The sequence below is a fragment of the Staurois parvus genome, unplaced genomic scaffold (assembly GCF_062004578.1).
Source record: "Staurois parvus isolate SC_StPar_1 unplaced genomic scaffold, SC_StPar_1.0 ptg001255l, whole genome shotgun sequence".
Lineage (NCBI taxonomy): Eukaryota > Metazoa > Chordata > Amphibia > Anura > Ranidae > Staurois > Staurois parvus.
Window position 1 is genome coordinate 528,516 of NW_028319051.1, and position 288,358 is coordinate 816,873.

General features: G+C 43.5%; 3 protein-coding genes across 6 annotated transcripts; 1 reads left to right on the plus strand and 2 right to left on the minus strand.

The window, feature by feature from the left end:
* Positions 1-14,736: 14,736 nt before the first annotated feature.
* On the minus strand, positions 14,737-196,631 carry OBSL1 (obscurin like cytoskeletal adaptor 1). 4 transcript variants are annotated; one of them, XM_089660629.1, is made up of 28 exons: positions 196,404-196,631; positions 186,745-187,853; positions 176,987-177,253; positions 166,665-166,925; positions 159,510-159,785; positions 150,982-151,254; positions 138,978-139,250; positions 136,043-136,315; positions 129,085-129,357; positions 127,430-127,702; positions 124,770-125,042; positions 118,341-118,613; positions 113,235-113,507; positions 111,934-112,206; positions 108,289-108,561; positions 94,907-95,182; positions 93,622-93,897; positions 56,774-57,049; positions 50,545-50,820; positions 44,526-44,795; positions 42,598-42,864; positions 40,957-41,336; positions 37,582-37,735; positions 33,613-33,774; positions 30,811-30,915; positions 28,442-28,708; positions 22,790-23,059; positions 14,737-19,358 (listed from the first exon to the last, which is right to left on the minus strand). In XM_089660629.1, the coding sequence occupies exons 2-28, from the start codon at positions 187,847-187,849 to the stop codon at positions 19,351-19,353; spliced, it is 7,626 nt and encodes a 2,541-aa protein (XP_089516755.1). In that variant the 5' UTR covers positions 187,850-187,853; positions 196,404-196,631; the 3' UTR covers positions 14,737-19,350. The 4 variants fall into 4 exon arrangements, with proteins under 4 accessions (XP_089516755.1, XP_089516756.1, XP_089516757.1 ...); XM_089660630.1 differs by having other exon boundaries at positions 196,336-196,631; XM_089660631.1 differs by lacking the exon at positions 196,404-196,631 and adding an exon at positions 195,989-196,090.
* Positions 196,632-223,127: 26,496 nt separating this feature from the next.
* Positions 223,128-236,289, plus strand: INHA (inhibin subunit alpha). The gene is made up of 2 exons (XM_089660640.1): positions 223,128-223,413; positions 235,311-236,289. The coding sequence occupies exons 1-2, from the start codon at positions 223,128-223,130 to the stop codon at positions 236,201-236,203; spliced, it is 1,179 nt and encodes a 392-aa protein (XP_089516766.1). The 3' UTR covers positions 236,204-236,289.
* Positions 236,290-258,914: 22,625 nt separating this feature from the next.
* On the minus strand, positions 258,915-267,855 carry LOC149437776 (gap junction gamma-1 protein-like). The gene is made up of 2 exons (XM_089660638.1): positions 266,709-267,855; positions 258,915-259,111 (listed from the first exon to the last, which is right to left on the minus strand). Exons 1-2 carry the CDS (start codon positions 267,853-267,855, stop codon positions 258,915-258,917), a joined length of 1,344 nt encoding a protein of 447 aa, XP_089516764.1.
* Between the last annotated feature and the right edge of the window lie 20,503 nt (positions 267,856-288,358).

The window sequence follows — 288,358 nt, forward strand, 5'->3', positions numbered from 1 at the left end:
CTTTCAGGTCTCCTCACACTGCTGGTGTGTTCCATTTTTTGTCATAGGGTGCTGGCAGATTACGGGCCTCCCATTGCTGCTGCCAGGCCCGTAATCTGCCATGGGCCCCAGTACCGCCTCCTCATGCTGCTGCCAGGTCCACAGTCTCTCATGGGTCCCTGTACGGCCTCCCATTGCTGCTGTCTCCATCGCCACACTCTGCCATGTGCCACTTTCAGGTCTCCTCACACTGCTGGTGTGTTACATTTTTTGTCATAGGGTGCTGGCAGATTACGGGCCTCCCATTGCTGCTGCCAGGCCCGTAATCTGCCATGGGCCCCAGTACCGCCTCCTCATGCTGCTGCCAGGTCCAGAGTGTCTCATGGGTCCCTGTACGGCCTCCCATTGCTGCTGTCTCCATCGCCACACTCTGCCATGTGCCACTTTCAGGTCTCCTCACACTGCTGGTGTGTTCCATTTTTTGTCATAGGGTGCTGGCAGATTACGGGCCTCCCATTGCTGCTGCCAGGCCCGTAATCTGCCATGGGCCCCTGTACCGCCTCCTCATGCTGCTGCCAGGTCCAGAGTCTCTCATGGGTCCCTGTACGGCCTCCCATTGCTGCTGTCTCCATCGCCACACTCTGCCATGTGCTACTTTCAGGTCTCCTCACACTGCTGGTGTGTTACATTTTTTGTCATAGGGTGCTGGCAGATTACGGGCCTCCCATTGCTGCTGCCAGACCCGTAATCTGCCATGGGCCCCTGTACCGCCTCCTAATGCTGCTGCCAGGTCCAGAGTGTGTCATGGGTCCCTGTACGGCCTCCCATTGCTGCTGTCTCCATCGCCACACTCTGCCATGTGCCACTTTCAGGTCTCCTCACACTGCTGGTGTGTTCCATTTTTTGTCATAGGGTGCTGGCAGATTACGGGCCTCCCATTGCTGCTGCCAGGCCCGTAATCTGCCATGGGCCCCTGTACCGCCTCCTCATGCTGCTGCCAGGTCCACAGTGTCTCATGGGTCCCTGTACGGCCTCCCATTGCTGCTGTCTCCATCGCCACACTCTGCCCTGTGCCACTTTCAGGTCTCCTCACACTGCTGGTGTGTTCCATTTTTTGTCATAGGGTGCTGGCAGATTACGGGCCTCCCATTGCTGCTGCCAGGCCCGTAATCTGCCATGGGCCCCAGTACCGCCTCCTCATGCTGCTGCCAGGTCCAGAGTCTCTCATGGGTCCCTGTACGGCCTCCCATTGCTGCTGTCTCCATCGCCACACTCTGCCATGTGCCACTTTCAGGTCTCCTCACACTGCTGGTGTGTTCCATTTTTTGTCATAGGGTGCTGGCAGATTACGGGCCTCCCATTGTTGCTGCCAGGCCCGTAATCTGCCATGGGCCCCTGTACCGCCTCCTCATGCTGCTGCCAGGTCCACAGTGTCTCATGGGTCCCTGTACGGCCTCCCATTGCTGCTGTCTCCATCGCCACACTCTGCCATGTGCCACTTTCAGGTCTCCTCACACTGCTGGTGGGTTCCATTTTTTGTCATAGGGTGCTGGCAGATTACGGGCCTCCCATTGCTGCTGCCAGGCCCGTAATCTGCCATGGGCCCCCGTACCGACTCCTCATGCTGTGACGTTGCAACAAGGTGGAATTCAACCCTACATATGTTAGACCGCCTTTACGAACAGCGAAAGGCCATCACAGATTTCCTGATGTTACAAGCGGATAAAGGTACTCCCTGTGTAACTTAGATGTCAGCCATTGGCAGCTCATGCGTGACACCTGCCGCTTGCTCAGGCCCTTTGAGGAGGCCACGCTATTCGTGAGTCGGCAGGACTATGGGATGAACGACGTCATTCCTCTGTTGCACGTCCTGGAACAAATGCTGTTAACAATGGCTGGTCAGGGTGCGGTAGACGTGGCGCACAGATCTCAACGCCACATGACCCCTGTGGGGGCAGGACAGGAAGAAGAGGAGGAGGTAGAGGAGGACATTGGTGCTCAGGAATTATTGAGTGAAATGGGTGGTTTTTCCACTCAGCGGACAGGAGTGGAGGAGCAGGAGCATCTGGTAGAGGAGGAGGAGACAGAGGACCCAGACGCACCGTGGCAGTATCGCTGTGGAGATGGAGGCAGGGAGTCCCTCGCATTCCTTGGCACAAATGGCCCATAGCATGCTCGGTTGCTTGCGTAGCGACAGCCGAATAATAACCATCAGACAGAGGGATGACTTTTGGCTGTCCACCTTGTTGGACCCTCGCTACCGTTCAAAAATGGTGGCCTTTTTCACACCTGCTGAGAGGGAGGCCAAAATAAAGTACTATAAAAACCACCTATATAGTCAGCTGGTCTCTGCCTTTCTGCGCCAACGTCCATCCTCAGACACTGTGGGCCCTGTGCGCTCGCGTTCCGCTGCCATGGCAGCAGGGGAGAGGTGGGGTGGTAGGAGCAGTGGCAGCTCCACCAGCAGCGGCTGCCTCAGTCTGCAGTCGATGATGAGTAGCTTTCTTCACCAGCGCAGTGAGGAAACTACTAACCAGCCGCAGCAGCAGCAGCATCAGGTGGACCTGGAGCAGGACCTCAAAAACAGGCTTGGGCCTACTTGGACAGCACCCTGCCAACCGAGGTAGACAATCCCCTTGACTACTGGGCAACGAAACTTGACCTTTGGCCCCAACTAGCTGAATTTGCCCTTGAAAGGCTGTCATGCCCGGCCAGTAGCGTGGCATCGGAGCGCGTGTTTAGTGCGGCAGGAGGTATTGTAACTCCGCGGAGGACACGACTGTCCACCCAAAGTGTGGAGAGACTCACGTTTGTGAAAATGAATCAGGCGTGGATTAGTCTGGATTTCAAACCACCAGTTCCTGACACAACTGACTAAATCCGCCATGAATCATGCCCCAAACATGTGCCACTTTCAGGTCTCCTCACACTGCTTTTGGGTTCTATTTTGTCATAGGGTGCTGGCAGATTACGGGCCTCCCATTGCTGCTGCCAGCCCCGTAATCTGCCATGGGCCCCTGTACCGCCTCCTCATGCTGCTGCCAGGTCCAGAGTCTCTCATGGGTCCCTGTACGGCCTCCCATTGCTGCTGTCTCCATCGCCACACTCTGCCATGTGCCACTTTCAGGTCTCCTCACACTGCTGGTGTGTTCCATTTTGTCATAGGGTGCTGGCAGATTACGGGCCTCCCATTGCTGCTGCCAGGCCCGTAATCTGCCATGGGCCCCTGTACCGCCTCCTAATGCTACTGCCAGGTCCAGAGTGTGTCATGGGTCCCTGTACGGCCTCCCATTGCTGCTGTCTCCATCGCCACACTCTGCCATGTGCCACTTTCAGGTCTCCTCACACTGCTGGTGGGTTCCATTTTTGTCATAGGGTGCTGTATGGCCTCCCATTGCTGCTGCCTCCACCGCCGCACTGTGGCTCCACACTCTGGTTTTGGCCCCGTGACTGCCCAAATGAGTGAAGTGTGCGGTGATTCTAAGATCGACGGCACTCATCTGCATGTCATACTGACTGACAGTATTATTTCTCTTCCCCAGCAGACTCCAAGGGCATTTAAATTAAAGGTACAGTGTTCTGCACTAATATAAAGGCTCTCTGAAGCCTAGAAACACCCATCGAATCGAATTTATTCCTCGAATTTGCCGAATCAGCCGAATCTAATTTTTGAATACTTCGCTCATCTCTAATGTCCACAATGGAAAAGAAGTTTCAGTCTCATTTGTTTAGTTAATCATTTAATTTCGTCCTAACTGGTATGTTAGAATGATTCTTTTTACAAATGATTTGTTATTTTGGGAGAGTATAAATCCGTTTTTCATAACCAAAAGGGTCCAGTATCTGGCTGCTCTTCCCTATATGAATGCTTGTACCCAAAGAACCCCCAGTGGAACTTTAATTCAGCAATAGGATCATACATATTTTGAAAAAGACATTTGGTTAAAAAAGATTTTTATCAACTTTATTACATACATATTTCCATTGTAATGTTAAATACATGATTTCTAAATAAATAAACAGATAACCCAAAAAAATGTTTTCACATAACCAAAGAATTTTTTACTTACAAAAGCTTATGTCAGAGCAAAAGAAAGAATGACTTCCAAGATGAGAGGCTGGACACCATGCTCCGGTGGGGTACATCATCCAAGAGGGCAAGAGTGGTCAGATGTAAGTCACCAGACAACAAGGACTGACAGAGGGGCACCAGAACATCCCCCCAATAGGACTAAAGATGGTATGAAAAAGAATATATTAAATTCCAAATCAGACCAAAGGGATATACCTAATAAAAGAATATGCATTTAAGAATAGTCCATAATCCATTTTTTGGGTTATCTGTTTATTTATTTTTGGTATATTCATTTATGATTGTTTATATATTTACTAGAAAGTCCTTTGTCTCTCATCCCCCCTGAGGAAGATCTAGAATATGGAATGATCGAAACACGTCTGCATTTTTTTCTTTCTTTTCTGTGTGGTTTCATATTTTTGTATTAAGAGTTTTCTTGTAAGAATACTGTCAGAGCAATATTCTTTTTAGAAATCATGTATTTAACATTACAATAGAAATGTGTATGTAATAAAGTTGATAAAAATCTTATTTAACCAAATGTCTTTTTCAGTATATGTATGATCCTATTACTGCATTAAAATCCCACTGGGGGTTCTTTGGGTATATACACAAATCCGTTTTTCCGAATTGATTTGTATTTTTGGAAGTTCTGTTATTCTTTTGTTATTTCAGAAGATTGGCTATGTCTCCGCTAGTTCAACCCACAAAGAGAAATGGAATGAGCTGACTGGATGATATCGACTGGAGTAGCATGCATCAAAAAGTAATGAATGGAACAAAATTAATTTTGGATTCATTCGTTATGTTATGATGTGGAGATTCTGATGGATCCACCTCCATCCAACCCAAACACAATAAGTAGGTATGATCTTATTTCACTTTTATACCTTACTGTGTTTATCGCAATATGCTTCCATTTCATATGTCGTGCATTTTTTAGAATAATGAAAAATGTTAATACAAAACGAATCGGCTGATTATCCAAGAGTCAAAGACTCATCTGAATAAAATGAATGAATCTGAATTAATACATATTCATTCGTTATAAGTTAAATTAATTTCCCCATTTCCAACTGACTTTGTTTGTTGGGCCGTGCACATACAAATGAAACAAATGGTCTCTCAAGTTAAACCTTTATACAAAGAGAATCTGATTAGAATATTCACGCTACACTCACTAGAATAAAAGCGAATATATCTGAATCAGTTTGGTTGATTTGCTATGTTGTTACGTTATTATGGATTTTTCAAACATCAACAAAAAGCCCAAAATATTGCATCATCTCATCCGAATGAAAGGAATGAATATGAATTAATTTGATGTTTTCATTATAATTTATTTCAGATTCGTTGAAATGTGTTACTATTGTGATTTGGATACATCCGGATCTTTGAATCACGCAAATTTTGTCCAAATTTCGATCCGTAATTAAACAAATTGCACATGTCTAGAAGAAGTTGTAGAGTAGAAAAATTATCACTTGTCAGTAATGAACAGGTACAGTGCAGCCCAAAGTCCATGGATAGAGTCCTGCTTTCATGGATGGTGAGGAACGCCTTCACAGCAGTTTTTGCATCACACAAATTTTGTTCAAATTTCGATCCGTAATGAAACAAATTGCACATGTCTAGAGCCCAAGTTGTCCATCACAAATTTCCACAGCATGTACATCTTTGTACTTCCCGTGACAGTGATGTATTACTGTTGTCTGTACATGTGAGTGGGTAGGGGGACCGATTTCGGGGTGTTGTTAACTTAACATACACGCCCGCAGCGGTTCGTTTAACGGGGTGCGATTGTGATGCGCTGCGGAATTCACACAGAAAACGCTGCAAAATACGCACCGCATCAGTGTGAACCCAGGCTAAGTGTATGGTTTATTCAGCAAAGAGAGTAGAAAAACGATCACTTGTCATCAGTAATGGACAGGTACAGTGCAGCTCAAAGTCCATGGATGAAGTCCTGCTTCCATGGATGGTGAGGAATGCCTTCAGAGCAGTCTCGCAATGGGACCGGCGACCAGAAGTGAAGGAACCAGCGTGGAACGCATCTGCGGGTGGAAGTGACTTCACCAGACGAGGACCAGTGTTGTTTAGGCAGGCTATGTGCTCTGAGCTCTCCGGGTCCTACAGGCTGTGATTGCGTTCCTCACCATCCATGGAAGTGGGACTCCATCCCTGGACTTTGTGCATTACTGATGACAAGCAATCATTTTTCTACTCTCTTGTAAGTGTTACTTACTTTTGTTGAATAAACCATACACTGATACTACACTCAGGGGCGCCTCCTTTTTTCTAGTTGTCTATCCACACAGAGCCTGCATACTCTGAGAAACGGCTGTTGCAGTGGATGAGGGTACCCCCCTCCACACATATGGACTTATGAGCTGCACCCTTAGGTCATCCATCTTAGGCTGGCCATACATTATACAATTTTCTTGAGATTTTTAGTTTAGATTTACCAAAAACCATATCATATGAGGTCAAACCTAACAACACTTTCAGTTGTATCCAATTAGGCAGGCTCTTGCACTACATAGTTGAAGGTAAATCTAAAGGAAATTGGACAGAAAATTGTATAGTGTATGGCCAGCCTTAGTGTCCTTTCCTTTATGTTCCATCCCTTGTAGCCCCACTTGTTGCCCCTCTGCCCACCCTGTTTATGGATCACATAGTAGTAACTCGGAGGGGGACATCATCAGAGAAGCTGCAGTAAAGCTGTTGGGCTAATCATTTTTGTAACTGATGAACAAAGAAGGAGTTGGGCCTTGAATTCTCGCTTTTGTTCTCCCAGAGCAGTATGAAGAGTTAAAGGGACCTTCCCCTGGTTGCTTTTGACAAATTAATTTCTTCTCCTAAGTGCTTTGATAAAGGAGTGCAGCCAAAAAGGTACATTGCCATTCCTAAGTTCACCCTTTCTGAATACTTGTTTTCTGGCTATATTGTTGATTTAATAGCTTTAGTGAGTTTTGAGTCACTGACTTAGAAAAAGTATGCAGAGCGGGACTTCTGCTTTTCTTCTCTTTTCACTAGCTGCATGCTTGTTCGATGACTCAAAACGTATTGAGGCCAGAGATGGCAGCTTCTGCATTTCTCTCGGCACAATCTACTTCTTAGTTGGCCACAGAAGAGCCAATTGTAGATCCAAAATGTTTTAAACCAGGGGTGCTCAACCAGAGCCCTCTGATGTGGCCCGCGACCTCCTGCTCTGGGATGGCAGGTCGGCAAGCCCAGATTGCGGGTTGCCGAACTGCCATTCCAGAGCATCAGTGTGGATGGAACTGGTGCCAGAGGAAACAAGTGGCTGTGGAGGGAGCAGGAACCGCATAAGCCGATGCTTTATCTGTAGCACCAGCTCCTGTCCCAGGTGAAGTACATTTGGTATCGCTCCACATGGAACAGGAACATTTCCAACAGCCAGCAGAAAGTGAAAGATAAAAGGTCAGTTTATTAAATATCACAGTTTAAGAATGAGTATATTATCATAGATTCTTAATGTGCCAATATGGACAATGGGCATAGTTTTGGAATGGTTATGAGACTGCTTCTACAATCTGCACCTGTGGCTTTCCTGCGATTAGCTGCACTGAGCCATTGACTTCTATTATATCCTGCAAGTTTGGTATGTTTGCAGAAAGTGCATCACACCTGCAAGATATAATAGCAGTCTATGGCAAAGAGCAGCGGGTAAACCGCAGCACATCACTGTGAAAGCAGCCTTAGGCTCCTTTCACACTATCAGCCTGATTGGGTCTGCCTATCCATTTATCAGGTGGACCCAATTGGACCCTCCATTCACCTCTATGGAGCGTTGGATGTAAACGGAATTCTGTCCATTTACACCCACCTACCTCCAGTCCGATCTGCTAAAAACAAAATGGAAGGGGACAGTGGTGTATTTAGGTTTTGTGCTACCCTAGTCAACACAAAAATCGAACACCCCCTCCCCCCCGGAGAGAGCCTGATACTAAATAACACTAAACAACCCCCCCCCCGGCCAAGAGGACCTGGCACCGCCCCCCCCCCATACACCTGCCTCCACACCACCCCCCACCCAGCAAGAGAGAGAGAAATTCATCTTCACAGCTCCGGACATCCCCTGAAACGAGAATCGAGCTCTGCATACACTGTCAAGCAGCTCACAGCCTGTCACATATCCCACCTTGTCCTCATGCCTCGTGTCTCTTCTTCTGTCCCTTCTCTTGCCACCCCCCTGCTCTAGGCAAACGCCTTGTTTGCCTTGTGGTGAATACGCCCATGGAAGGGCATCCGTTTCCCTTGGTCTGGGTGAATCAGAGAGCCCATAAAGCAGAGCAGGCTATATCCATGTCCACTCTGCATACGGGGAGCGGACATGGACCTGCCATCCTCCTGCACTACTCTGCTCAGCGGACAAGTCCCCTACTGAGCAAGGGGATTCCGCCCTGTGTGAAAGGGGTCTTATAGGGGACTCAGAACAGTAAGGGCTCATTTACATGACATTGTGTCCCACAACCAGTTACCAAATGACTTAAGTGGTCCTCGCTCTTCAGAAGGTTGAGCACCCCTGTTTTAAACCCCCTTCTCATACCATTGCTTTCACTGTTTGCCAATAAGGGTTCTCAGTCTTGGTGTTGTCTATACCTGTCCAATGAGACCATCACTTTAGCCAAGAAGGGTGAGGCAACCCAATCTTCTAGGGAAACCATGAGGATAGGAGCAAGGAGCTGCCATTACTAATTTAGTTTTTAAAGATGCCGGGCAGAAGTTCAGGCTTTGTAGACCTTATAGAAGACTTGTTTCAGGTCAGTACCTCACTAGGTAGTGAAGTCAGGATTAGAATGAAAACTGCACCTTGAAAAATACATTGGGAATGGTAGCACGTTCTCTTGCAATAGATGGGAAGACGTTGGACTGAGAATGGGTGGGGAGGTGTTTGCCCATTTCTGTTAGCTGTTGAACCTCCTGCTGTTCTCCATGTGACACAGTCCATGTATTGCTAAAGTGCACCTGCATTCAGGGTATGGACATTAAAGTATTTACACACAAGCAGTAAGGGCTTGTTCTGACATGCAGAAGCCCTTGCTGCCCTTCTGAAAAGCAATCTGCAGTTGATCACTTTTGCAGAGGGTGTTTGACAGGTGGTGAAGATGCAATATGGCTCCCTTTCGATGCCTATTTTTAAACCTAAAAAGGTTGAACCACTGAACTGCAGCTATGTGCACTGCATACGGCTGCGGCATGGACGCGTTTGGCGGCAGTAAGCCCACCAAATGTGACATACATTTTATTTTTTACTGCATCTGCAATACTTTGCAATGTCCTGGTGACCCCGGTGACAACAGGAGATTCCCTAACTTTGGAGACACAGGAAGTGAAATGAGTTTCCCCGATGGGACACAGAGGGCAAAGAAACTCTCCTTTATCCAAAATAAAAAAAAAGTTTGGCCTTTAGTTCTACTTTATCACAGCAGACTATAAAGTCAGTGGTAAGGCCCTATTCACTCCTGAGCCTTTGAAGTGTGATTTGAAGCTTCACCAGAAATTCTTTATTGGTGGACATAGCATTCCTTTACATGCAAGGGTGCCCATTTACATGTATTGTCACTTGATGCTGATCATTCGAAAGAATACACAAGCTTCTTTTGGGCTAGAGTTGCATGTTCTGGCCCCAATAGACTTCAGCAAGAGCATCTGAAAAACACCCATAATGTGCATTTTCTTGCCTAGCAACTAGCTTTCCATTGGTTAAAAATAATTTTAAAAAGCTCTCAAGTCTAAAAGGTGTGCAAAAATGATTGCTCACAAATGCTTAAAAAACATCCAAACACTTAGCTGAGGTGAGAATGGGGCCTTAGGGGAAAGGAGCTGTGAGTTTAGTGGCTCAGTTGGGAACTTTGAAGATGAATTTCTACACAATGCCTGCAGCTACAGAGGTCAGTGCAGAATGTTAGCTTGTTTTAGGCCTTGTTCACACTAGGGTGATTTTAGATGCATCTTGAGTCGCACAGAATAGCATGACAAGAAAAATCATATTATTTTTAATGCTGCCCATTCATATCCTTGTGACTCCGTACAATGCAATTTTGGAAAAGGTTCTTGTGCTACTTTGGTGCAATTAACAGTGTGATTTGGCCCCATAGAATATGCAAACCACATTCAAAATGTGCCTAAAGTCGCACAACATAATTGCACAGCAAATCGCATCACAGTAGTGTGAACCTAGCCTTAAAGGATAAGTTCACATTCTGGAAAAAAATAATAAATGCAAATTTTTTTGCAGGTAAAAAAATGTGCATTTAATGTTTTTGTCCAAAGGAACCTTTACAGCATTGAACTAGCCATCAGTAGATCGCTGATGCCAGGCAAGTCTCCTGCAGATCTGTCAGAATATCTGCTTGCCGTACGGGATGTACGGTCAAGCAGATATTCTGACAGGAAGCTTCAATGAACTACCATGGTGCTCCACAGTGCCATGGTAGTTCTTTGAAAACTACAAGCCGACAGCCACTAAGGCTGCTGGGACTCTGTGAATGAGTGACATAACCATGTGGGCGGAGCCCCGCATGGCAATACTGTTTTCCAATCTGACAGATAGTACAGGGAGACTTCTCCCCATATTATCTGTCAGAGGAATCGAAGGGGGGCAGCGGGAAGCAGCTGCAGCTATGGAAACATGTTACATTTTCCACCCCAAAGGCTCCGTTCACACCAATGCATTTTTTAATGCTTTTTGCAGAAACGCACTACAGTCCATTTAACATGGTTTCCTATGGAACATGTTCACATCTACAGTGGGGATCGAAAGTTTGGGCACCCCAGCTAAAAATTTGTATTAATGTGCATAAAGAAGCCAAGGAAAGATGGAAAAATCTCCAAAAGGCATCAAATTACAGATTAGACATTCTTATAATATGTCAACAAAAGTTAGATTTTATTTCCATCATTTACACTTTCAAAATAACAGAAAACCAAAAAATGGCGTCTGCAAAAGTTTGGGCACCCTGCAGAGTTAATATCTTGTACTGCCCCCTTTGGCAAGTATCACAGCTTGTAAACGCTTTTTGTAGCCAGCCAAGAGTCTTTCAATTCTTGTTTGAGGTATCTTTGCCCATTCTTCCTTACAAAAGTCTTCCAGTTCTTTGAGATTTCTGGACTGTCTGTCACGCACTGCTCTTTAAAGGTCTATCCATAGATTTTCAATTATGTTGAGGTCAGGAGATTGTGAAGGCCATGGCAAAACCTTCAGTTTATGCCTCTTGATGTAATCCCCCATGGATTTCGAGGTGTGTTTAGGATCATTATCCATTTGTAGAAGCCATCCTCTCTTTAACTTCAGCTTTTTCACAGATGGCATCAAGTTACCATCCAAAATTTGCTGAAATTTTATTGAATCCATTTTTCCTTCTACTCGTGAGATGTTCCCTGTGCCACTGGCTGCAACACAACCCCAAAGCATGATTGATCCAACCCCATGCTTAACAGTTGGACAGAGGTTCTTTTCATTAAATTCTGTGCCCCTTCTTCTCCAAACGTACCTTTGCTCATTCCGACCAAAAAGTTCAATTTTAACCTCATCGGTCCACAGAACTTGTTTCCAAAATGCATCAGACTTGTCTATATGTTCATTTGCAAAGTTCAAACGATGATTTTTGTGGTGAGGACGTAGAAGAGGTTTTCTTCTGATGACTCCTCCATGAAGACCATATTTGTACAAGTATCTCTTTATAGTGGAATAGTGTAGCACAACTCCAGTGTCTGCCAGATCTTTCTGAAGGGATCGTGCAGTCAAACGTGGGTTTTGAATTGTTTTTCTCACAATCCTGCGAGCTGTTCTGTCTGATATTTTTCTTGGTCTTCCAGATCTTGCTTTAACTTCCACTGTTCCTGATGACTGCCATTTCTTAATTACATTCCGAACAGAGGATATTGACATCTGAAAACGCTTTGCTATCTTCTTATAGCCTTCTCCAGCTTTGTGAGCGTCAACTATTTTCAGTTTCAGTTTTCTAGACAACTGCTTAGAAGAACCCATGGTGCTGATTGTTGGGGCAAGGTCAGATGAGTCTGGGCATTTAAAACCTTTGAGATTGACATCACCTGGTCTTCCCAGACGATGAATGAGAACAATCCATGACACTGGCAGGCCTCAGCTTTGCAAAGGGGGCAGTGCATGCTATACATTCTGCAGGGAGCCCAAACTTTTTGCAGACGCCATTTTTTTGTTTTCTGTTATTTTGAAAGTGTAAATGATGGAAATAAAATCTAACTTTTGTTGACATATTATAAGAATGTCTAATCTGTAATTTGATGCCTTTTGGAGATTTTTCCATCTTTCCTTGGCTTCTTCATGCACATTAATACAAATTTTTAGCTGGGGTGCCCAAACTTTCGATCCCCACTGTAGATGTGAACATGTTCCATAGGAAACCATGTTAAATGGACTGTAGTGCGTTTCTGCAAAAAGCATTAAAAAATGCATTGGTGTGAACGGAGCCTTTGGGGTGGAAAATGTAACATGTTTCCATAGCTGCAGCTGCTTCCCGCTGCCCCCCTTCGATTCCTCTGACAGATAATATGGGGAGAAGTCTCCCTGTACTATCTGTCAGATTGGAAAACAGTATCGCCATGCGGGGCTCCGCCCACATGGTCATGTCACTCATTCACAGAGTTCTGTGAATGAGTGCATACAAGTCCCAGCAGCCTTAGTGGCTGTCGGCTTGTAGTTTTCAAAGAACTACCATGGCACTGTGGAGCACCATGGTAGTTCATTGAAGCTTCCTTTCAGAATATCTGCTTGACCGTACATCCCGTACATCCCGTACGGCAAGCAGATATTCTGACAGATCTGCAGGAGACCTGCCTGGCATCAGCGATCTACTGATGGCTAGTTCAATGCTGTAAAGGTTCCTTTGGACAAAAACATTAAATGCACATTTTGTTACCTGCAAAAAAATTTGCATTTATTATTTTTTTCCAGAATGTGAACTTATCCTTTAAGGCTAGGTTCACACTACTGTGATGCGATTTGCTGTGCAATTATGTTGTGCGACTTTAGGCACATTTTGAATGTGGTTTGCATATTCTATGGGGCCAAATCACACTGTTAATTGCACCAAAGTAGCACAAGAACCTTTTCCAAAATTGCATTGTACGGAGTCACAAGGATATGAATGGGCAGCATTAAAAATAATATGATTTTTCTGCTGCTGCAGTTCTGAAAAGGGTCAGGGACTTTTTTAAAAGCAAAAAGCAGCGTTTTTGTTACAATAGGGTTCAATGGTGAAGCTGCTGAAATGCATGGTAGTGTGTGTTTGCCACATTTTGCAGCTGAACAAAATGCAAAGTGCGGTACGGTAAAAACACATAAAAAACGCATGAAGAAAAAATCGCAATCGAACTGTGAAAAGCAATGCAAAACAGACAAAAAGCAAACTGCATAGGTGTGAACGGAACCTGAAAATGGGTGGAAAATTTAACATGTTCCAAAGGTGAGTTTATCCTTCAACCACTTCCCGACTGCTCTATAGCAGAAATACTGCTACAGGGCTGGACGTGTGCGTAAAATCACACACACGCACACACACATATATATATATATATATATATATATATATATACACATGTGATTTTGCATTCCCAGGTAGGGGCCCTACCCGAGCCACCTGCTATCTCTCTGATGGATTTGTTTTGTTTTTGAAGCCTTACAATGGCCTGTTTCACTTGCATGGAAAGCTCCTTTGAACGCTTGATCTAGGTTCACAGCAATAGATTCCAAATGCAAATACCACGCTCAGAAGCAACTCCAGACCTTTTACCTGCTTAATTGATGAAGAAATAATGGAGTAGCCCACACCTGGCCATGAAACAGGTTTTGATTCAACTGTCCAATTACTTTTGGTCCCTTGAAAAAGGGGGGATGGCTACTCTTAAGAGCTGTAATTCCTAAACCCTTCCTCCAATTTGGATGTACATACCCTCAAATTAAACCTGAGAGTGTGCACTTTCAGCCCATATCCATTATATAACTATAGCTTGAAAATGTTTTGGTAAATATCTGAAATAAAACTAAAATTGTGCGCCTGTGTCCAAATATATATGGACCAATGTATGTCCAAAGTCTGGGCACAGGCGTATTTTAACTCCTTCAAGTTGTAAAAATTGAGGGGTAGATAGCACTTTTAAGGCCCCTTTCACATAAATATGCTGATCAGGTCGGCCTGTCCATTTTTCCTGCAGACCCTTCTTTCTGGAGCGGCAGATGTGAACGCACTTTTGTCCGTTTCCACCCACCAACCTCCAATCCGATCTGGCAAAAACAAACGGAAGGGGGATCTGTTACTTTCATTGGGCTGAATCGGAGGGCAGTTGGGTATAAACGGACAGCTTGTCTTCTATAGAGTAGAGCAGAAACAGACCTGTCATCCACATGCTCAGAGGGGATCAGAGGACATCTGAGCAAGCGGATCGCAAGTGGAGTCTGCTCCATGGGAAAGGAGCCTAAGAGTCCAAAATACTCATTACTGACCCTAGGAGAGCCCTAAGCAGCCCAATTCTCTTGGGAGTGTTGTATCAGACCGGGCGTATGATCAGATACTTATCAATTTTGGGAGATTAATTCTAATTAACATACTGCACTCAATGATTGAAGACATTTTAATTGTTGTGAAAGTAAAAAGAAAAACCAAAAAACATGGAGGTCAGAGTGAGAGGTTTATTAGCATAGGCAGAAGAGACATGAATATAGGCAGACAATGTGAGATGAGTAATGGGGTACGGTCACTTGGAGGATGCACACCTCATCCGTGTAGCAGTACACTGAATCACATCAAACATTCCTCGTATTCCCAAACATACACACGTCCCTGAAACCAACTCTTTTTCCTTGTCTAAAAACCATGCAGCCCTTTTCAGTACGTAACCTGACTAAATTCACACTCACATTCCATCTCATTCAAACACTTGCAATTTCCAATACGTTGTTTATCCCTGAACATTAAACAGTGATGACCACTCTGGATAGAAGTATGACATAAATAGGAGTGTGGTTGGATGGATCAGACTGTGTCTGTAAAATATTGCGAAGTTCTATATCTAATTTTTCCTTTTTTTGGATATCTTGGGGAACGTGAACATGTTGAAAAAGTGAAAAGTTATGGAGGTTCCCAAACTTTGCTGAAATGGAGTATAAACCAGGCCCCACCCACTTTAAGATACGTCTAAACTACATTCCAATGTGGAATGTATTTTCTGAATGCCTTAGTGCCTGATCCATGGGTAGAATCCTAAAACAGGGGATGTCAAATAGTGTATTTGAATAGATAGAAACGATGTTCCTTCAATGGGTTTCCGTTGAGAAACTAATTTCCTGGGGTCAAAAAACAATGAAAATTTCCCAGTTAGAATCTCAAAAATAGAACACCGAAACTGGAGGCTCCAAGCTAAAGGCTTTGCCCTACCTGATTAACAGAACCATTTAATAGCACTGGAATTGGGTAACCCAATGTCCTCCATATACTGAAGAGTGTCAGCTTCCCAAACCATCTGCTGTATGACTTTGACACATCAGGGCCTATCATCCCCATCCATTCCTTGACTTCAAACAACATGGTCACATGCACTATAATGCAACTGATATATTATCTGCTGCTGCAAACATGATTGCTCTGATATCTTGACCAGCTATCCAAAATCAGCCATAGACGAAGTCTAAAACCAAACAAAAATTCTAGTTGATCATCGAATCCTTTGTTTTTCGCATCATTAGTATGCCAGCTGCAAGTCACGATTTTGTGCTGCAATCAAAAGTGCCCGATCCAACATGCTGGATTTTTTTTTTAGAAAAACAAAACAATTGATGGTATAATCTTTTGAGCTATTTTCATTTTTTGTTGGAACAAAACTTTTGGTTTTCAACTCCTCTATGGCCTGCCCAAGTTCACACCACTTATTTACATATTCCCATTTTACAGTAACAAGACACTCTGACTTGAGCCTAAGGCAACCTTAAAGTGTTACTAAACCCAGGACCCTGCATTCACTATATCTGGTCTCCCCGGACCCTGCATTCACTATATCTGGTCTCCCCGGACCCTGCATTCACTATATCTGGTCTCCCCGGACCCTGCATTCACTATATCTGGTCTCCCCGGACCCTGCATTCACTATATCCGGTCTCCCTGGACCCTGCATTCACTATATCTGATCTCCCCGGACCCTGCATTCACTAAATCCGGTCTCCCCGGACCCTGCATTCACTATATCCGGTCTCCCAGGACCCTGCATTCACTATATCCAGTCTCCCTAGACCCTGCATTCACTATATCCGGTCTCCCCGGACCCCGCATTCACTATATCTGGTCTCCCCGGACCCTGCATTTACTATATCCGGTCTCCCCGGACCCTGCATTCACTATATCCGGTCTCCCCGAACCTTGCATTCACTATATCCGGTCTTCCTGGACCCTGCATTCACTATATCCGGTCTCCCCGGACCCTGCATTTACTATATCCGGTCTCCCCGGACCCTGCATTCACTATATCCGGTCTCCCCGGACCCTGCATTCACTATATCCGGTCTCCCCGAACCTTGCATTCACTATATACGGTCTTCCTGGACCCTGCATTCACTATATCTGGTCTCCCCGGACCCTGCATTCACTATATGTGGTCTCCCAGGACCCTGCATTCACTATATCCGGTCTCCCCAGACCCTGCATTCACTATATCCGGTCTCCCCGGACCCTGCATTCACTATATCCGGTCTCCCCGGACCCTGCATTCACTATATCCGGTCTCCCCGGACCCTGCGTTCACTATATCTGGCCTCCCCGGACCCTGCCTTCAGTATATCTGGTCTCCCAGGACCCTGCATTCACTATATCTGGTCTTCCACAGTACACACAACATGGAAATACAATTACTTTAGTAACTATAAACAGCTAAATACCTTTTCTCATCAGCAGTATATAGCAGTTTTATGACTTCTATCAGTGCACTGAATAATCTTGTAGGAGGAGTTTTCATTCTCCTTTGACTGTCCTATGAGGCTGCATAACCCCTAACCCTCTGTCCGGACAGCGCTGATTCGCCTTGTGCTGATCACATGCACCGCCCCCGCAAAAAAAAAACCTCTTTAGCAATACACACCAAACAGAGCATGTGCAGTGTCTCCTAGGGCTCTGTACTATCAGCAAGTGGATTGGGGTCTGTGGAAGAAGGGGAGGATCAGAAAAGACAGGATCAAACAGTCTTTTTACACAATGCAGAGGATTAACCCCTCAGATTCCACAGTGAGTATAACAAGCATGCTTTACTGCATATACAGACTGATTGTACTGTTGTGGGTTTAGTAACACTTTAAATAATAATAATAAGCAATCGTGGCACCTATAGCTGTGAGGGGGATCCAGACTTTTTGGTCCACTTAAAGCCTTCACAAACAGGAGCATAAAGTTGGCATGAGGTACTTTGAGTATTCTCAATTAATTCTATGAATTCCGAGAAAGATGTGATTGCCTTTCATTAGCAGGAGATTACAGAAGCAATTACCCCGAAAGCATTCATCCCAGGACCACCAATTTTTAAGAAGAACTCGAAATGAGCTGTCGGAGATGGAGCTTGGATTGTGTGGCTGTAAAGGAAGTCATATCTCGGGCCCCTGGTGCTCTAGGAATTTAGGAGACCGCTGATTTGGAGAGGTGGACATCAACTTTCATGCGATCAATGTGATCCTAAATATGCTTGGTCAGATCAAAAACTATATACAACAATATGTCTAACCCTAATCCATCCAGCCCTACTCATGAACCTAAACCCATGCTGCCTTTTTTCCCACACAGCCAAAACATTCCAGCACATTCTTACAATAATGAACTCTCAGGAACAACTAAACAAATGAACTATTAACACACCCAAGCTTTCGTTCCAGGCAGATGGTGCAATGTTGCATTTGAAACCTTCTAGCTGTTCTTAAGAGACCTGCACTTGGATTGTAGGCAGGTGCAGTCACTTTTCTCCACTGCAGGTGGCGCTCAACCACAGCGGTATTGCACAGGGAGGTAAAGTTAGGAGGAACATACTCCTCTATGGTTTCCTAGGTCACTGGGGAAGCGTTCTGGTTGGATGCTGTTACCCCATGTGATTCTGGTGGCCATCTTGGTTCAGGCAGAGTCTTTTTAAGATCCTGGCTCCCGGGCTTGACGCGCATTTTGCGAGTGGACAGTGTAGGGACAGGTCATCCATCTGTCAGGGAAAGCGAATAGCGGTAGGGAAAGGTTCCGGATGAGTAGGGACAGGATAGGGACACCCTATCCTTTCCAGGAATCCTCCCCGTTGGGCGCAGCAACTACTCTGCTCTACATTCTTATTAAGAAATGTGAGTGTTCCTGGTTGGGCGCCTTCCCGCTGGGTTGTTTGTATTGTTGAGCCTTGACTTCAATACATGTTTTGCTGTTTGCAACCGGACTCTGTGTATCCACTGCCGCCGCAACATGCTGCACCCACCCACAGGACCACTATGGGTTCTTTCCAGATACAACTGACTTTAGGCTTGGGGCCTTTGGATATGCACATTGGCCTAGCCTACAAGTGGTCAGAAGGTATGATAATAGAGCATGAACATCTACAAGGCTCCTAGGGTATTAACCTGGAAAACATTGCAACCTCCATCTTCCTCCTTCCTTTAACACATTTCCCCTTCTATGTTTCCACACCCCTGACAAACTACATGTGCTGTATAGAAATGATGGATTTAAGGCTGCTGGTGCTCAATTACTCATCAAAGGAACACATGGGGTGAACCTACGCTCTAGAGATCTGATTGTTTCAGAGGGTATAAATTTAATGTATGTATGTATGGTGTTGAGGCTTATGGTTGAGTCCCAAAATTTTAATCTGGCACTGCCCATCCTAATGCTTCTGCTCTTCTAGTACTTGTCAGTCTCACTCGATTCATTCTCAATCGCATTCCAACAATTCCTCTTTGTCACTTGCCACTCCACTGGGATGGGCGCTTTTCTGGCTGTACATCTCCATGCCTGTGCTTTGTTCAGGGTCTGGTAGGGAGGAGGGCAGAATGATAATAAATAAATAATAGGAGCTGAGGGTGGAAGGGTTTAGAACCCGTGTCTAATGGCTTATAAAAAGCTTTGCTTAAACCAAACCCTCATCCTAGTCTCTGGGATGAGCACAGCTCAACCCTACATGAGACTGGGGGACAAATGAAGACAAATGAAGGGTCAGGGGTGTCATCTACACAGGAAGAAAAGACATTGCTGGCTTCTGCAGGCTGTGGCTGATGCAAGCAGGTCTTCCTATTGTTCTGTGGAAAAAACAAATATATTGTTAGGTTGGAATTGTATTATGCTTTTGCTAGAATTCTTAAAGACCAGCTTAGGCACAGTTGAGCTTATAAAAGAACCAAGGGAAACTATGGTGGTTGCATCCAAGCCTTATATCACCAAGTGCAATGCAAAGCATTGGACTCTAGAGCAGTGGAGACAGGTTCTCTGGAGTGACCAATCACTCTTCTCTGTCTGGAAATCCAATAGATTGTCTTGGTTTGGTGGTTGCCAGGAGAACTGTACTTCTCTGATTGCATTGTGCCAAGTGTAATGTTTGGTGAAGGGGGGATTATGGTGTGGGGTTGTTTTTCAGGGGTTGGGTTTGGTCCCTTAGTTCCAGTGAAGGGAACTCTTAAGGTGTCACCATACCAAGACATTTTGGACAATTTCATGCTCCCAAATTTGTGGGAAGAGTTTGGGGATGGCCCTTTCCTGTTCCAACATGACTGCGCACCAGTGCACAAAGCAAGGTCCATAAAGACATGGATGAGTGAGTTTGGGGTGGAGGAATTTGACTGGCCTGCACAGAGTCCTGACCACAACCCCATAGAAGACCTTTGGGATGAATCAGAGTGGAGACTGTGAGCCAGGCCTTCTCATCCGACATCAGTGCCTGACCTCACAAATGCTCTTCTGGAAGAATGGTCAAACATTCCCATAGACACACTCTTAAACCTTGTGGACAGCCTTCCCAGAAGAGTTGAAGCTGTTATAGCTGCAAAGGGCGGGGCCAAACTCATTATTCAACCCTATGGACTAAGACTGGGATGCCTTAAAAGTTCATGTGCATGTAAAGGCAGGCCGACCAATACTTTTGGCAATATAGTGTATGAAGGAGCACAGTGCATAAAGCCAACGTTGCTGAGGGTGTACTTGGCCATGCACATCCAGCACTGTGATTACACTGTCAATTATCAATGGTTGGGAGCCAACGAGAGAGCAGGGACCAGCCAAGGTTCAATTCAACTATGGGCAGGTAGGTTTTATACTGACGTCAGTCCATCGATTGATTTCAATACAAACAGCCTGTCATATTGTTTTGCATGTGATTACTGCTATAGCCACCAGCAATGATCATTGTGCTCTGTTGGCATGGACGCGTACTGCCAGCAGAAACACAATAATACTGCGGTAGGGATTCCCCCATCAACACAATCATCAAGTGATTGCACACAGGTTGCAGGAAACAGGTTGCAAGGAAAGAAAATTGCAATCATCTAAGGCTTACCTTAGGAGTTAGGGCTAACCTGTCATCTGCCTGACCTCATGATGATAAGAACACATGCTATCTTCCAGCTTCTGACTGTACATAACAGTATCAAACTAACAAATTACCACAGATATTTACACTCTTGGGTGTTACTGTTATGCAGGAACCAGGACACAGCTTGCATTATCAGTCAGGTACTGTACTTGATGGGTCAACAAATGGCAGACCTCAGATGGCCTTCCAGCTCCAACTCTCAGTTCCAGAGTTGTCCACATACAAGTGAGCAAATATAAATTTTTCATTGTTAAACCTGTTATATTAATTATATACTGATTTATTTTTTATGGTGCCTCATGTCTCTAAGGGCATGATCACATGGGTGGCAGGGGGATGATTAAAGGAAGCCACAGTTTTACTGCCCACCTAAATACAGCATTGCAGCTGCTCAGGGCTCCAACCATGTGGCAGCCATGTCAACAATTAAACAGCATGTTGCATTTGGCAGGTGATACTGATGTTGAACGCGAGCCATTCAAGTGAATAGGGTTGTGCTACAAACATGTATTGCTTTTTACAGGGGTGGCAGTATAACCGTTTATATGTGTAGCACTACCCTCATAGGGATTGCTGATAAATTTGGGTCCCCCTATGGTCCTGTACAGGTAGTCAGCTAGCATTTTTTCATACAAGCTTTCATCCACAGACAGAAATCAGGTCTTGAGCGTTGGTTTTGTTATTTTATTGAGGGGATTAAACTTGGAAAGGATAAAGGGTGTATAGGATGCCCAAGGGAAACGAAATCTGAGGACAACTTCCTGAACTGTGCACAGCTTCTCTTCTCTGATGTAGTCTCTGTTGGAGTGCTAGCCAGCAGCTCCAGTTGTACCACCACAGACCCTTGATGAACTCCTATTCACCCAGCAATCTGGAGACTTTATTTATGAGCAGGGGATCTGACTCCTGTTCCTTTAAGTGGATAACAGCCACTTGTAGGGGGCTAATCTGGTTTCCCGCCAGAGTGCTCCTTCCCATATCCACCCAGAGGGTGTAGATGTACTCACTCAGATCCTCTTCTGTACCGCTTGAGGGATGTGTTTCTGCTGGCAGGCCTATCAGCTGGGCTGCTCCTTCCTTGCCACATAGGTGGTCCTCACTCAGGGGGCCAATGAGTCCTGAGTTTTGATCCTTTCCAGCTCCAGGCTCACAGGCAGACTCCATCCCACTAGGTCTCCTGGCAGCCTTCCACCTCAACCTCACATCTTCCTCTCTCCTTCTTCCGAGTCTCCTCATACTGAGCAGGCACCAACACTTTTTAAGGGAGTCCAGACCCTTGCCAAGCCTCCTGTTGGGGATTGGTTGAGGCACCTCAAAAGTGCATCCAACCATTCCTCAGATCCAGACACTGCCTCCAAGGCCCCCCTCCGAAAGCCTCAGAGTAGGGGGAAATCCAGATGGGCTGGCCTGCAGAGTCTCTCAGTTCTGAGCAGAATTTGACCCCTGTGACTATTTCACCTGAGCTGCTAATCAGCTCCTCACTAGCCATTAGGGTCTAGCTCTCCCCAACTAAACTAGGAAGGTGCTACATATGAATGAGCCCTAACTGAATTTTTGGTCTTGTATGTGGCTACTCTATCACCTCAATGTCTTCTGAGCAGGTCTGAATTGGGGAAATAATCAGCACTCTTGAGTCAGTGTAAGCTACTAATGCACAATAGGAGAAGCTCACCATGTGCAGTGAAATCAGAGTAAGCAATTTCAGTCCAGGAGAGGAGCTGGTACAACTGTGCAAGACTGAAGGGAAGGTTGGAGGTCAGCTTTAAAATTTTCCTTTACATTCACTTTAACCCACCGGGGGGGCCACAAAGAAGGGGGTGTGAGGGCTGCATGGGCCCAAAGAACATCAGTATGGCAAGCTTGTTCTAGTCAGTTATAAAACTGGATAATAACTGCATTCTCATTTCAAGGAGGAATGAGACAATTGGCAGTTGGTTCTATTGATTTTAAAGACTGCTCAGCCTAAAGGCAATATCTATAGTCAGAACTGAGTTGTTCTTCAGATTAGCTCAACAGATCCTTTCTTTTATTCTCCCAAAACAGAAATTCAAAATAGGCCATCTGCTATGAGCAACAAAGATTGTGTGAGACAATCATTCCCTTGGACATATTGACAACTGAGGCTCACCAAGTTCTCTCCATTACCTAGCACAGTGAGCTTGGCTTCTGAGCGCGTCTTGCCGGCGGTAAATTTGACAATTCCCGACAATCCAGGATACGTGTCCCTCAGGGAGAGCCTGTGCCGGTTTCCTCTGCTTTCGATGAGGACATCTCCACCATTGTGCAGTAGCACCCCATTCAGACTCCACTGAGGGGGACGGGGAAGAGAAATAGAGACCTCACACTCAAAGCAAGCGTCATCAGGGGCCGTCACCTTGACATCTTTCAGATTACGAATCAGCTGAATGGCCAAACCTGAAATATTTTAGATTTATTACAAATATTTCAGACTTATTACATAGTAATGTTTTATTATAGCAAATTTTGGGGCTTAAAATGTATTTCCACTTTTGCAACCAATTTGGGATAATACCTAATTTATATTTGTTACATGATCCCATTATCATAGCATAACTTAAATATTTTAAAATTGCTAATTAAGGGTTGGTTCACACCATGAATCTCACAGGAATGTGCTGTGCGTTCCTGTGCAATTCACATATGATCTGGGTGCAATTTCAACCCATTTGTTGGATTCAGCCCGCTGTCAGCTGAAAACGGGGCACAGGAGTACAGAACGAGCTGCACTCCTATGACCCACAGGAGAAGTACAGTCAAAAGAGCTTCACCCTCTCTATTAGCCCTAGTGACCATTGTCATGGCACAACAACTGTCTATATCATTCTCAACCTGGGTTCCATGGAATTCTAGGGTTCCTCCAGAGGTTGCTAGGGGTTCCTTACGCAATGAGCAATTTCTGCCTCTCAGATCATTTCCCACTGACATCATTGATCTTTTTAGTGAACTGTAAGGGGTAATTCTTCCCAATGACCACAAGTGTGAAGACCATTCTTCCCACCAACCATCACACTAATATATCATGAGTTGTAGATATAGTAATTTTTAGCAGGGGTTCCCTGAGACCAGAAAGTTGTTTTAAGGATTCCTCTGCACTGAAAAGGTTGCAAAAAGCTGGTCTATATAGTTACAAATCAAATATACAACAACACTTTAATCTCTTTGCGCCAACCGCCTCTTGGCCCTTTAAGAGTTCTAAAAGCTGGGAGGTGGAGGTGGGCATTCGGGTCATGTGACACCTGTGGCTGGTCACATGATTGGAAAACTCTCAATTGCAATTATACATTGCGAGTTTACCAATCCCTGATGGCTACCATGCTGGGAGCATGCAGGGAGCGTGTTCTCAGCTCGGTAAGTTGTTTTAACAGGGCCGCACATATGCGGCAACTCAGCGTTACGGCCCACCCACTGAGCAGCCGTATAGATGCATTTGGCTGACGTCAAGAGGTTAAAATTCTATTAGGGAAATAAATACTAAAATTAAATTGACCCCAAACCATTGTAAGTTCTGCTGCGGACTGTAGTGGAAGTCATGCCAGCGTCCAAGGTACAAGGCCCTGTCTTTTAAACCAGGAGATAGGGCCCTATGTCCTGACAGCTTGCAATGATTCCCACTGCAGTTTTGTAACAAAAAGTATTATTTTGGATTTTTTCCACAAGAAAACACAGGTTACCAGATTTTAGAACCGTTTGTACTTGAACTACAGAAAGGGACATGCTGCAGATACTCCACAGAAGGAAGCAGAAGTAATTTGGCACAGTTTTCCAACCTGGCTGCTGATCCCCAAGATGGGCCTCACCCAGTGGTGTCTGCCAGTGCACTAAAGACATTAGATGTCCCCCAATCCGGTTGAAAACAGCTAGATTGTAATCGGATCTATTGTCCATAGGGTCTTAAGAAATTATCACAATTCAAATTGCTGAAGATGAAAAAATTGTATAAATGGCTAAAGGCCTATTCCGATTCTGTGATAATCTGATTGGCTAGAGGCTTCCTGGGAATGGTGTAGTACTCTGATTGACTGCAGGTTGGTCAAGTCATAGGAATGATGTAATATTTTAGATTGGCTGCAGGTTGATCAAGTCTTAGGAATGGTGTAATACTCTGATTGACTGCAGGTTGGTCAAGTCCTAGGAATGGTGTAATACTTTAGATTGGCTGCAGGTTGGTCAAGTCCTAGGAATGATGTAATAATCTGATTGGCTGAAGGTTGGTCAAGTCTTAGGAATGGTGTAATACTCTAGATTGGTTGCAGGTTGGTCAAGTCCTAGGAATGATGTAGTACACTGATTGGCTGCAGGTTGGTCAAGTCCTAGGAATGGTGTAATGCTCTGAGTGGCTGTAGGTTGGTCAAGCCTAGGAATGGTGTAATAGTCTGATTGGCTGTAGGTTGGTCAAGTTCTAGGAATGGTGTAATGCTCTGATTTGCTGCAAGTTGGTCAAGTCCTAGGAATGGTGTGAGTGGTGTCTGCCAGTGCACTAAAGACATTAGATGTCCCCCAATCCGGCTGAAAACAGCTAGATTGTAATCGGATCTATTGTCCATGGGGGCCTTAAGAAATTAACACAATTGAAATTGCTGAAGATGAAAAAATTGTATAAATGGCTAAAGGCCTATTCCGATTCTGTGATAATCTGATTGGCTAGAGGCTTCCTGTAGCCATGTTAGAATGTTTTGCCTGGATGTAGAAGTGTTGAATTTAAAAATATTAACACCCGTGAAAAAGGTTGGTCAATGCCTACGAGTAATGCAGTGGTTTGATAGATTGTAATGGTCAGTCATGTGAATGCTGCAATGTTTTGATTGGCTGCTGGTTGATCAATCATACAAATCTTGCAATGCTTTCATTGGCTGCTGGTTGGTCAATCATACAAATCTTGCAATGCTCTAATTGGCTGCAGGTTGGTCCAGGCCTAAGAATGGTGTAATGCTCTGATTGGCTGAAGATTGGTCAAGTCCTAGGAATGGTGTAATGCTCCGATTGGCTGCAGGTTGGTCAGGTCCTAGAAATGATGTAATATTCTGATTAGCTGCAGGTTGGTCAAGTCCTAGGAATGGTGTAATACTCCGATTGACTGCAGGTTGGTCAAGTCATAGGAATGATGTAATATTTTAGATTGGCTGCAGGTTGATCAAGTCCTAGGAATGGTGTAATACTTTAGATTGGCTGCAGGTTGGTCAAGTCCTAGGAATGATGTAATAATCTGATTGGCTGCAGGTTGGTCAAGTCTTAGGAATGGTGTAAGACTCTAGATTAACTGCAGGTTGGTCAAGTCCTAGGAATGGTGTAATGCCCCGATTGGCTGCAGGTTGGTCAAGTCCTAGGAATGGTGTAATACTCTGATTGACTGCAGGTTGGTCAAGTCATAGGAATGATGTAATATTTTAGATTGGCTGCAGGTTGATCAAGTCCTAGGAATGGTGTAATACTCTGATTGACTGCAGGTTGGTCAAGTCCTAGGAATGATGTAATAATCTGATTGGCTGAAGGTTGGTCAAGTCTTAGGAATGGTGTAATACTCTAGATTGGCTGCAGGTTGATAAAGTCCTAGGAATGATATAGTACACTGATTGGCTTCAGGTTGGTCAAGTCCTAGGAATGGTGTAATAATCTGATTGGCTGCAGGTTGGTCAAGTCTTAGGAATGGTGTAATACTCTAGATTGGTTGCAGGTTGGTCAAGTCCTAGGAATGATGTAGTACACTGATTGGCTGCAGGTTGGTCAAGTCCTAAGAATGGTGTAATAATCTGGTTGGCTGCAGGTTGGTCAAGTCTTAGGAATGGTGTAATACTCTAGATTGGTTGCAGGTTGGTCAAGTCCTAGGAATGATGTAGTACACTGATTGGCTGCAGGTTGGTAAAGTCCTAGGAATGGTGTAATGCTCTGAGTGGCTGTAGGTTGGTCAAGCCTAGGAATGGTGTAATAGTCTGATTGGCTGTAGGTTGGTCAAGTCCTAGGAATGGTGTAATAATCTGATTGGCTGCAGGTTGATCAAGTCCTAGGAATGGTGTAATAAGCTGATTTGCTGTAAGTTGGTCAAGTCCTAGGAATGGTGTAATAGTCTGATTGGCTGTAGGTTGGTCAAGTCCTAGGAATGGTGTAATGCTCTGATTTGCTGCAAGTTGGTCAAGTTCTAGGAATGGTGTAATAGTCTGATTGGCTGTAGGTTGGTCAAGTCCTTGGAATGGTGTAATACTCTGATTTGCTGTAAGTTGGTCAAGTCCTAGGAATGGTGTAATGCTCTGAGTGGCTGCAGGTCGGTCAAGTCCTTGGAATGATGTAATACTCTGATTGGCTGCAGGTTGGTCAACTCCTAGAATTGATTTAATACTCTGATTGGCTTCTGCTTATTTAATCTTATGAATGTTCTTGTTCTCTAATTGGCGACAGCTTGTTCCAATACCGGGAATATTCTGATGTTCTCAATCGTTACAAACTAATGTCATTTCAGCAGTTCCAGTTATGAATATTTTGAAACGGCTTGCACATACTCCATGGAGAAGTTAAAATCAAAAACTGCAATTATCCAGCTGAGAACAGCAAATGTTTCTATTACTGAAAAAGAACATTCAGACATACTCAGTAAAGCAGCACAAGCAGCAGTGAGAACAAACTGTATAATGTATAGTAACCCATATCACCCATTCAGAAGTCAACGCTTCACTGAATTGACTGCCGTACCTGTAAAGTGGAACTAAACTATATCTGAGCACCACAAACTGAAAAACATTTAATTCATATTTAATCTTCAAAGCAAACTCCCCCATCCATCCATGTCTCTATGATTTATTTTGTTGAGAAATCACTTTGAAAAACACCCCCTAGCATTTCTAGCCATGACCATCTTGAGTAAGGGCAGATGATTTATGTAGCATTCACTTCCTGTAATCCATTTGCCCTTAGCTCAGGCACACAGGCAGGAAGGTGTGCTTAGCTGGGAAAGCCCCTCCTTCCCTCCTCCAGATGAAAGAAAAAAAAAAAAGGAAGACTCCTGGGATGTATGATATCATTTTGATCTAGGCCACAAACCAGGAAGCAACTGAAGAAATGTAAAAAAAAAAAAAAGGTTAAAACAAGTAAATATAATATACCTTCCTATCGGTTTACTAATGCTAGCAGCATAAGGATTGAAAATAGTTAATGTTGATTCTGAGAGATTAGTTCCGTGTTAAATCTAATTGGCCACTATGAGGTTCTGCACTTTGCACAGCCATTGCTCTTTGAGCTTTCCAACTGTAAAAACTTTCAGACCTGAAATATGAACAAAGCATACCCCTTTATAGTGTGTATTTGGCTCAATTAAGAGCACTAAGTGTCATTTGTGTCTGCTGCCTCCTTCCTCTGCTATTAGCATGAATCAATTCTGACAAGTTTTCCTGACACCAAGAGAAAAATGGTGACAGGGGAGGGACCTCCAGCAGATTGAGAGCCTCAGCTCTGTTCATGTGAACTGTGTGGAGGGGGGGGTGTCTTTTCTCTCCAATCAGCTCTCAGAGCTTTCCTCACTGAGCTCTGCAATGTGTAATCCAAGCTCTCCACCCCATTTTTTCTGAACTCTCAAACTTTATAAATTTGAACGGTTGTAGAGAAGACTGCAGATAAACAGGTACAACTTATGTAGAAGGATTAGTTTCATCTCTTTGTATCACCTGAGGCCAGACACCTCACTGGGTACATGTAAGGGTTTACAACCACTGTAATGGAAAACACATGGCATACATTAGTTTGTACTTCTAATAATGAATTATTGATGTGTATTAGAAGTTCTCTCTTCACCTTCCACCATCACACGAGCTGAGCTCTGCCCCCCACTAGTCTTCACTGCATAGACATCCTCGTCTTCTGGGCCCACATCATTGATGAACAGCGTCCGATATGCATCTTCACTGGTTATCTGGTATTTGTCGGATGGTAAGATCACCTGTCCTCCTCGCAGCCAGGTGACCCGAGCTCGGGCCGGGCTGACCTTACACTCCAGGATGACCCGATGACCCTGCAGGGCTGTCTTGTCTCTTAACGCCTTCACTATGCGCACAGGGAGCTCTGGAGAGTCAGCGGGGACAAAGACAACACAGTTACCATCTTTCTTAGTGGATCTTGCCAAGTTCCCTATCATCCCAAATTGAAAGGATTAATAATACAACAAAAATAGAATCCTCCAGGGCAGTGGGGGCAACCTGCTAGATTTTGGAGTCCTCATGGGTAACTGCACCCTTTTCCATAAGGACTACCCCATTTTTTACTTTGCTTCAAAAATATGGGCCTAAATCCAAGTCTAGCAGCCATAATCAAGAAGAATCTACAATCTTTTCAAAATTGTCCAGATAAGCAAGTAAAGGAGATCAGCATTAGATCAATAAATAAATGTATCAAAATTTCCTGACAGACTCCACGGCATCATACATTTGGGGGTAGTTTCACCCCGGCTCCTACCCCATACGACCCCACTCCTATAAATTTTGAGGCTGAGCCAGAGGCCACGTTCCTTTTTTGTCCTCCTCACTCATAGGACCCTTGGTGTTTGAAGTTTTCCTTACCTTTTTTTTGACATCCCCACCCTTGTTCTTTTGGCTAGTTAATTCCCAAATGTATGCTGCCATGGAGTCTATCAGGAAAACTGAAAATTTCCTATCAAATACTTATAATTTTTCTTTCCTGATGGACCCCATAGCAGCATGTGCACCTTCCCAGTGTCATGGGTAAGCTAGTTACGGAACGCAGCCTGTGGCTCAGCCTCAAGGTTTATGGGAGTGGGGTCCTATGGGGTAGGAGCCAAATGTATGCTGGCATGAAGTCCATCAGGAAAGGAATATTACAGTAAGTATTTGATAGGAAATTTTCTGTTATCTTAACAACAAGTATATTTTGCAATTAAAATCTTACTAAACCCTGGACTCTGCATTCACTACACTGTGTGCACAATTATTAGGCAAGTGAGTTTTTTTTTACAAAATGATCATTTGTATGCATATTGTCCAACTCCAAGCTGTGGAAACTTGAATGCTTATTGGATGTCAGCATACCAGGTGATGTTTAGTTGTGTTATAAGGGAGGGTGTGGCCTAAGGAGATCAACACCCTATATCAAGTTGTGCATAATTATTAGGCAGCTTCTTTTCCACAGGTAAAATGGGCCAAAAAGAGATTTAACTGACTCTGAAAGTCAAAAATTGTAAAAAGTCTTTCAGAGGGATGCAGCACTCTTGAAATTGCTAAGATATTGGGGCGTGATCAGAGAACCATCAAACATTTTGTTGCAAATAGTCAACAGGGTCCCATAAAACGTGTTGAGAAAACAAATACGCAAATTAACTGCCAAAGATTTGAGAAGAATCAAACTTGAATCTACCAGGAGCCCATTATTCTCCAGTGCTGTCATATTCCAGAACTGCAACCTACCTGGAGTGCTCCGAAGTACAAGGTGTTCAATGCTCAGAGACATGGCCAAGGTAAGGAAGGCTGAAACCCAACCACCGTTTCCATAAGTTGAAACATCAAGACTGGGCCAAGAAATATTTGAAAACAGATTTTTCAAAGGTTTTATGGACTGATGAGATGAGAGTGACTCTTGACGGACCAGATGGATGGGCTTGTGACTGGACCAGTATCAGGCACAGACCTCCACTTTGACTCAGGCACCAGCAAGATGAAGGTGGGGTACTGGTATGGGCTTTTATTATTAAAATGATGGGTAGGCTTAGGGGATCCTACACCCAGCAGTCACTCGCATGTCAAAAATCACTTCCGCTGTCACTACTCCTGTCAGTCTTGTAACAGAAGGAAGGCGCCCCATCCCTACAGCAAACCATTGTGCCCAGAGCAGCCGCCCTCCTGCCCACCCCTTGTCCCTGCTCTGCTAGTAGTAGTTAGTCACATTCAGCTGGTCTTCTCCATTTTAGTAGCCTCTCTGATCCACTTCTTCAGAACAGAAGAAGCAGATTGGAGGAGCTACAAAACATCTTCAGCATTACGGAAGATATCCAGTCTACAGCGCAAGTCCAGTTGAATGTGAGCGACTGCTTCCAACTTCCCTGAAGAGTTTTTTTCTCCAGACATTTTAATAAATGAATCCATCTTTCCAAGGCACTAAGGTTTCCTCCCTGGGACAGTCCTCAAACAGGGCAGGAATCAGGAACATCCTCTCACCTGTTACTACAAGCTTGGCTCTTGACTCGGCTCTTCTTGCTCGAAAGAGTATTTCTCCAGAGTCTCCACATTGGGCCCCACAGATCAACAGGAAATGCCTTCGTCCTGCAGAGACAGAAGAAATGACCACTGAATTAACATGGATCTCAAAGCTGGGATGGTTACGTGGCAAGTTTCATCATTTATTGACCAGAACTATGAATCAAACAGAAACCATACCTAAAGTGGAACTCAACTGTATCTGATCATAACTAACTGAAAACGCTATTTAATTAAGTTTAGTATTCAAAGCAAATTCCCCCATCAATGTCTCCATGCTTTATTTTGTTTAAAAATCACTTTACAACCCCCCCCCCTAGCATTTTTAGCTGTGGCCATCTTGAGTGAGGGTAGATGATTCATGTAGCAATCACTTTCTTGAATCCATCTGCCCTTAGCTCAGGCATGCAGGCAAAAAAAGGGGGGGGGGTAGGATTTTGCTTAACTGAGAAAGCCCTTCCTACCCTCCTCCAAATGAAAGAAAAAAAAAGTCCATGAAAACTCCTAGGATGTATGACATCATTTTGGCCTAGGCCATAAAACAGGAAGAAGACAAAAAAAATTGTTTAAAACAAGAAAATAAAATATTTATTGATTTATTAATGCTAGTAGCATAAGAATTATAAATAGATCATGCTGATTGAGAGAGTTTAATTCCACTTTAAAGTCCTTCTCTGACCATTAGTTCAGTTATAGTGGGAAGGAGCTAGAAAATTAAAGCGGATGTTTAATCTGATTCGGCTCTTACTCCTAATCAATGAGCTGAAGAAATGTTTTAATGAAACCATTTAGCTTTCATTACATACCCTATTTTAGAGCCAGTTATGTCATCACTGGATCTATGTTACATAGTTACATAGTTAGTCTGACTGAAAAAAGACAAAAGTCCATCCAGTTCAACCATAGAAAAAAAAAAGTTATAATCCTCCACCCACAGTTGATCCAGAGGAAGGCAAAAAAAAAAACCACAGCAAAGCATGAACCAATTTGCTCCTGCTGAGAAAAAAAATTCCTTCCTGATCCCCCGAGAGGCAATCGGATATTCCCTGGCTCAACTTTACCTATAAATGTTAGTATCCAGTTATATTCTGTGTATCTAGGAAAGAATCCAGGCCTTTTTGAAGCAATCCACTGAGCTGGCCAGAACCAACTCTTGAGGGAGTCTATTCCACATTTTCACAGCTCTCACTGTGAAGAAACCTTTCCATGTTTGGAGATTAAATTTCTTTTCCTTCAGTAAAGAGTGCCCCCTTGTCCTCTGTGATGACCTCAGGGTGAATAACTCTACACCGAGTTCACTATATGAACCACTCATGTATTTATACATGTTTATCATATCCCCCCCTTATGTATTATACATGGAGATCATATCCCCCTTATGTATTATACATGGAGATCATATCCCCCCCTTATGTATTATACATGGAGATCATATCCCCCCTTATGTATTATACATGGAGATCATATCCCCCTTATGTATTATACATGGAGATCATATCCCCCCTTATGTATTATACATGGAGATCATATCCCCCTTATGTATTATACATGGTGATCATATCCCCCCCTTATGTATTATACATGGAGATCATATCCCCCCTTATGTATTATACATGGAGATCATATCCCCCCTTATGTATTATACATGGAGATCATATCCCCCTTATGTATTATACATGGTGATCATACCCCCCCTTATGTATTATACATGGAGATCATATCCCCCCTTATGTATTATACATGGAGATCATATCCCCCTTATGTATTATACATGGTGATCATATCCCCCTTATGTATTATGCATGGAGATCCTATCCCCCCTTATGTATTATACATGGAGATCCTATCCCCCCTTATGTATTATACATGGAGATCATATCCCCCTTATGTATTATACATGGTGATCATATCCCCCCCCTTGTGTATTATACATGGAGATCATATCCCCCCTTATGTATTATACATGGTGATCATATCCCCCTTATGTATTATACATGGAGATCCTATCCCCCCTTATGTATTATACATGGAGATCATATCCCCCTTATGTATTATACATGGTGATCATATCCCCCCCCTTGTGTATTATACATGGAGATCATATCCCCCCTTATGTATTATACATGGTGATCATATCCCCCTTATGTATTATACATGGAGATCCTATCCCCCCTTATGTATTATACATGGAGATCATATCCCCCTTATGTATTATACATGGTGATCATATCCCCCCTTATGTATTATACATGGAGATCATATCCCCCCTTATGTATTATAGATGGAGATCATATCCCCCCTTATGTATTATACATGGAGATCATACCCCCCTTATGTATTATACATGGAGAACATATCCCCCCTTAATCTCCTCTTCTCAAGTGCTTCTCTATGCAATGCAGACAGATCATGGCTGGTGGCAGGAGCCAGCAGGGTGCTGTACCTAGCTTCCTGAATACATCATTGCACCCTGCCACAGTACTCTCGTCTAGTGCCTCAGCCCTGATGAAAGCAAAGCAAAAAAGTGGTTACTGTATACTACAAAAAAAGCTTGGTCTGTCTAAAAAAAGGATATAAAATTCAAAAGTGCAGTGCTGCATGTAGGAGTAATTGTCAGTCAAACTATCACATCAATGGGTAATAGAAAAGACAGCCTGTTAATAAAGGGGCAGTACAGGATTGAAATAAGGTAGAAACGGTAGAAAATAAATTAAATTTATGGAAAGCAGACTAGATCCAGAGAGGGTGGCGTAGGAGATGTACCTTCCTGACGGATCTTTGTGGTTGACGTCACTTTGATTTTCTCGCCGTTTTTGAACCACTCCCCCTTGGCCTGAGCACAGGACAGTTCACAGATGAAGGCAGCGTTGTCATTCTCTACTATCTCCACGTCCTGCAGGTCTTTCATCACTTGTGGTTCTTGTTCTATGGGAAGCAGAAATACATTATTTTACATGGAATTCCAGAGACACAGCGACATTCACGGTGTAATGTAGTTCTAGATCCTAACGGAATGGCATCTAATGTGCGAAAACGCTGTCGGGGAGATTTACTAAAGCTGGTGCATTCAGAATCTGGTGCAGCTGTGCATGGGAGCCAATCAGCTTCTAACTTCAGCTTGTTCAATTATTTCTTTATTACAGATACTTATATAACATCATCAATTTACACAGCGCTACATATATATTGTACATTCACATCAGTCCCTAACCCTCAAGGGGGTACAATCTAAGGTCCCTAACTTACAATCATACGTACACATACTAGGGACAATTTAGACAGGAGCCAATTAACCGGTCAGCATGTCTTTGGAGTGTGGGAGGAAACTGGAGTACCCGGAGGAAACCCACACAGGCACAGGGAGAACATGCAAACTCCAGGCAGGTGGTGTCGTGGTTGGGATTCAAACCAACGACCCTAGTACTGCCAGGCGGGAGTGCTAACCACTTAGCCACTGTCCTGTCCAATTAAACGTTGACTGAAAAACCTGGAAGCTGATTGGTCTCTATGCACGATTCCACCAGACAGTTTTAGTAAATACCCCCTGTGTATCATAACCTATTGCCATGTTTTTCATAAATAATGTTTTCACATTTTCTTTCAAAACGTTTTTTGAATATTATTGATTTGATTTCCTCCAGTATCATTTCTATATGTGTCAGCTGCACATCATTGCTTTGGATTGGCTCCCTGACAACAGTGTAACATGCCTGCACCATGCACAGCTATTTGTAGTCTCCACCAGGGGGAGTATGTGACAGGGTGGCAAGGCAGGCGCACAAGTGGGAGACAGGAAGTGCCTGAACAAGGACCTTTCATGGCAGGATCTCCACTTATTATTTTAACTAAAACTAGAGACTTAAAAAGAATAAAAACAACTGTTGGAATAAAAAAGCACTTACAGTTCCAAAGCACTGCTCCAAGTCCCGGCCACTCTTTCCATCCATTGTTGCTGGCAATGCTCTGGGTTTCTACAGATCCCTTCCTCTTTGTTTAAATATATTCCTCAATAGTCCCAAAGGATGTAAGTCCACTGTGTGTGCACCAAACGTGGCAAGAATGTCCACAGAACTGTACACAGAATCAGGGTTGTGCTCATTTACACGTGCACATGCATGTGAGGGTAAGCGTTAGCGTGCTCATGAACATCCATGTTTGAATTGATTTTGGCACCCATTGGTCTATTTAAAGGACTGCAAGACTCAAGATCATTGCTGAGTGGTCATCAGCTCCTGTGACCCATGACCAGACCCTGTTTGTTTCTGGGAAACATCTGGTTTGCCTTTTGACGGCGCACAATCTCGATCCCTCCAGTACCTGATCTCTAGGGCTTGCCTCTTGATTCTGTACCTTGCTTTTTCCTTCTTCTCAGCTTCTGCTCGTGTGATACTGACCTCGGCCTGGCTCCTGTATACATTCTCCTCTTCTGCATCTGTACCAGGGGTGGACTGACAATTCATGGGGCCCTCGGGCAATAGGGGATCATGGGGCCCCTGTGTCCTTGCGCAAACTCAAAAAAGCCTATGAAAAAGGTACCAGGTGTATCTCATAGGGGCCCCCTACTGACCCCGGGCCTTCGGGCAGTGCCGAGTTTCCAAATGGTCAGTCCGCCCCTGATCTGTACCTATGCTGCCCACCCAAGTTCTACCCCTCTGACCATGTTCCTGCACTAGGAAGACGTCCCACACAAGTTCCTGTTCTTCAGCTTCTACGACATCACAAGATCCTGTTCTTCTGCATACTACAAGCGCCTGTGCCATTGCATGTCCTGTCCTACCCTGTCCAATCTTGGGGGACAAACAGGACAGGAAGTGTAAGGGAGAGCCCTCTCATGAGTTTGGCCTCTACCAGGTAAGTGACAATTGTATTTAGACAATATTTGCCATTTCTCATAGAAATCAACCAACATTATTCAACAGGCAGTGATACTCCTCTTCTCTGAAGCATTTCACCCTCTACTGAGGCTTAGTTGTAGAGCGTACTCTATGAGTAACCCCCAGTTGGGGCAAAACGCTTCAAAGGGTTGAGTGTCTCTGTCACACTGTCTGCACCAGGGGCGGACTGACCATTGGGGAACTCGGGCACCGCCCGAGGGCCCGGGTCAGTAGGGGGCCCCATGAGATGTCCCTGGTACCTTTCATAGGCTTTTTTGTGTGTGGTTTGAGTGTGGGAGAGGACACAGGGGCCCCACGATCCCCTATTTCCCGGGGGCCCCATGAGTTGTCAGTCCGCCCCTGGTCTGCACATTAAAGGTTTGCTGAATTCTATGGAAATTGGTGTGTGGACTGAACACGGCCTGCCCCTGTGTACGCTCTCATCTTCTGTTCTGTACCTCTGCTGCCCGCGCATTGCCAACTTCTGCCCGTCTGACCACATTCCTGCCCTAAGAAGACATCCTGCACAAGTTCCTGTTCTTCAGCTTCTACGACATCACAAGATCCTGTTCTTCTGCATGCTACAGGTGCCTGTGCCATTGCATGTCCTGTCCTACCCTGTCCAATCTTGGGGGACAAACAGGACAGGAAGTGTAAGGGCGAGCCCTCTCATTAGTTTGACCTCTACCAGGTAAGTGACAAATGTAGTATCTCACAGAAGTGAATCCACCCCTCACATTTTTGTAAATATGTTATTCTATCTTTTCATGTGACAACCAGGGGCGGACTGAAAACTCATGGGGCCCCCGGGCAAAAGGGGATCATGGGGCCTCTGTGTCCTTGGCCAAACTCAAAAAAGCCTATGAAAAGGTACCAGGGGCATCTCATGGGGCCCCCTACTGACCCCGGGCCCTCGGGCAGTTCCAAATGATCAGTCCGCCCCTGGTGACAACACTGAAGAAATGACACTTTGGTACAATGTGACGTAGTCAGTGTACAGCTTGTATAACATGTAAATTTGGTGTCCCCTCAAAATAACTCAACACACCGCCATTCATGTCTAAACCGCTGGCAACAAAAGTGAGTACACCCCTAAGTGAAAATGTCCAAATTGGGCCCAATTAGCCATTTTCCCTCCCTGGTGTCATGTGACTCGCAAACAGTTTGCTGAAGACAAGCAGACTAAGGACATGGATTACTGGAACCATGCCCTGTGGTCTGATGACACCAAGATAAACTGATTTGGTTCAGATGGTGTCAAGCGTGTGTGGTGGCAACCAGGTGAGGACTACAAAGACTAGTGTGTATTGCCTACAGTCAAGCATGGTGGTGGGAGTGTCATGGTCTGGGGCTGCATGAGTGCTGCCGGCACTGGGGGGCTACAGTTCATTGAGAGAACCATGAATGCCAACATGTACTGTGATATACTGAAGCAGAGCATGATCCCCTCCCTTCGGAGACTGGGCTGCAGGGCAGCATTCCAACATGATAACGACCCTAAACACACCTCCAAGATGACCAGTGCCTTGCTAAAGAAGCTGAGGGTAAAGGTAATGGACTGGCCAAGCATGTCTCCAGACCTAAACCCTATTGAGCATCTGTGGGGCGTCCTCAAACGGAAGGTGGAGGAGCGCAAGGTCTCTAACATCCACCAGCTCCGTGATGTCGTCATGGAGGAGTATGGAGAAGTTTGATATCTTTGAGAAATGGCATGCGGATTTAAAGCTGAAGTCCAGTAAAAGCAAATATTGTCTAAATACAGTAAATGCTTATTGTTACTGCACAACGGATTTGTATTGTAGACTCCATATTTTCTGCACTCTGTATGTGAACAGATGACAAGACATGGTCCACTCACCCAGGACACGTAAAGTGGCAGATGCAGCCAATTCATCCACGTGACACGTGTAAATCCCGGCATCCTGCGGCTCACAATGACTGAGATGAAGGATTCTTCGTCGCCCAACAGAGAACATACGACATGATGAACTGGGAACCAGTTGCTCATCATTCTGGAAAAGGAACACGGGAAAGCGTCAAGAGTGTCCTGTATGGTGTGTATCTTTTCCTAAAGCCACTGCATCCACTGTACCCACAGCCACCCGGTACCCCTACTACTGGATACATTATAAAATATAGTATAAGCACTGGATGCTGGATAAGCTGACGGGTGTCTTTGCTCCACGTCCGTCCACTGGTCCCCACAAGCTTCGAGAGTGTCTGCCTCTGATCATCTTCCTGAGGAACAGGCTGAAGTACGCTCTGACCGGGGACAAGCCCCCACGTGTAGCACTGCCCCTTGGGACAAGCTGGAATATATTATGGGTTCTGCGCTCAATAGATCCAACCCTAAGCAAACCCAATCCCTCTGGCACAACTGGTAATGAATAGCAAATACCCCGCCAAGAAATTTGCTGACACAGGGTTAAATGAAACAAGAACAATTTTATGGAGAATGAAATGCAGTGTAGAGGGGTGGGGTTCCCCTTTCAACTTCAAAACTTACTTTTCTTTTTTTATGCAATGCAGTAAATTTGGTCTGCCACTAGAGGGCTTCACAGCCAAGAGTCTCCGGATGGCAGAGCTGCACTTTAAGCAGAATACAACTGATATCAAACAAATAAACTTACTTATGCTCTATCAATGAAATGTATTACCCACACCGGGGTATGATTCTGCTTCTGAGGGGCGTTAGCCAAAAATCACCTCAGAGTCAGAACAGAATGCAATAAAGAGGTACCTCTAATAAGGCTACTAAGCCAGATTCCCCCACTTCAGTCCTGGTAACGGTGGAGCTCTAGTTGGTGCACGTTTAGTCCTTACAATGAAGTAAATAGCAGCTGAAGGCTTCTTGGAGTTTCAGCTGGTGTGGGTTACATCCAATTTCACTAGGTTTCTGGGCTGAGAGGGTCCAACCTCAGTGTCTAAACGCAACACAAAGCACCCCAAGACCAGGGCAGTCGCAGGATGCAATCTCCCAGTATGTGTCAGTCCCCGGGGCAGACAGTCTCAATTACACTGGTGGTGAGGGGCAAAGCAGGCAGGGGGATGTGTGGCTTGCACAGGGCCCCGGATGGGTGAGATCCCAGCAGTGGGGTGCGGATGTCCCAGTCTATATGCAAAGTGTAAATGGTGTGTCTTACTCTCTCCAGGGGGACAGCTCACCAGACTCTGAACACACAGCAGGGTCCCTCTATCCGCGCTGAGTGCTGTAGTGCCTCCTCCTCTACTTGGACGGGCTCCACATGTCCCTGTCTTTTCTCCAGCCTGGTGTCTCTCTGTTCTCCCCTTCACTTCCTGCTTCCTCCCCCTTCCAGCGTTCTTTGCTGTGTAGTGGATGAGTCATGAACTTGGCAGAATGCCCAGGTTTTACAAATAGGAGAGAGAGAGAAAGGACTGACTGCTGAACATGTGATTCCTTCTGAATCCTCTTGTACAAGGAGCCTGCTACATAATATAAATATAATATATATATATATTATATAAAAAAATATATAAATATAATATATTATTATTATAATACAGGGTTTATATCGCGCCAACAGTTTACTCAGCGCTTTACAATATAACGGGAGACAATACAGCAACACTACAGTTCAATACAAGAGGGTTAGGAGGGCCTGATCCTGGGAGCTTACAATCTAGGAGATATATATAATATATATAAATATATAAGTGTGCGGAATCTTCATGCAGCAGCTGTGCACCAACCTCTAAGTATTTATAATACTGTTATAAATATATATATACTGTATATTTTATATATATAAATCTAGTAGATTTATATATATATAATATATATATAATATATATAAATATTATATGTATAATATATATATATTATAATAAATATAATATAAAATATGGCTTTCACAATTTCACAGTGTAAATGAACCCCTTATAGTAGTGATTTTCTGCTGTTTGTGTACCATAAAGAACAATATTTTTTTTTTAACCCCATCATGACAGGTGATAAAAAAGCATGTGCTGCTACTAAATATTCCATACTAGACATACATGTATTGATTTTCAGACAAGATCTCCGAGAATTTCTGATGGGGGAGAGACCTGTATGTAAACAATACAGATCTCTTCCCTGTCAGCTCCTGCACATTGCTTTGTAAGGCAAAGCATAGCAGAGCCATACAAAGCAGTGTGCTTACAGTGTTACACACACAGCCACCATAGTAAAACAGCACACAGTTAACCCTTTGATCACCCCAGATGTTAACCCCTTCCTGCCCAGTGCTATTAGTACAGTGTCAGTGCTTTTTATTAGTACTGATCACTGTATTGGTGTCACTGGGGATGTCAGTGACACCAAGTCAGTTACCCCCAGTGTCAGAATGCCTGCTGCAGTCCCGCTATAATTCACTGATCGCCACCATTACTAGTAAAAAAAAAAGAAAATTCCAGTATTTTTACCACCATTTGTAAACACTATAATTTTCACGTAAACCAGTTAATTTACACGTATTGGGATTTTTTTCTAGCAAAGACATGGAGCAGAACACATTTAGGCCTAACTTTATGACGAAATTTGATTTTTAAATTTTTTTTTACTGGATATGTTTAACCACCTCCCGCCCGCCATATAGTCCAATGATGGGCGCAAGGTGGTTCTCTTGTTCTGGGAGGACATCATATGACGTCTTCCCATTCTCAGCTCAGGGAGCGCGCAGCGCGGTGATCGTCGGTGCACTGTGTCCCTCGGACACAGCGGATCACCGATCACGGAAAGAGCCAAAGATGTCAGCTCGGTCATGTGATCAGCTGTGTCCAATCACAGCTGATCACATGTAAATACAGAAATGCCGGTTATCAGCATTTCTCTCCTCTCGAGCTGTCACGCTGACAGAGGACCTATACCTACAGGTCTCCACCCCCTTGTTTTCAGAGCTGAAAGATCCTGTGTAAATGTTGCACTTAGAATGGATGTAGGGTACAGATGGCTGTAGATATGTAGGAGGATTTGTTTCATCTCTGTGTATTACCTGGGGCCAGTCACTTCGCTGGGTATATGTAAGGGTTTACAAGCACTTTTAGTTGCATGTCAAGTCCTTTTTGTTCCCCCTTCCTGCTGAAGCACCTCCCAAGCGTCCACTTCTTCTGCCTACCCCTTGGTCCTGCCCTGCCTGTACCACTGACCATTACAGATGATGTCATAGCGCTTATGGCAAATGAGATCAAACTTTGAATGTAACGTACTTCATGACCCACTTTTGGATCTCACCTTACTCCAGGTCACAACAGCCTCTTGTTTGGAGACCTCACACTGGAATGTAGCTAGTCCGCCCTCATTGACCACAAAGTCCTGTGGAGGCTGTGTGATGGTCAGAGGAGGCTCAGTGACCGTCAACTGTGCTGTACTGCGCAGAGTGTCAGTGGTGAAAGCTATGACCGATGAATCTGGGATGCTGAGATCCGAGAGAAGCAGAAAATGTTGACGACCACTTGTCCTAATGTTACAGCGGTCATCAGAGGTCAGACGGACTCCACCCTTCCACCATTCTCCAACCAAATCATCATGGGATAACTCCACCACAAATTCCACATTACTCCCTTCTTCACACTTCACATCTTGAAGGCCTTTCTTTATTGCTATACTGCGTGCTGTGAAAAAAAAAAAAACATCATATAGATCATATAGATCTGTTGGCATTTTCTTTTCTTGCTAACTTCTGGAAATTCTAGTTGTCTGATAGCCATGCTGATCCTTAGACATTCTTTTTCACTGGTAAGCAACAAGCATGAAGCAAGCAAAGTCCAGGTGAAGTCTGAACTACTAATTTGGAAGCTTGTTGCAGATCACTGACCCAGGGGGCATGAAATAGAGAAATTGAGGGGTGCTAGATCTCTTGTTGTTGTTGGGGTTTTGGTTTGATGACTTATTGTCATGTGAACAGCTTTCTATCTTACAGGAGCCTAAGGTTGGCCATACATTATACAATTTTCTTGAGAATTGTGCTGTAGGCTTACCCAAAACCATATAATATGAGGTCAAACCTAAACAACACTTTCAATTGTATCCAATTAGGCAGGCCCTTGCATTACATAGTTGAAGGTAAATCTAAAGGAAATTGGGCAGAAATTGGACAGAAAATTGTATAAGCAGTCAATAAATGATGAGATTTTTTTTTTCCTTCCACAACAGGTGGAAGGAAAGAAAATCACTTTATTCCCCCCATCAACACAGCCAGCCTGCAGAAAGCAATGATTACTGCTAGCTGCTATAGCCATCGGCAGTATTCACGTGTAACAAATCCGATAGGCTGGTTGTATCCATGTCAATCGATGGAAGAAATGGAGTCGATCGAAAGGAGAAAAGGAAGAGAGAGCCAACCAAAGATGTTTGTCCAGATTTGTTTAATTTGCTATTGTATTCTTTGAGAGGAGCCAATACATTTAGATGGTACCAAAGGCCACCTTCATGAGGGCTTTCGAAAAGTGAAAGAAAGCTTTGATTGTAGACATTTGGAAGTATAATAGTCGGTAATACTGTATATTGAGAATAACAGAAATCTACTTTTAGTGCTCAGTTTGGCTTCCAAAATGAGCAATGAAGGAAGACTTCTGTTATTCTCCATAATTTCTTCCTGAATATGTTACTGTCAATTGTCAAGAAACCTATATTCTCATTTTCCAAAACCCCCGATGGAGAAGGAGGTCTGCAACCCCAAAATATGTTGGCGATTTTGACTAAATACAACAAAAAATATCTTTGAAGTGGTGCTCTTTTCTTCAGAGTTCATTGACGTCAGAGGATCAGCATGATTACTGTGTAACTGGTAGATTCGGAAGACAATGCCATAATTCTCTTAGCATAGGTTTCATTTAAATATCTTTAAAACTATGACAGAAATATGACACATACGTAGGATATTAAGGCGGCAATCAGTCCTGTCATGAAGGCTCTCACAGCTGTAGCGGCCCCGGTCGGAAGCCTGGACACAGCGGATAGTCAGCTTGTGGGTGCAGCCCATATCCTCAAATGAAAATTTATCGCTGGGCTGGATAACTATTCCTTGCTTCACCCAGCGCACCTCTCCTCTCTCCGTGGTCACCTGGACCTGAAAGGTGATGTCTTCTTCCTCTTCCATCTCCTTGTCCTCCAAACCCTGAACAAACATCACGTGTGCCTCTGAGAAGAGATAGGGGGCAGTCAGTCTTCCACTCTTATTAAAATGTAAAATCATATGGAGTATTTCCTCCCACTTTTACACAAAGCACAATAGATATCAGAATTAGGATTAAAGGACCAGTCCTCCCAAAAGCACCATTTCAATTATGGGTGAGGTCTGATGGACCAAATTGTACAATGGCTTCCTATATGACAAGATCTTCCTGCTGTCATTACTAGATCTCTTCCTGCCCACCAATGCAGTTGAATGTGTCCCATCCACTTTGAGGTGTCTCTACTCTTCCTGCTGGATTCTCCATAGTAATCAATGCATCAGATATATAACCAGGAGATTCTTACCTGATTAGGATGATCTTCTGGGAGCAAACATTCAATGACAATGACCTCTCTGGTGAACAAATACACTAAATTGTAAACTTGTAAAGGGGTCCTTAACCGATATCTTAACAATTCACTTCCTAGTGCCATTTATAGATTCCTGTTCTGTATCTCTGGTAGAGTACCTCCCTATTAGACCAATGATGTTGCAGAGGATGAAGTATCTTGTTGCTGACCATAGATGGTGAGGGATGGGGAAACAATGTTCCACAAAAATGGCTCTACAAGGACACTTGTACGAGCCAAGTTCTAGATGTCGACTGTTCCAGACTTCACTGGATCACACCTCATGGTTAAACTAACCATCCTATGAACTTCCTTTGAAGTCAGCCCACTATTTCCAGAGTTGCTGGAATGGGTACAAATAACTGACCCATCCTGATGCACAACTGATGGGGATTTTATATTTCCTTACTAAAGTTGTCTCATAATATCTAAGCAAGCAAGCCTCCAACATCTAGTTACCTTAGATAACTTCATGCTATAGGAATGCCATTGTAACCTGACTATATGGACAAGAGAGCTCACTAATTTCCTTGTGCTATCTTCCTTAGAAGGTGATATTGTTTATTAATGGGTAAATCCTACCACCATGTACGTTATATATACTACAGCTAGAACTTGGAATATCATCATGGCAAAAAGGCATCTTTAGTTAATTAATCTTTTTAGATTTCCTAATATTATTACATTTGACATCTGTAGCTGTCATTACTCAATTAAATGTTGTACCTACATGTGTTTGTGTGATCTCTCTTTGCACATCTTGAATACAATCCAAAAAAGTAAACTATCAGGTATCGGAAATAAAATAACAGCTTGAGAAAGAGCATGTGCTCAAAGATCATACTGGCAACCAATGCCATATAGTTGCATAGACATGCATAAACGTTTCTTGGTTTGAGCCTGTACCAGACTTTGTTTGCTGTCAGGCCCCTATGGTAGTCATATTGGCTGGCATGGTCATAATGATACCTTATAGACTGGTGGAGATGATAAAATGTGGCATGCTTTTGGGTGCATTTGGCTTGCTTTGAGATCAGTTTGAGTTCCATCCTTCACAGGTACCTTTGACCTGCAGCAGACCTCCTGACCACTTTCTAGACTTATTCAAGCTGCACTGGCATTCCTACTGATTTAAATAAAGAGAAAAGCAGTTTCGACACAAACAAAAGCCATGTACATAGGCCCGTAAAAGAGTAACTAACATTCAGCTCAACACAACCACATCTCATCGCTAAAGAAAACAAACCAACTTTTGTAGTGTATAATGAGCACCATACCTTGCACTCTGAGCCTTGCCCGAGAGATGAGCCCCTCAGCATTAGCGGTGATGGTACCCGAATCTGAAAGACGGCACCCATGTAAGGTCAGAGAGTGGCACAGTCCATTGCTCGCCATGCTGGCCCTCCGGTCTGAATTCACCGGGGATCCATTCAGCTCCCAGTGAAGAATGACATCATCTGGAGAGACAACACACTTAAAAGTAGCGGTGTCTCCTTCCAGAACAGTGACGTTTTGTAGCGTGGTGAGGAACTCCACCTGACGGGGCGCTGAGGGAAGAGGAACAATGGTGAGAATTTTGGTCCAATTCTTTATACCTAGACACTGAACTAGTTGTTCAAATAAAACATACAAACCAACCCCACCAGCAGTCTACATATTTAGACAGTATGTTTTTATCAGCCATTCTTCAAAAATTAGGAAGTTGATAGACCATAATGTATATAGCAGCTTTCAACCTCATATCAAAGGTGATTTATTTTGTTTTAGGCTTGAATGTTTGTATAAGAGTGAAGTTCACTAAGAAAGACATTTTATAGTCTTTTTGATGCTCTTTTTTTAGCAATAATTCAGCAGCTCTAAAGCTAAACTCCACCAACATCCATTCTCTTTAAAGGTCAGTCCACCTAAAAATTATATATTTTAAATACAGAAGGCTCAGTCACACTTAAAGGCTGGCTCCATGCCAACCCTCCTGCTTGGGGATTGACCAAAGTCCTCTGAGTGTGCAGACCAACCCCTCCTCACCCCTGCCCACTGCTTCTAGAATCTTCTCCAAAATTCTAGAGCAGGGGGAGGCATCAAGGAACTGAGCCTCTCAGCCCTGAGACCATTCTTCAAGATGGGCTGAGTCAGTTCCTGGCTTTCTATAACCTTGGATAACCTTGAGATCTGCCTGCCATTATTTCAGACTCTTTACCTGTCCACCTTGGGATTTTGGGTGTTCCCACCCACCTTTGTGTGTTTTAGCTCCTCCTGTTACAGTCTCTATGATATACAATAAAAAAAAGTATCCAAAAGAATGTTGGAAACCCATTTCTAATATTTCTGTATATTTTGGTAGATGCCGGAGCATTAAATATATCTCTCAGTGAGAATTTGGTAAAATTTCCCAGATCTTCACAACTACTGTGGTTATCCACAGTAGTTGTAAAGACCTGGGAAATTGTAACAAATTGTCACTGAGAGATATATGTAATGCTCCGGCATCTACCAAAATGAACTGAAATATTAGCTTTGGGTAGACTAAGACTTTAATAATTAATAAAATCAAATATATGTAAACAGAGCTGATCTCCAGGGGACCTTCCATCCTGCTCCTGGAACAAAACAGAGTCGGCTGAGCGCCGCTCAGCCATTCATGGGAAGCTTTGTATACTGTGAACAAACACAAAGCTTCTCCTGATTGGCTGAGGCTGAGAGGCGGACAGATGATGTCACGATTCTGTCTCATAGAATACAGAGCTTCCTTTAAATGGTTGACTGTTGCTCAGCCCAACTGTTTTGTTTCAGGAGTGAGATGGGAAGACCCCATCCCACTGCCAGAACACACGCAGTATACTGTAGGTAGCTGAGGCAGCATACAGGTAAAGCGGTTGTAAAGCCTAAAGGTTTTTTCTACCTTCATGCATTCTATATATGAAGGTAGAAAACTTTCAGCATTCTGCTACCCCCACAGACCCCTCAATACTTGCCTGAGCCCGGTTTAGCGATGTGCATGAGAGTGGGTGCTGTCCCAGCTCTCTGCCTCCTCATTGGCTCAGAGACAGCAGCAGGAGCCATTGACTCCCGATGCTGTCAATCACAGCCAGTGAGGAGGGAGCAGGGGCAGAGCAGAGCCCCCTTCTGTATGTTTTATGCACACGCAGATCAGGGCTGAGTCAGCACGCATAATACCCCTCTAGCAAGCGGCTTGCTATGGGGGCACTCGGCAGGGGGGAGGAGCGCAGAGTGCCAGCGAGAAACCCAAAAAAAGGAGAATCGGGGCTGCTCTGTGCAAAACCGTTGCACAGAGCAGGTAAGTATAATATGTTTGTTATTAAAAAAAAAACAACAAAACCTTTAGTATCCCTTTAAGGCAGCGTGCCCAGCAAGCGCACGTTTGTGCAGTAAATTGATCATTTGGGCCTGCTTGGCCGAAATGAACTATTTAAAAGGGACATTAAATGTGGAGATCAGCTTTAATCAAATTCGCCTGCAAATGACTCCAATACATTTCTCTGAAAATGTCCTACACTAAATTTCTCATCCCTAAAGAAATGAGAAATAATTAGATTTTTTTTTTCTTGGATGAATTTTCAAAGAAATACAGTGGAATTGGTTGGAGGTCAAACTCCACTGATAAGGTATAGCACAGATTGGGCACAGATTGGGTAATAAACTGTAAATGTCAATTATAACGTCTTGTTTATCCTGTTTCAGTTATAGTTTCTGTGATGGCTCCCATTTTGGTGGGAAAAAAAAATAATCAAGGACAAGCTGTCATTCACTTTCCAATAATGAATTGTAGAGAAAATCACATAAACACACCAGATTAATAAAATAAACTGCCCATTACTGAAAAAATATTAATCTGATATGTTTTTATGTAATTTTGTGTACTATTCAATATTGTTTCTTATAATTGTGTGTTGTTCCATGTTATAATGTGATTTGTTGTTCTTTTTATAAATGGACTAAGACCACTCTGTGAAGTTATAACATATCCATGGTCCTGATGTGACATACCCACAAAATACGTAAACTGACTACTGGTCTAGTTTAGATGTGTCTGCTACATCATACTTTAGTTATAAATGAAGATTTTAATAGGAGCTACAGTGGCTTTAAAAAGTATTCATGCCCCTTGAAATTTTCCACATTTTGTCATGTTACAACCAAAAACAAAAATGTATTTTATTGGGATTTTATGTGGTAGACCAACACAAAGTTGCACATAATTGTGAAGTGGAAGGAAAATGATAAATGGTTTTCAACATTTTTTACAAATAAATATCTGAAAAGTGTGGCGTGCATTTGTATTCAGCCCCCTTTACTCTGATACCCCAAACTAAAATCTAGTAGAACAAATTGCCTTCAGAAGTCAATTAATTAGTCCACCTGTGTGGCATTTAATCTCAGTATAAATACAGCTGTTCTGTGAAGCCCTCAGAGGCTTGTTAGAGAACATTACTGAACAAATGGCATCATGAAGGCCAAGGAACACACCACACCAGTCAGGGATAAAGTTGTGGAGAAGTTTAAAGCAGGGTTAGGTTATTAAAAAATATGCCAAGCTTTGAACATCTCACGGAGCACTGTTCAATCCATCATCCGAAAATGGAAAGAGTATGGCACAACTGCAAACCTACCAAGACATGGCCGTCCACCTAATCTAGGCAAGGAGAGCGTTCATCAGAAGCAGTCAAGATGCCCATGTTAACTCTGGAGGAGCTGCAGAGAGCCACAGCTCAGGTGGGAGAATCTGTCCGCAGGACAAGTATTAGTCGTGCACTCCACAAATCTGGCCCTTATGGAAGAAAACCATTGTTGCAAGAAAGCCATAAGAAGTCCCGTTTGTAGTTTACAAGAAGCCATGTGGGGGACACAGCAAACATGTGGAAGAAGGTGCTCTGGTCAGATGAGACCAAAATGGAACTTTTTGGCCTAAAAGCAAAATGCTATGTGTGGCAGAAAACTAACTCTGCACATCACCCTGAACACACCATCCCCACCGTGAAACATGGTGGTGGCAGCATCATGTTGTGGGGATGCTTTTCTTCAGCAGGTACAGGGAAGCTGGTCAGAGATGATGGGCAATCTTAGAAGAAAACCTGTTAGAGTCTGCAAAAGACTTGAGACTGGGGTGGAGGTTCACCTTCCAGCAGGACAATGACCCGAAACATCCAGCCAGAGCTACAATGGAATGGTTTAGATCAAAGCATAATCATGTGTTAGAATGGCCCAGTCACAGTCCAGACCTAAATCCAATTGAGAATCTGTGGCAAGACTTGAAAATTGCTGTTCCCAGACGCTCTCCATCCAATCTGACAGAGCTTGAGCGATTCTGCAAAGAAGAATGGGCAGAAATGTCCCTCTCTAAATGTGCAAAGCTGGGAGAGACATCTCCAAAAAGACTTGCAGCTGGAATTGCAGAGAAAGGGGGTCCTACAAAGTATTGACTCCGGGGGGCTGAATACAAATGCCGCCACACTTTTCAGGTATTCATTTGTAAAAAAATTTGAAAACCATTTATCATTTTCCTTCCACTTCACAATTATGTGCCACTTTGTGTTGGTCTATCACATCAAATCCCAATAAAATACATTTACGTTTTTGGCTGTAACATGACAAAATGTAGAAAATTTCAAGGGGTATGAATACTAGTTCAAGGCACTGTAGCATTTTCTTTTCTACTCCTAGAAGCTTAATAGTGTCATCCTATGTTTCCATGCACACTACTTTAGGTTATTAGTATTTTTGAGCTTCAGCATCTAGGAGCAGAAAAATAAATGTTTTTGTAGTTTTTTGGAACGTTTTTCCAGCAGAAAAAAAATGCTAAATGCTCCTAAGAGCTCCTAAAAACGCTCCTGACAGCTTTTTTTCTAGCTTTTAAATTTTTTTTCCTCTACATGTACTGTAAAAATGCTAATAAAATGCTAATACTCCTGAACACTACTAAAAAATGTTATTACCAGCATTTTTTATCTAGCATTTTTTCCAGCTGAACTTAAAAAAAAAATATCTAGTGTGCATGGAGCCTTAACATGCAAAAAAAGTTGTTTTTTTTTCTGCTCCTAGGAGACGAAGCTTCAAAAACACTTCTAGACTACAATAGTGTGCATGGACACATAGGGGTTGATTTACTAAAACTGGAGCACTTGGAATCTGGTGCAGCTGTGCATGGGAGCCAATCAGCTTCTAAAGACGACCATACATGGGTCAAATTCCGAAAGAATTTTCTTTCGATAATCTTTTCTAAGAATTTTTGTTAGAATTTCGCACCATTAGTGGGTCACAGAAACGGCTGATGTTCGTGCGACCATTGAATTTGAGTGATCACATTTTTTGAAAAGTGAACGAATTTCGAATCAATGATAGGAGAATCACGCGAGAAAGAAGAAATGACCATGAGCTGTAACCTGGAAAGAAAAGAAAATTCTTGGCCACGAAAATTCTTTTCTGTAGCAACATGAGGTGAAATGAAAGGCTTGGTTGGTCAAATTTCGAAATCAATGGTGGCACCACTGGATTACAAAACACAAAAAATTTCAGATTTGCAAAAGAAAATTAGTTCAGAATCCAACCCATGTATGGCCTGCGTTAGTGTAATTCTCTGGCCTACCAAAACACAAAGTATCCATTTCAGGTGGGTGGATTACAAAATGCATGAAATATCCTATTTTCTAGGGTAAATTCATTCAGAATTCGACCCATGTATGGCCTGCATAACTTCAGCTTGTTCAATTAAACTTCGGCAATTAAAGCTGGAAGCTGATTGGTTTCTATGCAAAGCTGCACCAGATGTCGCACTCTCCAGTTTTAGTAAATGACCCCCAGTGCATACACTATTTCCTTCTAGGGGTAGAAAAAAAACCCTCATAAGTAGCTGCTAGGAACCTATTTTTCAGCTAGTATGCATGGAGCCTGACAGATGGAATATTTTGCATTAAGATATGAAAATTAAAATGATAAAAGAAACATTTTCAACCCTTTGATTATTCTCATCACTTTGGTTAAAAACAATATTCGATTTGTCCCAACCAGGGGCGGACTGACCATTTGGGAACTCGGGCACTGCCCGAAGGCCAGGGGTCAGTAGGGGGCCCCATGAGATGCCCCTGGTACCTTTCATAGACTTTTTTGGGTGTGGTTGGAGTGTGGGCGAGGACACAGGGGCCCCATAATCTACTATTGCCCGGGGGCCCCATGAGTTGTCAGTCCGCCGCTGGTCCCAACCATTCAAAAATTGAACAACCGTTTTTGAGAACATTTTTAGAACACAAATTCTAACCATGTACAGCCAGTTTTGTTCCTTACCTTCTACACGAACTTCTGCTCGTAGCTGGTCGGAGCCGGCGTCACAAGTGTAAGTGCCGGAGTCAGACGGCCGGACGCTTTGCACAGTGAGCTGACGATGAGCGCCCCGGGCCAAGATTTTTACACGCCCTCCCGACACCAGCTCCTCCCCATCTCTGAGCCAGCGCACCTTGAAGTTTGGCCTTGACAGTTCACAGGCCAAAACCAGGTCATCTCCAGTCACCAACACATGGTGCTCAGGCGTTCCGCTGTTACCCACGATGGTGACAGGTGGCGCTAACGGGGCAGAGAAGACAACGCACAGGTCAAACGTTCTACAATGCAACCGATAAGTCACCACAAAGCAAAACAAAGTGCAGCTTTCATCAGCCCAAAACAGCAAACGTCACTACGGGCAATGTCATCTGAAGATAGGCACCGACAGGGAGGCATTGCAAGCATCAAGGGAATGGGGTTCAGGACACCGGAGCAGCCATAGAAACTGAGGCATCACAGGAGGAGGAAGGAGGCAAAGCAAGACACACGGGTGCATGGAAGGGGGGGGGGGGGTAAGATGAATTGTCCGAAAATCTGATTAGAAAATTCGGCAATGATGTTAGCATGACTAAAAGCAGGCGTCACGTCATCATGGCACTACGAATCATCAGTGAAAACAGGTTAATATATAGGAGCACGCCAATTTTCAGAAAAAGGGACAGAGTTATTGTGTTATGATGATAGAAAAAAATTTGCAGGATCGAACAAGCAAACAGGGAAACTGCACCCAGCAATGTCTGTGGATGGGTCGCCTGAAATACATCCCGATGCTATAGTATGCTACAGGGAACATGATCAGTGCCGGTGTTAGGAGGACAGGAATTTTCCATTCCACGACACAGGGGTCTGGTTATAATAAACAGAAGGGAAAACAGACTGACTACAGGAAATCTGTAGGGGGGCTGTCATTATCCCACTGTGGGTCACCGTATTCTAATTACATTTTAGGCATTTTGGGGATTACCTGACCAGCTATAAATCATAATTAAAAAAAGATTCAATATACTAATCCATTTTGAGCACTTACGAGACTTCCAGACACAGAGCCCTGATAAACACATTTTTGTTGGTTATTCAACTGAAAAATTTTGTAAGAGAGTTGGGTCTTATCCAAATTACATTTTTAAAGGGATTATTTAATGTGTATGAATAGCCAACATTTGAGTATTTATAAAAAATAAAAATCTGCATAGCAATTTGCCCAATGAAAGTGCATGTACATTCGTTCTGAGCAAATAGGTGTAAGCATCGAATGTCATTTGGCTATTACCTGTGTTGGTTGTTTTTCATTGATTTAACATGGAAAGTACCATATTTGGCCATATGATGGTGCTAAGCATCATACAGATTTCCTATGCACATTTCAGATTGCTAGACCCTTGTTTGTTTGAGTCACAATGAGGTACAACCTCTCTCAGGTATTTATTGCTCAACTATATAAAAAGATGTATGGTCACCATGCTAATGCTCCAAGAATCCGTGCTGGTTGCATGATCTAACTTTATACATACAACTTTTACTGCAATCCAATTCATTTCTAACGTAACACATAAGCCCTGATGAAACGCGTTGGAAATCTTTTTTCTATGGAATAGCTAGAAAAATATTGTTTTGAACTCCTTGACCATTGATGTGGCACCCTGAACGGTTTTTGTTTAGTTGGACTTTTCCAAAACCACCAGAGCAGTGGTGGCGAACCAATGACACGCTTGTCGCAATGGGCGCGCAGAGCCCTTTCTGTCGGCACACAAGCCAAGTTTCCAGAAGCCAAGCATCGGATAACAGCGCACATAGGGGCCAATGTGCATGCTCGGAAACAAGTAGCCAGGAGCACTCATTAGTGCTGGTTGTCAGTGGAACTTTGCCCCTTGTGCTGGTGGTCAGTGGGACTTTGCCCCCTTGTGCTGTTGATCAGTGGAACTTTGCCCCTTGTGCTGGTGATCAATGGAACTTTGCCGCCTTGTACTGGTGGTCAGTTGAACTTTGCCCCCTTGTGCTGGTGGTCAGTGGAACCTTTCCCCCCCCGTGTTGGTGCTCAGTGGAACTTTGCCCCCTTGTGCCGGTGGTCAGTGGAACTTTGCCCCCCTGTGCTACTGGTTAGTGGAACTTTGCTCTCCTGTGCTGCTGGTCAGTGGAACTTTGCCCCCTTGTACTGATGGTCGGTGGAACTTTGCCCCCCTGTGCTGGTGGCCAGTGGAACTTTGCCCCCTTGTGCTGGTGGTCAGTGGAACTTTACCCCCTTGTGCTGATGGTCAGTGGAACTTTTCCCCCTTGTGCTGGTGGTCAATGAAACTTTGCCCCCTTGTGCTGATGGTCAGTGGAACCTTTCCCCCTTGTGCTGGTGGTCAATGAAACTTTGCCCCCTTGTGCTGGTGTTCAGTGGAACTTTGCCTCCTTGTGCTGGTGGTCAGTGGAACTTTGCCTCCTTGTGCTGGTGGTCAGTGGAACTTTGCCCCCCTGAGCTGGTGGTCAGTGGACCTTTTCCCCCTTGTGCTGGTGGTCAGTGGAACTTTGCCCCCCTGAGCTGGTGGTCAGTGGAACTTTTCCCCCTTGTGCTGGTGGTCAGTGGAACTTTGCCCCCCTGTGCTGGTGGTCAGTGGAACTTTGCCTCCTTGTGCTGGTGTTCAGTGGAACTTTGCTTCCTTGTGCTGGTGGTTATTGGAACTTTGCCCCCTTGTGCTGGTGGTCAGTGGACCTTTTCCCCCTTGTGCTGGTGGTCAGTGGAACTTTGCCCCCCTGTGCTGGTGGTCAGTGGAACTTTGCCCCCTTGTGCTGTTGGTCAGTGGAACTTTGCCCCCTTGTGCTGGTGGTCAGTGGAACTTTGCCTCCTTGTGCTGGTGGTCAGTGGAACTTTACCCCCTTGTTCTGGTGGTCAGTGGAACTTTGCCCCCCTGTGCTGGTGGTCAGTGGAACTTTGCCCCCCTGTGCTGGTGGTCAGTGGAACTTTGCCCCCTTGTGCTGGTGGTTATTGGAACTTTGCCCCCTTGTGCTGGTGGTCAGTGGACCTTTTCCCCCTTGTGCTGGTGGTCAGTGGAACTTTGCCCCCCTGTGCTGGTGGTCAGTGGAACTTTGCCCCCTTGTGCTGTTGGTCAGTGGAACTTTGCCCCCTTGTGCTGGTGGTCAGTGGAACTTTGCCTCCTTGTGCTGGTGGTCAGTGGAACTTTACCCCCTTGTTCTGGTGGTCAGTGGAACTTTGCCCCCCTGTGCTGGTGGTCAGTGGAACTTTGCCCCCCTGTGCTGGTGGTCAGTGGAACTTTGCCCCCTTGTGCTGGTGGTCAGTGGAGCTCTATTATTGTGTTTTTATTTAAGACAGAAGATGTTAACGTATGGGTTGTTTTTTTCTAAACTAAAACCTCAGTATTCAGGTTTAATTGCCGTGTTGGCACTTCGGGATAAATAAGTGGGTTTTGGGTTGCAGTTTGGGCACTTGGTCTCAAAAAGATTCGCCATCACTGATCTAGAGGCTGCAAAATTTGTTCTTGTAAACATGAGCAGCCTTACCAAAGAAAATCAGCTTGATTAATGCAATTATCTATTATAACACAGGATATTATTATTAGAAGATTTTTTTTATATATATCGAGGCTTTTACAGTTGTCTATGTCCCATTGGAGACATATATATATCTATATATATATATTCTCGATGGAGGGAATTCCAAAAGCATGGTCTTGCATTAGATTTAAAAAAAAACCTGCCTCCAAGTCCAGAACAGTTTCCAAAACGTGCAACAGATTCGGGTCTTAATAGCACAACTTTTACAAAGTAGCGCTATGGCTTCATATAAACTAAAAACAAACATTTCCTTCAGTTCATGGATTAAAAAACTTGAGGTAATATAGCCCAACTCTGTGCTTTAATACAAAGACAGGCAGAGAGCCCATCTCTGTACACTGTAAAGCAGGGCGGTATGTTTGTCATCACTGAAGAAGTTGAGGGACTAGTTCTCCATCAGGTCCTCTCTCTACTTATGATTGAAGGCAGGCAGTGGCCAGTTTCTCTAGTCAATAGAAGGCTGTCTATTGGCAATGGATCCACTCACTGCCTGGTGTCAATCAGAGTGGACCTGATGGGGAACTAGTGACTCTGAATCATCATTAGGCTCCACCCACCCAGCTGCAGCAGTGGAGAGGGACCTTAGCTGCACTGAAGATGGAGTGTCTATATGGACCCGCCTCTCATGACAAATGTTGATGCTTGCCTCAAATTCATGTACTGGTTTCCATCAGGTTCATGAATTTGGGGCACAGACATTTGTCGTGCGGAGGCACAACAGCATTCTAGAGAGTGTCATAGACATTCTTTATGAACTCCCCTGTATTTGTTCTGGTGACCGCTGTCAATGGAACCAGGGGCAGACTGACCATTTGGAAACTCGGGCACTGCCCGAGGGTCCAGGGTCAGTAGGGGTCCCATGAGATGCCCCTGGTACCTTTTTCATAGGTTTTTTTTAGTTTGGGCAAGGACACAGGGGCCCCATGATCCTCTATTGCTTGGGGGGCCCCATGAGTTGTCAGTCCGCCCTTGTGATGCCCCTGGTACCTTTTTCATAGGTTTTTTTGAGTTTGGGCAAGGACACAGGGGCCCCATGATCCCCTATTGCCCGGGGGCCCCATGAGTTGTCAGTCCGCCCCTCAATGGAACAGAGAGTGAGTGGAAATGTAAACATTTTTTATAATTAAAAAATTTTACAGTTGCCGCCAGAAAAGGAGGAGATGAGAAATCTTTCAATGGGGACACTTGCTCTGATGAGAGCTGTCTAAGAAAGCTTCCCTCTCACTTTGCAGAGATTTATTATGACTTCCTGCTACATCTTCAGGAAAAATCTCCCAAAAGACACAACAGGATGTGTAAGAAATGTGGGGAAATTCACTCTATTGACCATAAACTGAGTTTGTGTAATTCCTGTACATGCAGCTATATGCGTAGGGGGTTCTTCCTGGAGCCTGTTTTTTTTTTCTTGGTTTTTATGTGAGTTAGGCAGAAAAGAGAATTTTGCGGCAGCACCAGCAGATGTGATCCGGCATCGCCAGCAGATGCTTTCCTGGATCACAGCAGATGTGTTCTAGCATCATAAGGAGATGAGTTCCAGCATTATGTTTTCCTGGATCACAGTAGATGTGTTCCAGCATCACCAGCAGATGTGTTCCAGCATCGCCAACAGGTGATTTCCTGGATCTCAGCAAATGTGATCCCAGATTACAGCAAACGTGTTCCAGTATCACCAGCAGATGTTCCCCTTGATCACAGCAGATGTGTTACTGGACCACAGCAAATGTGTTCCAGCATCACCAGTAGATGTGTTCCAGCATTATGTTTTCCTGAATCATAGCAGATGTTTTCCTGGTTTACAGCAGATGTGTTCCAGCATCACCAGGCGATATGTTCCAGCATCACAAGCAGATGTTTTTCTGGATCACAGCAGATGTTTTCCTGGATCTCAGCAGATGTGACCCCAAATCACGGCAGATGTGTTCCAGCATCACCAGATGTGTTTCAGCAACTGTTAGATATGTTCCAGCATCTCCAGCAGATGTGTTCCTGAATCACAACAGATATGTTCCAGCATCTCCAGCAGATGTGTTCTAGCATCCCCAGCAGATGTATTCCAGCATCCCTGGAAGATGTGTTCCTGGATCACAGCAGATGTGCTCCAGCATCTCTGGCAGATGTGTTCCAGCATCATTGGCAGATGTGTTCCTGGATCACAGCAGATGTGTTCCAGCATCACCAGCAGATGTGTTCCAGCATCCCTGGTAGATGTGTTCCTGGATCACAGTAGATGTGTTCCAGCATCACCAATAGATGTGTTCCAGCATATCTGGCAGATGTGTTCCAGCATCATTGGCAAATGTGTTCCAGGATCACCAGTTTGCTACTTTAATTCTGACTAGACTATACTTTTAATAAAAGCCTGTTTGAGCAACGGTTGACCCAATTAGTTTCATTTTCATTTCATTAGCATATCAGCCTGTCATCTCCTAATTTAAAAAAAGGTGGAAGACTGTTTTAAAAATGATAACATCCAGCAGATTTTGATGGGTGGAGCTGACCTTTAACATATAGGAGAAGCTCAGTAGAGGGGTGGCAGGAGAGGAGAGGTGAAGGAATAGGAAATATTATGGGGGGGGATGCAGGGTGGGGAGGGGGTGTCAGGGTGTTGGTTGCAGTGCCTCTTCGTCTCTCCTGTTACCTCCCACAGTGACATAAAAGCTGAAGCTCTCGTTGCGGGCATCACATAGATATTCGCCAGCGTCATCACCCGACGCTCCCAGGATGGTCAGTGAGCACTCTGCTCCCCTCTCCTCCACTAGTATGTGCGGATTGTCTTTCAGCCGCTCGCCGTCCTTGTACCACCTCACTTCAGAGTCAGATCGAGACAGGGAGAGTGCCAGCCTGAGGTCCTCAGACACAGTGCACCCCCTGCGCGGCATGATCTGGTCACGCTCTAAGATCACCACTACAGCCTCTTATAAGAACCAAACACCAAGAGGAGTTAGTCCCAGGCAGTAAAGGAGAGGGGACAGAATCTAATTGCAATTTAAAGAGGTTTTCCAGTTTTCAGTATAATATTTCCCAAGCTCAAAAATTGAAAACTAATAGCCATTGCTAAATAAGACAGCTGTTCCTGGAACACTTATCGTGTATCCATGACTGTTCATTTTGTATGTATAAATGTCTTGTTGGTGACATCTAGTAGTAATTCATTGTAGTACAACTTATTTTTATATCTGTAAATGGCTCAATCCAGTTTACCTCTATCTTGGGGCTTGTTGGTTTAGTCCTTAGACATCCCCCCTCCCTTCTTCTTCATCATCCCTTAGTAAGTTACCATCCTTCATAGCAGGTATAGGGCTAAAAGGATAAGTGTCTCTTTCACATCAAATGACCAGTGAACATTCCATGTACTGCATCTTAACAAGTAAAATTGTGTTGGATTAAACTGCTGTGTCTTATTGGAGAGTTAAGCTGTCTGTGGAGGGTGCTTATTCAGCAGGTAACCATACTGGCTGAACGGACCGAGGTCTAAAGGATGTATTGCACTGCATAAAGTGGAGAGTGAAAAGGAACAACATCATTTTGTTGTTGATCATTTTTCCTAAACTAAATGCTGTAAGGAGCGACAGATCTCTATATGAAAAAGTTGCTACAATACATTTCCACTTTGCCATGGCATGTGTACGGTCCTGAGTTTCCGCATGTCCTAGATTACGGTTATGGTTGTGGTTGGGGGCAGTATAACTGTGGCTCACCTGCTATTACCACTGCTTGTGTGAACAATTTAAAGATTGTTACATTACAGATCCTCTAATGAATATAAGAATACAATGCAAGCCCCTCAGTGAATGGATCACTGAGTTATTTCAACTGGAGAAGGTGATTTCTTTGACCCGCCACTGCTCAAGAACTATCAAATTGAGGGACTCTCTGGCATTTCATCTACCTGCTATGTACTCCTGTAGATATGCGACCTCATGAAATCACCCCATTCCCATGTCCCTGACTACTGGTCCCCCCTCCTTTCCCCTTTCTTTATGTCTCTTTCTTGCTTTTTCTTTCTACTTTTCCCTTCTTTCTTTTATTACACAACCTGTCTGAGTTCCCAGGGGAGTAGGACCTGCATAACCTTCTTTAGATCTCGCAGGTCGAACATTAAGCTGGCCATACACTAGTAGAATTTAATTTGTAATGTTTTTGTTTTAGGAACGTTTGTTTGATTTTCTATTCGCTCATGGGGTGAAATCAACATTCTTTTTTCAACGACAGCTAAGAGAAAATTCTAAGGACCTGGATGGAAAATTTTTCTCAGATGAATGAAATTCTAAAAGTGAAGGTGGTTTTTATTCAGGAAAGTCCATTCAACCCAAAATTGAATGTTAAAAACAAATGAAATTTTGAAGTACTTTCGACTGACCTTCAAATCCACCAGTGCATGGACAACTTTAGGCTGGCCATAGATGGATCCGTTTTTTCAAAAAACCAGCGGGCTGATCGATAAAAAACTGACCAGGTTCCCCCATTCACACAAGAGAGGTGGATGGAAGAATCCTCCACGCTGTGTTATAGCATCCTGACAGTGGGGATTCCTCCACTGATCAGAGCTGAACACAAATTTTCCAACAAGCCCATTCCTGAAAAGTTGATCGTTAAATCGACTTCTCAGGAACAGAAATGGCCACTGTTGTATTGAAATTCGGCTGCTCCCTGCTAAACCAGCCAAATTTTGATACAGCTACCCATATGGAAAAACTATATTTTAAAAATATTCTTCCCAAATATATTGCCATATATTTGAAATGCTACATTTCAATATGCAATATATTTTTAAAAAAAATAAAGTAAATAAATATATATATATATGCATATACTGCATGTTGAAATGCGTTTGTATTACAAAATATATGAAAAATATTTTTTAAAATACATTTCAAATATACTGTATGTCTTTAAAAATACAGATCTGCATTTTTGGAATGCATTTACAAATATATGTAAAAATATATGTTAAAATGACTTTTTTATATGTTAAAAAAAATCTGAAGAAAATATATAAAAAAAAATATATTTTTAAAAATATATATTTTTAAATATATTCTTCAGATTTTTTTTTAAATATAGTCTTCAGATTTTTTTTAACGTATAAAAAAGTCATTTTTACATATATTTTTCCTAGATTGTAAGCTCGAAAGAGCAGGGCCCTCGATCCCCTCATGTTTTGCATTGTATTGGTATTGTTCTGTCACATGTTCTGTCCCCCTTTGTAATGTACAGCACTGAGCGAACCATTGGCGCTTTATAAATACTGTATAATAATAATATATTTGTAAATGCATTCCTAAAACGTAGATTTGTATTTATAAAGACATACAATATATATGAAATGTATTTTTAAAAATATTTTTCATATATTTTGTAATAAACTTTTGTAATGGGTATGGCCAGCTTTAGGATGGAGGTTAGGATATAGACTCTGCTTAGACCAGCCTTTCTCAACCTTTTTAACCCAGAGGAACCTTTGAAATAAGGTTCAGATCTCAGGGAACCCCTAGTAAGATTAGTCCTTCGGGGGTCAATGGGAAAATACTCCTTATGTTGGTGGTGGTAAGTATGAAGAATGCTACCCTTAGAGGGGTGGCCAGAATGATAACCTTGCAGTCATGCAACTGGCTCTAACAAGTGGCATTGGACCTGGAACTATGCAGGCACCATCAGACGGGAGGACAGTTAGCCACAACAAGGAACCCCTAGCCAAGACTGGAGGAACTCTAGGGTTCTACGGAACCGTGATTGAGAATGGCTGACCTAGACAAAAGCCTTGAGAGACAATGACCTCTGCAGGACTGATTGGGGACAATGTCTGTTCAACTTTTCTCTCTTGACCACCTAATACTGATGTCCAACTGTTTATGACTTTTTGGTTCTGTTCTTGGATTCTTTGGGAATCTGTGCATGTGCCTTCACCAGTGTTAATTTTGACGTCAAATTTCGTTTTAGTTTTAGTCAGTCTTTTGACTAAAATGCCATTTTAGTTTTAGTCGTATTTTAGTCATCTGAATTGTTTTAGTTTTAGTCGTCTTTTAGTCATCTGAATTGTTTTAGTTTTAGTCGTCTTTCAGTCATCTGAATTGTTTTAGTTTTAGTTGTCTTTTAGTCATCTGAATTGTTTTAGTTTTATTCATATTTTAGTAATCTGAATTATTTTAGTTTTAGTCGTATTTTAGTCATCTGAATTGTTTTAGTTTTAGTCGTCTTTTAGTCATCTGAATTGTTTTAGTTTTAGTCGTATTTTAGTCATCTGAATTGTTTTAGTTTTAGTCGTATTTTAGTCATCTGAATTGTTTTAGTCGTCTTTTAGTCATCTGAATTGTTTTAGTTTTAGCCGTCTTTTAGTCATCTGAATTGTTTTAGTTTTAGTCCTATTTTAGTCATCTCAATTGTTTTAGTCGTCTTTTAGTCATCTGAATTGTTTTAGTTTTAGCCGTCTTTTAGTCATCTGAATTGTTTTAGTTTTAGTACTATTTTAGTCATCTCAGTTGTTTTAGTTTTAGTTGTCTTTTAGTGATCTCAATTGTTTTAGTTTTAGTCGTCTTTTAGTCATCTCAATTATTTTAGTTTTAGTCGTATTTTAGTCATCTCAATTGTTTCAGTTTTAGTCGTATTTTAGTCATCTGAATTGTTTTAGTTTTAGTCGTCTTTTAGTCATCTGAATTGTTTTAGTTTTAGTCGTCTTTTAGTCATCTGAATTGTTTTAGTTTTAGTCGTATTTTAGTCATCTGAATTGTTTTAGTTTTAGTCGTATTTTAGTCATCTGAATTGTTTTAGTCGTCTTTTAGTCATCTGAATTGTTTTAGTTTTAGTCGTATTTTAGTCATCTGAATTGTTTTAGTTTTAGTCCTATTTTAGTCATCTCAGTTGTTTTAGTTTTAGTTGTCTTTTAGTCATCTCAATTGTTTTAGTTTTAGTCGTCTTTTAGTCATCTCAATTATTTTAGTTTTAGTCGTATTTTAGTCATCTCAATTGTTTCAGTTTTAGTCGTATTTTAGTCATCTGAATTGTTTTAGCTTTAGTCGTATTTTAGTCATCTGAATTGTTTTAGTTTTAGTCGTCTTTTAGTCATCTGAATTGTTTTAGTTTTAGTCGTCTTTTAGTCATCTGAATTGTTTTAGTTTTAGTCGTATTTTAGTCATCTGAATTGTTTTAGTTTTAGTCCTATTTTAGTCATCTCAGTTGTTTTAGTTGTCTTTTAGTCATCTGAATTGTTTTAGTTTTAGTCGTCTTTTAGTCATCTCAATTGTTTTAGTTTTAGTCGTCTTTTAGTCATCTGAATTCTTTTAGTTTTAGTCGTAATTTAGTCATCTGAATTGTTTTAGTTTTAGTCGTCTTTTAGTCATCTGAATTCTTTTAGTTTTAGTCATCTTTTAGTCATCGGAATTGTTTTAGTTTTAGTCATCTTTTAGTCATCTCAATTCTTTTAGTTTTAGTCGTATTTTAGTCAACTAAAAATAGTGTTAATTTCCCCAAAAATATTTTAGTCGACGACATTAACACTGGCCTTTACCTACAAATGCTTGTATGATGTCACGTTGTATACTCATCTTCATGGTGGTTTTATTCAAAAATTTTGAGAAAAACTTTATGAAAATGTAAAAATTATTTGTAACTTTTATTTTGCAGAGAAACCTGGAAAACCTCTTTAATTCCCCTTTCAATCAGTTGCCAAACACATTCTGCTTTACAGATAGCACACTAAATTCCATTTGATCATGTAAAAGACTTTGGTTTTGTCATTTGAATGGAAAACCGTCATAAAATTGTAAAAATATACATAAAATATATATTTTTATATTTTTTGTGATACTTCTCTTTTTCTATCAGTACTACAGACATACTGTACAGTATATAAAACAACCCTGTTCAATCTAGTTATGGCAGTGTATGACCAGCTTTACAACTGGATGACAACTTCCAGTGTTATTAAAGCTGAATTCCATGTATGTTTTTTTGGCCTTGGGGCCCTTCCCTGGGGAAGCAGAGAATAATTGTAGTAGTCACTGCTACTACATTGAATGTTCTATCCCACTTACATGTTTTTTATGTGTTGTATTGAACTGCATCAGGTTGTTATTATTAAATAGTATGCTGGAGGATTTTGAGCCACTACAACTTGTTTACTATGTGATTTTAGTTTCTCCCTCTGTCCTATCCTCCTGTTTAGTGCTAGTTATAGTTATAAATAAAATAAAATAGTTCATTCCCAGTTCTTCCATGTTCCCTTAGTCAATGTTAGTACTTGTATTGAAATAATGTGTGGGCTGTTTATACATGGCACAACATCTTCATAGCATAATAGATACGGAAATGGAAAAGAATTTTAAAGGTCCCCAGAAAATTTACAACATACATTAAAAAATTGTAAAATGTATTGATGCAATATATAAAATATATTCACATACACAACAATAAATATTTAAACCCATAACCTGCACAAAAATTGTATTGTGTATCAATACATTTTTACAATTTTTAACTATGTTGTACATTTTTTGGACACCTTTACAATCCATTTCCAATTTCTTATCTAAGGTAGTACTTCACACAGACAGGTCTTAAGCGAGCCATAGACGGATTGAAATTCGGCCAGTTCACCACGAACCACCCAAATGTCAATCCATCTATGGGCAGGCTGGTTGATTGAATTCAGTACAACCAGCCTGTTGGGCTTCTTTGTGCGTCCACTGCTTGTCGCTATAGCCACTAGCAGTAATCATTGTATTCTGCCAGTGAGGAAGGCTCCCTGCCATCAGAACACAATAGCACTGTGGGAGGGATTCCACCATTACCACTGACTGTGTTGATGGGGGAATCAAACACTTGTCTTTCATTTAAAGAAAATGTCTATGTCATATTGAAGAGTTAAGCTGTCTGAGGATGATGCCAAGTCAGCAGGAGACTATATTGTCCAGACAGACTGGATCTAAGAAGGTATGTCAATGCAAAAAGCAGCTTATTATGTGATTTTGGTTTCTCCCTCTGTCTTCCCCGCCTGTTTATTGAAAGTTAGTTTAGTCCTAGGTATACTCCCTGTTTCTTCCATGTTCCCTCTGTCACTGTTAGTACTTCACAGAGACAGGGCTTGGGAAAGTCAATGTCTTCTTACAATTCAAAGGACTTGAAAATTATTCTCTGTACGGAAAGTGGCTGAAGTAAAATTGTGTTGGATTCAACTTTTCTGTTAAGTTAAGCTGCCTGTGGATGGTGCCTAGTCAGCAAGTGACCATACTGTTTGGTTAGATTGGGTCTAAAGAGGTGTTTCAATGCATAAAATGGCATTTGAAACAGAACAGTGATTCCTGCTGCCCTCCATTTCCTGTGCCGAGTGGCTACCCTGCTGTATAGTGAATACAGGGGGTTACTAACTTGGCACAAGCACCATTCAGAGAGCACCTTGTGCGTTTCTCAATTAATATAAAGCATTCTCTAATTGGTTGAGGTGGAGAGGCAAGGAGGCAATGTCACAATCTCCACCTCATCCTAGGAAGACCTTGCATTCTTTGAGAAAAATACAAGGCATTCTCTGAATGGTGCTCATGCTGAGTGAGTGACCCCCTATATTCACTATACAGCAGGGCAACCGCTTGGCATATGTCATGGAAGACGGTGAGGATCACTGTTCTGTTTCAATTGCTGCCTTATGCATTGATGTACCTCCTTAGGCTCAGTTTTTCCAGACACCTGCTGACTTGGCTCCATCCACAGGCAGTTTAACTCTTCAATAAGGCACATAAAGTTAAATACAATACAATTTTACTTCACATAACTGCAGTACAGATGAGGTCTGGCTCCACTTCCACCGGGACTGGCTGCTATGGAATATTTATAATTACACAGATCCAAGTTGGACCAATGTAACTGCAAAAAAACATACCTGGAATTAAGCTTTAAGCCACTCTCCTCAGCATCTTCAGCTTGGGAGTCAGCAGTCAGGAAAAGTCTGACAGTTGCTGCTTTGTCAACTGCCTGACATCTGATTCACTTTTTCAATGACAGTTTCCCATCCAAAAGATGAATAAACACATCAATGTATTACAGCTATGTACCATAAAACTAATCAAATAAAGAAACAAAAGTCTAAAGCTCTAACATGGAAAAGTGAATCAAAATGACAACACGTCACTTATGGTGGCCATACATGCTTCGATTTTATTATCCAATTGTAAAATTGTGCAGAAGTGTTCTCTGTATCTAGTTACCGCACTTTCGTACTACTCTGAATGTTGTCATCCAGCAAGTCAAGCCCCTACGCGTTTCGTCACAGGCACATGTGACTTCTTTAGAATTCGATCAAAATGGCAAACAATCAAATAGCCATAATTTCTCTTCAATTTATATCAGATTTGATCAAATGAGTCAATTGACCAGGGCAGAAAATGATTGATCGACAGCACTAAGATACTTTGTTCATGCATACGATCGTATTTTGATCAACGAGACAACGAGGTTACATGGTAGAAACAGAGATGTGATCAATAATGTACGATCGTAAGTTATGACCGTATCTTCACCATCAATCAAAATCCGCTTCCCTGTGTGTGGTATGCCAAATGAGTGGGTTATCAACTCTAGATTGATTATTCCTATTAAAAGACATTGATCGGAACACAAATCGATCATTTATCAAAGCATAAATGGCCACCATTATAGCGACCAAATCACACCACATGCATCACTTATTACACAAGGAAAGGATACGAGTTCTTGGTGTCCTAGGCACAAAAAAGATCACACACTATTCAGCATGCTTCACTATACAATGTTTGGGGGAGAGTTCAGTGGGTCAGATTTGTGAAAGGATTTGGATCTACCATGTTGAGAAAAGCTGTATATATGTAACATTGGGAACGCTGAATATACCGTACAGTACTAATGTATGTCAGCTTATCAGATGTGGTTTTAAGGGTTCGTTCACACTAGAATGTGGGGCAGGAAACCTGCATTCCCATGTCGCACTGCCCCTGCGATCTGCAGTAGGTGTCAATACAACATTAATGACACCCCAAACGCAAGTCGCAAATGCAGTGCGTTTGCATGCATCAGATTCCATGGTACAAAAGTACCATGTGATCCGGTTGCAGTGCGTTTCAAAAAGTAGCGCATGCACTACGTATGGTGCAATGCAGTGTGATTTAAGCCTAAGAGCTGAAATTGCACTGCACAAATCGCACTTTCACGCATTCCTGTGTGATTCCAGTGCAGTTCCTAGTGTTAAGATCATCCATGATGAGTAATGTGTCAATGTAACACTTCCAGGTATTTCTCTCATAGAGATCACCTGTGCAGAAGAAATGTTAACCACTTTCCAACTGCCCTCTGGCAGTTATACTGCTACAGGGCGGCCGCTCTTCGCAAAATCACATATATATACATTTTATTTATTTTTATTTATTTCAGGTACTTATATAGTGCCGTCAATTTACGCAGCACTTTACATATATATTGTACATTCACATCAGTCCCTAACCCTCAAGGGGCGTACAATCTAAGGTCCCTAACTCACATTCATACATACACATACTAGGGACAATTTAGACAGGAGCCAATTCACCTACCAGCATGTCTTTGGAGTATACATGATTTTGCATTTTTGGGTAGGAGAGAGTGTTTGCGCGCGCCATCATACCCGCCCTGTCATTGGCTCTTGTAGGTGTGATTCACCGAGTCCCGGCCACACAAGCAGGAAATGACATTTTTGGGGGACGTTCCATACACCATCTGTGTACAGAACACCCCCAGGTTGCTAATTTGCATTACATTTTACAGAAAATTACAGCACTGCACATTGAAAAGGAAAGGTTGTTTTTAATAACATACAATTACAATATAGATTGTGTAGTAGTGGGGCAGCACGGTGGCTAAATGGTCAGCACTTCCACCTGGCAGTACTAGGGTCATTGTTTCAAATCCCAACCACAGCACCACCTGCCTGGAGTTTGCATGCTCTCCCTGTGCCTGTGTGGGTTTCCTCCGGATACTCCAGTTTCCTCCCATACTGCAAAGACATGCTGGTAGGTGAATTGTTTCCTGTCTACATTGTCCCTAGTATGTGTATGTATGAATGTAAGTTAGGGACCTTAGATTGTACGCCCCTTGAGGGTTAGGGACTGATGTGAATGTACAATAAATATGTAAAGTGCTGCGTAAATTGATGGCGCTATATAAGTACCTGAAATATAAAAGTAAAATATGCTATATTATTTTTTGTTTTCTATTTTTTTTCCCCCTCAAAAGTGAAGTCGCCCTTTAGGATGATCTGGGAACTGATACTCAGCTGGTAAGGTAAGCTCCTTCTTTGCTTACATTTGAGTTGTCAAACTTCCTTGATCTAGGTTCGGGACAAAGGGAACCTATTTTACCCCCCTTAACCAAACTGTATTTAATTGGTAGTTATATATTATGTTGATAGTGTCTACTGTCCTTTGGAATGTCATAGGTAAGAAAACGAAGAATAGCACTGTTAACAGGTTGTATGAAGCACATATTTGCTGCTATTTCCCTTTATCTGCTTTTCTCTCCAGAAGGACAGGGCCATCTTTGTTCAGGCATCACATGTGCTCACCATCTACCTCCTGGACTGAGATATCAGCTCACACACAATCATCTCAGTCCTGGTGCTTGTGCAGTTCTTGGCTGTGTTGACAAATGTTTGACACAAATCAGCCCCTCCAGCAGCCTCCTACTTTATGACTTTCTGCAAAGGTACAATATTGAAGTCTGATCACTGGGGGAGAGGAGAACGAGGGAAGTGCTTCTTCTTGCCTGCAGCAGACTGACGGCATCATCTCGGCCTCAGCAAAGTCACTCGCTGAAGCTCAAGGACTAGTTCTTATTGATAAACAGTGGAGCTTTTCTGAAGAGTGATAAGAAGGTCGTGGGAGAAGAGTTAAAGGAACTGTCACTTGGCTCCTTCAGGGCGCTCTCTTTATAACAAAACTTTCAGTTACTTTACAAGTCTGCATTAAAGTGACACAAAAAAATTCTATTCCAGTGTGTATTGTTAATTCATCAAAGCCCCCTCGATTCCTCTCAGCCTCCTCCAAATCCCCTAATTCCTTTTTTTTTGCTGCTGTGATCTGACATCCTGTTAAAAAATTACTACATTCGTTCCCCATGGTCCTGCTGTATGAGGTGTGACAACTGAATTCCCATAATAGACTGAAAAAAAATGTACCTATGTGGCTGTTGTCAGTCCCCTTGTGAAGCCACGTGCTTTTCTAGATGACTGCGACACCGCCAGAAACATTTCTGGAATTTGTTTTCCAGAATGCTGCGCAGTATCTTTGTTGCAGCGTGTTGAATTTCCGAATTGTCCTCAAATCTGTGTCTTTTTAAGGCATTTTCAATTTAGGAAACAGCCAAAAGTCACAGGGTGCTAAGTCAGGGGAATAAAGTGGTTGGTCAAGTTTCAGAATGGATTTCTGGGCCAGGAACTCATTAGCACTTAACACATCATGTGCAGGAGCATTGTCGTGATGGAGAATCCACTTGTCAGGTCAAAGTTCCAGTCTTTTCCTCCAAACAGATTCTCTGTCTACATTTGCATTCATCCTTTGTGTTTTTAGCTGCCCACATCTTGAGTCATTGTGGACATCTTCCCGCCTCTCCTTAAACCACCTATGCCATTCAGAAACACTTGATTTCATGCAATGTTCACCAGATGCCTGCCGTCACAGACCTAAAGTCTCACTCGTACGTTTGGGGATTCTCACGCAAAACTTGATGGTAATCCGTCGCTCCAGATTCCTGTCATTTTCCTCCAACAGTGCCAAGTACACACATATTATTTGTTCTTCTACTCTGTAAAGACTGAGCCAACTGGTCTGCGACCCGGGCGAGTGCAAGTTAGAACATGTCAGTGTGAATGGCTGTGTGATTCTGCGGGCATTCCAGGAATTAAATTGCCACACCTTGTATGCAGGAATGTAGCCACCCTCTCTTGCTCACTCTTGAGATGGACTATAGACTATGGACTATGCAATCTGTAGTGTGCATAGAGCAGTGTAGGTGACTGCAACTAAGGCCCCTTTCAGACGGAGCGGACCTGTCAGCGGATTTGCTTGCTCAGCGGGGGGATCTCTCCACTGATCCCCAGTGAACACGTGGATGACAGGTCTGTTTCCGCTTCTGGACACAGACACAGCTCATTGTTTTCCATGTAATGGTTGGATGGAAATGGACCACCTCTCCATTTCACTCGAATGTCATCTGATCCAATCAACCAGACGGATGGGGAAGGGATCCCCATCTGTCCATTTTTAGCGTACACGATTTCCGGCAGGTGTCAGTGGACACATGTCCACTGACACCCGCTGCGCCATAGAGAGCTATGGATGGTCCGATCTGATACGCCTGAATAACTGACAGGCGGACCTGACCAGATCATCAGTGTGAAAAGAACCGAATATGCACTGCTTGTTCCAAACAAAGGAAGTGATGGGGGAAAAGAGGGTCCAGGAGCTCGTGGAGGACATTACAAGGGGGCAGAAAAACACAGTAAGAAATGATTTCAAGAAAAAATAGATTACAGGACCATTAAGTATTGGATGTGTATAGAGCATTTTTGGGAGAAAAGGATGTACTGTAGTGTCATTTTAAGGCCTCATAGAGGAACTGAATTTATTCTCTCTTGAGAAGAGGAGATTAAGGGGGGATATGAACAACATGTATAATACATAAGGGGGATATGATCTCCATGTATAATACATAAGGGGGATATGATCTCCATGTATAATACATAAGGGGGGTTATGATCTCCATGTATAATACATAAGGGGGGATATGATCTCCATGTATAATACATAAGGGGGGATATGATCTCCATGTATAATACATAAGGGGGGATATGATCACCATGTATATTACATAAGAGGGGATATGATCTCCATGTATAATACATAAGGGGGGAAATGATCACCATGTATAATACATAAGGGGGAATATGATCTCCATGTATAATACATAAGGGGGATATGATCTCCATGTATAATACATAAGGGGGGATATGATCTCCATGTATAATACATAAGGGGGGATATGATCTCCATGTATAATACATAAGGGGGATATGATCTCCACGTATAATACATAAGGGGGGATATGATCTCCACGTATAATACATAAGGGGGGATATGATCTCCACGTATAATACATAAGGGGGGATATGACCTCCATGTATAATACATAAGGGTGATATGACCTCCATGTATAATACATAAGGGGGGATATGATCTCCATGTATAATACATAAGGGGAGATATGATCACCATGTATAATACATAAGGGGGGATATGATCTCCATGTATAATACATAAGAGGGGATATGATCTCCATGTATAATACATAAGGGGGGAAATGATATACATGTATAATACATAAGGGGGGATATGATCACCATGTATAATACATAAGGGGGGATATGATCTCCATGTATAATACATAAGGGGGGATATGATCTCCATGTATAATACATAAGGGGGATATGATCTCCATGTATAATACATAAGGGGGGAAATGATATACATGTATAATACATAAGGGGGGATATGATCTCCATGTATAATACATAAGGGGGATATGATCTCCATGTATAATACATAAGGGGGGATATGATCTCCATGTATAATATATAAGGGGGGATATGATCTCCATGTATAATACATAAGGGGGGATATGATCAACATGTATAATACATAAGGGGGGACATGATCTCCATGTATAATACATAAGGGGGGACATGATCTCCATGTATAATACATAAGGGGGATATGATCAACATGTATAATACATAAGGGGGGATATGATCAACATGTATAATACATAAGGGGGGATATGATCTCCATGTATAAGACATAAGGGGGGATATGATCTCCATGTGTAATACATAAGGGAGGATATGATCTCCATGTGTAATACATAAGGGGGTATATGATCACCATGTATAATACATAAGGGGGATATGATCTCCATGTATAATACATCAGGGGGATATGATCTTCATGTATAATACATCAGGGGGATATGATCTCCATGTATAATACATAAGGAGGGATATGATCTCCATGTATAATACATAAGGGGGGATATGATCTCCATGTGTAATACATAAGGGGGGATATGATCTCCATGTATAATACATAAGGGGGGATATGATCTCCATGTATAATACATAAGGGGGGATATGATCTCCATGTATAATACATAAGGGAGGATATGATCTCCATGTATAATACATAAGGGGGATATGATCTCCATGTATAATACATAAGGGGGATATGATCTCCATGTATAATACATAAGGGGGGTTATGATCTCCATGTATAATACATAAGGGGGGATATGATCTCCATGTATAATACATAAGGGGGATATGATCTCCATGTATAATACATAAGGGGGGATATGATCTTCATGTATAATACATAAGGGGGGATATGATCACCATGTATATTACATAAGAGGGGATATGATCTCCATGTATAATACATAAGGGGGGAAATGATCACCATGTATAATACATAAGGGGGAATATGATCTCCATGTATAATACATAAGGGGGATATGATCTCCATGTATAATACATAAGGGGGGATATGATCTCCATGTATAATACATAAGGGGGGATATGATCTCCATGTATAATACATAAGGGGGATATGATCTCCACGTATAATACATAAGGGGGGATATGATCTCCACGTATAATACATAAGGGGGGATATGATCTCCACGTATAATACATAAGGGGGGATATGACCTCCATGTATAATACATAAGGGTGATATGACCTCCATGTATAATACATAAGGGGGGATATGATCTCCATGTATAATACATAAGGGGAGATATGATCACCATGTATAATACATAAGGGGGGATATGATCTCCATGTATAATACATAAGGGGGGAAATGATCTCCATGTATAATACATAAGGGGGGAAATGATATACATGTATAATACATAAGGGGGGATATGATCTCCATGTATAATACATAAGAGGGGATATGATCTCCATGTATAATACATAAGGGGGGAAATGATATACATGTATAATACATAAGGGGGGATATGATCACCATGTATAATACATAAGGCGGGATATGATCTCCATGTATAATACATAAGGGGGGATATGATCTCCATGTATAATACATAAGGGGGGATATGATCTCCATGTATAATACATAAGGGGGATATGATCTCCATGTATAATACATAGGGGGGGAAATGATATACATGTATAATACATAAGGGGGGATATGATCTCCATGTATAATACATAAGGGGGATATGATCTCCATGTATAATACATAAGGGGGGATATGATCTCCATGTATAATATATAAGGGGGGATATGATCTCCATGTATAATACATAAGGGGGGATATGATCAACATGTATAATACATAAGGGGGGACATGATCTCCATGTATAATACATAAGGGGGGACATGATCTCCATGTATAATACATAAGGGGGATATGATCAACATGTATAATACATAAGGGGGGATATGATCAACATGTATAATACATAAGGGGGGATATGATCTCCATGTATAAGACATAAAGGGGGATATGATCTCCATGTGTAATACATAAGGGAGGATATGATCTCCATGTGTAATACATAAGGGGGTATATGATCACCATGTATAATACATAAGGGGGATATGATCTCCATGTATAATACATCAGGGGGATATGATCTTCATGTATAATACATCAGGGGGATATGATCTCCATGTATAATACATAAGGAGGGATATGATCTCCATGTATAATACATAAGGGGGGATATGATCTCCATGTGTAATACATAAGGGGGGATATGATCTCCATGTATAATACATAAGGGGGGATATGATCTCCATGTATAATACATAAGGGGGGATATGATCTCCATGTATAATACATAAGGGAGGATATGATCTCCATGTATAATACATAAGGGGGATATGATCTCCATGTATAATACATAAGGGGGGATATGATCTCCATGTATAATACATAAGGGGGGATATGATCTCCATGTATAATACATAAGGGGGGATATGATCAACATGTATAATACATAAGGGAGGATATGATCTCCATGTATAATACATAAGGGGGATATGATCTCCATGTGTAATACATAAGGGGGGATATGATCTCCATGTATAATACATAAGGGGGGATATGATCTCCATGTATAATACATAAGGGGGGATATGATCAACATGTATAATACATCAGGGGGATATGATCTCCATGTATAATACATAAGGAGGGATATGATCTCCATGTATAATACATAAGGGGGGATATGATCTCCATGTGTAATACATAAGGGGGGATATGATCTCCATGTATAATACATAAGGGGGGATATGATCTCCATGTATAATACATAAGGGGGGATATGATCAACATGTATAATACATAAGGGAGGATATGATCTCCATGTATAATACATAAGGGGGATATGATCTCCATGTATAATACATAAGGGGGGATATGATCTCCATGTATAATACATAAGGGGGGATATGATCTCCATGTATAATACATAAGGGGGATATGATCTCCATGTATAATACATAAGGGGGGATATGATCTCCATGTATAATACATAAGGAGGGATATGATCTCCATGGATAATACATAAGGGGGGATATGATCTCCATGTATAATACATAAGGGGGGATATGATCACCATGTATAATACATAAGGGGGGGGGGGTATGATCTCCATGTATAATACATAAGGGGGGAATATGATCTCCATGGATAATACATAAGGGGGGATATGATCACCATGTATAATACATAAGGGGGGATATGATCACCATGTATAATACATAAGGGGGAATAAGATCTCCATGTATAATACATAAGGGGGATATGATCTCCATGTATAATACATAAGGGGGGGATATGATCACCATGTATAATACATAAGGGGGGATATGATCTCCATGTATAATACATAAGAGGGGATATGATCTCCATGTATAATACATAAGGGGGGATATGATCTCCATGTATAATACATAAGGGGGGATATGACCTCCATGTATAATACATAATGGGGGATATGATCTCCATGTAGAGTACATAAGGGGGGATATGATCTCCATGTATAATACATAAGGGGGGATAGGATCTCCATTTATAATACATAAGGGATATATGATCTCCATGTATAATACATAAGGGGGGATATGATCACCATGTATAATACATAAGGGGGGATATGATCTCCATGTATAATACATAAGGGGGGATGTGATCTCCATGTATAATACATCAGGGGGATATGATCTCCATGTATAATACATAAGGAGGGATATGATCTCCATGTATAATACATAAGGGGGGATATGATCTCCATGTGTAATACATAAGGGGGGATATGATCTCCATGTATAATACATAAGGGGGGATATGATCTCCATGTATAATACATAAGGGGGGATATGATCAACATGTATAATACATAAGGGGGATATGATCACCATGTATAATACATAAGGGGGATATGATCACCATGTATAAAACATAAGGGGGTATATGATCTCAATGTATAATACATAAGGAGGGATATGATCTCCATGGATAATACATAAGGGGGGATATGATCTCCATGTATAATACATAAGGGGGGATATGATCACCATGTATAATACATAAGGGGGGGTATGATCTCCATGTATAATACATAAGGGGGGAATATGATCTCCATGGATAATACATAAGGGGGGATATGATCACCATGTATAATACATAAGGGGGATATGATCACCATGTATAATACATAAGGGGGAATAAGATCTCCATGTATAATACATAAGGGGGATATGATCTCCATGTATAATACATATGATCACCATGTATAATACATAAGGGGGGATATGATCTCCATGTATAATACATAAGGGGGGATATGATCTCCATGTATAATACATAAGGGGGGATATGACCTCCATGTATAATACATAATGGGGGATATGATCTCCATGTATAGAACATAAGGGGGGATATGATCTCCATGTATAATACATAAGGGGGGATAGGATCACCATGTATAATACATAAGGGGGGATGTGATCACCATGTATACTACATAAGGGGGATAGGATCACCATGTATAATACATAAGGGGGGATACGATCTCCATGTATAATACATAAGGGGGATATGACCTCCATGTATAATACATAATGGGGGATATGATCTCCATGTAGAGTACATAAGGGGGGATATGATCTCCATGTATAATACATAAGGGGGGATAGGATCTCCATTTATAATACATAAGGGATATATGATCTCCATGTATAATACATAAGGGGGGATATGATCACCATGTATAATACATAAGGGGGGATATGATCTCCATGTATAATACATAAGGGGGGATGTGATCTCCATGTATAATACATCAGGGGGATATGATCTCCATGTATAATACATAAGGAGGGATATGATCTCCATGTATAATACATAAGGGGGGATATGATCTCCATGTGTAATACATAAGGGGGGATATGATCTCCATGTATAATACATAAGGGGGGATATGATCTCCATGTATAATACATAAGGGGGGATATGATCAACATGTATAATACATAAGGGGGATATGATCACCATGTATAATACATAAGGGGGATATGATCACCATGTATAAAACATAAGGGGGTATATGATCTCAATGTATAATACATAAGGAGGGATATGATCTCCATGGATAATACATAAGGGGGGATATGATCTCCATGTATAATACATAAGGGGGGATATGATCACCATGTATAATACATAAGGGGGGGTATGATCTCCATGTATAATACATAAGGGGGGAATATGATCTCCATGGATAATACATAAGGGGGGATATGATCACCATGTATAATACATAAGGGGGATATGATCACCATGTATAATACATAAGGGGGAATAAGATCTCCATGTATAATACATAAGGGGGATATGATCTCCATGTATAATACATATGATCACCATGTATAATACATAAGGGGGGATATGATCTCCATGTATAATACATAAGGGGGGATATGATCTCCATGTATAATACATAAGGGGGGATATGACCTCCATGTATAATACATAATGGGGGATATGATCTCCATGTATAGAACATAAGGGGGGATATGATCTCCATGTATAATACATAAGGGGGGATAGGATCACCATGTATAATACATAAGGGGGGATGTGATCACCATGTATACTACATAAGGGGGATAGGATCACCATGTATAATACATAAGGGGGGATACGATCTCCATGTATAATACATAAGGGGGGCTACGATCACCATGTATAATACATAAGGGGGGATACGATCACCATGTATAATACATAAGGGGGGCAACGATCACCATGTATATTACATAAGGGGGGATATGATCACCATGTATAATACATAAGGGGGGATATGATCACCATATATAATACATAAGGGGGGATATGATCGCCATGTATAATACATAAGGGGGATATGATTGCCACGTATAATACATAAGGGGGGGATATGATCACCATGTATAATACATAAGGGGGGGATATGATCACCATGTATAATACATAAGGGGGGGATATGATCTCCATGTATAATACATAAGGGGGGATATGATCTCCATGTATAATACATAAGGAAGATATGATCTCCATGTAAAATACATAAGGGGGGATATGATCTCCATGTATAATACATAAGGGGGATATGATCTCCATGTATAATACATAAGGGGGGATATGATCAACATGTATAATACATAAGGAGGGATATGATCTCCATGTATAATACATAAGGGGGGATATGATCTCCATGTGTAATATATAAGGGAGGATATGATCTCCATGTGTAATACATAAGGGGGGATATGATCTCCATGTATAATACATAAGGGGGGATATGATCAACATGTATAATACATAAGGGAGGATATGATCTCCATGTATAATACATAAGGGGGATATGATCACCATGTATAATACATAAGGGGGATATGATCTCCATGTATAATACATAAGGGGGAATAAGATCTCCATGTATAATACATAAGGGGGATATGATCTCCATGTATAATACATATGATCACCATGTATAATACATAAGGGGGGATATGATCACCATGTATAATACATAAGGGGGGATATGATCACCATGTATAATACATAAGGGGGAATAAGATTTCCATGTATAATACATAAGGGGGATATGATCTCCATGTATAATACATATGATCACCATGTATAATACATAAGGGGGGATATGATCTCCATGTATAATACATAAGAGGGGATATGATCTCCATGTATAATACATAAGGGGGGATATGATCTCCATGTATAATACATAAGGGGGATATGATCTCCATGTATAATACATAATGGGGGATATGATCTCCATGTATAGTACATAAGGGGGGATATGATCTCCATGTATAATACATAAGGGGGGATAGGATCACCATGTATAATACATAAGGGGGGATGTGATCACCATGTATACTACATAAGGGGGATAGGATCACCATGTATAATACATAAGGGGGGATATGATCTCCATGTATAATACATAAGGGGGGCTACGATCACCATGTATATTACATAAGGGGGGATATGATCACCATGTATAATACATAAGGGGGGATATGATCGCCATGTATAATACATAAGGGGGGATATGATCGCCATGTATAATACATAAGAGGGGATATGATCTCCATGTATAATACATAAGGGGGTTTATGATCTCCATGTATAATACATAAGGGGGGATATGATCTCCATGTATAATACATAAGGGGGATATGATCTCCATGTATAATACATAAGAGGGGATATGATCTCCATGTATAATACATAAGGGGGGATATGATCTCCATGTATAATACATAAGGGGGGATATGATCTCCATGTATAATACATAAGGGGGGATATGATCTACATGTATAATACATAAGGGGGGATATGATCTCCATGTATAATACATAAGGGGGGATATGATCGCCACGTATAATACATAAGGGGGATATGATCGCCACGTATAATACATAAGGGGGATATGATCGCCACGTATAATACATAAGGGGGGATATGATCTCCATGTATAATACATAAGGGGGATATGATCTCCATGTATAATACATAAGGGGGGATATGATCTCCATGTATGATACATAAGGGGGGGTATGATCTCCATGTATAATACATAAGGGGGGATATGATCTCCATGTATAATACATAAGGGGGGACATGATCTCCATGTATAATACATAAGGGGGGACATGATCTCCATGTATAATACATAAGGGGGATATGATCAACATGTATAATACATAAGGGGGGATATGATCTCCATGTATAACACATAAGGGGGGATATGATCTCCATGTGTAATACATAAGGGAGGATATGATCTCCATGTGTAATACATAAGGGGGGATATGATCTCCATGTATGATACATAAGGGGGGATATGATCAACATGTATAATACATAAGGGAGGATATGATCTCCATGTATAATACATAAGGGGGGATATGATCTCCATGTATAATACATAAGGGGGATATGATCTCCATGTATAATACATATGATCACCATGTATAATACATAAGGGGGGATATGATCTCCATGGATAATACATAAGGGGGGATATGATCTCCATGTATAATACATAAGAGGGGATATGATCACCATGTATAATACATAAGGGGGGGTATGATCTCCATGTATAATACATAAGGGGGGATATGATCTCCATGGATAATACATAAGGGGGGATATGATCACCATGTATAATACATAAGGGGGGATATGATCACCATGTATAATACATAAGGGGGAAAAAGATCTCCATGTATAATACATAAGGGGGATATGATCTCCATGTATAATACATATGATCACCATGTATAATACATAAGGGGGGATATGATCTCCATGTATAATACATAAGAGGGGATATGATCTCCATGTATAATACATAAAGGGGGATATGATCTCCATGTATAATACATAAGGGGGGATATGATCTCCATGTATAATACATAATGGGGGATATGATCTCCATGTATAGTACATAAGGGGGGATATGATCTCCATGTATAATACATAAGGGGGGATAGGATCACCATGTATAATACATAAGGGGGGATGTGATCACCATGTATACTACATAAGGGGGATAGGATCACCATGTATAATACATAAGGGGGGATATGATCTCCATGTATAATACATAAGGGGCAACGATCACCATGTATATTACATAAGGGGGGATATGATCACCATGTATAATACATAAGGGGGGATATGATCACCATGTATAATACATAAGGGGGGGATATGATCACCATGTATAATACATAAGGGGGGGATATGATCTCCATGTATAATACATAAGGGGGGATATGATCTCCATGTATAATACATAAGGGGGATATGATCTCCATGTATAATACATAAGGGGGATATGATCTCCATGTATAATACATAAGGAAGATATGATCTCCATGTAAAATACATAAGGGGGGGATATGATCTCCATGTATAATACATAAGGGGGATATGATCTCCATGTATAATACATAAGGGGGGATATGATCTCCATGTGTAATATATAAGGGAGGATATGATCTCCATGTGTAATACATAAGGGGGGATATGATCTCCATGTATAATACATAAGGGGGGATATTATCAACATGTATAATACATAAGGGAGGATATGATCTCCATGTATAATACATAAGGGGGGATATGATCTCCATGTATAATACATAAGGGGGGATATGATCTCCATGTATAATACATAAGGGGGATATGATCACCATGTATAATACATAAGGGGGATATGATCTCCATGTATAATACATAAGGGGGATATGATCACCATGTATAATACATAAGGGGGAATAAGATCTCCATGTATAATACATAAGGGGGATATGATCTCCATGTATAATACATATGATCACCATGTATAATACATAAGGGGGGATATGATCACCATGTATAATACATAAGGGGGGATATGATCACCATGTATAATACATAAGGGGGAATAAGATTTCCATGTATAATACATAAGGGGGATATGATCTCCATGTATAATACATATGATCACCATGTATAATACATAAGGGGGGATATGATCTCCATGTATAATACATAAGAGGGGATATGATCTCCATGTATAATACATAAGGGGGGATATGATCTCCATGTATAATACATAAGGGGGATATGATCTCCATGTATAATACATAAGGGGGGATATGATCTCCATGGATAATACATAAGGGGGGATATGATCGCCATGTATAATACATAAGGGGGGATATGATCACCATGTATAATACATAAGGGGGAATAAGATCTCCATGTATAATACATAAGGGGGATATGATCTCCATGTATAATACATATGATCACCATGTATAATACATAAGGGGGGATATGATCTCCATGTATAATACATAAGAGGGGATATGATCTCCATGTATAATACATAAAGGGGGATATGATCTCCATGTATAATACATAAGGGGGGATATGATCTCCATGTATAATACATAATGGGGGATATGATCTCCATGTATAGTACATAAGGGGGGATATGATCTCCATGTATAATACATAAGGGGGGATAGGATCACCATGTATAATACATAAGGGGGGATGTGATCACCATGTATACTACATAAGGGGGATAGGATCACCATGTATAATACATAAGGGGGGATATGATCTCCATGTATAATACATAAGGGGCAACGATCACCATGTATATTACATAAGGGGGGATATGATCACCATGTATAATACATAAGGGGGGATATGATCACCATGTATAATACATAAGGGGGGATATGATCGCCATGTATAATACATAAGGGGGATATGATTGCCACGTATAATACATAAGGGGGGGATATGATCACCATGTATAATACATAAGGGGGGGATATGATCTCCATGTATAATACATAAGGGGGGATATGATCTCCATGTATAATACATAAGGGGGATATGATCTCCATGTATAATACATAAGGAAGATATGATCTCCATGTAAAATACATAAGGGGGGGATATGATCTCCATGTATAATACATAAGGGGGATATGATCTCCATGTATAATACATAAGGGGGGATATGATCAACATGTATAATACATAAGGAGGGATATGATCTCCATGTATAATACATAAGGGGGGATATGATCTCCATGTGTAATATATAAGGGAGGATATGATCTCCATGTGTAATACATAAGGGGGGATATGATCTCCATGTATAATACATAAGGGGGGATATGATCAACATGTATAATACATAAGGGAGGATATGATCTCCATGTATAATACATAAGGGGGGATATGATCTCCATGTATAATACATAAGGGGGATATGATCACCATGTATAATACATAAGGGGGATATGATCTCCATGTATAATACATAAGGGGGAATAAGATCTCCATGTATAATACATAAGGGGGGATATGATCTCCATGTATAATACATATGATCACCATGTATAATACATAAGGGGGGATATGATCACCATGTATAATACATAAGGGGGGATATGATCACCATGTATAATACATAAGGGGGAATAAGATTTCCATGTATAATACATAAGGGGGATATGATCTCCATGTATAATACATATGATCACCATGTATAATACATAAGGGGGGATATGATCTCCATGTATAATACATAAGAGGGGATATGATCTCCATGTATAATACATAAGGGGGGATATGATCTCCATGTATAATACATAAGGGGGATATGATCTCCATGTATAATACATAATGGGGGATATGATCTCCATGTATAGTACATAAGGGGGGATATGATCTCCATGTATAATACATAAGGGGGGATAGGATCACCATGTATAATACATAAGGGGGGATGTGATCACCATGTATACTACATAAGGGGGATAGGATCACCATGTATAATACATAAGGGGGGATATGATCTCCATTTATAATACATAAGGGGGGCTACGATCACCATGTATATTACATAAGGGGGGATATGATCGCCATGTATAATACATAAGGGGGGATATGATCGCCATGTATAATACATAAGAGGGGATATGATCTCCATGTATAATACATAAGGGGGGATATGATCTCCATGTATAATACATAAGGGGGGATATGATCTCCATGTATAATACATAAGGGGGATATGATCTCCATGTATAATACATAAGAGGGGATATGATCTCCATGTATAATACATAAGGGGGGATATGATCTCCATGTATAATACATAAGGGGGGATATGATCTCCATGTATAATACATAAGGGGGGATATGATCGCCACGTATAATACATAAGGGGGATATGATCGCCACGTATAATACATAAGGGGGATATGATCGCCACGTATAATACATAAGGGGGGGATATGATCACCATGTATAATACATAAGGGGGGGATATGATCACCATGTATAATACATAAGGGGGGGATATGATCTCCATGTATAATACATAAGGGGGGATATGATCTCCATGTATAATACATAAGGGGGATATGATCTCCATGTATAATACATAAGGGGGATATGATCTCCATGTAAAATACATAAGGGGGGGATATGATCTCCATGTATAATACATAAGGGGGATATGATCTCCATGTATAATACATAAGGGGGGATATGATCTCCATGTATAATACATAAGGGGGGATATGAACTCCATGTATAATACATAAGGGGGGGGATATGATCTCCATGTATAATACATAAGGGGGGGGGATATGATCTCCATGTATAATACATAAGGGGGGATATGATCTCCATGTATAATACATAAGGGGGGATATGATCTCCATGTATAATACATAAGGGGGATATGATCACCATGTATAATACATAAGGGGGATATGATCTCCATGTATAATACATAAGGGGGATATGATCACCATGTATAATACATAAGGGGGAATAAGATCTCCATGTATAATACATAAGGGGGATATGATCTCCATGTATAATACATATGATCACCATGTATAATACATAAGGGGGGATATGATCACCATGTATAATACATAAGGGGGGATATGATCACCATGTATAATACATAAGGGGGAATAAGATTTCCATGTATAATACATAAGGGGGATATGATCTCCATGTATAATACATATGATCACCATGTATAATACATAAGGGGGGATATGATCTCCATGTATAATACATAAGAGGGGATATGATCTCCATGTATAATACATAAGGGGGGATATGATCTCCATGTATAATACATAAGGGGGATATGATCTCCATGTATAATACATAAGGGGGGATATGATCTCCATGGATAATACATAAGGGGGGATATGATCGCCATGTATAATACATAAGGGGGGATATGATCACCATGTATAATACATAAGGGGGAATAAGATCTCCATGTATAATACATAAGGGGGATATGATCTCCATGTATAATACATATGATCACCATGTATAATACATAAGGGGGGATATGATCTCCATGTATAATACATAAGAGGGGATATGATCTCCATGTATAATACATAAAGGGGGATATGATCTCCATGTATAATACATAAGGGGGGATATGATCTCCATGTATAATACATAATGGGGGATATGATCTCCATGTATAGTACATAAGGGGGGATATGATCTCCATGTATAATACATAAGGGGGGATAGGATCACCATGTATAATACATAAGGGGGGATGTGATCACCATGTATACTACATAAGGGGGATAGGATCACCATGTATAATACATAAGGGGGGATATGATCTCCATGTATAATACATAAGGGGCAACGATCACCATGTATATTACATAAGGGGGGATATGATCACCATGTATAATACATAAGGGGGGATATGATCACCATGTATAATACATAAGGGGGGATATGATCGCCATGTATAATACATAAGGGGGATATGATTGCCACGTATAATACATAAGGGGGGGATATGATCACCATGTATAATACATAAGGGGGGGATATGATCTCCATGTATAATACATAAGGGGGGATATGATCTCCATGTATAATACATAAGGGGGATATGATCTCCATGTATAATACATAAGGAAGATATGATCTCCATGTAAAATACATAAGGGGGGGATATGATCTCCATGTATAATACATAAGGGGGATATGATCTCCATGTATAATACATAAGGGGGGATATGATCAACATGTATAATACATAAGGAGGGATATGATCTCCATGTATAATACATAAGGGGGGATATGATCTCCATGTGTAATATATAAGGGAGGATATGATCTCCATGTGTAATACATAAGGGGGGATATGATCTCCATGTATAATACATAAGGGGGGATATGATCAACATGTATAATACATAAGGGAGGATATGATCTCCATGTATAATACATAAGGGGGATATGATCTCCATGTATAATACATAAGGGGGATATGATCACCATGTATAATACATAAGGGGGATATGATCTCCATGTATAATACATAAGGGGGAATAAGATCTCCATGTATAATACATAAGGGGGGATATGATCTCCATGTATAATACATATGATCACCATGTATAATACATAAGGGGGGATATGATCACCATGTATAATACATAAGGGGGGATATGATCACCATGTATAATACATAAGGGGGAATAAGATTTCCATGTATAATACATAAGGGGGATATGATCTCCATGTATAATACATATGATCACCATGTATAATACATAAGGGGGGATATGATCTCCATGTATAATACATAAGAGGGGATATGATCTCCATGTATAATACATAAGGGGGGATATGATCTCCATGTATAATACATAAGGGGGATATGATCTCCATGTATAATACATAATGGGGGATATGATCTCCATGTATAGTACATAAGGGGGGATATGATCTCCATGTATAATACATAAGGGGGGATAGGATCACCATGTATAATACATAAGGGGGGATGTGATCACCATGTATACTACATAAGGGGGATAGGATCACCATGTATAATACATAAGGGGGGATATGATCTCCATTTATAATACATAAGGGGGGCTACGATCACCATGTATATTACATAAGGGGGGATATGATCGCCATGTATAATACATAAGGGGGGATATGATCGCCATGTATAATACATAAGAGGGGATATGATCTCCATGTATAATACATAAGGGGGGATATGATCTCCATGTATAATACATAAGGGGGGATATGATCTCCATGTATAATACATAAGGGGGATATGATCTCCATGTATAATACATAAGAGGGGATATGATCTCCATGTATAATACATAAGGGGGGATATGATCTCCATGTATAATACATAAGGGGGGATATGATCTCCATGTATAATACATAAGGGGGGATATGATCGCCACGTATAATACATAAGGGGGATATGATCGCCACGTATAATACATAAGGGGGATATGATCGCCACGTATAATACATAAGGGGGGGATATGATCACCATGTATAATACATAAGGGGGGGATATGATCACCATGTATAATACATAAGGGGGGGATATGATCTCCATGTATAATACATAAGGGGGGATATGATCTCCATGTATAATACATAAGGGGGATATGATCTCCATGTATAATACATAAGGGGGATATGATCTCCATGTAAAATACATAAGGGGGGGATATGATCTCCATGTATAATACATAAGGGGGATATGATCTCCATGTATAATACATAAGGGGGGATATGATCTCCATGTATAATACATAAGGGGGGATATGAACTCCATGTATAATACATAAGGGGGGGGATATGATCTCCATGTATAATACATAAGGGGGGGGGGATATGATCTCCATGTATAATACATAAGGGGGGGGGGATATGATCTCCATGTATAATACATAAGGGAGGATATGATCTCCATGTATAATACATAAGGGGGGGATATGATCTCCATGTATAATGCATAAGGGGGATATGATCTCCATATATAATACATAAGGGAGGATATGATCTCCATGTATAATACATAAGGGGGGATATGATCTCCATTTATAATACATAAGGGATATATGATCTCCATGTATAATACATAAGGGGGGATATGATCACCATGTATAATACATAAGGGGGGGATATGATCTCCATGTATAATACATAAGGGGGGATATGATCTCCATGTATAATACATAAGGGGGGATATGATCTCCATGTATAATACATAAGGGGGGATATGATCACCATGTATAATACATAAGGGGGATATGATCACCATGTATAATACATAAGGGGGATATGATCTCCATGTATAATACATAAGGGGGGATATGATCTCCATGTATAATACATAAGGGGGGATATGATCTCCATGTATAATACATAAGGGGGGATATGATCTCCATGTATAATACATAAGGGGGGATAGGATCTCCATGTATAAATACATAAGGGGGGATATGATCACCATGTATAATACATAAGGGGGGATATGATCTCCATGTATAATACATAAGGGGGGATATGATCACCATGTATAATACATAAGGGGGGATATGATCTCCATGTATAATATATAAGGGGGATATGATCTCCATGTATAATACATAAGGGGGGATATGATCTCCATGTATAATACATAAGGGGGGATATGATCACCATGCATAATACATAAGGGGGGATATGATCTCCATGTATAATATATAAGGGGGATATGATCTCCATGTATAATACATAAGGGGGGATATGATCATCATGTATAAATACATCAGTGGTTCATATAGTGAACTCGGGGTAGAGTTATTCACCCTGAGGGCATCACAGAGGCCAAGGTGGCACTCTTTACGTCTGGAGGAAAAGAAATGTAATCTCCAAATACGGAAAGGTTTCTTTATAGTAAGAGCTGTGAAAATGTGGAATAGACTCCCTCAATAGTTGGTTCTGGCCAGCTCAGTGGATTGCTTTAAAAAAAGTCCTGGATTTTTTCCTAGATACACAGAATATAACTGGATACTAACATTTATAGGTAAAGTTGATCCAGGGAATATCTGATTGCCTCTCTGGGGATCAGGAAGGAGTTTGTTTCCCCTGCAGGAGCTTTGCTGGTTTTTTTTGCCTTCCTCTGGATCAACAGTGGGTATAGGATTATAACTTTTTTTTTTATGGTTGTACTAGATGGACTTTTGTCTTTTTTCAGCCAGACTAACTATGTACCTGTGTAACTATGTAAAGTTCCTAAAAGTTTCACTGTAAAGAGAGTGCCTAGAAGGGGCAAAGTGACAGTTCCTTTAAATCTCCTCCCCTCCGACATTCTTAGTTCCCGAGAAGTTGCCCTGGAGTCTGGAAAGCACCGTCTTATGTTTGCGGCAGGGGCGGACTGACCATTTGGAAACTCGGTCACTGCCCGAGGGCCCGGGGTCAGTAGGGGACCCATGAGATGCTCCTGGTACCTTTTTCATAGGCTTTTTTGAGTTTGGGCAAGGACACAGGGGCCTCATGATCCCCTTTTGCCCGGGGACCCCATGAGTTGTCAGTCTGAATGTGAATGGGACTACAACGGCTCTGCACTTCGTGATCTCCATTTTAAATATATTTTGTTCTGATAAGTTCCCGGAACTTTGAAATATCTATTCATAAGTGTTATTAAAAATCCTTTATGTAATCCAATTTGTAATTTATGCCGAATGGCCTTCTAATTACTTTTTAAGACACTTTTAAACCAGCCTCCTCTGAATCTAGTTAAGAGAAATGGAAGTTTTATGGAGCTGGAGAACCCGGCGCTCATTGAGCAGCGTTGGGCTGGAAGGAGATTAGTTCATAAATTAAAGAAAGATTTAAGCCTCTGGATCTCCGAAGCGGAGTTGCTGTGCCAGGACAGTAATTCTCCCCTCGGGGGCTGGAGCTGTATATCTGTCTCCTGCAGACTTTTCCGGGACTCCCGAGACAACAAGTGAGGAAGGCCTTGCAGTGTCTGTGCTGTACTGAAACATGAAGTTTAATCTGCTTATTTTTTTGCCTTCCCTGATTCCTCCCTATCCCCTCCTTAATACGCTAATTAAATGTTCCCCAAAAAACTTTTCATTTTCCTTATATACCTTATTTTAGTTACAGTGATATCATGACTGGGTCTCTGTGCTTCTAAATGCAATGTAGGCAGATCATCGCTAGTGGGGGGGGGGGGCCAGCAAGCTACTATAGAAAGCTTTCTGAAAACATCACAGCACCTTGCCTCAGTACTTCTCTCAAGACCCCTTAGTCCTGATACAAGCACTGGGTTTGCTCTTGGGAAGGATTTTGCAAATGCCAAAATGTCTTGATGGGTGGATATCAGTCTGGAGGAGTGGGTGTTCCTAGGAAGGAAATGTTTGCTTGCTAGGTAGAGTCTCCATGCAATGCTGAGCCACCATGATTGAAAGACCTGAAATTCAATGAAGGAAAGGGAACTACGAGTACTTCTGCTGTGGTGGAAGATGGGATTTGTAGTTTTTTCCCTTACAATGCCTTGTAAATGAATGAAGTGGCTGTGTGGGCAGATTGTACCTGTGGCTAAAGTGCCTCCACACTCCATGCAATAGTTAAACAGTCTTGAATCAAGCCAGCAACTTGGTGTAACCCAGGAATGAATCTTTGTTGGCTACATGGTAAGAATACAGTAAGGAACACACAAGGAACTAACGCGTTTCGGCTTTAGAGGCTGGAACGCGTTAGATATCTCCTTGCTGTATTCATACCATGTAGCCTACAAAAAAAATTATTCACGGATTACACTGAGTTGCCGGTTTGATTCAAGACTGTTTTGGTATCGCAAGAAGAACCTTAACCTGAGCTCTGTGTAATCTGCTGCAGCAAGAAGTGAAAGAGCACCTCACAGGATCACTGAGCGTGTCACATCCTCTCTCTTCAATACCTGTGTCCCCCAGTCACGTTAAGAATTCCAAAGCAAGTTTGAATCTGACTGCCAGCCTGTAAGAAGCATCTTTGTACTGGACCCTGCCATGGGTGTGTCTGTGAATCTCTCTCCTGTATCCTCAGTAGGTGTTCTCAGATAACTGACAAAAGGAAGTGGAGTGGGCTGGAAGTGGAACTGAAGAAGTTGTGAATTGTCCATTGCAACTGGTAAATCTCTATTGTTTGTCTTTATCCAAAAATGTGATGGAATTTGGTTGCTAAAGCTTTTTTTTATTTATTTGTGTTGTATGTCTCTATCCATTGATGGAAACGTGTCTATTTACAGTACATGAAAGGTTTATCTGAAATGAAATATAACAGACACGTAGGGTGTAATGTGACTAGAACTGGCCATTATGGCATTTGATTAATTTACTTAATCTGTAGACTCAACCCTGATCTGCTTGGCAGGTCCGATAATCTGCCGCAAGACGCTGGGATAAAGTGGGCTATTAGGTCAGGGAAAGACTGGGAACAGTCCTGGCTCGTGGGGCAAACACTGCTAACTAGCCCTTTCATGGTGGAGATTAGAGATGAGCTTGGGTCAGGGGCGGACTGACCATTTGGAAACTCGGGCACTGCCCGAGGGCCTGAGGTCAGTAGGGGGCCCCATGAGATGCCCCTGGTACCTTTTTCATAGGCTTTTTTGAGTTTGGGCAAGGACACAGGGGCCCCATGATCTCCTATTGCCCGGGGGCCCCATGAGTTGTCAGTCCGCCCCTGGCTTGGGTGAATCTAGTCCGAACCCACCCGAGTGAACCTGTGTCAGGGTCTGGATCTGAGCCTGTGACCTATGCAGTGTCTAGCTGTAGTTCTTCTCACTGTGCCACTTGATATGCTGTACAGCTCCCTCTCTGATCCCTTAGGACAATCTTGTCTTGTCTCTTTCCTCCATGAAGTTCCTGATTTAAGCCAGGTCTTTGCACTTCCTGTTTTCTATATTATTTTGCTCTCTCCAGCCGATATCTTGCTCCTTTGCGTACCTACAGATGTCCTTATCTTCACTACCACTTATTACCAAGCTTTGGCTTGTTTCTTGACTACACTTCCATCTAATCTCCACCTATAAGCATTCATTATTGACCTTAGGCTTGTTCCCTGACTAAGCTTCTGCTTGATCCCAACCTGCAAACACTTGTTACAGATCTTTGACTGCTTGATCCCTACCTGCTATATCTGCTACTGGACCCCAGCTTGCTCATTTTCTGGTGGGCAGATCGTGAGGATTGAGGACTGCAACCTGGTACTAACATGCAACAAAACCTATTTCCACCATCAGGAGCTCTGGTGAAGATCCAGGGCCGAGTTAGTGGGAGCCTCTCTAATGCTATAGCCTGACCCATGACCATGACAGCCTGTCAGGAAGCAGTCACTGTACTGGGCCAATTATCTGTGACCAGGGCCTTCCACTAGGGATGGGGAACACCTCATTGGCCTATGACTGGCCCTGTACCGGTGGCAGTTTCCTGGTTGGTACACTCAGGTGAGTTCAGTCTAGGTTCACTTGAGATCATCCCTAGTTGAGACTCCAGTATGCTAAAGACTTTCTTCACCCCATGTGCCATGGTGCCTCATAGATTGGTGGGCATGGTGAAAGGTGTGTGTGTGAAAAGGACATGGTGTTCATGGTGACAACACCTTGTATCAGCTACTGTGCAAAGAATTTGGTGTTGGAAGATTTTCCTCTGGCAGGTGTCATGACTGCATGTCTGTAGTGTATGTATGTAGTTATGTGATGTCCAATATGTGCCAATGACTATGGACCTGCTCTGATTAAAATTTTAATGGTGACGTGTTCCCAGTCTTGGCCTAGTCCTCCTGTGCTGTAGGTGCCCTTACAGATCCACTTTCTTATCCTTAGTATTCTTTGCCAGTATACTTTCTGTGTGCATTGTGCAGCAGGTCCCCCCCAGACATACTTTTGGCAAGTGTAGGTTCCCTGAAGTGCATAGCCTTCTGGGTGTGCAACACCAAAATGAGATGGATGACCTAATCTGGACTTAAAGCAGAACTGATGAAGCTTTGCTATGCTATAAGAAACCTTTAGAAATGTTTTTTGTGCCTAGGCAGTGCCCTGAATTACTTTTTATTTTAGGGTACCATCTGAAACCGTACAGTACACTTCCTCTAATGTATGTGTGCCTAGGTACTCCTTTACCAAGAACCTCATAGCTTTATATCAGAAGTGTAAGATCTCAGGCACTGCTGCCTCTGACTGCTAGTCTCGGGAGATGAGTTAGATTGGGTGATGACACTATGGTGCTGCTCACTGTTCTCCTTGCTGGACATGGGGAAGCAAAGCCCTGTCTCTACCAAGATGGCCACCACCACATAGAGACGCAATGCAGAACAAGGCATGGTAAGTCAGTAATGGGGAAAGATCAACTGGATGGAGGTCACATACTGGTGAATAGTCCTTTGCCTTCCGCCTGCCTTTTTTTGAGTAAGGCTTCTAGACTTCGTCATTTAAGACTTGTTCACACTAGGACAGGGGTCTCCAAACTTTCTAAACAAAGGGCCAGTCTACTGTCCTTCAGACTTGGCTAGAGTGGCCAGTGGAAGTAGAAAATGCCCTGGCATCAGTGGAAGTAAAAAAAATTACACAGTGCCTATAATCATTAAAAGGAGGAATAGTGCTTCATCGTTACTATCAGTGGGGGGAATAGTGCCCCATTATTGGTGTCAGTGGGAGGAATAGTGCCCTATCACTAGTGCCAGTAGGAGAAATCGTGCCCCACTGCTGGTGTCAGACAAAGAAATAGTGCCCTGTCATTGATGTTACTCAGGAGAATAGTAGCCCATTACTGGTGTCAGGGGGAGGAATAGTGCCCTGTCATTGGTGTCAGTTGGGGGGATAGCGGCCCGTTGCTGGTGTCAGGGGGATGAATAGTGCTCCATCATTGGTGTCAGTGAGGGAAATAGTTGTCTATTGCTGGTGTCAGTGGGAGGAATAGTGCCCCATCATTGGTGTCAGTGAGGGAAATAGTTGTCTATTGCTGGTGTCAGTGGGAGGAATAGTGCCCCATCATTGGTGTCAGTGAGGGAAATAGTGCCCCATCATTGGTGTCAGTGGAAAAAACTGACATCATTATTGGTGTCAGTGAGAGGAATGGTTCTCCACTGTTGCTGTCAGCAAACGGAATGGTGCCTCCTTGCTGGTGTCAGTAGGAGAAGTAGGATAAAGGCAAGTAAAGGGCCACATTTGGTGCATGAGCTGCAGTTTTGAGACCATTGTGCTATCGGTTGGGGGGTTGTAAAATGCTGCAGTTGAGCTGCACTTTTACTGCCCCCCCCCCCAATGGTTTAGATACAGAAGAATGTACACATGCAGCAGGCACAATGTTTTGCTATGTGGTCACGGCAGAATTTATACCTCCTGTTGCTGTCGTCAAGCTCAACTGTAGATCACTCCTCAGAGAACAACACTAGTGTGAATGAACCCTTACTAAAGCTGGCAATAGATGGAAAGAATTTCAAATTAAAATTCTTAGATAAAGTCTTAGGAAAGTTCTTAGAAAAATTCTCAGAACATTCATTTGTCATTTAAAATATTTCCATTGCTTTTATCATGATTTTTGAAATTAATGGATTTTACTGAACAAAAACCTCATACACTGCTGAAAATGTGTTAATTTGAGAAAACATTTCCATACACTCCTTCAAATTTTCTTGTCACTGCGATCAAAAAGGTGGATCTGACCCACTAATGATTCAAAAAATGAATGAAATTTCGTAGAATTCATTTTCCCAGAATTTTCATTCAAAACTCTACCCATCTATGGCCAGCTTAAGGCCTTTTTTGAACATGGCAGAGTCCGGTTTAAGAATCTATATCATGATGGGCACAAAAAAAAGTTAGTCATCTTTTGGCCAATTAATTTGGTGGGGTTGGGGACCTACACTACCTCCTGAGATGGGAAAGGGGCCAGCTGCTTATTCTGCACATAGGAAAGGAATTGGTCCTAGGTACAAAGGACCCCATGACAGCTCATAAGTCATCCAGAGATCAACGGCAAATGTGTGCCAATTGGTCTGCAGATCCAGGTTCACTCATCCCTAGTAAAACAATAGACAATCACTTGCGGACCAGCAAGGGGTACATCACTGGCTTTTCGGTGGTTATACCGGGATCATTCTGGTATTGTTTTTTTAGACCCGAAGGTCGGCTTTCTTATAAAAGCAATCCAAGTGGCAAATTAGCCTTCCACGGCTTTCTTGGGCTCTCTTGGCTGATCATAGAGGTAACCAGAGGCCGGATTGGCTCTGATCACCACTATGATATAGGAAACTGTAAGCAGATGTAAACAGCGCCATTTTTAAAATGGGAAAGGATCTGATCGCACCAATATTGATGTGATCAGATGCTTTAAAGCAAAGCTCCACCCAAAAGTGGAAGTTCTGCTTTAAGCCTTTGTCCCCCGCTTCCCCATTTAGAATTGGCACTTTTGGGGAGCAGGGGAGGAACGGGTACCCAAATTTGACAGGTACCCTCTCTCACTTCCACTGTGATTGCCTAGGCGATCGGAAGTTGTCCTCCTACCCTCCCTCCCCGTAGTCTTCTGGGACACATGACAGGTCCCAGAAGACTACGGGACCATTCACAAAGCGTAGCGCTTCTTGTAAAGGCGCAGTGGGCACCCGGCTGTGCAGCCACAAATTATCATAGCCAGGTGCCCACACTAAAGATGTCGGCCCAGGGAGAGAAGATGTCTGGTGAAACCAGCGGTGGTGAGGACACCGCTGGACCGAGGGACAGGTAAGTGTCTGTATTTTAAAAGTCAGCAGCTACAGTTTTTGTAGCTGTTGACTTTTAATTTTTTTTCCAGGTGGAACTCCGCTTTAAGGAGCAGAGGAAAGATCTGGGGTCTGATACACCCCAAAACTCTCCGTAAAGAGTACATGTCACTGCCTATTGCTATTACAGGGAATATTTATATTCCCTGTGATAACAATAAACGTGATAAAAAAAATGTAATAATAACTGAAAAAAAAATTAATCAGATAAAAAACTACATTTTTAAAACACCCCCGTGCGAACACACATGCCGGTCTGGCATGCACGCATACAGAGATCGTCCCACACATGTGAGGTATCACCACGAATGTCAGATCATGGGCAGTAATTCTAGCATTAAATCTCCTTTGTAAAGGCTTTTAAAGCATCACCTATGGCTAATAAAATTTACTTCCAAAACATTGTGTTTGAAAAACTGCTGCGTAAGTAGCGTGTGACATAAAAAATTGCAACACCAACCATTTTATTCTCTAGGGCCTCTGCTTTACAAATAAATGTATAATGTTTGGGGGTTCAAAGTAAATTTTCATGCAAAAAAAAACCTCTGCTGTTTACATGTAAACAAAAAGTGTCTGAAGAGGCTTGGTGAAGAGGTTAAACGGTATGCTCGTTTCCCATGCAGGATAGTTGGAAGACAAGACAATAAGGACACACCAAAACACAAGGCACCTCTTAGAGAGCAAATCTGATGGAACTCACCATCCACATACACCTGGAAAGAGCAAGAGTCAGTCCCCACATTGCACTCATACTGTCCGGCATGGTCAGCCTGTGCACTCAACAGGCTCAGCATACACTTTTCACCTTCATCGTCCATGGTCATGTTACCATCTGGTGTCACCCTCTGACCATCCTTTATCCAGCGAATGACATCTGGAGTGCGTGTCAGCTCACAGACTATAGTTAAGGGGTCACCCTCTGTCACATGGAGCACAGACAGGGAGCATCCACTGGGTACAAACTTTGCAGGAGGCTCTGTGTGATACAAGAAGAAGAAATGGATCTCTGTGTTATACTGCAGGATTATCTAAATAATGAGGGTAAGGGTAGAGTGAAGGGAGAGGATTAAACTGGACCTAGCAATTATTCAGGAATTGTAAAGTCAGTGAAAGGTCCCTTTTTTGGGGGTCTATTTATTAAAAATTCACTGTGAATACCCCAACTATTGTGAATAATCCTTGTGTCTAATATGTGTATTTCCTGTGATAGTCAGCTCCACCTAGCGGCCATATTGTGGTATTTTCCTGATTGCGGCATTTCAGGAAAATACCTCATTATGGCCACTAGATGGAGCTGACGATCAAAGGGAATATAAATATTGGGCACATAACTGGGATTTGTTTAAGAGGCATTCACACCCCAAAATTTTTAAAGAATTACTAAACCCTGCATTCACTATAGCTGCTCTCCCACAGTACACACAACATGGAAATGTAATTATTTTAGTAAATATAAACTACTAAATACCTTTTCTCATCAGCAGTATATAGCAGTCGTGTGACTTCTATCAGTGTCCAGCTGAGCATTGGTTAAAGCTTGTAGGAGGAGTTTTCATTCTGCTCTGACAGAGGCTGCATAACCCCTGACCTCTGTCTGGACAGTGCTGATTGGCCCTGTGCTGATAACATGCACCTTCCCAAAGAAAAAAAAACCTCTCTAGCAATACACACTAAACTGAGCATGTGCAGAGTGGCTCCTAGAGCTCTGTACTATCAGCAGATGGATTGGGGACAGTAGAAGAAGGGGAGGATCAGACAAGATAGGATCAAACAGCCTTTTTACATAATATGAAGGATTAACCCCTTATGTTCCACAGTGAGTATAACAAGCATGCTTTACTGCATATAAAGACTGATTTTACTGATATGGGTTTGGTAACATGTTAACTGTTAAGGGTACACTTCAGTGTTAGATTTGAGGATAAAGGCTTAGAGCTTTTCCCATGCAGTCATAACTTTTTCTATTTTCCTTTCTATTGCCTTACCTGATACCTTGACATCAAAAGTGACCGAGTCGCTGTCAGTGTCACAGATATATTCCCCGGAATCATCCCCCGTGGCCTGTTCCAAAACCAAGCGCCGGCGAGGCCCGTCTGTGATCAGCTTCAGATTGTCATCTTCATCTACTTCTAATCCATCTTTAAACCAACGCACAGCGCCATTGGCACGCGACACCTCGACCATCAGCTCCACCCTCTCTCCTGTCAGATATCCCAGCTCCTGTGTGCGGGCCTCTGGAAAGACAATCCTCGTAGGAGGCTCTGAAGGCAAAATGTATATACTGTTACATATCTAACCAATAATGTGTGTTCAGAAAGAATATCTAAAACATTTAACCAAAATTTCTCCCAGAAATGTTGTTTTGGGTAGTGGAGAGAGGTAAGAAGCTCTTTCAGGTTTTTATTCATGTTTGTTTCCATTGGGGAGATTTCCCCTTGCTTCCTGTCCCAGTGACACCGTGGTACGTCCTGGCATGTGAAAAATGAGGGAGAATCTCCCCACTGAGGGTGCATGCAGCAATACATACCTGACAGTTGATATAACTCACCTCCATTACACTAAAAAGATGACTTACTACTGATGACTTTGTATTAGAGAGATTTTCCCCACTTCCTGTAGAATGGCAAATAGGAAGTGAGGCAGTGGAAGCCTGCAAACATAGAAGAAATATAGAGGAGTGATGGCAGAAAGAAGACCAAGTGGTCCATCGAGTCTGCCCCATTTTATTTATACAGTCAGGTCCATAAATATTGGGACTTCGACACATTTCTAACATTTTTGGCTCTATACACCACCACAATGGATTTGAAATGAAACAAACAAGATGTGCTTTAACTGCAGACTGTCAGCTTTAATTTGAGGGTATTTACATCCAAATCAGGTGAACGGTGTAGGAATTACAACAGTTTGCAAATGTGCCTCCACTTGTTAAGGGACCAAAAGTAATGGGACAATTGGCTTCTCAGCTGTTCCATGGCCAGGTGTGTGTTATTCCCTCATTATCCCAATTACAATGAGCAGATAAAAGGTCCAGAGTTCATTTCAAGTGTGCTATTTGCATTTGGAATCTGTTACTGTCAACTCTCAAGATGAGATCCAAAGAGCTGTCACTATCAGTGAAGCAAGCCATCATTAGGCTGAAAAAACAAAACAAACCCATCACAGAGGTAGCAAAAAAATTAGGCGTGGCCAAAACAACTGTTTGGAACATTCTTAAAAAGAAGGAACGCACCGGTGAGCTCAGCAACACCAAAAGACCCGGAAGACCACGGAAAACAACTGTGGTGGATGACCGAAGACTTCTTTCCCTGGTGAAGAAAACACCCTTCACAACAGTTGGCCAGATCAAGAACACTCTCCAGGAGGTAGGTGTATGTGTGTCAAAGTCAGCAATCAAGAGAAGACTTCACCAGAGTGAATACAGAGGGTTCACCACAAGATGGAAACCATTGGTGAGCCTCAAAAACAGGAAGGCCAGATTAGAGTTTGCCAAACGACATCTAAAAAAGCCTTCACAGTTCTGGAACAACATCCTATGGACAGATGAGACCGACATCAACTTGTACCAGAGTGATGGGAAGAGAGAGTATGGAGAAGGAAAGGAACTGCTCATGATCCTAAGCATACCACCTCATCAGTGAAGCATGGTGGTGGTAGTGTCATGGTGTGGGCATGTATGGCTGCCAATGGAACTGGTTCTCTTGTATTTATTGATGATGTGACTGCTGACAAAAGCAGCAGGATGAATTCTGAAGTGTTTCGGGCAATATTATCTGCTCATATTCAGCCAAATGCTTCACAACTCATTGGACGCTTCACAGTGCAGATGGACAATGACCCAAAGCATACTGCAAAAGCAACCAAAGAGTTTTTTAAGGGAAAGAAGTGGAATGTTATGCAATGGCCAAGTCAATCACCTGACATGAATCCGATTGAGCATGCATTTCACTTGCTGAAGACAAAAGTGAAGGGAAAATGCCCCAAGAACAAGCAGGAACTGAAGACAGTTGCAGTAGAGGCCTGGCAGAGCATCACCAGGGATGAAACCCAGCGTCTGGTGATGTCTGTGTTCCAGACTTCAGGCTGTAATTGACTGCAAAGGATTTGCAACCAAGTATTAAAAAGTGAAAGTTTGATTTATGATTATTATTCCATCCCATTACTTTTGGTCCCTTAACAAATGGGAGGCACATATGCAAACTGTTGTAATTCCTACACCGTTCACCTGATTTGGATGTAAATACCCTCAAACTAAAGCTGACAGTCTGCAGTTAAAGCACATCTTGTTCGTTTCATTTCAAATCCATTGTGGTGGTGTATAGAGCCAAAAATGTTAGAATTGTGTCGATGTCCCAATATTTATGGACCTGACTGTATATACATATATATATATTTAAAAAAGAAATACGATACTTGAACAACAATTAACTGCATGGTTGACTTGCCAGAAAGAAGCCTTTAGTGTGCCAATGCCACAAAAAAGCCCGGTTACAATATGCCTAACAACACCCTGACGTTTCGCTGGGCTTTTTTGTGGCATTGGCGCAGTAAAGGCTTTTTTCTAGCAACTCGACCATGCAGCTCATTTTTGTTCAAGTATTGTCATATTGTTCTCCTTGAAACAACCACACTGTCTTTTTCCAGAGCAGCCTTTATTTCTCCTGAGGTTACCTGTGGGTTTTTCTTTGTATCCCATACAATTCTTCTGGCAGTTGTAGCTGCAATCTTTAAAGGTCTACCTGACCTCGGTTTGGTATCAAGAGATCCCCGAATTTTCCACTTCTTAACCACTTCAAGTCCGGAGTCCCGGACACATTTACCCCCTTCCTGTCCAGGCCAATTTTCAGCTTTCAGCGCTGTCACACTTTGAATGAGAATTGCGCGGTTATGCAACACTGTACCCATATACATTTTTTAGCATTTTTTTGAGACAGATAAAACTTTTATTTTGGTGGTATTTATTCACCACTCTGATTTTTTTTTTTTTTGCTATATAAAGGAAAAAGTCCACAAATTTTGAAAAAAAGTGTTTTTCTTATAAAATTTTGCAAATAAATAATCTTTCTTCATAAATCTTGGCCAAAAGGTATTCAGTTATCTTTTTAGTAAAAACAAATAACCCAAATTAGTTTATAACCAAAAATTATAATTTGTTTTAAATTTTTGTTTTACATTTTTATTTTATTTTTTTTTTATTACTATTTATGTTTTTTTTTTTTTCAACATACTGTCACCCAAGCAGTACAGTGTCACTATAGTGACACTGTACTACTTGTGGGGGGTGATGAAGATATTTTTTACACTGATTGCTTTTACACCCATAAAGGCTGTAAAAGCAATCATTTTTCAATCTGTCTGGCTGCATTCTTGCAGCCAATGAGAAATACTGTGTGAGCTGTGATTGGTCACAGCTTGGCACATGGTACAAGGCTGTTGTGAATAGCCTTGTACCATGTGATCCCTGTGATCATTCACAGATATCACATGTAGTAAGCAATGATGTCAGAAGTGACATCTTGCTTACACCTATTCATGGGATCACTGATTTGCTAAGGTCCCGTACAGCGATCGGTGTTTCGCTGTGTCCTCCGCAGCATGCACAATCCAAAATGGCGGGCGCCGTTTATGAACGGCAACCCGCCCCTACACTGCTACCATCCGGACGTTTATATACAGTTGCCAGACGGAAAGTGGTTAATAAATTATTGAACAGTACTGATTGGCATAATCAGAACTTTTGATATCTTTTTGTATCCTTTTCCATCTTTATAAAGTTCCATTACCTTGTTACGCAGGACTTTTGACAGTTCTTTTCTGCTCCCTGTGGCTCAGTATCTAGCCTGCTCAGTGCATCCACATGAGAGAACTCATTGACTATTTATACACAGACAGTTCAATGTAAACTTCAATTTTAAAAAAGCCACAGATGTGGGAAATTAAACCTTGAATTGGCATTTTAACCCGTGTGTGTCACCTTGTGTGTCTGTAGCAAGGCCAGACATTCCAGGGGATATAAACTTTTGATCCGGGCCATTTGGGTGATTTCTGTCATCATTATGATTTAAAAAGGAGTCAAACAACTATGTGATAATAAATGGCTTCATATGATCATCATTCTTCAATAAAAGAGCATTTTTTGGCATGATCAGTCATATTTTCAATATCAATGCCACAATTTCACAATTTTTGCCAGGGTATGCAAACTTTTGAGCACAACTGTCCAAGCTGGACCAATGTAACTATGTATATGTTGCCATACCTAAACTTCAGCTTTAAGACTTACTGTGTTCATCAAATGACATAAAAGTCCATCAGCCCCAACGTTTCTCATTAGGACTGACACAGGAGAAAAAGCCCCCCCTTGCCCTTGTTCCAGTGCTCCCTTGCATTGGGGGGAAATCTCTCTAGTGGGAACACAAACTACAATTAAACCTGACTCCATCCAATACTAAAACAAACATTTTAGGTAAAGTTGGGTTAATAACATTCATAGTCAAACATTATTTTTTATTAAAGCATTAAACCACCTTGAAAGTCCTGAAATACTGAAGTTTCATCAGGACTTGGAGGAGTTTCTTAGGCACGAGAGGCTAATAAAAACTCTTTCAGGTATATATGGTTGTCCCCTAAAATGCAAATCACCCTGTTTAGCTCTCTCCGTATGTACTTGGCAATGAGATATTCCAAGCCTGGCAGAAGAGTTATAGGACGAGGTGCTGAACCCAACTGAGGATGTAAAGTTTCACCTTCGAGTTTTGTGACTTTCCTTATTACACTCGCCCTGTAGCCTCGTCGTTCCAGTCCTCTGTGAATCCTAAAATTCGTATAATTCACAGCTGGGGAGGCATTATTCCATATATAAAATGTGAATGTTTCCCATATGTACGTCAACCCAGTAACACAGATTGGTTGTGTTCAGGATGGTTCTTTAGCAATAAACTAGATGTCTATGTGTGCTGGAAAATGACAGAGAATGAGAGTTTGAACTTCCAGGTATCCCCTGAGGAAGCAAGTCCTGATTTCCAAAACTGCAGCGGAAGCAAGGCTGTCATTGTTAGAATAACACTTGTAGGGCGGTGTCTATAGAGGCATGGTTAGCGGGGGGGGGGGGGGGGGGGAGATCAAACCTCAACATGTACATAGTCATTACTTTTTTCTTATTTTGTTTTCCTCCACTGGCCCCCTCCGGACATTATGGCTGAAATCAGCAAGAGAGATAACAAAGAAAAGGGCAAATCAGGAGATATTGAGAGGAGTCAGAAGACTTTTTTATAGATGTCTGTGAAGCTTCTCACTAAACAAGGGTGGGGGCCTCCAATACCATCTGTCTTCCACATATAAGGCCATTTTAACATTTCTCCTTCTGTTCTGACAACAATTCACACTTGTGGACTTCTTGACACCAAAGATGGGATTATGTACCCCAAGCTCCTATCCTATTTATGGACAGTAACTTCCCCCTTTTTGTGGTGACTGGATTAAAAAAAAAAAAAAAATTATATATATATATATATATATATATATATATATATATATATGTGTGTATGTGTATGTGAAACTCGAAAAATTAGAATATCGTGCAAAAGTTAATTTATTTCAGTAATGCAACTTAAAAGGTGAAATAGACTATGAGATAGACTCATTACATGCAAAGCAAGATAGTTCAAGCCATGATTTGTCATAATTGTGATGATTATGGCTTACAGCTCATGAAAACCCCAAATCCACAATCTCAGAAAATGAGAATATTACATGCAATCAATAAAACAAGGATTGTACATAGAACAATATCGGACCTCTGAAAAGTATAAGCATGCATACAGTCATGGCCGAAATTGTTGGCACCCTTGATATTTCTCCAGGAAATCATGTATTTCTCACGAAACGTATTGCATTAACACATGTTTTGCTATACACATGTTTATTCCCTTTGTGTGTATTGGGACAAAACAAAAAAAGGGAGGAAAGAAAGCAAATTCGACATAATGTCACACAAACCTCCAAAAATGGGCTGGACAAAAGTATTGGCACCCTTTCACAACTGCGGATAAATAAGAATGTTACAAGCATGTGATGCTCCTGTAAACTCACCTGGGGCAAGTAACAGGTGTGGGCAATATAGAAATCACACCTGAAAGCAGATAAAAAGGAGAGACGTTCACTTAACCTTTGCATTGTGTGTCTGTCTGTGCCACACTAAGCATGGACAACAGAAAGAGGAGACGAGAACTGTCTGAGGACCTGAGAACCAAAATTGTGGCAAAATATCAACAATCTCAAGGTTACAAGTCCATCTCCAGAGAACTAGATTTGCCTTTGTCCACAGTGCGCAACATTATCAAGAAGTTTGCAACCCATGGCACTGTAGCTAATCTCCCTGGTCGTGGACGGATGAGGAAAATTGATGAAAGATTGCAACGCAGAATAGTCCGGATGGTGGATAAGCAGCCCCAAACATGTTCCAAAGACATTCAAGCTGTCCTGCAGGCTCAGGGAGCATCAGTGTCAGCGCGAACTATCCGTCGACATTTAAATGAAATGAAACGCTATGGCAGGAGACCCAGGAGGACCCCACTGCTGACACAGAGACATAAAAAAGCAAGACTACAGTTTGCCAAAATGTACTTGAGTAAGCCAAAAGCCTTCTGGGAAAACATCTTGTGGACAGATGAGACCAAGATAGAGCTTTTCGGTAAAGCACATCATTCTACTGTTTACCGAAAACGGAATGAGGCCTACAAAGAACAAAACACAGTACCTACGGTAAAATATGGTGGAGGTTCAATGATGTTTTGGGGTTGTTTTGCTGCCTCTGGCACTGGGTGCCTTGACTGTGTGCAAGGCATCATGAAATCTGAGGATTACCAAAGGATTTTGGGTCGCACTGTAGGGCCCAGTGTCAGAAAGCTGGGTTTGCGTCCAAGATCCTGGGTCTTCCAGCAGGACAATGACCCCAAACATACGTCAAAAAGCACTCAGAAATGGATGGCAAAGAAGCGCTGGAGAGTTCTGAAGTGGCCAGCAATGAGCCCAGATCTAAATCCCATTGAACACCTGTGGAGAGATCTTAAAATTGCTGTTGGGAAAAGGTGTCCTTCCAATAAGAGAGACCTGGAGCTGTTTGCAAAGGAAGAGTGGTCCAAAATTCCGGGTGAGAGGTGTCAGAAGCTTATTGATGGTTATAGGAAGCGACTGATTTCAGTTATGTTTTCCAAAGGGTGTGCAACCAAATATTAAGTTAAGGGTGCCAATACTTTTGTCCAGCCCATTTTTGGGGTTTTGTGTGACATTATGTCATATTTGCTTTTCTGCCTCTGTTTTATATTTGTTCCAATACATACAAAGGGAATAAACATGTGTATAGCAAAACATGTGTTAATGCAATACCTTTTTTGTGTGAAATACTTGATTTTCAGGAAAAATATCAAGGGTGCCAACAATTTCGGCCATGACTGTATGTACTCAGTACTTGGTTTGGGCCCCTTTTGCAGCAATTACTGCCTCAATGCGGCGTGGCATGGAAGCTATCAGCCTGTGGCACTGCTGAGGTGTTATAGAAGACCAGGATACTTCAATACCGGCCTTCAGCTCTTCTGCATTGTTCGGTCTCATGTCTCTCATCTTTCTCTTGGTAATGCGCCATAGATTCTCTATGGGGTTCAGGTCAGGCGAGTTTGCTGGCCAATCAAGCACAGTAATCCCACGGTCATTGAACCAGATTTTGGTGCTTTTGGCAGTGTGGGCAGGTGCCAAGTCCTGCTGGAAAATGAAGTCAGCATCCCCATAAAGCTCGTCTGCGGAAGGAAGCATGAAGTGCTCCAAAATCTCCTGGTAGACGGCTGCGTTGACCCTGGACTTAATGAAGCACAGTGGACCAACACCAGCAGATGACATGGCTCCCCAAATCAACACGGGCTGTGGAAACTTCACATTGGACTTCAAGCATCTTGCAGTGTGTGCCTCTCCATTCTTCCTCCATACTCTGGGTCCTTGATTTCCAAATGAGATGCAAAAGTTGCTCTCATCAGAAAAGAGGACTTTGGACCACTGAGCAACAGACCTGGTCTGTTTTTCTTTAGCCCAGGTAAGACGCTTCTGACGTTGTTTGTTGTTCAGGAGCGGCTTGACAAGAGGAGTACGACATTTGAAGCCCATGTCCAGCATCCATCTGTGTGTGGTGGCTCTTGATGCACTGACTTCAGCCTCAGTCCACTCCTTGTGAAAGTCCCCAACACTTTTGAATGGTCTTTTCCTGACAATCCTCTCCAGGCTGCGGTCATCCCTGCTGCTTGTGCACCTTTTTCTTCCACACTTTTCCCTTCCACATAACTTTCTATTAATGTGCTTTGATGCAGCACTTTGGGAACATCCAACTTCTTTTGCAATTACCTTTTGAGGCTTTCCCTCCTTATGGAGGGTGTCAATGATGGTTTTCTGCACAACTGTCAGGTCAGCAGTCTTTCCCATGATTGTGATTCCTACTGAACCAGACTGAGAGACCATTTAAAGGCTCAGGAACCCTTTGCAGGTGTTATGGCTTAATTAGCTGATTAGAGTGGGACACTTTGAGCCGAGAATATTGCACCTTTTCACAATATTCTCATTTTCTGAGATTGTGAATTTGGGGTTTTCATGAGCTGTAAGCCATAATCATCACAATTATGACAAATCACGGCTTGAACTATCTTGCTTTGCATGTAATGAGACTATCTCATGTATTAGTTTCACCTTTTAAGTTGCATTACTGAAATAAATGAACTTTTGCGTGATATTCAAATTTTTTGAGTTTCACCTGTGTGTGTGTATATATATATATATATATATATATATATACACATACACACACACACATATATATATATACATATATATATAGTTGTGCTCAAAAGTTTGCACACCCTGGCAGAAATTGTGAAATGTTGGCATTGATATTGCAAATATGGCTGATCATGCCACAAAATGCTCTTTTATTGAAGGATGATGATCATATGAAGCCATTTATTATCACATAGTTGTTTGGCTCCTTTTTAAATCATAATGATAACAGAAATCACCCAAATGGCCCGGATCAAAAGTTTCCCTCCCCTGGAATGTTTGGCCTTGGTACAGGCACACAAGGTGACACACACGGGTTAAAATGCCAATTAGAGGTTAATCTCCCACATCTGTGGCTTTTTAAATTGCAATTAGTGTCAGTGTATAAATAGTCAATGAGTTTGTTAGCTCTTATGTGGAAGTACTGACTAGGCTAGATACTGATCCATGGGGATCAGAAAAGAACTGTCAAAAGTCCTGCGTAACAAGGTAATGGAACTTTATAAAGATGGAAAAGGACATAAAAAGATGTCCATAGCCTTGAATATGCCAATCAGTACTGTTAAACACCTATTAAGAAGTGGAAAATTCGGGGATCTCTTGATACCAAGCCAAGGTCAGGTAGACCAAGAAAGATTGCAGCCAGGGTATGCAAACTTTTAAGCACAACTGTATATAAACTTTTTAATGTTCTGACCCCTCATAGAATAAACTACATGTAATACTTTGTTCCATGTTTCTAAATGCTTTCTAAAGCCGACCATAAACGGAATGAAATTTGGCCTGTTCAGCATGAATATTCATCCATTTATGGGCAAGCTTGTTGTACTGAAGTCGATCTGTCAATTGACTTCAGTACAACCAGCCTGTCGCTTTTTTTTTTTTGTGATCACTGCTGGCGGATTTAGCTGTATTCTGATGGCGGGGACCTCCTGCTGTCACAATACAATGGCACAGCGTGAGGGAGACTTAAACTAAGACTGATGAGCCAGCCAACATTTGCTCAATGGGTGGTCCTGTCTTTCCTGATTTTTCAGCCAGTGGCTGAAAAAAGGAAAATTGCATAATCTATGTCCAGCTTAACCCTAGTTATGAAGTCTAATTTACCCCCTTCCCCTTCTGTCACGGCCAATTCGACAACAGCTATGAAAGAGTCAGCTCCGGAGACAAGCAAGGACAAGAAGCATGCTACAAGGCTAGGTTCACACCTAAGTGATCTGCAGGCAGCATATGCATGGACATGGTAACTAATTCATATGAATAGGCTGCTGTGCCTGGGTTTCATCCAGGAAAAAGGTTCCATAGGAATATTGCATGATACTTTTCCACCATTTCCCGATACCAAAAACACTCTCTGCTTTCAGATGCATGGGGATACCTTTAAGGATGAATGGCAGCCCCGTGCATCTGCAAAGGAGCAGAGTAGTTTGGTTGAAGTCGGTTTTGGGTGTGATTTATACACTGTCCTGCATTGGCAACCACTTGCACAAGTGTGATCCTAGCCGAAGGGGGGGACGTGTCAGCCTCTGCATTCCTCTTGCCATTGCTTGTCTCGGAAATTGCTCACAGCCAAGACAAGCTGCCTGAATGTTCTTAAAATGAAAAATTTGAACAAAACTCTACTTTCGTATAGCCAGCTTTAGAATTTTGTTAGTTCAAATGACAGGACAAGTTTGCTTTCCTTCTTCGATTTTTCTTTTCTTTGTGATCCAAACCATCATTGAATTGTCCCTGTTAACCATTTGAAAATCAAATTCTCACCGTGAATGGTTAGCTTTACAATAAAGAGATTTCAGGATTGCAAGAATTTTGGAGAGCAGACATAAAAGTGGAGTTTGTTCTTTTTGATGGCCTTGTATGTCAGCAGGAACAGTTTAGAAATGAAGTCAGTACAAACAGATGAGTTTCCAGCCCATTAAATCATAAAAGAGATCGCTCCGTCTTGTGTGCGCAATAAATGAAAACCGCTTCTCCATTATCGTTCAGAGTCAAGGCAAAGATTGGGAGCAGTTGGTACAGACTCCATGCCTTGTTACCCGCACTTACCGAGGAGGACAATACCAACAATACAATCATTATAACATTTGGAACTCTTTTCTCATATACCTCCACTTACATAAATACCATTTAAATGTAATGGTACAAAAAAACACATTTTTCAGGATGTACTGATGCAGCAAGTTCAAGGGCTATACTCTGAAAAATTTCTGCTCCATTCTTCTCTAATTATAAATCTATTTACTGAACATTGCTTTCAAATAATTTATTTTATTCTAGAAATTATATTGAAAAAAAATTGGTTCAGAGGAAAGAGCAACAATGTGCAAAAAATGAATCTTTCCCTTTCCTGAGCTCAGCGGAAGATGAATACTGATTGGTCGTTATATATTGTGATATGTTCCTTGCAGGGGCGGACTGACCATTCGAGGACTCGGGCACTGCCCAAGGGCCCGGGGTCAGTAGAGGGCCCCATGAAATGACCCTTGTACCTTTTATAGGCTTTTTTTGGATGTGCTTTGAGTGTGGGCAAGGACACAGGGGCCCCATGATCCCTTATTGCCCGGGGGCCCCATGAGTTGTCAGTCCACCCCTGGTTCCTTGTATTACGCTGTGCTTTGTCTATTACAAAATAAGGCAAAAAACAAACCCCTGGGGTGCAGTATGCCCAAAAATGAAAAGGACATTGAAGAGAATGCATGGTCCTTTTCTTTATATGTTCTTCATTTCTTTATTATGCTTATATATATATATATATATATATATATATATGGTTAAAGACTAAATATATATATTATGGTTTAAGACTAATATATACTAATATGTATATTTTTAATACTTTTATCTAAGCCAGCCATAGGTGGATCAAAATCTGGTTGGTCCAGCAAGAACCACCTATGGGCAGACTGGTTGTACTGAAATTGATCTATCGATTGACTTCAGTACATCCAGTCTGTTGGTTTTTTTCCATAAGATCCCTGCCAGAGGCTATAGCCACGAGCGATGATCATTGTATTCTGATGGTGGGGAAACCTCCCCCTGTCAAAATACAATAGTGCAATAGAAGGGATTCCTCCATCAGCACTGTCAGTAGTGATCATTATATTCTGATGGCTGGGAAACCTCCTACTGTCAGAATACAATATCGGCACAGAAAAGATTCCTCCATCAACACTGTGTTGATGTGGGAATCGAGTGATTTTCTTTACTTCAACCCATGGTTGAAGAAAAGAAAATTGCATAATGTATGGCCAGCCTGTAACCTTGCTTACATTTATTTTGTATTCTCATTTTCAGCCAGTAGTTGGAGCTCTAGGCTCCTTTTCATATCAGTTTTTCCTGATCTTATTTGCTAAGTAAATAAAAAAAAAGCTGGTTATTTACAGACCTCCAAAGCTCAAGTTGCAATTTGTACACATGTGAGTAAGTCTGATCAGTGACCCCTTCCCCTCCTTTACCTTTCCCCTGGTTGTGTACAGACTTCCTCATCTGAAGTTTCCATTAGAGAAAGACATTCAAATAGCCTATGCTGTCACAATCTGTAGTTGTAACAATCAGGAATGAAACATGAACAAAGCATATCCTTATATAGTGTGTACTAGCCTTGATCCAAAGCACCGAGTGATATTTCTGTCTCCTCTTTGTCTCCTCCCTCAGCTATCTGTATGAATTACTTCTGACAGTATATCATCCCTCCAAACTGCCCCAGATTCACCGGGACCATGCCGGGGTTTGATGTAAGTTCCGTGTCCCGGCAAATCAAGGCCCGGGTCTCTTCCTTCCTCCAGTGTCCCTCATTCTGAGGTTCAAAAGTTGGGAGGTATGGTCTATACTGACACCAAACAATCCTGGAGGATGCCCCCCCCCCACCCCCAGCACACAGAAGCTGATTGACAGCTTCAGCTATGCATGTTTCCCTCTGAGACTGTGTAGAGAGAGGAGGGTGTCCCTCCACTCAGATGGAGGCTGCCTTTTGGAGCTAAGGGATGCTGTGTAAAATGTGTGCTTTAGAAGGCTGTAGAGGAGACAGGGCTACAGATAAATAGATACAACTTATGTATAAGGACTTGTTTCTTCCCTGAGGCTAGTTACTTCTCTTATTGCAATAAATTAATATTTGAATGTCTGTCTATGCCACCCAGTAACAACGTTCCATTGTACTTTCCACTTATTATTATAATATACAGGATTTAGCGCCAACAGTTTGCTCAACGCTTTACAATATAACTTATGTAAATTTTGCTATGAAATGTTCTATCTGATCTTTTTTGTACACCTTTGCAAAAAACAAAAACTTTTGTATCTGAAAAGTATCCAAATACTTTATCTCTCTGTAGTTGGGGAGTAGGACCCAAAGTACTGAAGCCAAAGGATCACCAAGATAGCCAAGAATGAACCTTCTTACAAAGAGAGGTGAGCGATGGCAGCCCACATCATTTATTAGGACAGACACACCAACAATCCATTTGGTATTCAGGCAGACATTAGGTGACGGTGTCCCACATAGTAGAGAACAATAGTGTTAGTGACGACATGCACACCCAGTTGCACTCACCAGTCACTAATAAGCTATAGAACACGGCGTCATCCCCCGCATCGCAGACAAACTCCCCGGAATCCTGTGTCTGGGCTGATTTTATGACCAGCCTGCGGATCTGGCCGTTGGATTCCAGCCTGATGTTGTTGCTCTCCTCAAGTTCCACGCCATCCCGGTACCAGCGCACCTTGGCGTTCTCCCTGGACACCTCGCAGGTCAGCACCACCGCTTCTCCGCTCACACCTGCGAGATCCGTGTCTTCACTTGTGTTCACAAACTTCACAGGAGGCTCTGGAGGAAAAACAGCCAACAACCGAACACATTATTTATAGTATAGAGCAGGGGAGGACTGACAACTCATAGGGCCCCCGGGCAATAGGGGATCATGGGGCCCCTGTGTCCTTGCCCACACTCAAAAAAAGCCTATAAAAAGGTACCAGGGGCATTTCATGGGGCCCCCTACTGACCCCGGGCCTTTGGGCAGTGCCCGAGTTATCTAATGGTCAGTCCGCCCCTGGTATAGAGCAGGGGCGGACTGACCATTTGGAAACTCGGGCACTACCCGAAGGCCCGGGGTCAGTAAGGGGCCCCATGAGATGCCCCTGGTACTTTTTTCATAGGCTTTTTTGAGTTTGGGCAAAGACACAGGGACCCCATGATCCCCTATTGCCCGGGGGCCCCATGAGTTGTCAGTCCGCCCCTGGTATAGAGCATCTATATCGTGTACTCCAGGCAGACGGATAAATATCCAGATGAAATAGATGTTAGGGAGCTGCTTTACCCAATGAAGGATTTGTATTTCCGCTCATCCAGTCCTGAGTTTTACACAGCTCTGCCACACAGCACAGCAAAGAACATGACACCACAATTATAGTTACAAATGAGGTATACGGCGGTGTCATCTTCCACCTGTGGGCCTGGTTCACACCTACAGTATATGTTTTTTAGTACATTTTCAGTTTTGCAGAAATGCACTATATGAGAAATGAAAATGGGCATTTTGTGGTGTCTGGGAGGCACAGGTGGTGCACAAAATCAGTGATAGGCTACAATATGCCTTGGCTGCACACAGCTGTAAGAAGGTCCAAGCATTACAGGGCTGTATGCATACAGGGAAATACACCCCGAATGAACACATTCTGCATTTGGAGCATATGTCCTTGTACACATACAGCCCCGTTCACGAATACCAATCAGATGGCCTTACAGCCACATACTGCCAAAGCGTATTTCAGCCTGTCATTGATTTTGACAAGCTGCTGGTGGTGATCTGTATGCACTACCTGTGACTACCTCTCACATGATGATCTGGGGCCGTGGTAAAGCTGCTGAACCATCATGGCTGCCCACCAGTATTCACACGATGATCTAGCACCATAGTTAAGATGCTGAACCATCATGGCTGCACCAGTAGTCCCATTATGATCAGGTGCCATAGTAAAGCTGCTGGACCGTCATAATTTTTTCCAAACAACCTGGCACCATGGAAAAGCTGCTGACCCATCGTGGTTCCCACCAGTAGTCATGTGATGATCTGGTTCCATAGTAAGGCTGCTGAACCATTATGGCTACCCACCAGTAGTCACATGATGATCTGGTGCCACTTTAGAGATGCTGAACCATCGACTGCCCCAGTAGTCACATGATGATCCGGTGCCATGTGTAAATGGCTGAACAATCATAATTTCTCCCAGAAGACTGGGTACCACGGTAAAGCTGCTAAACCATCATAGTGCCCTCGAGTAGTCACCATAGTTAAGCTGTTAAACCATTATGGCTGCCCACCACTAGTCACATGATGATCTGATGCCATAGTTAGGCAGCTGAACCACCATGGCTGCCCCCAGAAGTCACATGATTATCTGATGCCCCAGTAGTTACACAATGATTCAGTGTTATGTCTAAGCTGCCGAACTATCATAATTTCTCCCAGAAGACCTGGTACCATGGTAGGGCTGCAGAGCCATCATGGTACCCTCAAGTAGTCACACAAAGATCTAGCACCATAGTTAAGCTGCTAAACCATCATAGCTGCCCACCAGTAGTCACATGATGATCTGGTGCCACAGTTAAGCTGCTGAACCATCATGGCTGCCCCCCAGAAGTCACATGATTATCTGATGCCATAGCTAAGATGTTAAACCATCAAGGCTGCCAACCAGAAGTCACACATTGATTTGGCGCCATATTTAAGCTGCTGAACCAGCAAGGCTGCCCACAAGAAGTCACATGATGATCTGACACCATAGTTAAGCTGCTGAACCATCATGGTTGCCCACCAGTAGTCATGTGATGATCTGACACCATAGTTAAGCTGCTGAACCATTGAGGCTGCTCACCAGAAGTCACACAAAGATCTAGTGTCATAGTTAGGCTGCCAAACCATCAAGGCTGCCCACCAGTAGTCACATGATGATCTGGTGCCACAGTTAAGCTGCTGAACCATCATGGCTGCCCACCAGTAGTCACATGATTATCTGATGCCTTAGCTAAGATGTTAAACCATCAAGGCTGCCCACCAGAAGTCACACAATTATCTGGCGCCATATTTAAGCTACTAAACCATCACAGCTGCCCACCAGAAGTCACACAATGATCTGACATCATAGTTAAGCTGCTGAACCATCATGGTTGACCACCAGTAGTCATGCGATGATCTGGTGCCATAGTTAAGCTGCTGAACCATCATGGCTGCCCACCAGAAGTCACACAAAGATCTTACACCATAGTTAAGCTACTGAACCATTGAGGCTGCCCACTAGAAGTCACACAATGATCTAGTGCCATAGTTAAGCATCTGAACCATCAAGGCTGCCCACCAGTAGTCACATGATGATCTGGTGCCATAGTTAAGCTGCTGAACCATCATGGTTGACCACCAGTAGTCATGCGATGATCTGGTGCCATAGTTAAGCTGCTGAACCATCATGGCTGCCCACCAGAAGTCCAACAAAGATTTTAAACCATAGTTAAGCTACTGAACCATTAAGGCTGCCCACTAGAAGTCACACAATGATCTAGTGCCATAGTTAAGCTGCTGAACCATCAAGGCTGCCCACCAGTAGTCACATGAAGATCTGGTGCCATAGCTAAGCTGCTGAACCATCATGGCTACCCACCAGTAGTCACGCGATGATCTGGTGCCATGATAAAACTGTTGAACCATCAAGCTGCCTCCAGTAATCACATTATGATCAGGTGAGATATTTAAGCTGCTGAATCATCATATTTTTTTCCAGATGAGCTGTTACCATGGTAAAGCTGCTGATTCATCATGGTTCCCCCCAGTAGTCACATTATGATCTGATGCCATAGTTAAGCTTCTAAACCACCATGGCTGCCCACCAGAAGTCACACGATGATCTGACACCATGGTTAAGCTGCTGGAACATCACAGTAGTCAAGCAATTATCAGGTGCCATAGTTAATCTGCTGAACCAGCATGGCTGGCCCCTCGTAATCACAGGATGATCTGGTGCCATGTTTAGGCTGCTGAACCATCATGGTTCCTCCTCAGTAGTCACACAATGAAATGGTGCCATGGTCAAACTGCAGCTAAAAGGAAGCTGGATGGAATAATACATACTGTGTAAACTGAATGGAGTGAGCCTTTAATAGCAAATTACCAAACAAGAAAGGAGACACTCGGCTTTTGTGGCTCACCTGTGACTCTGACATAGTAGAACACAGAATCGTCAACAGCGTCGCAGACAAATTCTCCCGAATCCTCAATCTGAGCAGAAGGAATGAGAAGCCTGCGATATTTCCCATCTGATTCCACCCGGATGTTCTCCATCTCCTCCACCTCAACTCCATCCTTATACCAGCGCACCACGGCGTTTTCCCGCGACACCTCGCAGCTCAGCTCCACCTCTTCTCCGGTCAGGTAGGCCAGTTCTGTGTCATCACTGGTGTTTATTATCTTCACTGGGGGCTCTGCGGGACACACATTACCACAATACAGAAGACAATGTGGACAGGAGCTTGCAATACGTTTTAAAGCAGAACTCCAGGCAGAAATAAATGACGCCAATTACCACAGCTGTGTAATCATTACTACTGTACATCATCATTTTTAAACCCTAGCGGTGTAAATACCTGAATATGACCTGGTACCAGCCTCTTACAGTCTATGTGCAGCAGAAATCAGACTGGGGGAGGGAGAAGCAGCACAAGGAGCCAATCAATTGTGCTGCAGTACAAGGAACATGCAGACTGGAAGAGAGAGCAGAGTGACAGAAAATGAAGAGGTTATCAGTCTGCTGCTTCTCCTTTCCCTGTTCAATCACAAGAAGGGGTGGGGAGGAGACCAGTGAATGTTACTTCAAGTAGTTGTAAACCTCAGACATGAAATATGAACATAGCATATCTCACTATAGTGTGTAATTGTCTCAGTCCAGAGCACTGAGTGTCATTTCTGTCTGCTGACTCATTCCTCTGCTATCTGCACTTCTGACAAGTTTTCCTGACACCAAGAAAAAACCGTGACAGGGAAATATCTCCAGCACACAGCCTGTGATTGACAGCCTCAGCTCTGTTCCTGTATGCTGTGTGAAGAGGGGGGGAGGGGTGTCCCTTCCCTCCAATCACCTCTCACTGAGGTCTGCAGAGTGTAACTTCAGCTCCGAGTCCCCTGCTTTCTGAAAGCTCAGACAAGCTGTATAAATTCCATACTTTGAACAGCTATAGAGAAGAGAGAGCTACAGGTAAACAGGTACAACTTATGTAGGAGGATTTGTTTCATCTCTGTGTATCACCTGAGACCAGTCATTTCACTGGGTATATGTAAGGCTTTAAAACCACTGTAACTGTAGAAGATCAAAATAAGGTTTTCTGCTGTAAGGCAGAGCTGTATTAACCTGAGAACTGGATGGACATAATTTCAAATACTTTGGCTGTAGATTTAGTGGTTTGCATGGAGTTCAGCTTCAAAGTGAGGCTCTTTTATTCCCTCCCCCACATACCTTTCACTGCTACATTATAGAAGACACAGTCATCTTTGGCATCACAGACGTACTCTCCCGAATCCTCCACTTGTGCATTTGGGATGACCAGCCTGCGGTGCTTTCCATCGGACTCCAGAATGACGTCCTCATCTTCTTCCACCTCCACCCCGTCCTTGTACCAGAACACCTTGGCGTTTTCCCTGGACACCTCACAGCTCAGCACCACCCGTCCTCCACTGACACATCTGTGCTCCACATCATCGCTCGTGTTCACAATCTTCACAGGAGGATCTGGAAGGATGGAGACGTTTGTCACTCATGCAGGTCTATGTCATAAGAGCAATCCTGAGGTGCAACGTGCAGGCAGAAATCATAGGGGATGGAGTCAGGGCTGCTGTTAGAAACCATGGGGCCCCATACAGCCAACCTGGCAGGGCCCCCCCCTTCCAAAAAAAACATAGTTTACTATGCTTCAGTTATGAATGTACCCAGTTAGGGATTGGTACCGATCAGTCATTGTGTTCATTTGGAAAAGGAAGGGCTAGTAAATGTGATGGATTTACCAGACCATTCCCCTACTTTCCATCCTGAAAGATCTTATTGTGTGCTTGCAGCTGCTGAAAAGAGACGAGAATATTTGCCTTTAGTAAATTACCCTCATAGTGCATCTCAGGCATCATTAAATGGCGGACCACGGTCCGGACCTGGACCGAGTCACTGTCCCATCCGGACTGTTTAGGAGCCGGCTCTTCCTCTCAGCCACCGCTAGCACTGTCATCTTTGCAGAGCTGAAATCTGGAGGAAACACAGCACTGGACAGGGGGCGGGAGGTGCCCAGTTTACCGACTGGTTGCTAGGATGCAGAGCAGACCTAGCAACCAATCACAAGCTGGTTAACAGGAAAAGTCGTGCAACTCCGACCTTCCATCCAGAACTCTCCTGCCTCCCAATGTCAGCTCTAGAGCTGCTGTACCTCCCACCCTCTGCCCTGTGTAAGGTAGGACAGGGAAGAGGGCTATGTCACTGCTATGAAGGATGGGGGAGGGGGATGACGGAGATAATATTATAGGGGGCTAGAGATTGCAATGGGAAGGGGGGGTGATATAAAATGGGAGGGAGGACAGAAATATAATGTGAAAGGGGGGAAGGTGATATGAAGGAGGGTTGAGGACTGTAATGGGGGGGCAGAGGACAAGAATGTGAGGGGGAGCTGGGGACTGCAGTGTGAACGGGGGTGCTATAAAGGGGGTGAGGGCAGGAATGTGAAGGGGGGGTGATATGAAGGGGGGCCGAGGACTGTAGTGTGAAGGGAGGGTGATATGAAGGGGGCTGAGGACTCTAATGTGAAGGAGGAGCCAAGGACAAGAATGCGAGGGGGGACTGGGGACTGCAGTGTGAAGGGGGGTGCTATAAAGGGGGTGAGGGCAGGAATGTGAAGGGGGGTGATAAGAAGGAGAGCTGAGGACTGTAATGTAAAGGGGTTTAGGACAAGACTGTGAGGGGGGGCTGGGGACTGCAGTGTGAAGGGGGGTGCTATAACAGGGTTCAGGACAGGAATGTTAAGGGGTGGGGTGATATTTCTCCAACGGGCACACAGATCAAACGCTGACAGAGGTTCTCCCCATCTCCACTGTACCCAAAGCTAAAAAAGGAAAGAATAACAGGAGTTACGAAGGGTCCTTAAAATGTTTTTTGCATATATGTATATATATATATATACACTCTATTGCCAAAAGTATTGGTCCAGCCCTCCAAATCATTGGGTTCAGGTGTTCCAATCACCTCCATGGTCACAGGTGTATAAAATCATCACCTAGGCATGCAGACTGCTTCTACAAACATTTGTGAAAGAATGGGTCGCTCTCAGGAGCTCAGTGACTCCAAGCGTGGTCCCGTGATAGGTTGTCACCTGTGTAATAAGTCCATCCGTGACATTTCCTGGCTACTAAATATTCCACGCTCAACTGTTAGTGGGATTATAACAAAGTGGAAGCAACTGGGAACAACAGCAACTCAGCCACCAAGTGGTAGGCCACGTCACATGATAGAGCGGGGTCAGCGCATGCTGAAGCGCACAGTGCGGAGAAGTCGCCAACTGTCTGCAGAGTCAATAGCTAAAGACCTCCATACTTGGTGTGGCATTCAGATTAGCACAGCAACAGTGTGTAGAGAGCTTCATGGAATGGGTTTCCATGGCCGAGCAGCTGCATACAAGCCTTACATCAGCAAGTGCAATGCAAAGCGTCGGATGCAGTGGTGTAAAGCATGCTGCCACTGAACTGTAGAGCAGTGGAGACATGTTCTCTGGAGTGACCAATCACTCTTCTCTGTCTGGCAATCTGATGGATGTGTATGGGTTTGGTGGTTGCCAGGAGAATGGTACTTGCCTGACTGCATTGTGCCAAGTGTAAAGTTTGGTGAAGTGGAGATTATGGTGTGGGGTAGTTTTTGAAAACCCCCCGTACATGCAAACTCTTTCAGTTTTTCCTTTGTTCTGTGGCTTGGTTGCCAACCCCACACGACCCCTCTGACAATCATGCTTGGTATGTGGCACGGTTCTTCAGTCTGACGCATCAGAATTTCGTATTGTGCCCCCTATTGCCCGATTCTTTTCTTCCATGTTTTACAATACTCTTCTAACCTCTTCTCTGTCTTTACCCCTTGGTGATATTTAAGGACGCCCATTAAAAATGGCCATTAATGTATTATAAGGGTCAGTGAAAGAAATGAATGCAGCTAATACCAGATGAGTCAGGACAGTTTGGGAACAGGCGGCGATAATGGTGGGGTAACCTTCCAGCACTGTCAAGTAAAGAATGGTCACAGCCAAATACAACCATTTAAATTCTATTTCCTCATACATTAAACCTCCTGGAATTCCTATAAATAAAGGGCGTATGGAGATTTAACACTGAGATGGTGATGAGCTACTCAATCCTTGTAAAGGTGTTCTATAAACATTTGTATCTGTGATAGTTTTGCGCAATCTGCTTTGGCAAGCATCAAAATGTGGTATGAATACAATAAATTAGGATTTAAAAAGGGTTCTGAACTGAAAAATGTACATCATAAAAAGGTCTACTGAGTATGGAAGTATAAGAGAGCTGGGGCCTAATAGAGGAAACAAAAATCGGTGACCAGTGACTGTATGTTACATTAACATGTGGTAATATGCGTGGTTTACAACGCAAGTTATCACATGATCAATGGTGTGTCGTGGTGCAATTTATTTTGGATTGCGCTCCAGTGCATTAATACAGTAGCGGGCAATACACCCACACAGTGGGACGCCACAATGTACATACCGGGGTGGATTTACTAAAGGTAAATAGACTGTGCACTTTACAAGTACTGTTGCACTCATTTTCCTTAGTAAATGTAGTGTGGTTCCACTTTGTAAAGAATACCTAATCAAGTGCAGGGAAAATAAGAAGAAAGCATTTTTTTTCTACATGATTGAAACATGATAATCAGCAGAGCTTTACCACATTCACTAAGATCTGCGGAAAATGAGTGCACAGTCTATTTGTGTGTCATGCCTGTTTTTTTGTTTTGTTTTTAAGGTGCATGGAAGGAAGGAAGAACAAAGGAGAGGAGAAGAAGGGAAGGCGGGAGGAGGGAAAGAAAGAAACGAAAGAAAGAAAGAAAGAAAGAAAGAAAGAAAGAAAGAAAGAAAGAAAGAAAGAAAAAAAGAAAGAAAGAAAGAAAGGCAAGGGATAGAGAGGTGCAGAAGGAAGGAAAGGCAAGAGATAGAAAGGTTGAGAAGGAAGGGATGGAAAGGTGGAAAAGGAAGGAAAGGCAAGGGATGGAAACGTGGAGACGGAAGGGATGGAAAGGTGGAGAAGGAAGGGATGGAAAGGTGGAGAAGGAAGGGTTGGAAAGGTGGAAAAGGAAGGAAAGGAAAGGGATGGAAAGGTGGAGATGGAAGGAATGGAAAGGTGGAAAAGGAAGGAAAGGCAAGGGATGGAAAGGTGGAGACGGAAGGAAAGGCAAGAGATAGAAAGGTGGAGAAGGAAGGGATGGAAAAGTGGAAAAGGAAGGAAAGGCAAGGGATGGAAAGGTAGAGACGGAAGGGATGGAAAGGTGGAGAAGGAAGGGATGGAAAAGTGGAGAAGGAAGGGATGGAAAAGTGGAGAAGGAAGGGATGGAAAGGTGGAAAAGGAAGGAAAGTCAAGGGATGGAAAAGTGGAGACGGAAGGGATGGAAAGGTGGAGAAGGAAGGGATGGAAAGGTGGAGAAGGAAGGGATGGAAAGGTGGAGAAGGAAGGGTTGGAAAGGTGGAAAAGGAAGGAAAGGAAAGGGATGGAAAGGTGGAGATGGAAGGAATGGAAAGGTGGAAAAGGAAGGAAAGGCAAGGGATGGAAAGGTGGAGACGGAAGGGATGGAAAGGTGGAGAAGGAAGGGATGGAAAGGTGGAAAGGGAAGTAAAGGCAAGGGATGGAAAAGTGGAGACGGAAGGGATGGAAAGGTGGAGAAGGAAGGGATGGAAAGGTGGAGAAGGAAGGGTTGGAAAGGTGGAAAAGGAAGGAAAGGCAAGGGATGGAAAAGGAAAGGGAGAAGGGAAGGGAGATGGAAGGAATGGGGGAGGGAATGAAGGAAATAAAGGAAGGGAAGGTGAGAATGTGAGGAAGCAAAGGAGGGGAAAAAAGAACAGCAGGAAGAAGAGAGGAGAGGAAGGGAAGGAAGCAAGGTGAAGAAAGAAGGGAGGGGAAGAAGGAAGGGAGGTGAGATAGATAGAAAGGGAGGGAACGGAGGAAGGGGGAGGTAGAAAGGAGAGGAAGGTAGAAATGTGTTGTCACTGTTGGCCTCTAGCTTGTTATATCTCCTGGGCCATGGAGAACAGGGGTAGTAGAGGCAGCAATTGCAATCAGGTCCTTGTTTCTGAGGGCTAATGCCTTACCTAGACATAACAAAATGCCTTCTTTACTACCATCTCCTTGGGCAAGCATCCCCTGTCCACATCACCTGTCCAAGACGGAACATTCTGTACAGGGGAAGGGAGATAAAGGAGTTGCTGGGAGAGTTATCATAAAATATAATGTTCGCCTGATTTTCTAGTAGTAGATTACATGGACTGGCGGGGGGCAATCACTGATCTAGAATGTAATAGTGGAACCCTTTTACCTGTCACTGTCACATTGTAGAATATAGAATCATCTCCGGCATCACAGACAAACTCCCCGGAGTCGTATGGCTGTGCTGACAGGAGGACCAGCTTGCGGTGTCTTCCATCACATTCCAGCCGGACCCTTTCACTCTCTTCCACCCTCTCGCCATCCTTGTACCAGCGCACCGCGGCATTCTCCTGAGACAGCTCACAACTCAGGACCAGCTCCTCGCCGCTCAGGCATCTCTCGTCTGTGTCATCGTCTGCATTTAAGATCTTCACTGGAGGCTCTGCAAACAAGCAATTTTTTCTTGATTCCACAACTAGACACCTCTTAAAGTTGTTGTAAATCCTTACATACACCCAGTGAAGTGACTGACCTCAGGTGATACAAAGAGATTAAACAAATCCTCCTACATAGGTTGTACCTATTTATCTGCACCCTCTCTCCCCTACAGCCCTTCAAAGTCCAGAATTTATACAGCTTGTCTGAGATTTCAGAAAGCAGGGGGTGGGGAGCTGAAGTTACACTCTGCAGGGATCAGTGACAGCTGATTGGAGGGAGAGGACACGCCACCTTCACACAGTATAGAGCAGGGACCTCCAAACTGCAGTCCAAGGGCTGGATGTGGCTCTTTGTTAGCCTTTATCCGGCCCTTGTGGCACTGACCCCAACAATGGGGCACTATTTCTTCCACTGATAACACTTATGGGGTACTATTCCTCCCATTAATACCAATGATTGGGCACTACTCTTCCTCCTACTGACCACCATCCCTGAGGCCATGTTTATTCTCACTGATGCTGGGCCCGAAACATTTTCTACCCCCACTGGCCACACTCTGACCCTCTTAAAGTCTGAAGGACCATAAACCGGCCCTTTGTTTGAAAAGTTTGGAGACCTCTGGTATAGAGGAACAGTGCTAAGCCTGTCCATCACTGGCTGTGTGCTGGAGCTCCCTCTTATGTCACCTTTTTACCTCTTGATGTCAGGAACACTTTTCAGAAGTGATTCATGCAGATAGCAGAGGAACGAAGCAGCAGAAAGAAGTGACATACTGTATAATGCTCTGGCTGAGACAAGTGCACACTATAGAAGGATATGCTTTGTTCATGTCTGAGGTTTACAGCCACTTTAAGGAGGCCATACATACTTAGATACAATTGTTCCATGGAAACAATCCTCTCCTGCACTCCAACACCCCATTGCCCAGTGTTCAACTCTAAGACACTACCCAGAGAGAGTTATTCACCTGACTGTACAACACTGTTTAAGAACATGGCTTCAATTGGGACTGAAAGGAAATCAATATGTCAATGGCAGCCTTTTCCTTTGCAATCAATAGTACAAATGAGACACAATAGCATGCAAAGGAAATCCATGGCACTACACAATAATCACATCTGAAACAATTGCTGCTTATCTGAAATTATTAATTTATGTTATAAAAAGATAAGACAAAATTCTAATATATTAATATGTAAAAAAATAAATTTCTCATTCTAAAATTGGAATACTGGTAAAATTATACTTTGATCATTTCAAACAAATTGCTGAGATTTGTCTAGCTATAATTTTAAATAATTGTTAAATACAATACATTTATTATCATTATTTTTATTCAATTAATATTATTATTGTAATTGTTCTAATATTATTATTATTTTTATTCAATTATTATTATTATTATTATTATTATTATTTTTATTCAATTATTATTATTATTTTTATTTATCCTATTCAGTATCCAATTTTACGAAATTAATTGCAAATACCATGCAAATGCATAATAAATTCATTTGCATTCGGTTGCATATGAAACATGTTAAAACACTGAAACTACATTGTTTATTACTGTGTAATAAATTATTGAGATCTATTTTTTTATTACATTGGTGAATGTTGTCCTTGTGACATATTCCATCTTTATTCTTCCTTTAAGCCCAACTCTAGCCGAAACCTATTTAGGTTTTGGATAAAGTGTAGAAGGGCTAGAACAGGGGTCCTAAACCTTTTAAATAAGGGGGTCAGTTCACTGTCCATCAGACTGCTGGAAGGTCAGACAGTATCCAAGAGTAATAAAATGCCCCTGCATCAGTGATCAGTAAGAGCAAAAAACGTATTTGTGTCAGTGATAAGAGGGAGTAATATATATATATCCCAACAGCCATTGGAAGAATTATTGCCTCATGGTTGGTGTAATTGGGGAGAATAGTGCCCTATCACTGGTGCCTTTGGGTGGAATGGTGTCCAGTTGTTGGTGTCACTGGAAAGAATAGTGCTATGTCACTGGTGTCATTGTGTAGAACAGTGTCCAATCATTGTGTCATTGGGAAAAAGGTGCCTTATTGTTGGTGTCATTGGGTGGAATGGTGTCTAATTTTTGTCACTGGGAAGAATGGTGCCATATCATTGGGGTCATTGTGTGGAGCAGAGTCCAATCACTGGTGTCATTGGGAAGAAAGGTGCCCTATTGTTGGTGTCATTGGGTGGAATGGTGGCTAATTGTTGTTCTCACTGGGAAGAATGGGGCCCTATCATTGTGTTATTGGGTGAAATGATGTCCAATCATTGTCATTGGGAAGAATGGTGCTCTATCGTTAGTGTCATTGGATGGAATGGTGTCAAATTGTTGGTGTCATTGGAAAAAATTTTACCTTTTTGTTGGTGTCATTGGGTGGAATGATGTCCAACTGTTGATGTCATTGAAAAGAATGGTGCCCTACCTATGGTGTCATTGCGAGGAATGGTATAGATTCATTGGTGTGACTGGGAAGAATGGCATCCTATCGTTTGTGTCATTGGGTTGAACAGTGTCTAGTCATTGGTGGCATTGGGAAGAATGCTGCCCTATCGCTGGCATTGGGTGAAATCATGTCTAATCGTTTTTGTCATTGGGAAGAATGGTGCCCTATCATTGGTGTCACTGGGTGGAATGGTATCCAATCATTGGTATCACCTGGGAAGAATGGTGTCCTATCGTTGGTGCCACTGGAAGAAACAGTGTCCAATTGTCGGTGTCATTGGGAGGAATAGTGCCCAGTCCTTGCCAGTGGGAGGCATTTACTATCAATAATGTCTGTGGGATCAGGAAAGCCTTTCCAGCATTTGTGTTTAGAAGTTTCTTACCCATGAATATGTACATTCCATGTTATGTGTTGCTCCTCTTCTGGCCAGGTGATGGCACATGTACAACTATGCAGTCACTGTCGGGTGGCATTGGGAAGAACGATGCCCAGTGATCAGTAAGACAAAACAATGATTTCGTCAGAGGGAGTAATATATATATCAACAGCCATTGAAAGAAATATTGCCTCATTGTTTGAGTAACTGGGAAGAATGGTGCCCTATCACTGGTGTCATTGGGTGGAATGGTGTCCAATCATTGGTTTCACTGGAAAGAATGGTACCATATCACTGGTGTCATTTGGTGGAACTGTGTCAAATCATTGTTGTCATTGGGAAGAAATGTGCCCTAATGTTGGTGTCAGTGGTTGGAAAGGGGTCCAATAGTTATTGTCACTGGGAATAAGGGTGCCCTATTGTTGGTGTCATTGGGTGGAATCATGTCCAATCGTTGTCATTGGGAAGAATGGTGCCCTATCATTGGTGTCACTGGGTGGAATGGTATCCAAATCATTGGTGCCACTGGGAGGAATAGTGTCCAATTGTTGCTATCATTGGGAGGAATAGTGCCCACTACTTGTTGTCAATGTGAGGAGTTTACTATCAGTAATGTCAGTGGGATCAGGAATGCCCCTTCCAGCGTTGGTGTTCAGACGTTACTTGCCCATGAATACACTCCATGTTACGTGTTGCTCTTCTTCTGACCAGGTGATGTCACATGTACAACTATGCAGTCACTTGTCAGGCAGCAAAACACTCACACCAACAAGTGCCCAGGATACATTGCCACCAGGGGCGGACTGACCATTAGAGCACTCAGGCACTGCCCGAGGCCCAGGGTCAGTAGGGGGCCCCATGAGATGCCCCTGGTACCTTTCAGAGGTTTTTTTGGGTGTGGTTTGAGTGTGGGTGAGGACACAGGGGCCCCATGATCCCCTATTGTTCGGGGGCCCCATGAGTTGTCAGTCCGCCCCTGATTGCCATGTCTGTGTTCTAGCACCTGCCACCAAATACCACTCAGTAACAAATCAGTTCCCCTTTTCAGCGTGCATTCAGTAGATGCTGCATTTATCTTACATTTATCTTCAATTTTTATCACTGTGATGTAAAGACAAGAAATCAGGGCAATGAGGAGTCACAAGGACAGGAAGGCAAAGACAGCAATAAAAACCTAAGTGGAACTTAGAAAATCATGAGCACTTCACTGTATTAGAAGGGCAGTGGCAATATCTAACATAAACTCAAAGCACTGATCTCTAATAAATGACTGAATGCATTTGCTGAAGAGCACTGACATTGTCCCTTCTAATGGAGTGGAGAGCCCGTGATCTCATTTTTTAATATTCATATATACAAGGTGAAGTTCTACTTTACGAATAAAAGCACAGATCATACCCCAGCTCAACTGCTTAGTCCATCATTCAAGGCTGAAGACCGGTGCTCAGGCGGGGATGTTCCGTCCCCAACAGGGGCGGACTGACCATTTGGAAAGGGCCCGGGATCAGTAGGGGGCCCCATGAGATGCCCCTGGTACCTTTTTCATAGGCTTTTTTGAATTTGGGCAAGGACACAGGGGCCCCATGATCCCCTATTGCCCAGGGGCCCCATGAGTTGTCAGTCCGCCCCTGATATATTGAAATAAACACGTTCACCTACTAATGTATTGGAAGGTGGCCACTACACACATACTGTACTATAGAACAAACCTAGCTATCTTGCAGTGTGCATGTGAGATAATAACAATAGACAGAGATACATTTGTCATAATGATTCAGATACACTCTCTGAAGAAGCTATGGGCAGCTGCAGATAAATGCAGATAAAATCAGAACATAGGAATACTTGCTTAATAGTCTCTGCTTCTGGTCTGGGTGAAATACAGAGAGATGTGGAGTTACAATGGCCATGCACAGTTTTTCCAGCTTTGGATAAAGTGGGGAAGGGTTAGAGTACCTGGCAGGTTTTTATTGCTGTCTGTGTTCCCTCTATAAGATTTTATCTTCACTTTCTGCACTAGTGACTCCCTGTGTCACAGTACAACAACTGCAGCCCGGGACAGCAAAAAAAATGGGAGGGGGTGGGATGAGGATGTAGCCCCATGAGATGTCCCTGGTACCTTTTTCATAGGCTTTTTTGAATTTGGGCAAGGACAAAGGGGCCCCACGATCCCCCATTGCCCGGGGGCCCCATGAGTTGACAGTCCGCCCCTGGTCCCCAATACAGTCAGTCCACAGCAAATAACACCGGCAACTCAGTGTACCCTTCTTATTGAACTTTATTGGCTACATATGAAATGGCACATTGTACAGAAACTAACGCATTTCAACATACTATGAGGAAGGCTGTAAAAGCCAAAATGCATCTGTACAATGTGCCATTTCATATGTAGCCAATAAAGTTCAATAAGAAGGGTACACTGAGTTGCCGGTGTTATTTGCTGTGGACTGACTATATTGGGGACCAGGGGCGGACTGACAACTCATATTTGCAATGGGCTGAACTTCTACTTTAAGTGAAAACTACACAGCAAAAAGTTCAGTGAATTCCAAGATACAGGCGGCTGAATAGAAATGCAAATCTTGACCTTTTCCTGGAAAAGTCAGGCTTGGTCCAGCCCTCCCACCTTTTACCTCTTCCTATTGGTCTTTTAGCCTGCGTTCACACTTGTGCGATGCGGCATATTGCATGTGATTCACACAGGAACAGCACCGCATTCCTGGGCAAATCACATGCGAATTCTGTGCGGTGCAATTTGAGCCATACATTTTGTATGACTCAAGTCGCACCACATTCGCACCAAAAAGGTGCAGGACCCTTTTTGTGGTCTGCACTAGAATCGGATCGCATGGGTGTTCACACCTATGCGATCTGATTCTGCTCATCGCACTGCGTTTTGTGAACTGATTTCGGGGTGTCATTAACTTAAAATACACACCCGCAATGGTTCGTGTGAACGGGGTGCGATTATGATGCGGTGCTGATATCGCGCAGAAACCGGTGCACATTTTGCACTGCATCAGTGTGAACCCAGGTTAAATGGAGTTGGTGGCTTCACTGACCAAGGGAGAGTCTTTGAAAGCAGCAAGAGGTGACCAAACCTGAACTTCAAAGGAAAAGCTAAGAGTAGTAAATAATATCAACAACCTATATCTCTGGATCTATGGATCACTTGTACCATGACGGTTTCTCAGAAGATAACCTTTCTGTATGCATTGTTTCATCATATGCTCAGTGTGTATTGCCCGGGTTTTATTGTTCCGAAGTTGGGCAACGACAGCCTCCAGCATTAGAAGGGACGCTCAGATTTACTGACACTGACCTGTCACCGTCACGTTGTAGAAGACGGAGTCATCTCCGGTGTCACAGACAAATTCCCCAGAATCCTCCGGTGTGGCACATACGATAATCAGCCTACGATGTCTCCCGTCTGACTCCAACCTGATGTTGGCACCTTCCTCTATCTCCACCCCATCCCGGTACCAGAGCACCCGAGCGTTGTCCCGGGACAGCTCACAGCTCAAGACTATGGGCTCTCCACTCAGGTGCCTGTGCTCCGTGTCATCACCCGTGTTTATGATCTTCGCCGGGGGATCTGGGGAGAGAATGACAAAAGATCCAGTAGATTTTAGGGGGTCTTAAAAGTTCATGCTTCCACATATGGTGCCCACCAGACATTCAGCAAATTAGAAGGCTGGAAGTAACAAAATCCAACTTTGTAAATGTATGCTGTCACCGTAGGATACCTAAAGGCATATTCAGGTAGAAAAGACTCTCTGCATCTTATGTGATATGTAAACCTTTCAACGTAATCTAGGTATTGCTGAAAAGAATAAAAAAGACACAATAGGTGATACTGAACACAGGTTTATCTATGGTAAGCCTGAATGAGAAATGACATACAGTAACATATAATAATAGCCATCCACAACTCTGCCCCCAGTTACATCTCCAACCTGGTCTCACGATAATAACCAAACCGCCCTCTTCGATCCTCCCAAGACCTTCTGCTCTCTAGTTCCCATGTCACCTCCTCCTATGCTCGCCTCCAGGACTTCTCCTGAGCTTCTCCCATCCTATGGAACTCCCTACCCCAATCTGTCTGGCTGTCTCCTAATCTATCCACCTTTAGACGATCCCTGAAAACCTTTATCTTTAAAGAAGTCTATCCTGCTTCTACCTTGTAAACCACCATTTATTTCCTCCATCAGCTCATCCCCCCCATAGCTATTACCTTTTGTATAACACTTCCTCCTAGATTGTAAGATCTAATGATCAGGGCCCTGTTTCCTCTTGTACCAAATTGTATTGTAACTGTAATGTCTGCCTTCATTTTGTAAAGCGCTGAGCAGGGGCGGACTGACAACTCATGGGGCCCCCGGGCAATAGGGGATCATGGGGCCCGTATCCTTGTCCACACTCAAAAAGCCTATAAAAAAGGTACCAGCGGCATTTCATGGGGCCCCCTACTGGAGAAGGGGGTGTACCAAGGCAAGCTGTAGTTGCATGCGGTCCACCCTTGGTAATGCCTACATGCTGAAAGCTCTGAAATCCAATGAACAAAAGGGACAGGCCAGGGATAGTCAGATTGGAGAGGAAAGTGCTAGATGATGCTAGACGTCCTCCAGCCAACGATGAAATGAGGTGAGATCTATATGACTTACCGCAGCTTCTAAAGCACATTGTCAAAAGTAGAAGAGAGCATCCTGTACAACTGTGTAAAACAGAAGGGAAGGCTGGAGGTCAGCTGTAAACATTTAAAGCAGAACTACGGAAAAAAAAATCCCATGCAGTGGAGCTGTGCATGCTCCTTTTGTCCAGGGGCGCACAGAAAGACTATACTTACCTGATCCTTCGATCCTCCGGAAAACAATGCTCCCCTACGTCCAGAGTTGGACTGTTCCTTCCATCCTGATGTCCACAGCTGGTCTATGGGCATTGAAACATCAGGAACAGTCAATGCACAAGACCGCTAGTGTGTGGGGGGTGACAGGAGCAGCTTGGAGGATTGGCGGATTAGATACATATATCTCCGCTTTTATCACCCCAAGACAAAAACAAGCAGTTAACCCATGCAGTGCAGGCACAGCTCCACTGCATGGGGAAAAAAATTCCAAAAGTACTTTTTTAACTCAGGAATATAAAGGGAAGGCTGGAGGTCAGCTGTAAACATTATAGCAGAACTCCAGGAAAAAAAATTCCCATGCAGTGGAGCTGTGCATGTTCCTTTTGTCCAGGGGTGCACAGAAAGACTATACTTACCTGATCCTTCGATTCTCGGAAAACAATGCTCCCCTACGTCCAGAGTCGGAATGTTCCTGCCATCCTGATGTCCCCAGCTGGTCTATGGGCATTAAGACATCAGGAACAGCCAATGCACAAGATCGCTCGCGTGGGGGGGGGGAACAGGAGCAGCTTGGAGGATTGGCGGATTAGATACATATATCTCCGCTCTTATCACCCCTAGACAAAAACAAGCAGTTAACCCATGCAGTGCAGGCACAGCTCCACTGCATGGAGAAATACATTTCCTGGAGTACTTTTTTAACTCAGGAATATAAAGGTTCAGTCCACCCAAGGCTAAACTTTCAATTTTTGATAGGTGTCAAAGAGTCAAAAAGGTACGGGCGGGGGGGGACACAAAAATACATGATGTGTGGGCAGAGTGAGGAACTCCAGAAGGGAACACGGATGGCTAATGATGTTTCCAAGAGGAGGGATGGTCAATGGGCCCATAATGGAAATACCAGTGTTGGGTAGTGCAAGTGTTCAGAATGCTCTCACACAGGGGTGGACTGACAACTCATGGGCCACCCGGGCAATAGGGGATCATGGGGCCCCTGTGTCCTCGCCCAAACTCAAACCACACCCAAAAAAGCCTATGAAAGGTACCAGGGGCATCTCATGGGGCCCCCTACTGACCCCGGGCCCTCGGGCAGTTCTCAAATGGTCAGTCCGCCTCTGCTCTCACATATCACTGACCCGTCACTGTCACGATGTAGAAGATGGAGTCATCTATTGCGTCACAGACGAATTCCCCGGAGTCCGATGTCTCTGCCGATAAGATGATCAGCCTGCGGTAACGGCCGTCTGCCTCCAACACGAGGCCTCTGCTGTCATGTAGCTCCTCGCCATCCTTATACCAGCGCACCATGGCGTTCTCTCTGGACACCTCACAACTCAGCTCCACGCGCTCCCCGCTCAGGAACGTATACTCCAAATCATCATTTGTGTTTATTATCTTCACTGGGGGGTCTGGAGTACAAAAAGAAACAGAGACTAAAAATTGGCATTGGTACAAAGGCCGTCAACTAGTAAACACATCCAAATATGCATGCTGGTAGGAGGAGAGAGCAGAGTGACCGGGAGAGGAGCTCGTCATGTTCATACACTGCTTTTTGTACAGCTTAACTGCTACTCTGGCCAAAAATAACTAGATAAAAATGAATAATCCATTAAAGTAGCATTCCAGTCAAATCCTAAGGATACCTAAACCTGCTCCCACCTGACATTCTAAGCCTGTTCTAACTACCCTGTAAGGCTCCATGCACACTGGCGTTTTTTTAAGCCCCTAGAAGCTGTTGTTAGCTTTTTTATTCTGCTCCAAGAAGCTATAAAGTGTTCTCCTATGTGGCCATGCACTCTACTTTGGGCTGTTGGTGGTTCTTTAACTTCAGCGTCTAGGAGCAAAAAAAAATGGTTTTTGTAGTTTTTTTTAGTGTTTTTCCAGCAGAAAAAAAATCCTAAACGCTCCTAAACACTTCTATATGCTGCTAAATGCTACTAAAAAGCTCCTATCAGCTTTTTTCTACATGTGCTATAAAAAAACGCTAAGAAAACGCTAATACTCCTAAATGCTACTAAAAAGCTCCTATCAGCTTTCTTCAACATGTGCTGTAAAAAATGCTAATAAAATGCTAATACTCCTAAACACTACTAAAATGCTCCTATCAGCTTTCTAGCTTTTTTTTTCTACATGTACTATAAAAAACGCTAATAAAACGCTTACGCTCCTAAACGCATCTAAATGCTACTAAAATGCTCATATCAGTTTTCTTCCAGCTTTATTTCTGCATGTACTATTAAAAAACACTAATAAAACACGAATGCTCCTAAAAAAACGATATTATCAGTGTTCAATCACTTTCCGTCAGACCCATGTACATAAACGGCCAGACAGGAGTGCTGCCGGGGCAGGTGTAAGTTTCTAAACGTCCCCCCACATCCATTGCCTGTGCGCGCTCTCTGAGAGTGCGTGGCACTGCGATCGATGTACGGGTGTCCAGAGGACATAGCAGTACACCGATCGCTGTACGGGACCTCTGTGTGAAGTCCCGGTCATGTGATCACTGAGTGGCCAATCAGTAGTCACAGAAACAGTAGTAAACAAGATGTCACTTTCTGACATCATTGCTTACTACTAGTGAAATCTGTGAATGATCCCAGAGATCACATGGTAGTAGTATTTTTACTGCTGTGTCCCCATTGGGGAGATTTCCTCTCACTTCCTGCTGTGTTGCCAGGACAGGAAGTGATAAAAGTCTTTCGAACAGAGGCACAGGGAGCAATAAATCCCGCCCCACCTCTCAGGAGTTGCACTCGATCCTTTATGATCTCTGCACACAGGAGTTGCTGACCTTTCACCGATACGTTGTAAAAAATGGAATCATCGCCAGCATCACAGACAAACTCTCCGGAATCCTCCGGCTGCACGGATAGGATGACCAGCCTCCGGTGACAACCATCCATCTCCATCACGATGTTGTCGCCTTCCTCCAGTTCGATGCCGTCCTTGTACCAGCGCACGGCGGCGTTTTCTCTGGACACCTCACAGCTCAGGACCACGCTCTCTCCGCTCACGTGTTTGTGCTCTGTGTCGTCATTGGTGTTCACGATTTTCACGGGAGGCTCTAAAGTGGTAAAAAAAAAGTGTGTTAGCTGACAAAAAAATGCAATTATTGACCCGAAAGTCAGACATTTGTTTGTAACTTTAAAGTGGAGTTCCACCTGGAAAAAAAAAAAGCCAGCAGCTACAAAAACCATAGCTTCTGACTTGTAACCCCTCGCCTACCGGGCACTTCTACCCCCTTCCTGCCCAGGGCAATGTTCAGCTTTCAGCGCTGTCACACTTTGAATGACAATTGCGCGGTCATGCAACACTGTACTCATTATCATTTTTTTGAGACAGATAGAGCTTTTTTTTGGCAGTATTTAATCACCTCTGGGTTTTTAATTTTTTTGCTAAAAAAATCAAAAACAACTGAAAATTTTGAAAAAAAAAAAGTTTTTACTTAGTTTTTGTTATAAAATAAATAAGTGATTTTTCTCCTTCACTGATGTGCGCTAATGAGGCTGCAGTGATGGGCACTTATAGGCTGCACTGATGGGCACTGATGAGGAGGCACTGGTAGGTGGCACTGATGGGTATTGACAGGCATCACTGATGGGCACTGAAAGGCAGCAAAGAGAAATGGCGCAACATTTTGTGGACTGATGAAAGTAAGATTGTTCTTTTTGGGTCTAGTGGCCGGAGACAGTTTGTCAGACGACCCCCAAACACTGAATTCAAGCCACAGGACACTGTGAAGACTGTGAAGCATGGTGGTGCAAGCATCATGATATGGGGATGTTTCTCATACTACGGTGTTGGGCCTATTTATCGCATACCAGGGATCATGGATCAGTTTGAATACATCAGAATACTTGAAGAGGTCATGCTGCCTTATGCTGAAGAGGAAATGCCCTTGAAATGGGTGTTCCAACAAGACAACGACCCCAAACACACCAGTAAACGTGCAACATCTTGGTTCCAAACCAACAAGATGGACGTTATGGAGTGGCCAGCCCAATCCCCGGATCTTAATCCAATAGAAAACTTGTGGGGTGACATCAAAAATGCCGTTTCTGAGGCAAAACCAAGAAATAGAGAAGAACTGTGGAATGTAGTCCAATCATCCTGGGCTGGAATACCTGATCACAGGGGCCAGAAGTTGGGTGACTCCATACAACACAGATGTACAGCAGTTCTCAGAAACAGTGCGACTACAACCAAATATTCATGAAGTCATTCAAAGGAAAGCAAAATCTTCAAACATTTTTCAGTTTATATAGTGAATGTTTGAGTTTGTAAAGAAGAATACAAACACTGCGATTTTTTTGAACCGTCTAATATTCACTTTTCTTCAATTTCTTTCAACATGAAAAATGGCATTGTTTCTCCTGAAAAATGGAAACTGAAGGCTGTTAATATACTTTAAAGAGTCTCTAAACTCAAAAATAAAAAAAATGTAATATATTGCAGCTTACCAGTCCCTAGATGAGGTGGCTGCATTCACTTTAATTTATTCACACTGTTTTTCCCTTTATTTTCACCTGGTGATCCTGTGAATAACACACTTCCTGTCCTAGGGTGGCTACGCTCTCTTCTCGACTTTATCAATGGAGGGAGCCAGGGTTGTCACGCTAGGCTGCTCTCCTGATTTGGACAACAAACAGGTCTTTCTATTCATTGCTTATGCTTTTAATTCACCTCACAAAAACAAATTAACTACTTAAAGCAGAGCTCCAGTCAAAAAAAAAACAAAGTCAGAAGCTACAAAAACTGTAGCTGCTGACTTTTTAAAAAACAGTCACTCACTTGTCCCTCAGTGTACTCACCACAGCTGGTGAAACCTTGCTCCTTTGCGCCGACATCTTTAGTGTGGGCACCCGGTGGTGGCAGCTTGAGGCTTCACAGCTGGGTGCCCACTGCGCATGCGTGAATAGTGCACTTTGTGAATGGTCCTGTAGTCTTCTGGGACCTCTCACATGTCCTAGAAGACTCCGGGGAAGGAGGGAAGGGAGGACAACGTCTGCTTCCGATCGACTAGGTGATCGCAGCAGAAGTGGGAGTGATAACCTGTCAAAATCGGGTACCCGCTCCCCAAAGGTGCCAATTCCTCACAGGAAGCAGGGGACCTGTACTTAAAGTGGAACTTCTCCTTTTGGGTGGAGCTCTACTTTAAGGACCACCTACAATGTACTGTGGATGGGCGGCCCGTGCAGGCACAGCGGCGTACTGGTATGTCTCTGCCAGCTGCCGGGTTTAGGGCGTGCAAATGAGTGCTCCCCCCACTGACACCTGCTGTGATTCATGGCTGGGACCTACTGATTGGCTGTCCAATCACAGCCCAGAGCTCTGTGTTGACAATCAAAGCAGGAGTTAGGCTGGCCATACACTATACAATTTTCTGTCCAATTTCCTTTAGATTTACCTTCAACTATGTAGTGCAAGAGCCTGCCTAATTGGATACAATTGAAAGTGTTGTTAGGTTTGACCGCCTATTATATGGTTTTTGGTAAATCTAAACCAAAAATCGCAAGAAAATTGTATAATGTATGGCCAGCCTAAGAAACAAAGATTTCTCAGTAAAATCAGCACATATTACACATCGTTAGGCACATATTTAACCCCTTGATTACTCTAAATGTTAACTGTGACGGGAGTCACTTTGGGTGGGGGTCCCATGGAACCAAGCTCACTTTGGAGAGGTGGGGAGACCCCTGTCTCAGCTCCCCATATCCCTCTTATGTGTAAGTCACCCTGTGCCTGTTAGGGGTACAGGGTGATCTGTCCTAATATTGGGTAGACATGTCTAGGAGATAGGTGGGGTGGGGGGTTGTGAATTGTTTGGTGTTATGTGGTTGCATCCCATTGTTCTATTGTTTGTCTTCTTGGGAGAAAACTATTATGGGATGTATGTGTTTATGTGTAATAGCTTAGTGGGGGGTGTCTCCAGCAGCCCTCCCTCCTGATGGGACTGTCTGCTGGTGTGAAGTTTGAATACCTGTGTGTCTCTTGTTACTAAATGTAGATTGTCCCCGCCCTGTGTCATTATGCAGGGAGGGGGATTGTCCCCTGAGTGTATATATCTTGTATCTGTGTTCAAATAAACTAGTCTTGTATGGTCAGCTGTGGTGTCTGTTGTCGGTGTTTGGACAGGGAAGCGGTATTCTAACGGAAGTACCCAAGCGCAGACTGGGTCGGTTCTGTTACCATAACCCCTTCCCAGACAGTGTCATTAGTACAGTGACAGTGTATAGTATAGCACTGATCACTGTAATAAATGTTACTGGTGATGTCAGTGACAGTTAGTCAGTTCCACCCCCCCCCAAGCATTATTTAGTGTCAGATTGTCCACCGCACTATCGCAGTCCCATTATAAGTCGCTGATTAGTGGCATTTAAAAAAATCCAAAAATATACATACCATAGTTTGTAGATGCTAACTTTTAAGCAAACCAATCGATATATACTATATTGCAAAAAGTATTGGGAAATTATTGAAGAAATTAGATTTTTTTTTTTTTAATTTTTTATTGGATATGTTTTATAGCAGAAAGTAAAATTAGTTCTTTTTTAGAATTTTCGGTTGTCATGTTTCACATGACTGTCATATTGACTGTCATATGCCTTTAAATGTTTCTATATTTTGTTTCTGCTCCTCCCTTTCCCTTGGTTTTGTTAATGCTGTATAGATAGCCCTCCCCCCTTCCCAGAAATGCATTGCAGCTCTAGCCTCTTGGCATGGAGCAGGAAACATTATGATCTTTTGACCTATCGAATGTTCATTGTTGTAAGATTCTTTCAGTTTATGGAATAAACTTCACAAGATCTACAAGATGTCTTATCGATTGAGTCACTGACTGCGGTATCCAACTGAGGTTGAAGTTATCGCTATCTCATCACAACCGTAAGTTACAGAGATCACACTATCAATGCTTAGATTGGAGAGACAGAACATCAGTCTTTTTTTCTTTATATTGCAAAACATAAAAACACAGTGGCGACCAAATACCACCAAAAGAAATCCATTTGTGTGGAAAAAAATTATACAAATTTTGATTTGGTACAGTGTTGCATGACTGCACAACTACCAGTTAAAGCAGCATAGTGCTAAATAGCAAAAAATGTCCTGGTCATGAAGGAGGTAAAACCTTTCAGAGCTGAAGTGGTTAATGAGCGCATTTCTGGCAGGATCAACGGGTATTTTCTGCACTTCCTAAAGCCAGGAAAATGAAAACGAATGCAGCCGCCACAACTAAGGGCTGGTAAGTTGCAATATATTACTTGCGTTTAAATACATGTTAAATATTTTGCAAATAAAATATCCCCTGACATTTCCAACCATGATGTTTTATTCATTTCTCCTTATCTCCTGTCTAATAGGAGTGTGATTTCCCCACCTTACAGGCAGCCCGTCCGACCTCCAGCGTTGGCATAAGAGATAATAATCTGGATGTGTCAGCCGGGAGCGGAGTAGGTGTCAGGTGTGTTGGAGGAGAAGCGAGCTCCGTATAAATCATCGCCCGCCTTCACAAAGACATTTCAAAGTCAGATCACTTATTCCACCTTCCAGCTGAAGATTACATCTGCGCCAATGTATTCTTCAATGTAAGCGTCGGAACGTGACGGCTGAACGGGATACAATGCCGATCCGCGGCACCCTGCAAATAAACAGCCTTCTAATGAGGGAGCCCGGAGATATCTCTGTTGTAAAGGAGCCGCGATACTCTGTTACATGGGGCACTGGGATCTAGAAAAGTGCGGAGGGAAGACGTTGATGGGTAATGGTCTGAAGCACCAGAGGAACAGGGAGGAATCTCTAAAAAGAGAAAGCTGGAAGACTTGTATTGTGCAAATGGGAGTTTTCATATACTCCAGCCTTCCTTATAGTCTCACACAGTTGTACCGGCTCCTCTCCTGGACTGAGATTGTTTCTTCTGATTTCACTGCACACTGTGAGCTGCTCACAATGTGCATTAGAAGCTGCAGCAAGTCAGATAGAGGCCTCCTCGTTTCCTGGCTTCTGAATGTTGAGCATCATCTATTTCCTTCCCAGCCTGACTGTCCCTGACCCCCTCCCTTAATTCAGGGGCAGACTGACAACTCATGGGTCCCCCGGGCAATAGGGGATCATGGGGCCCCTGTTTCCTTGCCTAAACTCAAAAAAGCCTATGAAAAAGGTACCAGGGGCATCTCATGGGGCCCCCTACTGACTCCGGGCCCTCGGGCAGTGCCCGAGTTTCCAAATGGTCAGTCCGCCCCTGTTCAGGGGTCTCCAAACTTTCTAAATAGAGAACTAGTTTACTGTCCTTCAGACTTTATGGAGGCCGGACTGTGGCTAGCGGGAGCAGCAAATGTGTCTGGTTTGGTGGTCAGTGGGAAGAGGAATAGTGCCCCTATCACTGGTGTCAGTGGGAGGAATAGTGCCCCATCATTGGTGTCAGCGTGAGGAATAGTGCCCCATCATTGGTGTCAGTGGGTAGAATAATGCCCTATCACTGTTATCAGTAGAAGGAATAGTGCCCCATCATTGGTGTCAGTGGGAGGAATAGTGCCCTATCACTGCTGTCAGTAGGAAGAAAAGTGCCCCATCACTGGTGTCAGTAGAAGGAATAGTGCCCCATCATTGGTGTCAGTGGGAGGAATAGTGCCCCATCACTGGTGTCAATAGAAGGAATAGTGTCCCATCATTGATATCAGTGGGAAGAATAGTGCCCCATCATTAGAGTCAGTAGGAGGAATAGTGCCCGATCACTGGTGTCAGTGGGAGGAAGAGTTCCCCATCACTGTTGTCAGTAGGAGAAATAGTGACCCATTACTGGTATTAGTGAAAGGAATAGTGCCCCATCGTTGCTGTCAGTGGAAGGAAAAGTGTCCCATCATTGGTTTCAGTGTAAGAAGTAGTTCCCTCTCGGTGTTAGTGAGAGGAATAGTGCCCCATCATTGGTGTTAGTGGGAGGAATAGTGCCCCATCATTGGTGTTAGTGGGAGGAATAGTGTCCCATCATTGGTGTAAGTGGGAGGAATAGTGCCCCATCATTGGTGTTAGTGGGAGGAATAGTGCCCCATCATTGGTGTCAGTGGGAGGAATAGTGCCCCATCATTGGAGTCAGTGGGAGGAATAGTGCCCCATCATTGGTATTAGTGGGAGGAATAGTGCCCCATCATTGGTATTAGTGGGAGGAATAGTGCCCCATCATTGGTGTTAGTGGGAGGAGTAGTGCCCCATCATTGGTGTCAGTGGGAGGAATAGTGCCCCATCATTGGTGTTAGTGGGAGGAATAGTGCCCCATCATTGGTTTTAGTGGGAGGAATAGTGCCCCATCATTGGTGTTAGTGGGAGGAATAGTGCCCCATCATTGGTGTTAGTGGGAGGAATAGTGCCCCATCATTGGTGTTAGTGGGAGGAATAGTGCTGCATTATTGGTGTCAGTGGAATGAGTAGTGCCCTCTCCTTGGTGTCAGTGGGAGGAATAGTGCCCCATCATTGGTATCAGTGGGAGGAATAGTGCCCCATCATTGGTATCAGTGGGAGGAATAGTGCCCCATCATTGGTGTTAGTGGGAGGAATAGTGCCCCATCATTGGTGTTAGTGGGAGGAATAGTGCTGCATTATTGGTGTCAGTGGAATGAGTAGTGCCCTCTCCTTGGTGTCAGTGGGAGGAATAGTGCCCCATCGTTGCTGTCAGTGGTCTGAATCATCAAAATACAGAAATTAAATTAAAACATAGTCTGTATATATACAAAGTGAAGATCTGGTAAGTCACTAACCTGTTATGGTGACATGATAGGACAGACGGTCATGTCCAGTGTCACACACATACTCCCCGGAGTCTTCCTGCCTGGCCGTGGTGATAACCAGTCTGCGCTGCTTTCCATCCGATTCCAGCCTTATATTGTCGCTCTCTGCTATCTCCACTCCATCTTTGTACCAGCACAAGATGGCGTCCTCTCTGGACAATTCACAGCTCAGCGCCATGCTCTCCCCGCTCATACACTTCTGTTCAGTGTCCTCACTGGTAGACACGATTTTCACAGCCGGTTCTACCAAACAATGAACATATGGAAATTGGTAGTGTAACAGATGAGAAGAGACACAACTTAGCGGAAATCGTGATCCACTTTCACAAAATTGTCCGAAATACAAAATTATATTTTATTTGGGGGCCAAGGTCCTTTCCCAGTACATACTCCAGCAGCCAACCACACAGTCATAGCCACTCTTTTGGCTCAATGATCAGTCTAGGGCAGGGGTAGGCAACCTGAGAGCCGCAGGACTACAAGTTCCATCATGCCTCTACAAGTCATAGCTGTAACTGTCAGTTTTGTAATCTTGGGAAATGTAGGTCCACAACAGCTAGAAAGCCACAGGTTGCCTACCCCTGGCCTGGGGCTATGCTTTTCTGATTCTTTATTGCAGAACTTGAACTTAGATGGGTGCAGGGTAACTGTGGGATACTTCATCAACGATATGAAGTAACTTGAGGACACTTATCTTCCTCCTAAAGAATCTGAGCGCAGTCCTTGCAGCAGCAAATAATGGGCTGAACTACACTGGAACACAATGAACAATGTCCCCATTAGGCAACGCTTACTCTAGGGATAGCAACACACAGTCTCAAGGATCTTTCACATAGGTCGGTACTCACTAATGTCCTTGGATAATTCGATGTCCAATAACTTCCAGACACCTGTCCTGTGAATTCTCCAGACCAGATGCCCAAAAAAAGATGTCCCCTAGTCAGCTCCCGCAAACGTCAGCAGAATAGGCCCCCAGCTATCATAGCTGGAATCTTGATGAACAATAGAGGCATGGCAGACATACCCAGAAGGGCAGCAGTTCTCTGGGCTGAGATCTCCTCCTCTAGGACCAGAACTTATCTGTTCCAGGCCCCAGACTATTTATGCTCCCTCCCAGCCATCATCTGGACACCACCCCCCAGGGATTGGCTAGGACTGCATACATTTTCAGTTGCTGATTTGGCTCTTCCAGCCAGTGGCGGACTGCCCATTTGGAAACTCGGGCACTGTCCGAGGGCCTGGGGTCAGTAGGGGGCCCCATGAGATGCCCCTGGTACCTTTTTCATAGGCTTTTTTGAGTTTGGGCAAGGACACAGGGGCCCCATGATCCCCTATTGCCCGGGGGCCCTATGAGTTGTCAGTCCGCCCATTCTTCCAGCCCGCTTTCTTCTAGAACCCTCCAGGAAGACAAGGGGAGGCAGTCGATCCTGTTGCCAGTGAAACACAGGACAGACCAAAATAATCACATTAAAAATATTAGAAAATCACTCACATGGTAAAAGATTAAAAAGGCTCATCCATAATGGAGTGTAAGGAGAAGTCCTCACTGGATGGGCCACGATCCGCGCTTGGGGAGACTGTGGATGGAGAGAGCCGGCTGGCATGTGTGTGTCTCTCAGAAGATGGCGTCACAGCGTCAGCGTAATGACGTGGAGAGGACCAGCATGCAACGCGTTTTGTAGCATGCGCAAAGCCAATGGACTGCAAGCGTGCTCCCTTCTCAAGCATCTGTTTCATTGTGTGTTACCCAGAGCCTGCTACAGCTGCAAGAGCATGCCCTAGTACTATGCGGACTTACATACATTGACCTTTAATATGAACTTTAATATTTGACTTTACTTTGTTCTCTGGCACCATGATTTGGGGAATTATTTTGCGCTGATTTTACTGTTCTTTGTTCAAAATAATCACATGCAGCTCAATTATATGATTATAGTGATCTAAGATCTAGATTGACCTAGCCTAGCACCTATCTAGGAGGGTGCTAGTCCAGGGGCGGACTGACAACTCATGGGGCCCCTGGGCAATAGGGGATCATGGGGCCCCTGTGTCCTTGCCCAAACTCAAAAAAGCCTATGAAAAAGGTACCAGGGGCATCTCATGGGGCCCCCTACTGACCCCGGGCCCTCAGGCAGTGCCCGAATTTCCAAATGGGCAGTCCGCCCCTGGCTGGAAGAGCCAAAGCAGCAGCTGAAAATGTATGCAGTCCTAGCCAATCCCTGGGGGGTGGTGTCCAGATGATGGCTGGGAGGGAGCATAAATAGTCTGGGGCCTGGAACAGATAAGTTCTGGTCCTAGAGGAGGAGATCTCAGCCCGGAGAACTGCTGCCCTTCTGGGTATGTCTGCCATGCCTCTATTGTTCATCGAGATTCCAGCTATGATAGCTGGGGGCCTATTCTGCTGACGTTTGCGGGAGCAGTGCCCGCGTTTCCAAATGGTCAGTCCACCCCTGGGTGCTACATATTTATTTATTATAGATATTTATAAAGCTGAATGATTTACGCAGCTCTTTACATATTGTACCAGTCCCTGCTACACATGCATACACGCATACATGTGCAGCTTGAGGGGTTGGTTGTGGCTGTAAAGTGGCTCAACCACCTATTTTTACTGCCCCATGAACCCCAAGGGTAAACTAGGAAGGAAACAGACTATCAGGTACAGTACTCATCAATAGGAAGAGAACCTGCTGACAGGTTTGCTATTAGCTGGAGGCATTTCTTTACTTATCTTGGATCAGTCAGGTTCCCTCCTGTATTGTCCTCATCCTACCACTTAATCTATTGACACTTTGCATCAGCCACTATTTATAGAGCTGGTTTACAGCCAGACATTCTGACAACTGGAAATTGTTCAACCCTGCAGGAAGGAAGAGGTGTCAATGCTCTGGACTGTGTCACTGACCTGTCACCGTCACGTTGTAGAAGACGGAGTCATCTCCAGTGTCACAGACAAATTCCCCAGAATCCTCTAGTGCGGCACTTGCAATAATGAGCCTGCGATGCCTGCCGTCTGATTCCAGCCTGATGTTGGCCCCTTCTTCTATCTCCACTCCATCCCGGTACCAGCGCACATGGGCATTCTCCCAGGACAGCTCGCAGTTCAGGACTATGGCATCTCCGATCTCGTGCTTGTGTTCCGTGTCATCGCTTGTGTTTATGATCTTCACTGGGGGATCTAGATATAAAACACACAAAATACAGCATATACATGTATACACATCCAAACTCACATTAATAAATGAAAACTTAACCCTTAATAAAACCATTTCTCCTTTTTTTGGGTGAAGTTGGAAGTGGTTCAGTGCTTTGCCAGGGTGACAGGCTGGTTGAGCTCCCATTGTCAGTAGACTGAGCTCTTTCCAAATTCCTACTGAGCATCCCCTAGAGTAGTGGATTCCAACCACCAGGCAGTGGACCACTGGCAGGCTGTGGCCTCCCTTTACCTAGCCCTTCAGACAGTTGCATATTCCTTAACCTCCCAGGGTGCCTCCCAGCTCCCTTGGTGCCACCTTACCTATCATAGCAGCCCACAATTCCCTCAGGCACCTTGAAAGCCCTCAGCCTCCACAGGGTTTACCTGCCTCCCCCCCCCCCAACCTGCTGCAGAGCCACCAGCCCTTCAGAGTGTTCCCAACCTCATTGTCCCGTCCCCCCCCCAGCTTCCTCCAGAGACCTCATTCCCTATAGGGACAACAAGCCTGCTGCAGTCTCCTAACCCCCTCCACAACCACCATGCCATCCAGTGGTGTATTTAGGTTTTGTGCTGCCTTAGGCAACACAAAAATTGTCTGCCCCCACGGACACTGACCAACACCACCACCCCTTCCCCTCCTGCGAAGACAGCATGACATTGGCCAACAACACCCCTGCTCCCCACCCTTCCACTATTTCCCCCTGGCGATAGAGAGACACTCATCTTCCCAGCTCCGGACATGCCCGGGAGCAAGTGCAAGGCTCTACATACACCATCAAGCAGCCTGCAGCCTCTCTCAGATCCCACCTGGTTCCCATGGTGCGCGTGTCCCTTCTTTCAGCCCTTCTTCTGGGGGGAGGTGCTGCCCCCCTGAAAAATGCTGCCCTAGGCAAGTGCCTTGTTTCCCTTGATAAATACGCCCCTGATACCACCCACCCAACCCCATCAAGAGCCGTTCAGCAAGTTGACACATGTTTTGCATTGCCTTATTATTATTATTATTATTATACAGTATTTATAAAGCGCCAATAGTTCGCTCAGCGCTGCACATTACAAAGGGGGACAGAACATGTGACAGAACAATACCAATACAATGCAAAACATGAGGGGATCGAGGGCCCTGCTCTTTCGAGCTTACAATCTAGGCCTTATTTTACTTGTGTGAGCATAGACTTTATTTTTCACTGTTGGGACATGGAAGGTTTTGGAAAAATTTACCAGTCCCTGGTTTCAAAAAGGCTGAGAACCACTCTCCTCAAAATCATATGACAAAACACCAGGTCTATGTTTCAAAACCAATCCTAATACCAATGCATGTATTGCAGAATACTATGTTACTGGGAAACAGATGACTCTACATGTGTAAGATTACCCCATGCACACAGGTGGAGTAATTTGGGTCTCAGCAACATGGTTTGGCCACCCCTGTGGATGTCCACAAGACATGAGCTGTTAATGGGTCTTGGGGACATGATTGGGGACCTCAGCTTAACCACTTCCCATCCGGCCGCTGTTTATAAACGGCAGGACGGGACACCTACAGGAGCGGGTTGCTGTCTCTAAACGGCACCTTGCATCTGAGGCTCGTGCGCGGCTCCTAGAGCGCGCACCCGCGAGCCCGATGATCGCCGAGTCCGACGGACACGGTGGATTACGTGACATGGTATGGGACCAATGAAATCGGTCCCATACCATGTGATCAGCTGTGTCCAATAAGGACACAGCTTAAGTGTAAACAAAAGCCGCATGGTGCGGCTTCCGCCTCCTTCTCCTCTCACGGAGTTGTCTGTGAGAGGAGAAACAGCGAAGAAAAGGGCTGTAGCTAACTGCCCTCCACCTCAGTGACACCTAATCGCCCCTAAAGTGTCCCTGATCGCCCCTAAAGTGGCCCTGATCGCCCCTAAAGTGGCCCTGATTGCCCCACGTGTCCCTGATCACCCCAATAAGTGGCCCTGATCGCCCCAACAAGTGGCCCTGATCGCCCCCACAAGTGTCCCTGATTGCCCCCACAAGTGTCCCTGATTGCCCCAAGTGGCCCTGATCGCCCACAAGTGGTCCTGATCGCCCACAAGTGTCCCTGATTGCCCACAAGTGGCCCTGATCGCCCAACAAGTGGCCCAGCAGTGTCCCTGATTGTCAGTGTCCCTGATCACCACATAGTGGCCCAGCAGTGTTCCTGATCGCCACAGTGTCCCTGATCGTCACAGTGTCCCTGATCGCCGCAGTGGCCAAGCAGTGTCCCTGATCGTCACACAAGTGGCCCAGCAGTATCGCCGCAGTGGCCAAGCAGTGTCCCTGATTGCCACACAAGTGGCCCAGAAGTGTCCCTGATTGCCACAGTGGCCCAGCAGTGTCCCTGATCACCGCAGTGTCCCTGATTGCCGCACAAGTGGTCCAGCAGTGTCCCTGATCGCCGCAGTGGCCCAGCAGTGTCCCTGATCACCGCAGTGTCCCTGATTGCCACACAAGTGGTCCAGCAGTGTTCCTGATCGCCACAGTGTCCCTGATTGCCGCACAAGTGGTCCAGCAGTGTCCCTGATTGCCGCAGTGTCCCTGATTGCTGCAGTGGCCCAGCAGTGTCCCTGATCGCCACACAAGTGGCCCAGCAGTGTCCCTGATCGCCGCACAAGTAACCCAGAATTGTCCCTGATTGCCGCACAAGTGGTCCAGCAGTGTCCCTGATCACCGCAGTGTCCCTGATTGCCGCACAAGTGGTCCAGCAGTGTCCCTGATCGCCGCAGTGGCCCTGATTGCCGCAGTGGCCCAGCAGTGTCCCTGACCACCACACAAGTGGCCCAGCAGTGTCCCTGATCACCGCATTGGCCCAGCAGTGTTCCTGATCACCACACAAGTGGCCCAGCAGTGTCCCTGATCACCGCATTGGCCCAGCAGTGTTCCTGATCACCACACAATTGGCCCAGCAGTGTCCCTGATCCCCACATTGGCCCAGCAGTGTTCCTGATCACCACACAAGTGGCCCAGCAGTGTCCCTGATCGCCGGATAAGTGGTCCAGCAGTGCCCCTGATCACCGAAGTGTCCCTGATCACCGCAGTAGTCCAGCAGTGTTTCTGATTGCCACACAAGTGGCCCAGCAGTGTCCTGATCATCGCAGTGGCCCAGCAGTGTCCCTGATCGCCGCAGAAGTGGTCCAGCAGTGTCCCTGATCGCCGCAGTGTCCCAGCAGTGTCCCTGATCACCGCAGTGTCCCCGATTGCTGCATAAGTGGTCCAGCAGTGTCCCTGATCACCGCAGAGTCCCTGATTGCCGCAGTGGCCCAGATCACCACACAAGTGGCCCAGCAGTGTCCCTGATCACCACACAAGTGGCCAGCAGTGTCCCTGATTGCCGGACAAGTGGTCCAGCAGTGCCCCTGATCACCGCAGTGTCCCTGATCACCGCAGTTGCCCAGCAGTGTTTCTGATCGCCGCACAAGTGGTCCAGCAGTGTCCCTGATTGCCACAGTGTCCCTGATCGCCACACAAGTGGCCCAGCAGTGTCCCTGATCACCGCAGTGGCCCAGCAGTGTCCCTGATCACCATACAGTGGCCCAATCAGTGTCCCTGATCACCTTACAGTGTGCCTGTTCATAAAGTGTCCCTGATCTCTGCCACACCAGTGGATCCTGTTCACTGCCATCGTCTGTGAGGAGAGAAATCCAGTACAGCTAACTGTGAGTAAATTTAAGCCTTTGCACAGAGTTTACACACACTCACAAAACATTGCCAGCCACCTCACTGTATCTCTGATTTTTTCCCAACAGTGACTAGTGTGAACCAACTGCAGCCAGATATCTGTCCCTCACTGCAACACCATCCTGATCACTGCCATACCAGTGGGTCCTGATCAGTGTCAAAAATATGGCCAAAAGATCATATACAAGCGAGGAGGCATTTCAAATTCTGAGTATGACAGATGAGAGTGACGGAGAACTTAAAACATACCTTGGGGTGTTTGCTTTCCAAAATGGGGTCTTTTTGTGGATAATTCCATTGTCCTGATACTCCAGGACCTCCAAAACAGCAATAGGTAGTTAAGAAATTAGATGTGCGATCTTTGCCCTTAGAACGCTAACAGGTGCTTATTGGATGTGGAACCCCTCTATGTGGCCAGACTGTGAAAAAGTCTCACACATTTGGTATCACCATATTCATGAAGAGTTAGAGAATGTGTTTTGGGGTGTAATTTTAAGTATGCCTATGCAGTGTATTAGAAATATCTCATAGATTGACAACTTTGTGTAGAAAAAAATACATTTTCATTTTCTTTTCGCATTTTCCAAAAACTTGTGGCAAAAAATGAAGTCTTCAAAAGACTCCGCATGCCTCTTAAAACATACCTTGGGGTGTTTGCTTTCCAAAATGGGGTCATTTTGTGGATAATTCCATTGCCCTGATGCTCCAGGACCTCCAAAACGGCAATAGGTAGTCAAGAAATTAGATGTGTAATTTTTCCCCTTAGAACGCTAACAGGTGCTTATTGGATGTGGAACCCCTCTATGTAACCAGACTGTGAAAAAGTCTCACACATTTGGTATCGCCATATTCAGCAGGAGTTAAAGAATGCGTTTTGAGGTATCATTTTAAGTATGCCTATGCTGTGTAATAGAAATATCTCATAGATTGACAACTTTGCGTAAAAAAAAATACATTTTCATTTTCTTTTCACATTTTCCAAAAACGTGGCAAAAAATGAAGTCTTCAGAGGACTTCCCATGCCTCTTAAAACATACCTTGAGGTGTTTTCTTTCGAAAATGGGGTCATTTTGTGGGTAATTCAATTGTCCTGGTGCTCCAGGACCTCCAAAACTGTGATAGACAGTCAAGAAATTAGATGTGTAATTTTTGCCCCTAGAACGCCTAAGGGTGCTTATTGGATGTGGGGCCCTTCTATGTGGTTAGGCTGTGAAAAAGTTTTACACATGTGGTATCGCCATACTCAGGATGAGTAGCAGAATGTGTTTTGGGGTGTAATTGCAAGTATGCCTATGCCGTGTGAGAGAAAGAACTTGTTAAATGACAACTTTGTGGGAAAAAAAAAAAGAATTTTTTTTACTTTCATCATTTCCTTAAAAAATTGGCAAAAAATGACAACTTCAAAAAACTCCCCATGCCTCTCATTAAATACCTCAGACTGTATACTTTCCTAAAAGGGGTAGTTTGGGGGGTATTTGTACTGTCCTGGCATTTTAGGGCCCCAAGAAATTATATAGGTAGTCCGTGCATCAGGATTGATACATTTTCAAATATATCAAATATACAGTTGTGACCAAAATTATTCAACCCCCAATGCTGTAAAGGGGTTTAGGGACTATAGTGTACATTTGGAATTGTATTCAGAATCAAATCCTACAAGGACGTTGTAACTACCCAAATGCAACTAAAATGACATCAATTGTTTATGTAATACAGTAGTAAATGGTTCTTATGTGGTTTCTTCATTGCCACAATTATTCAACCCCTTAAAGACTACCACTCTGAAGAACAGAGGTTCATACAGGTGCTTTCCATCAGGTATTGAAAACACCTGTGGATGTCACCGAGCAGCAATCAAGCATAATAAGCACCAATTAGGCAGCTTTAAAATGACTGTGATACTCAGCTCCTTCTAGACATTTACTGGTGTGGTTACAAACATGGTGAAGGCAAGAGAATGGTCCAGGAAGACAAGAGAAGAGGTGATTTCTCTTCACAGGAAGGGCAATGGCTATAAGAAGATTGCAAAGATGTTAAACATACCAAGAGACACCTTAGGAAGCATCATTCGCAAATTCAAGGCAAAGGGCACTGTTGAAACGCTACCTGGTCGTGGCAGAAAGAAGATGCTGACTTCGACTGCTGTGCGCTACCTGAAGCGTAGAGTGGAGAGAAGTCCCCGTGTGACTGCTGAGGAACTGAGAAAAGATTTGTCAGATGTGGGTACAGAAGTTTCAGCCCAGACAATAAGACGCACACTGCGTAATGAAGGCCTCCGTGCCAGAACTCCCAGGCGTACCCCCTTGCTGTCTCCAAAGAATAAGAAGAGTCGACTGCAGTATGCCAAAAGCCATGTGGACAAACCACAAAAGTTGTGGGATAGTGTTCTGTGGACTGATGAAACAAAATTAGAACTGTTTGGGCCCATGGATCAACGCTATGTTTGGAGGAGGAAGAACAAGGCCTATGATGAAAAGAACACCTTGCCTACTGTGAAGCATGGTGGAGGGTCAATCATGCTTTGGGGCTGTTTTGCTTCTGCAGGTACAGGGAAGCTTCAGCGTGTGCAAGGTACCATGAATTCTCTTCAGTACCAGGAGATATTGGATGGAAACGTGATGCAGTCCGTCACACACCTGAGGCTTGGGAGACGTTGGACCTTTCAACAGGACAATGATCCCAAGCATACCTCCAAGTCCACTAGAGCATGGTTGCAGAGGAAAGGCTGGAACATTTTGGAGTGGCCATCGCAGTCACCAGACTTAAATCCGATTGAGAACCTCTGGTGGGACTTAAAGAAAGCAGTTGCAGTGCGCAAGCCTAAGAATGTGACTGAACTGGAGGCCTTTGCCCATGAAGAATGGGCGAAGATACCCGTAGATCGCTGCAAGACACTTGTGTCAAGCTATGCTTCACGTTTAAAAGCTGTTATAACTGTAAAAGGATGCTGTACTAAGTACTAAGATTGAATGTCACTTGGGGGTTGAATAAAACTGATAATGCTGTGAGCACAGAAAAGACATTTGTGGTTATTTCATTATAACTGTTATGTTATATTTGTCTGACCTACAAGTGCCTCTTTAATGTAAATGTAAGCAAGATGACTGAATGATCAAAAGCAATGTCAAACTGGCCAAAACACTCAATTTCAGTGGGGGTTGAATAATTTTGGTCACAACTGTATATACCGTGGTCTGTGGACTCTATAACTTTCACAAAGACTAAATAATACACACTGATTTGGGTTATGTCTACCAACAAAATGTAGCACAATGGATTTTGGCCTAAATTTATGAAGAAAGTATATTTATTTGCAAAATTTAGTATCAAATACTAAGAAAAACATGTTTTTCAGTCTTTTTTCATTTTTCTAGCAAAAAATAAAAACCCCAGTGATGATTAAATACCACCAAATTAAAGCTCTATTTGTTTGAAAAAAATGATAATAATTTCATTTAGATACAGTGTTGTATGCCTGAGTAATTGTCATTCACAATGTGAGAGCGCCGAAAGCTGAAAATTGGCCTGGACAGGAAGGGGGTAAAAGTGTCCGGACAGGAAGTGGTTAAGAGGTCCTATAAAGTAAGGAATACTAGATAAGTTTGGCTATAATGGAAAGTTTGGATGAAGAGGTCAGGCTGAGAGAATATGGATCCTGGAGAAAAGTGAAGACCTGATGTGGGAAATGAACTTTGCTCCAACCCACTAGAAACTAAGAAGTACATGTAGGTGGAGTCGCTTTTTAAATTGTCCATATAAAGATAATAACATCAAAAGATCTAAGATTTGTTCATTATCACAAAAATAACAGAGGTTGCAGTTCTACTCCTGACTCGAACGATTCTGTAGTCAAGTGTTATTTTCATGAACTGACCACAAAAAAAAAAAAAAAAAAAATTGGTGATATATCTTGGACTCAGGGCTGGGACAAGAGGAGGGGCTTCCCTGGGCATGGTGGTATCATGTGAGGTGGGGGAGCTGTGCAGAGAGTTCCTACCTACAAGCTGGCAGGAGTAGTGACAACAGATTCAGAGTAACAAACATTTATGCTGAGGATGAGAGTACTTGTGCTAGGAGGGGGAGGGAGAAGAGGATTAGTGGCAGGAGGGGGGTTTGAGGGGGGTAAGATTTGTACTGGGAGGAGGACATTTGGGGGTGGAAGTGGCATACAATGTATTTTAGGAAGCAACATTTTTTTTGGGGGGATGTACTAAGCAGGAGATCTGGGGGGAGATTTGTGCTAGGAGGGGGGGATTTGTATTAGGAGGATTGAATTGTGTTAGGAAGGGGGATTTGGGAGAGAGGATTTGCGCCCTGGGAGCTAGGTGACCTTGTCCAGGCACTGCTTGGACTGACAACCATATTCTGCTTTAAGGCCTCATGCATACTGGGATTCAAAAATGCCGCTTTTAAGGGTTTTGACGTTTTTCATTTTGCCTGTAAACGCCCCTCCATGTTTCCATGCACACATAGGTGTTTATAGGCGTTTCAAGGCAGGATTGTCTACTGGCAGAAAAAAAACCCTCACTTGTGTATTCAGGAGAAGAGCATTTCTATAGAAAAAAATGCTTGAGCATTCATTCATTTCAATGGCCAGAATAAATTAATATTCTAGTCAATGAAATAAGTGAACGCCCAAACACTTGATGTGCCTATACTATAGGCACGTTTTTTACAATGATTTTCTCCTACCAAGAGAAAAGGCATTCGGAAGAGATGGGCAAATGCTCAATGTGCATGAAGCCTAATCCTTTCATTGCCATCGGTGTAAGGCTTACATCAGAAGCAGCAGTGGCTTTCACGTGGACGTGTCCCAGTGGCTCTACAGTCAGCTGATTAATTCCATGGACCCCCAGAATGTCCTCATCCCAACATCATGACCAGGGAAGAAGTGAATGGAGTGTAGCAGTACCCACTTGAGGGCCACTGAGTTTTTGGGTCCCCTAAGCTCTACACAGCCAGGCAACATGCATTTTCCACACTTTCATCCAAAGTCAGTAAACAGTCCAGGAGCTTGGTTTTTTGTTGTTTTATTAGGGGTTAACAACTGGGATAGGGTAAAGGGGTTATGGGATACCCAATTTGTTTGAAGAAACAGCAGAACGAGGACGTTTCCTGCTCTACCACACTTAGAAAAAAAAAAGACAGACACTTGACTGTGTTCCAGCCAGAACCATCACTGTCCTTAGAATAATCCCCGTCTAGGAGCTTTGTGTCCTCTGAGTGGATTTTTAGCAACGTGACGTTTGGGAGCTCTATGTCCCCATAGTACACAGAATACCAGTCCACCTAGATACGGTATCTGATCCCAGCACATGGGATTGTGTAAGCTATGAACTGTCCCCTGAAGAATTGCAAGAACTTGCATCCAGCAGACTTCTCCCTTCTAGGCCCTGGGGGTGTAGAGGTACTCACACTGTCCTTGTCCTGCAACTGTGGATAGAACTGCTTTCAGGCCTTCTAGCTGGGCTGGTTCCTCTCCTGCAGGCTGTCCTTCCATGGTGGATAGCAATGCAATGGAACTCCCTCTTTCAGCTTCTCTTCAGCTTCCAGTCTCCAGCCTGGAAGCAGAACCCTCCTCCTCTGGGACACCCTCTCAAGCCACACCGCAATACCTCTCACCAATTCATCTTCCACCCGACTCCTCTGCTAACATGACTATATGGGCTGGTCTACCACACTACTAGGTTCAGTTAGCCTGGGATTGGTCAGACTCCCATGAACATGCAGATTGAGGTCTCCACTCTTCTGCCCACTGGCTTCTGGAAATTTCCATGGACCTCCAGAACAAGGAGGAGGTGATGGAGTCCCAATCTGCTGAGTCACCTAGCCTGACCTCATACTGAACCTACAGTAATTCAGGCTCACTTACTATCATGAGCCAAAAATACATTTACCCTACACTAGCCCCACCTAGTGGGTGCTACTGGAGCATAATCTGTACTCCATTAGCTTCAGTGGAGTGCAGAGGAGACATCAATAAAGGCAACCTGTCACAGCACAAAGCTATCATGTGACCTCCTATGCAAAATTTTGTAGTGTACCAAAGCTTGTCACCATTTCATGCGCATGCACAATTTTAGGGCTTGACATGTTTGGTATCTCTTTACACTGCACAACCTCATCTTTTATATTTGACAAAAAAATAGGTAATATTTTGCATTTCTGTGCACTAAAATTAACTTTACTGTATTTATTTTGCTAAAAAATATGGGTTTGATAAACCATTGCACTAATACCATATTATTCTCCAAGTTTATAATGTTAACATCTGTGCAAGAAACATAAAAAAAAGAATTAACATTTAAAGTGCCTCAGACTGTCAATTTTGTGGGATTGTTTTGGGGGTGGTAAACTCTGAAAAAAAAAAGTTTCCCCCTGCAAGGCAAAGGCATAATGTGCTAGTATACATCACATACTAGCACATTATGAGGGACTAACTTTAAAACGAAGCCCTCCAGCAGTGAGTTGTCAATGCTGCAGAGGCTTCCATCTTCACCCGGTCTTTTCTCTGGGTTCATGGGCTTGATTGGCCGAGCCACGATGACGTCATATGTGGCAGTCTCAGCCGCGGCACACGGCTCTGAAGGAACGGCACGGGTATGCCATTCCTTTAGAGCGCATGTGCAAGTGATGTCACCGGCTGCTGCTCGCTAGATTATCTCCTGAGCAGTGCAGGTTTAGGAGATATTCATTTTATCTACAGATTGGCTTTATTATAAACTTACCTGTAGGTAAAAATAATATATGAGAGTTTACTATCACTTTAACCACTTGCCCTCCAGAAAATTTACCCCCCCTTCGTGACCAGGTCATTTTTTACAATATGGCGCTGCGTCACTTTAACTGACAATTGCGCGGTCATGCAACCCTGTACATAAATTAAATGTATGTCCTTTTTTCCCACAAATGGAGTTTTCTTTCAGTGGTATTTGATCACCTTTGCGTTTTTCTATTTTTTTGCGCTATAAGCGCAAAAAAAAAAACAATATTTTTGACTTTTTGCTATAAAACATATCCAATAAAAAATAAAAGTTCTTCATAAATTTAGGCCAAAATGTATTCTGCTCCATTTCTTTGCTGAAAGAAAATCTCAATACGGGTAAATTAATTGGTTTATGTGAAAGTTATAGCGTCTACAAATGGCGGTTTATATACTGGAATTTTTATTTATTTATTTTTTTATACTAGTAATGGCGGCGATCAGCGACTTATAGCGGGACTGCGGCGGGCATTCTGACACTGGCGGGAACTGACTGTCATTGACATCCCCAGTGACACTAATACAGTGATCAGTGCTATTAAAAAGCACTGACACTGTATTAATGACACTAAGCAGGAAGGGGTTAACATCTGGGGCAATCAAAGGGTTAACTGTGTGCTGTCTTGTGCTTACACTGTGTGCTGTGTTTTACTACGGAGACATGCTGCTCTCTCAGAGAGATACAAAGCAGCATGTCCATGCTGACAGAAGAGAGTTCTGTGTTGTTTACACACAGATCTCTCCCCTTTCAGCTTTAGCGGCGATCACCAAGTGTGGCCAAGAATCGCCTGCCGGGACCCAGTGATTGACATCTACTGCAACCAATGGCAGCATGGGTAGGCTACCTGGAACTGCAAAATCACATATATACATGATTTTGCGCAAAGCAGCCACCTTGTAGCAGTTTATCTGGAATTTGCACAGAAAAAGCTGCGAATTCCGCATCAGTGTGAACCCAGGCTCAATCCGCTGCTCCAGATTCCTGTCACTCATTTTCCACCATCAGCACAACACATGTTATTTTTTCTTCTACTCCATAAAGACTGAGTCCACTGATCTGCGACCCAGGAGAGTACAAGTTAGAACATGTCAAGTGTGAATGGCTGTGCCCGCCATATTGCTACACCGCCAGCATTCCGGGAATTAAATTGTCACACCTTGTAACATGCTAGTATTTATTAAACACATATTAAAAATGATGATTTTTATCTACCTGGGGTTTAGCTTGTAGGTTACAAAGTATAATTGCTCACTGACCTGTAACGGTGACATTGTAGAAGACGGAATCATTGCCGGCATTACAGACATATTCCCCGGAATCCTCTGGCCTGGCACTTGCGATGATCAGCCTGCGATGTCTGCCATCAGAATCCAGCCTGACATTGTCGCTCTCCTCTATCTCCACGCCATCGCGGTACCAGCGCACACAGGCGTTCTCCCGGGACACCTCGCAGCTCAGCATCATGCGCTCCCCACCCGCGCACTTGTGTTCTGTGTCATTGCTTGTGTTTATAATCTTCACCGGGGGCTCTGGAGGCAGAAAGAAACAGATTGTCAGCTATAGGTGTATGAACAGGTTCTGCATAAAGCCTTGCAACCACATACAGAAAAACCACATACAGCGCTGAGGGAACTGTTGGCGCTATATAAATACTGCATACTAATAGTCACAGTTCCTCGGGGGCGGGGCTGCAACCTCTGATCATATGACTGTTACAGAGTCTCTCCCCCAAGTGTCATTGTGTGTGGCTCAGACATGGAATTGGGATAAGAACACCCATACATGTAGGTTGCATTCTTGAATTCTCTGAAATGGGGTCACTCAGGCGAGTAGGCAGACTTGGGAACGCCTGCAGATCTCATTACTAGAGAGATATAATCTTTATTTAAAGCTTAAAGCTCAACTCCGGCCTTACCTTCAGTCTTGCCCAGTAGTACAGGTTCCTCTCCTGGACTGAAATTGCTCACTCTGATTTCACTGAACACTGTGAGCTAATCCCAATGTGCATTAGAAGCTGCAGAAAATCAGACAGAACCCACCTCATTTCCTGTCTGGAGGACGTCCAGCATAATCCAGCTCTTTCCTCCCCAGCCTGACTGTCCCTTGCCTGCCCCTTTTATACCCACATGGAAGAAAAATATATTTGAAATATATTTTAAAAATATTCTTCCCAAACATATTGACACATATTTGAAATGCTACACATTTGGCCATATTCAATATATTTAAATATATATTTAATTAAATAAACAAATATATATATATACACACTGCATGTTGAAATGTATTTTTATTACAATATATATGAAAAATACATTTCAAATATACTGTATGTCTTTAAAAATACAAATCTACATTTTTGGAATACATTTACAAATATATGTAAAAATATATGTTAAAATGAATTTTTTATATGTTAAAAAAAATCTGAAGAATATATTTAAAAAATATATATTTTTCAAAATATTTTTCAAATATTTTATATTAAAAAGGCGTTTCAACATGCAGTATATATATATATATACATATATATTTATTTATTGAAATATATTGAATTTGGCCAAAATTGTAGCATTTCAAATATGTGTCAATATAAATATAATTGGGAAGAATATTTTAAAAATATATTTCAAATATATTTTTCTTCCATTCAGGTCAGCTTTCAATCACGAGGGTGTTACCTAAGGTATGCAAATACAGCCTACCTAGAAACACCCATTCCTCCAGACCTACACCCACCCATCAAGGCAATTTGGTAATTGCATGACTCCTCACAAGAGCCAGCCCACTGGTTGCATTAGTACTGAGGTCTCTTGAGAGAAGCACTGAGGCAGGGTGCTGTGATGTTTTCTGAAAGCTATGTACAACACCCTGCCAGCCCCTTCCACCAGCCATGATTTGCCTGCACTGCATATGGAAGCACAGAGACCCAGTAATGATTTTAACAAGTCTAAAATAAGCTAGGTAATGAAAACAGAAAGACTTTATTAGAAAACAAAACAGCAATCTTCACTGTGTGCCCTGCCTGGCACTGCACTGCCTCTCAAGCAAAAGCATCCTGCCAGGTCCTTCTCTTACAGCAACCTTACCCCTAGGAATGAATAAGGCTGTGACCCAAACTGAAAGAAAGACCCACTGGGGACACTTTTGCTGGAAAGGCTATGCAATGCCAGGCAGGGCCACACAGTGAAGATTGCTGGGTTTTTTAACCTCCTCGGCGGTATGATTCTTTCCGATTTTTTGTGCTGAAAGCGGTACCATTATTTTGCATGGAAATATGTAGTTTTTTATTGTAGGCTGTAATTGTTAGGAATAACTCACTGAAATCTGTATGAACAAGAGTCTAGTAAACATCCCGGATATGATAAAATTTGAAACACGAAATCATAAATTATAATTTAATAAATAATCATAAAAAATAATAATATAATAAATTTGATTCAATAATATAATCAAACCAAAAACACTGAAATTTGAAATACAGAGGCAAATTGGCACATCGCTGAGCAAAGTCGAAAAATCGTTTTCAGTGTCTGACGAGGAATTTCCCCCACGAATCATTATCACTCAATTCTGCAAGTGGTTCTGATTTACTATCGCTGTTCTAAAACTGCTTTTGACGTAAAGGGACGCTTTTTGAACGCCATGGACTTTTCTCAGTTTCCAGGCAGAAAGAACAGTCAAAATGCAGGCAGGGCGCAGGACAAAGTAGTAGGGACAAAATGTATGTGAAATGCATTGAAACAGACATGACAGCAAAAATGAAATTTTAAAAAAATTTCAAATTTCCCGCCGCCGGCGGCGCCCGTACGTCCCGACGTCACAGGGACCGGAACACAGAAGCCGGATGCCGGCATCGGCCGGAGGAGATGGCCGGGGACGCTGCAGGGGACACATCGCGGGAGTGAAGGACAAGGTAAGTGCTGCAGGGACCCCAGAGCAACGCCGCATGGTAAGCCCGAGTGTAGCTCGGGATTACCGCTCTTGGTATAGAAATTTTACCCCAAGCTACACTCGGGAATACCACCAGGGGGGTTAAGGTAAAGGAAGGAAGGTACAGTGGTCCTCTAAAATGACAGTAAAGTAGAAAAAAGGAACCGCAGTGTATAGAGGGGACCAAGAATCCAATGCTACCAGAGAAGTCAAATTCAGAAGATTCCTCCAGCGATAGCAACACAGGAGCAAATGGTGGCACAGGCAGCAGGAGAGGTGAGTATTAAACATCTCCTAGGCAGGGGCCACAGTTTAAACTTTTTATTTTACAGACAGGGTCACTTTAAAGGAAGTCTGAAGGATTATATGCCTGGAGTTCTGCCTTAATTAAAAAAGTGTTTATTTGACATACATTGTAATACTTAACATTTTTTATGAAGAATTCAGGGTATAACAGAGCGTTTTATGAATCAGTAGACCTATGTGCAAGATCAAAAGTTGGGCCCCATTGCTTCAGAAAAAAAAGGTGGCGTGCCAGTGTGTGGGCATGGTTTTCATTGTGCTAGTGGCATTGCTAGAATTGCAAAAGATCCGAGGCACCTTTGGACATGACGAGTAGAGGAGTAATGCGGTGGTGGGAGGGTCTTAAGGGGTGTGGTTAAATAAAACAATGCCTCCTCCATAATGATCCTTACACCCCAAGTGAACCTGTCCCCCAGTATAATCCTCCCCCAGGTCAGACTGTCCCCACTATAATCCTTCAGAGAGACACCACCTGGGGGCAGGGACACCAGAATTACATCAATTGGGTGGACGTGGGAACACTTGTGGGATATTTTGCCATCAGGGTCTCTGATATTAGATTTGCATAACTGATCATCCATCAAAGCTGAATGTAAATTCATTCTGTGTGAATGAGGCAAAATCAAAAATCTCTAGCTACACTATATTGGGAAAAGTATTGGTCCAGCCCCCCAAATCATGTGATTCAGGTGTTCCAATCACCTCCATGGTCACAGGTGTATAAAATCATCACCTAGGCATGCAGACTGCTTCTACAAACATTGGTGAAAGAATGGGTCGCTCTCAGGAGCTCAGTGACTCCAAGCGTGGTCCCGTGATAGGTGGCCACCTGTGTAATAAGTCCATCCGTGACATTTCCTGGCTACTAAATATTCCACGCTCAACTGTTAGTGGGATTATAACAAAGTGGAAGCAACTGGGAACAACAGCAACTCAGCCATGAAGTGGAAGGCCACATAAAATGATGTGCACGTGCAGAGGCGGACTGACAACTCATAGGGCCCCCGGGCAATAGGGGATCATGGGGCCCCTGTGTCCTTGTTCAAACTCAAAAAAGCCTATGAAAAAGGTACCAGGGGCATCTCATGGGGCCCCTTACTGATCCCGGGCCCTCGGGCAGTGCCCTAGTTTCCATAATGGTCAGTCTGCCCCTGTGCACGTGATGAAGAACACAGTGTGCAGAAGTCGCCAACTGTCTGAAGAGTTAATAGCTAAAGACCTCCAAACTTCATGTGGCCTTCAGATTAGCACAACAACATTGCGTAGAGAGCTTCATGGAATGGGTTTCCATGGCCGAACAGCTGCATCCAAGCCTTACATCACCAAGTGCAATGCAAAGCGTCAGATGCCGTGGTGTAAAGCACGCCTCCACTGGACTTTAGAGCTGTGGAGACGTGTTCACTGGAGTGACCAATCACGCTTCCCTGAGAGAGATCATATCCCTCCTTATGTATTATACATGGAGATCATATCCCCCCTTATGTATTATACATGGAGATCATATCCCCCCTTATGTATTATACATGGTGATCATATCCCCCCTTATGTATTATACATGGAGATCATATCCCCCCTTATGTATTATACATGGAGATCATATCCCCCCTTATGTATTATACATGGAGATCATATCCTCCCTTATGTATTATACATGGAGATCATATCCCCCCTTATGTATTATACATGGAGATCATATCCTCCCTTATGTATTATACATGTTGATCATATCCCCCCCTTATGTATTTTACATGGTGATCATATCCCCCCCTATGTATTATACATGGAGATCATATCCCCCCCTATGTATTATACATGGAGATCATATCCCCCCTTATGTATTATACATGGAGATCATATCCCCCCCTATGTATTATACATGTTGATCATATCCCCCCTTATGTATTTTACATGGTGATCATATCCCCCCCTATGTATTATACATGGAGATCATATCCTCCCTTATGTATTATACATGGTGATCATATCCCCCTTATGTATTATACATGGTGATCATATCCCCCCTTATGTATTTATACATGGAGATCATATCCCCCCTTATGTATTATACATGGAGATCATATCCCCCCTTATGTATTATACATGGAGATCATATCCCCCTTATGTATTATACATGGAGATCATATCCCCCCTTATGTATTATACATGGTGATCATATCCCCCCTTATGTATTATACATGGAGATCATATCCCCTCTTATGTATTATACATGGAGATCATATCCCCCCTTATGTATTATACATGGTGATCATATCCCCCCTTATGTATTATACATGGAGATCATATCCCCTCTTATGTATTATACATGGTGATCATATCCCCCCCTTATGTATTATACATGGTGATCATATCCCCTCATAATCTCCTCTTCTCAAGAGAGAATAAATTCAGTTCCTCTAATCTTTCCTCATAGTCCTCATAGCTGATCTCCTCCATGCCTCTTATCAGTTTGGTTGCCCTTCTCTGTACTTTCTCCAGTTCCCCAATGTTCTTTTTGTGAATTGGAGCCCAAAACTGAACTGCATTTTCCAGATGAGGTATTACTAATGATTTGTATCGGGGGGGGGGGGGTGATATCTCTCTCTCTCTGGAGTCTATACCTCTTTTAATACAAGAGAGGATTTTGCTCACTTTAGAAACTGCAGCTTGGCATTGCATGCCATTATTTAGCTTGTGATCTACCAGAACCCCCAGATCCTTCTCCACTATTGACCCCCCCAGTTGTACCCCCCCTATTATGTATGATGCATGCATATTCTTAGTGCAGAACCTTACATTTATCAACATTAAACCTCATTTGCCACATAGTTGCCCAATTACACAGAGCATTGAGGTCGGCTTGTAAGTTGGAGGCATCCTGTAAGGACGTTATTCCATGGCACAGCTTGGTGTCATCTGCAAAGACTGAAATGGGATTTGTAATCATAGACCCTATATTGTTTATAAATATATTAAAAATGAAGGGTCCCAACACTGAACCTTGGGGTACACCACTGACAACCCTAGACCATGCAACATCGCCAAAATCCGCACGTTCCTAACTCCAGAAACCACTAAACAGCTCATCCACTCCCTCATCATATCACGACTCGACTACTGCAACTCCCTCCTCACTGGCCTGCCTCGCTGCTGGCTATCTCCGCTTCAGTCCATCCTGAATACGGCTGCCAGACTCATTCACCTTTCCAACCGCTCCAACTCCGCCACCCCCCTCTGCCAATCCCTCCACTGGCTTCCGATTGTGCAACGGATCAAATTCAAAATCCTAACGCTGACGTACAAAGCTGTCCACCATACTGCCCCAAACTACATCACTGACCTAATATCCACCCAACACGCACACTCCGCTCCTCACAAGACCTCCTTCTCTCTAGTTCCCTGGTCTCCTCCTCCCATGCCCGCCTCCAGGACTTCTCCAGGGTGTCACCCATCCTCTGGAACTCCCTGCCCCAACCCATCAGATTATCACCTACTCTCCTCTCCTTTAGGCGCACCCTGAAAACCCATCTCTTCAGGGAAGCCTACCCCGCCCCCTGCTAACTTGCTGACCTCCTCCACTCTTCCTACCACTCCATCCCCCACAGCTATCTCCTCCTGTGCCACCACCCCCTCCCTCCTAGATTGTAAGCTCGAAAGAGCAGGGCCCTCAATCCCCTCATGTTTTGCATTGTATTGGTATTGTTCTGTCACATGTTCTGTCCCCCTTTGTAATGTGCAGCGCTGAGCGAACTATTGGCGCTTTATAAATACTGTATAATAATAATAATAATAATAATGCAGAGTATGAATCATTAACCACTACTCTTTGAATACGATCTTTTAGCCAGTTTTCTATCCATTTACATGCAGATTTTTCCAAGCCCGTAGACTTTACCTTACGCATTAGCAGTGTGTGGGGAACTGTGTCAAATGCTTTTGCAAAATCCAAGTATACCACGTCCACCGCCACCCCTCTGTCCAAGTAAACCATGTCCACCGCCACCCCTCTGTCCAAGTATACCACATCCACAGACCACCCCCCTGTCCAAGTATACCACGTCCACCACCACCCCTCTGTCAAAGTATACCACGTCCACCGCCACCCCTCTGTCCAAGTATACCACGTCCACCGCCACCCCTCTATCCAAGTATACCACGTCCACTGCCACCCCTCTGTCCAAGTATACCACGTCCACAGCCACCCCTCTGTCCAAGTATACCACATCCACAGACCACCCCTCTGTCCAAGTATACCACATCCAGAGCCACCCCTCTGTCCAAGTATACCACGTCCACTGCCACCCCTCTGTCCAAGTATACCACGTCCACCGCCACCCCTCTGTCCAAGGTTTTGCTCACCTCCTCATAAGAGTTGAAAATGAAGCTGTTATAGCTGCAAAGGGCGGGGCCAACTCAATATTGAACCCTACAGACTAAGACTGTGATGTCATTAAAGTTCATGCGCGTGGAAAGGCAGGCGGCCCAATACTTTGGCAATATTATACAGGGTTTATATAGTGCCAACAGTTTGCTCAGCGCTTTACAATACAATACAGCAACAATACGGAGACAATACAGCAACAATACAGTTTAACACAAGAGGGTTAGAAGGGTCCTGCTCCTTGGTTTACAATCTAAGGAGGCATATAGTGTATATTCAAATGTGTGCATGCAGAAAATACCACACAATGACCACTAGATGGTGCTGACTAAAATACAAAATACATATGCTCGTCAGCGCCATCTAGTAGCCATAATGTGGTATTTTCCACATTCACTCATTCAAATTGCAGAGAACAAAGCCAAAGAACATTCGGTTGTGCCCCATTTGGACAGATTAAAGTGTATGATGTTTTGATGGACAAACAGCTATGCAATTATTTTTTAAATAAACCCCTAGGTATCAGTAAGTGATTCAATTTGCGAGCAGCTTTGAAAAGATTAAATACTTGGTTTGGGCAGAGAAATGCCATTTCAGCTCATTGTTCTGATATATAGAGTATATGGAAGTCATTTAGGAAATCTGCAAATCTAATTTAGTAATTATCTCGCTTTCATGCCGCTCTTTCTCGGAGAGCTTGGTTTTATAGTGACAATCTCACATGTGTCACTGGAGGCAGTTTCTAGTCTTTGTGTGAATCAATGGACCAGTTAATGAAGCTATATCACATAAAAGCCCCCATATTAAAGTTCCGCGCCCCATTAGTTCCAGGTTAGATCACAATCATCCTAATCCATGCTGTGCCCAAAACAACAAAGACTATTAGGATAGGAAAATTCATTTTTAAATGGTTTCTAATGTGAACCGGTCATTGCTTGTCTGCCTCTTTAGCAGGGTAATAAGATATGATAGCTGCAAATATTTAATTGACCCTGGCTTGTCATCTCATAAACAAGGTGTAAGTCATCGCTGGGTGAAATTGTCAGGACACCTTTCTTTTTTTTAGGCTGAATTCACACCTACTGTGTTCATATAGGTTTACGTATACTTTAATCGGACTGGAGTTCTTCTTTAACTGAAGTCAATGGAAATCAGTGCAGGTTTCCTTACCTGTCACTGTGACGGAGAAGCTGATGTTGTCGTCAGCAGAGTGACAAGTATAAGTCCCCGAATCCAATAGTTCTGAAGAGGAGATGAGAAGACGCCTCATTCTGCCATCTGATTGGAGGGAGAAGCGTCCGCCGGTCTCCACCTCCTTTCCATCTTTCATCCAGCGCACTTTGGCCCCTGAGCTGGGCACCTGGCAGCTAAGACAGATGGGCTGTCCGGCGTCCATTGTCCTATTGGCCGGCTCACCGGAGGCTGGGGCGATGCTGGAGCCACGAGCTGCATCAGACAAGAGACAGATTCATACACAGAAGAGGAAATTCTGGACCATCTTTGGGTAGGTGGGCATGAAGAATACTATGAAGGTTTTACCACCCCCCCCCCCCACACACACACACACACACACACACACACACACACACACACAACTTTACTTTCTAGAGTTCTTTTTAAATATTGTACCTCATTTCAGTCTATGGTTCAGCAAATTAAGAATTTAATTCAGGTTTATTTCTCACACAGCCTATGGCCTTGTCCTAGCACTGTCCCTTTAACATCGATATTTCCAGAATACATAAATACACAAAGTATTTCCAGACCTATATTTAAATGACAAGGGCTGTGGGGGGGAGAGGCATATATCTGAAAATAGATCGCCATTGCCAGCTAATATGACCAGTCTCTGAGCCAACAGAAAATAACCCTTTATTGTCTTAGCAGTGGCGGTCACCAAAAGGACCACTATACATGAACAATTTTTGGGCCCCCAAATTCACTTACTGCCAAAGTACATAGACACATTCACTGTGTATAGACCTGCAGGCCTTTGCAGTCTTGCCCTTGGACCCCAGAAGTCTCAGATGACGTATGATCCCAGTCTCTGAGGGTGTAGTCACACCAGGAATGGTTGCCTTGCACCATACCCGAGTACGATTGTCCTCCCTCCCCACTTCTCCACTGGTTTGCACTCACATTATGCCAGACCAATGCATAATTATACCATCACCTCCGCCATTCATGGACCACAGTGATCCCTCCAGGTGTGCTCAGTGATCCATGTTCTGTGTTCTGGACAGATAGAGATCACACATAAGTGCTCCATGCCAAAGTTGCAACTAAACCATGGCCTAGACCACTTCTTTAATGCAGGCCAGGGCATGGAGCAATGGGGGAGATTTACTAAAATTGGAGAGTGCAAAATCTGGTGCAGCTGTGCAGTGTAGCCAATCAGCTTCTAACTTCAGCTTGTTCAGTTAGGCTTTGGCAAGAAAACCTGGAAGCTGATTGGTTTCTATGCAGAGCTCCACCAAATTTTGCACTCTCCAATTTTAGTAAATCAACACCATTGAAACATACAGGGTTGAGCACAAGGCACAGCAATACACTACTGAAATATACCAGACACAAATGTGCCCAGGCACAGTACATTCACCCTAGTGCGAGTATACCCAGACTGTGTCCTACAGTATGGCTCCAATCTCCAACAACCCCAGTAGAAAAGTCTATGACCATATTCTCCGTTGGTATTCAGTCTATGAGAATCTTCTGTAGCATTAGATATCTCAAATATCAAATGCAGTCCTTTGGTGACATGAAGGGACACATTTGAGGCCCTCTATACACCATAAATTGTCAGCCACTACTTTATATACAGATATCTCTTTCATAGTCTATAAAACTGAACTCCAAGTATATAGTTACATTGTTCCAGCTTGGACCAATGTAAGTACAGTAATACCTCGTTTTATGAATGCCTCAGTTAACGTAATTTTCGGTTTACGAATGAAAATCCATTGAATATAATGCCTCGGTTTACAAATTTTGTACTAATTCTTTTTGCAATTGCCGGCTTTTTTTTTTTCTTCACTATAGCTCACAAGATTAGCTGTCACTTTCCACTGAGGTACAGGAAACTTTGTTTCTTTTAAGAAACTAAAAGAAAACATTGCTTCGCTTAACTCCAGGAAATAAACTAAAAGAAAACATTCTCTCTTTTAGCTGGGGGAAAAGTGACAGCTGAATTTCTGACTTATAGTTAAAATAAAGTGGTAATTACATTTAAAAACCAGCACCATAATAACTAAAATAACGGCGTGGGGTCCCCCCTCCCATCCATACCAAGCCCTTCGGATCTGGTATGGATTTTGAGGGAAACTCCCATGCCAAAATGTAAAAAAAAATGGCGTGGGGGTCTCCCCCAAAATCCATACCAGACCCTTATCCGAGCATGCAGCCCGACAGGTCAGGCTCCTGAACCATACCAGGCCACATGCCCTCAACATGGGGGAGTGCTCTTGGGCAAAGCACCCCCAAAGCACCTTGTCCCCATGTTGATGGGGACAAGGGCCTCTTCCCCACAACCCTAGCCAGTGGTTGTGGGGGTCTGCAGGCAGGGGGCTTATCGGAATCTGGAATCCCGCCCCCCCCCCATGTGAATGAGTATGAGGTACATGGTACCTCTATTCATTCACAAAGTGTAGTGTGAAAAAAGACAGGACACGGTCTTTGACAAGTCCTTTAATAAATGAATGTTCTCCTCAGTAGATCCAACGTCGATCATGATGTCCGCCGCCGACCCGAAAAAAGAAAAAAAAAAAAGGTCCAGTTCCCGAGGATGGTTTCCAGTCATCTGCCTGCTCTGGTGGTTTGGCAGTTCTTAAATATGTAAGGGGCGGGAGAACCCGGGGACATCATGCATGTGACCCCACCCCATGTGACATCAATAACATCAATGATGTCACATGGGGCGAGGTCACTCGGTTGATTTCCCCGGGTGGCCCCGCCCCTTACATATTTAAGAACTGTCAAACCACCAGAACAGGTAGACGGCTGGAAGCATTCCTAGCAGGAAGAACCTGGAAATCACAGTAGTAGGCAATGCTATTACAGTAATCTCCATTAGCTTCTGGGTCCTGTGACAGGCAGGGCTCTGTGATGGGGGACTGTGTGAGTGGAGAGCTCTGTGATGGGGGGACTGTGTGATGGAGGAATCCGATGTGATGGGAGGACTCCTATATAGGAACCTTTGATGTACAGAGGTGACTCTGATGTGAGAGGGGGCTCTCTTGTATCGAAGAGCTTCTGATATAAAGGGGAGACTCTGATGGGAGGGGGGGACTTCTGACTTCAATGGGTGACTCTGATGTGATGGAGGGGGGGCTCTGACATGATGGAGGACCTCTGATATGATGGGGATTTCAAATGTATTGAGGGGGAATCTTTGATGTGATGAGGTGGACCTCTGATGTGATGGGGAGACTGATATAATGGGGGACCTCTGATGTGATGGGGAGACTAATATAATGGGGGACCTCTGATGTGATGAGGAGACATATAATGGCGGACCTCTGATACGATGGGGAGACTGATAGAATGGGGGACCTCTGATGTGATGGGGAGACTGATATAATGGGGGACCTCTGATGTGATGGGAAGACATATAATGGTGGACCTCTGATATGATGAGAAGACTGATAGAATGGGGGACCTCTGATGTGATGGGGAGACATACAATGGCGGACCTCTGATATGATGAGAAGACTGATATAATGGGGGACCTCTGATGTGATGGGGAGACATACAATGGCGGACCTCTGATATGATGAGAAGACTGATATAATGGGGGACCTCTGATGTGATGGGAAGACTGATATAATGGGAGACCTCTGATGTGATGGGGAGACTGATACAACGGGGGACCTCTGATATAATGGGAGACCTCTGATGTGATGGGGAGACATATAATGGCGGACCTCTGATATGATGAGAAGACTGATAGAATGGGGGACCTCTGATGTGATGGGAAGACTGATATAATGGGAGACCTCTGATGTGATGGGGAGACTGATACAACGGGGGGACCTCTGATATAATGGGAGACCTCTGATGTGATGAGGAGACATATAATGGCGGACCTCTGATATGATGAGAAGACTGATAGAATGGGGGACCTCTGATGTGATGGGAAGACTGATATAATGGGAGACCTCTGATGTGATGGGGAGACTGATACAATGTGGGGACCTCTGATATAATGGGAGACCTCTGATGTGATGGGGAGACATATAATGGCGGACCTCTGATATGATGAGAAGACTGATAGAATGGGAGACCTCTGATGTGATGGGAAGACTGATATAATGGGAGACCTCTGATGTGATGCGGAGACTGATACAATGGGGGGACCTCTGATGTAATGGGAGACCTCTGATGTGAATGGGGACCTTTGATGTGAAGTTAAGGCGGCTTAATACATCATCCCAGGCTCAAGTTTCTCATTGATAAGTCATTTTTACTTTAGACTGGGGTGCCTTGAGATTTTGCATACTTTCTAAAGGCTGACGCAAATGCAAAAAAGAGCTGAGAAACACTGCCTTGGATGATGCTGCAACAAGGATGGCTCCGTTCTTCTGGAGAGAGAACTAGACTTTGATTTGACGAGTGTTACACTGACACATTGCTCAACATGCATGGACCTAACATGAAAAAAAAATGTGTCTGATGATAGGTTCACTTCTATCACAGATCCATAAAACAAGGGTTTATTCTTCACTTTAGGAGAGTGGGCTTCCCCATATCATATAATAATAAACCCTATTAGTGTTGATCCACGCACAGTCCACGTTTTGAGGTGACCTTTCTTAGGCGGTAATCTGACCAGGTATAGGGGTCTCTCCATTTTATATATCAGCCTGGGATTACTTTGCCTTGTTCTCTCACAGTAAGAAGAGCACGGCTGTAATAAAGATCAGGCATAATATGATGCAGAGCTGGCGGTAAGAGGAGATAGACACATTTGCTTATCTCATTAGTAAGTTGCTTCTGAGATTATTGTGCCAACTCCTTACAGAATGTCCCTAATATAGCAATTTACAGGCGGATCACTGTTTGAAGCAGAGTTATGCAATCTTTAAAGGGAAACTCTAGGGAAATGACAAAACTACCCTGGTACAGGGATGCCCCCCCCCCATACTGCAAGGGTTAAAAGCTTATTTTTGTATCAGGTACCTTAAAAAAAATCTATTTTACTTACCCTATCCTTTGTTCCCTGACAACCGGCGCATTCCACTTCTCTGACATGCTGGGTTGTGAACAGGCCTTCAGTGTCCCCACTTACAATGCAGGACTGCTGGTTCTGCATTGTACATGATGATGTCAGAAAGGAAGTAAGGGAGAAGGTAGGTAACACTGCTTTTTAAAATATTACTAAACCCAGGACCCTGCCTTCGTTATATCTGGTCTCCCACAGAACACAGAACATTGAAATACAATTTTTTTTGTAAGTATAAATTGCTAAATACCTTTTCTGATCAGCAATTGGAGCAGGCCCTTCTGTCTGGACAGTTCTGATTGGTCCTCTGCTGATCACATGCACTCTCCCAAGAAAAATAAAACTCTCTAGCAATACACACTAAACTGAGCATGTGCAGCTTGCCCCCAAGGCTCAGTTCTATCAGCAGATGGATTGGGGACAGTAGAAAAAGGGGAGGACCAGAGAAAACAGGACCAAGCATACTTTTTGCTCAATGCGGGGGATTACCCCCTTAGGTCCCACAGTGAGTATAACAAGCATGCTTTACTCCATATACAGACTGATTTTATTGTTGTGGGTTTAGTAACACTTTAAGGTACCCTACACCAAAAGGAGCATTTAGCCCTAGTAGTGTGGGGGGGAGACTAACTGCAAGGGTAGTTTTGTAATTTCCTCACACTTCTGCTGATTGCCAGTCTTCTACCCACCAGGCCCCCCTTTCAGATGTTTTTCAGCACCACCAAGCAGTTCTGAGGATACCATTGAGAGTTGTCAACCTTTGTCTGCACAGCCTCGAAACGCAATTTTTTCTAGCACGTTCCCAAGGCTGGACTACACCTGTATATCTTAGGCTGTGTTGTGCGACAGAAAAAAATGAACCTCTGTCAGGTTTCTATTAATATTCGTGTCCCCATCTAGGAGAGTTCTCCTTATTTCCAATCCTGGTGACCATTGTCATTTTATGTCTTTCACCAAAAACAGGAGTAGAGAGGAGATCTCTGGATTAGGGCACCTGTTTTGGGGATGGCTATCAACTTTGGGGTTCCTCTCCTGATTTCATCTCATTTTATATCTTCAGGACAGAACATGAAGGAAAATCACACCCACTGTGACACAAACAACAATAAAAAAAAATCTTCTGCAAAGATTGGGGTTGACATCCACTAGGACCTTAACTTCCATTTTAAAGTGGACCTAGAATCCAAACACATTCCTGTTTTAAAATACCGGTATATTGGACCCTCTTGCTTTAATAAAAGAATAAGTGAATTGGTCAAACACATTACCTTGCTAAAGAAATAGCTAAATCAAGGATTGTGCTAGTGTCGGGTCATGTGACCTATGCCATGGTATTGGTCATGAGACTTTACCAAATAGTGGATCACAGTGCCTAAAAGCTAGTCTCAAAAGATCCCTTGTAGACTATTGGAAGGATGAGAGTGTCAAGAATGTTTTGAACAAGTTCAGGAGGGATTGTATTCATCATGAAGCATAACAAGAATGCAAACATGTTTCAGGGGTAAAATACCCCCCTTCATCAGGGCTGGGAAACAAGACAACATAAAATTATGGGTTGAGTCTCTAACACTGTAAACAATTATCTATAGTGTAATAACAATTGTATATACTTTAAATGCTATACAATGGTTATGATTCTATGTGCAATTTCAATTGGCAATACTCATGTCAGTTCATGTTGTCTTATTTCTCAGCCCTGATGAAGGAGGAAGTGTGAGCCCCGAAACATATTGGCTTTCTGTTTTTGTATCTTGAAGAATATAATTCTTACTGGACTTTTTGAAAACTTTGTGGTGCCCTCCTCCTAATATAATATTCTACAGGGATACTTTATGATACCCCAGTTGACAGAAGGCTGCCTCTACAAAGCTAGATTATTACTCCTGCTTTTGTATACTCTGGGGTCCAGAGCTCCATGAACACATACCACCCGCAAGATCCTCGGACGGAGACTAGAAGACTAATATTGGCCATGACCCAATGACAGCCCAGTCTTTGGAATCAGCTGTATCTTTCATAGGGTAAAGATTTCAGATGTTTTACTCTCTTTTTATTAAATCCCAGGCCCAAATTTATAACAAAGTTTTTTTACTTCCTCTCTTTCTTACCTTTAACCCGAAGCTGGCATGTGGATTCGGAGAGTCCGGCATGGAACTGGATGATGCCACCATCCTTCTGTGTTACCCCCACCAGAACCAAGACGTGTGTCCTTCCAAAACTCTGAACTACTGTCCTGTGATCCTCAAACATGATATGACCATTGTGGGTCCAACCGACCTGCTCCACTTCACTTTCTGTTTCTGCACAAAATGCTGCATTTCCTCCCTCTGCAACCTCCAAACGACGGGGCAGCCTTTTCACTATTGGTCCTGGAAGATGGAGACAATATGGTGCTTACAAGGAACATCACAGGCAGATATGGATCTCCAATGTAAGAGTTCCATTGCTTTGACAAATAAGAAAGGATGGCAGTGGTGACCATCTGATACAGCACTTTTGTATAAACACACATGAGATTTACTAAAAAACTGTTCTATTTTTGGAAATTCACAATTCACATTACATAAGAATGTTTGGTACAGTCATAATTGGCTAAAGTCAATAAAATTAGCAGTTCGATAACATAAGGCTCTGTTCCTAAAGCTAACACTCCAGGATAAGGATCTTTGGTTTAAAAAATGTGACAGATATTTTCATTCCAATTAGATATGGAAATGACAACCACATGGTTACAGTAAAGATCCTTAGATATTGTGTTGAAGGCCATCTCTGGGATACCAATGCCCAACTTGGGCTCTTCCTATTAGCAGTCTTGTGGTTAGGTTTTCTCAGGATCCAGAAGAGGAGTGACGTCATTGCAAGGGAATGGTAAGGAACCGGCCAGCAAGGAACAATCTGCATCCTGATTAGCAGTCTTAGTTGAGTATAGGAAAATAACTCATGAGGATGGGTTAGATGTGGGTTGCAGGGAGGGATGGGGAGGACATATTTTGCCTGGATTGGGGCTTAACACATTGAGAATTAAGCCTAGTTGTGATGAAGCTGCATTCACATCTTGCTGTGGTTGCAGTACCAAGCATCTTAGATGCATCACTATTCACCCAACTTTTTTCTGTAAAGAATGTTACAATAGCAATTCGGTCCCTGGTGGTCCCTGGTTGCCAGCATGACATGGCCCATAGACATATATTTGTGACCATTGTCTTACCAGGAATAGTTTAACATTTGGACAATTTGGGATTATCAGCTGCATGTTTAGGTAGACCTTTTTTTTTGGCTACGTACGTAACTACAGCCTAACGGGTATGTACAAATTAAAAAAAACACCAAAATTTACAAATGCACCAGCCACAATTTCTGTACTTAAAAACCACATCTATTTATCAATGTTTTTACCCAACAATCAAACAACTTTCACCTAAGAGTCACCCATTTTCACATACAAATGTGAAAAATTGATATACAAAATAGGTAACTGGTGAAAGTTGAGTGAATCGTGACAAAACATAATAAGAAAGACCACAACATATAGCTTTAATTACAAATTATAAAATAAACGTTACAGCAATGATTTGGGTAAAGATCTTTTGGGTTACACCCGTGGTCTCCAAACTGTGGCCTGAGTGTTGGATGCGGCTCTTTGTTTATCTTTATCTGGCCTTTGAGGCACTATTCTGTCCACAGATACAAGGCAATATTCATTCCACTGATACTAACAATGGGGCATTATTCCTCCCACTGACACCGACAACAGGGCACTATTTTTCACACTGACACCAATGATGGGGCACTATTCCTTACTCTGATACCAACAATGAGGCACTATTTCTCCCACCAATACAAACAATGGGCCACTATTCCTCCCATCAATACCAATGATGGAGCACTATTCCTTCCACTAATATCAATGATTTAGCACTAATCCTTCTGCCAATACCAATGATGGAGCACTGTTCCTTCCACTGATACTAACATTGGGGCATTATTCCTCCCGCTGACACCGACAACAGGGCACTGTTTCTCACACTGACACTATTGATGGAGCACTATTCCTTACCCTGATACTAACAATGAGGCACTATTCCTCCCATCAATACAAACAATGGGGCACTATTCCTCCCACCAATACCAATGATGGAGCACTATTCTTTCTACGAATACCAATGATGGAGCATTATTCCTTCTACCAATACCAATGATGGGGCACTATTCCTTCCACCAATACCAATGATGGGACATTATTCCTCCCACTGATACCAATGATGGGACACTATTCCTTCCACCAATACCAATGATGGGACATTAATCCTCCCACTGATACCAATGATGGAGCCCTATTCCTCCCACAGATACCAATGACGGAGCACTATTCCTCCCACAGATACCAATGATGGGGCACTATTCCTTCCACCAATACCAATCATGGGACATTATTCCTCCCACTGATACCAATGATGGGGCACTATTCCTCCCTCTGATACCAGTAATGGGGCGACGTTTACTCCCATTGATGTTAGGGCACTTTCTACTCACACTGGCTACAATCTAGCCAAATCAAAGTCTGGAGGACAGTAAACTGGCCCATGGTTTAGAAAGATGATGAGACTAAAGTTAATTTAAAGCCACAATTTTTATTTACTGTTTTGAGTAGGAAAATGTTTTCATTGCTGTCTAGGTCTGGTTGGGAAGATTTCCCTTTTCATCCTGTCCCAGAAGTACAACAGGAGGTGAGTGCAAATCCTTACACAGTGAAGGCAAATGACCTTTAAAGGTCATAGTTACATAGTTGGTAAGGTTGAATAAAGACACAAGTACCTCCAGTTCAACCTGTGTGGGTGTGTGTTTGCTCATGTCAAAAACTCATATCCCACATCCCTGTATATGGTCTTCACTGACATTCCCATCCAAGAGTTTTTTTTTTAAACTATCAATACTTTCCATTGACACCACCAATTGTGGAAGGGAGTTCCACATCCTTACCGTACTGACAGTAAAAAAAACCCTACGCAGTTTAAGGCTAAACGGCTTCTCCTCCAATTTCATTGAGTGGCTCCATGTCTTCTTATTCTCCCTGAGACAGAATCCTTTATTTCTTATGCTACAATCACCACTGAGATCTTTTTTTAAATAATTTTATAAGTCATAACTATAGCAAAAGGGGTAGCAGCAGTACTATTTACTACAAAGGGGAGTGACTCTTGTCAGACAGGCAGTTCTTTCACCAGTAATAACATCTCTTAGATTGAACTTTTACTTTCCTTTGCCGTCGTCCCTTTGCCGTCGTCCCTTTGCCGTTTGAACCAGCCATTTTACCATTGTCAGTCCCGCTTCCCGTGGTGATAATGGGAGTTGAATTTCAGAGATTCTGAGACTGGTGGAGTGTTGCTAATGACAGAATTGGCCATCTATCGTGTCTTTTAAGCAGGAATACCAGCATCTCTTACCCTTACCATACCATTGAAAGAATCACCATGATGCCTCACCTAGTCTGAAGACACTTTATTTCTTACTGGGAGGTATACTGAATTAATAGTTAATAGAAAAGAGCTTATCTAGGAAAGAATTCAAGTGGAAATCCAGCCAATTAGATAGAGCGAGGAAAGGTTAGAACCTCTGCCAGGTTTTAATTGCTCTCTGTATCCCTGCTGATTTTTCCTCACTTCCCCAGCATTTTATCAGGAGAGATTGTTACCCTCCCCATGCCATCCAAAGTATTTGGCTTCAGTCCTGCTTTAAAGTGGTTGCATTTATCCACAGGGATGAGGGGTTGTTAAGTGATTTTTATCACTAAGTGAGTTCATAAAAGAGCAGTGGGCTGTATGGGTCTGTGTCCTTATCTGAAAGCAGCCATGCTAAAATGAATTGTAGGCACTGCCAAATATTATCATTATTAATAGGTTTTTTTAGCTTTGTATAGGGTAGAAGCATAACTACAGATTATAGGGTCCCCTAGCAAAATTTTGATGGAGCCCCCTGCTGACCTCTATACTGTCATTGATCTTGTATGTACATTCACCAGCTTCTTTATTAAGAACCTTGCCTTCAGAACTACCTTAAAGGATAAGTTCACCTTTGGGAATCACCTCATCCAATCACCAAAGGTTTTGCATTTACTCAAAGAATGACCCAGAAGCAAGTAGAGATCACTGGAGTGGCAGTGTCTGTTCAGTGATTTCCAACTTCTAGCGGCATCGACCAGATATGTCATATACATAGTTCCAGTGGTCCAAACAAGACCAATGTAGACTATGTATAACAGGCCGATGCCTGGAACTATTCTTTAAGCCTTGACTTTTTTTAAAGCTTGGCTAGATTAGAGAATGACACCAAAGATAGGGCACTATTCCTCCCATTGAGAACAACAATTGGTACGCTATTCTGTCTACTGATATTAATGATGGGGCATGGTCTGCTCCCACTGACACTGGGGCATTTTCAACTCCCAATGGCTATGGTCCATGGATATGGTCCTCCTAAAGCCTGAAAGAAAAAACTGGCCCCTTAGTTATAAAATCTGGAGACCCCTGCACTAAGCTGATGTGGTCTTGTTGATTTCGTCTTGAGTTGAGTTAAGCCCTTGTTGAAGTGAAGACATGACCAAAATAGTTCAGCTTCTCATCTGTTCTTCAGGTGGGTCCACTCTGTCTTCTCTTGGCTCAGCTTCACACAAGTTCTGGGGAATTGGCCGGCCAGCAGATAGAGTGACACTTTGGCTGTTTCCACCTTCTTTTCACATGTTTCCAGCACTTAGCATTAACATTAAGCCGTTGGATCCTCACTGAAAAAGGCAGCTGACAACACCTCTAAAAATAGGCATGTTTTCAGGCATTTTATAGAAGCCGTAATGACAGCTGTGTGTGTAAAGGACAAAGAGCAAAAGGCTTTTACAAATGAAGTTGTTGTAACAGATGCTGGTGGCTGATTGTTGCTGATAATATATTCATTAAAATCATTAACAACTCTCAGTCATTAAACAGGGATCAGCTGAATACACATCTGAAATACAAACTATTCCACCACACAGGTGAGGTCATGTGATCAACTAGGAGCACAGAGAGAGCACGCTGAGGGGTACAGGGAGAGAGAGAGAGCACGCTGAGGGGTACAGGGAGAGAGAGAGAGCACGCTGAGGGGTACAGGGAGAGAGAGAGAGCACGCTGAGGGGTACAGGGAGAGAGAGGGAGCAAGCTGAGGGGTACAGGGAGAGAGAGGGAGCACGCTGAGGGGTACAGGGAGAGAGAGAGAGCACGCTGAGGGGTACAGGGAGAGAGAGAGAGCACGCTGAGGGGTACAGGGAGAGAGAGGGAGCAAGCTGAGGGGTACAGGGAGAGAGAGAGAGCACGCTGAGGGGTACAGGGAGAGAGAGAGAGCACGCTGAGGGGTACAGGGAGAGAGAGGGAGCAAGCTGAGGGGTACAGGGAGAGAGAGGGAGCACGCTGAGGGGTACAGGGAGAGAGAGAGCACGCTGAGGGGTACAGGGAGAGAGAGCACGCTGAGGGGTACAGGGAGAGAGAGCACGCTGAGGGGTACAGGGAGAGAGAGGGAGCAAGCTGAGGGGTACAGGGAGAGAGAGCACGCAGAGGGGTACAGGGAGAGAGAGGGAGCAAGCTGAGGGGTACAGGGAGAGAGAGCACGCAGAGAGGTACAGGGAGAGAGAGCACGCTGAGGGGTACAGGGAGAGAGAGAGAGCATGCTGAGGGGTACAGGGAGAGAGAGCACGCTGAGGGGTACAGGGAGAGAGAGAGCATGCTGAGGGGTACAGGGAGAGAGAGCAAGCTGAGGGGTACAGGGAGAGAGAGAGAGCATGCTGAGGGGTACAGGGAGAGAGAGCACGCTGAGGGGTACAGGGAGAGAGAGAGCATGCTGAGGGGTACAGGGAGAAAGAGAGCATGCTGAGGGGTACAGGGAGAGAGAGGGAGCACGCTGAGGGGTACAGGGAGAGAGAGGGAGCACGCTGAGGGGTGCAGGGAGAGAGAGAGCATGCTGAGGGGTACAGGGAGAGAGAGGGCATGCTGAGGGGTGCAGAGAGAGAGAGAGCGCGTTGAGGGGTGCAGGGAGAGAGAGCACGCTGAGGGGTACAAGGAGAGAGAGCACGCTGAGGGGTACAGGGGGGGAGAAAGCATGCTGAGGGGTACAGGGAGAGAGAGAGCATGCTGAGGGGTGCAGAGAGAGAGCATGCTGAGGGGTGCAGAGAGAGAGAGAGCAAGCTGAGGGGTGCAGAGAGAGAGCATGCTGAGGGGTGCAGAGAGAGAGAGTACGCTGAGGGGTGCAGGGAGAGAGAGCATGCTGAGGGGTGCAGAGTGGTACAGAGAGAGAGAGCACAATGAGGGATGCAGAGAGAGGACATGCTGAGGGGTACAGGGAGAGAGAGTACACTGAAGGATCCAGAGAGAGAGAGCACATGGAGGGGTGAAGAAAGCGCACGCTGAATGGTGCAGAGAGAGAGAGAGAGCATGCTGAGGGGTGAATAGGGAGAGAGAGCATGTTGAGGGGTGCAGAGAGAGAGAGCATGTTGAAGGGTGCAGAGAGAGAGCATGTTGAGGGGTGCAGAGAGATGAATGCGAGGGTTATCCAGTATACTGAGAGCTAAATGTCCCGGTCCTTAAGTTAAACATGTACAAAGAAAAGATGGTAGTAGCCAGGGACTTTTTGAGGAACATATAGATATGAGGAGAACACTACTTATATAAAACCCATACATTTTATCAGAACAATCAGTAAAAAACAAGACACAAACCAACTCTACAATATTGGGTACAGGGTTCAGTTATTGTTTAGATCCAATACGATCCACATGCAGATTTGATGTGTTTCGATGAGTAGATCTTCTTCAGGAGTCCATGTGAGCGATCAGTATGATGAAACCCATGATTTTCATTATGATAAAACCATATATTCACTAGAATTCTAAAAATGTATGTCATCTCTTTCCAATGTAGGGGGAAAGAAGGGCTAGGAAGCTCTCATATGGTAGATTGTATGAGAAAGGCGCAAGAGGCCCTCAATGGTCATCCATAATCCAATTAAATAAACACATCAACTGAAAAATAGAGCAGCATCATCCACATTTCAAGCACAGCAAAGAGGGATTAAAGTTTATTAAGGTCCTATAATCCAACCATTCTCAGTGTCTAGGCCTAGACTCTAGGGGATTGGCAGCCGAAGAGTAGCAGAGATCAAAAGGGTAGGGACTAATTTCCAGGCTATCCTTCCTTTCACATCCAGAGTTCAGGGAGTAAACATTGGTCCAGGGGTGCAGAGAGAGGGAGCACATGGAGGGGTGCACAGAGACAGGGAGCACATGGAGGGGTGCACAGAGAGAGGGAGCACATGGAGAGGTGCACAGAGAGAGGGAGCACATGGAGGGGTGCACAGAGAGAGGGAGCACATGGAGGGGTGCACAGAGAGAGGGAGCACATGGAGGGGTGCAGAGAGAGGGAGCACATGGAGGGGTGCACAGAGACAGGGAGCACATGGAGGGGTGCACAGAGAGAGGGAGCAGATGGAGGGGTGCACAGAGAGAGGGAGCACATGAAGGGGTGCACAGAGAGAGGGAGCACATGGAGAGGTGCACAGAGAGAGGGAGCACATGGAGGGGTGCACAGAGAGAGGGAGCACATTGAGGGGTGCACAGAGAGAGGGAGCACATGGAGGGGTGCACAGAGAGAGGGAGCACATGGAGGGGTGCACAGAGACAGGGAGCACATGGAGGGGTGCACATGGAGGGGTGCACAGAGACAGGGAGCACATGGAGGGATGCACAGAGAGAGGGAGTACATGGAGGGTGCACAGAGACAGGGAGCACATGGAGGGATGCACAGAGAGAGGGAGCACATGGAGGGGTGCACAGAGACAGGGAGCACATGGAGGGGTGCACAGAGAGAGGGAGCACATGGAGGGGTGCACAGAGACAGGGAGTACATGGAGGGGTGCACAGAGACAGGGAGCACATGGAGGGGTGCACAGAGAGAGGGAGCACATGGAGAGGTGCACAGAGACAGGGAGCACATGGAGAGGTGCACAGAGACAGGGAGCACATGGAGAGGTGCACAGAGAGAGGGAGCACATGGAGGGGTGCACAGAGAGAGAGCATGCTGAGGACAAGCATTCAAGACCTGGCATATGGGGTATACATTGGGGGTTGTCAGCCACAATAGGGTAGTGGAGGCTACAATGGTAGAATGGAGGGGACAAATATAACAAGCGAGGGGCAAAGTTCCAAAGGTGCACAAAATAGAAGTTCAAGGGTATCACCAGTTTCAGCAAAGATCAAGGTTGCACCACCACTCCCAGTGATCCCAGCATCCAAATCGAAGCACATAGCCAATATGGAACCACAAGTTCCAGCAGCCCCAGTGTCCAGATAGTAGAACTTAGCCAACAAGCAACTACAAGTCCCAGAAGGTCTGAGCTATTTTTTCAAAAAGCTGAATTCCAATTTTTTTGCATAGTTACATTGATCCAACTTAGACCGATGTAAGTACTGTATGTAGTGTGATCTACACTAGCTTCTTGGTCCTCTGCCCAGGGACACTCACTCACTCAGCATGGATGCCATTCAGAGAACACTTTCCATATCCACAATCTACGCAAAGAGTTTTGAAGTTGTGACTACTACGCCATTTCTTCACTTCATCCAATCAGAGAACTAGGTGCCTTCAATGAGTAAATGCAAGCTGTTTCCTAAACGGTGCCCGTGCTGAATGAGCCACCTCCTATGTTCACTAAGCAGCAGGACATACACTTTCTAATCATGTGACCACTGTGACAGCCAATCATAGCGGTCACATGATCATAAACCCCGCCCCACCTCTCAGCATCAGAAACCCCTTAAATGGATTAATAAAAAATATTATATTTTACGCAGAGAGCACTGTATTTCCTTCTCCTTATTGAGTTTCAAACCAATGTTGATCAGAGGATTGCAATGGAAGAAAGTGGATTGCTGAACATCAGGATGCTGGAGACAGGATTACCGGCCATGGCATTGGGGGCCCCACTTAAAGGGGAAAGCGCATGTGACCTAATGTTTATTGGGTCATAGGTTAAAATGAGAGCATACAAGTGGTGGTGAAGGGATATGCACAAGTGGTGAAACAACATTCTAGAGCAGGGGTCTCCAAACTGCGGCCCGGGGGCTGGATGTGGCCCTTTGCTAGCCTTCATCCGGCCCTTGGGGCACTATTCCTCCCACTGATATGAGGTACTATTCCTCCCACTGACACCAAGAATGGGACACTATTTCTTACACTGATAACAATGATGAGGCCAGGGGCAGACTGACAAATCATGGGGCCCCCAGGCAATAGGGTCTCATGGGGCCCCTGTGTACTTGTCAAAACTCAAACCCTATGAAAAAGGTACCAGGGGCATTTCATGGGGCCCCCTACTGACCCCGGGCCCTCGGCACTGCCCGAGTTTCCAAATGGTCAGTCCGCCCCTGGATGGGGCATTATTCCTCACATTAATACCAATGATGGCTATTAATGGTATTAATGGGAGGAATAGCACCCCATGTTTATTTTCACTGATGTTGGGCCCAGGACATTCTCTACCCCCACTGGTCACAATCTGGCTTTCCTAAAGTTTGAAGGACAGTAAACTAGCCCTTTGTTTGAAAAGTTTGGAGACCCCTGTTCTAGAGAATGTTTTAAGCGGTAGAAAATTTGAAAAGGATCGGCAACATTTGGAGATATTATCACTATGAACATTCACATTGAAATTTTGTCTAATAAAGACACAATAGATCAGGCGTCTCCAAACTTTTTCAGCAAAGGGCCAGTTTACTGCCCTTCAGACTTTAGGGGGGCGCATTGTGGGCAGTGAGGTAGAAAATTAGCATGTGGTCAGTAGGAGGAGGAGTAGTACCCCATCATTGGTATCAGTGGGAGTAATAGTACCCCAAGCACCAGATAAAAGCAATCAAAGGGCCGCATCTGGCCCATGGGGCCGCAGTTTGGAGACCACTGATATAGACCATCAGTTTAATATTTTAAATGTTTTATTTGTTTTTTTCCTGATGTAATATTTATTTTGACACAATGTTATTATTTGAGTTTTAATATTTGTATAGGATTACGTGGCACTGTTTTCGATATACAATAACCATTTTTTACTGGTATTGGTGGAACTTTACACGAATTACTATTTTAGTTTGGAAATATTTGCATAGTACTGCACGGCACTGTTTTTGATATATTCATCTAAGGCACAGGTGTCAAACTGGTGGCCATCCAGCTGTTGCCAAACTACAAGTCCCATGAGGCATTGCAAGATTGACAGTTACAAGCATGACTCCCAATGGCAGAGGCATGATGGGACTTGTAGTTTCGCAACAGCTGGAGGGCCGCTAGTTTGACACCCCTGATCTGGCAAGAACACAGAAAAATAGGAAATAAAGAAATCAAGTTGAAGGAAAATCGGACCTCACCTCTTACAGCAACCTCTGCAATACTCTGCGCCCCTCTGTGAGTCTGGCACACATACACCCCGTCATCATCTGTCCGAGTTCCTCGAATGATCAGTCGCCTAATGGGTCCGTGTTCTTCCATCTGGTGCCGCTTTCCCGGATGTAGTCTCTGGTCTTCTAGGTACCAAGAGGCACGGGTGCCATCGGGAACTGAACATTCCAGCACTGCGTCCTGACCTTCTCTAACAGCTATGTCTCTCAGTGGGGCGGGGAAGCGATCACCTACCTCTGCAGAACAAGAAGAGACATCATTGATTAGTATGTAGGACAAAAACTCGATAACTTTAGGACTTGTTTGTCTAACAGCATCATTGTACCTTATACGTTTATACCCCTAGTGGACCGAGCCTTTCATTTGACAATATTGTCTTGCAAACATTTTTTTTACGTTCTACAAAATAGACAAAAAAAATTTTAAAAATTGTTTTTTTTTTCTTTTCTGACCAGTGTTAAGCACACATGTAAGAACGCATTTTTGCTAAATTTTATGTTTTGAAATTTACACCCTACACATGCGCATGTAAATGTAAATGCCAACATTTATGCACACACAGCTGCGTATGGTATTTTTTTAATGCATGTCTATGCTGCAGATGTGGCTCCTGGGCACCACAACTACAACCATAATTTACTCTACACACCCATATGCCTTAAAGTGTTACTAAACCCTGGACCCTGCATTCACTATATCCGGTCTCCCCGGACCCCGCATTCACTATATCCAGTCTCCCTGGACCCTGCATTCACTATATCCGATCTCCCCGGACCCTGCATTCACTATATCTGGTCTCCCCAGACTCTGAATTCACTATATCCGGTCTCCCCGGACCCTGCATTCACTATATCCGGTCTGCCTGTACCCTGCATTCACTATATCCAGTCTCCCCGGACCCTGCATTCACTATATTCGGTCTCTCCGGACCCTGCATTCACTGTATCCGGTCTCCCCGGACCCTGCATTCACTATATGCGGTCTCCCCAGACCCTGCATTCACTATATCCGGTCTCCCCAGACCCTGCATTCACTATATCCGGTCTCCCCGGACCCTGCATTCACTATATCCGGTCTCCCCAGACCCTGCATTCACTATATCTGGTCTCCCCGGACCCTGCATTCACTATATGCAGTCTCCCCAGACCCTGCATTCACTATATCTGGTCTCCCTGGACCCTGCATTCACTATATCTGGTCTCCCAGGACCCTGCATTCACTATATCTGGTCTTCCCGGTCCCTGCATTCACTATAACCAGTCTCCCCGGACCCTGCATTCACTATATCTGGTCTCCCCAGACCCTTCATTCACTATATCTGGTCTCCCTGGACCCTGCATTCACTATATCTGGTCTCCCAGGACCCTGCATTCACTATATCCGGTCTCCCCAGACCCTGCATTCACTATATCTGGTCTCCCCGGACCCTGCATTCACTATATCCGGTCTCCCCGGACCCTGCATTCTCTATATCTGGTCTCCCCGGACCCTGCATTCACTATATCTGGTCACCCCGGACTCTGCATTCACTATATCTGGTCTCCCCGGACCCTGCATTCACTATGTCTGGTCTCCCCGGACTCTGCATCCACTATATCTGGTCTCCCAGGACCCTGCATCCACTATATCTGGTCTCCCAGGACCCTGCATTCACTATATCTGGTCTCCCTGGACCCTGCATTCACTATATCTGGTTTCTCAGGACCCTGCATTCACTATATCTGGTCTCCACGGACCCCGCATTCACTATATCTGGTCTCCCCGGACCCCGCATTCACTATATCTGGTCTCCCCGGACCCCACATTCACTATATCTGGTCTCCCCGGACCCTGCATTCACTATATCTGGTCTCCCTGGACCCCGCATTCACTATATCTGGTCTCCCCGGACCCTGCATTCGCTATATCTGGTCTCCCCGGACCCTGCATTCACTATATCTGGTCTCCCCGGACCCTGCATTCAATATATCTGGTTTCCCACAGTACACACAACATGGAAATGCAATTATTTTAGTAAACATAAACTGCTAAATACCTTTTCTCATTAGCAGTTAGAGCAGTCTGTGACTTCAGCAGAGCACTGGTTAGAGCTTGTAGAAGGAGATTTCTTTCTGTTCTAGGAGGATGTGAAAGTCCTGACCCTCTGTCTGTTGATTGGCCCTGTGCTGATCACATGCACTCTCCCAAGAAAAAAAAAACCTCTCTAGTGATACATACCAAACTGAGCATGTGCATGTGACTACAGATCCAGTCTGTATCAGGTGGTCATTTCAACAAGTGGAGGGGCAGAGACAACAGGATCAAACAGTTTTATTTACACAATGCAGAGGATTAACCCCTTAGGTTCCACAGTGAGTATAACAAGCATGCTTTACTGCATATACAGACTGATTGTACTGTTGTGGGTTTAGTAACGCTTTAAAGTGCTGTAGTGTTGCTTCTACACTGTGTAAAAAGGCCGACTGTGTCTTCCTCCCATTCTTCCGCAGTCCCAAATCCATCTGCTGACAGTACAGAGCTCTAGGAGGCACTCTGCATGTGCTCAGCTTGGTGTGTATTGCTAGAGAGCACAGTGGCTAAATGGTTAGCCCATCCATCTGCTAGTATTAGGGTCATTGGTTCAAATCCCAACCACAACATGCCTGGAGTTTGCATGTTCTCCCTGTGCCTGCGTGAGTTACGTCTGGGTGATCTGCTTTCTTCCCACACTCTAAAAGACATGCTGGTAGGTTAATTGGATCCTGTCTAAATTGGCCCTAGTATGTGTATGTATGAATAGTTAGTGAGTTAGGGACTTTAGATTGTATGCTGCTTGAGAGTTAAGAACTGATATGAATGTACAATATATATATAACATGCTGTGTAAATTGATGGTGTTATATAAGTACCTACAATAAGTAATATATTTCTTTTTTTTGGAGGGGGGTGGGAGTGGGTGCATGTGATCAGCACAGGGCCAATCAGCACTGTCCAGACAGGGGTTCAGGGGTCATGCCTCCTCATAGGACAGTCAGAGGAGGATGAAAAATCCTCCTATAAGCTTTAACCAGTGCTCGGCCAGACACTGATAGAAGTCACAAGACTGCTCTAACTGCTGATGAGAAAAGGTATTTAGCAATTTATATTTACTAAAATAATTGCATTTCCATGTTCTGTGTACTGTGGGAGACCAGATATAGTGAATGCGGGGTCCGAGGAGACCAGATATAGTGAATGCAGGGTCCGGGGAGACCTGATATAGTGAATGCAGGGTCCGGGGAGACCAGATATAGTGAATGCAGGGTCCGGGGAGACCAGATATAGTGAATGCAGGGTCCTGGAAGACCAGATATAGTGAATGCAGGGTCGGGGAGACCAGATATAGTGAATGCAGGGTCCTGGGAGAGCAGATATAGTGAATGCAGGGTCCTGGGAGACCAGATATAGTGAATGCGGGGTCCGGGGAGAGCAGATATAGTGAATGCAGGGTCCGGGGAGACCAGATATAGTGAATGCAGGGTCCGGGGAGACCGGATATAGTGAATGCAGGGTCCTAGGAGACAAGATATAGTGAATTCAGGGTCCGGGGAGACCAGATATAGTGGATGCGGGATCCGGGGAGACCGGATATAGTGAATGCAGGGTCTGGGGAGACCGGATATAGTGAATGCAGGGTCCTAGGAGACAAGATATAGTGAATTCAGGGTTCGAGGAGACCAGATATAGTGAATGCAGGGTCCTGGGAGACCAGATATAGTAAATGCAGGGTCCTGGGAGACCAGATATAGTGAATGCAGGGTCCAGGGAGACCAGATATAGTGAATGCAGGGTCCCGAGAGACCAGATATAGTGAATGCAGGGTCCGGGGAGACCAGATATAGTGAATGCAGGGTCCTAGGAGACAAGATATAGTGAATTCAGGTCCGGGGAGACCAGATATAGTGGATGCAGGGTCCTGAGAAACCAGATATAGTGAATGCAGGGTCAAGGGAGAAAATTTTAAATAGCAAGGCTAGACCTAAATGTATTAAAGATAAAGAGTAAAGGTTGGGGTTTTACTACAATAATTAAGATACTACAGAGGAAACCGCAATGTACAATCAACGAGCAGCGGACATTTTTGATCAGAGATATTCTGACTCCATCTGTTATATTAGTGACTTATCCCTTGCTGAGACCTCTGTCTCTGGCCTGTATAAGCAGATACAATCACCGCAGACAGTCTTGATCAGATAGCTGAACTCACCAAATACCTTTTCTCATCCAAGAAGATCTTTATTGAATGCAGCAGCTACAGCAGACAACAGGATGTAGCGGATGATTGAAAATATGGTATTTGCAGATTAAACCATGGTAATGTGTTCCCCCATGTGAGCAGATTAACATTTGGCCATGAGACTAGCAGCTCTTTTTTATACCATGAAAGCAATGTGAGAAGGAAGGGGAAATACATCATAAAATGGGAGGGAACACAGAAAAAGATGGTGTAATAACCAAAAGGATCACAGTATATTAGCCAACTGTACTGAGGCCAATAAACAATGATTTAAGGAAAATTAATTGTATACATTCTCAATTCACAGTAATATGAACATTAACCATGACTATGTATTGTATTCTATTTTCATACAAGTGTAACAGAACAAGGAATAAAAGGCCTAACTGGAATATACCTACATTTTAACAATAAAAATGACAGCAAAAAAAAAAGAAAAAATGGTCATCTGAATTAAAGTATAGTCTCCTAACTGACCCTAATTTCTTCCTCTGCAGTTTGTCAGCTTTCTCTATCCTTTCTTTGCAACATCTTCCAATACATTGACACTATGGCTGCTCTGTGCCCCTTATTTTATAGAAAGGCTGGTTGGTTTATTCAAGAGCCCGTAGATTGGTCCTTCTGTGCCTGCTGGCCACAGTTTAAATCTCATGCAGTGCATTCTTTTATAAAAAAAAAATCCTGGACAAATCTGAATATAAATTTGCTGGGACTGCAAACCCAGAACCCGCAGGATTCACTTCAAACCCATGGTAATGGTGAAACTGAACCGCATTCCTATACATAAATGTGAAAAATTGTATTTATTATTTATGTTACACATAACAACATTTCAAATTCGCTTTTTGCTGGTTCAATTCTTTTTATTGATTTTATGTGAGTGAGGTTAACAACAGGTACACTCACACAGAGGCAGAAGCATCAGAAATGAGTGTCTGATCGTACACAGAATATGGTCAACATGCTGAACAGATAACCTGAGTCTCCTAAGGCTCTGACTGTAAGAACTCAATACGGGCATCATTAGCATCCAGATGGGTCAGAGGGCCTCAGAGGCCGAAAAACTCTACATAGAGGAATGGAGAAAATAAAAGGAAAGGAAGATGTAAGAAAAGTACAGGGTAAGAGGAGGGGAGGACAAACAGGGAGTGTGTTCCCAGTAGACTTAGGTATAAATAATAATGGTGGGCTTGAGGGATTTATCAAGCGTAGAGTATAAGTAGGCCACAGTTCCCATATTTTAAGTAACTTTGGTTGGGAATCGATTAGAATGCTGGACAGTTTTTCAATAATCAGCATGAAGTTCATGTGGTCATTGACTTCTTGAAAGGGGACAGAGGTATTCCTCCAGGCTTCTGGCTTTTGTTTATTTGGCACCCAAAAAAAACATTCATGACCAATTTCTGTTAATATGAAAAAAAGCCTGGAATATGGCCAAGTGTCCTTGGGGATTATCAGGTGGAACAAAGTGTGAATTAGTCAGTCAGTTTTGGACTGGACCACCATACACTCAACAGCCACCTTATTAGGTACACTTGTTCAATTGCTTGGTAACACAAATTGCTAACCAGCCAATCACATAGCAGAAACTCAATGCATTTAGGCATCTAGACGTGGTGAACATGACTCACCGGAGTTTAAACTGAGCAGCAGAATGGGGAAGAAAGGGGATTTCAGTGACTTTGAACGTGACATGGTTATTGGTACCAGACAGGCTGGTTTGAGTATTTAAAAAACTGATCTCTTCAGTGAGCAGCAGTTATGTGGAGGTATATGCCTTGTGGATGACTGGTTCAAGACGATAGAAAGGCATGCGATCATTCCAATACCTGTGAGGAATGTTTCCAACACCTTGTTGAATCTATGCCACACAGAATTAAGGCAGTTCTGAAGGCATAAGGGTGTCCACCCGGTACTAGCAAGGTGTACCTAATAAAGTGGCCGATGAGTGTATATAGAGTACATGACCACATTGCCCACAACTTCTGAAGCATCTATCACTGTAATTTGGGTTTGTGTGAGCTATACGGGTTGGGACCCAATACCACCCAAACAGAACCTTGTATTCTGATTCTAAAATAGTGGTATTAAATGAAAATTTTACTTCCCTCGACCAGTGTTTGCTTCAGTCCTCCAAGTCTATAGAGTAGTCTCTCTCAACCTTTTTGAGACAGAAGAACCTCTAAGATAACTTTCAAGTCTCAGGGAACTCTGCTAAAAATTACTATATATACAACTCACATACATCAATGTGATGATCAGTGGGAAGAATGCTCCTTATACTTGTGGTTACTGGAAGAATTACCCCCATAAAGATAGCTAAAAAGATCAATGGTGTCAATGGGAACTTATCTGAGAGGCAGAAATTTCTCATTGCTCAAGGAACCCCTAGTAACCTTCGAGGAACCCTGGTTGAGAAACCCTGCAAAGTCTTGTTTCCAGAGTTCCACATAGGAGGACATATCAAGTTCAAAATTTAATCACACGTTACTTTTTTGAAATCTATTTGTTTTAAGCATTGAGAGAGAGATTGGCTGGCATGATCAGGAACCACCCTGCTTGGATCTCAACCATTAGTCTGTGACCGGTAGCTGTCAGAACTAGGAATATGCTTCTAGTTCACAACCTCAATGTAGATAAACGTTCTCACACCAAGGGGGAACTGTACCTGAGCAAATGGTCCACCCACGTGAAATGGATACTTTGTGTTTTGGTAGGACAGAGAATTACACTGATGCAGGCCATACATGGGTTGGATTCTGAACAAATTTTCTTTCGGAAATTTGAAATTTTGTAGGTTTTGTAATCCAGTGGTGCCACCATTTCTAAATTTGACCAACCAAGCGTTCAATTTCACTTCATGTTGCTACAGAAAAGAATGTTCATAAAGAATGTTCGTGGCTGGGAATATTCTTTTCTTTGCAGGTCACAGCTCATGCTCATTTCTTTTTCAATTATATTTCTGGCACGATTCTCACATCATTGATTAGAAATTCATTTGCTTTTCAAATAAATTCCAACATGCCCAATCACCCAAATTTGATGGCCACACCACTAATGGTGCAAAATTTGAACAAAAATTCTTAGTTATGATTTTCTAAAGAAAATTAATTTGGGATTTGACCCATGTATTGCCTGCATAACTTTTTTTATCCCCACTGGCTAACTCTTTGCTGCTCAGATCTGCAGAGCTGCCACAGTTATCATACATGAGTCCCTCTCTCTCCAGCTTGGATGTAACTTTATATGATGAAAAATGTGACAAAGGAGTAGGAACACACAAATCTCCAAGTGTGGGAAAGCAGAGACAGGAACTATGGCATGACGGTTTGCTGCCAAATTCCTAAACAGCTAATACAACATAAGGGTGGATGTATTTTTTATAGAAAGCCCGTGCTTACTTTTTTAAAGGTACAACCTTTACAGCTGTAATCTTGATCTTGAGCTAGAACAAGCATGCAGCCAGTGATGTCTAAAATATTTCTAGGTCCATAATACATGGTTAACCTTAAACTGGCGGCCTGTAGAGGCTTTTAAAGCGTCACCCATGAAAAAAATTAGGATACTAAAATTTCTCATCATTTCATGGGGACAGCAGTTTTAAGCCTTGACATGTTGGGTATCTATACACTTAGTGCAACCTCGTCTTTTATATTCTGCCAAACAATTGGGTAACATATTGCATTTGTGTGCCCTAAAATTACTTTTAGTGTTTTGGTTTTTTTTAATAGAAATTTTGCATTCGATAAACCTCTTTGCAAATATCATGTACCATAAAAAATTCCAGTGGTCACCATTTAGTTTTTCAGGGTGTCTGCTTTCAAAAAATATATAATGTTTGGGGGTTTTACGTAACCTCCAGGCCTAAAAGGTTTTTTAAAAATGTGTGCAAAAAGAGTTAAATGATACTTGTCACAAGAAGTAAATATAGGATTTGATTATTGTCCTCTCTTTTTAAAAATGCTAGTTGCCTGGTTACTGTATGGGATTGTTACTTGTAATTATAGTATTTAGCATATGATTTTTTTTTTTTTTTCATTTGACCTATATTTTCTCCACCTTTACATGCAGACCAAGCTGTCCAAAAAAAGTGAATGTGTCAAATAGACATGTGCGGAACAAAAAAAATTTGTTTTGTTTCGTTATTTAAATAATTTAGTTTAGTTAAATTCGCTTAATTTGTTTACTTCATTTTCAGGATTTGTTTCATTTCATTTATTCGTTTTTTAATTTGATTAAAATTTTCCAAATTCGACCAAATCAAAAAATATCAAATCGGCATTTGATTTTGAATTTTTGTTCTATTCAAAATTTGATGGTTATATATTCTATTCTATTATTTTCTATTCTCTTCCTTCATTTTCTATTCTATTTTTTCTATTCTATTCTAATCTGTTTTACTCTGTTCTATTTTACTCTCTGTTTTTCTATTCTACTCTGTTATTCTATTCTATTCTTTTCTAAATTAAAATTTCAGAAGGTGGCTACATTCTATTCTATTGTTTTCTATTCTCTTCCTTCATTTTCTATTCTATTTTTTTCTATTCTAATCTGTTTTACTCTATTCTGTTTTACTCTATGTTTTTCTGTTCTACTCTGTTATTCTATTCTTTTCTAAATTAAAATTTCAGAAGGTGGCTACATTCTATTCTATTATTTTCTATTCTCTTCCTTCATTTTCTATTCTATTATTTTCTATTCTATTCTAATCTGTTTTACTATATTCTGTTTTACTTAATGTTATTCTATTCTATTCTTTTCTATATTTAAATTTCAGAAGGTGGCTACATTCTATTCTATTTTTTCCTATTCTGTTCCACTCTTTTCTATTATATTCTATTCTTTTTTTTCTGTTCTACTATATTATATTCTTGTTTTAATATTCAATTTTGTTTTCAAATTGGACTCAAATTTGATTTGAATTTCGAACATAATTTAATTTCCTTTTGGATTAGTTTAAATTCATTACTATTGTAATTCGGAAATTTGGATACATCTGAATCTTTCTGATAACATAACATTTGTCCAATCTTAAATTCAGAGCGAAATGAAGCGCAAATGTCTAGTGTAAAGGGTTAGGAAAAACTAATATAATGCAGGGAGGTTTACATTAACCCTATAGTCATGGAGATCAAACTTTTTTCCAAAAGGGAATAAAAACATTAATGTAATTGCCTAAAAAAGTAGCTGGAGTAAGACTTTAATTTGTTTGCCACATTTAAAAATACATGCCCAGCTAAAACTGCACTGTCCGTAGAGTGACAGCACTGCATTGATTTCATTACAGAACGAACAGCGTTGTCACCCTGTTTTAGGAAGTGGAAAAAATAAAAGATCTGGCAGGATCAGCAGGTAGAAAAAACTGTGTTACAGGGGAACTCTGAAATTTCTGTGTCACGCTGCACCATATACTATATTTTAGTTTTGCCAATACTTTTTCTTTAATAGAAAATGATGGTTAAAGTAACATACCTCTCACATGTAACATGACAGCACTGAGCGTGTTCCCGGCTGAGTTGGAGGCACCACACACATACAAGCCTCGGTCCTGCTGCCGACAGAACAGAACTTTGAGGATAAAATGACCATCTCGGTCCTCGTAAATGAGAGTTCTCCGACCTGGACTGACCGTACGACCATCTTTACGCCAGACAATCTCCGGCCTGGGTTTCCCAGTCACCAGGCAGCGAAGCTTGGCGTGCTTTCCTTCATTAACCGTGAACACTTTAACCTGGGCAGGAGGGTCTCCTGGAACTGGTTCTGGCCCTTGGCGTGGAGCTGGCTCTACTAGAAGGACAGCTGCTGCAAGGCACTGGCCTAGGGGGTTACTGGCACGGCAGACATATACACCAGCATCTGGTGGTCGGACATGAGAAATGTACAAAGTTTGACCTTCAGGAGACAAGTGGTAGTGTGACCCATCACAAATCTCATCCAGGCTCCTTCCATCTTTCTCCCAACGAATTATAGGCTCTGGCTTTCCTGATACTCTACAAGCAAGTTCTGCACTTTGTCCACGGATCAGCCTCTGCGAGCTTGGAACAAGTATAAAATGTGGCTGGAAATCTTGGTCGCCATTGTGGTCAACGTTGTCATTCAAGTTCTGCTCAACAGGTGATGATGCAATGGAGGGCTCTGGTTTGGAAGACACCATCACTGAATTTGTGGCATATTTAGTAGACTGTGGCAATTCAGTTGGTCGACCAACATGAGGTTCATTAACTACAGTGCCGTTGAGGGTCACGGTAAGCTTGGCTCCGGCATAGCCTTCCCCTGCCCAGTTACTGGCCCTACACATGTAATGTCCTGAGTCTTCCAAGTGTAGGTCACTTATCACCAGCTGGTACCAATCGCCATCCTGCTGAGTGAAGCATCTATCACCCAGTTCAAGACGGACGTTCCCAACACGTTCCCATAGTACACAAGGTGGGGGGTCCCCGCTTATGCGGCATCTCAAGACAGCGTGTGTGCCAATGGGGGCTGTGACTGAGCGGGGAAAGTACAGAAAGCGGGGTGCGCCCCCTGGCATTTCCAGAGCCACGTGGGAGTTGTGTGATGGAAGAGACACGGCTGCCATGGGTCTGTCAACAAAAAATTGGAACAGTTCAGAGAAACATGTATTTAGGTCACAAAAAGATTAAGAAAAGTCAATAGATCATCCCAAACTTATTCTGTGCTAAAAACATTATGAACATCATTCTTCTTCACATGTTAGACAGGCCATCCAGAGATGAGCAGATATTTCCTGAGAACAATCAAGGAGATATCAACCCATCGCCTGAAGCCACAAAGCTTGCTATGACCTGTTTCTCTTTCTTGTAGGATTTACCCGATGGACTGGAGACGTAGATGTGTGTCCAGAAGTGTCCAGATAAAAAAAATTTTTTCAATTATGGGTAGAGTGCAAAAATATGAAAACCCCTCTAAGGTATTTATTTATGCCTGGGCCCCCACTGGGGTGAATCACCTTCTAGAATTGTCAACAAGACATAAAGGAATAAGGAATCCAAACATTTTAAGGCTGTCATCCAAACAAGGGTCGAGGGTAAATGCTAAAAAGAGGACATTTGTTGCGGTAACAACTGTCCAAGTGTGGAATTCTTTACCACTTTGGAGAGATCCTCTTTCACTTTCTGTTGCATCTCCAAGACAGAAAGTGAAGAGAAATCTCTGCAAGGGACACCACCAAAACAAAACCGTTCTTTAATCTGTCCAAACCTAAAAAGAAAAGTCTTCAATATATATAAAGCCCAGCTTCAAGAATCTTGAAAATTCTCCCTTGCATTGGGGTTGAGTCCACCCTGCAAGGATTAACTGCTCATTTAAGTCTAGGGGGCATGGAAAAGAAGTTTTTCTTTGCTAGACTGGTCCCCACAGTGTTTCCTCCAACATGCTCCAGCGGTCTTAGGTCCTGAAGTCCTCAAGCCTAATGCAGGGTCCATAGACCTACTTTGGATGGGATGACAGTAAACTGTCAGAGCATGAGGAGTGCCGTCTGCTGCTCTCCACTAACTTCTAGGTCCCGTGCTGACTGGCTGCCTTTCTGCATTGTGAGCAAAGGAAGTTGGATGCTCAGCACAGGCACCATTCAGAGAGTGCTTTGCATTTTCCCAATTAATGCATAGCCTTCATTGAAAAGACGAGGTGGAGAAGTACGGCAGGAATGTCACTCTCTCCACCTCCTGCAATCAGAGAATGCTTTGTATTTATTGAGAAAATGCAAAGCATTCTCTAAATGGTGGTCGTGCGGAGCGGTCAACCTTCTGTGTTCACAATGCATCAGGTTGGCTGCTCAGCATGGAACCTTGAATCTAGTGGAGACCACTGGAGTTGCAGCAGTGTCTACTACAGTGATTTCCAGCTTCTAGACCAGTAGTTGTCAACCTATGAGCTAAAGGGGGCTTCAAGTCCGGCTCCTGACATCACCAAAAGGCCGCACATAATGGCCAATATATGTAATGCTTGAAAGGACCATCAGAAACTGCAAATCTAATAGAGGAAATGAGGGTCAGAGAGTGTGGACAGGATCCATTTTTGGCTGGAGATATGCTGCAGAAGACAATATGAAACTGGGAACATGAGGCTAATAGAGATCAATGCTATTACCCCACTCAATGTTCCCACTACAGACTGCCGAGGTCCAAAGGCAGCACATCATATACCAAAGGGCCACAGGTCGGGCACCAGGATTCTAGAAGGATCCAACCGGTATGATATATATTGATGCCCAACGCATCAAATTCAAACTACTAACCCTGACCTACAAAGCCATTCACAACACTGCCCCTAACTACCTCACCGACCTGATTCCCAGGTACCACCCTACTTGTACCCTTCGCTCTACACAGGACCTCCTTTTATCTTGCTCCCTGGTCTCCTACTCCCACGCACGACTGCAAGACTTATCCTCCCCCATCCTCTGGAACTCACTACCCCAATCCATCAGACTGTCACCTTCCCTCCTCACCTTCAGGTGCTCCCTGAAAACCCACCTCTTCAGGGAAGCCTACCCCACCCTCACCTAACAGCCGTTCTCCTTCATTCCTCCTACCACTCCATCCCCCACAGTCACTTCCTCCTGTACCACTACCCCCTCCCTCCTAGATTGTAAGCTTGAAAGAGTAGGGCCCTCTAACCCCTCGTGTGCTGTTTGTAGTTGCTGTACTGTTTCATGTATTGTCCCCCCCTCTATTGTACAGCGCTGAGCAAACCCTTTGGCGCTATATAAACTCGATGTAATAATAATAATATACACATGGTTACATGAGTCCAAGCTGGAACAATGTAACTGGAAAAATTGCCATACCTAGAATTCTTTAATTAGTGCCCAATGAAACAGGTCCCAGAGTGTGGGAAGAATATTAGATTGTAAGCTCCTTTGGGGATCTGTACTTTGTAAAGGGCTGTATAATGTGCGCTCTATAAATGAAGAATCTCGTGTTGTAAATAGTACTCATTGCCTGTCTCACTGTAAGGGGGATTTACTAAAACTGGAGAGTGCAAAATCTGGTGCAGCTCTGGATAGAAACCAATCAGCTTCCAGGTTTTATTGTCAAAGCTTAATTGAACAATCTGAAGCTAGAAGCAGGGGCGGACTGACCATTTGGAAACTCGGGCACTGCCCGAGGGCCTGGGGTCAGTAGGGGGCCCCATGAGATGCCCCTGGTACCTTTTTCATAGGCTTTTTTGAGTTTGAGCAAGGACACAAGGGCCCCATGATCCCCTATTGCCCGGGGGCCCCATGAGTTGTCAGTCTGCCCCTGGCTAGAAGCTGATTGGCTGCCATGCACAGCTGCACCAGATTCTTAGTGCTCCAATTTTAGTAAATCTCCCCCTCAGTTATGCCTGTACAGGCTGTTCAAGTGTCCGCATTGCCCAGTGGGAGAGATCTTCACTTTTTGGAAACCTTGTCTTACTACAGCTGTCGACAGTAATAGTCTACAGCTGACGATGGAATGTTTGCAGAAAACACATTCTGACCGCAACATCAACGGCTTGTAAGCATAAGGCTCCATGCACACAAGCTTTTTTTAAGCTCCCAATAGCTATTATCAGCATTTTTTCTGCTCCTCGAAGCTAAATAGTGTTCTCCTTTGTGTCCATGCACACTGCTTTAGGCTGTTCGCATCTTTTGAGTTTCAGTGTCCAGGAACAGAAAAAAAAATGGATTTGTAGAGTTTTTTGGAGCGTTTTCCCAGAAGAAAAAAAAACGCTAAGCGCTGCTAAACACTACTAAAATGCTCCTAACAGCTTTTTTTCAGCTTTTTTTTTCCTCTACATGCACTGTAAAAATGCTAATAAAATGCTAACAATCCTAAATGCTCCTAACACTTCTGAACACTACTACAGTAATAGAGGCCGTTACCGGCGTTTCTATCCAGCGTTTTTCTCGGTGTTTTAAAATAAATGCTAGTGTGCATGGAACCTAAAAGAAACCCATATTATTTATCATTCCTCTGCCTTGCCATATGATCACAAAATTGTAGCGATGTAATACTTTGTAATGCTTATATTTTGCTACTTTTGATACTTTACTTTTTATTCCTGATTCTTTATGCAATTTAACCTTTCTTAAAGCAGTATTAAACCCAAAATAAAAAATGTAATATATTGCAGCTTACCGATCCTTAGATGTAGTGGCTGCATTTGTTTTCTTTTTTTTTGGCTTTTTTAACCAGTTCCCAACCGCGCTATAGCCGAAGGAAGGCTACAGTGCAGTTGTATGGTTCTGGGACGAGGTCCATGGATGTAATTTCAGAACACACCCCCTGTGCGCCCCCTGTGTGCCCCCAGCGGCATGCATTTGACCCCGCAGGTGATCGCTGTGTTCTACGAATACAGCTGATCACGTTATGCGGTAAATGGCCAATTACGGCGACTTTTTACCACGTGATCAGCTGTGTCCAATGACAATATTATTGGCTGCACTTTCCTCACACTGTCATAGCATGAGGAAAGTACTGCCGAGTACTGGCAATTGTCAGTGAAGGGATCGTCACTGATCATCAAGGCACTGATGATCAGTGCCCTGATGATCAGTGCCAAGCAGTGCCGCTCACCTGTATCCATCAGTGCCACCCACCTGTACCCATCAGTGCCACCCACCTGTGCCCCGCAGTGCCACCCACCTGTGCCCAGCAGTACCTTCCACCTGTGCCCAGCAGTGCCACCCACCTGTGCCCTGCAGTGCCACCCACCTGTGCCCAGCAGTACCACCCACCTGTGCCCAGCAGTGCCACCCATCAATGCCCAGCAGTGCCACCCATAAGTGCCCAGTAGTGCCGCCTATCAGTACAACATCATCAGTGCCAGCTCATCAGTGCTGCCTATCAATGCCACCTATCAGTTCCTCCTATCAGTGCCCATCAGTTCTGCCTATCCGTGCCACCTTATCAGTGCCCATCAGTGCTGCCTATCACTGCCCATCAGTGCTGCCTATCAGTGTCCATCAGTGCTGCCTATCAGTGCTCATCAGTGCTGCCTATCAGTGTCCATCAGTGCTGCCTATCAGTGCTCATCAGTGCTGCCTATCAGTGTCCATCAGTGCTGCCTATCAGTGCTCATCAGTGTTGCCTATCAGTGTCCATCAGTACTGCCTATTAGTGCTCATCAGTGAAGGAGAAAATTGACCTGTTTGCAAAATTTTATAATAGAAACAAAGAAAAACTTTTTTTTTTCAAATTCTTTGCTCTTTTTTTGTTTATAGTGCAAAAAATAAAACCCCCAGTGGCAAGTAAATACCACCAAAGGAAATCTCTATTTGTGTGAAAAAAATGATAAAAATTTCATATGGGTACAGTGTTGCATGACCACGCAATTGTCATTCAAAGTGTGACAGCGCTGAAAGCTGAAAATTGGCCTGGGCATGAAGGGGGTAGAGGTGCCCAGTAGGCAAGGGGTTAAAATCTATTTTCCCTTGGTGATCCAGCCAGTAAGTCTGTTATTTTGTAACTTCCTCTACAGACCAAGCTGTCCAGCAAAAGTGACAATTTCAGGGATGAGACAAACTATATACCACTAGGGTGCTTACAATGGTCAGATTTTATTTATTCATGTAAAACTTTTATCCCCAAAAGAAAGAAAAAAACCTTTAACCACTTCCTGACTGCCCTACAGCAGAACTACTGCTACAGGGCGGCACGCTGCGCAAAATCACGTATATACAAGTGATTTTGTACTTCTGGGTAGGGAGCGAGCACGCACGCCGCCCTTCCCGCACCACCATTGATGGCAACAGCTGTCGATCAGATTCCCCGGAGATTCCCCGCCGGCACCTGGTGATTGCCAAGGAACACTGACAGGGAGAGGTCTGTATGTAAACAATACAGATCTCTCCCCTGTCAGCACCAGCATGCTGCTTTGTATTGCTCTGCATAGCAGCATGTCTCCATAGTAAAGCACACACAGCACACTGCCAAGGAACACTGACAGGGGAGAGGTCTGTATGTAAACAATACAGATCTCTCCCCTTTCAGCACCAGCATGCTGCTTTGTATTGCTCTGCATAGCAGCATGTCTCCATAGTAAAGCACACACAGCACACTGCCAAGGAACACTGACAGGGAGAGGTCTGTATGTAAACAATACAGATCTCTCCCTTGTCAGCACCAGCATGCTGCTTTGTATTGCTCTGCATAGCAGAGCAATACAAAGCAACATGCTTACATAGTAAAACACACAGCACACAGTTAACCCTTTGATCGCCCCAAATGTTAACCCCTTCCTGCCCAGTGTCATTGGTACAGAGTCAGTGCTCTTTATTATTATTATTATACAGGATTTATATAGCACCAACAGTTTGCTCAGCGCTTTACAATATAATGGGAGACAATACAGCAACAATACAGTTCAATACAAGAGGGATAGGAGGGCCTGATCCTTGGAGCTTACAATCTAGGATTAGCACTGATCACTGTATTAGTGTCACAGGGGATGTCAGTGGCAGTTAGTAAGTTCCCACTCAGTGTCAGAATGCCCTCCGCAGTCCCGTTAAGTCGCAGATCGCCGCCATTACTAGTATTAAATTAGAAAAAAGAAAATTCCAGTATATATACGTCCATTTGTAGACGCTATAACTTTTACGTAAACCAATTAATTTACACGTATTGGGATTTTTTTTTAGCAAAGACACGGAGCAGAATACATTTTGACCTAAATTTATGATGAAATTTGATTTTTTAAATTTTCTACTGGATGTTTTATTGCAAAAAGTCAAAAATATTGTTTTTTTTCAAAATTTTCTGTCTTTTTTTGTTTATAGTGCAAAAAAAAACCAAAAAAACATAGAGGTGATCAAATACCACCAAAAGAAAGCTCTATTTGGGCAGCACAGTGGCTAAATGGTTAACACTTCCGCTTGGCAGTACTAGGGTCCTTGGTTTGAATCCCAACCACGGGACCACCTGCCTGGAGTTTGCCTGTTCTCCCTGTGCCTGCGTGGGTTTCCTCCGGGGATTCTGGTTTCCTCCCACACTCCAAAGACATGCAGGTAGGTGAATTGGATCCTGTCTAAATTGGCCCTAGTATGTGTATGTATGAATGTAAGTTAGGGACCTTAGATTGAACCCCCCTTGAGGGTTAGGGACTGATGTGAATGTACAATATATATGTAAAAGCACTGCGTACATTTTTTTTCATTTAACCAGCGGGTTAAGCGGAAAAAAAAAACGGATTACCCCATCCACACATTCAATGTGGATTGGGGAATCCTCCCCGCTGAGTGTTTGTATTCTGACAGCAGGGAGAATTCCCCATCATCAGAATACACTGATCAGCACTGATGACTATAGCCGGTGGCACTGACTAACCGTGAAAACCTGACATGCTGGTTGTATGTTGCAAAGCTGCAGTATATTACATTTTTGGTTTGGGGTTTATTATTGCTTTAAGAGAGGTAAAATCACATAAAAAATCAGACCTAAAATGTAATAAAGTATTCACCTTATTCACCAAGCATTTACAAAGAGGATTCACCCTATTTAACAATAAATTTCAAAGATGATTCACCTTGTTCACCACTCCTTTTCCCAGAACATTCACCCTAATCACAAATTGTTTTCATAGGGTATTCATCCTTTTCACCAATCATTTTCAAAGATTTTTTGCCTTAATCCCCAATTCAGATAGGATTATTTCCGAATCATTTTCAAAGGGGATTCATGCAATTCACACATTTTTAAAGAGGATTCACCTTATTCACCAATCATAGTCCAATATGATTCACCCTATTCACTCATCATTTTCAGGGCATTCTCCCCAGCCACCAATCATATTCCGATAGGATTCATCCTATTCAGATTTTTCAAGGAAGATTCACCCTATTCATCAATCAATTTTAAAGCATATTCATCCTAGTCAACATTCATTTTCAAAGAGGATTCACCCAATTCATGCATCAGTTTCAAAGAGGATTCCCCTTGTCACCAATCATTTTCAAAAAGCATTTATCCTATTCACCAATCATTTACAAAGAGGATTCACCCAATTCACCAATCATTTTCAAAGAGGATTCACCCAATTCACCAATCATTTTCAAAGACGATTCACCCAATTCACCAATCATTTTTAAAGGGGAGTTCCTCAATTCACCAATCATTTTCAAAGAGGATTCACTTGATTCACCAATTATTTTTAAAGGGGAGTTACCCAATTCAGCAATCATTTTCAAAAAGCATTCATCATATTCAACAAACATTTTCAAAGAGGATTCAACCAATTCCCCTATCATTTTCAAAGAGGCTTCCCCCTTGTCACCAATCATTTTCAAAGAGGATTCACCCAATTCACCAATCATTTTCAAAGAGGATTCACCCAATTCACCAATCAGTTTTAAGGAGGAGTTACTCAATTCAACAAACATTTTCAAAGAGGATTCACCCAATTCAGCAATCATTTTTAAAGGGGCTTCCCCCTTGTCACCAATCATTTTCAAAGAGGATTCATCCAATTCACCAGTTATTTTTAAAGGGGAGTTACAAAGTTCACCAATCATTTTCAAAAATCATTTGTCCTATTCACCAATCCATTTTCAAAGAGGATTCACCTGATTCACCAATTACTTTTAAAGGGAACTTACCCAATTCAACAATCATTTTCAAAAAGCATTCGTCCTATTCAACAAACATTTTAAAAGAAAATTCAACCAATTCACTAATCAGTTTTAAAGGGGAGTTACCCAATTCACCAATTATTTTTACAGAACATTCGTCCTACTCACCAATCATTTTCAAAGAGCATTCGTCCTCTTCACCAATCTTTTGCATAGCGGATTTACCCAATTCACCAATAAGGATTCACCATGTTCACCCATCATTTTTTAAAGAGGAATCACCCTATTCACCAATAAAGAAGATTCACCCATCAGCATCCAATAGAGAGAATCCAATCACATTCACCCATCACTTTTGAAATCAAAGAAGATTAACCCATCAGCATCCAATAGAGAATCCAATCACATTCACCCATTACTTTTGAGATTCACCCACAGGCCTCTGCATTACACACACGGTGAATCCTCCACTGTCATAAAATAAAAATCCTGGATTCACACCATCCTCTCTGTACCTTCAGAAATGTTGAAGCTTTGCCTGAAGTTAGAATGAACCCCCTCCCACCCTCCGGGGCCCACCAACCTCAGAGCCTCCCTTGTCCAATCTGGTGCGTGGGAACCTGTCGGGGGGTCTTGCCGGTGACTTGGATGGCCCTTGGCTGGTGGCGGGGCCCTCTCTCATGGACACAGTGAGGAACGGCTCCTCCTCGCCCAGGAACTAATCCTAATTTTAGTCCCAGATAAAATGTTGGAGCAGCTGATTCTGTCAGGAGCCGCAGACACAGACAGGAGAGGACGGAGCGAGCGGCGGAGAGGGTGCGATGTGGGGACAGGTGGAAAAGAAGCAAAACAGGCAGCTACGCCCCCCTCCCGGGATACATTTCATACTTGGGAGCGTGGGGCGGCCGTGCCAGCCATTGATTGGTACAGATCGGTATGTCAGGGTGGGTGACGGATTTTTTTTTTGGGTACAAGATAACGTAATGGTTTGAACACGACCCCCATGGCGGCGCATTCCTGTCCTATCACTTCCGACATAATCGCAGCACTTCAGTGCTCTGCCATCCATCACACCGGCTACTGACGGGTGGAATGACCCCCCACCCGGGACAGACGGGGACACGGGACGTGCGGCGTGAGCCTGTCGCAGCACGCCACCTGGCACTGGGTTCGCTGGCCAGAGTTTATCATACTCAGTATCGCCCGTATTAAACACGGGTGTCACGTAACGCCGCAAAGGAACGCAGAGAATGTCTTCTGTGCTCCTCCGTCGTTCTGCTCATACTCGGAGCGCGATGGCGCCACACCTGTTATGGGGTGAAGACACATCAATTATCCGGGTCTCATAGACTCGAGTGCGTCTGGCTGCAAAAAAAAAAAAAATAATGTTGGGGCTCATTTAGAGTTGCGTTTGGACGGCGTAAAAACATGCAGTTGAATGGCATCTTTATCGCACCCCAAACCGCACTCCCAAGGTCGCATTCGCACCTGAGCATTGTGTAATGGGGTGAACCTGTGATGGGGTGAAGACACATCAATTATCCGGGTTTCATAGACTGGAGTGCGTCCGGCTGCAAAAAAAAAAAAATAATGTTGGGGCTCATTTAGAGTTGCGTTTGGACGGCGTAAAAACATGCAGTTGAATGGCATCTTTATCGCACCCCAAACCGCACTCCCAAGATCGCATTCGCACCTGAGCATTGTGTAATGGGGTGAAGACGCATCAATTATCCGAGTTTTTTCATGGCGTGCCATAGACTGGAGTGCGTCTGGCTGAAAAAAAAAAAAAAAGTTGGGGCTCGTTTAGAGTTGCGATTGGACGATGTAAAAACGTGCGGTTGAATGGTGTCTTTATCACACCCCAAACCGCACTCCCAAGGTCGCATTCGCACCTGAGCATTGTGTAATGGGGTGGAGACACATCAATTATCCATTTTTTTTTATGGCATGCCATAGACTGGAGTGCGCCCAGCAGAAAAAAAAAAAGTTGGGGCTCGTTTAGAGTTGCGTTTGGATGGCGTAAAAACGTGCGGTTGAATGGCGTCTTTATCGCACCCCAAACCTCACTCCCAAGGTCGCATTCGCACCTGAGCATTGTGTAATGGGGTGAACCTGTTATGGGGTGGAGACCAGGGGTGGACTGACCATTTGGAAACTCAGGCACTGCCCAAGGGCCCGGGCTCAGTAGGGGGCCCCATGAGATGGTACCTTTTTCATAGGCTTTTTTGAGTATGGGCAAGGACACAGGGGCCCCATGATCCCCTATTGCCCGCGGGCCCCATGAGTTGTCAGTCTGCCCCTGGTGGAGATACATCAATTATCCATTTTTTTCATGGCGTGCCATAGACTGGAGTGCGTCCGGCTGCAAAGAAAAAAAAAAAAGTTGGGGCTCATTTAGAGTTGCGTTTGGATGGCGTAAAAACGTGCGGTTGAATGGCGTCTTTATCGCACCCCAAACCGCACTCACAAGGTCGCATTTGCACCTGAGCATTGTGTAATGGGGTGAAGACACATCAATTATCCATTCTTTTATGGCGTGCCATAGACTGGAGTGCGTCCGGCTGCAAAAAAATAAAAAGTTGGGGCTTGCTTAGAGTTGTGTTTGGACGGCGTAAAAACGTGCGGTTGAATGGCGTCTTTATCGCACCGCCAACCGCACTCCCAAGGTCGCACAGGCACCTGAGCATTGTGTAAACGCATCCAAAATTGAACATTTTTGTGCGCATGTACAAACCGGGCTGAAAACGTAGGTTGCGTTTGCGATGACATTCATTGTCAATGGCACCCCAAACACGGCAAGCGTTTGCGCCATTTTCTACATGGTAAGCCGCACAACAAATACAGAGATAAACGCAGTTAAAAAAGCGCAAGGCTCAACCTGGAAGAAAAAGCTACAGGAGCTACTGTGCCACATTCATCGCAGGTAGGGCAGCCCTATGGGTGAAAAGACGCAAAAAAGGAAAAAAGTCACAGGTTTCCAAAATGCTAGGTGCAGGGGCGGACTGACCATTCGAACACTCGGGCACTGCCCGAGGGCCCGGGGTCAGTAGGGGGCCCCATGAGATGCCCCTGGTACCTTTCATAGGCTTTTTTGGGTGTGGTTTGAGTGTGGGCGTGGACACAGGGGCCCCATGATCCCCTATTGCCCGGGGGCCCCATGAGTTGTCAGTCCGCCCCTGGCTAGGTGTGGATGCAGCGCTGTGCTGCCATGGCAGAAAACAGGGGAGTTCACAGATGGCGGTTTTTATGCTTTGCGTCTGCGGCAAAAATAATCCAACATCAAGCAGCAAGCAAATGGTAAGCACCGTAAACGCCCAGCAATCGTGTGCAATGCACGCATTTGTGCAGCAATTATTGGGTTCAAACAGGCGGCGAGGAGGCATTACATCACTTCCCCATCACCTGTCAAATGGCTATGAAAAGCGATCTGACCGCAGATCGCTTTTCAGAGGGGTGGCGGTTTAGATGCCGGTCTAAACCTAGCCTTAGGGTACAAAATACATAGACCCCATTCACACTACGCATTCCGTTATCGTGCGTTAAAGTGTTACTAAACCCACAACAGTACAATCAGTCTGTATATGCAGTAAAGCATGCTTGTTATACTCACTGTGGAACCTAAGGGGTTAATTCTCATTGTGTAAAAAGGCTGTTTGAGCCTGTCTTCTCTGATCCTCCCCTTCTTCTACTGTCCTCAATCCATCAGCTGATAGTACAGAGCTCTAGGAGGCACTCTGCACATGCTCAGTTTGGTGTGTATTGCTGGAGTTTTTTTTTTCTTTTGGAGAGTGCATGTAACCAGCACAGGGCCAATCAGCACTCTCCTGGCAGATTGTCAGGGATTATGCAGCCTCATAAAACAGTCAGTGCAGAATGAAAACTCCTCCCACAAGATTAACCAGTGCTCTCCTGGACACTGATAGAAGTCACAAGACTGCTCTAACTGCTGATGAGAAAAGGTATTTAGCAGTTTATATTTACTAAAATAATTGTATTTCCATGTTCTCTGTATTGTGGGAGACCAGATATAGTGAATGCGGGGTCCGGGGAGACCAGATATAGTGAATGCGGGGTCCGGGGAGACTAGATATAGTGAATGCAGGGTCCTGGGAGACCGGATATAGTGATTGCAGGGTCTGGGGAGACCGGATATAGTGAATGCGGGGTCCGGGGAGACCAGATATAGTGAATGCGGGGTCCGGGGAGACCAGATATAGTGAATGCAGGGTCCTGGGAGACCGGATATAGTGAATGCAGGGTCCGGGGAGACCAGATATAGTGAATGTGGGGTCCGGGGAGACCAGATATAGTGAATGCAGGGTCCGGGGAGACCGGATATAGTGAATGCGGGGTCCGGGGAGACCAGATATAGTGAATGTGGGGTCCGGGGAGACCAGATATAGTGAATGCAGGGTCCTGGGAGACCAGATATAGTGAATGCAGGGTCCGGGGAGACCAGATATAGTGAATGCAGGGTCCGGGGAGACCAGATATAGTGAATGCAGGGTCCGGGGAGACCAGATATAGTGAATGTGGGGTCCGGGGAGACCAGATATAGTGAATGGAGGGTCCTAAATAATGGGCCTGACCCTTTGAAATACAACACATAATATAGTGCATAGTACTGCAACACACTACGATTCGCACCGCGCATTACCACAACTCATGAAAACACAAAGTGTGAATAGGACCCTATAGTCCAAGGGCGGACTGTCCATTTGGAAACTCGGGCACTGCCCGAGGGCCTGGGGTCAGTAGGGGGCCCCATGAGATGCCCCTGGTACCTTTTTCATAGGCTTTTTTGAGTTTGGGCAAGGACACAGGGGCCCCATGATCCCCTATTGCCCGGGGGGCCCCATGAGTTGTCAGTCCGCCCCTGCTATAGTTCGTTTCAACCTTAACTGAATGGCTTTAGTTTGATATTTCACCCTGCACTATGAAGAACCTTCTTTTTTATAATGCTGTTTTCACATTTTTTCAATTTTTTTTTGTCATCTCAGTAATGCTGATCCTCTGCCGCCTCTTTTCGGCCACTTTCTCTGAAAAGCATTCCAGCAGCTGCTGCAGGCCATTTCTCAGGGAAGGATTTTCTTATGGTGCCCTTGACCCCCTCGTGTATTGTCTTGTTACTGTATTGTCTCATGTTCTGTCCCCCACTATAATGTAGAGCTCTGAGCAAACTTTTTGGCGCTATATAAATCCTGTATAATAATAATAATAACAACATGACCATGTGATGTGTGTTGGCTCAGCTACATAGAGACTCTCTGTTAGGATGGGACAGGATGACAACACAGGACAACAATGAAAAGACAGGGACAGAGCGTTGTCACCCTATAACAGGAAGTGCCTGAACAAGGACCTTTAATGGCAGGATCACAAGGTATTATTATAGAGACTGTTTACACTATAGAAACGCTTTGCAGATTCGTTCCGGATGTGTTTTCTCTCTCTTTTACTTCAATTTAAATACAGACGTGCATTCCAGTGCGTTTTTGGTGCATTCTGGTTATGAGGAACCCCTCATAATGGGTACAGCAGGTGTGCAGACCCGGGAACTCAGACAGGGATGGTGGGAACCCCTCATAATGGGCACAGCGGGCGTGCAGACCCGGGAACTCAGACGGGGATGGTGGGAACCCCTCATAATGGGTACAGCGGGCGTGCAGACCCGGGAACTCAGCACAGGGATGGTGGGAACCCCTCATAATGGGCAGAGCGGGCGTACAGACCCAGCAACTCAGCACGGGGATGGTGGGAACCCCTCATAATGGGTACAGCGGGTTTGCAGACCCGGGAACTCAGCACAGGGATGGTGGGAGCCCCTCATAATGGGCAGAGCGGGCATACAGACCCGGGATCTCAGCACGGGGATGGTGGGAACCCCTCATAATGGGTACAGCGGGCATGCAGACCCGGGAACTCAGCATGGGGATGGTGGGAACCCCTCATAACGGGCACAGTGGGCGTGCAGACCCGGAAACTCAGCACGGGGATGGTGGGAACCCCTCATAACGGGCACAGCAGGTGTGCAGACCCAGAACTCAGCACAGGGATGGTGGTAACCCCTCATAATGGGCACAGCGAGTGTACAGACCCACAAGGATGGTGGGAATCCCTCATAATAGGTACAGTCAGTGTACAGACCTGGGAACTCCGCACAGGGATGGTGGTAACCCCTCATAATGGGCACAGCGAGTGTACAGACCCAGAACTCAGCACAGGGATGGTGGAAACCCCTCATAATGGACACAGCAGACATGCGGCTAATTCTCTGATGATAACTGATAAGGCCGCCTGTTATCTCATTACTCAGCATGCTGGTGTCTCCTTGTTGCTATTTTTGCCCCATGTGTCACCCCCCCCTCCCCCCAGGGTGATATACTCCTCTGTACAATGCAGATTGGGAGCCAGCTGGTGTCAATAGAGGTCTGTCCCCTGCAGGGCACTGATACCTGCGTCTCCCTCCAGGCCTAACCACATCACTGGATGGATGCAATGGAGAAGTCGTGTTGTGTTGCTGCAGCTGCCAGACATAAAAATACCTCTGCGATGACACGGCCACAACACGGGGTCACCTATGTATAGCCCCCCGGGGCCACACTGAGCGCAGGACACCCAGCAACACTGCGCTGTCCAACAAACCGCCCCCCGCCGTGTCCTCGCTGTCTGCCATTCACCGGACTCCTCATAAAAACCTGCATTTTATTTTAAAACCAGCTTATGTCTATTGAGCCCAGGTCATGGGAGCACGGTGATCCTGATTGGTCACGGATTCCAGAGATCAGCGCCGGATTCATAATCCCTGCCCCCCCCCCCCCCCCAGGACAGACTGTCTAGTGACACCTCCCCTCCCCCCATCTCAGCTGGATGGCTAGCCCTAAAGTTGAACTCCAGGCACAATAACTTTTTATTTAAAGATTTTCCTCAATAGCCACAAAAGATATAAATCCACCTTCAAATGCCTTTACAAAGTCAGATATTACCTTGTAAAAGTAGCAGTGACATCATCACTGTGATGTACAGAGAGCAGAGCTGTCGGAGGGGCCCAGTAGGCTCCACCCACTACAGAAAACTACAGAAGAGGCGGAGACCAGACCAGTCACCCTGCACAAGGAGAGAGAGCAGCAGTGAGCGGTCTTTATTACAGGAAGGAAAACTCTCACACTGGATTACTGCACAGATCTGGAGGAAATACACAAAACCAGGGGCGGACAGCCCATTTGGAAACTCAGGCACTGCCCAAGGGCCCGGGGTCAGTAGGGGGCCCCATGAGATGTCCCTGGTACCTTTCATAGGCTTTTTTTGGGTGTGGTTTGAATGTGAGCAAGGACAAAGGGGCCCCATGATCCCCTATGGCCCAGGGGCCCCATGAGTTGTCAGTCCGCCCCTGCACAAAACTCACCAAGACTGAAAGAAGAATACACAGGAATGGATTTAGATGGTATTTACTAATCCCGGAGTTCAGCTGGAACCCCTTACCCTCCGCTACAGGGAGGCAGTACTGCAACAGGGCAGCAGGGCTGCACAAGATCATGTATATATACGTGATTTGCATTTCTGGGTAGGGGGCGCACGCGCGCACCACCCTACCCCCACTGCTATTGGCGGCTAGAGATGTCAATCACCAGGTCCCGGCCGGCACTCAGTGATCGTTGGGCAAACTGACAGGAGAGAGACCTGTGTGTAAACAATACAGATCTCTCCCCTGTCAGCACCAGCATGCTGCTTTGTATCTCTCTGCACAGCAGCATGTCTCCATAGTAAAGCACACACAGCACACTGCCAAGGAACACTGACAGGGGAGAGGTCTGTATGTAAACAATACAGATCTCTCCCCTGCAGGGGCAGACTGACCATTTGGAAACTCGGGCACTGCCCGAGGGCCCGGGGTCAGTAGGGGGCCCTATGAGATGCCCCTGGTACCTTTTTCATAGGCTTTTTTGAGTTTGGGCAAGGACACAGGGGCCCCATGATCCCCTATTGCCCGGGGGCCCCATGAGTTGTCAGTCCGCCCCTGCTCCCCTGTCAGCACCAGCATGCTGCTCTGTATTGTTCTGCATAGCAGAGCAATACAAAGCAGGATGCTTACACAGTAAAGCACACACAGCACACAGTTAACCCTTTGATAGCCCCAGATGTTAACCCCTTCCTGCCCAGTGTCATTAGTACAGCGCCAGTGGTTTTTATTAGCACTGATCACTGTACTGGTGTCACTGGTGATATCAGTGGCAGTTAGTCCCCCCAGTGTCAGAATGCCCGCCGCAGTCCCTTTATAGGTCGCTGATTGCCGCCATTACTAGTAAAAAAAATATTTAAATCCCAGTATATATACCGCCTTTTGTAAGCGTCATGACTTTCACATAAACCAATTCATTTATGCGGATTGGGATTTTCTTTTAGCAAAGACATGGAGCAGAATACATTTTGGCCTAAATTTATTACGAAATCTGATTTTTTAATATTTTTACTGGATGTTTTATAGCAAACAGTCAAAAATATTGTTGTTTTTTTTTAAATTGTTGTTTTTTTTTGTTTATAGCGCAAAAAATAAAAACCGCAGAGGTGATCAAATACCAACAAAAGAAAACTCTATTTGTGGGGAAAAAAAAGACATAAACTTCATTTATATACAGAGTGGCACGACAGCGCAATCGTCAGTTAAAGTAATGCAGCGCCGTCACGCAAAAAATGGTCTGGGAAGGAAGGGGGGTAAATCCTCTGGAGGGCAGGAACAGCCAGCCATACACTCGTAAATGACTATTCCTATGAACATTCGTACAGAAATCCTCAGTACATTCGATGACTTGACAAAAATCGTTCAATCAAGGACTTCACAAATATTTGTTTTTTTCTTTTAAAGATTCGATTTTGGAATGAATGGCCTTTCTGAATGTAAACCACAGACACTGATTCATCCATTTAGGAAACATTTTCCATCCTGCTCATTTTCTCATCAATTGTCAAAAATGAAAGTTGATTTGACCTCCTTAGGCTACTTTCACAGTTTTAAGCATTTTTGAGCGTTTTTGGAGCACAACTGCGCATTTTTTCTGGTGTTTTTCAACTAGTTGTTTGGAGTGCTGCTGACAAATCGGTAGAGAACTGCTGTTTGAGCAGAAAACGTGCGACAAAACGCTGGAATAAACCCTTAAAAATGCTCATGTCATGCCTTTTAGGCATTTTCATTGAAGTCTACGGGGATAAAAAAACTTGATTCTGCCTGGAGAGTACCTCTTGTACTTTTCTGAGCGACAGGCATTTTGCTACAAGCAACAGAACGCTCGGGCCCCTATCACACTATGGCATTTTGAATCCTGATTCTGCGCTGATTTCAAAATGCTTTGCTAAAATAAAAATCACACCACAGTGTGTTCAGGTGCCATTCATTTTGATGACATCTAAAAATGCAATGTGGTTCTGCTGAGATTGTTGCGTGATAAATTGCGCTGCAATCGCAGCAAACTGCATCGCGCGAAGCGTGTCATCCAAAAGATGTCTACAATTTATAAATCTCAGACAAGCTTTATAAATTCTAGACTGTGAACAGATGTAGAAAGAGAAGACTGCAGATAAACAGATTCAACTTATGTAGGAGGATTTGTGTCATCTCTGTATCACCTGAAGCCAGTCACTTCACTGGGTATATGTAAGGGTTTACAACCACTTTAAATGTATGTAATGCTACAGGACTGAGATGGGTAGAGACCACAGACATACTACAGGAGATGGTCAGAGACTGCAGACATACTACAGGAGATGGGTAGAGACCGCAGACATAATACAGGAGATGGTCGGAGACTGCAGACATACTACAGGAGATGGTCAGAGACTGCAGACATACTACAGGAGATGGTCAGAGACTGCAGACATACTACAGGAGATGGTCAGAGACTGCAGACATACTACAGGAGATGGTCGGAGAATGCAGACATACTACAGGACATGGTCAGAGACTGCAGATATTCTACAGGAGATGGTCAGAGACTGTGGGCATACTACAGGAGATGGTCAGAGACTGCAGACATACTACAGGAGATGGTCAGAGACTGCAGATATTCTACAGGAGATGGTCAGGGACTGCAGACATTCTACAGAAGATGATCAGAGACTGCAGACCTTCTACAGGAGCTGATCAGAGACTGCAGACATTCTACAGAAGATGGTCAGAGACTGCAGACAAAATACAGGAGATAGTCAGAGACTGTAGACATAATGTAGGAGTTGATCAGAGACTGCAGTCATACTATAAGAGTTGTCAGAGACTGCAGACATAATGCGGGAGTTGATCAGAGACTGCAGACATTCTACAGTAGATAGTCAGAGACTGCAGACATAATACAGAAGGTGATCAGAGACTGCAGTCATACTATAAGAGTTGTCAGAGATTGCAGAGATACTACAAGAGTTGGTGAAAGACTGCAGACATTCCACAGATGATCAGAGACTGCAGATATACTATATTGGATGGTCAGAGACAGCAGACATACTACAGACAATCAGAGACAGCAGACATACTACAGATGATCAGAGACAGCAGACATACTACAGATGATCAGAGACTGCAGACATTCTACAGATGATCAGAGACTGCAGACATACTACAGATGATGAGAGACAACAGACATACTACAGATGATCAGAGACAGCAGACATACTACATTGGATGGTCAGAGAGTGCAGATATACTACATTGGATGGTCAGAGACTGCAGATATACTACATTGGATGGTCAGAGACTGCAGACATTCTACAGATGATCAGAGACTGCAGATATACTACATTGGATGATCAGAGACTGCAGATATACTACATTGGATGGTCAGAGACAGCAGACATACTACAATGGATGATCAGAGACTGCAGACATACTACATTGGATGGTCAGAGACAGCAGACATACTACATTGGATGATCAGAGACTGCAGACATACTACATTGGATGGTCAGAGACTGCAGACATTCTACAGAAAACAATAAACCCGCTGAATACAGAGGATCATCATGGCAGCCCAGTAACTCTTATTTTCAGACTTATGCCATGAATGGAATCCTTGGACTCTAAGCACTGGGTTCCTTTATCTGAATCCTGATCCCGGAGAAGTCCACATATTGTCCGGGGTTGGGTGGGGGGATCCTATAAATACACCCCATACACAGAACTGAGCTCATGGAAAGTCCCGGTATAGATTTCCCAGAATTCCTCTGCCCTTCCCAGAGATTGCATTCCAACACTGCAATGATGACCCTGCAAGGTGCCGCTCTGATACCCGACACCCCCAGCACACCGGGATCCATGGGCATTTATGGGGGTCACCTCCTGGGGTGTCCTCAGTGTAAACTCACTCCAAAGTCTGCTCACATCTGTCCCCAAACACCCTCTCCATGAGCTGAGCCATGAGGACAGACATCAGGTCATTGTACACCTTCCAATGTCTGCCTGTGACCAGGCACAGAGTCTGGGAGTCATGCAATCTGCGGTCTGGTGGGAGCGGCTTGGGAAGGACTAATGCTGATCATACATGGAGACACATTGTAGCATTTTCTATTGATAACAGGATCAAACGTAACTGAAAGACAGAAGGAAACCTACCATGAACTCGTTTGGTCAACCAGCAACCGTCAATCGATTTTATGGACTGAGATAGACTGCAAGAATAGCGGAGTACAGCGCTTGAACCAAAAACAGAAAATCACATGTAAAGGTCACTAGACATGCAGAATGGAAACATTTGTTTAGTTTTGTTTCAGATAAATTCATTATGTTAATAATTTTGTTTAATTTATACATTTTCTAACGAATTCCACATTTTCAGAATGATTTGAATTTGAATCAGTAGAAAATTTATCAATCAATCCGAATTCTATGTGCATATCTAGTTGCTAAGGAGCAGGCCAGGAAGACGGCGCTGCGTCCTTAACAACCGATGAGGTTTCCCTACTGACAGCTGAATGTAAACAAAAGAATGTCAGCAAAGAAAAATAAAAACAGCCCAGGGTCCCCCCCCCCATCCATACCAAGCCCTTCAGGTCTGGTTGGCTTGGGGAACCATATGCCAAAATTAAAGAGAAAACAGCGTGGGATCCCCCCCCCCCCATCCATACCAAGCCCTCCAGGTCTGGTTGGCTTGGGGACACCAAAATTAAAGAGAAAACAGCGTGGGGTCCCGCCCAAAGTTCATAGACCCTTATCTAAGCATGCAGCCCGGAGGCCAGGAAAGGGTGGGGATGAGTGAGCGCCCCCCTTACTAAACCATACCAGACCACATGCACTCAACATGGGGGATTGCTTTGGACAAGGGGCTCTTCCCCACAACCTTGGCTGGTGGTTGTGCGGAGGCTGCGAGCCAGGCCTCCTCCCCCGACATCAGTGCTTGACCTCACAAATGTGCTTCTGGAAGAATGGTCAAACCTTCCCATAGACACCCTCCTAAACCTTGTGGACGGCCTTCCCAGAAGAGTTGAAGCTGTTATAGCTGCAAAGGGCGGGGCCAACTCAATATTGAACCCTAAGGCTGGCCATACATGGGTCGAAATTCGACTGATTTTCCGTCCAAAAATCGGACCTAAAAATAATCGGACGATTTTCGCTCTGTTAGGCTACGTTCAAACTAGCCTTGTCAGTAGGCATTAGACAGGCAGTTGGGAAGCGTTTTTAATACTTCTCAAACGCCTATGAAACTTCTGCACACAGTGCTGTTCACACTGAAGCATCGCGTCACGTCACGGCAAAACTGACGCCTCGTGTCCAGTCAGGAGGAGTTGAAGTAGGGACGGACTGACAACTCATGGGGCCCCCGAGCAATAGGGGATCATGGGGCCCCTGTGTCCCACACTCAAAAAAGCCTATGAAAAAGGTACCAGGGGAATCTCATGGGGCCCCCTACTGACCCCGGGCCCTCGGTCAGTGCCCGAGTTTCCAAATGGTCAGCCTGCCCCTGAGTTGAAGCCTCCCATTCAAGTCTATGGTGCTGCTCCTCAAACACCTAGCAGGCGTTTGCAACATGGTTGCGAGGCGTTTTTGGAGCGTTAATACCATTTAACTTCATTATAGGCGTTTGTGGTGTGGTTTTAATGCTTGGCAAACGCCTATCAACTGCCTCAAAACCGCACATGGGGCATTTGGGGAGCGTTTGAGGAGCGTTAAAAACACTTCACAAACGCCTGTCTAACGTCTGTCAAATGCTATAGGGGAGTTTGGCAAGAGTTAGAAATAAAATCAAGTGTGAACGAGCCCTTAGAGTGTCAATGGCACTGGCCGATTTTAGTGGTTCCTCCCCTTTTCGGTGATCGGGCGTGTTGGAAAATTTGTGAAAAACTACCGATTTTCGACTCAATGATCGTTTTTCCCAAAAAGAATATGCGCAGCACCATGACCTGGAAGGAACAGATGTTTCGCCTGTTATATGGGGTAAACTTTATGACTTGGTCAGACGCTTTTTGGAATCATTGATGGCACCATCGGTTTACCAAGCGAACAGCGTTTTCAATTTTCGGATGAAAAATCGTTCGGAATTCAAACCATGTATGGCCTGCATAAGACTGAGATCTCATTAACCTCCCTAGCATTCTGATTATGTCAGTATTTCTGTGCTGAAAGCGGTACCATTATTTCGCATGGAAATATGTAGTTTTTTTTATTGTCGGCTGTAATTTTTAGAAATAACTCACTGAAATCTGTCCGAACAAGAGTCTAGTAAACATCCCGGGTATGTTACAATTTGAAACACGAAATCATAAATTATAATGTAATAAATAATCATAAAAAATAATAATAAATTTAATTCAATAATATAATCAAACCAAAAACACTGAAATTTGAAATAGAGCGCCAAGTTCACACATCACTGAGCAAAGTCGCAAATTCGTTTTCAGTGTCTGATGATGAATTTCCACCACAAATCATTATCACTCAATTCTGCAAGTGGTTCTGATTTACTATCGCTGTTCTCTAGCCGGTCTAAAATCGATTTTGACCTAAAGGAACGCTTTTTGGACGCCATGGATGTTTCTCAGATTCCAGGCAGAAAGGACAAAGCACTCGGGACAAAATGTATGTGAAATGGTTTGATACAGTAATGTTATACTATGTGATTTTAGTTAATGTCACTTTTACAACTTTCAAATTTCCCGCCAGTTCCGTCCCCCATATGTCCCGACATCTCAGGGGACAGAACCTGGAAGATGGATGCCGGCATCCGCCGGAGGACATTACAGGGGACACTGCAAGAGGTACATTGCGGGAGCGCAGGACAAGGTAAGTGATCGAGGGATCCCGGAGCAACGCTGCATGATAAGCCCGAGTGTAGCTCGGGGTTACCGCTTGTGGTGATGAAACTTTACCCCGAGCTACACTCGGGAATACCGCCAGGGAGGTTAAAGTTCATGTGTGTGTAAAGTCAGGCGGCCCAATACTTTTGCCAATATAGTGCATCTTACAGCAAGTTAACAGGCTCTTTTGCAACTATCTTCATGTGTGAATGTTAATGTCTGCACATCGTGTTAATCCAATGATGTTTTAAGTCTTTGTAAAATAATTCTTGTGTTTACACAATTTTGTCGACGTTGCCCTAAAAGTCCCAGTACATTCTAAAGGGGAACATATTTTTGGCACCTCCAGTATTAGAGCGCCCCCACTCTGGATGAAGGAGCGCTGTCAGTCATAGGAGACAGAATTTCATGCTACACCGGAACGGCGCGGGAAGACGGCGAGAGGAACGCGCGGAGCAAAGGTAAGTGAATTGACACGGGGGGGGGGGGGGCTTGGGGACTTAATATGGGGGATGAATTAATATGGGGGATGAATTACTATGGGGGATGAATTACTATGGGGGATGAATTACTATATGGGGGATGAATTACTATGGGGGATGAATTACTATATGGGGGATGAATTACTATATGGGGGATGAATTACTATGGGGGATGAATTACTATATGGGGGATGAATTACTATATGGGGGATGAATTACTATGGGGGATGAATTACTATATGGGGGATTAATTACTATGGGGGATGAATTACTATGGGGGATGAATTACTATATGGGGGATTAATTACTATGCTTACTATGGGGGAATATTACTATACTTACTATGGATGACACATACACATCATTCATCTACTCTTGGTCCGGCCCCCGGGTCCAATTATAAAATACTTTATTATTTCATAATAAAGTAATTATAAAATAATTTCTTTGTGTTTGATTCCTATTCAAGAGAATTACTTTATATATAGTCAATATAGGCACAGAGGTAAATTTTTTTAACATTTTCTAATGGTGGTGTGCCTCGTGATTTTTTTCATGAAAAAAGTGTGCCTTTGCACAAAAAAGGTTGAAAAACACTGATTTAGATACACTAACAAACGGAGACCAAAGTCCAGATCACACTTAATAATCAGTTACAGCAAACAGTTTTTTTTTTACATTTTCGGGATAAAAGTTTTGCATGAATCAATAAAAACTGATCACTAAAAGCACCCCTGCTAGTGTTAAATGGTTTGTCTCATCTCTGTAAGATCGGCCATACATTATGTTAGATTTTCTTGTACAGTTTTTCCAAACCATATAATAGAAGGTCAAACCAAAAACACTTTCAATTTGCATGAAATAAGGCAGGCCCTTCATAGTTGAAGGTAAATCTAAAAGAAAATTGTATAATGTATGGCCAGTTTCACCACTTCAAGTCCGGACACTTTCCCCCCCTCCTGCCCAGGCCAATTTTCAGCTTTCAGCGCTATCACACTTTGAATGACAATTGTGCGGTCATGCAACACTGTACCCATATGAATTTTTTAGCATTTTTTTTGAGACAGATAAAACTTTATTTTGGTGGTATTTATTCACCACTCGGATTTTGATTTTTTTGCTATATAAATGAAAAAGTCAAACATTTTGAAAAAAAAGTGTTTTTCTTAAAACATTTTGCAAATAAATAATCTTTCTTCATAAATCTTGGCCAAAATGTATTCTGCTATCTTTTTAGAAAAAAAAATAACCCAAATTAGTTTATAACCAAAAATTATAATTTTTCAAAAAATGTTTTTACATTTTTATTTTATTTTTTTATATTATTATTTATGTTTTTTTGTAACATACTGTCACCCTAGCAGTACAGTATAACCATGGTGACAATGTACTACTTGTGGGGGGTGCTGAACATTTTTTTTTCTTTTTTTACACTGATTGCTTTTACACCCATAAAGGCTGTAAAAGCAATCATTCCTCCTTCTCTCTGGCTGCATTCTTGCAGCCAATGAGAAATACTGTGCAAGCTGTGATTGGTCACAGCTTGTCACATGGTACAAGGCTGTTGTGAATAGCCTTGTTCCATGTGACCTCTGTGATCATTTACAGATTTCACAAGTAGTAAGCAATGTCAGGAAGTGACATCTTGTTTACTACTATTCATGTGATCACTGATTGGCCAATCAGTGATCACATGAATCGGGACCTCACACAGAGGTCCCGTACAGCAATCTGGTGTACAGGGCAATGGATGCAGGATGGGGGGGGGGGAATGTTTAGAAACGTCCATCCACATTGGCAGCGTTCCCGTCCAGCCGTTTATTGACATGGGCCGGACGGGAAAAGGTTAAATGATACATTCTGCTGGACAGCTTGTTTCTTTGAACAACAGACTTACTGGCCAGATCACCAGATAAAAATCGAACAAAGAAAGCTTAAAAATGAAAACTAATGCAGCCATGAAATCTAAGAATTGGCAGTCTGCAATAATAATAAATATTTGCTTTTGGGTTTAATGACGCTTTAACTCAATTAGCCCTTTAAAAAGTTTTTTCAATCAGGTCATACCCAACAAATGACAGACATACTCTCTTTGTCCTGAGGATTTAGCAATACACTGAAGAAGCTATGGGCAGCCACAGGTAAACTATTAGAACATAGAAATATTTGCATAATCTTCTCTTCTGATCTGGTGTTCATACCATGACAGGACATATGGCTGAGACCTTCTCTTCACTCCTCCTTCCAGGATCTTTTCCCGACAACCACCAAGTCTAGAGGGTCACCATTTTACATAACAGTGTGATACTAGCATCCAACAGTAGAGGGCAGACTACACAAGCTTACCTGAAAAATCTCCTTTCATGTGCTGCCTGTCTGCTGGCCGCCTCTTTCCACAACTTCCTGGATTCCCTGCATGCTTTGCAGTTTTTCCTCAATTTCTAAGGACTACATGTCCCATGGTACCTTGCTGCCTGCAAGCAGTGATTTCTGTACTGACTCCACCTTCTGAAACTCTTCTCAGCACCTCCATAGTTCAAAAGGCAGGCTCTGTGAAGTGTGTGACACAGCAGCCACTACCCACAGTGTATAGTGACTGACTGCGTGTCATAGAATTCAGGGAAGTAAACGTGTGGGATCTTCACAAGGTGTACAAACTTCAGCATGGTTCAGATGAATAGGAGTACGCTAAAATAAGTGAAATACAATATGGAAATGAGTATATGATTTAAATTTTGACCATAGATACACTTTAAACACTATTGGCTCCAGCAGCTGGAGGTCCAGGCAGGAAGACAAACTAAGCATGTTTGGCCATTTGGTTCGCCAGCAGGTTAGGTTTGGGTCAACCCAAACCCAAAGGTCATCTCTAGCTACCAGGTGAGATGTGGACCTAGGAATGGAGGCTTCATCCCATCTGAAGCTCTACAAAGCCTCCAGGATCTAGATAACAAGCAAGACATGGACGCAGGAATGGAGACTTCATCCCATCCAAAACTCTACAATGCCTCCAGGATATAGATTCCAGGTAAGATGTGGATCTAGGGATGGAGGCTTCTTCCCATTCAAAGCTCTGCAAAGCCTCCAGGAGTTAGATAAACAGGTAAGATGTGGAACTTGGAATGGAGGTTTCATCCCATCTGAAGCTCTACAAAGCCTCCAGGATCTAGATACCAGATAAGGTGTTAACCTAGGAATGGAGGCTTTTTCCCATTCAAAGCTCTACAAAAGCTCTGGGATCTAGATACCAGGTAAGATGTTGACCTAGGAATGGAGACTTCATCCCATCTGAAGCTCTAGAAAGCCTCTAGAATCTAGATAACAGGTAAGATGTGGACTCTGGAATGGAGGCCTCATTACTTCCAAAGCTCTTCAAAGCCTCTGTGATGTAGAAAACGGTAAGACTTTGACCCAGGAATGGAGACTTCATCCCATCCAGAGCTCTACAAAGCCTCCAGGATCTAGGTACCAGGTAAGATGTTGACCTAGGAATGGAGACTTCATCCCATCTAAAGCTCTAAAAAACCTCTAGGTTCTAGATAACAGTTAAGATGTGGATCTAGGAATAGAGGCCTCATCCCATCTGAAGCTCTACAAATCCTTCAGGATCTAGATAACAGGTAAGACGTGGACACAGGAATGGAGGCTTCATCCCATCCAAAGCTCTACAAAGCCTTCAGGATATAGATACTGGTTAAGATGTGCACCTAGTAATGAAGGTGTCAGGGCTCCGGGTATGACAAGAGGTGTGTGGACCGACACAGGGAAACACAGACTTCAGGTATAGCGTGTAAAACAATATAATTTATTAAGGCAACACAGACATAAACGCAGTGCAACAAACCAAACCCAAAACTAACACAAATACGTACAACAAGGTGCAACAAACCCAAACCTTAACTGATATATATAAATATGGAGCACAACGTATTCAGGCGGGCCGGGTCGGTAGCTAACGGGCAGACAAGGTACAAGGAGTAGGCAGAAGATTGGTCAGGAGTAGCCGAGGTCGGTGCAGGCAGAGTTCAAGCAGAGTCAGGATCAGGCAGGAAGCAGACAGGATGCAGGTACAGGGGCTCATGGGAACAATACACCAAGGCCCTGACTGCAGGCCTGGCCATTCCTTAAATACACCTCCTGCAATCAGCCTCAGGTGATGGCTTGATTGCAGGAGTTAACTTCTGGCTGCCGAGAGCACCCGCTGGCCAGCCCTGGTACTGCAGCCCACAAGGCAGGTGAGTCCCACTACCATTTGCGAGTCCATTCCTGACAGAAGGCTTCTTTCCATCCAAAGCTCTACAAAGGCCCCAGGATCTAGATACGAGGTAAGATGTGGAACTAGGAATTGAGGCTTCATCCTACCTGAAGGTCTACAAAGTTTCTGGGTTCTAAATACTAGGTAAGATGTGGAACTAAGAATGGAGGATGCATCCCATCCTAAGGTCTACAAAGCCTCCAAGATCCAGATAACAGGCAAGATGTGGATCTAGAAATGAAGAATTCATCCCATCTGAAGCTCTACAAAGCCTGCAGGATATAGATACCAGGTAAGATGTAGACCCAGAAATGGAGGCTTCATCCTATCCAAAGCTCTCTAAAGCCTCCATGATGTAGATAACAGGTAAGATGTGGACCCAGGAATGGAGGCTTCATCCCGTCCACAGCTCTACAAAGCCTTCAGGATCTAGATACGATACCAAGTAAGATGTTGACCTAGGAATGCAGGCTTTTTCCCATTCAAAGCTCTACAAAACCCCTGGGATCTAGATACCAGGTAAGATGTGGGGACTCTGGAATGGAAGCCTCATTACTTCCAAAGCTCTACAAATCCTCCAGGATCTAGATACCAGGTCGGCGGTGGACACAGGAATGGAGGCTGCAACCCATCCAAAGCTCTACAAAGCCTCCGTGATGTAGATAACAGGTAAGATGTGGACTTAGAAATTGAGGTTTCTTCCCATCCAAAGCTCTATAAAGCCTCCAGGATCTAGATACAAGGTAAGATGTTGACCTAGGTATGGAGGCTTTTTCCCATTCAAAGCTCTACAAAAGCACCAGGATCTAAGTACCAGGTAAGATGTTGACCTAGGAATGGAGACTCTATCCCATCTGAAGCTCTAGAAAGCCTCTAGGATCTAGATGACAGGTAAGCTGTGGACTCAGGATTGGCGGTCCTATTACTTCCAAAGCTCTACAAAGCCTCCAGGATCTAGATAGCAGGTATGATGTGGACCCAGCAATGGAGGCTTCATCCCATCCAAAGCTCTACAAAGCCTCCGGGATCTAGATACCAGGTAAGATAAGGATCTGAGAATGGAGGCTTCATCCCATGCAAAGCTCTACAAAGCATCCAGGATCCAAAACAGAGATTATAAGGAGCTTAAGAAAATCAAACATTTTTCTTCTCCAGATCAGCCATCAACCCTGGGGCCCCTCATTATGAAGAACCTAGGTGACCCATATGAACGGCTTATGATCCTGCCCATCAGGAAACAATCTCTATACAGAGTACAAGGTTGCCTTTTCTGAATTGTGTGAGCTGCATTCCAGACATAGAATGCCCAGTGTTCTTCTCCTCCTGCCAGGCCAGTAACACTGTATCTGCTTCTACATATCACAGCCGGTGCTGACGCAATGCCACAGTTTTGTCTGCTGTCTTATCAAGGTTGCTGGCTTAACCGCGTCCTACCTGGCCAGAAGCCACAGACAGATGCCGAAACCACACCAAGATATCTCACAAAGGACAGCAGAGCCCATTGGGAGGCGGATGTTGCAGCAAGCACCAACACCATTTAGACTGGGTTAACTTTACATTACAGACAGTGATGAGACATGAAGCTTTATTGATCTCCTAGATTGTAAGCTCCAAGGAGCAGGGCCCTCGAACCCCTCGTGTATCACATTGTATTGTTATTGTACTGTCGCATGTACTGTCCCCCATTGTAATGTACAGCGCTGAGCGAACTATTGGCGCTTTATAAATACTGTATAATAATAATAATACCTTTGCAAAAAAGCAAGGGGGTGTATCACAACATTAAAAAGGGGTCAAAACCCCATTACAGACAAGCCAGGAGCAAATATAAAATAAAATAAATAAATGCAGGGCTTCTATGACAGGATAAAAAGGGAAGCCAGGAAACCGAAGGGTTAAACCCTTCACCCCTTCCCCAGTTCTGAATGCTTGGGGGGGCAGAAAGAATTGGTGATCATATGACCACTGTAATTGGCTGTCACAGTGGTCACATGAACAGGAACCGGTTCCGCTGACTAATGAGCTTTAGGACCTTACATCGCACAGGATCTCATGCACTGCAGTGAATGTAGTACATTTAGAAGACACACTGCACCTGATCGCATGGTATTGCAGAACATGACTGTAGTCAAGTTTGTGGTCTGTTTGGGGTTTTGGACACATGCAGCAAATCTCACACCCAACGCCGTGCTGGAAACGCACACAGAATACGGGTTTTCTGCACCCGTTTTGGTGTGACTGAGCCCTTAGCCTGGACCGAGAGCTCTCTTTGACAGCTTGATCTTTGTGCTCTGAGCGCAGAAACATCGTCTGCCCAGCGACACATATGTGCTGCTTGTGGGCATTTAAAGACCACCGTTTTGCCGTTGCACATATGTGTTGGCTGGCAACTAGGGATGCCGATATCGATATCAATGCTGTTACCGAGTATTTTCATGAGTACTCATACTACAACACCTTAATTAATGCTTTGCAGTGCAATTTGCGTTAATGGACGCAAATTGCACCACAAGGATTAGCATGCGAATTGAACAGGAATGCGAATCGCATGAGGTTTCCCCACTGCCCCTGTGTGAACCCAGGCTTGTCATAGCCTGAGTTCACTTAGGAAACCTCCCTGCAGGCATCCCATGCTTAGTGTCAGTGGTAGGAGAGGAGTTTGAAATCCCTGCCGCTTTCTTTCCTCTCCTTGCAGCGATGACAGTTCGGGCAAGACGGCATCTGATTGGTCAGGGCTGAGTGGCTCTGCAGGCCAGCCCATCTGAAATTTCCCAATGCTCTGGGGCTTTTGGAGGAGAGCCTTAGAGGCAGTGGGTGAATCTAAGGAGTGGCTGGCTGCACTTTTGAGGGATCCTAGCCAATCCCAACAAGAGACTGGCAAGGGGTTGGACACCTGTAAAAGTGTTGGAGCTTGCTCAGTTGCAGGAGAGTTGGAGGGAGAGTTCGGGTAAAAGATGTGAGGCTGAAGGAAGGAGACTGCGAGGAGGCTCAGTGGGATGGGGTCTACCTGCAGGCCAGGAGCTGGAAAAGAGGAAAGCTCAGAATTCACCAGCGCCTTGAGCGAAGACCACCTGTATGGCAGGGAAGGAGCAGCCCAGCTGATAGGATTGGTAGCAGCCATCAACCCACAAGCGGTACAGGAAAGGATCTAAGGGAGTACCCCTGCACCCCCTGGGCGGATAGGGGAAGGAGCACTCTGGTGGGAAAACAGATTAGCCCCCTACTAGTGACTGTTCATCTCTTAAAATGACAGGAATCCCTTGTTCAGGGATACCTCCAGATTGCTGGGTGAAGAGTAGAAGTTCATCTAGGGTCTGGGGTGCTACATTAGAAGACGCTGGCTAGCTCTCCATCAGAGACTGCGCTGCAGGGAAGGCTTGTAAACAGTTCCAGGATGTTGTCCTCAGTTTATCAGTTCCCTTGGGCATCTTGTACACCCCTAACTCTATCCCAGTTCAAATACAATAAATAAAACAACAAAACCAAAGCTCAAGGACTGATTTCTGACTCTGGATGCAAGCTTGTGTGAAGATGCATGTTGCCTGCCTGTTCAGGACTACAGGGGGACCCAAATCTTCTAGCGACTCCTAAGGGGGCAGTGCTACAGTTATGTGGAGCTAATTCTCATCAGAATGCATTGATCAATGTGGGCCCAACACAAGAACACAGAGAAAGCAATTGTGCATGCAGTGTGGGCACAGCACAATACATGGGAAAACGTTTTCTTGCCCGGAGTTTTGCTTAAAATAAGAATGTGAATGATAAAATTTACAATCAAAAGGAAAAAAAGCTTATACAACACATTATTATTATTATTATACAGGATTTATATCGCGCCAACAGTTTGCTCAGCGCTTTACAATATAACGGGAGAGAATACAGCAACAATACAGTTCAATACAAGAGGGTTAGGAGGGCCCTGATCCTTGGAGCTTACAATCTAGGAGGGAGGGGCTAGTGGTACAAAAGGTAATAACTGTGGGGGATGGACTGGTAGGAAGAGTAGAAGATTCCATTATTAGCTGAGGGCAGGATAGGCTTCCCTGAAAAGATGGGTTTTCAGAGATCGCCTAAAAGTGAGCAGAGTAGGTGATAGTCTGATAGATTGGGGTACAGAGTTCCAGAGGATGGGGAGGCTCTGGAGAAGTCCTGGAGAGGAGGAGACAAGGGAGCTAGAAAACAGAAGGAGAAGCAAGGAGCGGAGAGGACGGTTTGGGTGATATTTGGAGACAAGATCGGTGATGTAATTTGGGGCAGAGTTATAAATGGCTTTATATGATATTGTTAAGGTTTTGAATTTTATACGTTGAGTAATGGGAAGCCAGTGGAGGGATTGGCAGAGAGGGGTGGAGGACACTGAATGGAGGCCAGTGGAGGGATTGGCAGAGAAGGATGGCAGATATGGAACGGTTAGTAAGGTAGATGAGTCTGGCAGCAGCATTCATGATAGACTGAAGAGGGGATAGCCTGCGATGAGGTCGGCCAATGAGGAGGGAGTTACAATAGTCAAGGCGAGATATAACAAGGGAGTGAATAAGTTGCTTAGTGGTTTCCGAGGTTAGGAACGGGCGTATCTTGGAGATGTTGTGGAGGTGAAGTCTACAAGATTTGGACAACGATTGGATTTGGGGCTGAAAGGACAGATGGGAGTCTAGGATTACACCTAGCACCCTGGCGTGAGGGGAGGGACTGATGATTGTATTATTGATCTTGATGGAGAAGTCAGGAGACGGGGCACAGGCTGGGGGGAATACTAAGAGCTCAGTTTTGGAAAGATTGAGTTTGAGGAAGTGGAGTGACATCCATGCCGATATGTCACTTAGTAGGTTAGTAATGTGAGAGGAGACTGAAGGGGTGAGGTGAGGGGTAGAAAGATAGATTTGTGTGTCATCAGCATAGAGATGGTACTTAACACATACCACCATGCGTTCAATATGCCCACCATAATGCACCTCTGCTGGTGAGAACAGGCTCTTAGGCTGCATTCACACCTAGGTGTTCAGATAATACGGACAGAATCGCTTGTTTCCGCCTGCAGTTTTGGAAGTCTAATGTACAACGCCTTATTTATCAATGGCTGCCCAAACGTGGGTAGCAGTCCCTTGCTTTGTTGTGCAAAATAGATGCAGCAAAATGCAGAATGCAAAAAACTTGGCTTAGTGCTAAAAAAAAGTACTTGAGCGTCTTTGGTGTGTTGGGCGTCTTTGCTGTGTTGAGCATCTTTGGTGTGTTGGGCGTCTTTGCTGTGTTGAGTGTCTTTGCTGTGTTGAGCGTCTTTGCTGTGTTGGGCGTCTTTGGTGTGTTGAGCGTCTTTGGTGTGTTGGGCGTCTTTGGTGTGTTGAGCGTCTTTGGTGTGTTGGGCATCTTTGCTGTGTTGAGCGTCTTTGCTGTGTTGAGCGTCTTTGGTGTGTTGAGCGTCTTTGGTGTGTTGGGCGTCTTTGGTGTGTTGAGCGTCTTTGGTGTGTTGGGCGTCTTTGCTGTGTTGAGCGTCTTTGCTGTGTTGAGCGTCTTTGCTGTGTTGGGCATCTTTGCTGTGTTGAGCGTCTTTGGTGTGTTGGGCATCTTTGCTGTGTTGAGCGTCTTTGGTGTGTTGAGCGTCTTTGCTGTGTTGAGCGTCTTTGGTGTGTTTGTCATATGTAGAGAAGCCCATTCAAATGAATATACTTTCCTATGTTGTCGTGCGACAATGGCAGGACAGGCTGTGCAGGTGGATGGTGAATGGGGCTTTAGCCCTGGTTGACATATATGCGGCCGTGCGGGCCACGTTTTGCGCGGGTACAAGAACCCATTCATTTGAATGGACTCCCGTGCCCATGACACGCAGGGAAGAAGTCCCTGCACTTCTTTGCAAAACGCAGCCCACGCAGGAACCTCGGTTCCCAGTACAGTTGTGTTTTCCAGTGCGGGCGGCATGCCATTAGAACTAATGGCACCAGCCCGCGGGTCCGCATTTCTCTGTGCGGGTGGTGCAGATGCACGGATTTTCATGCAGATCCGCAGCGGCACCACCTGCACAGATGTGAGCCTAGCCTTAGAGGTCACTTAGCTATTTGGGTGTTGGTCAGGGTGGGGCTTTTAGAGGTGGTCTGATGGAAGGACTGTTTCAAGCCCAGTTGGTGATCTGCACATGAGCAGAGAACCCTTTCCCCCTTTCCCCTTCATCCATCCTATACTCAGGACTTTTTTTCAGCAGGAACGTAGGGGAGCACAGTGGGGGGGGCTGGTCTATTATCACTGAAAGAGATCAATTTTTGTGTGGGGGTCTATTCTTGCTGGGGAGGTCTGCTGTTGCTAGTGGGGGGCCTATTGTTGATGGAGGTCAGTTGTTGCTGGATGGGATCTACTGTTGAGGGAAGGGTCTATTAGTTATTGTTGCTGGCTTCTGGAGAGTCTATTGATGCTGGCTGCTGGGAGATCTGATGTCGCTGCTTGGGGTCTATTGTTGCTGGGGTGTCATTTTGCTTTGGGGGACCATTGTTTCTGGAGGAATATATTCTTGCTGGGGAGGTCTGTTGTTGCTGGTGGGGGATCTATTGTTGATGATGTCCAATTATTTTCTGGATGGGATCTACTGTTGAGGGAAGGGTCTATTTGTTATTGTTGCTGGCTTCTGGAGGGTCTATTGATGCTGGCTGCTGGGAGATCTGTTGTTGCTGCTTGGGGTCTATTGTTGCTGGGGTGTCATTTTGTTTTGGGGGACCATTGTTACTGGAGGAATATAGTCTTGCTGGAGAGGTCTGTTGTTGCTGATGGGGGATATATTGTTGATGATGTCCAATTGTTTCTGGATGGGATCTACTGTTGAGGGAAGGGTCTATTAGTTATTGTTGCTGGCTTCTGGAGAGTCTATTGATGCTGGCTGCTGGGAGACCTGTTGTCGCTGCTTGGGGTTTATTGTTGTTGTGGTGTCATTTTGTTTTGGGGGACCATTGTTGTTGGAGGAATATATTCTTGCTGGGGAGGTCTGTTGTTGCTGGTGGGGGATCTATTGTTGATGGGGGTCAATTGTTGCTGGATGGGATCAACTGTTGAGGGAAGGATCTATTAGTTATTGTTGCTGGCTTTTGGAGAGTCTATTGATGCTGGCTGCTGGGAAATCTGTTGTTGCTGCTTGGGGTCTATTGTTGCTGGGATGTCATTTTGTTTTGGGGGACCATTGTTGCTGGAGGAATATATTGTTGCTGAGGGGGGGTCTATTGCTGCTGGCTGTGGGGGATCTATTTTTCTGCAGATCTTGTTATCATTAACAAATTCCATACAAATGACTTAACACCACAAAATGATACTTGGTTCTATATTCTCTAAAAGGAACCTTACTGAGAGGTGGGTAGGGGTGGAAGCAAGTGATGGTGCTCAAAGGTGGGTAGGGGGCAGAGACAAGAAGTGACTCAGAAGGGGGGATTTCCTGCACCTATTTTTAGAGAAAAAAAGCCCTCCCTATACTCTAAAGCAAATGGATTTTATGGAAGTCACAGTGGGTGGTCGGTGAGCGGTTTGGGGTTTTTGAAGGCGGTCAGATTGGTGTTGGTGTGAAATGATGAGGGACCCATCTTTGGTATGGCGTCCTCTATTTGATTTTGGCCACTATGTAGTGACCTGGGGTTTTACAGACCAAGATGTGGTTCGTTTGGAGGTTGTCCCAGAGGCAGTGTGTTGAGGTTGGGGGCCTAATATATGCAAGTGGTTCTGCAGAGACAGAGCTTGTGAGTGTTCTTAGTTCATCCAAACACTTGCAACCTGAAAACTTGTCTCCTGGAGTTGCTCTTTAATGACACTGCAGATCCTACGAGTCTCAAGGCCTTTCCTGAATGAGGAGGGCTGTTCCCGTGTGAAATGACGGGTCAGCCTGGCCTGATCACAGTTTTATCCCTGGACCAAACAATACATTCCAAGGTGAAGATAATATTGTGTGTGCGCCCATCTTCGCCTGGCTGCCAGTTTTGATAGTACGCTTTGGAATCGGCAAGAAGGCACAGCCTGGGACATCCAGAGCCAACACAACCTTAAAGACGAGAAGAAACAAAACGTCAGATAATGGCCTATAATATGGGGAGAGCCCAGAGAGGTGACATGTATTAAGGAGAAGTCACATGTTGATGGAAAAGTGGAGAAACAACGAAGAATTCTCTAGAAGAGCCAAATCAAGGAGACTCGCAACAAAGTTGCATTTGTGGAAGAGAAGGTCAGAACCCAAAGGAGCAAGGACTGCTGGAAATACACAGAGCCCCAGAGACAGAGAACTGAGAGGACCCAGTGATCGGTAGAGGTGGTAGACGTTTCTGGTGGACATCACCCCACAATGTCTTCTGGATTGGTGCTTCTCCTGTTTTTGGTCTCATTGTGCGGTAGGATGGGGCAGAGCTGTGAGATTCCAGATGGAGACCGTGAGTTCATCCTGGATAAGGTGAAGACACAACTTCTGGAGGCACTGGGACCCCCGCCGGCTTCTGCCTTGTCTCTAGAATCACTGGACAAGCCTGAAATACCTACCCGAGTAGCAAGGAGGATCCTACGTAAACGGAACAGCCAAAAAAGTTCTGCTGTGGTTGAGGACACATCTCAGGTCATCTTATTCCCCTCTTCAGGTTGGTAGATGGGATTACAGAGCATGGTTTAGGACCAGGGGCGGACTGACAACTCATGGGGCCCCCGGCCAATAGGAGATCATGGGGCCCCTGTGTCCTTGCCCAAACTCAAAAAAGCCTATGAAAAAGGTACCAGGGGCATCTCATGGGGCCCCCTACTGACCCCGGGCCCGAGTTTCCAAATGGTCAGTCCGCCTGTTTAGGACTCATATACACTTGGGGGCAGTAAAAACAAACATTTGAACTGTGTTTTTACCACCCCAAATTTGCTTTATTTCCCCCCCCCCCCCGATGGGGATGTACACATGCCATGATTCTTAGCTTCATGACTGGGGCTGGAATTTAAACCCCTGTTGCATTTGTCAGGCGGGTAATACTGCTCTCTGAACGCAACCCATTTAAGGGGATGGGGCCACAGCTGCCCACAAGGTTGCAGCTTGGTGGTGGGGACTTTTAGGGATTAAAACAAGCAGTGAAGGGGTGACATAATGCCTCCTCGCCACCTTCCAAATGCCTTCTGAAAAGTGATCCACCTCAGATTTCACTTCATTGAGCTAATTCCATTAATAATAACTCTATTGTAATATATTGCAGCATATCAATCATTGGATGTGGTGGCTGCATTAGTTTTCTTTTTTAAGCATTTCCCCCTATTGATCTGGCCAGTAACACACTTCCTGTATTAGAGTGCCTCCACTCTGGATGAATGAGCACAGGGGGCACATTTGGACAGCAGCATTGTTAACCTGGGGGGAGGGGATTATTAGATATACTAGCAGATTTAAATATACTTACAAATTGAGGCCAAACTCCAGCTAACCCTCTATAAGTTACAGGTTTTATATAAATAAATACAACTGAACATTGTAAGCACCCCTGCAACTAAATCTTTTTTCTCTTCCCTGTAACTGATATATCTGCTAGAGAGCTTGTTCACTTGAAAAACAACAAACCTACTGGTCAGATCACCAGGTGAGAAGAGAATACAGAAAGCCAAAAAAGAAAATGAATGCAGCCCTCACATCTAGTGACTGATAAACTGCAATATAATAAATGTTTGGTTTTGAGTTTAATAGCCCTTTGAAGACAATTGTGGAAGAAATAAAGGGTCGCTCCACCCAAAACTAATGTTACATTGTTTGGTAGATGCTGGAGAGCTAAACCAGCCAAAAGAGTTTCTGATCTCTCTCAGGATATCACTTAGGAGGGTGATTATAAAATATTTGCAGAGCACATAGCATGTGAAACTGCGTGCGCATTCATTCTGTGAGACAAAAAAGAGTGTTATTAGGCTATTACCTATTCAGGTTGAATGTTTCTCATTTATACAGAATAGAGTGTATTAGGAAGTACCACAAATGGCCACTAGATGGAGCTAATGATCATAGGGAATTCATTCTTGTTTACTATGATTGTCAGCGCCATCTAGTGGCCATAATGCAGTATTTTCCTGATTCACTTGATTCTGGATACAGGGCCGGTTTGTGTTTCCGCAAGCTCCCATGTGGCGTGGTTTTGACAGCCCACTCATTTGAATGGGTTGTAAAACACCCTGGACCAGTTAAGGCTTGTAGAGATCACTTTTATAACTATGTGTCAACTATATAAATATAAATCAATGCTTTGCAAATGCTTGCCCTATACACTGGTATTATACAAGCCGAAGCTTGTCTGAACAAGGTCTACAGCAGCTTAGAGTTCTTCTAGAGGCTGATAAGGGTTCCTTGAGCAATATCAGGCTTTCAGATAAGTTACCACTTACACCAATGACACCAGTATCTAAAAGGGGAGTATTCTTCCCACTGACCACCAATGCAAGGGGCATTCCTCCCACTGACCACCAATGTAAGGGGCATTCCTCCCACTGACCACCAATGTAAGGGGCATTCCTCCCACTGACCACCAATGCAAGGGGCATTCCTCCCACTGACCACCAATGTAAGGGGCATTCCTCCCACTGACCACCAATGTAAGGGGCATTCCTCCCACTGACCACCAATGTAAGGGACATTCTTCCCACTGACCAGCAATGTAAGGGGCATTCCTCCCACTGACCACCAATGTAAGGGGCATTCTTCCCACTGACCACCAATGTAAGGGGCATTCCTCCCACTGACCCCAATGTAAGGGGCATTCTTCCCACTGACCCCAATATAAGGGACATTCTTCCCACTGACCACCAACATAAGTGACATTCTTCCCACTGACCCCAATATAAGGGGCATTCTTCCCACTGACCAGCAATGTAATAGACATTCTTCCCACTGACCCCAATGTAAGGGGCATTCTTCCCACTGACCCCAATGTAATAGACATTCTTCCCACTGACCCCAATGTAAGCGGCATTCTTCCCACTGACCCCAATGTAATAGACATTCTTCCCACTGACCCCAATGTAATAGACATTCTTCACACTGACCACCAATGTAAGGGGTATTTTTCCCACTGGCTACCAATGTAGGGACATTCTTCTCACTGACCCCAATGTAAGGGACATTCTTCCCACTGACCCCAATGTAATAGACATTCTTCTCACTGACCACCAATGTAAGGGGTATTTTTCCCACTGGCTACCAATGTAAGGGACATTCTTCCCACTGACCCCAATGTAAGGGGCATTCTTCTCACTGGCTACCAATGTAGGGGCAATCTTCCCACTGACCACCAACGTAAGGGACATTTTTCCCACTGACCCCAATGTAAGGGGCAATCTTCATACTGACCACCAATGTAATGGACATTCTTCACACTGACCCCAATGTAAGGGACATTCTTCCCACTGACCCCAATGTAAGGGGCAATCTTCATACTGACCATCAATGTAATGGACATTCTTCACACTGACCAAAGTACCGGGGCCCCTTCCTCACAAATCCCCAATGTAAAGGGGTCATTCTCCCACTCACCACCATTGTAAGGCAACCTGTTTCCATTGACCCTCTATGTAACAGATCATTTCAGTGGCCACCATCATAAAGGGGTACATCCCAACTGAGCACCATGTAAGAGAATACTACAACTTTCACTGTCTGCATTTCCTTTCTGATTATTTTTAGTTTTATTTTATTATGATCACTGAAAATAATGTTGTTTTATGAAGCAACCTTGATTATCAAATATTCTAAGAACACTACATTCACAAATCATTGCAATATCCTTTTATCTGGAAGTCCACTCTAATGTGCCATGGGGTGTAGATACAGGAGTGTCCCAAAGACCTGAAATGTATTTCAATCTTAGGCCTCATGTGCAAAAAACACCGCTTTCAGGGGCATCTGGCTTTTTTTTTTAACCTCTGAACATACAGAGCCTTGAAAAAGTATTCATACCGCTTGAAATTTCCCACATGTTGTCATGTTACAACCAAAAATGTAAGTGTATTTTAATGGGATTTGATGTGATAGACCAACACAAATTGGAAGGAAAATTATAAATGGTTTTCAATATTGTTTACAAATAAATATCTGAAAAGTGTGGCAAGCATTTGTATTCAGCCCCCTTTACTCTGATACCCCTAACTAAAATCTAGTGGAACCAACTGCCTTCAGAAGTCACCTAATTAGTAAATAGAGTCCACCTGTGTGTAATGTAGTCTCAGTATAAATACAGCTGTTCTGTGAAGCCCTAAGAGGTTTTTTAGAGAACATTACTAAACAAACGGCATCATGAAGGCCAAGGAACACACTAGACAGGTCAGAGATAAAGTTGTGGGGAAAATTAAAGCAGGGTTAGGTTATAAAAAATATCCCAAGCTTTAAACATCTCACGGAGCACTCTTCAATCCCTCTTCCGAAAATGGAAAGAGTATGGCAAAACTGCAAACCTACAAAGACATGGCCATCCACCTAAACTGACAGGCCGGGCAGGGAGAGCGTTCATCAGAGAAGCAGCCGAGAAGCCCATGGGAACTCTGGAGGCGCTGCAGTGATCCACAGCTCAGGTGGGAGAATCTGTCCACAGGACAATTATTAGTCGTGCACTCCACAAATCTGGCCTTTATGGAAGAGTGGCAAGAAGAAGCCATTGTTGAAAGAAAACCATAAGACGTCCCGTTTTCAGTTTGTGAGAAGCCATGTGTGGGACACAGCAAGCATGTGGAAGAAGGTGCTCTGGTCAGATGAGACCAAAATTGAACTTTTTGACCTAAAAGCAAAACGCTGTGTGTGGCAGAAAACTAACACCGCGCATCACCCTGAACACACCAACCCCACTGTGAAACATGGTGGTGGCAGCATCATGTTGTGGGGATGCTTTTCTTCAGCAGGGACAGGGAAGCTGGTCAGAGTTGATGGGAAGATGGATGGAGCCAAATACAGGGCAATCTTAGAAGAAAACCTGTTAGAGTCTGCAAAAGACTTGAGACTGGGGCAAAGGTTCACCTTCCAGCAACACAACGACCCAAAACATCCAGCCAGAGCTACAATGGAATGGTTTAGATCAAAGCATATTCATGTGTTAGAATGGCCCAGTCACAGTCCAGACCTAAATCCAATGGAGAATCTGTGGCAAGACTTGAAAATTGCTGTTCACAGACATTCTCCGTTCAATCTGACAGAGCTTGAGCGATTCTGCAAAGAAAAATGGGCAGAAATGTCCGTCTCTAGATGTGCAAAGCTGGTAGAGACATCCCCAAAAAGACTTGCAGCTGGAATTGCAGAGAAAGGGGGTCCTACAAAGTATTGACTCCGGGGGGCTGAATACAAATGCCGCCACACTTTTCGCAGATTTATTTGTAAAAAATGTTGAAAACCATTCATCATTTTCCTTCCACTTCACAATTATGTGCCACTTTGTGTTGCTCCATCACATCAAATCCCAATAAAATACAATTTCATTTTTGGTTGTAACATGACAACATGTGGAAAATGAATACTTTTTCAAGGCACTGTAGCTACATGTTAGTTATGCACATGAACATGCAGGCATTTAAAGTGGTTGTAATCCCTTACATAATAACTAATGAAGTGATTGGCCTCAGGTGATACACAGAGATGAAACATCAATTTGTAACGCGTCCAAAATGCATCAAAAATGCATGTACAAAAATGCAAAAAGCACCGCAAAAAGCACTGCAGAAACAGATCAAATGCAAACTGCATAGGTGTGAACCTAGCCTAAGGTTTAAACTATTAAACTAGTGTAGTTATAGAAACTTACCACTAGATGTCAGCATAATGCTGGGTCCCTGCAGTGTCATGCTGAGACATACAGATTATTGTATAGATTTGTATTGTACATGTACAGTATTATATTACAGCTGACCTATTCCTAGATGTGGTGGCCGCATTACGTTCCTTTTTTTAGGCTTTCTTTCTTCTTTTTTTCATCTGGTGATTCAGCCAGCAAGTCTGTTGTTTTTTAAAACCACAAGAACTCCAGCAGAATGTATCAGTTTACATGAATGAGACAAACCATTTAACCACTTGCCTACCGGGCACTTATACCCCCTTCCTGCCCAGGCAAATATCAGCTTTCAGCGTTGTCGCACTTTGAATGACAATTGTGGGGTCATGCAACACTGTACCCATATGACTTTTTTATCATTTGTTTCACACAAATAGAGCTTTCTTTTGGTGGTATTTAACTGCCACTGGGGGCTTTATTTTTTTCACTATAAACAAAACTGCAAAAAATTTAAAAAAAAAGTATTTTTTTCTATTATAACATTTTTCAAATAGGTCATTTTTCTCCTTCAATGAAATGCGCTGATGAGGCTGCACTTATAGGAAGCCCTGATGGGCACTAATAGGCACTGATGAGGTGGCACTGATAAGCTGCACTGATGAGGTGGCAAAGATGAGGCGATATTGGTGAGCATTGACTAGGAGGCACTGATGATGCTGCACTTATATGCAGCAATGATGGGCACTGATGGGCTGCACTGATGAGGCAAGATTGGTGGGCATTTACTAGGAGGCACTAATGATGCTGCACTTATATGCAACAATGATGGGCACTGATGGGCTGCACTGATGAGGCAAGATTGGTGGGCATAGACTAGGAGGCACTGATGATGCTGCACTTATATGCAATGATGGGCACTGATAGGCAGCACTGATGGGCAGTGCTGACTGGCGGCACTGACTGACAGCACTGAATGGCGGCACTGACTGACAGCACTGAATGGCGGCACTGCTGGGCACGGATGGGCTCAACTGCTGGGCAGTGCTGATGAGTGGCACTGCTGGGTGGCACTGCTGGGCACTGATGGGTGGCACTGCTGGGCACTGATCATTAGTGCCCTGATGATTAGTGCAGATGTCCTCTGTGTCAGTTATCGGCAGTGCTTTCCTCATACTGTGACAGCACCTATTAAAATACAGTCATGCGACTTTATGTGTGGCAAGTTGCATGATAAGTCGCATCAGTGTGAACCGTGGCTAAGGGTCCATTTGTATTTGTAAACTATAAGGTGAGGTTCACACCTATGCTGGTTGCGTTTGAGCAGTTTCTGCATGGCGCTTTGCATTTTTGCACCTTTGTTTTTTTTACGTGTTTTTGCCACGTTTTTGATGCGTTTTGCGGGGTTTTTTTTCATTTTCTAAATTTTTCTTGTTGCTAGGCAGATTTAAAATGCAAAACGCATAAAAAATGCATCAAAAACACAATACATGCTTTTCAGCAGATTTTCCATTGAAGTCTATAAAAGCAAAAACACAACTTTTTGCTTTAAAAAAGCCCCTGACCCTTTCCAAAAAACACACCGGGTGAAAACGCGAAGATGTCAACATGTTCCATAGGAAATCATGTTAAATGGACTCAGGGGTGTAGATAAGGGGGGGTTGCCAACCATCCCTGCAGGCTGCAGTCCTCGAAATTTTCACTTGCCCGCAAGTGGAAATAAGGTGGAGGCGGTGAGCAGTGCTGGGACTAGGGGGGTGTGTGGGAGGGGCGGCGGTGGTTGTGGTGACAAGCAGCGATCTCCCTGTATGGCTTTCAATGAAGCAGCTGAAAGCCGCAGGAGGGAGAGGAGGAGATGTGGCTTCCAGCAGCTTCATTGAAAGCCATACAGGGAGATCGCTGCTTGTCACCACAACCACCGCCGCCCCTCTCAGACACTCCAAGCCATGGCACTGCTCGCCACCTCCACTGCTGCACAGAACGGTTTTCTTTCTGCCCCCCCCCCTCCCACCCACTGTGTTCTTCTTACTGCCCAGCCCCTCCCTCTGCACCAATGGGAGAAGAGGGGAGAGAGGCTGGATCTGCTCTGTCTCCCCCTGTGCACGCCCACACTCCAGTCTGTGCAGCTTTAGAGGAGGTGTGGGCGGGAAACTGCACACAGCGGTCGACAGTCACAGCTCTGATGCTTCTAAAGGAGTCATAGTGAGTTTGACCTACCCTTCCGTCCTTCCACCCCCCCTTTCATCCTTCCAGCCCCCCCCTCCCTTTCGTCCTTCCACCCCCCCCTTTCACATCCCCCTTCCTTTCATCCCCCCCTCCCTTCTATCCTTCCAGCTCCCTCCTCCCTTCCTTCCACCCACCCCCCTTCCTTCCATCCTTCCACCTACCTCCCTTCCTTCCTCCCACCACTCCTTCCTTCCTTCATTCCACCCACCCCTTCCTTCCTTCCACTCACCCCTTTCTTTCTTCCTTCCACCCACCCCTTCTTTCCTTCTACCCCCCCCCCTTCCTTCCACCCACCCCTTCTTTCCTTCTACCCACCCCTTCATTCCTTCCACCCACCCCTTCTTTCCTTCTTTCCACCCTTTCCTTCCTTCCATCCACCCCTTCCTTCCACCCACCCCTCCCTTCTTTCCTTCCTTCCACCCACCCCTCCTTTCCTTTCTTCCACCCACCCCTCCTTTCCTTCCTTCCATCCACCCCTTCCTTCCACCAACCCCTTCCTTCCTTCCACCCACTCCTTCTTTCCTTCCACCCCTCCCTTCCTTCAAGGGGGAGAAGTTGGGGGGGGGGGGGGTAAAAATGCAGCTCAGCTGCAAGCTGAACCCCCCAGAAGAAAACATTATCTACAGCCCTGAATAGATTGTAGTGCATTTCTGCAAAATGCTGCGGAAAATGCTTAGGTGTGAATCTAGGGTAAGATAGTACAGGGCTGCTTTAAAATTTAACAATGCAATGTCACCTGACACAGAAAGCCCCTCTGGGGTATATGGTAATTAACGGCCTGGTGTTCCACTTAAAATTCCAACCAGAATCAGGACATGCAGCATGGATGGCACCCCCGCCCCATACCAGACCAGACCAGGCCAGGCCATATGCCCTTCAGCATTGTGGAGGGAACCTTAGGGGATGCAGGAAAGCTGACCCACTTTCAAAGCACCTTGTTGAAATGTTGAGGGACAGGGGTCTCTTCCCCACCTCTGCTTGTCCCAAAAAGGAGCAGGGCTTAAAATGGGGACTTGAGGTCCCCATTACAATAAGGGGGTGACCATATACTGAATCCATCCTCTCCCAGCAGAATTAGTACAGGGGCACATTACTACCCCTGGCCCATTCCTACAAAGAGTTAACATGGGGAAAAAAATGCAGAATTAAAAACCCTTTATTTGTTTAACACACAAATGCATACATACCAGATTTTAAAATAAAATGTATTAAAATGGAATTTCACTCTCTCAATCAACATTGACTGTATTTATTCCTTAGGCTGCTAGCATTAGTAAATAGGAAGATATATTTACTTGTTTTAAGCTTTTTTTTTTACATTTCTTTAACCACTTCCTGATTTCTAGGCCAAAGTGATGTTGTTCATCCCTGGAGTCTTCTGGAGCGGAAGATGGGATTTCTCAGCTAAGCACACCCTCCTGCCTACATGCTTGAGCTAAGGGCAGACAGATTCCAGGAAGTAAATGCTATGTGATTCAGCTGCCTTACTCAATATGGCCACAGCCAGAAATTTTAAGGGGTGTATTTCAAAGTGATTTCTCAGCAAAATAAAGCATGGAGACATGGGTGGATGGGGAAGTTTGCTTTGAATATTATAAATGAATTAAATAGTATTTTTGGTTTGTGGTGCTGAGATGCTGTGTAATTCTGCTGTAATGCTCTAGAAATATCATCAATAACGTTGTCCAGTGCCAACCATAATGACCTGATGCTCTACAGGCCACATTCCCACCAATAAATGACAAATTCCAGCTTCTGGGGTTAAAATCTGCAACCAGGAATCTGTCATTTAGCAGCGGGAGTGCAACGTGTACAGTCCACCTCAGGGGTGGACTGACAACTCATGGGGCCCCCAGGCAACAGAGGATCATGGGGCCCATGTGATCTCGCCCACACTCAAACTACACCCAAAAAAGCCTATGAAAAGGTACCAGGGGCATCTCATGGGGCCCCCTACTGACCCCAGGCCCTCAGGCAGTGCCCAAGTTCCCAAATGGTCAGTCCGCCCCTGGTCCACCTGAATTCAGCCATCATTGACTTTGATGGTGTTCAGGCATTTTTGCTGATTTTCGTCCTATTTTACCAATTAGACATGTTTGAGCAACACTTCTTAACATGTTTTTTTCTCTTGTATATACCCCAGGGCAGAGAAGACAGGATCAACATAAAACCCCAGGAGCTGCCTTTTACTGTACAATTAGATATTTAAAGGCTAAATTCTCAATTTTTTATTTTAAATTCCACCTCCCCTATGTATCAATATATCATTAATGTACCTTTGTTGCAGAAAAATTATTATTATTATTATTATACAGGATTTATATAGCGCCAACAGTTTGCTCAGCGCTTTACAAAATGAAGGTACACATTCCAGTTACAATACCATTTGGTACAAAAGGAAACAGAGGGCCCTGATCGTTAGAGCTTACAGTCTAAAAATGAAAGTTTTCTTTGATTATTTGAACAAGGCCTTACCTTAGCCCCTGCTGTGTTCCATAGAAAAGTGCACGACTTCCTGGTATTTAGATTGAGGACATAAAAACCATCCGTGCAAACATAGCTGATGGGTGCCCATATGGAAGAAAAATATAAATATATTAAATATATTCTTCAGATTTTTTTTAACATATAAAAAAGTCATTTTAACATATATTTTTACATATATTTGTAAATGCATACCAAAAATGTAGATTTGTATTTTTAAAGACATACAGTATATTTGAAATGTATTTTTAAAAATATTTTTTATATATTTTGTGATAAAAACGCATTTCAACATGCAGTATATATATATATATATATATTTATTGAAATATATATTTGAAATATATTGAATATGGTTGAAATTGTAGCATTTCAAATATATGTCAATATATTTGGGAAGAATATTTTTAAAATATATTTAAAATATATTTTTCTTCAATGTGGGTGCAAGATGTGTGTGTGCTAATGAGGTCAGCTGGTGAACTGCTTTCTGTGTCTTAAGCCCTCATTCACACGGGACATTTTTACAGCAGCTGTTTTTGGCGGTTGACTTTTTTTCTACAGTCAGTAAACTTCCCAGCATGTTATCCTGTGTCCATGCACACATAGGCTGTAATCAACATTTTTTGGCTGGGACGTCTTTTGGCAGGAAAAAAAAACAAAACTAGTGGATTTCTAGAGGAGCTGTAAAAACTCTATAAAGCTGAAAAACACCGCAAACCAGCATTTTTGGACATTTTTTTGACCCCAAAAATCATTTTTTTTGGTAAAAAATACGCAAAAACGCAAACGCGGGAAAGCACAAGAAAACGGCACTAATCGGGGCAAAATGCCGTTAAACGCTAATTCGAAAACACTAAAAAAGCTGAAAAACTCGCATTTTTAATGTGACTTTACACAGCTAACATTACCAGCGTTATCAAAACATCAAGTGTGCATGAGGGCTTACATTTTTCACGTCCCAAATTTACATACCAGGAAGTCATGAACTTTTCTATGGAACACACCAGGGGCTAAGGTAAGGCCTTGTTCAAAAAAATCGATGAAAATTTTCTGCAACAAAGGTGCATTAATGGTATATTCATAGATGGAGGAGCTGGAATTTAGAACTTCTAAAGCTAGGAAAACCAGTACCGAGAAAAATACAGGGAAATCCACTGCTGACCCCTTTCTGAAAATGCTAATTGTTTGGCTGTCTCTGACCAGGGGCGGACTGACCATTTGGAAACTCGGGCACTGCCCGAGGGCCCGGGGTCAGTAGGGGGCCCCATGAGATGCCCTTGGTACCTTTTTCATAGGCTTTTTTGAGTTTGGGCAAGGACACAGGGGCCCCATGATCCCCTATTGCCCGGGGGCCCCATGAGTTGTCAGTCCGCCCCTGTCTCTGACATCACTGTTGAGTCATTAACCCAGAACAAGCATGCAGATCAGCAAAGTCAGGGCGACGTCACAACTCCCCTGTTCTGGGGCATTGGCTCAAACAGTATTAAATCCATTGAATTAGTACAACAGACAGAAAAATAGCATTTTCAGACACTAACAAATTTTTCAGCAGGTCACTGATTGAGCAAAGGTGAGTTTAATTAGAAGGATCGAGAAAGATTTTGAAGCAGAAGATTTTGTTCCTTATGGAGTGGGTCATGTTGGAGGCTCCAAAGGTATAATGACACTTCCTATGCTACTTAGCATCTTCTAGTGGCCAAATGGTATTTTCCATTTTAAATAAATGAAAGACATTTGACCAGCACGGGGAACAGCCTAATAGCATCTTTTTTTGCTCCAGTCACACAGAATGAATGTACATGTTAACTAGGCAAATTGCTATGCAATTTTTTTTATATAAATACATCCCATGTAAAAAGATGGCAATAAGAATTATTTTTAAAATGGACAACTAATTTTTGAAAAGTTACAGCCCGATACACTCATATGGCAAAGAAGTGCATAGTGCAGCGGATATTCAATTTCATCCAGTTTTCACTGTCGGGTAAAACTATTGTTTAACACAAAGGATAAGGACTGAGTAACGATCCGGGACTGAACTGCATTCTTTTTTTTTTTTATAGATGTTCTTTGTGAGACTCCAGATGTTGAAGCTCTTAAAACCGGAGGTGGAAACAGCTACACATATATCTTCCGCCCCTCGAGTCACATCCTAAGTCGTAGAGTCTCATCAGTGCAGTTCTGGTTTTTTACTGGAAAATCCATGATGGACAAACCTACCTTGCATCAAATCATGCCCACAAAGGGTGCACATGAGCACCGTTCAGCATCTCCTAACCAGTCTCTTTGCCATGGGCAAAAATTGCCACCTAGCAACTATTCAAATGGTGAAAAATCTAAGACAGGTGACCCAGTTAGAAAAAAAAATAAAGAGAAGGACCTAAAGGTGGACATCCAGGTGCTTTCTGAGGAGGAACCAGTCACTGTGGACACTACGAAGGTGAAGAAGATGGGTGACTGGACTGTCTTTTACCTGGCTCCAGCTTTTCACAGTTACTTGACCAGAAGTATTTTTGTGTTGCTGGTGCATTGTCCAAGTTGTCCATGTTCAGATGAGCCTGAAAACACTCCCTTCCTTATGTTTCATACTCTTCCAACTCAACGTGGACGCAGATCAACCTTTCCATGGTCTCCATCTGTTCTAGAGCTCTTACAGCGCCCTCCAGCATTGGGAGCAGATAGCGCACAGTGTCATCGAGGTTCTATAAACATAACCTTTGAAGAACTAGGCTGGAACCAATGGATTGTGTACCCTGGTAGCTTCCAGTTTCACTATTGCCATGGCACCTGTTCACCTACTCATGGCTTAAGTTCTGCTCTCCACTGGGGGAACTGTTGTGCTGCATTGCCTAGCACCATGAAGCCGCTGAGAGTAACCACCACTACCGATGGAGGCTTCTCTTTTCGTTATGAAGTTGTTCCAAACCTGCTAACCCAAGATTGTGCCTGCAGTTAAAGAGTCAGTTCACTGGCTGCCCACACTCTCATAGGTCCTAAGCTCCCTAATATCCCAGCTCTTCCAATCCACCACAACTATTAAAGTGAACCTAAACTAAAAAAGCGAAGATTTGCTATGTTATGGGGAACAACTACTAATGTTAATGGTGCCTAAGTTGCAGCCTGAAAGATCTATTCTTTGTCCTAAATTCCTCCTGGAAAAAAGGAGAGCTCTTCCTGGAAGTTAAAGTATAACTGAAGCCAAAACATTTTTTAGCTTTGGATAGAGTGGAGAGGGATTGGAACAACTGTTTTTTTTTTCATGTTTTTATTGCTGTCTGTGACCCTGTTAGGAAGATTGACCACATTTGTCCTGATGACCATTTTCACTAAAAAGTGAAAAGAAATTCCACATTTTGAGAGGTTGCCAGAACTGGAATAAAAGGGGCAATCTTCAATGGGGACCCCAGTTCCGGTGACCACCAGGGATTTCCCTCACTTTAGAGGATCTTCCTCTTATTTTGTGGCTGTGGAACTGGAAGTAAAGATAAACCTTTCCAAGGGGACACGGATAGCAGAAAAATTAATAAATAAATAACTGACAAGGTTATTAAACCATTATTTGCTCCATCTATAATGGGAAAAACGTTTTGCCTTCAGTTCTACCTTAAGGTTCGTATTCTACTTTGAAGATGCATGCAAATCAAACATGGAAATGCTGCAGGAAAGGGAAGTGCACCCATGTTATCTGGGCATCTGCCATTGGTGGAGTCCAACGACTCTACTGGCCAGAGCCTGAACACTGCATGTATCATCTTGTACTGTTGTGCCATCCCATACATTGGCTGCCCACATGTGTATTGATCCATTCCGGCCAGTGATCTACATGCCATCTATCATTCAAGTGGTTATTGACAGGGTTAGACCTGTATGCCAAGGGCCTGCTCAGCCAATGAAGAAGTCCTTCATAGCTATCCTCCTGCATGAGTTTTCTCCTTAACTGTGCTGGGTCTGGCCAATGTGCTCTACTGTTGTGATCAAGGCATGGTGTAGCTCTCAGGGAATAAGAAGCTCCATGGCACAAAAATCAAGAGCCTTCAATCTCACTTGATGCATCATTGGAAAATCTGGCTGGAGTTAACCAGAAATGAATGTCAGCACAGTTGCAGAATTTCTTGGACAGCATTAGTAGTTAACGATTTCCCATTCCATGTGGTTGTTCTAAATCTTACATACTGTATTATGTCATTTAAACTCACTACACGTATGTAGGAGTTGCAGAGCTTGTCTGTTAAGGCTTGTTTTCTAGATAATAATTTCTGATTCCTAAACATCCCAAAGTAAATGATATGCTGTATCAAGTTTTAGAAAAATAAAATGTATTTTAGAGAAATAAAGAAATAATCCACAACCAGCAAAGTGAGTAGACCTTTCTTTCTACATTACTGTAGGCCTTTGGACATAAATTAAAGTCTACGTAGAGAAAATACTTTTTTTTTTGGATGGAGTAGCCACTTTAATACCAGGCACCTTCACCCCCTTCCTGCAGAGGCCAATTTTCAGCTTTCACCTCTGTTGCATGTAGAATGACAATTGCACACTCTACCCATATGACATTTTTAGCATTGTTTTTAAGACAGATAGAGAATTATTTTAGTATTTAATCATCAATTTGGGTTTTTCTTACTATTTGCTATAAAAAACAAAAATAGACAGAAAACTTTGAAAAAAAAACTTTTCCTCGTTTCTGTTAATAATTTTGCAAATAAGTAATTTTTCTTCTTTACCAATGTGTGCTGATGAGGCTGCACTGATGAGGCGGCACTGATGGGCACTGAGAAGTACACACAAGAAGTAGGTAGAGAGGGCGTTAGACCCTTTCCCAAGTTTCTAATGCCGCCTGTGTCCCCTTTGAGGAGAATCATCTGTCTTGATTTGCCCTGGTGACCATTGGTACACAGACAGGGCAGAAGTAGAATTACAAAACTTAAGAGCTGTCATGAATGCAAGAGGTGAAGGGAGATCTTCCAATTGGGACAAAAGTGGAGAAACAAAAAGCCAAATCTGACACATTCCACGCAAAACCCCCAAAATGGACTGAACAAAATTATTGGCACCCTCAATTTAATATTTGGTAGCACACCCCTTGGAAAAAATAACTGAAATCAATGGCTTCCTGTAACCATCAATGAGTTTCTTACAACTCTCTACTGGAATTTTGGAGCACTCTTCTATCACCAACTACTCCAGGTCTCTCACATTGGAAGGGTTCCTTTTCCCACCTGCTGTTTTGAGAACTCTCCACAGGTGCTCTATGGCTGTGGTCTCCAAACTGCGACCCGGGAGCCAGATGCGGCCCTTTGCTTGCTTTTATCCGGTCCTCAAGGCATTATTCCTCCCACTGCAGGCAACAGTGTGCCATAGTTTCTCCCACTGACATCGACAATGCGGCACTATTCCTCCTATTGACACCAATGATGGAGCACTATGCCTTTCATTGATACTAACGATGGGACACTATTCCTCCCATTGACAACAATGATGGGGTACTATTTCCCCCATTGATACCAATGATTGGGTACTATTCCTTCCATTGATACTAACAATGAGCACTATTCCTTCTATTGAAAATAGCGATGGGGCACTATTTCTCCCATTGACACCAATGATGGGGCACTATTTCTTCCATTGATACCAATGATGGAGCACTATTTCTCCCATCGATACCAATGATGGGGCACTTTTCCTCCCATTGAAACTAATGATGGGGCACTATTCCTCCTGTTGATACTAACGATGGGGCACTATTCCTTCCATTAACACCAATGATGGGGCACTATTCCTCCTACTGACAATGATGGGGCACTATTTCTCCTATTGAAATCAAAGGTGGGACACTATCCCTCCCCCAAATACCAATGATAGGGCATTGTTTACTACCACTGACGCCAGGACATTTTCTTCTCCAGCTGGCCATAGTCCAGCCCCCCTAAAGTTTGAAGGACAGTAAACCAGCCCTTTGTTTAGAAAGTTTGGAGACCCCTGCTCTATGGGATTGAGATCTGGACTCATTGCTGGCCAGTTCAGTACTCTCCAGCGCTTTGTCTGAAACCATTTCTGGGTGCTTTTTGACGTGTGCTTTGGGTCATTGCCCTGCTGTAAGACCCATGACCTCTGATGGAGACCCAACTATCTGACACTGGGCTTTACATTGCACCCCAGAACTCCTTGGTAGTCTTTAGATTTCATAATGCCATGCACACGGTCAAGACATCCAGTTCCTGAAGCAGCAAAGCAACCCCAAAACATCAGTGACCCTCTACCATGTTTGACTGTAGGACCTGTAGAGACTGCATTCTTTTCTTTAAATGCCTCATTGCTTTTTCTGAAAACAGTAGAATGATGGGCTTTACCAAAAACTCTGTAATTTTGTCTTGTCTGTCCACAGCACATTCTCCCAAAAGGATTTTGGCTTCCTCAGGTAAGCTTTGGCAAACTTCAATCTGGCTTTTTATATTTCTGTGTCAGCAATGGGGTCCTCCTGGGTTTCCTACCATAACGTCCTTTTTCAGATAGCGATGTATAGTGCGAGCTGACACAGTTGTACCCTGTGCCTGAAGGACAGCTTGACTTTGTCTGGAAGTTGGTCGAGGTTCCTTATACACCATTCGAACAATCCTTTGTTGCAATCTTTGACCAATTTTTCTCTTTCGTCCATGTCCAGGGAGATTAGTTACAGTGCCATGGGCTGTAAACCTCTTGATAATGTTGCGCACAGTGGACACAGGAACATTAAGATCTGTTAATTGACACAAATGAGTTTAATTACAAACTGCAGGAGTATCTCAAACTTGGAATGCAATTATTTCTTTCAATTTTGAGAAGGTGCCAGTAATGTTGTCTAGTCCATTTTTGTGATTTTGCATGGAATGTGTCAGATTTGGCTTTTTGTTTCTCCACTTTTTTGTTTTCATATCAATGCAAACAAAACAAATTCACAAAAAGAACATTGGGGAACTGGAGAAAGTAGAGAGAGTGGCAACCATACTGATAAGAGGCATGGAAGAGCTCAGCTATGAGGAAAGATTAGAGGAACTGAATTTATTCTCTTGAGAAAAGAAGATTAAGGGGGGATATGATCAATATGTATAAATACATCAGTGGTTCATATAGTGAACTGGATGGACTTTTGTCTTTTTTCAGCCAGACTATGTAACTATGTAAATAAACACATGAATGCCTAAACATTTGTGATTGCAACAATTTTTGGGGCAAATTGCTGTATTATCTGACAGAAATGCAGGGGTGCCAATATTTTTGGCCATGACTGTATTATATATATATATATATATATATATATATATATATATATATGGCCGAGCAGCTGCATCCAAGCCTTACATCACCAAGTGCAATGCAAAGTGTCGGATGCAGTGGTGTAAAGCACGCTGCCACTGGACTCTAGAGAGGTGGAGATGTGTTCTCTGGAGTGACCAATCACGCTTCTCTCTCTGGCAATCAGGTGGGCGTGTCTGTGTTTGGTGGTTGCCAGGAGAACGGTATTTGCCTGACTGCATTGTGCCAAGTGTAAAGTTTGGTGGAGGGGGGATTATGGTGTGGGGTTGTCTTTCAGGGGTTGACTTGGCCCCTTAGTTCCAGTGAAGGGAACTCCTAAGGAGTCAGCATACCAAGACATTTTGGACAATTTCATGATCCAAACTTTGTGGGAAGTTTGGGGATGGCCCCTTCCTGTTCCAACATGACTGCGCACCAGTGCACAAAGCAAGGTCCATAAAGACATGGAGGAGTGAGTTTGGGATGGAGGAACTTGACTGGCCTGCACAGAGTCCTGACCTCAACCCCATAGAACACCTTTGGGATGAATTAGAGCGGAGACTGCGAGCCAGGCCTTCTCCTCCGACATCAGTGCCTGACCTTACAAATGTGCTTCTGGAAGAATGGTCAAACCTTCCCATAGACACCCTCCTAAACCTTGTGGACGGCCTTCCCAGAAGAGTTGAAGCTGTTATAGCTGCAAAGGGCGGGGCCAACTCAATATTGAACCCTACGGACCAAGACTGGGATGCCATTAAAGTTCATTCAGGCGGCCCAATACTTTTGGCAATATAGTTTATATTTACATTGTTCCTGTTTATCCCCAAGCCCCAGCCTAATATTACACTGAGCAGTTTTATAACTGGAACAGAAGAAAGTCACTTTGCCCATAGCATCCAATCAGGTGTGTGCTTCCATTCCCTAACCAGAAAAGGAAGACTGACAGCTGAAGTCCTATTGGTTGCAGTAGAAACCACTTCCAATTGACCTGAATCATCTTCTCTCAGTTGTGAAGCGAGATGTATTGAGCGGGGGATTGTGCTGTACATATTAAGAATGTATTTATCTTAGCAGAGTCACACCTGCAGGCTGTGCATTCCATGTGATGAGCCGCTCCTCCTCCAGGGACTGGAATTCACTCTTTTCCCCGCAGGCGAGCTCATCGAAAACAGTCCATTATGTCCGCATAATGTCGCTGGTCCTCACTTGATTAGTTGATGATAAATAGGAATGCCAATAGTGGTCAAGTGAGCGTTACCTTCTCCTTTCCTAATCAGAACTAGAAAAACGACACTTGGAGCTCTCCTGCTTGCCATCGATGGTCCTTGACTTTCATTACCTGCAGCCCAGTTCTCCTTCAAGTGTGCAGATTGGACTATGTGGGGTTCAGGATTACAGACCCCCGATGGATTGCCCAATATCATCTTTAATTCTATAAAAACAAATCACAAAATACAAGTCAGCTACGTTCCAAACATGGAATTTGAGTCAGATACTGAAAAACGCATAGGTGTGAACCTAGCCTAAAGGATAAGTTCACCTCTGAAACATGTTATATAATTAGAGTGTAATGTAACATGTTCCAGACTTTGCCCCCCTCCCTGTGACAGCAGGTTAGGGTTCCTCACCTCGCACCCACTGCCCCTTTTTAAAAACGGCACAGCTGTGCGAGGCTCCTCCCACACATCCACATCATTCATTCATAGATTCCTATGAATGAATAAACTACAAGTACTGTCTGCCACCGCAGCAGACAGATGAGTAGGCCTGGCACGCAGTCTCCGAGCCAGGCCCAAAGGTGTTCTATGGGGTTGAGATCAGGACTCTGTGCAGGCCAGTCAAGTTCCTCCACCCCAAACTGGCTCATCCATGTCTTTATGGACCTTGCTTTGTGCACTGGTGTGCAGTCATGTTGGAACAGGAAAGGGCCATCCCCAAACTATTCCCACAAAGTTGGGAGCATGAAATTGTCCAAAATGTCTCGGTATGCTGACGCCTTAAGAGTTCTCTTCACTGGAACTAAGGGGCCAATCCCAACCCCTGAAAAACAACCCCACACCATAATCCCCCCTCCACCAAACTTCACACTTGGCACAGTGCAGTCAGGCAAGTACCGTTCTCCTGGCAACTGCCAAACCCAGACACTTCCACTGGATTGCCAGACAGAGAAGCCTGATTGGTCACTCCACAGAACACGTCTCCATTGCTCTAGAGTCCAGTGGTGGCTTGCTTTACACCACTGCATCCGACGCTTTGCATTGCACTTGGTGATGTAAGGCTTGGATGCAGCTGCTCGGCCATGGAAATCCATTCCATGAAGCTCTCTACGCACTGTTGTGCTAATCTGGAGGTCACACAACGTTTGAAGGTCTTTAGCTATTGACTCTGCAGACAGTTGTCGACTTCTGTGCACTTCAGCATGCGCTGACCCCGCTCTGTCATTTTATGTGGCCTGCCACTTGGTGGCTGAGTTGTTGTTCCCAGTTGCTTCCACTTTGTTATAATCCCCCTAACAGTTGAGCATGGAATATTTAGTAGCCAGGAAATGTTACGGATGGACTTATTGCACAGATGACAACCTATCATGGTACCACGCTTGAAGTCACTGAGCTCCTGAGAGCGACCCATTCTTTCATCAATGCTTGTAGAAGCAGTCTGCATGCCTGGGGGCTTGATTGTATACACCTGTGACCATGGAGGTGATTGGGACACCTGAATCCAATGATTTGGAGGGCTGGCCCAATACTTTTGGCAGTATAGTGTATTTCAATGAAAGTAGAGTTCAGCTTTAATTTTCATTTTACCCATTTTGTAAAGCAAACACCACAGACGTTTTGAAGAGCTGGAGAAATCTACATTCTTTTAGTGCTCCAAAAGGATGACATTGCTCTGCACTCAATGACCCGCACCCTGTTGGGTTGCTCAGCACCTCGCACATCCGTGCGCTCTTTAGTCCTGCATACCAGCAAGAATGATTGTCAGAGGCATGTCTGTACATTCAATGACTGCAACATTGATCAATCATGTGAGCGAATGGTGATGCACATCCAGGTGGAGCTCAGGAAATATCAGGACAGTGAACACCATCACACCAGCATTCCACTGAAAAGGGGCCGGGGGAGGGGGGGGGGGGGGCATTTCAAGGCTTTGTGCCAATCAGAAGGAAGTTTAGATGCAGACAATTCCTAGAAATATTGCCCAAGCAATTGGAAGAAATTCAGGAATGTGATCAATGTGCTTGAGAGCTCCAGGAAGACAGGAGGGGGCAGTGAATACAGATATTTAAGACATGCAGAAGAAAAAAAAAATTACATAGAGATTGAACTGAAATCAAGCAAGCCCAAAAAAGTATACAATCAAATCCACAGATACTAACCAATCAAACTAATATCTGAGTATCAATAAATGAATGAATTGTGCATTTACACATACGACTCTATACATAAATATTGTGTATAATACAAATCTATGGGTTAGCGCCCCCTAAAGGATTGGATTATTAACACTTTGGATGTATTTGATACATGCCCAGGGAGGCAGCTTACATTTCACAATTACTTTATTATTTTCGTATACTTGGTGACAATCAGCATATTCATTTATTACTTGATTTTGGGGTTGGCGCGGAGCCACTAGTTAATATAGGTCGTCCAAAATTATACAGCTTACTTTTTTCCCTTAACCTCCCTGGCGGTATGATTCTTTCCGATTTTTTGTGCTGAAAGCGGTACCATTTTTTTGCATGGAAATATGTAGTTTTTTATTGTAGGCTGTAATTTTTAGGAATAACTCACTGAAATCTGTCTGAACAAGAGTCTATTAAACATTCCGGATATGATAACATTTGAAACACGAAATCATAAATTATAATTTAATAAATAATCATAAAAAATAATATTATAATAATAATAAATTTAATTCAATAATATAATCAAACCAAAAACACTGAAATTTGAAATACAGAGGCAAATTCGCACATCACTGAGCAAAGTCGCAGAATCGTTTTCAGTGTCTGATGACGAATTTCCCCACGAATCATTATCACTCAATTCTGCAAGTGGTTCTGATTTACTATCACTGTTCTAAAACCGCTTTTGACGTAAAGGGACGCTTTTTGGACGCCATGGACTTTTCTAAGTTTTCAGGCAGAAAGAACAGTCAAAATGCAGGCAGGGCGCAAAACAAAGCACTCGGGACAAAATGTATGTGAAATGCATTGAAACAGCAATGACAGCAAAAATGACATTTTTAAAAAATTTCAAATTTCCCGCCGGTTCCGGCGCCCGTACGTCCCGACGTCACAGGGACCAGAACACAGAAGCTGGATGCCGGCATCGGCCGGAGGAGATGGCCGGGGATGCTGCAGGGGACACATTGTGGGAGCGAAGGACAAGGTAAGTGCTGCAGGGACCCCCAGAGCAACGCCGCATGGTAAGCCCGAGTGTAGCTCGGGGTACCGCTTTTGGTATGGAAATTTTACCCCGAGCTACACTCAGGAATACCGCTAAGGAGGTTAAAGTGTTACTAAACCCACATCAGTAAAATCAGTCTGTATATGCAGTAACGCATGCACTGTGGAACCTAAGGGGTTAATCCTCTGCACTGTGTAAAAAAAGGATGTTTGTTCCTGTCTTCTCTGATCCTCCCCTTCTACTGTCCCCAATCCATCTGCTGATAGTACAGAGCTCTAGGAGTCACTCTGTACATGCTCAGTTTGGTGTGTATTGCTGGAGGTTTTTTTTTTCCTTTGGGAGAGTGCATGTGATCAGCACAGGTCCAATCAGCACTGTCCAGGCAGAGGGTCAGGGGTTATGCAGCGTCATAGGACAGTAAAAGGAGAATGAAAACTCCTCCTACAAGCTTTAACCAGTGCTCGGCCAAACACTGATAGAAGTCACAAGACTGCTCTAACTGCTGATGAGAAAAGATATTTAGCAGTTTATTTTTACTAAAATAATTGCATTCCCATGTTCTGTGTACTGAGAGACCAGATATAGTGAATGCAGAGTCTGGAGTTTAGTAACCCCAAAAACTAAAAACACAGAAGCAAGCATAGGTAATAGCTGTGGTTTTCTTGCTGTAATTATCAATAATGCACTTGCCTGAATTTTCTCCCTCAGGGTCTTTTTACGTCATAGTGCGTTATAGCATGCAGATCGATGTGTGCGCTGTCAAGGTAGTCGACGCATTTAGAAAGGCCTGGCAACAAAAAACAGGACCTGCATCTTTGTTTAGCCGATCCAGGTTATACTTTGGACCTTTCTCCCCCCCAGCTTTCCATTTTTTGCCTTTATGGGATCCTGGGATGTACATTACCATTCCACACTTTTGTGGTATGTTATATACAAGGGTTGGACAAAACAAAACAATGGAAACACTACACAAGGGGTAGGCAACCTTAAAGAGGTGGAGATCTACCTGTACAACATGGGAGAAGTCAAAGATCACCGGGCAGTGTCACCTCCTCACACCTGGAGATCTACCTGTACAACATGGGAGAAGTCAAAGATCACCGGGCAGTCACCTCTTCACACCTGGAGATCTACCTGTACAACATGGGAGAAGTCAAAGATCACCGGGCAGTGTCACCTCCTCACACTTGGAGATCTACCTGTACAACATGGGAGAAGTCAAAGATCACCGGGCAGTGTCACCTCCTTACACCTGGAGATCTACCTGTACAACATGGGAGAAGTCAAAGATCACCGGGCAGTCACCTCTTCACACCTGGAGATCTACCTGTACAACATGGGAGAAGTCAAAGATCACCGGGCAGTGTCACCTCCTTACACCTGGAGATCTACCTGTACAACATGGGAGAAGTCAAAGATCACCGGGCAGTGTCACCTCCTCACACCTGGAGATCTACCTGTACAACATGGGAGAAGTCAAAGATCACCGGGCAGTGTCACCTCCTCACACCTGATTTAAACCTCTAACTGTTGTACTACTGTGCTGCAATCACCCTTAGGGCTCATTCACATGTATAGTTGGGGGGGGGGTAAAACCCTGCAGTCATGATTTTGCTTCCCTCCAATCCCTTCTCCCTTTAGCTGCTGAGGCAGCAGCCAAAGGTGTACACATGCCGCAGCAGGAATTAAACCCCCAGTCAAGTAAATGGGACCACTCTGCGCGCCCCACAACTGCATATTTCTGTGGGGTCCAAGGGGCTAAAGCAGGTAGTGGGAAAGCAACACAATGCTGTCTGCGTTAACCCCATTTTGCTGTACTGCGCAAGGTGGCAGGGCACTTGCAAAGCAGCCTATCAATTGATAACCAGTTGAGCTCTGCAGTCACTTTTGCAGCAGTTTATTTATCCTGGGTCACAATCCTGCACAATAGCCCAACACATTGCCCTCTTCGAAGCTCAGAAATCTCTGATATGACTCCGTATTACTAGCAGCACACTCAGTGAATGAGGAAAGTGAGGCTTCCCACCTGTTAGCTAGGTGTCTCATCACACAGCGGAAGCAAAAGAATGTTACATGATATCTGTAATGACATATATGCATTGGTAGATCAGGTCTATAGTCTCCATGTTTTGGTTATATGTGGCTGCACTCTTGGCAGTACCTTGATCTCCTGAAGAAGCTCCTCTTTGCGAAACACATTGAGAATTGTAGCCTCACACCCTTCAGTAATCAACTTGCATTCCAGGAGATATCATTAGGAACCAGATATATTTTCAGGATGTTTCTGTCACTATAGAGAGGGTTATGAAAATATTTTGGGTGTATCTGGGTTACATGCAGGACATCTTCCAATTACTTGTCTGGATACATTTTTATGTAACGTAGGAACGAGAGCATTTTTAAACTTTGGTATATATATATATATATATATATATATATATATATATATATATGGTATGGCTGTTTCTTTTTTGTTTCCCTGAAATGAGTGCAGAACCATCAAAGTTCCATATTTTGTTATTTGCAGCAATTACTTTGTTTTAGGGAGTCATTCATTGCAGGTCTGTTAGCCCCCTACTGTACCCCTGCACTGGCGTGTGTTAATATTAAACCCCAAAAGCCATCATGCATTTATATTGCATGTTACCAAGTCTTAGATCCCATGGCTGCATTAGCTTTCTTTTTAAGGCTTTCTTTCCTTTTTTTTTTTACCACTCGTGACCTGACCAGTAAGTCTGTATTTCAACCTGGCCTGCAGATGTATCAGTTAAGAAGGTTGAGGCAAACCATTTGTCACTGAGAGGGGTGTTTACAAACCTGAATATTGAAGAAAGTAAAAGTGAGTTTTTGGATCTCTTAGGAGAATATCTACTGTATGTCTGCACAATTATTGGGCAACTAAATGAAAAACAAAAATTTTCCAATCTCACTTTTTTTTTTTCCATCTGTGAGTAATAAACAACTCAAAATTTACAAATAACCATTTCTGACAAAAAAATATCAGTGACCAGTATAGCCACTCTTCTTTTTAATTATAGTCATAAGCCTTCCATTCATGGAGTCTGTCAGTTTCTTGATCTGTTGATGATCAATTTTTGTGCAGCAGCAACCACAGCCTCCCAGACACTGTCACCGTACATCTCCCATTTAAGAAGGGCCCACAAGTTCTCAATAGGGTTTAGGTCAGGTGAGGAAGAAGTCCCTGTCATTAGTCTTTCATCTTTAAGGTCTTTACTGGCTATCCCCGCAGTGGAGAAGGTCGATACTTGCGATGGAGCATTGTCCTACATAACCATCATGGTCTTCTTGAAAGATAGTTTGTCTTGTCCTACTGCATGAAGAAAGTGCCTTATAAAAATTGGCAATAGGTTTGGGAGTTGATTTTGAGTCCATCTTCAACCCAAAAAGGTCCAACTACCTCATCTTTAACCGCTAGCCTACAGGGCACTTATACCCCCTCCTGCCCAGGCCAGTTTCCAGCTTTCAGCACTGTCACACTCTGATTGACAATTGCGCGGTTATGCAACACTGTACCCATATGAAATTTTTATCATTTTTTGTGACAGATAGAGCTTTATTTTGGTGGTATTTAATCACCTCTGGGTTTTTTATTTTTTTCTTAAAAAAACAAAAACCACTGAAAATTTTGTAAATAAGTGATTTTTCTCCTTCACTGATGTGTGCTAATGAGGCTGTAGTGATGGGCACTGATAGGCTGCACTGATGGACACTGATTGGTGGCACTGATAAGTGGCACTGATGAGGAGGCACTGGTAGGTGGCACTGATGGGCATTGACAGGCATCACTAATGGCACTGGAAGGCAGCACTTATATATGGCACTGTTAGGAGGCACTGATGCACACTGATAGGTGGCACTGACTGGCATTGATAGGTGGCACTGAAAGTCAGCTCAGATGGGCACTATGTGGCATTGATGTGCACTGGTAGGCACTGAAATGTGGCACTGGCAGGTGGCATGGATGAGCACTGACACATGGCACTGATGGACACTGCCAGATGGCACTGCTGGGGCTACACTGGTCATCAGGGCACACTGATCATCAGTACTCTGATGATGAGTGTAGATGTCCCCTCCGAGGAATGCCGATTACCGGCTCTCCTCTCCTCTGTCAGCGTGACAGCTCGTGAGGAGAGAAATGCTTGATAACCGGCATTTCCGTTTACATGTGATCAGCTGTGACGGAACACAGCTGATCACATGACCGAGCCGACACCTTCGGCTCTTTCCATGGATCGGTGATCTGCTGTGTCCCTCGCCGCGCATGCGCGGTGAGAATGGGAGGACATCATATGACGTCCTCCCAGAACAAGAACTGCCTTGCGCCCGGCCTTGTACTATATGGCGTGCGGGAGGCAGTTAATAATACCAGCCCATACCAGTATCCCACCTCCACCTTGCTGCTGTCTGAGTTGGAGTGGAGCTCTGTGCTGGTTACTGATCCAGTCACAGGCTCATCCATCTGGGCCATCAAGAGTCACCCATCTCTTCAATCCATAAAACCTTTGTAAAGCTGTCTTCAGATATTACTTGGCCCAGTCTTACCGTTTCAATGTATGGGTCTTGTTCAGTGGTGGTCAGGTTTCTGCCTTCCTTACCTTGGCCATGTCTCTGAGCACCTTCTATTTCTGGACACTCCAGGTAGTTGCAGTTCTGGAATATGACAGTACTGGAAGATAATGGGCTCCTGGCAGATTCAGGTTTGATTCTTCACAAATCATTGGCAGTAATCTGAGTCTTTTTCTCAACACATTTCTTGCGACCCTGTTGACTATTTGCAGCAAAACGTTTGATAGGGCTATGAATACTCCCCAATATATGAGCAATTTCAAGAGTGCTGCATCCCTCTGAAAGACTTATTACAATTTTTGACTTTTCAGAGTCACTTAAATCTCTTTTTTGGCCAATTTCACCTGAGGAAAAGAAGCTACCTGATAATTATTACAGCTTGATATAGGGTGTTAATCTCCTTAGGCCACACCCTCATTGCACAAATACACATGGCGTGATACACTTAAATCCAATAAGCATTCAAGTTTATACAGCTTGGCGTTGGACAATATACTAAAAATGATGATTTGGTAAAAATACTTGCCTAATAAGAGTGCACGCAGTGTGTGTGCGTATATATATATATATATATATATATATATATACATACATACATACATACACATAGACATACACACACTCCTCAAAAAAATGAAAGGAACACTTTTTAATCAGAGTACTATAGCATCAAGTCAAGTAAACTCCTGGGATATTGATCTGGTCAGTTAAGTAGGAGAGGGGGTTGTTAATCAGTTTCAGCATCTTTGGTATTAATGAAATTATCAGGTGAACTAGATGGGCAACAATGAGACAACCCCCAAAACAGGAATGCTTTTACAGGTGGAGGCCACTGCCATTTTTTCCCTACTAATCTTTTCTCTCTTTCAATAGTTTTGCATTTGGCCAAGGTCAGTGTCACTACTGGTAGCATGAGGAGATACCTGGACCCTACAGAGGTTGCACAGGCAGTCCAACTCCTCCAGGATGGCACATCAATACGTACCATTGCCAGAAGGTTTGCTGTGTCTCCCAGCACAGTCTCAAGAGCATGGAGGAGATTCCAGGAGAAAGGCAGTTACTCTAAGAGAGCTGGACAGGGCTGTAGAAGGTCCTTAACCCATCACCAGGACTGGTATCTGCTCCTTTGTGCAAGGAGGAACAGGATGAGCACTGCCAGAGCCCTACAAAATGACCTCCAGCAAGCCACTGGTGTGAATGTCTCTGACCAATCAGAAACAGTCTTCATGAGGGTGGTCTGACGTTCTTTAGTGGGCCCTGTGCTCGCGGCCCAGCGCCATAGTGCTCGATTGGCATTTGCCATTGAACACCAGAATTGGCAGGTCCACCACTGGTCCTGTGCTTTTCACAGATGAGAGCAGGTTCACCCTAAGCACGTGACGGACGTGAAAGGGTCTGGAGAAGCCGTGGAGAACGTCATACTGCCTGTAACATCGTTCAGCATGACTGTTTTGGTGGTGGGTCAGTGATGGTCTGGGGAGGCATATCCATGGAAAGATGCACAGACCTCTACAGGGTAGACAATGACACCCTGACTACCATTAGGTATTGGGATGAAATCCTTAGACCCATTGTCAGTCCCTACACTGGTGCGGTGCGTCCTGGGTTCCTCCTGGTGCACAACAATGTCCGGCCTCATGTGGTGAGAGTATGCAGGCTGTTCCTGGAGGATGAAGGAATTGATACCATTGAATGGCCCCCACACTCGCCTGACCTAAACCCAACAGAACACCTCTGGGATATCAAGTTTCGGTCCATCCAACACTGCCAGGTTGCACCTCAGACTGGCCAGGAGCTCATTGAGGCCCTGGTCCAGATCTGGGAGGTAATACCCCAGGACACCATCCGTCGTTTCATTGGGAGCATACCCAGACATCGTCAGGCATGCATACAAAAACGTGGGGGTCATACAAACTACTGCGGTCCATTTTGACTTGCTACAATGAAATTTCATCAAAATGGACTCGCCTGCTGCATCATCTTTCACTTCAATTTTAGGAGCGTCTTTGACTTCAATCCTCTGTAGGTTGATCATTTCCATCAAACGATGGGGCATCCTAACACATTACCCAGTCCATATCAGTAATAGATATCCAGAATGCTATTTTTCTCCCTTTTGAGATCTGATGTGTTTTCAAAATGTTACTTACACATACATATATAAAAAGTCATTTGGGTACAGTGCTGCATGACCACACAAATTACCAGTGGCTGAATAGCAAGAAAATATCCTGGTCTTGAATGGGGTAAAACTGGAATAAGAGTTCTTTATATTTGTTACAGGTTCCCATTCATAGAGTATTTTAAATACTTAAACCATTGCTACTTCATACTGAAAAAAGGTATCACCCAAGCCGGCCATACATGGATGAAAATTTGGTCAGTTCAGCTAAAATTCTGGGGCAGGGAGGATGTACAGGAGCCAAAAAAATGCCCTGTCTGATTTTGCCAACTCAATCATCACTGCCAGCTATAGGTGGAAGCACTGATCGGTGTATTTTACTGGCAGGGCAAGCTCCTCACTATCAGAATGGCTCAGAAGGGTGGATTCCCCATCCACACTGAGGAATCAAGTCATTTTTTGCTCAACCCACTGAATGAAAGAAGAAATGGATTGGGGGGGGGGGGGGGGGAGAGACAGACTTGTCTATGGGCCGCCTTAGCTTTCGCCTCCTATGTAATGTTAACCATTTCAATAGCGCTCTCACACTTTGAATGACAATTGCGCGGTCATACAACATTGTACCCAAACTAAAATTTTATCATTTTCTTCACACAACTAGAGCTTTCTTTTGGTGGTATTTAATCACTGCTGAGGTTTTTATTTTTTGCTAAATTAACAAAAAAAGACCAAAAATTTTGAAAAAAAAACCACGTTTTTCTTTGTTTCTGTTATCAAAGTTTACAAATAAATAATTGTTCTTCATAAATTTAAACCGAGATGTATTCTGCTACATGTCTTTGGTGAAAATAACCCAAATTAGGATGTATTATTTAGTTTGTAGGAAAGTTATAGAGTTCACAAACTATGGTATAGATCTGAATATGGATCAATCCTGAAGTACTGACAGCCAATCTAATTTCTTGAGGTCCAAGAAAGTCAAAATACTACAGATATCCCCCAAATGACCCCTTTTTGCAGAGTAGACAGTCCGACGTACTTCATAAGAGGAATGGTGAGTTTTTTGAAGTTGTATTTTTTTTGTCATAATTTTTCAGAAAATGAAAAAATTAAAAAAATTATTTTCACTATTTTTTTTTTTTACAAACTGTCACCAGTGTAGTACAGCGTCATCATATAACTGGCATAGCGGTGAACAGGGACACTGACCGGTGACAGTATGAAAAAAAAATATATATTTTTTTAATTTATTAAATTTTTTTTTATTTTAAGATTTTTTTTCCTATTTTACTATGACCAAAGTAGCAAAAAATAAAAACCCCAGCGGTGATTAAATACCACCAAAAGAAAGCTCTAGTTGTGTGAAGAAAATAAAATTTTAGTTTGGGTACAATGTTGTATGACCGCGCAATTGTCATTCAAAGTGTGAGAGCGCTATTGAAATGGTTAACATTACATAGGAGGCGAAAGCTAAGGCAGCCCATAGACAAGTCTGTCTCTCTTCCCCCCTAATCCATTTCTTCTTTCATTCAGTAACATTGTACTACTTTGGGGAAGTGATCAGTATTGTTTTTTTTTTTTTTTGTTTTTTTTACACAATTTGCTTATAGCAAAGAATTAATTTGCTATAAGCAAGCATTTACCTGAATGATATCAATTCATTCAGGTTTTTTTTTTTGTGCTTAGCTGTGATTTGGCCACAGCTAAATCACATAACATGTGCATGTGACCTGCTGTGACCATTCACAGCTAGGCACTAGTATACAATGGATGGCATGAATGAAGCCATCCATTGTATACAACTGTCATGTGACCTGCTGTGATTGGTCACAGCAGGTCACGTGGTACTGGCAACGGGGCCGGTACTCAGATCTGTCATCGGCCATGTCCGAGGTACACAGCCGGTGACAGATCGTGCCGCTACGCGGCAGTGCAACCGCGCATGTGCGGGTGGAAGCTGAATGGCGTATACCCCGGAAATCTGCAGCATTTTTGCGGCCGCCAAACAGCTATAGGCCGGGCGGCTAATGGTTAAGGAGGAGGCTGTAGAGATGGTTACCATACTGAACCCTGTCTGTATTGTACTGGGAGATTATTAGTAAACTAGATCTGCACACTGTCCTACCAAAGGGTTAAAGAGCTCAAGGCTTGGGTGGTACATTGCAAGCCAATGCCCTTTTTTGTCCCAGTCTGTCCCATAATTGCACATTGCAAGGCATTCTGAATAGAAGCCGCCTATAAAAATCCTATATAGAAACCTGCTGATAAAGAAACTAGAATGGTAAGAGTTTTATTACTTTTTTGCTTTGTAGCATGTTACACCCCAAGTATGGGTGTAACATACAATGTCCTATTAGCAGGCGCAGTTAACCTTTAGAGACCAACTCTGAGCAAGTAAACTTTGCAGTAGGGCTGCACTGAAATGGTTAACAGCACATGTCTAGAACAATGAAAGGAGATGGGCAGCACAGTGGCTAAGTGGTTAGCACTTGCACTTGGCAATACTAGGGGTTGTTAGTTTGAATCCCAACCACAGCACCACCTGCCTGGAGTTTGCATGTTCTCCCTGTGCCTGCGTGGGTTTCCTCCCACACTCCAAAGACATGCTGGTAGGTTAATTGGCTCCTGTCTAAATTGGCCCCTATATATGAATGTGAGTTAGGGACTTTAGCTTGTCCACCCCTTGAGGGTTAGGGACTGATGTGAATGTACAATATATATGTAAAGTGCTGTGTAAATTGACGGCGCTATATAAGTACCTGAAATAAATAAAAGATGGACTTAAGCCTAGTACACACGATCAGAAAAATCAGACGCAAAATACCACTTTCCAAGCAATCACACAATAATCTGATCATTTGTACACAGCTTTTGTTCAAAACTATACAAAAAGGGACAAACATGAAAATATTTTATGTACAATACCAGACTGTATGATTTTCATATGGTGTTCATCCAAAACAAAAATCAGAAGCACAAGACTGCTCATGCTCAGAATTGAAAGATCGTCATTACATCACTTCCAAAGTTGTATTCTGTCATACGAGAATTTTCATAACCTTTTCATTTTCATATGAAACTAGCATACAAAAAAAAAAAAAAAAACCCCACACCGCAGATGATCATTTGTCCGATATTCTCGTGTGTACCAGGCTTTACCCAATCCTGCCCTCAGTTTTTAGACTCCCATAAGCTAGAGGCCTGATGTCATCAAGACCAGAGTATGGGCCATAACCTGCTCTGGACACAATTACACCGAGGGACAGTCCACTGCTGGATTGCGGGGGAGTGCCATCTGCTGGTGGAGCAGAGGATTAGGTACATAAAACCAGTCCTCTCCCCCCTACACAAAACTAGCTATAAACTCTTGCAGTGTGGGTGCAGCTTTAGCCCTGGTTCACACTGGATCCGACGTTGAGATCATGCAACCTCACTTGATGTCACAGACACCAACGCAACTTCAAGTGCGACTTGGCAGACATCTGTGCAACTTCATGTTTATGCAAGTTGCACCTGAAATTGCAAAAAATAGTACAGGAACTGTTTTATTCATATTTATTTCAGGTATTTTTTTTATTACAGGTACTTATATAGCGCCATCAATTTACGCAGCGCTTTACATATATATTGTACATTCACATCAGTCCCTAACCCTCAAGGGGTGTACAATCTAAGGTCCCTAACTCACATGCATACATACACATACTAGGGACAATTTAGACAGGAACCAATTCACCTACCAACACGTCTTTGGAGTGTGGGAGGAAACCGAAGTACCCAGAGGAAACACACACAGGCACAGGGAGAACATGCAAACTCCAGGCAGGAGGTGCTATGGCTGGGATTCAAACCAACGACCCCAGTACTGCCAGGCGGAAGTGCTAACCATTTAGCCACTGTGCTGCCTGTGGTTTTTTCATATTGGTGCAGCACCGAAAAGTCAGAGAACAGTTCCACTGCAGACACTAGAGTGTGACTTGAAGCTGTCAAATCGCATGACAAACCACACTGGTATAAACCAGGGCTAAGAGAATGTTTTTTTTGTTGTTTTTTTAAATTTGCCCAGAGTTGGTCTTCAGACTATTACTTGAGGTGTCTTTTATGTTTTATAGTGCAGCTAGAAAGCAAGATGACCTCCAATTGGCTCCAAAACAAAAGGCAACAATCTTTTCCATTCCTTCAGTTATAGTACAGCTCCATAATTTACAAAGCTTCATTATTATTATTATACAGGATTTATAAAGCACCAACAGTTTGCTCAGCGCTTTATAATTTAAAAGGAGACAATACAGTTCAATACAAGAGGGTCAGGAGAGCCCTGCTCCTTGTTGGAGCTAACAATCTAAAGAGATTATAATGGAAAGGGGGGGGGGGGGGGGGGAGGAAGAAACCACAAACAGCCAAGTTGGTTCATCACCGATTTATATATAAAAAAAAAGCAAAAAACAAGTTGTACCAAACTTTGAAAAAACCAATACAAAATACAAACCCCCCCTCCTTCCCTCCCCCTAACTAAAACAAATATCCAAAAATAAAAAAATTAGAGATGAAGCTCTGAGATGAACATTGAAAACTTCAAGCATGTCCAGTATAGGAATGTATATCACCCCCCCACTCATCAGCATTTACACCAATACAGTTTCAAGGCACTGACATCAGGGGGCACAGAGGTGAGGCTAGAGGAGGTCACTCCACCCCGACTAGTGTCGTCCAGAGACTGGAGGCCGATATTTGGTATGCAAACGACCATGTTGATGAGAAGAAGGCTGGTCAGGTGACCAGTGACCCCAGAGATACGATTTAAATTGGAGATGATACTCAGATATAAAACAGCACTTAGCAGACTTGTGACCAATTCTTCATTTGTAGCGAGTTTTGTATGAAAGAGCATTTCCTAACGCAAGCAATGATATCAAAATGCTTCCAGGGCCAAGGAACACGTGTGTCATTGAACTGTCCCTGGATTGGAAGATATGATGGAGAACAGAAAATGCAGTTCTGCAAACAGATTTTATAGCAACACTGGAATGATTTTTAGCCCTCCTGCACACTTGCTGGTAAAGTTAGTTGTGTAAAGTCACATTAAAAACCTGAGTTTTTCAGTTGTTTTTTTTTAGCGTTTTTGCATTAGCGCTCAGCGGCATTTGCCCACGTTCGTGTTTAAAAAAAATAATTGTTTTTTGGTTAGCAGTTTTTTTAAACAAAAAATCCCAAAACACAGGTTTGCAGCATTTTACTGCATTTTCAGCATTAGAGCAGTTTTCCAGCTTAAAAAAAAAAAAAAAAGTCATACACCACCATTGGTCTTTGTGGCAACAATCATTTGAACAAAATCAGTTTCAATGAAATCAGCAATAGATTCATCTTTTTATCCAGCAAGCACAAGGCCTCTTTCAAACAAATAGTTTCTCCAGTCCTCTGAAAAAGTGTTCTGCGGTGGATTGCTTTTCAGAGGGGGCAGAGCAGCAGCTTCTGGCTGTTCAGAAAAAGCGATCCTGACAACTCCTAAAATTTTTTTTTTTTGGATAGAAACATGCTGCAGCCATGAGCCAAGTGTTTGGCTTGCAGTTGTGGTGCAGTCCCATTGACTTCAATGGGCGAGTTTGAAAGGCAGTCTGTCATACGTGGCCTGCGGCTCCTATTCAGTGTGAAAGGGGCCTAAGAGATGAAACACGCACATAATGCAAATTTAATTTCTAGGTATACATATCTAATATCATTACACTGGTCCAGCTTGGACCAATGTAACCATGTATATAACATACCTGGCCGATGCCCCTCGAAGCTGGAAATCACGGAAAGTACAGTGGTCTGCCACCTCTTCTGATTCCCATGCTGAGCGGCTGCCTGATGCATTGTGAACACAGGAGGTCGGTTTCTCGGCACAGGAACCAGAGAATGCAATGGTCACAAAAACATCATTTCGTTCATTATGGCAAATTGGCAACATGCAGACAATTGGTGAGCAATTGGCGGGAGCTTTAACATCTTCCCATTGGGTGTACACATATATCGCAAAATATGCATCCAGAGCTTTGGTACCCACCAGTGGGAGTGCGTGCTCAGCACAGTAATCTATTTACATAGGGCCACATGTATGCGGCCTCTCAGCCTTTAAAAACCACCTGGCAAGAGGCCGCATACATGTGGCCCTATGTAAACAGATTACTGTGCTGATCGCGCACTCCCACCGGCGGGTACCAAAGCTCTGGATGCGATCGGGAGCTTTCCATTCATATGACCGCTTTGACTGCCAATCACAGCGGTCATATGATCAAAATGCCCGCCTCCAGGTACCTATACCCTCTTAAAAGGGCCAAGAGGTAGCTGCGTGAAAGGATTAAAGAACTACAGAATATGAATACTTTTTGGAAAATCTACAATTCAAGGATAAGGCCACTACTGAGCTCTAAACTTCACTAACAGATAAATGCCAACAATAAAGTAACTTGCATCCAGAACACGAACAATAATTGTTTTTTTTTCTACATTTTGAAGCCCAAAGAAATACACTTAACCTAAGGACATCTGCCTTAGGATACTAAGGATACTGCCATCTTAATTGGGAGCCTTCTATATGGACTATACAAAAAGTGGCACCCCCAAAATATCGTACCCTAGAACTGTGCGACTTGGCTATGGCAAAGGAGGGCTCCCTGTAACTCAAACCTTCCAGGCATGCCTAATCTTCTTGAAGTGATCCTGTCATGAAGGCCGCCATTGACAATCTGAAAATGCTACTTTTCTGGCTGTCATGTGGCTGCACTGGCTTAAGGGCTTCCTGAATCACGGACCTGAAGTAAAGGCACAAGGAACTGACACTTACGGACACTGAGCCACAGACCGGGAATTGACTTTCTGTGGACCAAAGTACAGACACACAGCCAAGCAACAAACACTAATAGAAGACATCCAGCAATGGCAGTCCGATACTTCAGGACAGGGTCACCCCTGTGAGAAGCTGCAGACTACAGCTGCAGTTCTCTGGGATTTTTTCCTTTGAACATAGTCACTAGATATTATTCAGAAAGGGCCAATTAGGACACGTAGCAATAAGCACCACGTCCCCAAAATCACAAACTCTAAAATAATCACTATGTAGTCAAGGAGTCCTAGAAAACCAGCAACAAGATTTTGGACTTTTCTTGGGACAAAAAAAAAAAAAAAAAAAAGACGTGATTGGCCAGTTTTAAACTAACCTCAAAAGACTCCTGAGGCTTTTTGCTGCCCTGCTCTGACTAATGTCTACATCTTCCTAGGGGCCGTTACTTTTAGGCTTCATTCACACTCTCATCCTGTGACTTTGGACATGAAGTCTCAAGTGTCAATGGATTTTGGTCAAAGTCACATGACAAGTCGCACTCAATTATTTCAAGGGTAACCAAATCGATGTGGCTTAATAGTCGCAGCAACTTTGAAAAGGTGCCTGCACTACTTCGGTGCGACTTTTGATGTGACTTTACATTCTCTGGACCAGAGTGGCACCAAAAAGTTACACTGGAAATCGCGCTAAAGTGAATGCAGCTGATCAAAAAAGGAAACAGGTCATGCTCATCTCCTCCAACCTGACCAAGAAACAAGCATGACCACTTTATGATGCATCCTGGGTATGTGCAGTATGTTAAGGACTCATTCAGACCGCTGCTTAGCCGCATGTGCATTCACCTTGGAGCTGCGCGCAGGGAGTCCATAGAAATGGATGCAGATGAAGCAGCTGCACAGACACAGTTACATGTCAAAATCTGACATGCGGGCACAGGGGCGGACTGACCATTTGGAAACTTGGGCACTGCCCGAGGGTCCGGGTCAGTAGGGGGCCGCATGAGATGCCCCTGGTACCTTTTTCATAGGCTTTTTTGAGTTTGGGCAAGGACACGGGCCCCATGATCCCCTATTGCCCGGGGGCCCCATGAGTTGTCAGTCTGCCCCTGTGCAGGCAAGAGTGAGTGCACAGATCCATACACCGACACTATGCGGTCAAATCTGTGTCCGTCTGCATCCGCTTCTATGGGCTGCCTGTGCGCAGCTCCAAGATGGATGCAAATGCAGCAAAAAAGTAGCTCAGCACAAAGGCCAGGTCTCTGTCTGAGAGCCCTGAGGCCCCGTTCACATCTAGAAATTTGGGATTGCGATGCCAAAAGCACAACCACAGTGGTAAAAAAACACACCATGCTTGTTTTAGTGCCATTCATTTAAATGCAGTTTTGCGGCGATTGTTACACAGCAATCCCAGCAGAGCGTATTGCGCGCAGTTTGTCACCAAAATGAAACAAAAAAAAAAGCCCCGTTTGCGCAATGCTGTTCGCCACAAAAATGGTGGCAAAATCATATCGCATTTTAGGTGTCATTAAAAATGAATGCCATCCAAAACCGTGTGGTGGGTTTTGCTGCTATTGCAGTGCGATTTGTAATTGAGCCTGCGATCCCAGATGTGAACAGCGGCCTAAGAAATTGGCTCTCTGGAGTATAGACACAAAACGCACATGGCAATAAAAGAGGAGACCTGCGCTTTGATCAGCCATAGCACCTATCTCCTACCAGTTTATTACAAGTGCAGCCCTCCTAAAATGTTGCCCTCGAATTGGAGCAGAAAAATCGACACGTTTACCCTGCAGTGGTAGACCGACTTCATTTCCTGTAGTAAAAATTGCAGCAAAGAAAACTTTTTCAATGTACATCAAGTAACATATCTAAAACAGCTGTAGTCCCCCTTTAAGAAAGGCATTTAAACATCTGTACAGAAAAGGAAGAGAAACTCCCTTTTGCATTCCTCAAGAAGACACTTTTGGTATTTGCAACAGCTTTAGGAATGTGCAACTTCAACCCTTTGCTGCCAGATGGACTAAACCCATGCTAGCTGTCAAAGGGTTAAGAAGAATATCCCCCCCGCCCCCACCCCTAGAGTGGATCAGCTCAGCCCTTAGAATAGGAAAGTGGCACAGCAGGGTTGTACCACTCAGAGACAGAAGGTGTGCAGGAGGAGAAAGGAGGCAATGGAATGTTAAAGCTTTTCTTTTTTTTTTTTAAATGAGGTCGGAAATTTTGGTTCTCCTCCTCTCCCCCCTAATAGAAAAATGAAGTCTTTCACACAAATGCATAGAACGCATCAGCACAGCAGACACTGTTTCTTGAACTTTTTTTCCCTTGTAGAAAAAAAAAAAAAAAAACCAGTCTAAAGTATGTAGAACAAGAAAACCATAACATGCTCAGCACAATTCCCCTTGGTAGCTTCCATGATAGGGTGTCCTCCGCCGTGGCCAAGCCTTCTACATTTAAGCTGATGATGCTCCATCTGTACCGATAACTTCCACATTGCCGTAGTTGTGGTTACATACATTTTATATAAAGAAAAAAAAATAAAAATAATTACAGGCAATAAGCCATCTCCCTTTTTAAGAAAAAAAAAAAACATTGAAATGATCCAGTACCACTATGTTTAAACACATTTCAACCACTGTAACATTCTTCAATTGAAAAACATAAAAGTAAAAAATAGAAAAAAAAAAAAAAAAAAAAAAAAAAAAAAAAAGACACACCACATTAAAAAAAAGTTATAAAACCTTAAGACAAAAAAGAAAAAAAAAGTGAAAACAGAGCCAGCCAGCCATAGCCCTTTGCTGCTGCTCCTGGAAGCGAGTGGCTGGTAGTCCGTGTAAACCAGTAGCATTTACTTCTGCTGCGGGGGGGGGCTCTGCTCCAGCCATCAGCAGGGAGCGGGATTAACAGCAATATTTCAATAACTTTCCAGAAGACGATGCAGCTTTTGCAGTCAGAAAACAGAGCACTATTCATAACCGGCGCTCTGCCTAGACGTTCCCTTTTCTTCACCCTCCGCAGAGTTTCCTGGCCGGGGGAGGGTTCAGGACCCACATGGTAATTCAATTCCAGTTGTCGTTCAGGATTGGAAATGCATCAAGTCCCCCCCCCAGTTACCCCATCCTCCAAATATCACAAACCTGTGAAATAAAAATGAAAAAGCATTAGTAAAGTACTACAGAAATCTGTAAATCTAATACAAGCAATATTAAAAAACTTGCAGAATCCAACAATGAAGTTACATAAAGCATTAGTGGTGTACCGAAATGAAAATTCTGGTGCTGATACTGAAAATTCAGAAAGCACGTGGCCGAAAACCGAACCGTCTGCGTATGTGGGGGTGCGGAGGCTCCATTTTTTCCCCTCCCTACTTCAATGTATATTTTAAATTTTTTATTTAACTTATAAAACTTTATTGCCATCACATAGGGGACCAATAGTCCCCTATGTGATAGCATATAAGTGACAGGTCCTCTTTGGAGGAGTGTGTGCAAGGAGGGGGCAGGAGAGGAGCAGTGTATACAGAGAGGCTCCCTCACTGGTTGTCACTATATCAGTGCCAGTTTTTAAATGTAATTACCGGCTTTTTTTTTCTTCACTATAGCTCAGAGAATGAGCTGTCACTTTCCCCAAAGCTAAAGGAAGCCAAGGGGCGGGGTCACTGGGTAATGTCACCGAGTGACCCCACCCCTTTTTTTTTCTTTTAGTCCTCTGAGAATGACAGCTCTTTCTCTGAGCTATAGTGAAGGGGAAAAAAAGTTGGTAATTAAAAAAAAAAAAAAATTGTTTTAAAATGCAATTGGTGGCTTTTTTTTTTCCTTCTTTATGATAGCTCAGAGAAGGAGCTGTCATTCTCTGAGGACTAAAAGAAAACAAAGAGGCGGGGGTCGCTCAGTGACATTACCCAGTGACCCCACCCCTTAGTTTCCTTTAGCTCTGAGGAAAGCGACAGCTCATTCTGTCTAGCTGACTATCAGTGCCATATAGGAGTGCTGCCTTTCAGTGCCCATCAGTGATGCCTGTCAATGCCCATCAGTGCTACCTACCAGTGCCTCCTCAGTGCCACCTATCAGTGCCCATCACTGCAGCCTCATTAGTGCATATCAGTGAAAGAGAAAAATCACTTATTTACAAAAATTTTAAAACAAAGAAGGGGACATACCCCAAAAGCTTGTCCTCAAAATTGTATGTTAGTGCAAATAAAAAAAGTATCATGGACAGTACTCAATTGTTTCTAAAACAAAAACTGAAAATTTTGAAAAAAAAAAAGTTTTAGTTGTTTTTGGTTTGTTTAGCAAAAAATAAAAAACCCAGAGGTGAATACCACCAAAAGAAAGCTCTCTCAAAAAATGATAAAAATTTAATATGGATACAGTGTTGCATGACTACACAATTGTCAAAGTGCAACAGCACTGAAAGATGAAAACTGGCCTGGGCAGGAAGGGGGTACAAGTGCCCAACAGGCAAGTGGTTAAACACTGGATTATTAACCACCTCCCGTCCGGCCGTTGTATATAAACGGCCGGACGGTGGCACTGCAAGGTCGGGCGGCCGTCTAATAAACGGTCTCCCTGCACCCTGCTTGTGCACGCTCCCTGGGAGCGCGCAGCACCGCGATCCGGTGCCCGCTGTGTCCTCCGGACACAGTGAAACACCGATCGTCGGACGGGACCTCTATACGAGGTCCCGATCATGTGATCACTGATTGGCCAATCAGTGATCACATGCAAAGTAGTAAGCAAGAGGTCACTTCTGACATCATTGCTTACTACGTGTGAAATCTGTGAATGATCACAGAGGTCACATGGTACAAGGCTATTCACAAAAGCCTTGTACCATGTGACAAGCTGTGACCAATCACAGCTCACTCAGTACTTCTCAATGAGTGCAAGAATGCACACAGAGAGAAAGAGAAATGATTGCTTTTACATCCTATATGGGTGTAAAAACAAACAATCAGTGTAAAAAAAAAAAAAAAATCTTCATCACCCCCCACAAGTACCCATGGTGACACTGTACTGCTAGGGTGACAGTATGTAAAAAAAAAAATATAAAAAAATAAAATAAAAATGTAAAAAAAAAATGTTTAAAAATTATAATTTTTGCTTATAAACTAATTTGGATTTTTTTTTTTTACTAAAAAGATAACGGAATAAATTTTGGCTAAGATTTATGATGAAATATTATTTATTTGCAAAATTTTATAAAAAAAAACACTTTTTTTCAAAATTTTTGGACATTTCATTTACATAGCAAAAAAAAATACAAATCCCAGTGGTGAATAAATACCACCAAAATAAAGCTTTATCTGTCTCAAAAAATGGTAAAAAATTAATTTGGGTACAGTGTTGCATGACCGTGCAATTGTCATTCAAAGTGTGATAGCGCTAAAAGCTGAAAATTGCCCTGGTCAGGAAGGGGGTAAAAGTGTCCGGACTGGAAGTGGTTAAACTGCGTTCAAATCCTACGTGCTAAGGTAGGGCTTTGATGTTTGGCAAAGGCTTGAGCAGACACAAAACAACTGAGCATTTGTATCTGAAGTGCCCTATTGCCCTTCTCTTTGGCTGGACGGCCAACAAAGGGTCTCTTGTAGCCCCTACACAATGTATCTATAGTACCTCTTTACCGCAGCGCTACATTGCAGAGGAGTTAATTAGAAGTGATAAAATTCAGAAGTTGGTTAGTTTGGCCTTGGCATTAGTGTGCACTTTTAAGTCTGTATGTAGGTTGCCTTTGCCAACAACACTTCTGAAAATGCTAGTTCCCTGGATTTTCACTTCTCAGCCACTGAGCTGGAACAAGCATGTCACAACAGTAGGAATTCCTTACTTTACTTGCTCGGGATTAGCGACTCAAAAAGGTCAAGGCGTCAGCACAATGAGGCAATTAGCATTTTCAGAAAGGTCAGTGATGGCAATTTCCATGTCTCTCCTACAACAAATTTCAGGCAAGTATATCGCCACTCTTCTCTTCACTAAAACAAACCAAATGTTCACTCATGCATCCATGGCCCAGAGACACTGCACGAGTGATTTTTTTTTTTTTGCCTGGAGTTTGTCAAAATTTTTTTTATTTACATGTTTTTGCTCTTGTTCTAACCACCTAATACAGGTAATTATATCTCCATCACTCACTACGTATATTGTCAGCTCTATAGAATATAGATTTTACATTCACATTAGTCCCTGCCCTCAAGGAGCTTGCAATCTAAGGTCCCTCCTAACTCACATACATACACACACTAGGGACAATTTACACAGGAGCCAATTAACCTACCAGCATGTCTTTAGCGCGGGGGAGGAAACCAGAGTACCCGGAGGAAAAAACACTCAGGCACAGAGAGAACATGCAAACTCCATGCAGGTAGTGCTGTGATTGGGATTTGAACCAAGGACCCTAGTGCTGCTAGGTGGAAGTACTAACCACTTAGCCACCATGTTGCTTGAATCCAGCAGTTTTGTTTATACATACTATGGACAGTGAGCAGTTAGACCCCATTTACACATGCAAATAGGGCTCTTCGCAATCACCTACAGGAGTCCTAGCAAGGAGAATAATCAGCCCTTGACAGACTTGTCTGTGACTAGGGCCAATCATTCAAAAGTAAAATCGCTCCTAGAGTGAATACATGCGAACAGTCGCAATTGCCTACGGGAGCAGCCTCCACTTGCTTTCAATGGTGCTGCCTCCCGTAGCCATTCGCCAAGAATCCTGCTGGGTCTCCCATATGTAAATCGCCAATGGCCCCATTTGCAAGCGTGAATGGGGCCTTAACCACCTGCCTACCTATACCCCATACCACCTATACCCCATTCTTTACCAGGCCAATTTTCAGCACTGTCGCACTTTGAATGACAATTAAATAAATAAAAATAATCACAAATAAATAAAGGTCTGTGCAAAAATTCCAAAAGGATTTTCAAGACAGTGTTCCAAAAAATGTACTTCCAAAAATAAAAAAAATATAAAAAAATATATATATACTAAAAATAAACAAAACATGAAAATAAAAAATCCTCCATCTGGTGAATGCGGTCAATATTATTTTTCACGTGGTGATTAGGTGGAAGCACATTTTGGAACATTGTCTTGAAAATCCTTTTGGGAAAATAAGGACTTATGTTTGAAATATATATATATATATATATATATATATATATATATATATATATATATATATATATATATATATATATATATATATATATATATATATATTTATTTGCACGGACATTTATTTGTGATTATTTTTATTTATTTAATTTTTGCGCTGTTTTTTGTGTTATTCATTATTGGTGGTTTTCACTGGTGCACAGCTGCATAATTGTATACTTTCTTTGATTGGCGCTGGGATTTTTTAGTTTGTTTGAATGACAATTGTATGGTCATGCAACATTATACCCATATGAAATTTTTATCTTTTTTTCCTCACAAATAGCTTTCTTTTGGAGGTATTTACTTGCCACTGGGTGTTTTACTTTTTGCACAAAAAAAAAAAATTTTGCAAACAGGTAACTTTTCTCCTTCACTGATGTGCGTTGATGAGGCTTCACTGATAGGTGGCACAGGTAGGCACCGATCATCAGGGCACTGATCACCAGTGCCCTGATGATTGGTGCCGATCCCTGCTTTGACAACTGCTGGTTCTCGAAAGCGTGAGGAAAGTGCAGCCGAGAACCGGCAATTGCATTTCCCGGTGATCAGCATGTCATTGGACACGGCTGATCACGTGGTAAAAGGCCGCTGTGATTGGCCTTTTACCACGATGTGATCAGCTGTGTTCGTAGGACAAACGATCACAGAGATCGCCGGAGGCGCGCAGGAGAGTGCGTTCTGGGAGGACGTCATATGACGACCTCCCAGAACTGGCCGGCCGCAGTGCAGCCATCGGTCGGCAACTGGCTAAAGCATACCTACACCCAACAAGTGTAATATGAATTACATTACTTGTCCTTAGATGTTGTGGCTGCATTAGTTTCCTACCCCCTTACTTTTTCTGCAAGGGGAAAAAAAATATATATATATATTTTGCCGATTTTGCCAGAATTCCTCTGCCCTTTTAACTTCCTGTGCTCTCTTAAAAATAAGATCAGCTTGCCAAGCCATCTCCTGTGAGCTTTAGGTCTTACATTGTAGCTTTATCACTCTAACCTGCCTTTCTGATCTTGAGTGTTGTCACCCTAGGACAGGAAGCGTGTTACTGGCAGGATCACTAGGTTTCATTGAGAACGAACCTCTTTTGCCCTTACCCGATTTTTCACAGACTCCTCCCCCCTTCTCCTGAGCGAAGTTGAGTCGGTTCTGCTCTGCCGCTATGCTGTTAGCTTCTGGACTGCTACTCCGTGACGGATGGGCGGTATTTGCTACACTGTTTAACTGAAAGGCCAAGTCCAGTTGTTCTTGGGCCAGCTTGAGATGCTGACGCAGTTGGTCCAGCTCATGCAGTCCTGAATGAGCTACCGGCAACTCAAAGGCTTCAGACCCACCACTTTCTGGATACAGCTTGCCATTGGGAACCTTCCCTTTTTTCAGTACGGACTGGTAGTTTGGTGGGGCGCTGGGGGTCTTTTTACAATACTGGACCTCCTCTGTATCTCGACTTTTATTGCGCAGGGAATCACGTATGCCACCAACGCCCAAGTGGAAGAGCTCACAGAGGTTGAGAAGAAGGCACAGCGCACTGACGGCATACATGATGAGGAGGAAGATGGTCTTCTCAGTGGGACGAGACACAAAACAGTCCACAGTATGAGGACACGGGCTCCGTGCACACATATAGGATGGGATGACTTCAAACCCATACAAAGTATATTGTCCAAAGAGGAACCCGACTTCCAGAACTGAGCGGAAGAGCAGCTGCAGCACGTACACCTTCATCAGCCCATCCTGCTTGATGCGTCTTCGCCCGTCATGTTTCTTTTTGTCCTTATCCTCGACATCCTTGTCTGGGACCAACTCTTCACTGATCATTGGGTCTTCTTCATTGTCATCTTCCGCTTCTTCATAATCCCGCCTAGCACCACGATGAACCACTGGAGCCCTTTTCTTGACGCTTTTCAATTTTTCCATTCGCCTCCTGTACTCCTCCGGCTGGCGAGCAATGCGGTGCATGGCAAAGCCCATGTACATGATGGAGGGGGTTGTAATAAGGATGATTTGGAAGATCCAGAATCTAACATGTGACAAGGGCGCAAATGCGTCATAGCACACATTCTCACAACCGGGCTGCTGCGTATTGCACACAAACTTGCTCTGTTCATCATAGTAGATGGATTCGCCGCCCACAGCAGTCAGCACAATCCGGAAAATGATCAGGACTGTAAGCCATACCTTCCCCACAAAGGTAGAGTGATTGTTGATCTCTTCAAGAAGGCGGGTTAGAAAGCTCCAGCTCATCCTGAGTTATGTGTAGATCTGGAAATACATAAAAAAAAAAAGTCATTAATATATGGCAATTAATCATCTAACCAGAGCACATTCAGAGAAAATTGGTTTAAGTGCTAAAAGCCAACTTTGTAAATGTTTAAAAGGAAGCAGCCGCCAACCACTGATGTATTATTTAGTGGACAATCCAGAAAACAGTAAAAAAAATTGATTTAATATATATATATATATATATATATATATATATATATATATATATATAATCTCAAATTTAATTTATTTATATTTGCACCGATACCAGTATTGCACAGGTACTTGTGCAAACCTTTCCTGTTCAAGTCACATGCGGTTTCCCTGTGGGGTGGTGCGATTTGAGCCATTTTGTATTGGTCAAAAATCACACTGCAAATTGCACCACATGCGATTCGGACAGGAATCACGCCATATCCCTGTTCAAATCAAGGGATTCCCTGCAGTGCGATCTGAGCCCATTTATTTTGTATGGGCTCAAATCACACTGCAAATAGGTATTGCTAATCAGTATTGGTGAGTACTTGAACACAAGTATTTGTACTCTCCGATGATGTAAAAAAAAAAAAACACAAAACAAACAAAAAAACAGTATCGGTGCAACCCTAAATTATATATTAAATGGATGATCGTAAAAACAATAAAAAAAAAAAAAAGTGTTGCCTTTTCATGTCTATTCACATCACCCAGTGCAGCGAGGTCTAAATACATTTGAGATGATATATTTGCCCTTTCAATTTTATTTTGTATTCTATTTTATTTTAATACTAAAAAATTAAACACTAAATAATTTATTTTTGTATTACTTTTTTTTTATTAATGTCTTTTTAAATTTTTATTTTTCATTACTACTATTTACATCTAGACAGGTTGACAAATGACTAACCCTATAATTTCACTGAGCAACTGAGTGCTCCCTCTAGTGGATAAACTACAATCAAAGACAATTTGGGCTTGTGTTGATGAGCTTTAGTTTGCCTTTCAGTTATTTCAGGTATTTACATGGGTTTTGCATACAAGTCTATGGGAATGCAACTACCACTTGAAGCAGGTCAAATGCACCCATCATTGAATCTTGAATGGATCTATGGTTTTCAACTGAAAAACAAAACAAAACAAAAAACACACACACACACACACACACACACACACACACACAAAACACACACACACACACACACACACACACACCAGAAAAACCACACACCCAGAACCCACCATAAAAAAAAACAAAAAAACAAAAACCCACACAGCCATTGATGCCAACCCATGACCCACTGCGAAAAAATGCAAGCCTAAAAATGTGATTGGGAAAGGGATTTGTAATCAAATGTGGCCAACTTAAAAATGGAATTTACTTGGCTTATAGTGATCCATTTGCTTCAATGTATTGAATCACTGACCCAGAAACCGTATATATGAGAAGGAGATGACCCTAACTTTACAGGTCTTGCATACTTGTCCCATGGTCAGTTATGTTACCGTGAACAGCCAAGCAACCAGCATTTTCAAAGAGATCTCCAATAGCACTTCCATAGATATTACATTGATGGGTTTTTAGTAGCTTTTGGCATCATACTCTGGGTGGAAAAATTTTATGGAATCATTTTAAAGACAAAAAGGCGTTTCGATGAGGAAAGTTCAGCTAAAAAGTTCTCATAAAAAGTTTGCAGAGTGAGCAGATTTTTTTTTTTTTTCGATGCACGTAGTAATAGGACGATCGTTTCCAAATACCAGCTTATGAGAACACCACAAAAAGGTGACTCAACAACCTTCTGGTAGAAATCCGGGTTCACAGTGACTCAGGCTTTGCATGTTTAGACCGACTTGTAAAAAGTGGAGTTTTGGATTCACACGTTATCCAATTACAGGTGTGGGTAGAAGACTGGATGAGATTTGGCATGGGTGTGGAGATCGGAGGAGAGTCAGCTGTTCACTCCCTGGGGTCAGATCACTTTACAGAGCAGATTAGAATGTTGGTGCCAAAAGAAAAAACAGAAAACAAAACAAAAAGTGATTTTTAAATCCCACAAAAAAAAAAAAAAAAACACCCACCACAACAACACGGGGGGTGTGGATGGATCTGCAGCACAAAATTTATTTATTGCATTTCAGGTACTTATATAGCGCCATAAATTTACGCAGTGCTTCACACACACACACACACACACACACACACACACACACACACACACACACATCAGTCCCTAACCCTCAAGGGGCGTACAATCTAAGGTCTCTAGCTTAAATTGGCCCTAGTATGTATGAATGTAGACAGGAGCTAATTAACCTAGCAGTAGGTCTTGAGTGTGGGAGGAAACCGGAGCACCCGGAGGAAACCAACACAAGCACAGGGAGAACATGCAAACTCCAAGCAGGAGGTGCCGTGGCTGGGATTTGAACCAATGACCTTAGTGCTGCCAGGTGGAAGTGCTAACCATTTAGCCACTGTGCTGCCCCAATTAAAAAACACAAAAGCTTTGGCCTGTTCACACTAGTGCATTGCAACAATGCATGGTGCCACAAGCCATGGCCATGTACCTCTTTGTCAGGCTAAGTTCACACCTATGCAGTTTGTGCTTGATCAGTTTCTGCAATGCATTTTGCGTTTTTTTGCTGCTCTTCAATTTTCTTCTTGCTACTAGGCAGATTGCAAAACACATCAAAAACGCAGCAAAAAAAAAAAGCACTACATGCTTTTCTGCAGTCTTTCCATTAAAGTTTATAGAACCAAAAAAGCAACTTTTTGCGTTTAAAAAAAAAAATCTGACACTTTCCAAAAAATGCACCGGGTGAAGACGCGGAGATGCGAACCAGTCCCATGGGAAATTATGTTAAATGGACTGTAGTGCATTTCTGAAAGATGCTGCGGAAAAAGGTAAGGTGTAGAGCACAGGTGTGAACCTAGGGCACAGGTGTCAAACACAAGGCCCATGGGGCCGAATCCAGCCCTCCAGGCAGTTTCATGTTGCCCTTGCACCTCTCCTGCAGGTACCCCCTTGTCTCTGCCCCCACCTTGTCTCAGCAATTGGCAGCAGAGAGGACAACAGAACTGCACCTCTCTGTGCAGCTGCAACACCCCATCATCTCTGCTTTCCCCGATCTCAGTATTCAGCAGACTATGGCAACTGACACCACTCCTCCTCTGGTCCTCCTCCAGATCCTGCACTTTCTGCTTCCAGCTCTGCCCCCAAAGTGGGTGCACGGTAATGGTATGGAGGGTGTAGGATTCTTGACATCTGATGTAATGGGGGGGGGGGGGGGGTTATCTAGACATCTAGTCTTACAGATACAATCGGCCATTTGAGGGCAACCATGATGCTGCCACGGCCTGCGATGAAATGGAGTTTGACATCCCTCACCTAGGGTAAGGTGCCCATAATTAAACTATAGAATAAAATTAAGTTTTCATTTACACACAGCAGGGAATAGTTCGGATCCCCCATCAGGTGTTTATTGCAATCTATGTCTCAGCTAGGGAGGAGTTTCGGCCTCACTATATATTTTTACAAAATTGTATCTATTCCCCCAAGGGACAAAGTGCATATAGTGCTTAAACCCATTCAAACCTGTCCCTTGGATTGCAAGCATCCTCCCCCATCCAACAATGCCATTCATCAGGAGACAGATTTGTGGGTGACAGTTCTAGCCTCTGGCAGCAGGAGTCGCTCTGGAACCAGCACAGCCTGCGGTGCCCATCAGCGGCTGTTTTATGGCTATAAAAAAGGTACTGGGGGGTAGACTGAGGGATCTTTTACTATTATGAATCCATCAGCAGTGTGTTTTATACACCTGGACTAACAGACAATATTTCAATATTTTTATTGACAGAGCCAAGTGAAAAAGTTCTTGGCTGTACAGCATCTGCATTCAGATACAGACTTGGGGTATTCTGACAGCCGCAGGTACTGGCTGTCAGAATACAATAGATGGCACTGCAGATTCATCCATCCACGCGGTTTAGCAATGGATGGGGGAATAGAGCGATTTCTTACATTCATCTTATGGGGCTAAACAAGTAAAATCTTAAAGTGGTGCTAAGGGCAGAGCAGCATCTCTCTTCACCCTCTCTCCTCATTAGACTGAGAGGCAATTGCTGGAGCTATTGGCTTCTGCTGTTGTCAATCACAGGCCAAGCAGAGCCACACTGTGTCAATGGACACAGAACACGGCTCAGGAGCGAGCCAGCATGACTGCCCCCATAACAAGCAGCTTGCTATGGTGGCACTCATGAGGCAGGAAAGGGTCAGGAGCACTGGCAGGGGATCACAGAGGAAGATAAATTATAACCACTTCCTGCCGAGCCTATAGCAGATAGGTGTGCCGGCCCACTGCCATTGCCATGTAAAATCGCAGTGACCAATCACAGGAGATCCCCTGAATATTGTAAACAGTGAATGGCTTCAATTCATATCATTCTTTGAGTACAATTGTATTGCTAGCCATTGACTGGTCACAGTGATCGTATGGTACAGACAGGACCAATCATAGCCCATCTGTACCATGTGATTAGCTATTGCAAATCACAGCTAATGCCAACAGAAACACACTGAATGAATCAATTTCATCCAGTAATATCCACTACTGTAAGCAATCATGTGTAAAAAATAAATAAGTCCTGATCACTTCCCCAGAATAGTACAATGTTACTAAAGGTAACACATTATATTGCACTGGTCACAGTGTGTTGAACACCATAAAAAAATTATAATTGTATGTACACATACTTTATTTTGGGGGGGGTTCTTCATTTAAAAAAAAAAAAAATGTCCCTAATCACCGCTGTACTGCACTGGTGACAATATAGAAATAAGCAATCTTATTTTCTTAAATTTTCCAAACAATTAAGGCAAAAGGAGAAAAAAAAAAAAAAAAAAAAAAAAAAAAAAAATCGCAAACACCATGCCTCTTACTAAATACCTTGGACTGTCTACTTTCCAAAAAGGGGGTCATTTGGGTGCTCTGTACCACCCTGACATCTTTGGTGCCTCAAGAAATAACATAGGCCATCAGCACATCGGACTACAAATTATAGATATCTGAAATTTGATCAGTGCTGATGTCCTATTTGTGGACTCTTAACTTTCCTACAGACTAAATAATAAAACACTGATTTAGTTTATTTTGACTAAAGAAATGCAGCAGAATACATTTTGGACTAAATTCATGAATTCTTTATTTGCACAATTTTTTTTTTTTTAACACAAAGAAAAAGCATGTTTTTTTTTCACAATGTCCAGTCTTTTCTGTTGCTGAGTTTTTTTATTTTTTGCCAAATAAAAGGTGAAAAGAAATTAAATAATTTAGTTTGGGTACAGTGTTGCATGACTGTGCAATTGTTAAAGTGCAACAGTGCTGAAAGCTGAAAATTGGCCGGGGCAGGAAGGGGTAAAGGTGTCCAGTATTGAAGCGGATTAAAACGGTCTAGCCAAGCTTTAAGAAAAAAAAAAGAAAAAAAAAAAAACAAAGCATCTTCAGGTTTCCCTGCATGCAGAGCCCCTGTACAGAGGTACTACATTGTGTGCTTGACCAGCAGGTATAAAATCAGGTTACAGGATTTGACAAGGACAGAGCAAAGGGAGGAAATGGTCAGGACAGAAGGTAAAGTGTGAACTCTTCCCAGCACAGAATGCAGACATGTGGATGGTAATAAGGTGGTGTAGTTGCACATGTGGGAGTTTTGACACCTGCAAAGTGAGAAACAAACAGAACATTGGCTCACTTGGGGAAAAAAAAAATCCTGAAAAGCCCCCCCAGATCCTATTGACAAGTAAACTTTGAACAGATGAAAACTTTAATTTACTTTTCCACAACCAGCAACAGATGCAAACTTTTTTCCTGCTTTACAGGGAACAGCTGTCTAATGTCTTCTCTTTGAATTCACAGCCCTCCAAGACACTTTGCTCCAGTAAACTTTCTTCGCACTCCACACCAGAGTGTGAAAAGAGGATGAAGTCATGGATGACCTGGGCCTCCATTCTGCTCCCCGGGTGTACCGGACAGTTGTGAAAAGGCAGGTGACACAGCACCCCGGCCTTTACAATAGGCTTCTGCCTTTTGTGACACATCTGGACAAGAAGCAGAATGTCAAACCACACAGGAAACCACTAATCCCACACGGAGTGTAAAGGCAGAGAGCAGATGTAGGGATCGCCCACCACGATTGAGTAACCACACTCTGAGGAGAAGCAAAAAAAACTGCAGGCCAAATAGCACGTCAATGTTCATGCTAAAGATAGGCCATGAATCATTTCCCATTTTACTCACTTTCAAAAGATGGAAATCATTAATGATAATTTAATAACCTAAATACACCATAATAACCCCTAGCAACTCATTATTTATAACAATAGGAGCTTAGATGACAAATTCTGATTGCGTACTGCCTCATTTCACAAGATCCCAAAAATTGGGTGGACTACTTTAGGCAGCATTCAGAAGACAATCCAATTTTAAAACAATTTTCTAGTAAAACAGTCATGGGCAGCACAGTGGCTAAGTGGTTAGCACTTGTGCCTGGCAGTACTAGGGTCGCTGGTTCAAATCCCAACCACAGCACGGATGTACCGCACCGCATATATGTGAACCCGGGCTCAAAGCACATGCGCCGGCTGTCAAAATGAGTGAATATCTCCTAAGCGGTGCATGTATTAGGAGATATTTTGCCTACAGGTAAGCTTTATTGTAAGCTCACCTGTAGGTAAAAGTTACAAAAGTGGGTTTACTTCCACCTTAGGATTCAAGGCATTCTCTAAATGGCACCTATGCCTTGCAGCCAGCCTCAAGTGGGCAGCACAGTGGCTAAATGGTTAGCACTTCTGCCAGGCAGTACTAGGGTCGCTGGTTCGAATCCCAACCACGGCACCACCTGCCTGGAGTTTGCATGTTCTCACTGTGCCTGCATGGGTTTCCTCCGGGTACTCCGGTTTCCTTCCACACTCCAAAGACATGCTGGTAGGTTAATTGTCTAAATTGGCCCTAGTATGTATATGTATGAATGTGAGTTAGGGACCTTAGCTTGTACACCCCTTGAGGGTTAGGGACCGATGTGAATGTACAATATATATGTAAAAGCGCTGCGTAAATTGATGGCGCTATATAAGTACCTGAAATAAATAAATAGAGAAGAAAGCTGCCATTGCCTCGGCTTCCGAAAAAAGAAAAAATTAGGTGCCCAACTATCATTGGTTTCCATACGGACCCAACCAAGAACTCTGTTGCACTGTCCTGGACAGCAGGCACCAGTCCCAGAGGACCACAGTATAGCAGCTGGACATAGGGGGCAAAAAAAAAAAAGTTTTATCTTGTGAATCAGTTCAAATCACAGCTGTGGTTGGCCTTACCAACAACACTTGGATCCATAAAACATCCACTGAGAAACTAAAGGAGACTGGCAGAAAAAAAAAAAGTGTCAATCAGCTGCAGTTATTGTTTAGTTATACAATCGTCAGCAGAAGGAATATTCAGCCATACTATTTAGCATGGAATCTAGAGAACCTTGGAAAGCCCAGTGAAACCTGTGTATAGCCAGCTTTACATCTTCAAATGGCAGCCACCAATGGCAAGTAGCCACCGTTCTTCTCCAATGACCGAATCCCATTAGTCAGTCATTGATGAGCATTACTAGAAAAAAAAAAAGTGACACTTTGGCATCTGCCAAAAACTCTTAGGACCTTTTCCTTAAGAAATTTTGTTTGAAATTCTACCCATCTGTGGCCAGCTTAAAAATGGCAACAGGTGACATTTGGTTGTGAATTTTATGGTCATTAAAACACAGTCTTTGTAAATAAGCCCTGACCTGGACAATAGCTTAGAACTGGAAGCAAATAGTCAAAATGTTTTGGGCAGTGTCCACATTGTTCCCTGGCAAACTTCTAGCATATCTAAGAGTTACAATTCAAGCACGAGACAAAATTGTTCTTTAACAATTAACCATCTAATCTAGGTGGAAAATTGTACCCCTTCTTTAAAGTTAGTGGAAATATTTGAATACTCAATGTAGTTTTTAAATGAAATGTAAAAGAAGAAAGATTTATGGCTTAAAATTTAAAAAAAGTTCAAACAAAAAAGTTCTGGCAGCACATATTACGAAGAACTGTCCATCTGATGCAGAGTTGAAAGCCACACTTATACAAAGTACCAATAAAAAACAATAAGCACTGAGAATGGGCAAACCAAATGAAAAATAAAATCCACGTCTAATACTACTGGAAAGAAAATTTAGCCATGACCTATTAAATACAAAAGGTTTTTCAATTATCAGTTTTCCAAATTCCCCTTTAACATGGTCACTTATTACAATGTCCACAAGACATTACCATCTCCTAAAGCTAGAAGCTAGCATGTCAGGGTACAGATGGGCAAGAAACTGCCTTAACTCACCAACCCACCTGGTTTCTGGCATCTGCAGGGCAAAACAAAAGTTAACGGCAGGTCATACCTCAGCATACGGTTCCTTGTGCTTCCCAAACATCCATAACTAGTCCACTACAACATCCAGACAGACTAGTAGACTAGACTACTAGAAGAAAATGACCACAGCAACACTGATGACCATCTACAAGTCTACAGAATCCCCTAAGTAGACTCTTCTCCGCTCATTAGTGGCTGAATGACCCCTTGACCTCCCATCGCTAATAATTACAGTTCATAACACATTCAACACTCAAAAGGACTTTTAAGAGACAGTCTTCAAATTTCATTACATAATTGGTTGATGTAAAAAGAGAACAATGAAGTACATTTGGAAAGGTTTCAGGAGAACAAAGCAAACTTAAAAAGGAACCTTGCCATTTTGGCCAAAGTACGGGTCTACTTACCTTAATAAAAAAAAAGCTGACAAAGTAGAAAACCATAACTTGCCACCAAACACCCAGTTAAACGTTCAGTCCAGTTAACTCAAGAGACCAACCATCACTTTGTTACCTCTAAAGGCCAATACCGTACAGTTACACAGCTAATGATGATACTAAATTTCTCAAAAGGGAACCAGGATTTGGATAAAGAAAAATGGTTAGCACCCTGGTTAGATTTTTATTGAGCTTGTTTCACCATATTTTGAGATCTCCCCTCACTTTATATATGGTCACAAACCAGATTAACTTATACGGTTTAACATTTTGGAGGCTTTTGGCAAACCTAAAGACCACACAGAGAATCGATATAGATGATGGGCTTAACATTTTGGCTAAAAGGTCTGCTTTATACATAGTACCTCTCCACCCTCCCTGATCTCAATATACTTTCCTTATCCACATCACAATACAGGGAATGATAATGGGAGTGCCAAGTGTCCCAAATCCCAACACACGGAACAGGTTTGGGATATCTAGGGTTCCGAAGATCCTACTGGAGGGACTGAGGTCATCATCAAAACAGGCACCATATGTGGAAGTTAGGGAAGAGCCAATTATATTTTCTAACCTTTAGGTATATCTTTGGAACTGTAATACAAACTTTTTGGGGGGTGGCTGGTGGTGGAACTATGTAATAAGCAGACTTGACTGTTGGATTTCCTTGGTGTGCATGGTTTCTATTGCAGTGCAGTTGAGGCACGTTATGATGCTCAATAATGCAATCCGTTCATTTGAACACACTACCAAAATTAACCACAATGGCTCTAAAACGTGTACTCACATTTTTTGGTGGCAATAATGTATTCCACAACATACAGTAGGGTAATACTGTATTCAAGACAGGTACATTGGGAAGCCATTCAAAATTAACAGAACCGCAGTGCACCACCACATGTAATGCGCTTTACCACAATGCAATGATGAGGTTTAATTTTGAAACAGCGGTGAATATATTTAACAGCCATTAACGCATCAGCGACAGTCTGTTTTGCAAGGTATGGAAGTTAATAAGATGCTTTCAAAGCAGTTTGAGACAGAATATAGGAATCTCTGTACAGTGGATTGAACAATTTCAATTGAGTTCCTTTGCAGTTATGGCGAGATGGTCAAGAAGAAAGCAAAGTCCCATTAATATACTGCAAAGAGCAGTGAAGAAGGTATGAAGACCTCATGAAAACAAGGGACTTATTCTTCAACCTAGGACAATGGGTAGAGTCATACAAATCCTTCCTTTATGTTGCCATAGCCAGCTGTGCTGCTCATAGCCCAACTACAGAGCCATTTATTCCATCACATTTACAGCTGTGTCTGGTCTGTTAGAGCCATCAGTGCACGCAATGGAAACCATGAATTCTACGGAGGATCAGTCTGCTAACCAACATCCACAGAAAACAGCATGAAACTTATATTGCCATCACACCCCAAATTCCAATTCGTCCCCCCTCCCTTTGTGTTAGAGAAATGTATTAATAATTGTTCAAAAGGAATTTTACAAACTAGCTAAAAAAAGTTACTAAATTTCCAAGCCAAGTGTGGAGAACTGGATAAAAAGGCATTGGGGAACAAAAAAGAAAAAAACAAAAAACAAACACCACCACACACTGGACACTTTATTAGGTATACCTGTTCAATTTCTTGGTAACAAAAATTGCTAAAATCAACCAATCCCAAGGTAACAACTCAATGCATTTAGATGTGGTGAAGAGGACTGTTCAAACAGAGCATCAGAATGGGGAAGAAAGGGGATTTGACTTTGAATGTGGCATGGTTGTTGGTGCCAGATGGGCTGGTCTGATCTACTGGGAATTTCATGAACAACCATCTCCAGGGTTTACAGAGAATGGTCAAAAAGAGAAAATATCCAGTGAGCGGCAGTTGTGTGGACGAAAATGCCTTGTTGATGTCAGAGGAGAATGGGCGGACTGGTTCAAGATGATAGAAAGGCAACAGTAACTCAAGTCAATATGGACCAAAATCTGAGGAATGTTTCCAAACACCTTGTTGGATCTATGCCACAAAGAATTAAGGCAGTTCTGAAGGCAAAAGGGTCCCAACCCGGTACTGGCAAGGTGTACCCAATACATTGGCTGGTGAGTGTAGATCCCGGAGTCCTGGTGAACTGCATTAACTTACATTGCATTAAGCCAGTGAATTCAAAAACGACTGGGCTGGCAATGTACCAGAAAGTTTTTGGGCAATACAGTGCACAGAAGTGTGCTACCATGCGTTGTGACAAACTGCAATGCATGTTTTAGAAATGTGCAGCCTTGGAAAGTTGGGGTGCTATAAAAAAGAAAAAAAAAAAATTTGCACACCACCACATTTGTGCACGCAATATGAGATTTGGCAACCACTTCAGTTGAAAAGGGTTCTCCCAGCTCCTGCTAAACGCTTTTGGCTGGACAGGAGAAGTGACAGAACTTCCATTTTCCCATGTTGAGGAGATATCCATTTTCTTCCAGACCCAGAGACACATTTAGCACATCTGAATCTCCCCAAAAGATGACACAGACAGCAAAAAGATAAAGGCCAGCAGAATTGAGGTCAGGAAACACCGCTGCCTTTTCAGTTATTACAAAGGCAGAACACCATCACCCACCAGTCTGATCTTCTCCATCCTCAACTCCTTCCAAGAATACCAGTTGCCTGGCTTGTCTGCCTTTTCTGAAACCTTGGGATAAAAATGGGAGCCATGCAACAACTACTTCCAGGAGAGGTTGGCAACAACAGGCCTCACAATTCTCTCAGTGCCGATTTTGGTAATGGCAGCCATCTTGTGGTGGGGTCAGGACAAGATTTCACCAATGTGGGGCACTATAGGCGACAAGAGGACTGGGAAACATTCAGACCCAATTCATATTATGCAGTGACAACACCTTACTGCACATCAAAGTAGGCCATCCATTTTGAATGAGCCGATTTGCTCAACACACGGATAATTCACACCTATCTTTAGGAAACTCTCGACATGGATGACAATTACCGCCCTCTAAAAAGTGATCCGTGAGGCTCTTCAGAGAGGGTGGTAACGCAGCAGCTTCCAGAACACCTTTACCCCAATGCCATGGGGAGATTTTGTACTGAAATACCATGCTGCAACCACAAGCCTTGCGGCACAGTCCTACAGACCTCAATGGGCGAGTCTGACAGCCGGTGTTGCCTTTCAGACTTGGCAAGACAAGTTAAAATGAGTCATGGCCACGAAGCAGAGTGTAGTGGCCACAGCTTGTGTACAGACCCCTTTGGCAGAAATGTTTGCTTGTAGAGGGGCAGTAAATATGAGAGTAACCACCTGTTAATACCACCCATAGGCTGCCTGTGTGATAGAGGTCTAACAGTGCACTATAAAGTGTGTTGCGCTAGCTGTGTGCGCACGGTTTCCATTCAAAACTAACGCATTCCTGCATTATGGTAACGCATGGCCAAATGCACATAAAAGGTCTTGTTGACACAGGGCGTATTATAGAGTACGCCTGTAAGGGCCAGGTTTACACACATGTGAACGCGCAGCCATTTGCGCATTCCCGTGCAGGTAGCTGCACTGATGTCAATTGGGATGCAGCGGCTGCACAGACAGACGCTGCTCCCAATTTTGCAGTGCACGGCCCTGAAAGCAGACAGTGCACGTTTGGGACCATGCACCTGCGTGGATTTCAAAACTGGGAGCAGCATCTGTCCATGCAGCCGCTGAGTCCCAACTGACATCAATGGCGTTCCTTCATGGAAAACCTGTGCATCCCTGGTAAACATGGCCCTGCCCGGGCGTATGTCCCATGGGAACAAAAGCCTATTGTGCTTTACCACAACATGATCGCATGTGTGGGTCCTCGGCTTTTCTCAACAAGGCAATATCCATGGCAACCGATCAGATTCCGTCTGTCTGGGTTTGGTAAATTCTGGCCGGCTGCCATGGGCAGTTGACCTTTGATACTGGCGTTTAGCTTTGTACACCAATGAAGCTCACTGCAATACTGAATAGATTGGAAAATCACACAATTTTACCCCAGAACGCCAAAAAAAAAAAAAAAAAAAAAAAAAAAAGGTAAAGAATATGGGGCAACTACACAAAAGGTCCCACTGAAATAAAGCCATGTAGAATGTTTTTGCTGAGGAACATTTTGCGTAAACAAATGTTTCAGTTGCCTATGACAACCAAATTGTCTTTCAGGTTCATGTACAGAATGGATAATCTTTCTGGTTGCTCCAGGTGACAAGCTCCATTCTTTCAGGCCTTCCCTACTACTACTAGGCCCGAGTGACATCACTGGGCCCCTGAATATTGGCCAGACCTGCAAGACTGTTTGTTTAATGACAGGGCCCCTCTATACGTCGTCGAGTTTGTTTAAAAATTCAATCGTGGAATCTGTGTGAAAGGTGACAGAAGACCCCGGCAGCGATCAGTTTGCATTCAGCAGCCACAGGGTCTCCATACATCACATTGCTTTACGTGTTTACATCCCCCAACGTGCCGGGACAAGGTACCTGGTTGAACTGGTTGGGGAATGAACATGGAGGCGTATTCCCATAAACTGTTCCTGACACATTCTGTTCCACATAAGAGTCACTATTGTACCAGCCCGTCTCTCCCACCCATCTCCGCCGCCAGCAATGAAGCAGGTGAGAAAGCGGCCAGTCGTAGGATTGCAGAACAAGCATTTTGTTTTTTTTAAATAGATAAGTTTGCCAGGTCTCCATAGCCTCTAATGTTACCAGGCCTCATCCACACTGGACATACCCACAGGGGTGACGCATCCCCATGTAGGCAATTCTATTGATGTCTAATGGGAAAACACCGGCTCTACAGACACAATGCCCATTGTGACATTCCTGTGGTGCAGGTCCCCAAATGCAGACATGCTCTCATACGGATGTCATATGGGACAAAGCGACCCAACAGACATCAATGGAGACAGCCTGCATGAGAATGCGCAAACACCTGTACATACCCCTGCAGGTAAACACAGCCCTGCACAGGCGTACATTGTGTGAATGAAGACAAAATAGTAGAGACCTGCCGCTGCTGCGTGCAACCACCTACTGGAGGAGTCAGAAAATGTAGCTGTATGTGCCAGGGGCTCCATAAAGCATGTGTATTTCATAGAAGTGAGTACACCCTTCACATTTTAATTCTCTCTTTTCATGTGACAACACTGAAGAAATGACACTTTGCTACAATGTGACGTAGTCAGTGTACAGCTTGTATAACATGTAAATTTGCTGTCCCCTCAAAATAACTCAACACACAGCCATTAATGTCTAAACCGCTGGCAACAAAAGTGAGTACACCCCTAAGTGAAAATGTCCACATTGGGCCCAAAGTGTCAATATTTTGTGTGGCCACCATTATTTTCCAGCACTGCCTTCCTCCTCTTGGGCATGGAGTTCACCAGAGCTTCACAGGTTGCCACTGCAGTCCTCTTCCACTCCTCCATGAAGACATCACGGAGCTGGTGGGTGTTCGAGACCTTGCGCTCCTCCACCTTCCGTTTGAGGATGCCCCACAGATGCTCAATAGGGTTTAGGTGTGGAGACATGCTTGGCAAAGGTGGTAGGACTGTGTGCAGGCCAGTCAAGTTCCTCCACCCCAAACTAGCTCATCCATGTGTTTAGGGAACTTGCTTTTTGCGCAGTCATGTTGGAACAGGAAGGGGCCATCCCCAAACTATTGTCACAAAGCTGCTCGCATGAAATTGTCCAAAATGTCTTGGTATACCGATGCCTTAGGAGTTCCCTTCACTGGAACTAAGGGGTCAATCCCAACCCCTGACAAAAAACCCCTCACCATAATCCCCCCCCCTCTACCAAAAACTTTACACTTGGCACAATGCAGTCAGGCAAGTATCATCCCCCTGGCAACTGCCAAACACATCGGATTGGCATCGAGAAGCATGATTGGGCACTGCTCTCAAGTCCAGTGACAGCGTGTTTTACACCACTGCATCCAATGCTGTGCATTGCACTTGGTGATGTAAGGCTTGGATGCAGCTGCTCGGCCATGGAAATCCATTCCATGAAGCTCTCTACGCACTGTTGTTGTGCTAATCTGAAGGCCGCATGAAGTTTGGAGGTTTTTAGCTATTGAATCTGCAGACAGTTGGTGACTGCTCTGTCCTGTGCTCTTCAGCATACACTGACCCCGCTCTGTCATTTTATGTGGCCTACCACCCCATGACAGAGTTGCTGTTCCCAGTTGCTTCCACTTTGTTATAATCCCACTAACAGATGACCGTGGAATATTTAGTAGCCAGGAAATTTCACAGATTAATTTATTGCACAGGTGACCACCTATCATGGTACCACGCTTGGAGTCACTGAGCTCCTGAGAGCGACCCATTCTTTCACAAATGTTTGTAGAAGCAGTCTGCATGCCTAGGGGCTTGATTTTATACAGCTGTGGCCATGGAGGTGATTGGAACACCTGAAACCAATGATTTGGAGGGATGTTCCAATACTTCTGACAATATAGTCTCTATATCAGTACATTCGATGATGAAGACTGTTCAAAAAGTACTTTAAAGTTTTGCTTGCTTAAACATTGTCTTTTGGAATAAATGTAAATCCCCAAATGAAAAGTCACATTCACTTTTAGAAATACATTGAATTGAGAAATTATTTTCCAACCACACTCCTTCAAATTTTCTACTTACTGCTGTTGAAAAATGGTCGATTTGAGCACGCCAATGATTAAAAAAAAAATTGAACAAAAGGCTCTTAAAACAAAAAAAAAAAAAAAAAAATTTCAAAATTAAAAAAAAAAGTCTACTAGTGTTGTTTGGCCAGCCATACAGTCCTTAGATTTACACAGCTCTGCAAGACACAACCCTGTCTGGTGGGGCGGGAGACCTGATTTTGCTTCTCTGCAAAATTTAGTAATACATACAAGACTTGTTCCTCCCTCTACCTGGACGGCGAGAGGAGAAGCAGCAAACTAACGAGATCCTCTCTCTGATCTCCACTCCTACAAGCATGCTCCTAATAAGAACAAGGGACTGTAGATGAACTGGTTGGCTCTATGTGCAGCTTCTCCCTTCCTGTGTTTGAGCTCTGCCGTACAGGGCCTGCAAGAGGTTGATACCAGGTCAAATTCAGACACTTGCATCAAACAAAATACATTTAGAACCAGACAGAAATATAGAGCCTTTAGATACGCTGGAGTTCAGTTTTATTGGTGCAAAGTGTAATTGGCTACCATGGATCGGCCTTCTAAGGCAGTGAACAGACCACTCTTTTGAGCCAAATTAATTCCTTTACAAGTCTACAAACGAAAGTTACCAATTTATGAGTCTGGAACACTAAGATGGAGATGATGGCTTTGAAGTCATGACTATGTGAAATTCAATTGAAAAGTACTAATGAGCATTTTACAACCAGAAAAGAAGCTCTTCATCTACAGATTGGACGCTGGGTGGGAAAGTGCGGAGAAGGTCAACATTTACTGGTCCAGGGGCCCCTATTAAATGACAAGTCTGGGGGATCACAAAGGTTTGATGGCACCATGGTTATATGACCAACTGCTAGGAATTAACACCTTCTAGGGTGCTGCATGTCACACAAAAGAATTCTGGGAAGTCAAACAACAAAAGGCCAGACTGTAAAAGTGTGCACAAAATGTGTCACATAAAACTTCTCATATCCTGCCAAGGTTAAAGGGCAATTAAAATACAAAATCAAAATCGGAGTTAAAAAATAGATTTTATAGGTACAACCCCTAAACAGTGTCATCTAAAACATTTCTTAGCCTAGCAGGGCTAAAGGGCAATTACATTTTAAAGTAGAACTAAAAAGGAATCATTTGTTTTTGACAGAGTGAAGAGAGCAATAAAAACTTAACAGATCTAATCTGTGCTAGGAAAAGTATTTAATTGCGCCGCAAAGAATAGCATTCGATTGGACAGGAATTTCATTCTTCAAAATCACATGCAGTTTCCCCACAGCTCCTGTGTGAGCCAAGGCTTGTCATAGCCAGAGTTCCCACTGGAGCAGTGCGGGGAAGCCTCCCTGCACCAAACCAATACTGTCACAAAAGGAAAAACTGGGGATTTGAAATCCTTGCAGCTTTCTCTCCTCTCAGTGGCGGTGCTGACCAATCAAAAGCAGTCTAGCCCATACTGTCATCCCTGCACTGAGAGAAAGCTGAGCAAAGCAAAGTAGCGGTACTCGCCAATCAAAAAAGGCTATCAGTGCATCCCTACTGTCTGTGTCCCAGTTAGTGAGATTCACCCTATTTGTTTTAGTGACTTATCACAGAGACTGACAGTGAAAGAAATTTCCACATTTTGGGTTGTCACCACAACAGAACTAGAGGAAACATCCTCCAATGGGGGAATCTTCTAAGAGGGGACAGCTCTGGTGACAATCAGGGATTTCCTCTCATTTCCTGTTCTGGCTATGAGACAGAAAGGGAATTCTCAATGATGGGATATAGGTCACACAAGAGATTCAATTCCCCTTACAGATTCAGTGCAACTAGGTGGGGGTAAATAAACTATCATACTTGGCTATATTCTTGTGACTTTCTTCATACTTGTCCATTTTTGTGTTGCCTAAGCCTCGGTTGCCTTTTTACAGATGTTTGTGATACTGGGCATGCATGAAATGAAGTGCTTTATGTGCTCCTCATTTCGTGCACGTGCCTTAATTTGCTGGGGAAAAAAAAAAAAAAAAAAAACAAAACACATAGCTGCAATGGGGCCCATGCCATGTGCTTCGTTTTATTATAGGTACTTACAGTTAGGTCCATATACATATTTGGACACAGGCACAATTTTATTTTTTTTCCCCCAGGTACTTGCCAAAACATATTCAAGTTATAGTTATATAATGGACATGAGCTGAAAGTGCACACTCTCAGGTTTAATTTGAGGGTATGTACATCCACAAATTAGAGGAAGGGTTTAGGATTTACAGCTCTTAAGTGTAGCCATCCCCCCTTTTTTCAAGGGACCAGAAGTAATTGAACAACTGAATCAAAAGCAGTTTCATGGCCAGATGTGGGCTACTCCATTATTTCTTCATCAATTAAGCAGGTAAAAGATCTGGAGGTTATTCTAAGTGTGGTATTTGCATTTGGAATCTATTGCTGTGAACCTACATCATGTGTCCATGCAAGTGAAACAGGCCATTGTAAGGCTTCAAAAACAAAACAAATCCATCAGAGATAGCAGCAACACTGAGAGTGGCCAAATCAACAGTTTGGTACATTGAGGAAGGAAGAACGCACTGGTGAGTTCAGCAACCTAAGAAGGCATGGACGTCCACGGAAGACAACAGTGGTGGATAATCGCATGATCCTCTCTATGGTAAAGAAAAACCCACTAACAACATCCAGACAAGTGAAGGACACTCTCCAGGAAGTCTGTCAAAGTCTACAATCAAGAGAAGACTTCACGAGAGCAAATACAGAGGGTTCACCACAAGGTGAAAACCATTCATAAGCCTGAAGAATAGAAAAGCCAGATTAAACTTTGCCAAAAACATCTAAGAGGAAAATAAAAAAAAAAAAATGCCAGACCAGTTCTGGAAAAGCATCGTTTGGACAGATGAAAAGATTAAGCTGTACCAGAATAAAAACGGGAAGGAAAAAAAAAAAAAAAAAAAGTGTTGAGAAGGCTTGGAACAGCTCATGATCCAAAGCACACAACGTCATCTGTAAAACATGGTGGAGGCAGTGTGATGGCATGGGCATGTATGGCTCCCGGTGGCACTGGGTCATTGGTGTTTATTGATGATGTGACAGAAGACAGAAGCAGCCGTATGAATTCTGCAGTGATTAGAGATACTGTCAGCCCAGATTCTGCCAAATGCAGCAAAGTGGATTGGACACACTGCAAAAGCAACCCAGGAGCTTTTGAAGGAGAAGTGGAATAATCTGCAATGGCCGAGTCAATCACCTGATCTCAACCCAATTGAGCATGCATTTCACTTGCTGCAGGCAAAAACTAAAAAAGGCAGAAAGAGCCACAAATAAAGAACTGAAGACAGCTGCAGTTAAAGCCTGGCAAAGCATCAGAAAAGGGGAAACCCAGTCTTTGGTAATGTCCATGGGTTCCAGACTTCAGGCAGTCATTGCCAGTAAAGGATTCTCAGCAAAATATTAAAAATGAACATTTTATTTATGATTACATTAATTTTCCAACTACATTTGAGCCCCTGAAAATGGAGGGACTGTATATAAAAATGGTTGCAGTTCCTAAAATTTGTACTTAATATTTATGATCAACCCCTTGAATTAAATCTGCAAGTCAGCACTTCAAATTCATTTGGTTGTTTCGTTTTAATTAATTTTGGTGGCATAGAGCCAAAAGTATGAAAATTGTACCCGTGTCCAAATATATATATTACATATACACACCTGACTGTATATAGGCCTGTCAATTTACACAACGCTTAACATGTATATTGTACATTCACATCAGTCCCTAACCCTTAAGGGGTGTACAATCTAAGGTCCCTAACTCACATTCATACATACACATACTAGGACCAATTTAGACAGGAACCAGTTCACCTACCAGCAGGTCTTTGGAGTCTGGGTGGAAACCGGAGTACACTGGAGGAAACCCACGCAGGCACAGGGAGAACATGCAAACTCCAGGCAGGTGGTGCCGTGGTTTGGGTTCAAAACCAATGACCCTATTACAGCCAGGCAGAAGAAGTGCTAACTATATAGCCACTGTGCACGTATGCTCCATACAACACTATGGACATCCCACCCCAGTAAATTAATGAAACTTACAGCACATGCGCAAAATAAGCAAATCAAACCACTTCATTTTGCGTATGCGCAGTATGCCATTACTGAGAGATCTCAAAGCTTAAGTAAAGATACCACTAAAAAGCAACATGTCAGAAGTTAGGTGATTTCAAATCAGCATGCAGAGAATACATGGGAAAGGAAGGTCCACAAAAAAAAAAAAAAAAAAAAAAAAAAAGGGAGGAGAAGGAAGTTACTGTGTCCCCTCAAGAAGTGAAAGCCATCTGTCTGCCCTGCTCTTTGCAAAGAAGCAAGTCATCTTGAGTACAAGGTTGCCTCATCCCCAATTACTCAAGACTGCGTTTTTTTTTTTTCTCTGGAAGGTCAGGACTGCTCACTACTGTTCAACAGCAGGCTACAAGCTTCCGGGTCAACCAGCCACCTTTAGGGAAGGGCCAGCACCTATGGGCACATTTACCGGTTCAATCACCTCCACCATAGGAGGTATCAATTGGAACTTTTTAAAAGACACAAAACTAGAAACCAGATTGGGCAAAGAGCATCTGATGCCTACAGACACCTCAATGAAGAATTCCAGGTCTTCGATCACCGTAAAGCCTCATACAAAAAAAAAAAAAAAAAATCCTGCTTTCGAAACAATCGTAATATAATCTGACTGTTAATACACAGCTTTCGTCCGAAATTAATCGAAGGGACAGGCACGAAAATTTCTCTCGTACGATACCAGATCATACAATTTTCGTTTAATCGGTATATTTTTCATAAGAAAATACAAATACATTACATGACATGACTTCCAAATTTTTATTCTGTCCTATGAGACTTTTCGGAACTTTAGTACCTTTTCATTATTAATAGGAGGCTAGCATGCAAGAAAAAAAAAATATATATAATTTGTCCAATATTCTCATTGTGT

Bases quoted from the DNA above. Each gene is read 5' to 3' on its own strand.
- OBSL1 (XM_089660629.1), bottom strand. From the start codon at position 187,849: ATGGCAGCCGTGTCTCTTCCATCACACAACTCCCACGTGGCTCTGGAA. The intron at 159,786-166,664 runs GTAAGAAAGAGA...TGTCTGATGCAG, and splicing joins ATGCCAGCTTCGGGTTAAAG to CTCGTGGCTCCAGCATCGCC. The intron at 37,736-40,956 runs GTGAGATCCAAA...TTCCTTTTCCAG, and splicing joins CTGTTGTGACCTGGAGTAAG to AATGATGAGCAACTGGTTCC.
- INHA (XM_089660640.1), top strand. From the start codon at position 223,128: ATGTCTTCTGGATTGGTGCTTCTCCTGTTTTTGGTCTCATTGTGCGGT. The intron at 223,414-235,310 runs GTTGGTAGATGG...TTTTTTTTATAG, and splicing joins CATCTTATTCCCCTCTTCAG to ATGTTCTTTGTGAGACTCCA.
- LOC149437776 (XM_089660638.1), bottom strand. From the start codon at position 267,855: ATGAGCTGGAGCTTTCTAACCCGCCTTCTTGAAGAGATCAACAATCAC. The intron at 259,112-266,708 runs GTAAGGGCAAAA...ACTCTGGTCCAG, and splicing joins AGGAGTCTGTGAAAAATCGG to AGAATGTAAAGTCACATCAA.